General features: G+C 41.9%; 3 protein-coding genes and 2 long non-coding RNA genes across 12 annotated transcripts in view; 3 read left to right on the top strand and 2 right to left on the bottom strand.

Annotated features, from left to right (window-relative positions):
• LOC310912010 overlaps positions 1-15,051 on the top strand; it is a 44,853-nt gene extending 29,802 nt beyond the window's left edge. Inside the window, exon 3 of one of the 2 annotated variants that reach the window (XR_014590608.1) lies at positions 14,870-15,051. This is a non-coding gene — a long non-coding RNA (uncharacterized lncRNA). Of the gene's footprint in view, positions 1-2,027; positions 2,113-14,869 lie in introns of those variants that run through there. The other variant, XR_014590609.1, reaches the window with a different exon arrangement.
• Positions 7-15,637, bottom strand: ZNF365 (zinc finger protein 365; the record flags this gene model as incomplete). The annotated part of the gene is made up of 4 exons (XM_083866140.1): positions 7-2,100; positions 4,613-4,650; positions 6,294-6,474; positions 14,934-15,637. The coding sequence occupies 4 exons, from the start codon at positions 15,635-15,637 to the stop codon at positions 1,854-1,856; spliced, it is 1,170 nt and encodes a 389-aa protein (XP_083722266.1). The 3' UTR covers positions 7-1,853.
• Positions 15,062-68,711, top strand: RTKN2 (rhotekin 2). 4 transcript variants are annotated; one of them, XM_083866138.1, is made up of 13 exons: positions 15,062-15,125; positions 37,411-37,592; positions 39,385-39,443; positions 43,026-43,079; positions 43,995-44,112; positions 45,496-45,696; positions 50,367-50,461; positions 51,973-52,079; positions 53,085-53,216; positions 59,744-59,909; positions 61,811-61,918; positions 63,877-64,145; positions 66,840-68,711. In XM_083866138.1, exons 2-13 carry the CDS (start codon positions 37,450-37,452, stop codon positions 66,855-66,857), a joined length of 1,470 nt encoding a protein of 489 aa, XP_083722264.1. In that variant the 5' UTR covers positions 15,062-15,125; positions 37,411-37,449; the 3' UTR covers positions 66,858-68,711. The 4 variants fall into 4 exon arrangements, with proteins under 4 accessions (XP_083722264.1, XP_083722263.1, XP_083722261.1 ...); XM_083866137.1 differs by having other exon boundaries at positions 63,877-64,331; XM_083866135.1 differs by lacking the exon at positions 66,840-68,711 and having other exon boundaries at positions 63,877-66,812.
• Positions 68,712-88,801: 20,090 nt separating this feature from the next.
• Positions 88,802-203,181, bottom strand: ARID5B (AT-rich interaction domain 5B). Of its 3 annotated transcripts, none has more exons than XM_083865906.1 (9): positions 203,125-203,181; positions 189,684-189,909; positions 156,350-156,580; positions 123,864-123,976; positions 117,449-117,653; positions 115,049-115,101; positions 107,750-107,847; positions 95,146-95,344; positions 88,802-91,266 (listed from the first exon to the last, which is right to left on the bottom strand). In XM_083865906.1, exons 1-9 carry the CDS (start codon positions 203,143-203,145, stop codon positions 89,122-89,124), a joined length of 3,291 nt encoding a protein of 1,096 aa, XP_083722032.1. In that variant the 5' UTR covers positions 203,146-203,181; the 3' UTR covers positions 88,802-89,121. The 3 variants fall into 3 exon arrangements, with proteins under 3 accessions (XP_083722032.1, XP_083722031.1, XP_083722033.1); XM_083865905.1 differs by lacking the exon at positions 203,125-203,181 and adding an exon at positions 202,689-203,050; XM_083865907.1 differs by lacking the exons at positions 156,350-156,580; positions 189,684-189,909; positions 203,125-203,181 and adding an exon at positions 125,506-125,602.
• LOC310911880 lies at positions 103,531-114,496 on the top strand. 2 transcript variants are annotated; one of them, XR_014590601.1, is made up of 4 exons: positions 103,531-103,620; positions 110,348-110,415; positions 113,385-113,485; positions 114,199-114,496. It is a non-coding gene; the product is annotated as an uncharacterized lncRNA (long non-coding RNA). The 2 variants fall into 2 exon arrangements; XR_014590600.1 differs by lacking the exon at positions 113,385-113,485.
• Positions 203,182-206,017: the final 2,836 nt, after the last annotated feature.

Raw genomic sequence — 206,017 nt, 5'->3', positions numbered from 1 at the left:
GGTTAAAGAAACAAATTAATATATTTTACTTTATTATCTTTCTAAGGTTCACTTTTATTATCTTCAAAAAAGATCCTTTTTTCAGATTTGTGGTAGGATGTGGGAAGCAATAGAAAAAACTCAAGAATGCTTGAATTTTAGCTTGCCTATAAAAGTTGTTGTAACACACAATCTGACCCAAGCCCATGCAACACAATGAACAACTCCTTTTCACCACACACAATGCCTAGCATAAGGCCAAGTGTGGCCTTGTGACATAGATAAATAAATATTGAAATATCATTACAACCTAAATACCTGAATTGGTTTTACACTGTGACTTTCTACTGAAACAGTGCTGAGAAACTTTTAAACATATATCTGATTGTTCCATATACACTATTTAAAATAAAAGTGAGGAATAATAAATACTCTTTCTTCTCTCTGCTACTTTCTGGGAGCTCTGTACACTGACAAATGTATGACATCTGTAGTTACCTGATCCTAGCTGACTGATTGGTCATCTTCTGCTTTAAAAATATTGCAACTCGGGTGCTTATTGCAGCAGTAATCATAGTGATACACTGTCTTTTAATACTCAGTTCTGCTTACAGACATAGTTATAAAAAATGAAAAACATTTTTCACAAATCTTTGTACACATACTGTAAAAATCACCTTCCACATAAACAATTTACATCTGTTATGAGCATTTAAAAAATAAATCACATAGACCTGTCTCACCTATCCTTTTTCTTGAGAAAACAAGTCTCATCAGCAACATCATCAGGATGTTCATATCTGTAAACATGGCATGAGGATTCATGTTACCAAAAACTGCACACACAAAAAAATCATCTTGATAAATAAAGTCTCTGATAAATAAGGATCCTTTTAATTGGCACAAACCACTGTAAACACATACAGTCCTGTTCTGCAGTCATCTCTAACTGCCTTGCACTTGGGTTCTTACATCAAAGTCAGTGATCTCTCAGCCCTGTAAAGATTCTTCAGAGATAAAAATGTGAAGGATTTGGGTTATAATCATGGTTACTTGGGTCTCTCATGCCTGAGACCAAGCACAGACACTGAACACAATGCCATGCAGTAACACGCTACTTTATCCTCTCCCTTGCTGCACCACAGCTGAGAACCTGCTGCTGCCACTTGGCACTGAAATTCCCAGTTTGGCCTGTGCTTGTCAGGGCAGCTTCTGGTCTCCTTGCTAAGGGACACCTCAGAGGAGCCCAAACTTGTACCAATAGACAACGTGGCTGCTGGCAGGATCAAGCAGTTTAATGTATTTAATAAAAGATGGAAATGTGCTTATAGCCAAAAACCCAGGGTAGCAACCTACTGCTGTAAACAGCCTCCAAGCGACTTTGAGTAGGCCTTTTGCATCTAAGTATGTCTGTTAGTCACTGATCTTACACGTACCTAAGCTGAGAGATTGAATATTTAGGTGCCAATTAAATGGATTCCTCTGAATTTCAGGAATAACACAGATGGAAAATAAATTACCAGGCCACATGCTGCCACTAAAATAATTAAACATACAGCCACAGTACTGCCCAGCAAGATAACTGCAGTCATTTAAAGCAAGCTCTATAAATGGCTAAATAAATAAATAAATACATGAATAAATAGAAAAACCTCCATGTAAACGGAATAAAATGTCACTTCTTTTATAGCGCCCAAAGAGGGAATGGCATAACTAAATATTATTAAACTTCCATATGTATATATTTCTGTATATTATATCTGGTATGTTTTGGCATGGCCAGATGGAATAGGAAAAAGTAGGATGACTAACTTCATTCAATATTTGTTGTGTTGAAGCCAAGTTCCTGTGCTGCTGTATATTGCTCACCATTCCTATAGCGCTTTGGCCTTTTTACCCATCTTTGACTTTGCACTCACTTTCCTGGCAGAGCAGACTGGCTCACCCTTCTTTTGTGCTCTCCATATTTCTCTTGGGCAATCAACAGATTCATAGAAGCATCTCACTGGCTGCAAGCTGGCTTTTTCATCCTTTGCTTTTTTCAACAGGATCCTTCCTTTTTGAAAGGAATGAGGCTTTGCATCAGCGATGTTATATGAAGCGTGTTGACTTCCTCGGCTCCTGAAATTAATAACAGTGATTATTAATAACTGTTATTCAGCCTTGCAAGATGATAGGTCCCCAAAATATCCCAAACCCTTACATTTTTGAAGACATAAATAGTCTTGTTTTACAGAATGAGGCTGCATGTTAAAAAGAGAGTTGCAAGATGAATTACATTTCTCAGTATTCAAAAGCATTCCTCACTAAAATAACCCCTACGTGTGTTACTGGTGCACTCTTCATGTGTGTTCATCTACACTTTTATTCTGATCACCATTCTGCTGATTTTGGAGTGCTGAGACCTTAGTGAGGTCTGTACTTGGTGATCTGCAGGGATTTTAAAGATGCATATTGTTCACATCAACATTCTGCAAAGAATGAACATCCCTTGGTCTTTGGAAGACCACACAACACCAGTAAGAGTAGAAAGTAGGTGCAGGAAGTGCAGAGACTTCTTTGTAGAATCTCAGTGCTGCCCCGGACTACACCCAGTCCCCAGGGAGCTGCTGCTACAAATGACCAATAGCTCAGGAAACTCCATGCTCTGCCCTTTGTGCTGACCACCCATCCAGGGAAACTTTAGCTTCCCTTTTAGGCTTTGATTTAAAACAGAAGAAGAAGAAAGGGGAATACAAAAACTGGTGGGAAGAAGAGTATGAAAGCTTAAAGGCCAAAGTAAGGTGAATTCTTTGTTCTCTCTGTGATGGTTCAAGCCCAGCAAGATTTGCAGAAATTGGTGAGCTCAGGTGGAGTGACAGCAAAGTGCCCAGTGCTGCAAAGGCTGAACCATGCACTCTGCTCTGAAATATTACATCCAAACTGCAGATCCACAGTTTAGCCAAGATCATTATAGTCCCTTTTAACATAATCTTGAAATGTTTTACAGCAGATAAATGCAGTGTAACAGCAGAACTATGATGTAAGGCACCAGCTCATGTGTACCCAGCTCCTGTGACTGAAGCAAAGAGCAGATGTGCTGATGCACAAGTTGATCTCTTAAGGGATCCCACAGGGATATTTTCCATAGTCTGTTATTTCTGAAAACCATATATCTGTAGTATTACTTCTTCTGGGAGTTAAATCCTATTGCACCCTTGACCAAGCCAGTTTTGGAAAGAGCTGCGGTTACTCACATGTGTACAGTGTAAACCCTCTCCTACTCTTCAGGAAGATGAGAAGGGTGTCATGGAAGTCTATATTTGTTGGTAGGAGGCAGTGAGGGCCATCTAACATTGTAGGAACTAAGCCTTACCTATGTAACAGCATTACCTGGTTAGCAGCTTTGCTAAGCAGATTTCACTAGTGGGAGGTTTAGGGGGGTGAAATGCTGTGCAGATCCAAACTGGACCTTGCAGGTACTGGCCTGCTGCAGGCCTGGGCTCTGACCACTTGTGTAAATGCACAAGTGTTGGCCACTCCAGTTTACCATCAGTTCTTGGGTACTGCTTTTTACAGTCCATCACTCAGCTGTTGTTTAAAGATGCAGTGTTCTGTTTTTCTCGGATGTTGTTATGGTGAGGAAGCTACATCATTTATTCCCAAAGCACACACTGGTATTATTGCAGGTGATGTTAGGCAGTCCTCTGCTGCACTGAATGAAGCTATTTAAACCAGAAGGTCAAGGTTAATATGATCTGAGGGGTTACCTAAAGGGACTAAATTGTATTTAAATTGAATGATTTTATGGTATGGTAGAGAAGATGGATGTCTGTTCCCAATTCACAGTCAGGGTAAGAAAGTACCCAAGATGGAGGAAGATGCAGGTCACTGCATGTGAAATGCAAAACTGCCAGCTCCAGATGTGGGAAATGCTTTTTCCAGATGTGGGAAAGCAGCAGCTCTGCAATATAAGTGACTGTAAGAGAGACTGAATTTCTACTGACACAGACTCATAATCTGTTGTGTTACAGAGAGTGACTTGTGGTGGTGCAATGGGAAAAAGTCCCAAACTTGTGTCCCCAGAAGGAAAGGCTGCCCTGAAGAAGGGTGCACTGCCTGACTGTCACTTGGCCAAGCACCACATGATGCTCCAAACCACCTGCTGGGACTCATGACCAAGTCACAAAGACATGGAGGCCAGCCCCAATTAGTTCTGCTGCTCCCAGGATAGCTGTTGAGTAACCTGAGATTGTTAGTGCCCCTGCTTTGTCAGGTTATAGGATTGTTACTGTCAGTTAGGAAATGACAATGTCTCTCTCCTACCTATAGAATGTTAAGGACGTTTTCAACTGAAACTTGGGCTGTGTTTGTCAAAGAGATTCAACTCCTGTAACTTTGCAATAGGCTATTATAGTCAGCAGGAAGGAGTAATTTGTTTAACAGAAAATTAGCATTCTTTGTTTTCTTTAGAGAATATCTGATTTTAGTTTAGTTTTAGCAGAAATATTTTTTTTCTAAATTACACGCCGTAAATATAGACCACATGCAGGTGCCAACCTATAAGGTAAAATGCAAAAGCAGAAATGCAAGCATGTCAACTTAGTGTATTTAAGTTAAAAAAAAAAAAAAAAAAAGAAGGAGCTATACTTACAGGCATCTGGGTTTCTTATTTAATGAAATATCTGTAAACTGCAATGAAAACAAAACCAGGTTATTACTATTACATTTTCAAGTAATTAAAGTACAAGGATAAAATACACACAATCTTTAAAATTGTATTTCCATTCTCATGTGCTGTTAAAACTAGAACATTCATGGAAAAAAACAAAAAATCTTTTACAGATTATTAACTCCTCCATCTTATGAACATGTTTTTAAAATTCAGAATGTGTGAGTTGTTAGTGGCTGGATTTTTCCCATTATTTTTATTGTAACTATAATCAAAGTAAATTGCTAAAGAAGAGTGGGCTGAACAGAGATCTTTCACATTAGATTAAACAGTATGGATACAATGAGAAGTAATTACTGTGTTCAAGATAATAAAGGGCAGTGGCTGAACAAGCTGTTTGAAATTAACTTTCTCTCAGATCCTTTAATTTTTCAATGCTACATTTCCTTTACAGAAGTGGTAGGAAACTCCAGCTACAAGCCTTTGGCTCTGCAGACTTGCACTGAAGGATGGAGGATGAGGACACAAGCATTTCTCTCCCCTTGCTGCAAATCCTGAGACCAGCTAGGGACAGCATAACTTCAATGCCAGCTCAAATTTGCATGGCTTCATTCTGTACAGCAGTTTGGTCCACAGTGTGGAAACACTTTGTCTAGTCTCTCTTTTGGTGGGGGTCAGAAAAGGAGGTGTTTAATGCCAGCTCAGCTTAAATTGATTTTAGTACTAAATAGATTCTTTGTATTGAGCTCTCATCAGAGCTTCTACACTGAGCCTTTGAATATCATTTAATGAAGTCACTGAGACAAGCAAGTCAGATTTGGCATCTGAAAATGATTATGTTCTTGTAAATGTTCCTTCTGTCCCTGGTATTGTCCACGCTTTGCAGCTGGATTTTTACCCAGCCTGACTTTGTTTGTCATCTGTCTTGGCTGGACTCTGGAGGCATCTCATGGTGTATTTTGCTGTACCTCCTGAAGGTCAGGATGGTCAATATTTGGATGGATGACCTTAGAGGAATGCTGAAATGTTCCTTGGAAGTCCTGTGCCTACAACTTGTCATATAAATGTAATGCATTGTAGGAAAATACTGAGTTTAGGTATTAAAAATGAGGGCTGTGGCAAATAATCTATTTTCAGTAGTAATATTCTTGATTTTCTAATCCATGGGGTACAGGGCTGTGGGAATCCATTCACCATTTCTAAGAGTCCCATGATAGGTAACTACTAAAAGCAAGATGATTTGCCAGCAAGCTGATATATCACCTATAGGGATCTATGTCTTTCCTGAAAATCTTTAAGCATCCCAAAAAGACTGCCAAGTCACATTTAAAAAAATGTTAATGGCAAAGGAAATGGCAGCAATAGCCAAAGCTGAAAAAAACATTTAAATATCTATCAAATATTTCATTACTCTTCGCTCTCCCTTTACCACCTTTGGCTACTGCTGCTCTTATGCTCTCTGCTCCTTTCCCTTGTGTAAAGTGGCAGTTTAAAACACAAATAAAACACAACTAAATAAACATTTCCCAAATGCACATCTGCCTGCAGCAGCAATCAATGTGAGCCACGGAGCCCACCCATATCCAAACTCCAAATCATACACCAACAGAACTTTGGCTCCAGGGGCAGGGTGACAGGAAGGGGAAAGACTCTGCTGCCTTACCACGTGCTCGCTGACATCGGTGTGGTTGCACACCATCTGCTGGTTTTGGTAATACTCTAGCTGCCTTTCTGCCACATCCACGCGCTGCAAGAGGTTCTCAATGAAGTGCTGGAGCCTGGCTTTCCCCCGCACTTCCTTCTCTGCTGCTTCTTCCAGGAAGTGGTTGAAAGTAACAACTTCTCTGCAAGATGGAAACATTGCAAAGAGGCCACATTTAGATAACAGCAGCTCCCTGGGCTTACCGTTGTCAAAAATTATTGGTGATTCTCCAGTTTGTCATGGTGATAGCTTATGTTAGCTAATTGCTGACCTTCGCCATTATCAAAGGATTTCAACTTTTTTGTGGACAAAGTGAAGATCTGGAAACCTGAATGCTGAATTTAAGTTTATGGGCAGTGGGTTTGGGGTGGGCTTTTTTCACATTACTTGGTGTCTTGGAAATAGTCTTTAGTGGCTCACAGGGTAGAAATATCATCAAGCATCCCTTCTCAAGGTATCTGGAGACAGTTGTATCTGCTTTCTCTTTTTTCTACTAAACCATGAGAATATCAGCTCTGAAACATGAAAAGAAAGAGATGAACTCCCAAATTTATCTTTTCATTTCATCACAATCTAACAGCAGTCACTTGATGTTGCTGCTGGGGTGGTTCTTAACTCAAAGGAGCTACTGTGGCCATTAAACTTCATTTTGGCTGCAATCCTACATGTCCAAGTATGGTGCTATGACCTGGAGCCAGAGGGAGCGTGGGGGGGTGAACAGATAATCTACAGATTATAGACCAAGGAGTCTGTGTGGGAAGAGCAAGTTTTAGGTAAGGAGTTTAGCAATGTGTCTTGTCTGGTAACACAACTGGAAGAAACAGACAGCACCGGTGACTGTGAAAGCTCCCAGCTCTGTGCTGAGACACTGCTGATTTCTAAGTTCTCTGTATACTTACTGTCAGTAATCAGGACACCATTTGACCTCTGATATCAGAGGACTATTTGGGTGGAAGAAGTTTGGTTATAGACAGAAACATGTATTACAAAAGAAGACAAATCTGAGCACGTAGGACTTCCCTGGTCAATAAATACCAGGATAAATATTTTTTACTCTGCCAATGAAGCCATGTTAAATTTTGCTTTGTATGAAATGGGTGCGAGAAAGGGCATGATTGCTCAGTAGAAATACATTGCCTGAGGAAAAAGCATTTCAAGTAGAAACTCTGAAACAGTTTGTGGGAGAAATAACCTTTCAAAGCTTAGCTTGTTTGTAACCAATCCAAAGTTTCTCTGCATTCAGTTGTTTCAACTCAGCATAGTTGTAGTTAATTGGTTTAATGTAGTATAGCTGTTTCAACAGTGAGCTGCTTTGTTCTAAGATTTAGGCAAGAGTGGTCAGCCATGGAAATTCACCACCTGGGATGCAGGCTGTGCCTGCCTGCTCTCCACTACAGCAGAGCTCTGTTTGCATGGCTGATCTAATGGTAGGAATGAACTAAAAAAAAAAGGACATATCGTTTGGATGAAGAACATTGATGAATATTAGTTTATATTAACTCACCCATAAAACCTGGCTTAAGAAACAGAGAGGGAACTTGTTTGTTAAGTTCAGCTAATCCATTTCATTTCAAGGCTCTGAACAGTTTTAGTGATTATTAGCTTGCCCAGAGCAACCTGATACCAAAGAGCCACGGAGGAATGCTTAGGGAAAAGCCAATCCAAACTCATTAAGGTCAAATTTAGGGCTTAATTGTCATCGCACTGTGACTCCTTTGGTTTCATGATGGTTTTGGGTTAATGTAGGAGCAACCTGATGAACCTTGCTGTTTCATCAGGGGACAGGGAGCTCAAAAGGACAGAAGCTCAGCAGGTTGGCTCCAAATCCCCCTCCTTTTGGGTAAGGAAGAGCTGCTCATAGCCTGTCAGCCTGCTGATCCTCCAGTGGGAAGGTGGGAGAGCAGGGAGCTGCCAGCCTGGGACACCATGAGGATGTCCCTCCCAGGGACACAGCCTCTGAGCTTTGCTGCAGCAGGAGGAAACAAACATGAGTAACTGGGATTTTTTTAAAAGGGTGATAGTTTCAAAAATGCTAACATTTGTAATTGTCTCAGCAAAGGTAATTAATAAGAATTCATTAATTGTCTGCTCTATGGCACAAACAATCACCAACAGATTCTCCTTTCCTACAAATGTCCCATTAATATGCCATAAGGAAGCCAGAGTGAAGCAATGTTTTTTTCAAGAAGATCTAGATGACTATCAGGAGGAGAAGAGATTCATCTGTCAATAAATTCCCCAATATTGTCCTTGCTTTCTAGACTAAAGATAACTTGGCATCCTAAATGCCATTATTTGTAGGAACTGTTATTAGCAGTAGTAGTAGCATATCCATAACTTCTCTCTGTTTAGCTGCCTCTGAACCTACCTTTAATAATTTTAATCTAAAATTTTTCCTTTGGGTTGAAATGCACTCTGTAAATTCCCTTTCGAAAGACAGGAGCCAGAACAAACCCACGCATTAAGGGCTCTGTCACATGCCTTGCACTGATAAGCAGCACTTGTGTTAGTTCAGCTACTTTCTTTGTTTCCACTTCATTCTCATCTCTCAGAAGAACAAGATCAAGCCCTGAGGAGTGACTGCTAATAGGTTTCTCTACTTGCTCCAACACTTCTTCCTCAGAGAGCTCACTCCATACCACAGCTATGCCTTGGGTACCTGAAGAGAATTCCCAGAAGAATTTTTACCTTCCTCCCACTGTGAACAATAGGGAAATGGTTCAAAGAACTTCCTGCAGCTGCTGTTTATCTGTCTAATTGCCCTTCTTGTCTCTTGCAGTTTGCCCAGACTTTTTCTTAGCCATACTGATGGCCCTCCCCCTTCAATCTATTTCTAGATATCTGTGGTGATTTTTTGCTTATGTTCTTTATTTTCCTTTCAGTTTATTTCTCCAGACCTCTGCTACATTTTTGAGGATTATGGGACAGGATTTCTGTCTTTCACTCTCTATGCTTATGCTTGTGGAAAGATGGATGAAGTCAGGGGGAGGTTAAGCCATGAATATTGTGGGGCCCACTTGGTAGAGGCATAAAGCAGAGCACAGCAGCATGGGCCCATTGGGCTCTGTGTCTTGCCAGCAGCATTCACCTGAAACAGGAATCATTTTATTAAAGCCTAGCTCAGAACTGAGGTGTTTCCCTTTCTAACAAGAGGTCTCTGCTACCATGCACTGACTATTCTACATCTGGAGCACTTCTGTTATACTGAGAAAAGGTTACATGGACTTATTAACTCCTGCTGAGAACTCCTCTGCTCCTCTGCCCAGCAGACACCTGCCCCCTCTCACCCAGCTCTGCACCCTGGCACTTGCTTATAGGGGTAAGCAAAAGATCTTGACACTACATTTTCTGAGTGCTGTAGACAATGCTTAGTGCACCCCAGATCTCTCCAATGTCTGTAATCTCATCTGCTCGCAGTTTACTATACCAATACTTAGGTATTCTGTATGCAAAATGTTTACAGGGCTATGACTGGGCAGCAGGGAGACAGGTGGGTCTCTTGCTTTGTCTTGGGGGGCATTCCCATCAGACAAAACCTTCCAGGAAGAGGGAATTGCTCCTGCTGCCCAGAGAGCAGAGGGTGTATTGAGCTGCCAGCAGCAGAGTGAGGCAAGTGAGAGGGAAAGACAAGGCAGATGCAACCTGAGAGGTGTCCAAGAGGAGCAGGAGATGCCTGTACTGCCAGAGTGTCAGAAAGGAGCTCTTCCCAGAGCCAGACGAGTCCAAGGGAAATTTATTGCAGTACAGCAGGCACCTCAGAGGAGTTCAGCTAAAAAACAAGTGTCGAGGGAAGAACTCACTGTAAGTAAGTAAGATTTGCTGCCAAAGCTTTTATTTTAATCTGACTCTGCCAGGGAGTTAACCTGTTACAGTTAACTAGACTTAAGTAATTTAGAATTTTGCATCCCACCTGAAGCCCAGCCCAAAAACTTCTTTATGGAGGCTGTTACCATGAAACAAGTTGAGATGTGGTAAATAAAGTCATAAATCATAGGCTGACTGGGTGACATTTATTCTTCTGCTTTTACCACTAGATTATTCAGCACTCATTTAGGATGAGTGAGCTGCAGGTTTGTTTACTGGAGCAGTTGCCAGCACAGGGATCCTGGGATCTGTTTAGTATTTATATGATTTTCAGCAGCTAAGCATGTGATACACTGAGTAGATGCAGAGGATGGGACAGCTCCAGCTCCTTAACACCTGACATCAAGGGCTAATGATTTCTCACATTGCAGCCAAGCCCTCCCACAGCATGGGCCCCAGGACTGTGCACACCAACACTGACACCTGCAGCTGCTCTGTAGGTGGAGATAAGCATGAGGCTCCATGCAGACTCTGCACCCAGTATCAAATCACTTTAGAGAATTACATTCAGCATAAATCTGCCTAAAATCAATAGAAAACCAAAGACATTATTTTACCTGAAGGTGGGAAAATTCCTACCACAGTAAGTAACAAAGTGATTTACTTGTCAAAATATTTAATATGTATATTCATTAAGCATTAATGCCAGTGACCTTATCCATCCAAAAGCACCCAACTGGTGTTTTTGCCTGAAGGCTGCTGTTATTCATTAGGTTGTGGCTTCACATTACCACACCACTAAAAGCACATTTGATTTAAGAGATTCACACCTCCTCCCTCAGAAAGTTATTGCACCCATTCAGTGGGCTGTGTTCTAGATCTGAGCCCTGAATTTACTGGGGTGACACTGAAGATTTTAAGCTTTATTTCACAGAGCCATTCTGTAGGACAGTCATGCTAGGCTTAACCCTGTGCAGGTGCATGGGGGGGAGTAATCTCTTGAGTAGGAAGATGAAAGGAAACAGGAAGGAGGGAGCAGGATTATCTAAAACTGAGGGTGGAAGAACAATGTGTAATTGTAGTTGTACTCTGCTTAAAGCAAATCAAAACTGTTTTGTTGTACAACTGAAATCCCTGTTTTAGGAAAGCTGTTACAAGGCACAAATTGCAGTGATCTCTAAAAACCAGCTCTTAATGCCACTGTCAATATGTTATCTGCACAGATAATTTAATTAATTGCAAACTTAAGGTGAAGCCACTGGCAAGAATAACTACTGCCCACAACAGCTATTCTGAAATAATCCTTGCATTCCAGGCTATGTCAGAACAGAGGCATGACCAGCCTCAAAACAAATGCATTAGACTGGTTAGAGGAATTACTGTCAGAGATTAATGACCTTGCTCTATTATTAGGAGACAGTGAAACTGTTTAAGTTACCATTGAAGGTGGATTCCAGCCAAAGACCATTGCTTCAAATGCTTACCCTGTTCAGACTTACTGAAAATCAAACTCTACCAGTTCCAATTTTCTTACATAACATCCAGAAACAAGCCTCTCAGTGTCCTCTAGCAGTTAAGTTCATAGCTGGTTTTTGTTTCAATGGTTTTCTTGATATGTTATTCAACGAAGTCTTACGCCCTTTGGGCATGCTTCTGTGTTATCTTTAAGATCACAGTACTCATTCTGAGTTGCATTCTCCTTCATCAAACATTGAATAATCCCTTTCAGGGCACATTTTCTAATTAAATAATTCCTTTGCTCAGCAGCTCTGTGCTCAGAGTAATACAATTTCAACTATATATTAGTGCAGTCAGTGTTGTAGCTCCAGCTGTCCTACCCCTCAGCACTGGTCACATCCACGAGGGCCTCACACCAGAATCACAGCACACACTTACATGCAGATTGGCACTGCCATTTTTGTAAGGAAACAAAGAGAAAATTTAACTAAAAAGGTATCTTCATTACTGTCTTTGCTGCTAAAGGCCTTATTTAAAACAAACAAAAAATAATCAATTGACAAGTCTAAAGAAATAACCCACTGATCCTACAAGCTCTTCAAATGGGCAGCCCTGTTCCTGGTGATGCTCTAAACCGACACTCAGATGCTTCAGGGAAGGTGTTTTGTTTTTTCTGCTGCTAAGAGGAAAAGATTTGCAGCTACACTAGCTCAACACCAATGCTAATTTTAGGAAAAGTTATCCATATTCACAAAATTGCTTATGGAAAAAAAAAATCCAAAGAAACTGATGAAAGCATTTATTTCTGAAGGTCAGCAAGTATCAAAGCAGTCCCTAAGGGATGCCTTTGACTTTCCAGTCTGCAGTGAGAACTGCTTCTGCAATTTCCATTAAGCAGTCTTGTTTGGCTTTCTAATCATCTGGACTTCTTCCAGAAATCAAAGCCAAAGTTGAGATCCTCCTTTTTTGAAGGACAATGTCTTTTTAGCACACCAAGTAAGTTTTGAACACACAAAGCACTGACTATATAGACAGGTGTCAGAGTTTACCAACAGCCCATGAGAAAGCCAGACAAGTGTCACTGTTGTTACCGATTTACCTTTAGAAATTAACACGTTACTGTGTCAGAGTTGTTCACTCATTCCTTTTGCTGCACTTGCTTCCAAGTCTTTCTGCTGAAAGTGGAAGCAAAACGCTGAAGAGCAATACCCTGTACTCTGTGGAGTCTCTGGTGCAGTCGGCTCTTTTTGGTTAGTGTTTCTTAGTAGCCAAGTAACCTTCAGCCTTCCCTGTAACACCAGCTTAGGAGCTACCTCATCATTTATGCATTCACCCTCCTCCTTTCAAGACTAGAATTCTAACAGCAATCATCTGAGCTCCTGCCCCTTTCCTGAGCCTGGCAATGCCCTAGTGTGAAGGACAATGTTTTCCCACTTCTCTTCATTCTGTATTCAGTCCTTTCTAGCCTCAGAATACCAGCTGGTAGGTATTCTGCCAAAGAGCATGTGGCCTCTTCCTTATTCCTTTTCCTAATACAGTTAAAAATCACAACTTAAACTGTCTTTGTCAGTGTCCTTTGCCACCCTCCCATATCACACCCATTCTTTCTACCCAGATGACTCAATTGCCCCTTTCCTCTTTTCCTGCAAGGTCTTTTCTTCTACAGCATTGCAGAACTTTGGGTTTGTTCCACTGAATGGTTTCTTTCTCCCAACAGTCATGTTTTTCTTTTTGGGATCCTACTCTTGATTTTTAAAAACACATTCTGCCTTTAGTTTGGGGTGATTCATGCCACTTGAGATATCTGAAATTCTGCATCTAGCCTAAGACAGATGCTTACCTGAGGTCTCCTGATAGTCTGCAGAAGGAAGAAGGACCTTCACAGAGCAATCCCTTCTCCTCTAAGATACTTTTCTAGAAGAAATAGGATGACTTACACTGTGAAAGTGCCCAGGAGGGCAGTCTGGCTGGACGGGAATACCAAAACTGCTTGAAAGTATGTTATCTTCATGGCTTTCCTCCAGCATACTTCCAATCTGCCTCAGTTAAACTGTTATCTTCAGCTTCACCTTAAATCTTTCCATTTTCTCTTCCATGAGGATCACCTGATAGTTTAAAATCAGGTATTTTGATTGAATATTCTGTTGAATATCCCTTCAAGGAAGATTTCAGAAGCTCATATCCCATCACCTTTATGTAGCCCTTCTTCTGGAAAATCTATAGCTCTGCTTCAAGGTAAATGGCTCCTACTGATGTGGGAGCCATCTCATCTTTTCTTTCTTGTCCTTAGACTACAGCAAGGAATGATGAAAGCCCTCCAAACTTCCTACACTGAACTCCTACACCACCTTCCTTATTTCTTGTAAGATCAGTGTCATGGCAACTACCACTTCTCATCTTCTTTTTGTAAGCTGATGAATTGGTTTAGAGGCACACCATTACCAAGGCTCTTTATTTCCATTTCTCTAAAATAAGTTATGTTGCTCTGAAAAGCCTGAAAGATCTCAGCAAGTGCTGAATAAACTAAGTAGTTCATGTATAAATTATATATCAGCTACCACTACATTTTTAATGGATGCATCATGAGCGTATTTTTAGATGGCTTAGTTTAGTCAGAACTCTGGCATCTGCTTCCCAATCCCATAGAAGTGATTCCTGTTCCACAGTTCTGTGTCCACCTAAAACACTAGACATGAACTACTTGGACATGGCCTTTTCAACACTGTCTCCAGTAAAGCTTTGTTGATGCACAGGAGGCTAACACGCTCCATGGTCAGCCTCCTGACCGTGGTGAGGTGTCTTAAGGGAAAAGGTGCTTCTTGGGATTCTCACATACTTCATCCAGACTTACCCACCCGTATCTTCTTAAAACCACGATGCATTAGAGGTGTCAGTGTCAATCAGATTACATGCTGATGAGAGCTTCTACTCGTCCCTACCCCCATGAAACCAGAGGCACAACACAGGCATTAGTGTAGTAGTCATTGAGGAGCCACGCATGAAAGCCACCTGCCCAGGGAGCTGTCCCCTGCCCTGCTGGTCACTGGGGAGTCAAACATGAAAACCACCTGCCCAGGGAGCTGTCCACTGCCCTGTTTAGCCACTGGGGAGTCAAACATGAAAGCCACCTGCCCAGGGAGCTGTCCACTGCCTTGCAGGGGACACGGTCACACGGGACTACAACTCCAGAAATAACAACGATCTGATGCTGGTGAGCTCCAGGCCCCTTCATAATCAGCAAGTAAGTGAGCCATTCCCCCTCTTCTCCCCCAAAGGCTGTCACTGACGCAGGAGCTGGCCAGCCCTCGCCAAGCCGTCGGCTCTCGCCTCCCCACTTACTCCTCTTTGCGGTGAAGCTCCTCCTCGGACTCGCTGAGCCGCTGCTTCAGGGCCGCGATCATCTCCACGGCCACATCCACCTGCCTGCTCAGGGCCCGCTCCCGCCGCTGCACCTCCTGCTTCTTCTGGGACAGCTGCACGAACGCCGCCCGCACCTCCAGCAGCTCCGCCGTCTTCTGGGACAGCTCTTTGGTAAGCTTGTCGATCCGCTTCTCGATCGTTTTGTCCACGGCCTCTACCATCCTGTTAAACTTTTCCCGGACGTGCGCCTCGAAGGAGGCATTGGGATCGGCGGGCGGGAGGCCGGGTTTGGAGAGCTCGCCGGGAGACTCGGCCGACACATAGTTGGCCAGGTAGGAGCCGGGCCGCTCCGCCGGCAGCTCCCGCGGCCGCTCGCCCCCGCAGGACGCGCCGCCCGGGGTCAGGAGGGGCCCGGCCGAGCCGCCGGGGCTCCCCGGGCTGGCCTGGGCTGCGGGCTCCGGCGGGGACACCGGCTCCGCCTCCTTCAGCGGCGAGAACAGGCTGCTCCTGGCCAGGAGGCTGCTCTCCTGGAAGCTGTGGCTGTACTCCAGGTGCACCCGCAGCGAGGACAGGCTCCGGAACCTGGTGTGGTCGCCGCATCGCGGGCAGCGGAAGGGGAGGCTGACGCTGCCGAGCGGCTCCGGCCAGGGGTGCCCGCCTTCATCCCGGGCTGTCTGTTGCATTCCTCGCCGGGAGGGAACGGTCCGCGTCCGCGCCCCACGGGAAACTTGGGAAACTTTCCCGGCGATTCCTCAGGGGTACCGCGCCATCTCCGCCCGGCGCCCGGGGACGCGCCCACCCGGCGCCGCCGCTCCGGCACACGGCCCCGCTCGCCCCGGCACGGCCCCGCTGGCCTCGGCCGCCGCCCGGGCCTTGCCGGAGCGGAGCGGCGCCGGGCCCCGGCTGGGCGCGGGCCTCGGCCGCCCGCAAGGTCGCCGCACTTACCCGACTTGTTGCTGGCGGCGGCGGCGGGGCGGCGTTTTCAGCAGAGCCGTAAATCAGCCCGCGGGGCGGGGCGGGCGGGGCAGGACGCGGGGCGGCGGGGACGCGGAGCCGCGGCGGGGCGGGGAGCGGCGGGGAGGCCCGGCGGGGACGCGGAGGGGCGGGGAGGCCCGGCGGGGGCGGCCGGGGGTGTCGGCAGCCCGCGGGGGCGCGGGGCCGGGGCCGGAGCCGCTCCCTGCCCCTCCCCGGAGCGATCTCCTCCCGAGCCGCCCCCGTGAGCGCCTGGCCGGGGCGCTGGCGGGGCCCTGCGGACGCGGCCGAGCCGTGACTGCGCTGCGCGGGGCGGGCTGGGGAGATGCTGAAGGATAACGCAGTTCAGGGCGCTTCTGCAGCACGACGGGACTGGCACATGCAAATAAGTATAATCCAGCCTTGTCTTTCGGGGAATGTAATTATCTACGTGACTTGAAAACTATATTTAAAAGCCAGAAAGTTTTGTGAGGGTTTTGTTTGTTTGCTTAGTTTTTTGGGTTTTTTTTTTTTTAAATAAGACCCCAATTTAGTGCCAGTATTTAGGGAGGGGAAGAAGCAATAATAATACTTCCACTTAGAGTATGACGAATGGATGTCATAGACATATAGAATGGTTTGGGTTGACCTTCAAAGGCCTTCTAGCACAGTCCTCCTGCAATAAGCAGAAATACCTTCAACTAGATCAGGCTGCTCAGAGCCCTGTCCAGCCTGCCCTTGAACGTTTCCGAGGATGGGGCATCCACATCTCTGGAAACCTGTGCCACTGTTTCACTGCTCTCATTGAACAAAATTCCTTCCTTATATCTACTCTGGGTCTAAACCCATGTGATTGATGTTAGAGAACCCTGCCAATACATCCTCTGAATAGGGAGATGTGCTTCTAAACTTATTTTATGCCACAGATATGTGTCTATTTTATAAATTTTTGGAAACATGAGCAAGGCTGATTGTAGAGTAGCAGCTTTTTTGAGGTAATAGTGAAATATTGCTCTTTCTAAACCTAGTACTTGAGGCCACACTGGTAATATGCTGCAGATTTTTTTTTTAATTGCTGTGGGAGTACTGCAGTAAAGTTTTTGTACTAATATATCTGTTCCTTGAGTGCAATATACAAGCAGAGTCTTAAACACTGAGTAAATCTGAGCACATTGATAGATACCTTTGATGTGATTAAGACATTCCAGTAAATTATTCACCAGATGGTACATCAAAGGAAGTTACTCAAATTGCTTTTCAGAGCTTCAGCTAATCTCTGAAGTGTGTGGGCTACCATCCAGGCTGCAACATTTTGCATGAGTTAGTTGTCCTTTATTACCTTGCCTAAATGTGGTGATTTGCCCTTCTTTTGTCATCAAGCAGTACCAAAACCCACAAAGGAGGTCAGGAGGGAATAGCTTTGAACCATGTTTGCCTCCAGATTTGGGACTCCTGACTATTTCTTTGTGGGAGGCCAACACTGACAGAATGTAACCATGTTTTGGTTCCCACTTTCTTGGCTGTTGTCCTCTACTGTGCATTATCTATCTCTGTTGTGCCCTTTGCTTTCCTATCTCCTCAACATCACAGGTACTTGGTGCTGATGCTCCAAGGTGCAGATGAATGCTGTACAAGTGCAGTGAATTGAGCATGATGGGAGCTACCTGAGGCTTCATGCACATTTAGAAGAAGTGACACCCACCTGCCATCTCCAGCTGACAGTAATGGGAGCCCTCTGTAATGGTCTTAAGGAACAGGAAATGTTGATGACTTTGAAGGAGCCCATTGTTCTGCAGCCTAAGCTACATGGTTTGGGCCACTTAGATCTGAAATCGGGCAACTATTTAGCCCCAGCAATTCTTCTTTCAAGATTTCTCAGGGTTTACTTGCACTCCAAGTATTTGTTTTGCTGGATTAGGATCCAGCTCCTCATGTCTTCAGTTTTCAATTCGTGATGCTGCCATTTGGATGTCCAGTTCATTATCTTAGCATTTGGATGCTGTAGTAGTTTAGCACAGATGTAAAGCTGAAGATAGACTTTAGCTTTATTTATTCTATTGCATAGTAAAATCTGTTTATCTTAAAATAAAATCTGTTTTACCCTTTTCTCCCCAAATCCTATCTCCCAGTTAACAAATAAAATTCAGGAAATGTAAAACTACTGCAGATACAAACAGACTCTCTTTAACATACCAGTAACATTTTATAGCAGAGAATGTGCATCAGCCATTATATTTCTGAGCTTTAGCCTCTGTGATTTAAATCTGGAGTGGGTAGACTCTACCCCTGTCACTTACACAAAGCCCAAATTGACACAGCCATAGTGCAGGACTGAAATTCTGCCAACTGCTGGGGAGGCGTTTTCCAGTTTATTTGTATACATCTCTCTCTTTCAAGATCTTTTTAAACACTTTGCAGTATAATTTCCAGAAGGATAGAAGTTAGTTAAATGAAAACAGCATGTACCAACCTGTCTGGTGCTGTAAGGAAGGAGGAATATTCATAGTATTCAGCCTTTTTTCAGGTAGTAGTCTGTATCTGTTGTAAAGGGTCCCATCTGACCTTAAAATAGGTTAAAGCTTCTTTAAAGCTGATGATTCCATTTTATTGAAGGTAGATAGAAAAGGGAGTACTATAAGACTGGTTTTCTTTTTAAGTGTTACTGAACTTGTTTATCTTCTGATATTTTATTTTTCTTATTCTATATGATGATCATAGGTGAGTCAGTTTTGTTTTCACTTGCCCTTCAGGCTCTCAATGCTGACATGTTTGTGGGAGCCTTTTTAATGTGGTGTAGAACTGGATTCACTATGATCACTTTGGCTACATTCAGCAGCTCTGATTTCCTTGTTTGTGTACTGGTTTGCTTTGAAAAGGTGTGTCAGAAATTTCTGTCTCTCCCCTTCACGCCCACGCTCCCCACACAGGTCTCCAGGCATGATCTAGCCAGTTTAGAGGAGACATGAATTTGCATGGAGGTACTGTTGGGGAAGTTTGCCTGGACTATATATGGTTATATAAAAACACACAGCTGCACATCCGTTACCACTGCATACAGATGGGATTGGGAGTTTGGCTCCGGCTCGTTCCCCTCATTCTGTAAAGCTGTGCCCGAAATAGGTATTCCTATTCATCTCAGTTAATTTGTATGCTGTGCTTTCCTTGGTGTTTGAGTGTGAACCACAGATGCACATAACTTGAGCAGCTGAAACTTACCTGCATTTAATACTTGCCATCTTCCTGTTTATTGAAAGGAAGTAAGAACTGAATAGTAAAATCTAAGGAAAGACCTTAGAAACTTGAAAGGAGTATTTGAGTGACTTACGTGGCAGTGGTGTCTTAGATGAGGATTCATATTACCTTTGCATGCAGATATATTCAGGAATCATCAAAGATACAACAATGTTCATTTTGCTGCCACTGGCACTCATACCCACACAGTAGGAAAGAGGCTTTTGGTGGTGCATTTTAGCATACTGATTGAATAGCACTCTGCTTGCAGGGAGGATGAACAGGAAAGAGGAGAACATGAATGTGTGTGTTGAGTTTGTGACTGTTTGGTGCTGGTTAGTTGTTGCCTTCTTCTCCTTTTGAGGGGGACTTCAATCTGATGTCAGTCTTCCATCTTTTGAAATCCTACAGAAAGTCAAGTCTGTGTTTTCAAATGAGTTGTCACAGCATCAAGAGAGGCACCATGCTGCAAGACTGCCTTTGGTCCTGCAGCAGCTTATCCTGCCTGGTTTGCAGTCAGCTTCCAGCCTTCCTGCAGGCTCTCCAAACTCATAATCCTCCCAAGAGTAAACCCCTGGCTGGAGCTGACTTCAGAAAGTTGTTAAGCTTTCCTCTTCTCCACCCATACTGTTGCATGCTCTTATGGGAAAATGAAGTGTTCTCTTATGGGTTGATTTGCACCATTTAGTCCATACTCGGTGAGAGTTCTCAGGTATGAGATAGCTGTATTTTCCAAAAGACAGGAGAAGACAGGCTGTGGGGAAGAGTGTCAACAGTAGATATGGCTGGAACTTCAGCTATTTTGATTTTTCTTCCAAAAGAGTGACTTCAATTCGTTAGGAGGATAAAGAAATTATAACTAACACCTCTTGAGAGGAAAAGCTGGGGGGACTTACCTTCCAGCCAAGTGACTCTGCTGTGCTTATTTTAAAAGGGAAGAGGTGCATACCAAGTTTCCAGTGCCTCTTCTTCAGAGATTGAAAGTCTAAGCTCTGAGTTGTAACATTCACAAGAATAAACTGGAGCCTTTTAACAAAGCCATTTCGCTCCTGCTCCTCATGTGAGCAGCAGCACCTCTGTCTACAGCACTATCAGGTCTGGTACTCCAGGACAGGTAACAGCACCTGGAGAGGGCCAGGACATCACTGGTGGCAGCAAGGAGCAAACCTAGCATGGCTCTCTGAAGAGAATGTTTTATATGGCTGCAACAAACTGGCCTGGTGTAAGACATCTCCCTGCAGCACACGAGTTTCTGTTCAGGATTAATTGTGGGATTAGCTACCAGGTTGCTGTTCCCAGATCTCTTTCAAAATGAGATGTAATCTGCAGGAGAAAGAGGCCATTTCTTTTTGAAAGAAGCTGCTCCACTCAGAAAAGGAGACTGAAAAATGGCAAAAAAAACATGTCAATATCTTTAAAGAAAGATTTCTCCCTATGGCAAAGTCTTTCCCTCATTGGGACTTACAAAAATATAGACATTTTCTCCAAAGCAAATAAAAGCAGAAAGCCTGCCATCAAAGCAGAATTTCGAGCTATTTCATTCAGATAGCATTCTTTCTGCAATGGGCACCACATGGTAGGGAACATTGCTTTTACAAGTTCATATCACCTGCCTTCCACGTTTGAGGAACTATGTGCAAAATAAACCATGCTGATATCCCAACTGGAAAAAGTGCCCCAAATGGCCAAAAACCCTGAGAATTGCCACCTATATCTAATTAGCAGACTCTATGCCTACTCCTATGTGCTTGGGTGTTAAAAGTTCTTAATTCACATAGAAAGAGACATAAAAAGAACCGTGTTAAGGTGTGGTGACAAATTCAGTGCTCTGCAATATTTCAGCATGTTGAAGATAAGCTCCAAGCCCTGTAGGAAGCAGTGGAGTCGGGCTTCCCCTTTCTGCTGCATCCCTGGCATCTGTGCCAGGACTCCAAGGGTTCAGCTGAAAGGCAAAAAAGTCTCATGGCCCAAGAAGTAAAAGGTCATCTAAAGGTCAAAGATGACAAATCCAAAGGTCACCTGGGGATCAAAAGTCCCAATAGGGAAATGTAAATGTAGATGTCACAAGTCAAAGTCATGCAGAAGTCAAAGGTTACCAAAGTCCTGGTGCTAAATGTGGTTACAGAGGTCAAAGGTCACAAGAAAAAAGAAGTATCACTGTTAGCAAGGGGTCAAAGGTAACAAAAAGCCAAAGGTCATTGAAACAGTTAAAGATCATCCAGAGCTCAAAGGTCATTTGGAGCCAAAAGTTTAGCACACAGATACCAAATGAGAGACAATAGGTTTGTTTTCTTCAATCCAGTTCTTAAAAACCCCTCCTCGAACTTCGGGGCACAGTTCATCAGGAGCTTCCTCAGGCCCTCAGGCACCATGATATCCTGAGCATCATACCTCATCCAAGACAGCCAGGGATTAGGAAACATTCCTGCCTCTCAGCTCTGTGCCACACCCTGGAGAGGAAAGTCCAGCCACCTTTGGAGCTGCCCTCCTCCAAAGGGCACTCAGGAAACCCAAGGAAGCCCTCGAGTCACCCTCCTGTCTGCTCCTGCTCATGTTGGAAGCTGGTGGCCCTCGGTGGCATGTGCTACACGAGGATGCCCAACAACAGCAGCAGCTGGGCAGATGCTGTCTGAGATTACTCCAAAGCTCTTCCACTTTTTGTCAGAAATTACTAGAGATTGTTTCATGGAGGATGATTCTGTAGCTTTAAGATCAAAATACATTGCAGATGTATTTATATTATATTATTTATATTATTTTAATATATATATAATTACTATTATAAAAGCTAAGATAATTTGGGGTGGAGCACTTTCTTACATGGCTGATAGTAAAGCCCAAGTAATGGAAGAAAAGAATCCACAGCTCATCTCATTTCAGTTTTAGTTTATTTAAAAATGTTGCTTGTTCCCAAATTCTGGCCAGATAATGCTATCACAGTCTGAAGTGGATTTGGGATCAACAGGAAGTGACAGCACAAGCAAAGAAGTTTCCACACAACATCTGGCCATACAAACAAATCAATTCAATTGCACAAAGCCCACAGTTCTTCCGTCACTGGCCTTTCTGGAAATTAAAATATCAATATGAACGATGATAGATTTTTGCAAAATGACGTGTCCACTGAAGTTTCAATTAGCATAACTATTGTCAAGTGTTGGTTGGAATGAAGCATTGGAAAGATAGAACTTCAGAAGATGTTTATGGTCCTTTCAACTCAAATTCAATTTCATTTCAAATTTCAATTCAATTTCAAATGTCCTTTAGGCATTTTCTGTATTCAGATAAGAATTTTTAAATCATGAAGAAAATACCATTACATTTCCTATGTAGTATCCATACTAATATGACTTAGAATGATATGATTTAATTTTCGTAAAATCTCAAATTCATGTCAGTTCCTATAGCCAGGGACTTGAATGCCACTGAGAATTTGCCATGTTGCTTCTGGTTCCTAGTGGCATGGGCTGCTTGGTCTTTGCTGTCATGTATCAACAATCTTAACATATGATTTTTAAGGACCACTACATTTGGGGCACTTTTCTACATATGATAATGCAATAACTCAGAAGGAACACAAAGGAAAAGTATACTGAAAAACATCCAGACTGTGAAGCATACAGTACACAGCAGTTCTTTCAAAAGGAGGAAAACCAATACAAAACAAGAGGAAGGGGATAAAACGTCAGTTTGGGCAATAAAAGGTACTTGATTCTCTGTTTACTATTGTACAGTGGTAATAAATTCAAACCAACAGGGAAACCTTAACTGGGATTCAGAAGAATACTGACAAAACTTAGTAGAATGCTACAAACTTTTCTGCAGCTTGAATGTAGTCATTTCTATTCCCCGAGAAAACTTGGCTCTGCAGCTTTTCACATTGATGTCATATATTAAATTATTCCATATATCAAATTCCTTTCTGCTCAGGGTACCTGCATCCCACATATCACACAGGGGCACAGAAGACAGTTCAGACTTGTGTCTGTAATGTCATCTGAAAGTATATATGATTTCATTGGATGCTTAGGGACAATACCATTCCTTCACATTCTTTCCTCTTTTTCCTGATATTCATGTGAGCAGTACATGTAAAGATCTGGGGATCACCTATTGCTGTTCTGGAGAATGACTGAGCAGGCTGGAGGCTTCTGCTGGGCAGGACTCTGAATGGGGGGATGAATGAGGCTTTCAAAGTTATTGGAAAGGGGCTCACTTAAGCCAACAGGCTTCCTAATTGATAAGGAGAAGACATGATCTACAAGAAAGGGAGAAACTCAGAAGAAAAGTGCAGAGCACTCATTAGTTCCTACATGGTAGTGAGATGAAAGCCATGAAAGCCTGGTTTTCTCCAGTATTTTAGCTTTGCTGGTAATGTGCAGTTTTCAGATTGCAGCCAAGCAATGCTTGAACTGGGCAGAAAAGATGATATGGCTGCACAGCTGTTCTGAAGTCCTTTGTCTCTTCTGCAGCAGGCTGCTTGTTGAAAGCACAGAAATCTGTTAGATGGGGTGAAATTCACCTGAGCATGAAGGCAAAGCCTTGTTTGTCTCTTGTTGCAGCCCTGCTCTTCTCTAACTGGTACTCACTATGGAAGTGTTAGGCTGTGTCTTGCTGCAGAAATGGGCCTCTATTTACATCTGGTATTCTGTGCCAAATGACCGTGTTAAAGCAATCTCTTGTGTAGTGCAAACAGAGGTAAGTTTGTTGTTCTTCGAGGGACAATTTTACTTTTTTTGTTATAATGAATGCTACCCTTTGCAATTGCTAAATTTGCAGTGTTCAGAGCAAGGTGGACTGTCTCTAATACCACTTTGAAGGCCCTGCCTGTGAACAGGTGAGAAGGTTCTGTCAAATGGTTTCATGTACAAAGCAGATTCTTCTCAAAAAAAGGCTCTGAACTCAATGACATGTTCTTATTCACAGGGGCTAAAAAGTGCAATGAACTAAAGATATGTATGCAGGTAGCAAACAAATAAACAAACTGTGCTCTAGATAACTTAACAGGTATGTATCCTTGGAAAAATTGAATAAATAAAAGGCACAGTCCTTGGGAAATACTGTGCTCCTGCCACATGTCCAGTGAAATGTAGATACACTTACAATTTGAAAGATAGGTAAGAGTCAGTATGTAAAAAGATTCCTTAAAACAGATGTTTTCACATATACACCTCTCTCTCATGCAGTAGGTCTTGAAGGCTGTGTGACCAGACACTTCCAGCTCCATCTGAGGCCGGGGACTGAAAAAACATGTGTTCACCACAGGAAAAAAAAATGTATTGTGCCATGGTGTTTTCTATCTTTTCTTCAAATTTCTTGCCCCCAGATGGCTGCTAACTTTATATAACTTGCAGCCAAAAATCCTCCCACAAGGAGCAGGAGCAGAGCCCAAACTGATCTCATCCAAATGGGGCTTGGTTCCATCTCCAAACTGATTCATGCCTATATTAAACTCAGGTGAGCCTTCCCAGCATGCAAAATTCCCCATGCAGCTTCTCTCCAAGGATTACATGAAAGCTGCAATGCTACCCGGGCTTAGAGCCCTCTGCCCATCCTCTCTTGAAACATTTTATCCCAGACTCAGGCTATTTGGTTAGATCAGTAAATTTAGCTTAGAAGTGCCCAGAGGTGAAACAATTTGTAACAAGAGAATGATTCATTCCTTACAAAAATCTGATCCCTCAGAGGCATAGCCTGGAGAAGCTTCTTTGCCATGGATGACTTTCTAGCCAGCTCTTGAGATGACTCCCAGTAAAGTACACTTGGTGGCATGTAAACCATTATGGTGCCAAGTGTTTATGAAACTTATTACCTCTAAAATTGTCAGAGAAGTTCTCTACCAACCTAGCGATGTCATGCCATAAGACAATTTGAAATCAATGCCTAAAAAGTTGTGTGACTAGGGTGGTAATGAGAAAAACCTGTTCACATTAGTAATGTGTGTACTGTCTGCATGCAAGCTGCCAATGAAGTTCTGGGTGCTTCACTGCCTGGTTGTGCCAACTGGATGCTTAAATCCATTCAGCAAGTGTGTGTGCTTGTCTGTTGAGCAGGCAGATGTAGCATAGCAACACACGTGTGTGAAAGAGCCTCTCACAAAAGTGTGAGAGAGCTGTACTTCTGGACACTTTAAGCAACACGAAGGGCAGATGAGGAGCAACAGCCCACTTGTGACTTTCAAAGCTCCCTCCTGGGCTGCTGTTTTAAAGATGGAAGTTAATACACTTCTGAAGGGGACTGTATGAGAGCAGGGGTAATGTTAAAAAAATTAAGACTCTGTTGTGAGTGTCCACACTATGAAATAAATTAAGAAAAAATGGTCTTCATGTTAGGTAGTGGCTTGCTTCTGCTGGTGTTTTCTCTCACAAAATATAATGTGAGAGAAAAAAATACCTGTGTAAGCAGGGTGACTTAGTGTTGTAGAGATTGTTGATGGACAGGGAAGACATTCCTGATCACTGAAGGAATAAAAGAAAGCAAAGATTTTAACTTGTTGGTTAAAACAGCCTTAGTGCACAAACACTGTTAGCAAAAACGTATTTGGGGATTATCTTGAACAGGTGTCCCTCTGTATCAGACTTGAATAACTTCCCCTCCAGGTCTGCATTAGCTTCTTAAAGAACCTGTTATAAAAAATGTACTCGCTGTTTGTTGTTTTTTTCTCTAAACATCCTGATTGCTTTTTGATGACACTGTACAAACACACGGTTAGAATCAAGTGCTAGAAATAGCTTCCTAGAACTCAAATTGATTTTTAGATAAGAAAGTAAACATGTGCATGTGTGCAAGGCATGCATGCATCCAGGCAGAACTAGTTATTTTTATTCTTCTAGATGAAATTGTCTGTAAAAACATGAGGTGCTATTTATTGTTACCATAATTTTAATTTAAAATGCTAACAGTGACATGAAGTGTTGTCTCAGCTCATTGAACAGGCTGTGAAATGGTTTGAAGGATGATAAAAATGTCTGAAAAACCAACCTCAGGTAAAATGCAGTTACTCATGCTTGCTACTCAACTCCCAATTTTTCATAATGATGAGTAAAAATGGGTCATCTTGTTAGGCAAAAAATATTATCATTCGGAAGAAATGTTTCCATCTCATATTGAGGAGAACACATGCACAGCCCAGTTTCATCCTCTCCCCATGGTCTGACTTTGAGGGGAAGTGGAATAGGGGAAGAAAATAGCTGGACTGGTTTCCTTCAGTTCAGCTGTGGTAAGCTTGAAAAGAAGATGTGCTGCCTATCACCTCAGCCATGGGGTGACTGCAGGGTCCTCTGCAGCAAACTTCTCCCCTTGAATCCTTCCAGCCTATAAAAATGATATCTTAGTCACTCCTACATGTGAATGGACAATTTTGATCCAACACCGCAGTGATTCCACAAAAAACCATCACCAGTTTAAAAGATGTAGTCTGAGTCTGGGCTTATTCCCCAGCCTTACAACAATTCCCTGCTGGGGTCCCAGTGTTGGCTGTGATGTGACAAACACTTCTTGTTGCATTATGGCTCTTTTGAGGTTTCGAGGAGGCAAGTTATTTCACAGTGGTATTGCACTCTGAGGGGCAGAGGGAGAGACTGGATTTAGGGAGAAGTTTGGTGGAGGTAGAGCAAATAGGGATGCTGAGAATAGAAAAATTATCTGGCAGTTCTAAAAACTTAAATCCTTTTATCTCTATGGATGAATTTCTCTAATCTAAGCACTTGAGTGGATGAACTGTTCAATATTTTTTCAGTATCTATTTCTGTAAGAAACGGGACATAATTTGCAAGCCAGATTTTCCTTAAGGACCAGAGGCTTAAAACCTCTGATTTCCAACCAGAAATGGTTATTATGTTGCACATATCAATAAATATATTGATAGTAATGAGATGATTTTTTTTTTTTACTGTGCTATTTTCATGAAAAAACATTTACCTTAATCCTTCTTGCTTTGGCTCACTCTTTCTTGGCCTGATCTGTATGACAAATGCCCATTTATACAGCTGGAACCCAACTCAGGGCTTGGAAAAATGCAGAAAAACGACAGCTTTGTGACAAGGCAGGAAAAACAAAGGAGCTGCAGATGGTCATAGCCCCAAGTGTGACTGAGAAAGCTATTGAGACAAACTAATCTTGTACCAATGAGAAACATTTCTTAGGGAAAGATGAGAGTTGGCAGTACAGTATAGATCCCTATCCATGCTCCTTTGAATATCCTCCCTGAGACTGGATCAAAACAATCCAAATAGTGTGTGGAATGCAAAGAAATTAATTTACCCTGGGCTGTTGTGCCTCAGTTATTGGCACAGCTGACACCTCAAGATGTGTGGTGGTAAGGACGAGTCACTATTTCCTCATCAATGCTGCAGTGCAGGGGGAACTTGGGTGCAGGTGGCTGCACAGAGGGCAGCTAATGTTTGTTGGTCTCCAGAGCACATTGCTTTGCCATTTTTCTCTCTCTAGATACCTATGCCTATGTATATATTCCAGTACTTGGAAAAATTAGACCAAACGACAAGCTCGCTTCAGATGGAAATTGTTTCCAAGTTGTCTTAGTTTGAAAAGACAGGAGTCTGTAAAGGAAGGCAAAAGCCTCCTGTGAAGTGGGAAAGGTAAACCCCCTCCCTCCCTCCAAATTACCACAATTTCAAAATAAAAAAAAAACAGCTCTCAGGCAAAGGTATGGGAATGGGAATAATAGTTATTTACTAGAAAAAACTAAAATAGAAAAAAAAAAGAACAACAAATGTAATTAGTACAAACAAAACTACTGATACAGTCAGAAAACCTGACACCCTGAGGAGTCAGGGTGTTGGTAAAAGTCCAGTTAAATGGTGGCTGTGCCTCCTGCAGTGGCAGATGAAATGCTGCTGAAGCAGAGATCCTGTAGAAGGGTATAGTTCTCTGTGAAGGTCTGGTGATAGAGTAGATAGGCCTGGTCCTCCTCTGGGAATCCAGCAGGGAAGAAGCTGCTTCTCTGGGAATCTAGCGAAGATGGCTGCTCCTCTAGGAATCCAGTGAAGAAAAACTGGGCCGATGGCTTAGACCAAGCTTATTTTATGCAAGTAGAAATGCTTGGTTCCTCCTTCTGGGTGGAGCATCTCACAATGGGATGATGTACCTTATCAGTCATGCAGTGAGTCACTTAATGGCCCATTAGCAGGAGACATCTCCCCGGAGAGAGACATTGTTCTTGGAAGAGATAAGATAACTGCCCCCCACCTCCAACAGATGGCAAATAGAATACATTCTTATCTCACAAATCCAGGACACAAGTATTGTATTCTGCAGAGATATTGATATCTATATTGTCTGGGAAAAACAAAGAGACCATCTGCAAATACTCAGCCTAGATCTACCTTCAGGAAAAAAAAATATGCCAATCCCAAGAGCTAACTGGAGAATTGCTCCTTTGACCTGGGTGACTGCTATCAGAAATGGGCTTATTTATTACTTACTTACTTACTTATTGCGGCAATAGGTGGAAGTCCACTGTCTATCAAAAGGAAGATGATTTTCTGACATTATTTTCTCATATGGGAGTTTACCTTTATATTTGTGATAATTCTCAGTGCACTTATTCTCCATTTCAGAATCCAGAATCTCCATTCAGAAAAGAGGCAATCCATTAAATGATCCAATGACTTCTCTCTTGCCTGTACAAGATCAGTTGATATCGAAACATATCCTAACAGGGCTAACCCTGAAACCAGAACACAGAGTGCCCAGTGAGATTCTCCCAGGACACAAACTGGTGACTTCACCAGCACACTGCCTAGCAAGCATTTGGATGCAGCTGTCTCAGATGGATATTTTATACACCAAATGCCACCTGCAGTAAATGCCCAAGAAATCAAACCAGACTCTGTAACCAACAGAGGAATCTGGTAAAAGGCATGATAAGGAAGTGACTGCAGAATCCCCAGGAAACCCTCCTTGTATGGAACATCCCTGTAATATGGAACTGAAAGGACCTCTCTGGGTTTTAACAGTGTTATTTTTGTGTGACCATTTCTTTGTATGTATAAATGTCCCCTATTAGCAATGGATCCAAGCAGTCACTTTCAACCACCTTTGATTTTGAAAGGAATTAAAGATAACCTCATTCCTTCAACTGCTGTAAAGATAGAAAGTGGAATGGAAAAGACAGACCCCATAAATTTCTAAACTTAGGGAAAAGCTGCAGAACTTATGCTTTGCTAGACATTGTGTGTCCACATTGTGTTCTCAGCTGGAGAAAGGCTTCTAGTGAAGCTGTCAGTCACCTGTGAGGATCCTCGTCCAACAGGATACTTCTGATTGGGTTAGTTTTGTACCTGTGTGGGAACCACCTGTGAATTGGCTTCAAAACCAACTCCCCTGGCCTCCCAAGCAGAAGCAGAAGAATGTGACTGGTATACTTTGGTTTAGTCACTCATCAACTGTCTTGGGCATGGGCAACTTTAAGATGTAGAGGATGATCAAACTGCAGTTTAAAGTCATGAAATGTTTAATTTGATTGTTAAGGTTTTCAGGTTTGATATCAGGAACTGTTTTCCAAATTTATATGGGGATGGATTTTATGTAACTTAGTATTTCGGTTATAAAATTTATTTTGAGTGGATTTATCTCATATGGCTATTCAAAAAGGCTACATTAATTTAATCTGAAGGCATTTCAATATAGGATTGACATCAGGAATACTGTGAGGAGTCAGTTTCTGGCCTCTTATCTAGAAAAAGGAAAAATAATTCCTTTCTCGACTTTCTCAACCGTCTACAGTTTCTTTTAGAAATTCTACAGGAACATGCAATGATCAACAAAATAGTTCATTGAAGCACCCTGGCATCAATATTTAGTTGATGGCATCATACAGAGATGTGATCCCAGTGCCATTAGGAGCAGTATGGCAATTGAAGGAGAACTGCAGAACATTAAAAAAATTGAGCAAGAAGATGAACAAGGTCTCAGGGTAAAATTAATCTGGCAACACCTGAAATAGTAAGAGTTTATTCTAAGCTGTTCTGGCCTCTCAGTCTAATTATTGCAGAAAATAAAGGTGAGGCATCCTAGCTGACTTAGGCACCTGCATGTTACAAGGTGACATCTTCAATGACTGGCTCCATGACTACCTTAGAGAAGATAACTACTTCACACTGCTCAGTTAGCTATAAAGAGACTATAAAGTTTTCTCTTGTCATAACTTTCATCATGATAGGGCTAGGCTTTAGCTCACTGTCAGACAGATGATTAATTTTCACCTTATCCAATCAAAACTGAACCTGAAGCACATTACAGTAAGGTAGTTACCCATATTTAATTTGTTTTGTAGGACTACATGTTGCCCTTCTGCCCAGCTAAGAGAATGGAAACACTTTCAACTGACCTCAGCAGGCTGAAATGAAGAAATGAGTTACTGAGGCTCCAGTAAGTGGTCAGGTAAACACCCTAAATTCCAGAGTCTCTGCCCATTTCACCGCTCTATAGTGGTCATATCCCATAGCAAGCAAAGCCAGTGGCAATCAATGGGAACAGTTTGCTCTTCAGTTTAAAATTAAATAAGTAGTCAGTTATAAAAAGCCTTTGCAAATTCTTTCCCACGTGTCCAGTACAAATCTTCATGGATTTCCATTTAGGATAAATCTGAAGAGGAATTGAATGCATTTCTACTGGCACACTCTGATGATATTCAAGGAGTAGGTGTAACAAGCTGTGGGAACTAAGAAATTAAGAAAAATACTGCAGTGCTGTCAAGAGTAGGTGTAGACATTTTGTACCTGCTAAACCAAAATGATGGGCCTAACATTTACAATAATATGCTGATCTAACACTTGAACAGAACTGTGATTTAGATAGACAGTGATCTTTACTCTGCCATCCAGTTTCCCTAATACTAGAAGGAAGCCAAATGCTTTGCAATGCAAATCAAGTGGCAAATAAAAGGATAGTGTGATTCATCTGAAGAAAATGTTTCACTTTAGAAACCCCAGAGGCAGGATATAGATCCCCTGTTTAATTTACCCTACCCCCTTCTGACTTCTCTGCGTTAGCAGCAGTGACTGTGCAGGATTTTTCTTGTTTTGTAGGTTGTGCCTTGTGTTTCTGTGCCATTCAGGGGAGGTTTGTCTGGAGAAAAAAACACAGTTACAATGTTTTTGTTGTTGTCTGCTGCATTTACTCTTCAGTTAAGGAGCAAGCAGAATGGTTAGTTACGAGTTAAATCCCAAATCTCTGGCTAATGTAGATGGCATAAAGCCATCTTCATTTCAAGTTAGTTTGTGTGCTGTAACAGCAGCAGGAGAGCTTTGTTGGAGCTAGACATGAAGCGTGGAAAGAACATCTCACCTCATTCTACACCTGTAGAAATGCCTTTTAAAGCCTCAGTCTCATGTTCCCTTAAAGGTAAATATTAGAAGTTTGGTGAAATGTTTAATTTTTTAATTAAGCATCTGACAGATCCACTGAATTATGGCCTGATTTTATAATGAAAAAAACTAACATCTTTAGAAAGTGAATGCAACAGGGGACCAAAGCAGAAGCAGGTGCAAGAATGTGAGAAGCCAGACTTTGCAGAAACACATTCCTACTGTACTGGAAAACTGGACATTTGAACCAGCTGAAGAGCAGGTATGCACTGAGCTTGAGAAGATACTATTCATGTTCCTTAGGGCTGAGTCCTGCACATTTACCTGCCACTGATTTCTTAAGGGCTCCAATTCAAGTCAGCATCAGTAGGAGCGTGTAAGGGCTGCAGGCACAGGCTCTTTATGCTACTAGCAGTCACATTTTGGGACTTTATTAAGACTCAGATTTGCTGAACAGACTGTACTGCAAAATGATGCTAATTAGCATCTAAAATTCTTGGACAACTGCCACAGATTCCTGGGAGCTGTCTACACCACCAGAAAAAATGGCTTTAGAGATGCTGATTGCCTGAAATAATTTGAGGCATAACTTGTCCTTTTGCAGTGATTTTTATTGTATCCATGTAGTCATCCTGGCTTTTGAAAAAAACCTGTTGGTGCATACCTGAGAGCTGTTTCCAGGAGTCTTGAGGGCAGTGCTTCTGCAAAGATTGAACCAGTGGATTTGTTCTAGTTTGTTCATCAACCCAAACTGCGTGGGATGATGCAGGATAGGAAGTGTTTCAGTGTGTCTTTTTCACAGGTTGTATGAATTTTCCATGGTAGTGCACTGTTTGGTGAGTTAGTGAAGGGATTTTGGCAAGGCCGAGTTACAGTAATTAATTCCTTGTTTGTTTACCTGTACAGTAAGGTTGTTATTTCCAGCTGCTCCCACAGTTTACATCAAGCTCATCAAAGAGTTTCAGCCATTCAGTCAAGGCTGTAACCTCACTCAACTTTGGTCAAGCACCAATTCAATGACAATACAGTTCAGTTAACCTGAGATTTTCACCTGTTTGGTTCAGTTCCACTCCGTGACTTGTTACTGTTTCTAGTTCTCTTCTGTAGCCTAGAAAATTACCTGTAGATTTTTGAGGCTCCAATCCCATCCCTGACTGATTCAGGAGAGGCCAGATCCCACTTTAGGAGATATGCCATACTGTAAAGCAAAAGGGCATTCTGATTTGTCATCTCATGTTCTCCCCTCATTTGGTGGATTGCTTTTGCTATATCCAAAATCCTGAACTCTGCAGCAGAGATAGGAGCCCAAGGCTTATTCTGGGTGCATGAAGCACCAGGATTAGGTGGAGACTTTCATTTCAACCTCCCTGAAGCCCACTCTTAGATTTATTGGCTGTCCATATGGAGATCTAAGTATCATACCTTGATTAAGCAAAAGCCTTTTGGCTTCCTGATGGGATTTCTCTACTGAACGAACTGGACCAAGACTTATTTTGGGAAAGTCACAGTACCTAAAGAACAGGAGGGAGTATCTAAACAACAGGAAAAAATATAGCATCCATAAATATATAACCTGGGGTGGTGTTACAAAGCAGAACAACTCAAACTGCCCAGGCAGGTGGAAGACAGAGCCCTTTATTGCAAAACCCGGGCCTTTTAAAGCATTTAGGCCTTTATCAGTTACATTCCAATTAAGCACAACAAATGTAATTCAACCAACCACCATAAACCACAATGTGAGCATGTAATGGTTATATAATTTGTTTTTCTACCTCTGATTCAGCTGAGTCACTTTCCCATAGTCCTTTTGTACTTACCTGAAGTAACAGGCCTGAGCCATGGCTTTACAAGGGTAACAAAGCCCTTAATTTGTAAGGTTTTACCTATACACAATAGGGTAGGGCTTCCCAGCTGTGGCATGTACCCTGCCAGTGGTATGCAGAGGACCTCAGGATGGCATGAAGGTATTTAATGAATATCTGAATGCCTTTCCTTGCCCTAAGAAACATGGCCCAAGACAGACACAGGAACTCCTGAACAGCTGCCTCTGCCAGCTCTGCCTGCAGGTGAGATGAGCACTCCGGAGAGAAGCAGAGCTCCTGTCCTCTGCCTTGCACCAAGAAATACATGCCTTTGGTCCACAAGTTCATGATTTTCCTTCAAGGCCAGCCCACTGTGTTTGTGCTCCAACTGTAAATGTCAGGGATCCAGCCAAACTGCTGAGCACCTATGTGAAATCCTGATGGAGCAATGAGGCTTTAAAAATTTTCCCTTCTAGCTGCATTTTCTTATATTTTAAATAAGCATATGTTAGCCTGGAGACTTCTGTCTTCTGTAGAAAGCTGTTAGCAACACTGTATATCTCACTCATTCCAGCACATTTTACTTCCCACAAATGTTGACAACCCTGTGTGAAGCAATGAGGATCTGTGCTTCTGACCACCGTGTGTCAAGAGAGGAAAGCCAAGAAATCGGGGATGAGGAATGGATGGGAGACACTATTTAGCTCATATGTTTCATCTGCTGAAGACAAACGGAGCTGTAAAACTGGCAGCAGAAGAGAGAGAGATGACTCCCATTCCTCTCCAGTCGATCTAGTGAACAATTAATACACTTTTACTCAGTATATAACACTATACTTTTAACAACACGTGCTACTAGCGCAGCTATTGAAGTACCATCACATTAAGGATGCATAATGAGATGGATGGGCCGCAGGAACTCCAGGACACGGTAACAGTCCCGGCAGCTCTGGGTCAGCAGTGCCTGGGCCCCGTGCCGCCGCCGGGAGCCGCTCCCGGGAGAGCACTCGCTCTCAGAAAGGGGTGCCGCAGGAAAGTAAATCACCGAGGAGGAAAGAAGCCGAGAAAGGTACAGTGCTGGCCTCTATCACTGGCCCTGGCTGTTGTGGGGAGCCGTGAGGGAGTTAGTGCCGCCGTACCGCACCGGGGCCTGCGCGGGTCTCGCTGCCCAGCCCGGCCCTGGGGCGGGGGCGGGGCGGCCGCGGCCGTTGTCGGGGCGGGAGGTTTGAACGCGGCGCCGCCGAGGGGGAGGAGGAGGACGATGAGGAGGCAGCGGCCGGGTGGGCTGGGCGCTGCGGGGCCGGTGAGTGCCGGGGCCGGGAGGGCAGGGCAGGGCCGCGCTCCCCGGTGCCGGGGGCGGTCTGGCGGGGCGGTGTGGCGGGCCGTGCCCGGTGCCGGCCGCCCGGGGGCGGGAGCCGCGCTGTGCCGCGCTCGGCGGGCCGGGGTGGTCGCTCCTCAGGGGCCTGCCGGGGGCTGCTCCCCGCTCTCCTCCCCTCCGCAGGCTCTCCGAGCTGCTCCCTTCACCTCAGTAATCTTTCAGCCACTGGTTTTCCCTTTTAGGAGGGGTTTTTTACACCTCGACTTGGTTAAAAACCCAAATAAGTTGAACGCGGGAGTCTCTGTGAAACTGGCTGCTAATTGCAGCAAACGCTCTTTTCTAGCTCTAGCTACAAAATGTGCCCAAGCTGGTGTCTTGACTTCACAGCCCCTGGTTTAAAAGAGAACCCACTGCCTGGCTACTTGCTTACCTTAAATAGATATACTATACTTATAGGGTTTAGATGTAAACCACTGTGACGGTAAATCAGAAGTGTACCTTGGAATAAGATTCTGAAAGCCTGTGATGAAGTTACTAATTAAATGAAGGAAAATTTCTACCCGTCCTACCCTCAGCAGTATCCATATAATTTTTCTTGCTTGTTGTTATTTTTGTTTGCTTTGTGACTGCATTACCTGTGTAATACTAGAAATACTTGAAATTTCTTATACTAGGTATACTTAGGTGGGGAATACAAAGACACATTTTGGAAGTGTTGCTTAGGTCGTTCCTGAGTGTGGGGCTGAAAATCCCAGCAGCTCTTAAAAATCTGGTCTGGATTGTGCTGCCACTGGTGGGGGAAGGCTGGAGCCACAAGGGAAATGGTGCCTGGGTAGACAGCATATGGCAAAGCAATGCTGTGTCATTCCTCCCAGGCCAGATGGTGTGCCTGTGTTTTTAGACAGAATGGAGGGGGGAAAAGCTGACCAATCTCTTTTGATAGGCACAAAGAACTTCATACATTCCCAAATCAGGCTGCTAAGTCCTTCCTTCAGAGGAGATTTATATGGTGTGGTTATTTAAGATATGGCCCAGCAGCCATATACTGCTAGTCCAGAATATTTTATGTGAACTTGGTTGAGATGTAGTGTGGATTGAATGCTTTGTGTGGTTCTTGAAAGCCCCAATATGGATACATGCAGATGGCCCAAATAGGAGTATTTATTTCCTCCCTGTAGTTCCGTAACAGGTGATAGATGTGAAGAGGAGCTGGGGCAGTGCAGGTGCCTGCTGCCTTAAGAATTGTTAGGGAGAAGTCGGATGTCATTCTTTGGTACTTTGTTCCAGCTGATTTATTAGTTTAGGCTCAGAGAATAAGTAATTATTCCTTAGGAACAGGTGTGGGCCTTGCTTAGGTTTTCATAGCCATGTAAAATTTGACTCAGAAGAAAACAATATGGATGAAAGCTATTTACTATTCTCCTTTTTTTGTTTGTTTGTTTTGTTTTCTGGGATGAGTCCTAAAAAAAAGTGCAAATAAAGACACAGGTTCTGAGAATGCAGAGGTTTTGTTGCCCTGTTTTATCCCCTTCTGGCTGTGGTTGAAACTTTGAAGAGCAAACCTGTGGGGGTTAAAAACAGGATAGTCCATGGTGCCATACAGGATCCCAGGCTTTCATATACAGCTGTAGAGAATACCAGCAGAACTTCTATGGAAAATAGCTCTGATGTGAGCTTTGGGATCTATTTAGCACCAACGACCCATGAACTCATTAATTCCAGAGTAGTTGGAGCACTCTTGTTTAGTAATGAGAAAGAGTCACTCTTCACTGACCTGTAGAGTATTTGCAATGCAGCCCTGCAATACCATGACAACATTCTGTTATTCACTCTGTTCTTCACATGTCAGGAATATTTAGTTTGGCCAGGGATGGCCACATAACAAGGTAATGTGTATCAACCATCAGTGGCATCTAGCAGGCCTTTGGGAGACAGCAAACACTCTGTGCTCCTTCACCTTAGTTATTTTCTGGCCTGGTGTGGGTTGACATCCTTGAAGTTGCAAGTGAGGAATAATGCACAACCATAAATGTTTTCTGTGAAAGCAGGCAGGAGGAAGTTGACTTCCCAGAAGTTTTTATAAAACCTTAAAAGCCCTCACTTCTTCAAAATACAGCACTGGAGAATTCTAGTGACTTGCCAGCCGTGTTTAGTTTACTTCATAGTTTGAATGAAGTGTGCCTGACATTATGACTGTTTAGTCTTGAAGCCATCACAGCTGCTTGACTTTTCAGTTTATGGCCTGATGCAGTTGAGTATAGGGATAAGTCTCCTCTTTTGTGTGGTGTTTTTGTTTGTTTGGGTTTTTTTTGTTGTTTGTTTGTTTCTGCTGTTACCTGAATTTCTTATCAATCATAAGTGAAAAACCGAGATTTTCTTCACTTTTTAAAAAACAGCTAAAGAGGTGATGAGCTTGAGTTTCTTAATTTAAAATATTTCAGGCATTTTCTTCAGTTTAAAGTTTATTTTAGGAGGGTTGTTAATTTATAAGCTTTGTTCAGTTAGCCCTCTCTAGGACCATATGTTACTATTCTATGAATGACACATGGAGGCACATAAATTTTTAGTAACTTTCAGATGGTACAGTGCGTTAATCTCTGTTTGGAATTTGCATGTATAATGGATATAGTAAATCTGTTTTGTCCCATGTTTTACTCACTTGTTCCTGAAGAGAGAACTACCATTTTACATTCAGTAACCATTGCAATAGCTGTGCATAATTAAAACCTAGAGTTCTCTGTCCTGACTGCAGAGGATGTAAAAAATTAAGAATACCCTTAGTTGGTTTTTCATTTAATCCTTTGGGGTTTTTTTTGCACATTTAGGAATGTGACACCCAAGAGAAGCTGAACCTTGAGGTCCGCATGCGAGAGGGGATCTGCCGGCTGCTGGCGCTGAGCACGCAGAGGGAGCAGCAGCTGCGCGCCCTGAAGGACCTGATGGTCTGCAACGCCCGGATCCGCGCCTACAGGGCACTGCTCCAGCGCCCCGGCACGACTGAGGAGCAGTGAGTAACAGCCCCAATCCACAGCCAGCAGGAGGAAACAGCCATTTGCTTACATGAATTTTTAGCAGTCTGTCTAGGAATGTGGATTTAAATCCTTCCTTATCTCTTGAACATAAATTACTGCTGCTTTATAAAATAATTCCATTATCTTCTTTTTGCTTTAGAAAATTAAATACAAGTCGTATTTTCCTGGGTAGATTTTTATTTTTGACGTGAAACTCTAATTTAGTATTAAGTAACACAATGGACATATTTTCATGATTACCCTTAGCATACCTAGCCAAGGTATGATGAGACAAAAGGTACCTAGCCAAGTCTGATGAGACAAAACAAAGCTACCCAAGTCAGAATACAGCTATTAGTATTTTTCATGCTTTCTATTGTTATCGAGGGTCCTTTAATAATGGCCCCATCATGGTTAATTGGTACCCTCTGCTGGCTACTTGTGTTAACTACAGCGAAGTGATGAATGCAACACTCAATGGGAAGAAAAGTGGCTGAAAATATTGTCACTTTCTAACTCCTGAAGGAGCTAAAGTATGTGTGTTTTATTTGAAAAATCTTACAAATTTTTGGTCTAAATGGGATTTGTTTGGGGTGCAATGTTGAGAATCGTGGCGCAGAGACACTATTGCTCCAGGTTAGTAATTTAATGAAACATTATGTTGCAGTTTAGCAAAGAAATTCTTTGAGTACATGCTTGGCTCCAGTTAATTTTATCTGTAGGAGGAGTTCCACTACTTTTTGGTTAGAAATGTTGCCTTATAGGAGAAATGTGTTGGAGGAAATAGCAGCATTTTCTGTCTAGTATTCTGAAGCTGATTTTGAAAACGAGCACATAATATGTGTGATATTCTGTAATTATTGCATTTGTATTGCTTTCTCTTAATAAAATAAGGAATTTTGTAGTGATTAATCTTTTATTTATGTCTTTAGTGATGGAATAATTATAAGTGTGTATATGTGCTGATTTACTCAGCTCCTTGTCCTTGATGTCAGTGAGCACAGAATGGTGGTGGCCCATGTCCAGAACAGGGCAGGGATATTTGGCCATGTATCTGAACAGTTGTATTGTGTTCTTGATTTGTCACTGCCTTGCATTGCTTGGATTTGTGTCTTCAGGGCCCTTGAGATGTCCCTGGAGGTCATTAGAAGAGATGCATGCTACAGTTATTTCTCTCTCATTTAATTTCTGTCTTTGGTCCATAGTACATTTGGAGTTCTTTTCTTTTGATATTTGCTTGACTGGAATTTGTTTAAGGCTTAATTGTGGCAGAGAGAGAAAATTCTAAGGTTTTCTAGGGTCTGTCATCTGCGAGTTCTGAAGATATTCTAACTACTTCTGGAAGTCATGATAGGGGTAGCAGCTAGAAATTTTAATTTCATTAATAGAGGAGGAGGCAGTTCTTTAAACAATAATAGAACTAATCAATTAGGTTGCATCCTCATTGATGTGTACAGAAGGGGAAAATTGATAATGTGTTTGATCCTGTTGCTGCTGGAAAGGACAAGGAAGATGAATCTACGTGTTTTTTAATATTCAGGTTACATATGCTTGGAGTAAAGTCTTCTAGGGAATTTAAAAAAATGGGGGTATTGCTTCCTTCCAGATTATGCTCAAGAAATTAATGACTCGTATCTTAAACCAGAGAACCAAAATTAACCTTAAAGAAAAGCATTTGAAATGAGCTATAATATGAAAATCCTGACTTCTTAGTGTTTAAAGAGTTGAATTTTAGATATCTAACTGCACAGGTCTCAAATATCTTTTTTCTTTTCTTCTTTTTTGGAGGTCTTCAGAAAGTGGGACAAAAGACCAGATGGCATGCAGAGCAAAGGTTGCTATATCAGGTAAGAGGCCAGGTAGTCACTTAATTACAGAAGCTAATTAGCTGGATAGTGTCTTGTAATACAAACTACACAAAAAAGGTTGTATTTTTAAAGTGTGGATGTGGTTCAGAGGCATCAGTCCTCTAATGCTGCAAGGGGACTTGTGCTTAAGTTACACATGGGCTTTTGAAGAGGCTACCTTCTATTTCCATTTTACTCACAGGATGTTCCACAGAGGGAAATATTTCTTTTCTGTTTGCCACTAAACACTGAATGCATTTCAAAGCTAAACAAGTGTGAGTGTGCTGGAAACTTTTTTCTCACCCAGAACGGCAGACTTTGAAGCGATAGTACAGGGCATGTCTAACAAATTGAGAGCAGAATTAGAACTAGTATGCAAATGTTATTTAGGCAATGCAGATAACATTGCTGCAGCAAAGGTATAGTGATATGGCTTCAATGCAGGCTAGTAGGGGGTTTAACAACCATTCCTAGTGGGCTGTTTTCTAGCCTATTCTCAAACTTCAGCACTGTGGATTTATTGTTTTGTTTGCCTGTGACAATAGTGGATGTTACTACATTCAGCAGTGCTGTGGCTGTTCTGCCAGCTTTGCTAACAGATCTGTTTGTGCTCCCTGACCTGCTTCATTAAGAATAAAATAGTGTAGAACAGCCCACTACAGAAACTGTTTCAGGTAATTCTACATATTTTGATGTATCTTTAAGCAAGGTAACTTCTAGTAGAAGAAGAGTGATGAGCACATGGTTTAATAATGCTTTTTGCCAGCACAGCTGTTTGCAGAATGTGTATCTGTCTTTCTTCCTTATGGTAGTTGGATGAAAGCATCTGTTTGCCTGTCTGTGCTGTGGTTGCACCTTTTTTCAAATTTGGAGAGCTATCTGCAGTGAAGACTTCAGGGTCATATAATACACATCTGCTATCTTTAGAAAATCAGAATTTTTGAAGAACTCTGTTTTTAATATGAAAACTTGCCCCGGATATGAAAGATTTAGCTTGTTTCTTTTGATGGGATAAGACCATGGAAGGGCGAAATACACCACTTTGTATTTGGTGCTGTCTGTTAATGATTCTGCCTTGTTACCAACACAGTGGCTCTCAAAACTGGAGGTTTTGTCCTCTGAAGTGTGGCCCAGATGGAGGTGAGGAGGAGGAAGCAGCAGCTGCCTGTCTGTGCAGTCCAGCCTGGGCGTGCTGGGTGCTGCCGTGCCTCACCCTTCTTCAGACACTTGTGTCAGGAAGCCTGGCCAGGTCCAGTTTACAGCAGGAAAGCTAAATGTTGGTTTTGGCCTCTGCTGATTTATTCTTTCTATAGGTTACCTGTTATTACCCCCTGATTTTCCACCCTCAGTAGTTCATCCACTTATAATTTTATTAGCATGCCATACAGTTAGTATATGCCAGAGGATGATTACCAAATAAATAGGGCAGTCGTGACCAACTGCAGAAGTTCTGGAAGAGCTATGCAGGACTACTGAGGAATGTGCTCCTAAAGAAAGCAACCATGTCAGATACTGTGTGGGAAGTAAATTCCTTAATCCACAGTTTTTCACACTTCTGTAATTTTTACTTATCCCCCATATTTTTGAATAAATTATGTAATTTATGTTATTGTACCAATTGATTTTTTTTGTCAGAAGACAATACATCAAATATTGATCAAAAAGCATAATCATAATTTAAAGTAATTTTAAAAAGGACTCATTTGGTTTAAATTTGATTAATTGTAGTATTTGAATGTATCCAGTTTCCATCCACAGATTTACAGTTAATGGTAACTGAAATTAAGGTGTGTGAAAATTGATCTTTGTTTTTGATAAATGACAGTTCTTTCAGTCCAAGGATGAATTGAAAGCTGATTTACAAGTATGTTAAACTTGTTCCAGGATTGATTGTCTATACCATGGTGCTCTTCTGACCAAGGTGTAAATTTTTCAGCTAGCGTGATATTGAAAGTGGCAGACAGAAGTAATCTTTAATCTAGTCCTCTAATTGCTAACAAGGTCTATTGAACCCATTAAAATTGTCATTCAGTTTGCTATGATCAAAGATAGAAAAAGCTTTTATTTGTAACTGTTTTCACATATGAATGTAGATTTGAGACCTTTGTATTTTAGGGAAGAAAAGTTCTGTGCTTTGTCTCTGACAAAGATGAATATATATATATATATATCTTTTAAAAGTTTGAGGGAGACTTCTGTAATGATTTGAATGAAACTATTTCTCTTTACGTAAACCACCCTATTTTTAGCAATGCTTGCTATGCAAATGCTTCTTTAGAAGTGAAAGGCAGTTTCAGAACATGGTGATGTGTTGATTTTTAGGAAGTTAGAAGTCTAAAGCTGTACTCTGGCAGTTCACTTGAAAGTCCATTCATTTTCATGAACACTTAAAAATAGATGAATTTGAAAGTTTCAACATTAAAATAGCTTTTATAATAAGATGTCTCATAATAAAAATTGACGGAAATTTGATTTTTCATTTAACTGCCGAGACAGAATGACTATATGTGATTTCACTTAAATCAACAAGTTCGGTGGGTAAACCCCTGTAGGGATACATGACAATCTAGTGCCAAAATTCTGGCACCATTTGGCACCTTAGCATAATGAATGTAGATTTTTCCATCAGCGTCATATGAAGACAACACTGGAGTAAAAAATGCATCTTTATAACAATATTGAAGATTTTTGTCACAAGACAACTGAGCTCATGCTGTTCACTGCTGCCATCATGTGTCACTTCATATATTGCATATACTTTTAAACAGCGCCCTTGTGCTTCAGAAACCAGGTTTGGATTCATAAAGCCCTCACAACATTTGTCTTTTAACAGGGGACTAATAAAAAACATTATGTCTTAACCTGAGTCCTCAAAGCTGGAGGAAAATGTCACTTAGTACTATGTTGAGTTAAGTAGATAAATTGGAAAATTTAATGAAGGAAATACTTTCCTAATATTAAAACAACAGGCATGATTTAAAATAATGGTTTTGTAATTGCCTCTCTACTATGGTTCTGAAGTAGAAGGATACTTTAGGGTTAAGAGAAAAAAGATTTCTAAACTCTTTTTATGCTGACTAAAACAATTCTCACTGGGAATGTGATTACAAGTGGTATTTTCTCTGTGGTTAGCAAAACAAGGCTGAAGTGTTTGCAGTATAAGTATCCCAGTCTTTACATTAAAACAGGGAGGTTTTCCTCTTGCATTGGGTTTTCAGCACAAAGCAAGCAGGACTTTGGTTTACATCTATGCCTAATAATAGGCTCAGAGAATACCTCTCAGGACTATGTTACACAGCTTCTCTGAAATGTTATTTCATGTGCTTTCAAATGAGATTTAAAATATTCTTTATTCTAGCATAATTTCTAAACAGAAATGACACTTCAAGTTAAACTAATTACTGCATTTTCTTTTGATGTGGATAATAAACTTGGAAGAGTTATGCTGTTCTTTAGGTGGAGGGCCCTGTTACCACCAGAACATCAGAAAAAGAAACATCACACTTTTTGCAGTTTGTTTTGATCACAGATCTACAATATTGACTGTAACTTAATCTCCCTTCCTTCTTTTTCCCCCTGTAGACATTCGAATACCATTAATGTGGAAAGGCTCTGACCACTTCAGCAGAAAAGAAAGTATGTAAGATGTAATGAATTACTCTGATAAGCAATTGCTTATTCCTGTAAATTTAAACTGAACGAGGAAGTTCATACTCATTTCAACCTCTTTTTTGACCTTTCATTAGTTCCATATTTTACTCTTTGTTGTGTAAATGCTTGTAATTTGAAGTTTCTGGTTGTAGCAAGCTGAGTTAGTTCAAAGTCCTGTGATGCTGTGTTTAAACCCTACTCTCTAAAGAGTTCACCAGAGGAAGAATTCCAGAGAAAGCAACAGAAAAATGTTGTATTAAATGGTTAGCTGAGAAAATTCTGATTGAACACATTGTTCTATGTCTTGTCTGCACTTGAGAGAGTATATTGGAGGCTGTTTCCAATGAGAAATTTAAATGAAAGTTGACTGTTGGTGTTGAGAGTATTATTGGATAGCCTTCAAGTACATGCATTTTGCTGTGTCATGGAGATTAATACTAAATCTGTTCCAGCTGTCACCTGGCATTGATTTCACTTAGATTTTCAATAGGGTCAGAGATGCAAAGCATGGCAAAATAGTCTAATCCTATGTAGCACATTCATAAAATGATACAGACATTGGATCAAATGTTATTTTTTTTGTGTAAAGTCAATTTTACTAAACAAAATTACTTTTTTACTAACGTTTTTAAAGTTGCTAGCAGACACTGTACCGGATTACTCAACTTTTTCTCTTTTTCTCCTAATAGAGGTAGGCATTTTTTCCCTTTGTGTATCTTGTTCTACCTATACAGCAGCTTTGATACCATGAAATCCTATGATGAAAATTTCTGGTGGGGAGAATTTGGGGGCAGTTCCTTAGGGGTCAAAACGACCATTTTGTACAGTTTTGTTTACTGGCAGTGTTTAGGATTGGGACGTGCAGTGTGACTAATAAAAGCTTTCTGTGACTCTCTCCAGAATCACAGCGCTATGCAGTGTTTTGTTTGTTCAGAATGGGAGCTGAGGTTTTTGATACTGAGGTGACTATTGTGGATGAAGCCATAACAGATATCTGTTTTGAAAATGTAACTATATTGTGAGTATAATTTCCTTCTGTTGAATGAAGTACAAATATTGCTGTTTTCTCTTGCAGGTGGATGTGATTATGAATAAGATTTGCCGAGGTCCACTAGATTTTGCTGTGGGCAAAGGAATCAGTAGAGACTCTGTTCATTTTAGTGGGTGGAGGATCTCCATCTCTGGAAGGCTGGTTTTTGTGTACAAAGTGATGCTAGCTGTAGATGTGCCAGTTGATCTGTACTTCTTTTCATTTTTGTCCTGCTGAAGAAGTTTTCTTTATATAAAGAGATAAACAAACTTACATCTCAAGGACAGCATTAAATTAATGCTAAAACCTGGGAGCATTATGACAATATAGGTGTAAATGTTGCACCCAGTGTTTCATTATTATCCTGTCCAGCAGGTTACAATCTCTTTCCTCATGTCTGTTACATCTACCTGAGCACTTGGAGTGCTTGACTCCACTCCCTGCCTTTATCTTTTATATCAACAATTTAGAGTCCATCTCCTGAGGAAGACTGACTGGAAAGTTAGAACTACCAAAAACTTTAAATCAAGATCCTGAAAACTGAGTTTAAATCAAGTTTTAAACTCACTTAAACACCTGTTCAAGTTAAGAGTGGGGGACAAAGATTTAAATCTGCTTCTTCAAAGTTATGAGACTTGACCGTTATAATATTCTGTGAAACACTGTGACAAAAGCAGAAAAGGCACCTTAACTTGCCTTGTATTCCACAAGGTATAGAAAGACTTGATATAAAAGCTTTTGGAATGATTTCATTATGGCCTGTGTGTGATGACATGATTTGTGTCTGAAAGATGAGGTTGGGCTTCTGGCTTGATGACTAAACTTGAGAACAAGAGAATCAGTAGAACTGAAAACTGAGAAAGGCTGTGGTCCAGAGGATGCAGCAGTAGGTAGTTAAGTTGTAAATGACAGATTTTATTAGATAACATTTTTTTTTTCAGTAATTTGAAGGGGATGGAGTGCAGCTAAGATACCTTTCAAACAGTTCAATCTGATTTAGGACCATAGGCAGGGATAGATTTTCAATCATGAGATTTTTGTGTAACAGTAGAGGGCAGATTTAAGTGTGTTTGAACGTCTTGTCTGTGTATTTCCATAACGTGAGTGGTTTTTTCCATTTTTAACCTAAACGTTGAATTTCCTGTTTGTAATTGTTTATGATGCAATTATCCATCTCATGACCCCAGTGCTAAGCTACTGCTGTGTACTCTAGTCCTTAACTCGATATTAATGTATATCTGTGCCTGAATTTTATGTCATTGCTCCCCTTGATTAGAAGTATATTATTTAATCTGTAAAGCAGCAGAATTTCTTGGCTCCGTACACAATCTGTTAACAAACGCTCTGAAATTTTCTCCTCCCCCACTTCAGTGATGAAGCAAGCCCAGATTTCCAGGTGAAGGTTGAAGTGTATAGCTGCTGTACAGAGGAGCCTTTATGTATAACAAACACTCCTAAGAAACTGGCAAAGAAACTTAAAACGTCCCTCAGCAAAGCCACAGGGAAGAAACTGAAAGCTGCGCTGGAGGAAGACAGCACTGAACCCCTTTTGCCTCCTGACCCAGTCATTCAGTAAGCCACAAATACTGATGTTCTGGTTTTAGAGCTTTGATAATAGAAATAGGCCAAATATAATTGTTATATTTTGGCAAACTGCCAAGAAACTGTTTTTTTTCTCTGCTTACCCAAGTGAAAAAAATTTACATTTTAAATAGGAAATGAGAAAGTAGGTGTGAATTCCAACCATGTCGCTGAGCCTTGGGGCCTGGTTCTGATCTTGAAACACACAAGCAGCCTTTATCTTTGTGCTCCACTGCCAGCCAGCTGTTGGTAAATCCACTGTTCTTTGCAAACTCCATAATAATATTTTTAGTTTGATCTCTAGAGGAAGTCGAGCTTGTTCTGTCTGTCTGTGTCTCTCTGTCCATCTACTTCTCCTCCTTTCCCCCTTCCCCATTTACTTCTTCCCCCATGCTATTTTTGCACCTAGCCGGTGTTGCTCATACTTGACAGGTAGATATGTGTAAAACTTACAAGGTGTGTGAAATAGGAAAAGGTGTGTGTGTAGGCAGGAGAAACCACTCCTGTACCCTCTTCCCTAATTCCACTTGCCAGCTTTTCAGTAAAACTCTGCACTGCCCAAGGCGCTTTATGGTTACAGGCTACTTAACAGGAGATTTCTGAATTGGCCTTAGCACAGAACATTGTAAAATGACTTACTGGTTTTCAGTCTTCATAGGTATAAGTACTTTTCCCAATAATTTACCTGTTTCCTTTTAAAAATTAACTGCCTACTAACATTTTCCAGCTATTTTAATTTCATTGGGATTCAAGCAGGCCAAATTCCTAATTTGCAAATATCAATATTTGCAAATTAGTTTATTTTATTTATATTTTTTAGAAAGCAATTTTTTCAAGGAATTTTCTTTTTTTGGCAGCTGACAGTAAAGAATCAATGCTTAATTCTTGCTAGGTATTGAGTCTAGTATTAGTCTAGCTTCATATATCTATTTGCTGGGATTTTAAAAGGCAACATTCAAGCATATTCTATCTTTGTTGAAATGATATAACTGTAGACTGATTTTACTGTTTGACACAAAAATAGACATCCAAGAGATCTTATCCACAGAGCAAAAGAAATTTTATCACTAACTTTCCAGTGGATTCCACCTAATGGCAGTGTATTTTTCAATCTGCATTGTGAAGGGTGGCTGTGCTTTCCAGCAGCTTCAGCTGGGCCATGAGACACTATCATTAGGCACAGTTTGAGTCAGATATAACCACTGCCTTCTCTGCTTCAATACAGATTGCCTGTCTTTTCAGGAAGAAGCACCAGTAGGCTATTTAAACAGCTGCCTCCTCCCCTGGGTTTTGCTTTTGGTTTCTCAATTGAATTTTCCTTCCCTCCATCTTGGAAGTTTGTTGTTTCTACTGTAGATAATCATCTCATGGTGACTGTTACTTTTTTAACACAATTAAATGAACAGTGAAGTGTTAAATGATGGCGTTGCTGGGTGATTTTATTAAAGAGTTGTTTGGAAAGAAATGGGTTATTATAGGCAGAAAATAAGTTGTCAATTTTTTTATAGGTTCCCCCTGGGATTTATATTAGGCCTTGGTATGTAGCCCTTATAAAAGGGAAGAGACTGCAAGATTACAAGAGATCTTTCAAGTATTCCCAGAGAGTTTTACCAGTCCAGCAGGGGAAATTAAACTGCAACAAAAAAGTGAACTTTCTATGTTATTCGAACACCTTTTCTCTGTAGATTTCATTTGTATGAGCCTTTTTCTTTTCAGTGCACACATGAGTGAAATTCTCCATTTTCCAAAACTCTCTGATCTCTCTGTTTCAAACTTCTTGGCTTAGAAATTTCTCTGGTTAGTGAAGAAACTGTCAGACTTAGAACGTCTTGAAAAAGCTTTGTGACAAAGGGCTTGATTAGTTGCTTAAGTTGGTTAATTTGAAATATACTGATATTCTCTCTTCATTGTCCCTCATTTAGTTTCTATACAGTCTTTTGCCTGCCTAGTTTTTTATTCTAGCGTCAATATTATTTTTTTCTTTTTTTTACATTTTTCATAGAATAAACAATTTTCAGTGCAGTTTTAATATTAAAATTCCAGTGTAACCAGGTTGCTCTTTGGATAAATCACTGGAGAGTCTCTCTCAAGTGCCTGTTTATCCGTTTGCAGAACTGGCTTACACATGCACTGATTGTTGTTTGATGTATTGTCCTCCACTGGGCTGAAGGTGCAGCAGCTTCCGTGTCCTGTGTTTGGTTTGGCAAATCTCCAGTGATATTTTGCTGGGAGTACACAGTCTAATCTGTGGCCTCACTTTTATGGTTGGGTTCTTTAGCACCTGAAGGTTATATTTGGTTTTACAGTCTATTATTTAAGATCTGATTGAAAGGTGAGCATATAGAATTTGGTTTTTTTTAACCTCACAAGTCTTCCACTCACTCCTTCACTCACATTAAGTAAATGAACTAAGATTGGGATTTCTAACATATTCAGGAACAGATTCTGGAATTGGAGCTGTCTTAATTAACATACATTGATAGAGTGTTATAGTTACACCTTCCCACACCCGGGTCTGTGTGGAAACTTCAGTGCCTCTGTCTCTTGATCAGTAAACAGATTTAACAATGAGCCTTTGCCACAGGCATGTTGTGGAGACGAGCTGGTTATGTTTTTTTTTAATGAAGCTGTTACATGGAAAAATACTATAGATATGCAAAGTACTGAATGAGATGCAGCAGGCAGATTATTCTTTGTTATACAAAGAAACTGCCATTTAAGGCAGTTAGCTAATTCTCTGAAATGCAAAGGAAAAACAGTCAACAATTCTGATTAGCCAGTTAAACTGAAAAATATCTGTAGATAAAACTTTCCTAAATTATATTGCAGCTGCCTGAAAGGAATGACTTGTATTTTAGAATGAAAATGTTACTGTGGAGCATATTTTAAACGTGAAGTATCTATTTTTTTTGGCAAGGTTGTTGTGGTAATTAGTCATGCTTTAGGAAAAAAAAGTAACTTTAGAATCAGCACAGCAGTTTTATCTGTGAGAAGAAACTGAACTCTTTGGTACAGTTTAAATGGAATGGTAATGCATTGCTCAACTGCATGGTCAAACATAATCAGTGGAGAATCTTTTGTTAGGGAACAGTTTAGCAGGGAATATATACAAATGCTGATGAGATTTTGTTCAGATTGCCCTCTTAAAATGCTTCATAGCAGTGGTTTTTCACCCAGGACATTATATTGCATTTTATTTTCTCTTTGTTCCCTGGAGACAGATATGTAACAGACCTCCCCTCTAACAAACTTCCTACTTTTCCTCCTCCTCTTTCATTAAGGTTGGGGGAGGCAGACACTCCTCTTGTTTATCTGCAGAGCTAAAGGTCTGAAAACTGTATGTTCCCACTGTGCTAGTAAGAAAAATAAAATTTGAAAAATACCAAGATGGAAAGCTGTTCTTGGTGATCTTAGTTCAATAGTGTCTTCTCAGCTTTTACACCACTAAGCTTTCTTGTGTTCTACTGAAGGTATTTTAAGGATCTTGTGCTAGGTCCTGTTGGGGAGAGTAGTTAGTGATTTGGAGGGGTTTCTTTTCATGTGAACTTTGTTCTAACTGCCAGTAGCCAGGTGGAATTCTTACTGCATTGCTGGACTGTAAATCTGTTACTCGGTCTGATAAGTATTTTAGAGAAAAGGTTAAAAGTACTAAATTTATCCCAGTTTATTCCAAGAACTGCATTCCACAATTGCACTGAGCTGCATTGTAAGAGTGATACTTTTTTCCCTAGGCAAAATACAAAACTAAGATAAAAGATTCTGAAACACGTAAGTCCAATAACTGGAAAAAAAAAAATCCTTTCTGCTACAAACCCACAGGATTTCTATACAGATTTCTGCCTGTGAATAATCAATCTATTGGATCCTGTTAAAAATACATATATATTAATTTACATACATAAAAATACATACATATATGCATATATAAACAACTATAAAGTGTAGTCTGCATAGGCAAAGCAAAGAACAGGGCAACATGGAGAAGCAGTATAATGCCTTTTAATTTTTAACCTGTATTTTCAGATAAAGTTTGTCATCAGTTGTTCTATTAACTTTAGGAATTTTTGAACCTATTACTAAATCTAATTGCTTTAGGCCTAGGAATAAGAGCTGTAAAACTGTTGAACATTACTTGGTGTCTGACTAGACGAGAGAGGTGCTTTGAGCATCCAGAGGGTGCAGAGGGTTTGGACAGCACAGCCTTTATGCCTGTGTTTGGCTGCTGCTGGCTCTGCAGGAAGGACAAGCCCAGCTCGTAGGCAGTGACCACATGAGAAGTCTCCTGGCCAGCAGGTCCCAGAGAGGAGGCAACAGAAAGAGAATTAGAGAGAATTGTAGAGAATTACATTGATTGTAGTGAATGATGGCATTGGCCTGGAAGTTGTGGGGTGGGAGGAACTGGAGGTGCACACATGGAGGCAGGAGATGAGGATCTGGGAAGGAGATGAACGACCTTGGACTGTGTTTGTTTACAAGGAGAACCAGAGATACAGGAGTTGTGTGGGAAGAGGTTGGAGGTGGCCATGTGTGGTCACTGACAGGTCCTGCCTGTCACCTTGGTGTTTCCTTGTACCCAGCTGTGGTCTCTCAGGCATGTCTAGACTCCCTTTAATTACTGCCAGGCCAACATGTCCTAAATGTGCCTTTTCTTTCACATTTAGTGGAGCAAAGTACAGTCTGCTAGCGTACACCACTCTGGGGCTGGAAAGTGCTGAGGACAATTTCAGGACCCATAACCTTACCATTACAGGAAATGGTAAGTACATATGGTATCAATTTAAGGAAATAAAAAACCAGTAACATTTTGCATTAAACTCTTGCAAACTAAAGAGCTTAGAGAGATTATTTTTCTTGATACTCAATATAGAACAGCTTTAATAAAATATTTAACGGCTCTAAACCAGGCATCTGTACACAGCTGAATAAACTATAAGTTGAGTAAAATTTCAAGTCCAGATGAAAATTTAATTCTTTTGGGAGTTTCTTCTGTCATTTGCATCTCCATCTTATGTGAATTTTAGTATATACAAATTATTTCCCTTTCTCACAACCAAGGAAGGGTATCAGAATGAAGAGCAGCTTGTTCCTCTGTAGTCAGAAGGAAAGAAGAAAAACTGCTTCAGTTTAGTGAGCTTGTTTGAGGCCCAGATTTAACACAGGACATAAACGTGCGTGCTTGCAGTCTGTGCTGGCTGCAGTCCTTCAGCTCTGGGGCAGCACAAGCTGGGAGCAGTCAGCCTGGATGCTGACACTGGAGTGGACTGATTATGCTGCAATTGATGGTGGTATTTTCACTTTCTGGTACTTTGTCCATTATTTTCTGCAAGGACAGCCCCTCCCATAAGCCATCCTCCAAATGTTAACTTAAGGCATGGGGCTTTCACTGTTGCTTCTGGGAACTTAAATCATTTACTGGGGTAAACTTGACCTCAAAGGGAATTTCCTTCTTTATGTTTCAGTAATTCTGAATAAGTACAGATTTGAAGATTTATGGAGCATTTATTTCTTGAAGTGTTGGATAAATAATTCTGAGTACTTTTGATATTTGTAAGCCTTTCTTTATTAGTACTTTATATTCTTTCTTCTTGAAGTTCCTTCTTCTGACATTAATGCACATAATTTAGTCTGGTGAGAAAGGACATACCTGGATATTTTGGTTCATTGCAAGCATTTCTAAACCTTGACCAGAATCACATAAATGGAACATTGCATTACCTACTTCTAATTACAGAAGAGAGAGCCTATTGCATAGCAGAGCTGAGCAATTTCAATTCATTAGAAACTCCTTGGAACCCTAAATGCTCTTCTAGTGCTGAAGGCAAAAGTAGATACAAATTCCAAGCCTTATTAAAATGATTTGAAGCAAAGTGCTCATGTATAAACGTAGCTGTGTGCCACAATGGGATGGACTCAGGGATCATTCTGGATGAGAGGGTCAGTGTACTTACCTTTCAGAGAGTTTCTAGCTCTGAAATGAGCTACATTTTATGTAAGAACAACTCTTTTGCAGGACAATATTGCCATTTTTACTTGAAATTATTTTGGAATTTACTAATTTTTTTTCAGTTAAAAACCTCTTCCTGAAGACTAAAAATCAGGTTTAATCTAGTCCTACAGGATTAAATATCTTTTCTTAAAATATGAATATATCCTTATTTACACTCATGATCTTAATGTAAAAACAGATGTAGAGAGCTAAACTCTATGTTTAGGGCCGTTGTTCAGAACTGCGTGTTTGTCTGCCTGTTGCCTTTTTCTTTCCCCCAGAGGAATCCTCCTTTTGGCTGCCCCTGTATGGAAAGATGTGCTGCCGTTTAGTTGTCCAGCCCTCCTGCATGGCCAGGGATATGATGGCAGGATTTCTAAACCAGCAGGTAAGAAGACCTTGCTTGTGTTTGCATCCTGTCACTAAGAGTCAATTGTTAAAACATCTGCCTTTCCCTGAAGTGGTGTATTGAGAGCTGTTGGTTTTTACCTTTTCTACCTAGAACAAAGGGGAAACTCTCACGGCTGCATTCACAAAAGGTGCCTTTAGTGGCTGAGCATGGAGAAATCAATGTTTCCTTGGCATGAATGATGTATCTGTTAGTAAAGATCAGGTACAGCTCTTGTTTCAGAGTTGGTTTGCAGTGGTACTGGACAGTATCAGTCCTGATAATCCTGTGTCTCTGAGCCTTGTACACACCCCTTGTTGTGCTGACGCAAGAGTTGCTATCACAGCATGGTGAATCAGGCTGGTGAACTGAGCCATATTTAAACTCATCCCTTCAGAAATGGTTCATGTGAACCATCACTTTGTCTCCATTTTGGTTTGTTGCACAACTAGGCATATGAGAAGGTGACAGTGGAGGGAGAGAGGGTTTGGTCATTTATCAGGAGTGCCAAATTACAGGTTTTAGCTGGTTGTGAAACTCTTATGGTTTTATGAAAGCTGCTCAGAAAATTCATTTGAGAAATTAGAAATTCTAGATAAGTGTCTTTGCTTGACATTTGTTGAATGTACTGTGTATTTCCAAAGTGAAATACCCTTTTTATTTCTATTATTGTGCAATTGCTGTAGCTAATAAAGGTGCTTTATTTTTTTACAGTAGACACTAGGTCTAGATTTTATTCTGTGTGAACCAGCAGATTCCAAACTCTTAGTGTCACATGGCAAGTCTGCAAAAACTGTAAAACATCAGAAGACATTTAAAGTACTGCTAACATTTCAGAAATCAGTGATTGAATGTTCTGTGACAGAAAGTCTTTGTTGCAGGAATGAATTTGGTGTGGCTAAGTTTTGCTCGCTTAGGGCCGATAAGTGTACACCTTACAATATGGAGTTTTAATGGTTTTTTTAGGTTTATGTTTGGCAATTTCTGACTACTTTTTCCCCTTAGCAAATGGTAGGAGGTCTAACGAGCTGGAGGAGGCTGTACTGTGTACTGAGAGGTGGCAAACTCCTTTGTTATTACTCACCAGAAGAAATTGAGGCCAAAGTGGAGCCAGCATTGACAGTTTCCATCAACAAGGTAAAATTGGTTGTATAGGGATTTTTTTCGTCGGTTGTTGGGTTTTTAAAATTTATTTTACTATTTTGGGGGACCTTCTTCTTGGTTTATGAAATATGTGCAGTCACTGGGCTCTAAGCTGCTGGTATGCAGAGTGTTTTATAGGTGAATGAGGGTGGGATGTACTGCAGTGAAATTTGTAGTTCCCCAGCAGGAACATAACATTCCTTAGCTGTGGATGTAAATTACTTCTATTGCATTAGACTGGTTAGCACAGAAGCAAAAAAGGAGAGTGTTTTTCTATAGGAAAAGTAATAACCTTTTATATGATAGTTCTGTAAGACAGCCCTTGGAAATGTGTTGCTTACAGTCCCCTAGCAATGCTCTGGTAGACTTTTGTCCTCAGCAAAGTGGAATTCCAACAAAAACTTCTTTGTTGTTATGTGTTATTTGGCTACAGCCTTAATTAGAAGGAGAAATGGAAAATTTTTCAAAATATTTTAGTGCCTTAAAATAAGCTACTTTTCTTAATGCTGGTTTTGTCCAGTGCACAATAACTTTGGAAGCCCTGTTCTCTAGGATGACATTATTGCTGTTTTTCATGCCCTAATTGAAAAACCTGAGTTTAAAATGTAAATTTAAAATGCTTCTTACTGTTTGGCCAAAGAAACAGTAATTAATTTGAAGTAATATTTAAATTAGTAATGTTATTGGAAGGACCTTCTGGAATGGCAATTAGAGAGAGCAGATACTTTCAAAAACTGGTTTTGGTGCAGGCATCAAGAGTTAATATGCCATAAGGATGGGCAGAGGAAGGAGATATTATTTACAGTGGCCATGGCTGGGTTCATCTCACATAAGTAAATACCCATTTGGCGTCTGAGTTAAGCCCAGGCCGCTCTGGACTCGGCTGCTGCCCTGCCACGAGCACTCAGTGCCAGCACCAGCTCTGGGAGCAGCATTCCAGGGCCCAGGCACAGGGCAGCTGATGGGGCAATTGCACAGGGAGACTGTGGATTAAAGTTACCTCATCTGGGGGCAGGAGGAGCCTTGGCTTGGACTGTGTTTCCCTTCAATCAGTTCTCTTACCCGGCTCATGCCATGGCTGCACAAATCCTTGTGTGGTACAAGTGTGGGGCTCAGCTGTGACTGGGAACATGTGGGGCATGGGGTGACAAAGAATGCTCCTTAGAGCAGCAGAAGCAGCTTTTGGTGGCTGGAGTGTTCCTGGGAGAGATTACTGCATTCTCCTTCAGAGTGAGACTGCTCTAGAGCCCAAACATTCAAATGGGTCATAACAATGTCACCTGTTTGTGTTAGGATCTTTTTTTGAATGCTAAGATTTAAATCAATTCCTTAAATAAAATTCCCTCTTTTTCTAGTGCTATTTTTTCTTCCAACTGTTCATACATTTACATTAAATAAATATTTATACTGTGATATATATTTAAGTAGGTTTACTTCTTCAGTCGCTTTCAATTTCACTAGTCAGCCTCTGCCATAATTCTGCTTTCCAGCTGTTCACAGTATCAGATATGAAATGGTAAACTTTAGTAAATTATAGAATGACTAAATCGTTCTAAAACATGACAGGAATATTTTTTAAAATTATCTGTCAGGCTGCCTCATATCTTTCCTTGGAGTTCTTTCTTTTAGTCAAAATCCTAATTTTGCTTTTCCTGTTAAAATAACCATATTGCAGTAAGATATTTTGCTCCTTTGAGTAACCAATGCACTTAGAACCCAAAATCCAGCTTGATAAGCCTTTGCTGACTGTCCTTATGTTTGGAGGGTATCCTTAAAGCTAACATGTAAAAGATACACGATTTATGTATCTTACACCATTTTACTAAAGTGTCAGGCTGATGGAGAATGACTGTGAATCCTTCTTCAATTGAAATTAAAACAAGAAAAAAAGAAAATGCAATGGAAAACATATTTGGATCCTTTACTACTTAAACAGTTTCTCTTGAAAGTAATTTAATGCCTGCAGATATTTTTTGATTCCTTTGTTATGAAAATTCTCTTACGGATTAAATGAAAGCAGACTAATCATATGGGCTTGTCTGCTCCATGTTGTTATAGAAACAGCAATTTCCAAGTGAAAGTTAAGATTGAACATCAGCTTTAGATATTCTAACTAAAATCTCTTCAGGTTGCATATATGGCATTTTCATTTGTAATGAAATCCTTTACACGTAATTTAAGATACTTTCTGAGAAGTAATGAAATCATGTGGATTTATGAGAAATTCTCTGGAAAATGTTCACACCAATAGCTGTATTTCCCATTCCCTTTCAATTGAGACTTGAAGCCATTAAGACCAGCAAAGTCATTACTTCAACTTTAGATGACTTCACTGCTACTGCTGTTGAGCAAGAATGGTTCTGCAGCTCCTATTATGCAAGTGCTACTGTTGTTGTTCCAGCTTAATGTGATTATAACATATTATATTGCACAACTAAGTAGGAAAAGAGAAATGATATTTTCTGTAGCAAAGTTACTGGAATCCAATTTGAAGAAATATCCTTTATGGACTAGTTCCTGATTTTTTTATTTTTTTTTTTAAGTTTTCTTCAGTTTGATATGAAGAATAAAGGCCTTGCCTACACATGATAGCTTAGCAAATTGGGGCATGTGCCAGCAGTTCACGTTAGCTGCTCAGTGTTTGGAATGCATAATCTACTGTGTTTGGTTCAGAGATTATAAAACTTCTTTCGTGCCATGGGTGCCTGAAGCTTGAGGAATTCTGGGATGTTGCTTCAAATTCCTGTAGTCCTGTGATTTCCTTCCTGGCGTATTTTGTCCCTGCAGTGGGCAGGCCCAGGGCTCTCTGTGCTCGTGCTGATTGCTGAGGGGAGCAGGGTGAGGAGCAAGCGTGTGCAGCCACAGGCTCAGGGGTCATGGGAACCTGCTGATCAGTGCAGCAGGAACAGAGGGACAAAATCCATCTGTAATTACCTTGAATGACAGTCCTTGGTGGTACAGCTGTTCTGGCTAGGGCAGGTATGGGACTTTGTTGGAAAATGTGGTGATGGTTGCAGCAGCATAACTTCAAGGAGACCAGGGAGTTCATCCTTGGGCTGGAGCAGAGGAATATCAATATCAGTTCTGGACCATGTGAGCTTTTAGGGAGCCAGCAACATGAGCAATATTCAATGTATGTGTGGGGGAAGTCCAGCATGGGGAAATGAGATAAGCCCTGAAAATATCTGTATTCTCTATAGTAAAGACTTTGTCCCACTGGTTGGCTTAGAAAAGCCTTCATAGCTGTGAAAATATATTAGAAAAACACAGACTACTTAAGTGCCTCCAAATGTCATCTGGTATCTCATATCCCATTGCTCAGTTTAGTCTTACCAGCTTGAAAGAGGCTGTGGATGCAGGCAGGGGAAGCAGGTAGCACACCCAGATCCTTGTAGCACACATACTCAAACTGAGCACTTTGAAAGCTGCTTTATTGGCTCTCTGATGCTTCACACGACACTTGCTGGTCACATACTGCTATCTCCTTTTCCATGTTTTCAGCTGCTGCATTGCTCCCAAGATCAATGGCCCAGATATCCCAATATTGCTCATCCATGTCATACTCACACATTGTACTGTCCAGCCAGTGGCCATGAGGATGTCATGTCAGTACAAGCTCACAAAACACAGAAGGGACAAAATATTGGCTGATAGACTGAATTTGGGCTTCTGCATTAATGTGTTTGAAAGCCACAATTTGAAATGTAACCATTTTTCCCTGCTTGCCTAAAACAAACTTTATGGAAATTATCAATATTACAACAGAAACCAATGCATGTACAGTTATATTTGTTTCCAGTGTCGTAGTGATTTTTAGTTTGGTTTTATTTTTTTGTTTTTTTAAAAACATGGAGTTTGTTATATGTGATTTGATTTGTATAATCTTAAAATAGATACACAGAACTGGATCTCAAGTTTATTCAATACTTTTAAGAACTGTAATTTGTTTTGATGTCTTAAAATGATCTTTATAACCAGTGCTTCTTAGTGTGTCAGGACTGGCTTATCAGGAAAATGTTGTACCTCAGCAATAAAAACATTCTATCTCTGAGTCTTCTTCTTAGCTTAAAATATGAGCTTTCCAGAGAGGTATTATCTGGCAAAGAGATTTTATTTGTGGGGAGAAATATGGAATAAGCTTGGTATTTACAAATACCATATACTTTTCCCTTTTAGTCTTTCCTGATCTTCAAAGAAACAATCTTTTGCATAAAGAATATAAAACTGGCTTCAGCTTCCCCAAAAGAGTCACTTGAGTTCAAGATTCAATTGTTTTCCTGTTGCCATCCACCGATTGTTCTGGTCTTTGCAATTGCTACAGCAGGGTTCGTTCAGTTTTTTTATAAGACTGGGAAAGATATTATTACATCATGGTAAATTACAACACTTTTTGGTTTGGGTTTTTGTTTTTTTTTGGGGGGGGGGGGAGTTTCTGCTTGTTTTGTTTTCATTTTGTTTTCAATAGCTTTTTGTTGGTTTGGGTTTTGTTTTTATTAAGTGGAACTGGGCATGTCGTGTAATTCACCCAAGCTTAACAAATTCATCAGCCCATTGCTGTAATGGCATCTTGTATGACTGCTGAAATATTCAAGCATCAGGTATAGATTATTGCTTGAGGATTTATCCCCTTTGAATAATACCACAGTTGTGGGATAAAACCTGCAGCAAACATCATTAAATAAACTTGTGTGTATGGTATGCTTGAAGTTCTTACCTGTCAAATGTTAATCTATTTGATTTCATTTTTTTGCTGGTATCTATGGTTACCTGAGTTAATGGGATATAGAGCACTGATGGATGAATTACTTCATCTCCTATTTTTAGACAGAAGAATTTAAATGAGCATATCCATCAGATATGCTACAAGCAGTTGTTGGTATTTCAAATGGTTACTTCAGTAATGCATTTAAAATCCGGGGAATGGTCTGTAGAGTAACTTTTGTTTTTCTGACTATTGGAACTAGGCTTACCCCCATGGGACCCCATGCATAAACTTAATTTCTGTAAGTGTATGTTTAATGTCTTTAGCAGATGTTTGACATTTGGTTGAGTTGTGTAAAAGGGAACTGGTTGTTCTGTCCCCACCGTATTTTGAGGAACCACCTTTGTGGTCAGATTCACTGTCTATCCAGACAGGAGATGTTTGAACACAGCCCTGGCTGTGATTGTTGGCTTCCTTCAAATCCTGGGCACTGCTCACACCAGGAATATCCTGGTGTGGCAGGGGGGGAGTGATGTCCTTGCTGTGTGTCGGATGTCCTCGTGTCCTGCTGGGCTCAGGGGCAGGCCAGCTGTAAGGGGCTGGCTGGCACTCTGGCACCAAAGCTCATTACTCTGCTCTCCAGGGAATGCCAGAAATCCTCTGAGGAGCAGTGTTGTAATGGGCTGCTGCTTCTTCAGTCAGGTCAAGTTGCATGTGCAAAGATATTCCCAGGGCTTCTGCTTTGCTTCTGTAAATAAAGTGATGTTAATTGTTTTAATTTGCTCATCATGTTGTGATGAGCAGCAATGTTGACCAGTTGTGTTCTGGAATTCTTTTAGTTGTGTTTTAGCTAGACTTAAAACTTTTAGCATTTTACACACATACAAAAATCACCGAATTATGGATAAGTGGTTTTTTTATTGTAGTAATGCCATAACAAAGAAAGTAAATACTCTGAAAATACCACTGGATCTAGTATAGACCAATTGAACTATGTCCCTGAACAGAAGGGGAAACCTTGGCTCTAACAGTGCTGCTGTGCAATCTGAGAGCTTTTCTCACTCTAGCTGAAGAGATTTTTAGACTTGTGTTATACTTCTTAGATATGTATACACACACACTTCATTATTTCTCTGTAGCTCTCCTTAATGAAAGTAAAACTAAAATATCTTTTTTTTAAATGGGAAATAGTGTTTTTTTTCTATTAGAGCAAAATATTGTTCTAATATAACTGTATGGGTTACTGCTAAAATGCCTCATTAAAGATGGCCTAGGTAAGTTTCTTTTTGATTTTCCTGTCACTATTGTATTACTCTGAATGTCCTGATGCACTGAGATGAACATTAAATGGATAAGTTTGCAATGCAGTGGGTAAACAATGACCCACAGCAGTGCGGTAGGAGATGTAAACAGTAGCTGTAATAATGTGGTTGTCCATCTGAATCGTTTAGAGAAAAGGAACTGCTTGCTGTTATTGTAGGTTATTTGCTAAACTGCTGTGGAGAAGAGTGAGCAGTGTGAGATGAGCTGGTGAAGGTATGGGGAGGAGGAACACAGAATTATAGTGCATTCTGTCATTCAGAACTGAACTGTGATAATTCTGCTTTATTCCCTTATTTTTCATGCTTTATGCCATTTTAATAGTTTTATGAGAAAACATTTTTATAATCAGTTCCTGACATTAGTTCTTTTTCTTTTTTAATTGGGTATTAATCTGAAGTAGACAAAAAGCCAAATTCTGCCTTCCTTACACTGTCATTGGCCATAAGTTGGTGCCAGTGTGTAGCAATAAGTCATTAGCAGAGTTTATTGTTCCTAGGAAACCAGGATTCGAGCTGTGGATAAGGACTCCCAGAGAAGAGCCAATAACTTCTCTGTTATCAACCCCGTGTGTGGAGAGGGTGTGACGCAACGCTTTGCTGCTGACAGTAGGGATGAACTTCAGAAGTGGATGGAGGCTTTCTGGCAGCACTTTTATGATCTGAGTAAGTAAGCAGGCAGTGCTGGCACCGTGCCCTCCGAATGGGGCATTATGTAACATCAAAGGGATCTTTGAGCAATTGGAATTGGAATTGCCTCATAAGGCTTTGTTTGCAAGAACGAAAAGAAACACATTCTCTGGGATAATACTGGGTGGTGGTCTAAGTCGTTGGAAGGCAAATATTTGACCAAACCAAAGTCCATGTGTTCTTGCAGGAAACCAGAGGCAGAATATGTCCATCAATCTAAAAAACACTTGTTCTCTTAGCAGTGTTCTAGATGTTTTTGAAGACTGATAAATTCTCACAGTCTCTTCCTCTTTCCCACTGTAATGGGAAGAGTCCCTCTCTGCCTGAGCATCTTAACAGTGGTGTGCTGGTTTGGTGAGATCCTGCAAGTGTGAAACCTTAGTATGGAAGCTTTAGTGACAAGTGGTGAGGATGTGAAATCATGTGGGGCCTTGGCTAGGATATGGATTCAGTCAACTCTTGGAAGTAGTCACAAGTAAACTTGGGGTTTCCTTGCTCCGCACTATTATGGATTAATTAAATTACAGTTTGTTATAACAGGGATTGCTTGACTCTGTTGTAGTTTAAAGGTTTTGGTAGCCCTCATCACATGGAATATGCTCACCAGCCCCATTCTATCCAGCCAGGCAAATACACACTGCTTACCTGGACCTGGTAAAAGCTGTACCTCAGCCTTTGTAACAGGTGATAAGTGTTACTCTGATCCTTTGGCAAACCTCTGGAACAACCCTGACCTTACATGGCGGACGGAACTAATTTTATTGGTGTGAAACATTGTTGAAGTAGTATATTGTGTTCCTTGTTTATCACCAAATCCTTATTATAAGAACTACATAGATTAATTTTTCCTGTATCTTTTTTCTCTGCTTTCTGCTTGACTCAGATTTACTGAGAGTAGAGACTGTCAGCTTTTATGCTGCCATTGACAAAGTAGAGTTGTTTCCTGATAGGCATTTTTATCAAGTCAGAAAACAAAATGAGGTCAATTAGTGAAATATCAGTCTTTAGTCAGAGACAACACCAATAAAATAATTGAATTGAGATTGTGGAAACTCAGTATTGTACTTCAGTCATTTCTAGCTCTGATTTACAATAAGAAAAAGCACTAGCAATTAAAGAAACACACTAAGCAAAAAGTAGGGCATCCTCTTTAAATTATCTGTAGAGTAGGGTAAAAGATCTACTTCTTATTCATTATAGATAGAATACTACCCACAGATTTTTTGAGACATTTTCTTTGGATTCAGAAAAAATGGGTCACTTGGCATTTAAATGCCTTTTTTCTTCCCTGGTTCTAAAATTCTCTTAAAATTAATGTGCTCAGAAAACTTGGAATGATTGGTATGAACAAAGTAATTTTACTGTGTCTTGTTTTCCTTAAGGTCAAACTCTATTAATAGAAAAAGAGGTTTCCTTGTCTGCTAAGGGATAAAAGGCAAGTTATCCTCTATTAAAACCAGAATGTTCCTTTGCCATAACATTGTAACGTAGCTGTATAACATCCGGCTTGCAGGGTATTTGACGTTGTCCCTGATAACTTGATGAAGCTTCCTGAACCTTAAATGTATTTTATTTTTTTTTCCCTTGGATTTATACTGTTTGGGGTTTTGAAGGCAAATTGTGATCTTCAGCCATCATAGTGTAACAGTAATGCTGGGATGCTTAAATTCCAGCTAGGACCTTAGGACCTTTGTGCTAAGAAAATGAATACAGAGGTAGAAATACAAACGCATCCTGAGCATTCCTGCTAAACAGAATGCAATGCTCACTCTTTAGCATTACTTTGGAGATAGTTTCCTGACACAACCTAATAACTTCCATTTTTTTTCCAGGCTGAAGTGTTTAAGTTCCAGTTATTGTTCTCTTTTCTCTCTCAGGCCAGTGGAAACATTGTTGTGAGGAACTTATGAAAATTGAGATTATGTCACCACGGAAACCACCTTTGTTCTTGACAAAGGAAGCGACCTCCGTCTACCATGATATGAGTAAGTGGGATTTGCCTTTTCAAGTTGCAGAGTAACAGAAACAACATTGTCTGAATTCAGATGGCTTCTGGTGTTGGTGTTGAAACACTGAGTTTTTCAAGGACAATTCAGACAATGAAAGAGCAACATAATTGCATTCCAAGGAGTTTGCATTAAATCTGAATTTGTAATAGTGCAAATAATGAATACATTTTTATACCTTGAGCTAAAAACTCTGCAATCTGCCCTGAACACACTTAAAAAAGCTGTCACTAGAAATAAACACTCATGGTAAGAGTAGTATACAGCTCAAAAAATGTAAAGTAAAATAGTCCAGCTCGCAAACCAATTGCGTGAAATTAATCTGCTGTTCTTACAGCTATATGAAGCCTTACCTAGCATAACTTACCTAAACATTTGGTCTTTGGTAACAATGTTGAAAAATATGCTTGGAAAATCTATCTAGAGTGTATCTGGGACTTGTATTCTTGCAGAGAAATATGGTATGCAGCAGGAATTTTTTAATAGTTTTGTAACAGAAATAATATTTACAGACGAGAAAAAGTAGGTCACTTTGTTTTACTGGATCCAGTGCAGTATTGACTGAGAAACACTGTACAACTCTAAATGCCTGACTGCTTGCTGTTTGGGATGGAGCTGTGATGATGCTCAAAACGCCATGTGGGTCACTGAGTTACCATGCATCAGAGCACTAAACAGTCAGGTTTTGTCTAAGCTGTGAATGCAGAGCAGAAATGCAGCAAATGAACCACACAGAAGCTTTACAAAGGTAACATGGCAGCCTAATTCCACTGGTACACGTGTACCTCAGTGAGGAGCAGAACACAGACTCTGTTTCACTCTTAATGCACCATTTTTTCCTGGTTTATATATAGTATTTGTAGTACCTTGTACCCAGCACTGGTGAGGCACCTCAGATCTGTGTTCAGTTCTGGGTCCTTTGAGACAAGAAAGACATTGAGGGGCTGGAGTGTGTCCAGTGAAGGGCAGTGAGGCTGGGAAAGGGTCTGGAGCACAGATGTGATGAGGAGTGACTGAGGGAGCTGGGGGTGTTTGCCCTGGAGAAAAGGAGGCTCAGGGGGAACCTTATGGCTCTCTACAGCTCCCTGAAAGAAGGGCATAGCCAGGGGGGCTCAGTCCCTTTTCTCAAGTAACAAGCGATAGGACAAGAGGATACAATCTCCAGTTGCCCCAGGGGAGGTTTAGATTGAGTATTAGGAAGAATTTCTCCACAGAAAGGGTTGTTCAGCAGTGGCACAGGATGCCCAGGGCAGTGGTGGGGGCACCATTTTGGAGGTATTTGAAAGATGTGCAGATGTGGTTCTTATGGACATGGGTTGGGGGTGGATTTGGCAGTGCTGGGTGAACACTTGGACTTGATGACCATTAAAGGTCTTTTCCAACCTAAACACTTTTGTGATTCTATTGGAAGTCAGATACTGCTGCTGTTTGAGGCTGGTACTATTGCAGTATACATGGAAAACTCAGTACGAAGAATAAGAAATGGAGCAAGGCAGTCTGAAGGCACATAGAGAAAAATGATATATGTAAAGATGTCCTATTTTCTACAGGCTGGCAGCACAAGACTATTTAGTCATAGACTTTCATGGGGCTCCTGTGAAACAAAAGTTTCAAAGCACTATACAACAAAATGTGTTTAAAAACTAATACATACAGGTTTCCCAGTAGTACATTATTTTTTCTTTTACTTGGAAAGAAATATCAGTGCCTACCCTGCTGCCTCAATGCCAGCTGTCATGAAAACAATTCCCTCCTGTCACCTCAATTCTCTCTTGGGTAGCGTACATAATATTTTCCATTTCATCCATTGATACTCTTAGTAGTTCAGACTTTGTGAGATACATCTTTGTATACTGAGTAGTAATAACAAAATAGATAGAAGTAAAATCATTGGTGGTGTTTTAATCTGGATTAATTGCTGTCCCTTAAAATTACAGGCATTGATTCTCCAGTGAAACATGAGGGCTTAGTTGATATCATACAAAGGAAAATTGAAGAGAGTGATGGTGAGTTCCTTCTTGGCCAGCAAAAAGAGTCTGCATCTGCCCTATGGGCATCACTCTTTGATGGATCTCATGAGTTGACTGTTCAGAAGAACATGCATCCAGACTCCAAAAGAGATACAAGTCCTGATGGCAGCAGAGGAAAGAAAAGAAGAGCTCCACCTCCACCCTCTGATAAGTCACCATACAGTGCAAAAACACAGGTGAACACAGAGCAACTGGGCAAGGAAAACTGGAGGAAGCCTGACCACACACCTGCCAGTAGCTCTTCCTTTGAGTCAGTGTTAGCTACGAAAATGGAGCAGCTGCAAACCCCCATTGCTCCTCCTCGCAAAATTGGTCCTTGTGGAAAAAGTGGTTTAGCTGGCCTGAGGAATCCCGTTTCTCTGGTGAGCAAGACCAAGTCTGAAACCAAACCGGTACCAACCCCTAGACAGAAAGGCATCACAGAAATACTAGACCCCAGGTCCTGGTTGTATCCATAGGCATCATATTTAGCTTAGGGGAATCTTTGAAATTTAAAGTTTCTTAGCCTTCTCCTAATATTCTTCATTAAAAGCAGATTTGAGCATATAGCTCATATGTTTCCTGTAAGCCAGGGCATTATTTCTAGCTGCAGTCTCAGCTGTATTCATTAGTGCTCATCTAAATAATTGCACTAGAATGGGGGGGTTGCCTCTGTCTGGAGTAATGGTGCTATTTCTGAAAACAATAGTTCGGTACTTTCCTCTTGGAAAAACCACAGTGTTCAGGATAACCTCAGTTGTCCTCACAGCACGGATGTCACCAGTGCCTTCTTCCAGTCCCACAGCTCCTCAGACTACTTAACTGGGAATTCACACATATTCACACATATTTGCAAGATCTTGCAAAGCTGATTTTCTTGGGCTCCATGCTTGCTGCATCCTCTCTCTCCCTTGCTGTTTAGGAAACACTGCTTGTATGGTAATCAAGTATGAAAAGCTTTTGTGCTGTTCTGAATGGCTCTGTAGCTCTATATGAATTTCTGAGGCAGTTCTATCAATTTAGTGTGGGATTTCCCAAGTTCCTGCTGGTTCATGTACTATTGGAATGGACCAGGGTTATCTGTCTTTGAGCAAGGATGTGATCCATCACTGCTGTTTTTCTGGGGCTAAGACAAGCCTTTAAAAGCAGTTGCTGGGTATGCACATGTGCTCATCTTATGGTTGTTTTTCCTGACAAACCTGGCTCTGTAACACAGCTCCTCCTTTGTGGAGCCTCTCAGCTGTTCCTGGTAGGGAGCTGGTTGTAAACAGGCAGTGTTACTGGTAAGCAAACAGGTTTTTTCACCACTTGCTCTTTCTGCAATAGCAGAGAATAAGCACTTCAGGTGAAGATACAGAGCTTTGATATTCTTTCATCAGACTGTTCACCGGTTCTGTAAGAAGTATGGTTTGTTAGGATTCCTGTGGCACCTGCAAAACACCTACTGCATAAGGAAAAGCTGTGTTCTCTTGGATCCAAAGTTTAAGTACCTCACCATTTCCTTGGTTAATGCATTTGTCTCAGATGCTGGAATTTATCCAAGGGCAGATGTCTGGTTACAGTTCTCCCTCTGGAGTTGTGGTGCTCAGACCTGTGTTGAGGGGGTCATATCAGCAACTGTATACATACAGTTCATTATTTATTTTTTTTTCCAAAGTGTGGATGACTCTGGGAGCTTTACCATTTCTCCAGAAGATACTGTGGGCATGGTTGGTTGGTTGATTTTATCTAATTTTTTGTCTTTAGCTAAACTCTTGGCTGCACAGTTGTAAAGGTATCTGCTGAATTCCCTCAGCAGTTCATTTGGGATGGGGTTGAGAGGCAGGTTTCATTTACAAATCCTTTTGCAGGATTAGAGCCTTTTGTTCCAGAATGTCCTTGTTCATTCTTCGTTTAATCACATTCCATTTTCCCACTGAAACAACCATAATCATTCTTACAATAAATCATGCTGTTACTTAAATGGATGGTTTGTGAATGGCTTATAAATAGGAACAGAAAAACTGAAGAAAAACTATGTAAATCAGTCAGTCGACTAAGTGGACTGTACAATTCTGAGCAAGAAATGGGAAAAATTGGGGGAGTGGGAAGCAAATTTTCCAAAATGCAGCTGCAGTTTATTTAGTTTTAAATCTAGCCTTAAATGTTTCTGTGCTCAGAAAGAAAAAAACCCCACCTTTTCTTGGTAACCCCCTTTCATTTTGTAGTTATATTAAAAAAAACCTCATAAATATATAAGGAAAGAAGGCACCATAATGAGGATTTATTTTTAAATTCACCAGGTCATTGAATTTCAACAAGCAGTTTCTCTAATAAATTCAGTGGCTTTGTTTTGAACTGAACATGCGTATTTTAGCAAGGCATTTAATATTAATTTGAAGTCTTCAAGTGATGAGAATTCATTCATACCTCCTGTTGCAATACTTAATTACCCCAGGTACATTTTTCACTTGATTTTCTATTTGCATTTCTAGCTCCACCTTAAGTTATTTTGGTCTTTTTATGCATTTGATTGCTTATATTGATCTCTGTAGTATCAGCTTTTCTAATTGCCTGTGTGTAGTTATAAATCATGATTATGTCCCTTTTAACCTTTTCTCTGATGAGACATACTGAATTCCTTAACTTTCCTGTGGTAGTGAATGTTATCCAAGGCTAATTGATCTTCACATTCTTCTCTGTACTTCTCATGTACAGAAATATTTGTAAGGGTGACATCTGAATTAGATGCCATATGTCAATAGTGATCCATCAGGACTGTATAGAGCCATAATATGATCCTCTTACTCTGATGAATATCTCCCTCTCTCTTTGCTCAAAAATGGCATTATCTTCTTTTTTTTTTTTTTTTTTTTTTTTTTTTTTTTTTTTTTTTTTTTTTTTTGTGGAAGCATTGCCTTGGACACTGATTTTTATGGGCCAAGTCTTCTTCAGAGTCTTTCTCAAGAATGTGGTACATCATCCTCGTATTATCCTACCTTATATTTTCTTGGAAATACAGATTGTATTTTACCAGTGTTAAAATACTGCTCATGAAGTGATCCAGATTGCTCTGTGTAAGTGACCTGTCCTCATTCTTTACTACTCCAGCAGTCTGCATGTCCTTTGCAAATTTATTGCAAGTGATTTTTACAGTTTATTCCAGATCATTGATTTTTAAAATTGAATGCAAGGCAAGGTTTGTAGAGAGAGGTGATAAGTTTTTATTACATCAGTGACATGGATAGGGGGTGGGGAAAAGCAAACAGACAGGCCATAGAATTTCTGTTCCTTTTATCCCAGAGCCTTTAAAACTTTGAATAACATGGCAAACAGCTATATTCCTTGCTGAATCCCTATTAATACTGTATCTTGAAATTATTATTATGATATTTTAAAGAAAATTACATGTTCATCTTGTTTTCAGAAAGTTACTTGGGGTTCTTGTGGGTAACACCTCAGTGCTGGTGTCTTTGCAAGCCAGGCTAAATATATCAAAGAGTAAAATGCAACCTGTTGTTCAAGACCATGAAGCTCCATGAAGTCGTGTTGATATTTTATATCTATGCTTAAATTAAACTCAGGTGAGTCAGTTCGAGATATTGCAGTGACCACCACTAGGCAAACAAGGCCATTAATTATTCTGTTAATCTGCTTCAGAACTACATAATCCCTATTATGAAGAAAGAGTTGACTTCAGGTTTTAGTACTTATTGTTACTTTGTCTTTCCTCCCCCACTCCGCCCCCCGTCTGTATGGCCATTATTACCTTTGCATCTTCTGTGAAGCAAGTTGGTTTAACCAATAAAACCTGCAGAGCTCAGCTATCTAATGAAGTCAGTGCCCCTCAAGGAGCTGCTGCTCCCAGGCAGCACAGGAGCATTTCATGTTTCACCATTTTAGCAGCTGTTTGATCATGAGGGTGCTTTAATTGCACGATTCAGAATATCGGTGATCAAAACCCAAAGTCATTTGGGAGCCTCCTGCTGGGATGAGGCTTGGAGAACAGCAGAAAGCCTGTGGCTTCTCCCAGCCCTTGTGTCCCATTCCCCTGAATTCACATTTGTATAGGCAAATTGGAATGCTGTTGCCTAGCAGGAAGTCCATTGAGAAGCACTTGTACCAGGGTGAATGGCCAAAGGATCCAGTGTAGCACAGGGAGAACGCTGGTGGCACCTGCTGAACTACACCTGGGATTAGAGACTTTCTGAGGAACATGTGGGGCCTGCTCTGAGAACTGTCCCTGTTCTCTGCTGGATGAGTTCATGCTGCTTAAAACCAGAATTAAGTGATTGAATGCAGCCTTGAAGTGGGGCAGAGACAGGAGTCAGCCTGAACTCTTCTTTTAGGAAATACTTGAAAGTAATTGCTAGTTCAAACTTGAATATAAATTTCACAGAACATAAACTTCTGAAATACTGACTGAACAAAGGCTTAATTTATTAATTTCTTATATTTACCTAATGTCTTCAGCTGTTTACTTGGTCTTGGAATGGTAGATGGTACATTCTGTGGTTTTAAAGGCATTACCTTCAAATGCTTACATTTTTACTAGTATTGTGATTTTTTCTTCCCATGGTAATAATACTAATAGTTATTTTGTGGTGGCTTGTATGCATTTGAAAATACTGCTGTAGTATTCAGAGTTGATTTCTAATTAATGCAAACTGCCTTAATAGAAAAATGGAGATTTGGACACTAATGTATTGTGAGATGTTAGAACAGAAATCTTATTTTGCTGCTAGCATATTGTATTTTTGTTAAAATATGCAAGTGAAATTAAAAACGTTTCTAGAATAGAAGGGTTTTGGTGTCATTTTCTTCCATCTGGAACTACATTAAGCTTTACTCCAGTGCATAAACCATGCATGATGGCTGCTGTAAAATGAGAGAGCTCAGGGGTAGCTACTTTTCCCTTGGGCCTGCTATGAATGTACCCCTGTAGGCTCATACTGACAACAGCAAACAGTACCAGCCTCAGTTTTCTGACCTGGAGGAAGAGAGGAAAAGTCATGGAACTGGCTTTCAGTTAAATCAGTGCTGTCTGCCATCCAGTGAATCCAACAGACACCACCCTGTGTGAGTAGGAAAAATAAGAAATGTTATCTGAGATGCACCTTTTTTCCACAAATGTGCCAAAACGAAACATCCTGTTTCAGATTTCATCTTAGTCATGCAGGAAAACATGCCATGAAGCAGATTTACATCTTGCTCTCTGCTTTGTAAGGTGGCTTCATAAATGAGCCACTGACATCCATTAATTAATTAATTAATCCATCCATTAATTGTTTTCCTTTCACGGGCAGCCTTGTGCTGAGGGGGAACTCTTATCCACCTCACCAGCTCAGTGTGGCACTGCTAATTTAAAACTAACTGAGCTGCTCAAGTAAAGTGTTCTTTTGACCCAGTTATAAAATTACTGTAATAAATGCAAAAGGCATTGCTAGACATTGTAATTTTAGAATAAGAGTCCATGAAAGAAACAAAGTGGGATTGACAATTGCAAGGCAAGACAGTGCAGCTGACTGATTTAATGAAAACTGTACTGCAGCTAAAGCTGCTGCAGTTTGTTTTAAGGGATCATGGGAATAAAAAATATGATCTCTTCATATAACCATTAGCAAATGGTTAAGCTGTAATTGTTCCATATATGTATTATATACTCACAAAAAAAAACACCCAATGTGTGAGGCATCAAAATAAATTGCTTTTATGAGGAAAGAACAATCTTTCAAGATTTTTATATCAAGATAGCTTTCTAAATGGTTTTTTATGTACCTCCCCAAAGGAAGAAAATTTATAATAACTAGTGAAGTGTCTTTTATTCTGTTATGATATTTCTTCACATTTCTATAAACTTCTTGCAAAATAGTTACACAAAGATATTATTTCTAATATACATAGTTTCATCTGAAGGGTTTTTTTTGGCTCTTGTCCCATATTAGTGACACAGGAATACTTAAAGAAGTAATTTCATACACAGCCTCTTCCCAGCCCTTACTAATTACAGGCTTTTTAATATGCAGACGTGGGAAGCCTTTTAGTCTGTCAAAGTTTCACTTTATGTCTCTGTCTGGACATGAATTCAGAATGACAGTTAAAAGTAAAAAATTGTATTCTTTCATTTACTTAAATTTTGGCATCACTGCTGTCTTGTAGCACTTGCAGCTTGATGATATGCCACAAGAGTTTTCTTTCCAAGCTTTAAAATTTGTGTATTTTCTTTTGCTAAGAAGGAAAGGGTCAGCAAGTGTTCATCACATGCCTTTTTCTGTCACTGACTATGAAAGTGGTTCCAAAATACAAATATCATTGATTAAGTTTTTTCACCCTAAAGGAAAATGGTCCCAGTCTTTTCCATCTTTGGATTATATTTTCCATTTTCTAATTAGTGTCTATTTCCAAATCCCACATGTATTTTGACGATATCTTTCTCGAGCTGGGTGCCCAGAGCTGAACACGCACTACTCACTCAGGGGCGCTTTTGATTTACAAGAACAGAATATGTTCATTAATATTGCCTCCATTTTAGCTACTGATTCTGCATTAGCAAAAACCAAATAAAAATATTTCCATCACTCTGTGGCCAGAATGGTGTGTGCCTAAATAAAAATGTAACTTAGGCAAGGGAAGATCTTCGTGCTGTATGGTGAGCTTAACATCTCACAAATTTCTCAGTAGCAGGAAAAAATGTTATAACTGCGTGGCTGGCACGAGTGAGCTGCTTTGTCCTCACAGCATTTGTTTTTCAGATGGCAGCAGCTGCTTTACTTCCCTTGGTTTTGAGTGGTCATTACTCTTCAGTCCAATGTCTGTACAAAAGGATTGAAAGCTTTTGAAAGAAACTGAGAGCAATTTAAATGACTGACCTTCCCATGACTGGATGGATCAGCTGCAGTGTCTGTTGCTGAAGCACTGAGTTGACAGATTCTTAGCCTGTGCATTTGGCTTGTAGGAAAATAGAGGGACTGTGGCAACTTTGCCTTTCTTCTGGATCCAGACCTGGGGACTGGATGTAGAGGGTGAGAGTGCTCTTCTCATCACTGTAGCTTTATCACACAGCATGGGCCACCTGACACGGGGCAGACCAGCCCTTCAAGCATGGAAGAAACTTTGCTCAAAATTAGTAGAGTCTCAAATTCTATTAACTAAATGGAAAGTCTTTTGTTAAGGACAGATCCTAATGATGGTATTCAACACATGGCTTCAGGTCAAATTGGATTTAATACATCATGCCTTTAATATATCAGAATTATTCTATTATTTTAATAAGAGTTCGTTTATGTGGCTAATAATACATCACATTTTACTCATGAACTAATTAGAAAGATTCTTAAACATTTGCTTGATCATTATCCTAAAGTATTATCCTGCTATCTTGGGAACCCCTCAGGTTTAACCCAACTTGTGCAACAGGCACTTGAGCCTACAGCCTGATGCGCACTTTTCCGTTCATTCATTTAAAATAATTTTATAATTCCTTGGCAAGTAAAGTTAGTGATTCCCAAGAATTAATATGTAACCTGCTATTTACATTTTTCATAAGGATAGGCCCAGAACACATGAGTCTTCAGCGTCGCTACAGCTTGCAGAATGATTAATACAAACTTCAGCAACAAGTTGTTTACTTGCCTTTTTCTATATTTCCTTTGGCAGAGCAAATTTTGTCCACCATACCTAAAAAAAAAAAAAAAAAAAAAAAAAAAAAAAAAAAAAGGAAAGGTAGAGCTAATTATTTAGTTAGGCTTCATCTGACTCAAGTTGAAGCATTAAAGAGAGCCAAGGGCTTGGTGCAGAAACAGTTATTTGAATCAGGGTATTTACAAGTGTATAAATTCAATTTGGGCTCTCACTGATATTAAACAAGAGTCAAGGGAAGGGCCACAACTTCTCTGCCCCTCACTTTTAAAAATGAACTATTGTGTAAGAAGTTTCCATCACACATTTTGAAGCATTGGTCCTTAGGGATGCTGGGTTTGGCAAAATAGTTCCATGTTCATGACTTCAACACCACCATCCTCACAGACCCTCTGAACCTGGGCATGCAGGAAAGGGAAAAGAATTCTATTTCTCCCCATTTCTAGAGAGATGATACTGGCAAACCATTAGCAAATTTTAATGTCAGAACAAGGCAGTTTTGAATGTCACTAATGGGACATGACCAAAAAGCCCAATCAGGATGTTTTCTGAGAAGCCACCTGACATCATCACTACCCTTCAGCCTACCTTGTACTTCACTTTTGAAGCTCTTTACTGCAGAGAATTTTCAATCTTTAAGCTCTCCTTCTCTTCCAGTGGAATTTGTCTCATCTGGCAGAAACATATTTCGTCTCAGCTGACTTGCAAAGCACACAAGGTTCAGCAGTTGAAAGAAGGAAGTGTGGATTGGGATTGACCAGCGTGTTGCAGGCTACGACTTGTCCATGGAGCAGAGTTTGGGACTGTCTCATGTGAGACACTCTGGTCCTCCTCATGCTGGTAAAGGAGCAGCAGTCACAAAGGAGCTGGAGAGATCAGAAACCCCTTTCCAGCTGATGTCTTCAGTGCCATCATCAAGCTTTAGCAGCAGTCCCACTTTTTTCTACAATGGCCTAGTCCCAACATAGCACTGATCTTGCACACTCAAGGTACAAACTGTCCTGATGCCCCGCTGGATATTTGTCAGGGAGTGAATGGCTTTCCCCAGCACCAAGGAGCACCAAGACAATTTTTCCCAGCCAGGTCCAGAGTTGAGATCCCCACACACCTTGTTTTACTTTTTATCCCACTCCAGTGCAATCACAGCAGCTCCCACTGGGAGAAGGTTCTAAAGTGCTTTATAATCATTAAGGCTTACAGTACCCTTTGGGTTAATTATTTGTATGGCAGGAGAAGTCATCCACAGAGGTTACACATATGAGATACCCATGTGTCAGCTTTTACAGACCTGATTATACTCAGGTTTTCTGACCCTTTTTAGCAGCATCCTGATCCTATAATCAAATTATATGTGTAAGTTCTGGTTTTGATAAACTGAACATTAAAGAACAAACAAGCACACGAGCTTTTCCACAGCCTTCTCCTCTGAGTGCAGTGTTTCCAGTGCTCCCTGAAGCAGGGCTGCAGCTTACTAAGCCTGAGTTCCTCCTGGCACTCTCATTCATGTATTCTGTCAAATAACATTTTCTTTGGTTTTTTATCAAGATCTTCTTGACTGAGATCTTCAAAGCAATTAATTCAGTGCTCCATGATTGCAGCTGCTGAATAATTGTTTGTTAGAGCATTTTCTTTCCCAGGCAAGAGATGTAAAATAGTTGCTCCCCTCAATAAACAAGTTGTCAAATGTGATTAGTTAATGGACCTGTAATCATGCAATAGCATAAAGGTAAGGATATGGTAAGTGTGATGTGAAAATGCATATTTAAATTAAAGATATAGGGGAACATTTTCCCATAGGAACTCTTCCTATTGATGCTGAAATAGACAAATAGCATTCATAATGATTAACTGTAGATCATTAATTAAAGAAAACAAGAGATTAGTCATCAAGCATTTCAAATTAAAGATGCATTGATTGTTTGAGTTACAATTAGGTCTGGCCAGGAGACCAGGTTAGTGCCCAAGTCCCCAATGCCTGACCCAGTCCTCCTGTATAAACTGACATGCACAAGTAAAAACCTTTTAAAATTAAGGTCAAAAATGTACTAGCCAATATTAAACTCCCAGAGCCTGAAATGTGATCCTATGTTCCTATTCACCAGCCCTGTAATTTGCCATACTGTTCCTGGTCAGACACATTAGGAGTCAGAAATGGAGCTCCCAGGCTCGTTGGCTTGTGGGGAAGAGGGAATGTCATTTTTTGGCAAGTGAATGCTAAATTCCAATCTAAATGCAGTTACAGAGAGTATGTATTATAGCTCAAAAATCTAATTAGCTCATTTTTATCTCTAAATAATAAATCTATCTTTCTGCGGACCCTTTAGAAGAAATCTGAGACAATCCTGCAGTGGAATCTGTGGAAAGCAGAAGCCCTTTGCAAAAGAATCTCACAAGGCTGGGGGTTTTTCCTTCCTCCCTCCCTTGGGAAATGTACATTCAATGGTATCATTTCCTAAAAGAGTTTTCCTTGACAGAAAAAAGCAAATACTTTTATTTTTGTTTTCGTTAAAAGCTGTATCTATTACAGAAATTTAATTCTCCATTTGGGAATTATAAGCAGTAATACAATAATAATAGTTGTTGGTTACCACACACTTATTTTAGACTATTCGAGGCAGCTGCCTTCTACTCTTTGTACAGTCTCTTAGCATTAGGCTCCAATATAAAATGAAATTACTCTGAACTGTCTGCCAAATTTGACTATTCTTTTAAAATCAAGTAGCTGTTACTTATATTATGTAATAGCAACAGGGATAATTTAATTACTAAGTCATGTATGAAAAATAAGACTTCAGCCTGCAACCTTTGGGTTATTAACCACCTAACTACTACTAAAAGGATGATCGGGGTACATAATTCTGAGAAAATGGGCCTGTGAAGGCCACAGCACCAGTGACGTGCTGTGAGTTCAGAGGCTGTGGGTTCATTGCTGATTGTAGCCCAAACCTGCTGGGTTTTTGTTTGCTTTTTGGAGGGCATTGGAGACACAGCTTTCATGAGTAAAGTGTTGAGCATCTGTTCTGATGTGTGCCAGGATGAGCTACCTGCACCCTTCCAGTCCTCACATCCCTGTGGCACAGGTACCCCAAGGTAGTAATTCAGGAGGGGGCTGACACTCCACTGGCCCCTGGAGCTGTGGACAGAGTGGGGATCCTTACCCCAGGGCTGGCTGTGGTCCATGTGCCCTCTCAGCCTTGCCCCCACCATTCAGGGTGCCCCTTTACCATAAGGGATAATGCTTTTCAGAAGCTGAGCATTTGACCAGCACTACAGGCTACCACATAGGTTCAGAAATAAAATTGCTTGCTAAGAAAGCTGATCTTTGCAAACCTCAGATCCTAATACTGAGGCAGCTGCCTTTAAAAAAAAAGTAATAGAATATTATTTGTATTGACATTTTGGCTGTTCAGTCCAGTAGGTCACACTTTGGACTATTTTGCCGTGGAAGTTGAGCCTCATGAATAAGGGGATTCTAGACACAAGTTTCCTGTTAAAAGCAAAACCCTCTGTGCTTCAGTGTTGGCACAGTTGCAACTTTACCCCACACGGTTTTGCTCCAGCATCCCTCCAGGTTCATTTTCTTTATGGATTACTTCAGGACTTCTCCCACTCCTCTTTCCCCTTGGATGGCTCCCAGTGTCACAGTGGGCTCCTCTTATTCCCTCTGCTTCCCCTCCACACCTCTACTTTTCCTGGTGTAGTAACTAAGGACAATAGTTTCCTAAGAGAGTGTTTCAAGGTACTGGACCTTTTAGAAGTAATCAAGGTAGTTGAAGGGTAGATCATACACACAAAACCGTGGTTGACTGCAGGATTGCAGCAGCCAGAGGATGATGTAGATGGCCAAATACCACAAAGCTCACAATATTATCCCCCAAGCCAGTGAGACAAGGGTTAGGACCAGGTTACTCCAGAGAGCTGCACTGCTGACAAAGAGCATCCAAGCTTTCTTGGAAGGCTACACACTGAATCAAGTAGATGCATCCCTTCTTTGCCCACACATTGCTTGAGAGACATCCTCATCCTTGTTAGTATGCAGGTGGTGTGGTTCACTGGCTCTGCCAAGCAAAGCTTTTTAATTCTCCCTCGCTGGAGAGAGGAACTTCAGAACAAGAGAATGATTAATGGAGGGAGAAAAAAAGCAAACAAAATTTTAAAAGGGATAATAAAAACCCTCAATGAAAGTGAAATGATCAAGATTTATGAGAATTCTATGAATTCCTCATAGCCGTTCAAAGCAGGATTGCATAAGCTGCAGTGCACCTCACTCAGCACATCCTTTAATGAGAATGGCCGTGTTTATGTGTTCATTTACATCTCCTCCATGCCCGCAGGCTGCAGGCGAGGCCTGTTCACACACGTATGGAGCAAACAGAGCCAGGAATCCCGGCCTGTGTAACTCGGGACCAGCTGGATAGTTTTTGGGTGTGAGAGGTGTGTCCTGCCTGCAGCACAGCTTGGAGGGGCCATGCAGGGCAGCAGCACTCAGCACAGGCATAGCCAGGGAGTGGGGACACGTACAGGGTACTACAGTGAAATCTGGTTTTTGCAACTCCAGGAGCACAGCACTTGGATAAACCCAAGTTTTCCTGAGGAGGTTGACCGGCTCACATTCAGCAGTGTTCACTATAGCACTGGTGAGTTTTTTTTCATCCCCTCCCACCTTTCAGGGAAATCAATCAAATGTCTCTGATCAGGTTTTTCACTGTGGCTGGGGACAGATGATCTTCCTTTGCTCCTGCAGAGACAAGCACAAACCAAACTGCACTCAAGGTGCCTCCAAGCTGCCTGAAATTAGACATCATTGGAAGACCTTAGCAGATCTTTTTCTCTGGAGAGTTTGACAGAGAAGTGACTGGATCAACTGTGAGACATTCACAATGAATTGTCTCCATAGTAAACACTGGATGTGAATAATATCCCTGCACTGTCCATAAAGTAGTCCTTTCATTGCCAAACTCTCTTTAACACAAGGGAGGTTAACCTGGATGGTAAAAGCCAGAAGCCAGGTCACTGCAAAGCACAGCTTTTACATGATCACCTTTGTAGGCAGCACAAGCTCCATTTGCCCAGGATGGATGCCAAAAGCTCTGCTGTGTGATATCTTGCAGGACAACTGACAGAAGAGTTAGTTATAATGGGAAGAGATGGACAGAGATGATATCTAAGCATGGAATGTCTTAGCTTGCAGACAGAAATCACACCTGAACTCTGAAGAGCTGAGGTGTGCAGCATGGTCACTCTCAGTGCAACTTCCCAGAGGTTGCAAACCTTTCTGAACAGGTTCAAGAGCCAGATTAAAATGTTACAGATCAGTATGATATCATAGAAAGTGTTTGAGAATGTAATTCAGGGGCTGTGAACAGGAGGGGTGGAGGAACAGATTGCATTCATACTCCTTACAGGTAATAATCATACTATTAACTAGAGGCTGAAATGCTGAAGTATTCATCTTGTCTGTTGTGTCACACATGTATGCATAGGTTTAAACATTGCCACCCACCTATTAAGGCACACACAGTGAGAGCCTAGGCAGCAGGGCTTGTAAAATGTGACACCCAACTTCTGCATGTGCCCATTGCTTCTAAGCTGGATGAATCCAAAAAGTGACATGGTCCTTCTTTCTTCTCTTCCTCCCTACTTAATTAGATAAGGTAAATAAAACAAAATGGCACAAGTACAACTTCTCCATTTCTTATCACCCTCTATGTCAATTCTACCAATGCCAAAGCTGTGGGCTGCTCACCTGGTGAGGATGGCTGTGTTGATGGAGCAATTCTCACAGGGCTGAGAGCCATTGGTGCTAATTTGCTGGCTGCATCTTCTGTGCTGGTCAGGTGAGGCAGTGTCCACACTCTGCAGAGGGAGCTGCACAGGGCTGTCCTGTCCAGCTCTGGATCATCTGGCACATGGTGATAACCATGGCCCTGCGGAGCCACCAGCCTGGACAGAGGCAGTGCAGCCATCACAGCATCATGTACTATATTGCAATGTTTCAACAAATAGAACTTGCTTTCAGAAGGCCTAATTAACATAGGCAGAGCTTTTCTTTAAAATAATTTGATTTTGGAAAAAATAATGAAAATTAGTAACATATCCAAACCTCGTTCCATCAGAGAGAGAGGAACAATGTTGAAGAGTGGCAATGGCAGCAGAAGTGTAGAGCCCCCATCCAGCCCACTAGAGATGGAAGGGCCACTGGATTTCTAGTCCAGGTAACCTTGTTGCTTTGTTTGAACTATCCAGCATGCAGCTGTAATTCCTTTGTGCCTGATCCATATGGAGATGTAGCCTTATTCTAATAGCATCAGCTCTTTTAGCCTTCTCTGGGGTTTTCAGTCCACAGCCTTATAAGGGCTCATCTGAAAAGACGAATTTGGACTGAGTAGGGAACTGCTGTTCCCTATCATGTGGATTTCAGTTCTTTGATGCACATAATTCTTCTGAAGGGAGGAGGGCCAATAATCAATAGGTTCTATAGACAAGCTATTTATTGGGACTCTCTCCAAAACTGGATAAATCAAGTTTGACCTCCTTGCGGCTCCATCAGTCCTGTAGCAAAGTAGCTTAACACTGGCTTTAAATGAAGAACAGATGCTTCTTCTGAGCAGAGCTATTGTGCACCAGAGAAGAGAGAAGGAGATAAACAAACACACACTCCAACTGCAGCCAGTGGAAAATACAATTGGCGGGTCCACTCCTGGAGATGTTCCTCCATCTCCATTAGCATTTCTCTCTTCTCATTGTTGCTTCAGAGACCAGCTCCTTTGCTGCAGTTCAGACTCTTTTTGTGTACCATTTTTATGTGTTTTGTACTGGTTTGGAGAAATATCTGCAACTGCCCTGTAGATCTGGTTTGGATCAGAAACCTGTCCACACCAGCAGAGATTTGGCTGATATCACAGAGGTAAATTCATATTGTAGTGGGTTGTTGTCAGGCTTTATGATTTCAAGTTTATTTTATATCATATGGGTAGTGTTTGGTCGGGCTGCAGTATCATTCCAGATGGGAAAATGTAATCCACTTTTGCTCGTATCTTGACAGAGTGTTCTGGCTTCTTGTTTTCACATCAGATGAAATGGGGTTTTGTCTAATTCTAAAGTTACAGTTAATGAAAAGAGAACAACAGAGCAGTTGGCTGATGTGTTTCTGTGTGTACCTATGTATGGCAATTTGTTCACCAGTTACTTGAAAATAAATTTGGAAACTAAGAGCAACCAAATAACCTGATAAACAATCCCAGCCACCAGGGACAGAGGAAGAGCAGGCTCAGAGGTAATTATATATTTACATTACATATTTATACAGTGAAAGTGTATATAGTTATCTATATAAATATAAGTATATAAACCTACAGAGAAAAATATTTATACAAATATAGAAATTATTTTGTTATTTTATTATTTTATTTATACTTTTGTATTTATATCTACCTATATAAACATCGATTTAACATTTCATTCTATATCTTTCTAATTATATCTTTTATATTGCCCACAGGCATTGTGAAACCCTGCAGGTGGCTGGAGGGATGAGGCAGGCAGTACCCCCACCCCAGGGAGAGCTGAAGCACAGGACCAACCTCACAGGCACTGGGAAACCCCCAGGGGAAGAACCACTGGAGGGTGATGCAGAATAAACCCTCCATGAGGAGCCACCCCCAGCCCCAGTGCAGCCACCTGTACCCACTGCTGCCTTTGTTTGCCATGGTCAAACTCTGGTACCTGTCATTACCTGGAGAGAAAAAAAAAATGTCTCTCCACTAAAAATTCATCATCTCACTAGTTTGGGTAAGCACTGAGAAAAACATCCATTTTATATCTTCCAAGGAAGTTCTGCAGGTGAAACATTAGCCTAGCTATTTGCAGAAAGCAACCCTCTGTTTTCCATTAATTTTTGGAGGAGAGGATGGGGAGCGGAAACAGGGATAAGAGCAGAGACTAGGTGGCAGTTGGGCTGGAGCCATTTCTCCTGCTTCATGAGAAATCAGAAGCATCACAGATTATTTTAGTCCTTTTTTTGTAGGTCACCTTTAATAGAAATGTTAATAATGCTGTTATCTGTATATCTGAAATCTTATATAGTAGCTCTGTAATTCACTCTCTTTATCAGCCTTCTTTAATGTATAATTTAATGCTTGTATAGCTATTTTGTTTGGGTATGACTCTCAGAATTACAACTAAAAAAAAATCTAATGCTAGTTAACTACTTTTTATGGAAAGCATTTCTTTCATGTTATTTTAAAACCATGGAGCTGGGGGAAGTATTTTATGGACCATGGAACCTCACAGGGTAGTTAATTTCTGTCTGAGCTGGTTTCTCTGCTATTTTAAAGGATGCTATCAAGATCATTGCTATTTCTCTTGGTCGGGAGCCAACTGACTCTTCTGCAGTTGTGACACATCCTTGTGCTGTCTTAAAGACGGGGAAAATAGCAAACATGGGAGCTGGCTGCTGCTGTGTGGAAGGCAGAAAGAAGGGTCTGCCACCCCTGGCCACCCCAGGGCAGCCACTGCTTGAAATTAGGCACCAAGCACGCTGCACCTGATGGGTAAAAACTGTTTCAGCCTGGGAATATGGGGGAAAAAAGATCATGATGGTGACAACTTATGTGCCCGCTGTCACTGCTCCCCATCCCAGCGTCCTGCCAGCTGGGCACGGGGGCCAGGCATGGCAGGAAAGGCATTTTCTTCCTGCAGGCAGCAAATGGGACTTGGTCATGTTGCATGCCATGGGCTCAGTGGGGCATATGGGCCTTCACTGTGTGTGCCTTTGCTTGGTGTAAGAGCTCTAAAAGCAGTAATTGGGCGGTTAGCTGAGCCCTAGGCGAGCTCGTGCGCTGCACTAAATATTCTGCCTTTTGTTTCATAATGAATTATTCTGTGTATCTAGAGTAAAGGGAGTTTTCTTTTTTGGTCTTTTCTCTGCAGTTTGTTCCTAGCCTACTTGTGGGGGTGTGTTGAAATCCTAGCTTTTTGCTTATGAGGTCAAGTACTTTAATCAGGAGCAAAAAAAATTGCATGCTTTAATCCTAAATTCTCTGAGTGGCTGCCAAATATAATTAGAAACAAATGGCTTTATTCTTCATTTGAGAGCTCCACAGACACTGGCAGGGGGCAGAGGGAGAGAGCTTGGTTTGCCTGGTTGTTTTTAGGGGGAGCTTGCAGACCAAACCACTGCCAAAATACATAAGAGAGCCCTGCAGAGGATGGAGGGTTTGGGCAGAGGTGCAGGAGGAAGTGCCAGGGCAGGACAGGCCCCTGTGTGTGCCTCCTGTGCCAGCAGCTTGGTAATTCCTCCTACTGGTATGGGACATGGAGGCTGGGGCAGGGCAGCAGCCCAGGGGAGCCACATGGCCATCTCCTGCTCATGTGATGATCCCCACAAGCTGATCATGCCAAGGTCCCAGCCACCCTAATGGAACCTGAGTGGGGTGTGGACACACACATGCAGATCAGGCGAGGGGTTTAGCGCTCCCTGGGCTTCCCTCCCCAGCCCAGCAGCGGCTGAACCCCAGCTGGGTGCACACGTAGTGTTTGGGTTGCAGGAACTGAATTCTGCTCTGAGCAGCACCAGCCATCATCTGACTGCAGATACCCACTGCTCCCCTGCTTACACACACTGGGGCTGCCTACAAATTCAACTTACCTCTGTTTAGGTGTATCCAAGAACTACCCACAGAACAACAGAGGTGCAGTAGTTTTATCCTCATGGTGTGGTACACCACTGTGTCCATTGTGCATCCTTTAGTACTTGGAATGCGTGCTGGGAGTGCAGCATGGCTGCCCCTCATCTTTGCCTCGGTTCCCCATCTCAGCACTTCCCCAGCCTAGCCTCATCATGGCACGGGCCTCATGGAAGGGACACGGCATTGCCCAATGGCACTGCATCTACCACACCTCTGTGTGGGGGCCCTGAAATAAACCGGGCTGTTGCTCGCCCCTCTGGTGTCTCCCAGCATCAGGGGGCATTTGCAGTTTGCCCAAGCCCCTGGAGGTCGTGAGACATCTATTTCAACAAACAATTTTGGCACCAAAACGGCTAAAGAGCGGCTTGTGCAAGATGGGAAGTTTTGCCGCATTGCATCACAGCCCTGCATAGCCCCATGGCACAGCAGTGCCTCACAGCACCCCCTCATGGAACGGCAGCCCCTCACAGCACGGCAGCCACCCATGGATCACCTCACAACATGGCAGCCCCTCACAGCACGGCAGCCACCCATGGATCATCTCACAACATGGCAGCCCCTCAGAGCACGGCAGCCACCCATGGATCACCTCACAACATGGCAGCCCCTCAGAGCACGGCAGCCACCCATGGATCACCTCACAACATGGCAGCCCCTCACAGCACGGCAGCCACCCATGGATCACCTCACAACATGGCAGCCCCTCACAGCAGCCCCCTCAAGGCATGGGAACCTCTCACAACATGGCAGCTCCCCACGGGATCACATCAATGCCCAGCAGTCCCTCACAGCATGGCAACCCCTCACGGCAGCCTCTCACAACATGGCAGCTCCCCACGGGACCCCGTCATGGCACAGCAGCTCCTCACAACATGGCAGCCATCTCACATGCCTTGGGGCATGGCCTGTGTCAGAGGAGGGGATGTGGATGCTTTTTTTTTTTTTTTTTTTTTTTTTTTTTTTTTTTTTTTTTTTTTTTTTCCCTGACTAAATTGCAGAACAAACTGAGCAACATTTGCAAGTCCAGTGGGTTTCTCCCCTCTTTCTTTATTAGAGAAGTCCCTCATGGGCCTGGCATCCTCAGCCACCTCATTTCCCAGGAGAGAGCTCCCACACCCAACACAATTTGTTAAATGTTTTTATGCTCATCACCAAAAGCAAGCAGCTGTTGAGCCACTGTGTGCCCAGGAGCAGCACCAGGAGGAGGAGGAGGAGGGAGGTACCAGGATTTTTGTGCCCCTGTTATGGTGCAGCACCCAAGGACAGGGCACACGTGCTGGCCCCGCACAGGCGAGCATTGGGAGGTCTTCACAGCTGCCACCATTCGGCACTTGTGGGTCTCCTGAACGCAGCACTTTTACCCAAATCACTGCTTTTTCAGCAGCCACAAAAGTCTTCATGAATTTGTTTAACCCAGTTTTGGGCATACTCGTCCCCATTCTGCTGGCTGTGCCCACTGCCCCAACCACCGGGACAGGGCACCTCTGGCCGCAGGCTTGGCCTGTGACCTGGGGGGCTGGTTCCCAAGGTGAGCACTAGATGGAGCATCTGACATCGAGAATACTCTTTTTTTTAATCCCCGTAAAGGGCAAATTGAAAAGCTAAATGAAAGCACAGATTAAGCTGTATCCCTGCCTGCTCGCTGGACATGCAGTGCCTGCACAGGGGGCAGCAGGGGAAGCTGCCAGGGCTTTTTCCTGCAGGAATGCGAACCCTTAGCAGCCACGGCTCCAGGATGACTGGGGATGCTTTCGGGGCCACTCCTCTGGCTTTCCTCAAGACCATCCAATCCTCCCATGTTTCTCTTCAGTTGCAGAGGCGATACATACCCATAGCACTTTGGTTGTGAGTGTGCTCGAATTTGGGAAGGCAAACATAGATTCTATTGTTTTTGCTTTGGGAAAGAGCAAAAGGTGTCTGATATTCCTGGAAAGCCTGGGTGAGTGCTGAATTACCAAAAGCAATTAGGGTGCCAGTGAGGATTAGCAGTGATGTCTCTTTGTGATAAGCTCCTCCCAGCAGCAGAAACTTTGCTAAAAATGTTCCTGAAATATTCTGGAGCAGAGACACCACTAGTGAGGCAGAGACAGAGGAAGGGCCCCATTCCCAACAGATTGGCATCACCATGGGATTATCATTGACCCCAAAAGGCTGCCAGGCAATGCTGAGCCATTTTCCCTGTGAACCATCCAGGGCAGGGAAATCCTGCCCCAGGACCTCACCTCCACTAGCTTTCAGCCCTCTTGTGCCCTCTGTTCCCTACCTGCAGGGGTGCAAGGCTTGCAAAAGTTCTGTGAGGTCCTGAAGGTGTGTGTGCCGTGGTCCAGAAATCAGGAAACTAGAATCAATTACATTGTTCCTTCTGAAAGGAGCCCGGCACAGAGTACTGCCATGTAACTGTGGAAAAGTGAGGCAGCAAAGCAGAAAACCAAGAACCCTCAGCCAGGGGAACTAAACTGCAGCCAGCAATGCCAGATTGTGCATCTCCACTTTACTTCAGACTGTCAAAACTGTTAATTCCCTGCTGCTGGCAGCTGAATTGAAAAACTGGTGTGACAAGGTGACAAACTTTGTCTGCAGCAAGCCAGTAGTACAGCATCTCTTGTCCTCTCATATCACTGGACACTTCCCTCTTAAACACAGAAGCACTTTGGAGTCCCTAATGTGGGGGCAAATCCTTCCTGGGTGTAGCTCTGCTCTCCTGCAGACCCCACCAGCCACTGGTGGGGTACACTGAGCCCTGTGGAGGTGCCTCTGTTTCCCTGCAAGCATGGCGCTGGAAACCAAGCTGCCTAGGCCATCTCTGCATCTCCTGCAAAGGCCAGTCATCCACATGTCCGCATTTCCCCCACCTCTTTCACTGGTTGGCTGCATTTTCAGCATAAAAAGAAGAAAACGAAGCGAAGTGAAGACACAAGTGGATAGTGGAAAAGGTTTGCTAGAAGGCCCCATCTTCTCTTATTGCTTGACACATGGGAAGCAATCACAGCACCAAGCCTGAGTTCAAGAAGTGTTTGGACAACACTGACAGGCACAGGGTATGACTCCTGGGGTGCCCTGCACAGGGCCAGGAGCTGGACTCCATGATCCTGATGGGTCCCTTACAACTCAGCATATTCTATGATTCAACAGCACTGCATCCTTCACACATGCCCAGTGGCTGGCTCCCCTCCTCAAGCTGGTATTTCCCAGCACACAGAGGAGGAAATGGTTGTTTTTGAGACTGTATTTGGAAGCCTCAACTAACAGTACTGTGGAACTGGTCTGTGCTCGCCTGGCCATGCACCCAGTGCAGGGAGAACACATGGAACAGTAGCAGCCTCCAGAACAACCCATGGCCTCAGCTCCTGGACTGCTCAGGGTGGGAGGGAAACCTCCCTGCTGCATACCTGCCCCAGAACCATGGAGTTAAGCAATGTTGTTAGAGGGCATTCCTGTCCTGCTGCTGAGCTGTGCTGGGCAAGGGCAGTACCCAGGCCTGACCTCCACACACCCAAATGATTTTCCCACCTATGGAGACCAGAGGCGTAACAGCATTTGCTGTGCTTATGAGTTCTCCAAGGGTCCCCAGGTCTATGGGGGCTTTTCAGAACCACCAAGGAACACAGCAAAAATTAAGTTTGCTTGGTGGTTGTTCAGCATCATCAGCAAAATTAGTAGTTAGCATCTGACTCCAAGACTCCAGAACCTTAACCATGTTTGAGCTGCAAAGAAGAGGGGACAGTTTTCAGACCCTAGCTCAAGCCTGCAGTACTGGTAGAAAAAATTCCTACTCTGAGATGCAAATGGAGCAAATTTGGTACTGGAGCCACTGGCTAAGCATGGATGTTATCCTCTGAAAAGCTATTCCTATAGTCAGCATGATCACAGCCACACTTTAATGCAAGTACACTGCAAAAATAGCGGGGCACTGACTGAAGATCTTGTCTCTCCCTCCTTGAGGAAATTGCAAACTTCCATTTCTTTAATCTAATCATTTGCAGGAGGAGATACTTTCTCTAGAAAAGCCAATATAAGAGGGCTGAAAGGTCGGATGGGATAATATGTAATCCAATGCGATAAGGGCTGTTTACAGAATTATTAATCAAACACAAAAGGGAACAGATAGTAACATTTTTTATTAAATATTACAGTGGATCAAAAAGTACAAAATATCTTTTGCCTGCTATGTGATTGGGAAACTATTGGCACATAATACAGTATCAAAAGCATTAATAAGTACAATTTGGAAAACATACAAAAATTGAGTGTTTATAGTTGGCTCAGCTTTATTTCTGGTAGTGTTTAAACTAATGCAAAGGTTACTCAATAACCTTTTAAATGGGAAACTATATAATATTACTGGGCCATTTTTATATATACAAATCATCACCTTACAGAGCATATAGGCTACATAACTTGAATCACAAAAAGTATACAATATTTACAACAAAAGAAAGTTAAAAAAGTATAAACAGCTAGTAGATTATGCTGCCATTATTAGAACATATTTAAAACTGCAGGGTTGGGGGGAGAGGGGAGGAAGAGGAAGAGAACAAGCGAAATATCAACCACATGTACAGCAAACAGCGCTCATGGCAGCGCTGCCAACGCCACCCGCCTCACACCGGTGCAGGAAGTCCCACTGCTCATCAAAATCAGCACGAGGGCAGAACTGGACCAGATGTGACCTCACTGATCACTGCAAAGGAAGCGAGTGGGCGATGGGAGCGAGGGACCCCCGTGGTGGTCTCTGGAGGTGGCAGCCCCTCATCTCCCCAAATGGGGCAGAGCTGCTGGCAGAGGCAGCACAGCACTTGTGCCCTGCTTGAGCTCCAGCTGCTGCCAAGCCAACTTCTCTGCTGCTGGGACAAACTACTTCCCAAGCATGAACCCACTGGGCAAGCTCTTCACACCAGGCCAGCTCACATCCACAACAGATCTGCCACAAACTGCTGGCCTGCTCCCACCCTGCCTGGCCAGGGGCACAACCACACTGGGAATCAGGCCCTACTTCCCATGTGCTTCACAAAGCCTGGTCCTGAGTGTGGCCAGAAGCTACACACGAGCCGTTTGCTGCTGGGCCTCTTCCTTTGGATCTCACAACCTTTAGCATCCCTAATGCATCCTGGACATAGTGCATTTGAATTGCAACATTTCTTGGAACTGGCTCCTAGTAAATAGATTTATGACTCTATTGCCAATTAGATTTTGCAGTTTTCTTTACAAACCTACCAATAACAATGGTCTGATTGCACAAAGAAAGACTTGTGCAATTTCATTCAATAATAAGGCCCCTTGAACTCAAACAATGCAAACAAAGCCCCATTTAAGAAACTGAGAGAAAAAAAAAGACTTTTCAGCCAATGAAGAATTCAATAGTCTGTTGAAAGATTTCCAAGATTTCTGTTAAAAGAGTTCTTAAACAAATAATGCATAGCTTCTCTTGGGGGTTTATGCCACCAATTCTTTCCCTCAGCCCTGACGTTTTGCCCAGTATGAGCTTCCCCAGCCAGCAGTGGCCAGTCTCCTCATGGGGCAAGCTAGGAGCCTTCTTCCCCTCTCCCCGTTCCCCAGCCCTGTACTGCCTCAGCATGGCTCCAAAAAGCTTACCAGCAAACTCAAACAGGACGTAACCAAAAAGGATGTTGGACACTTTGCGTAAACAAATGCACAACTCCAGAACACACAACTTAAACAAGGAGAAGCATTTGCTTTGCCAAACACACAACAAGCTTCTGTTCGCGTTTGCTGTAGATTTTTATATTCTCTGCCCCCTTTTCCCCTGCCCTCCTCCCCCCCATCCCCAAACCCCTGATTCTTACGTGATTCAGATCTAGTGCAACTTTACTAGAGATGTCCTCCACACTGTGGCCTCTGCCTGGATAAGCCTGCGGTTCTCTTTCCTGTATGACTTGTGGAGCAGCAGGATACTCTGCACTGGCACATCTATGTTCCAAGTTCTACTAGTCTGTTTATCAATCAATTAAATATAGTTTTACCACAGGAATATAAAGTATTTAATTGAAGAAGCTGGATTTTTAACAGTAGACGAGTATATTATTCTGGTTTCCACCTTTGGATATTAAGTATGATACATTATATATTGTATTTGGCTTCATATCACGGGAAAATTTATTGACATGCCTAGCATGCAAAGTGTTTCTTAGTAGTTTGTTTTTTCTTTTCATATCAAGTACACTGTCTTTGAACAGTAACTGAGATGGTTTGAACCACAACTAATTTTCACACTGTATAAAGCCTCCAAGCGACACTTCGCTTTATCAATGTCTGTGCTCAGCTGCGTAGTGGTGATGTCCTGCAAAGTGAATATACATCCACAGGGAAGCTCTTTCATCAGGAAAACCCAGCCTCTCCATGCCTGGGGTTCCCCCCTGCAAAAGGATGCGCAGGAAGAGGCTGAGATCCCCATGGGAGTGTGGTAGGACCATCCCGACCACTGCACAGAACCCCCTTACCCATTGTGAGGCACAGAAACAACCTGTAAGCCTCTGATTCAAATCCACTCTGGCTCCTCTCACAACATCTGAAATTCTCAACATTCTCACAAACCTCCGAATCTGTTTTCTGCACTCCTTTGTCATTAAGCAGCTTGAGCCAGGGAGGTTTTGTTTTCTAGACCGTTTCTCTGGTAGGCAGGAGGGTTTCACAGCCTAGGTAAGATTAAGTACAACGCTCGACAAATTCACAGGCCACGATACAGGAAAGCAAAGCTCAGTGGGAGGGGAGAAGCAGCATAGGAGCCATCGCAACAACAGGAGGAGGGTGAGAGGTGCTCAGCACCTCACAGGGTGGGCCGTGGGGAAAGGAACCTTGTTCGCGTCCTTGCACCATAACATCACCTACAGTATGTTTATAACCATTAAGATTAATCTGAACCAGTTGCTTCAGTTTGTAAACAGTAAACGTTACGACAAAAACAAAACAGAAATGCTGCTCAAAAGTATAAAGAAACTGGAAAAATTACAAACACATAATAAAAAAAAATTAGGACAGCCACAGCCTTTAAAAAAGTTGCAGATAAAATGATACTGTTTAATTTAAAAAAAAAAAAAGAACCCAAAACAGAAAACCAAACATAAAGAGCACAGAATATACTGGACAAACGAAACTATATAAATTATTGTGACCAAATGTGACACTGGTAGTTTATGAAGTGGATATGTACAGTCAAATTAAACAGTGTTTACCATTCTGTTCTAATAGTGTTAAAATGAAAAAATCTATTGCCGTTTTACTATACATTGCATTGATTGAATCTTTAAAAGTCAGGAAAAGTTACCCAAAAAAGCACATCCACTGATTGTACAGATTCTCGGCCCACTTCTTTCCAGGTTCATCTGAAGTCCTTGACTCATTTGCACCAATGCACAGCCTCCGGTCCTTGGCTCAGTGAAAGGCAAACACAGCCCTCACCCTGGTTTCAGTGAGCTCAGGACTGGGCCTGCATTTCCACGGCTCCCTTTGAACATCTGCTCTTACCATGTTCAAGTCCTTTTAGAAAACACATACGCAAAATCCCAAAAAATTCTTTTTTTTTTTCTGTATTTTTGTTTCTCTCTCTCTCTTTTTGTTTTTTTCCTTTTTTTTTTTATTTATTTTTTTTTTTAATTTTTTTTTGGTTTGGTTTTCCTTTTTTTGCAAGGGCAGGGATAAGGGGTGAGGGGGCTGATGTGGGAGCCAGAATTCAAGAAGCAGTCCCGTCTCCATCAAACTCTGAAACTTTGAGACGCTCCTCTAGGCGAGATACGACTGCATCCTTGTTGATAAAAATACAGATCGCTAAATCTGCGAGACATTGTCACAGGGGGAGGAATGTTGCTAACTGAGCTTTTCTCCTCAGACCATTTTTTGTGAGCGAGGGGGTTTACAGTTTTGTGCTGGGATGTACAGAGGATAGCTGGGAAGGTGGGAATGCAGCTTGAGGGTTTATAGCAGCTAAAGGATAAATGCTGTTATGCAAAAGGTCACCGTAAGAACTTCCTACAGGTGTTGCTGCAGCTAAGTGTCTGTATAGTTGCTGGGAGTTTGCAGGGGACGTGAGGAATTGTCTCTGCACCATGAAGGAGTGAAGAGCCAAAGGCTGCATTAGTGGGGATAGCACGGTCTGATTTTTCAAGTACTGCAGGGGATGAGAATACCCGGGTGGGAGGCGACTGTTCAGCCCCGTACACAGGCTTCCTGGATACAAGCCTGGGAAGATGGGGGCTGACAGGGGAAATTTGTGGCTTTCCAGCATGCTGCCAGAATGGAGGCCATGCACGGACTTGCTACCTTCCCCATCTTGGTCGGGAACCTTGTCTTTCGCCGGGGTCTCCTTTGGTAAGTGAATAGGAGAGACAGCTCGGATTTTTTTTTCAGAAATTACTTTGTCCAAGTCCTCCAGGCTCCGTTTCAGAGGCCGGGCAGCCCCCACATTTTGAGGGCTCGTTCTGCGGCTGATGATAGGATGCACCATCCCCTCCATCTTTCTCAGGTTCTCCAGCCTCTGGGCCTGCTGCTTCCCAGACCTGTGGAGCAACTCGCTGTGTTTTTTTGGGGTCGTCAATGCCATAGGGAACACACGGCAAGCTTTGGGGTTACAGTCTAGGCTCACCTGGCTACTTCCAGCCTGGAATGGGGAGATCCCTTTGCATTCTTGCTGGGCTGTGGATGAGTGAGGGAGACTGGAGCCTGAAACCTTTGCAGTCTGTTTGTGTATGCTCTTTGGAAGACTCAAATCTGTTGGCTGATCATCTGAAGAAGCCTCTACTGTTGCCTTTTTTTCTTGCTGATGCAAAGATGGGCGATAATTTAAATTTAGTTTTTCTTGGTGTTTGTGTTGAGTAAAAGTAGAAATATTTTCAGACTCTCTGAACATGTCCCGGGGGAGATACTTTGATGTCTGTTCATTATTAAGGTGGTGTTCTGTGTGCCTATAAAGGCTGTGCAGATGAGGTGATGAATAGAAATCTGCCAAGAAAGTGGGCACATGGGAGTGCTGCAGTGTCCTTTTCTCACTCATTTTATCTTTGCAGTCCTGGATATCTGACTTCGGTAGGTATGACTCGGCAAGAGAACTGAGGTGATGTTTTGAAAAATCACAGCACTGAGGATCCGGTTTACTTAGCATATCATGTTTAAAAACATCATTAATTGACTTCCTCTCTTCCTTGGTTTTAAAACTCTGTACATGTTGTATGACTGAGGGCCTATTAATTGCTACAGGATCAGAATTAGGGGCATGGGGACCTTGCGATGTGCCTGAGGACAGTTCATCTCTGCTGCTGAGTTTCTTTTTGCTGATCAAAGGTGGAGGAGAACCATAAGGATAGTTACACGAGAGCGTGGCCCCGCTGACCTGTGACAGCAGCTTCTTCTTTGCCAGGGGTGACATGATGCCTGGATTACCTTTTGAGTACAGCAGCGGTGTGTAACTGAAAGTGGAGTCATCGTTCATGGACCCAGGCAGCTCCTTTTCCTTAAACATGTCAAAGTTCTGCACCACCAGTACTTTGGGCGTTTGCTTTAGTGCATTGTGGATATCTTCGTTTCCCAGCTGGTCCACTTTCACCGTGCAGTTTGCGATGTAATCAGCCATCCCTGGCAGTTTCTCATCTTCGATTTCATTCTGAGTGGGCAGTTGGACTGGGAAAGCTGTGAAGGGCATTTCTGGAGGTTCACTTTCTAGGCTGTCAGTAAAAGCTTTGCGTTGTCTTTGTTCAGGCTTTGTGTCTTCCAGGGCATCTGCTGGGGGCTGTAATCGTTTTGTGACAGTGGCATCCAGCACAGTGTCTTCTTCTGCAGGCACAGATATACTGGAGAAAGAGGAGTGCTGAACCTCCTCCTTGGCTTTCTCACTGTTGGTGCTGTTTTCTGTCATGTCTGTCTTCTCCAGAGGCAGTGTCCGAGCTGTGTCTGGTAAAAGAGTTGGAGGGACTTGCACGGGTTGTTTCATCTCTCCCGCTGTAGGGTGTTCAGGGAAGTTCTTCTGGTCTGCTGGTTCTTGATCCTTCTCTTGTTCAGGTGAAACCTAATGAAATGATCCAACAGACAATAGTAAGAATGCAGTATGTTCCGGTAGGCTGTTGGTAAGGTTATGCACAGTACACTGTTGGCTACTTTTAAGAGAAGGACTTGCCAACCACCTTGGCTGGCATATGAAAGCCCTAGTATCAGGTACTACTGGAGTCAAACAAAGACAAGTATCTCCTAAAAATATTAAAAAATACACCATCCCTGTTAGAGTCACAATAAATCATTTCAAAACAGCAGATGTTTGTAACCTGATGAGAGGCACTGGTGGCTTGATCAGATAGCTAAATGCTGAGGTTATATATACTCTTTTAAAATTAATTAGGCAAATGCAGAAGAGCAGATTTCATGACATAAACAATAAGGCTATAGAAATTTCTCCTGCTAGCCAATTTCACCTAAGAAAACCACACTATTCCTATGGTTTTCCTTCCCTGAAGTCTCTCCAGTATAGCTATCTTAAAATTCAGTGATCACACAGGAGATCATTCACACCCAGTTCTGCATTAAAGTGTGAAAATGATAGAAATGGCATACTAGAAATCCCTATTGTAGGCAGCAGATCACTGCCACAGCTTAACTAGGACACACATTTTTTTATTAACGGATTAAAATGAAGTTGTCAACATTCAGTAAGTGTGTGTGCCTGCTATTACAAACATGGCTTTTATACATTCTCCTCAATGGGACCCTGGCTCGCTCTGCTCCCCCATTAATACAGCTTGTGTGCACAATTCACACTATTCATCCCATTATGTAGCCGGCTGAACTGTGACCCGCAGAGGTCACCAGAGCATCCCATCTGTGATCCAGCTGACTGACAGCCCTTTTCAAAACTGCTGTCACTCTCCTCTGACATGTCGTGGTAGAAGACAGTCATAAAACAGCAGCATTGTGCGACTCCTTTATTGTTATTGTTTTCTTTCTTCCTTCATTGTAAAGATAAGATGCACCAAGAAAGTTATTATCTAAATGCTGCTTTATGGTCTGTCGCAAGAGCAGGGAACTGGAGATGGTCCTAACGAATCTAACCCTCTCAGAGATTTATTTCTTCACAGCTGCTTTTAAATATTCCTGTCTGTTTGGTTGGCCTATAAGTTACAGTGTCTGTTAGTCATCCTAACTTCTTCTTTTTAAACTCATAGCTGACTTTTGCAGCCAAATACCATCATTAGGTCCTTTACAAAGTACCATCGCTAGTCTCCTGAGCTTATAAAATTACAGGCAAATACCAGACAGATGAGCAAAGCAAGAAGGAGAAAAAAAAGATAATCATACTTAATAACTGTACATTCTGCTCTTTGTTTTTGTTAAGCAATACTTTGATTGAAGTTTCAGCTATTGTGAGGAAATGTGCAGTCTAAGACTAATAGCATTTTGTCTGGTGTCTTGTTACACTGACAATGTCATTGTGATGGCAGGAAAACAGTGAAGAGCACAAAGGCAAATGCAATCCTAATCAATTAAAGTTATATTCTCTCCCTGCATACTTCTAGTGGTGCATGAGTTGAACATGCAATTGAGATGACCACACATTTGTAACTGGATTTTGCTTTTCCAGCTCACAGTTTCCAGACCACATGCAGAAATGGCTTGGTTGGGGACATGCCTACACATTTATGGCTATAGGGCTCTCCTTCAGAGCAATACCTCATCACTGCTGTGACTGGAAGAGGGCCCAGGAATAGGGCTCCACTGCCAGGGCATGGCTGCAGGGCAAGAAACAATCAACTTCTGCCTGGCTCCAGCAGATGTGGATTTTGCTCCACCCAAAGGAGCTGGACGTCTCCTATCTGCTACCCCTGTTAAGTGCCACATCCTGGGCACAGAGCCCTCTATATGGCAAAGCACAGATGAGTTCTGGAGCCCTACACACACCCAGGGGTGAAGCATCCACCCTGTAGCCCTTTCACTGCTTGGGCTTTGTGTGATCACCGACCCGTATGGTGACTGACATGGAGGTCAAGGTCCTCAATAGCCCACCCTGATCAAATATGGGCAGGACATGTCTTCCACCCCAGTCAGGGAAGAGACATTAATTTTGCTATAAAAGGCACCATTTTACAATAGGGAACTGCCATAATTGTACATTTTTATTGTCTCCTCTAGGCTCCCTACATTTCCAATAAGCACAGCTTAGGAACTCTTCCTGCAAACCACACAAAAATAACTTCACTTTAAACAGCAGGAAGTTTGAAAAAGGGAACAACAAAAGCAAGGAAATTCAAAGTGAAGGCTATTGCTCTGTTGCTGACTTGTTATGTTGGGCTTAGCAGCAGTGGTACAGATAGTGTGTAATGTGTCTTCCTGATCCAAGACCTCAATAAATAATCAGGGATGAGGGAATGACTAGGGAAGGGAGCACAAGCTTCCACTTCACTTCTCCTTGCTTTGGGCAAGTTGTCTTGCAACCTTCCAGTGACTGAAGCACATTTGTGTGAACTCTCCTCTCTAAGTTTTTTTTTTAAATTTTACCTACACAGTACTCCCCCTACTTTAAAATTACAATGTAAGAAAAAAAAAAAAAAGAAAGTCTTTCTGGGGATTGCTCTTAAATTAGATATTAATGGTGCTGTTATTTAAAACACAAATTCTTCTTTGTATGGGAGATTAAATTGTCCTTGTAAGCACAACTTAAAGAGGTTGTGGGACAAGAAACCCCAAATTTTCTGTTCTCAAAACTGTGTACATGGAGTCTCAGAGGCATCTGTGTTTACAGGTCCTGCATTGTTTTTTTAAAACAATGAGGAGGAGGATTGTTGATAGCTGACTCAATAAAATTTCCTGACAAACTTAGAAACAGGACTTCTGTACCTGCCAGACGCAATGAAGTCAAAGAAGCAGTCACAGTCTGCCCGGCACGTGTTTCAACATTCTTTAAATACTTTCACTGCACGCCTTGAAGGCTGCTGTGATCTGGCAGACTGAGACAGGAAAAGCAACATGCTTTGCAGGGGTTGTGTGTGAGGAGCTTCACCACCTCCTTCACATGAAGTGCAAGCAGGGAACAGGAGAGTGGCAGATGTGCAAAGGAAGGTGCTTAAGTAACACCGGAGCAAAAACCCCATTGATTTTTTATCACTTAAGAACACTTGAAATTTACCCTTATTTGCAGACAAATATGAGTTCTACCATCAATCTTACCCTGTGCTGTGAACATAAAATCTCTTCCACAGGGCTGTCCTATGCCTGTCTGCAAGTAAGGTGGCTCTGTATGGAAACTGGGGCCTGCCCACGTGAAGCAGAGTGACACGATAGGAACCTATTACGCCTGAACAGGAACCTCAGCAGAAAGCCAACTACTACTCAGGGTTTGGAAGGTGGTTCCCTCAAAATGTGACCTTTTAGTTCAAAAAGAAACTTAGTGTAATATAATAAAACTCCCAGGGAGCAATATGTTTTCTCACAGTCATGCATACATCTGTGAGCACAGAAGGGCTGATCCAGAGGTTACCATTATAAAACTCAACTGTGTCCAACAGTTACCACAGTATTATCAACAATATTAGAGGTTCCCGCACCCTATACTTAGATTAGGAAATAACTGTGGTAGTTGTGTGGTTTCCCTTTGGCAGCTGCTGATCTGTTAATGGTGACCACTGTATAATACAATGAGCAGAACTGGTACTAGTCAGATCCAGAGCTTGGTCCTCTGCCATCCCTGCTGTGCAATACGGAGCAAACCAGCTGCCATTCACAACCCAGCGAAATCCCAGCACGGACAGCATCACAACAGCTGAATTTCCATTGCTGAGCAAACTAAAAGGCCAACTGGTTGGAATTCTCCAGTTTAAATTATATATTTTATCACTGGATTGCATGTGATTAAAGCTGTGGATTTTTAATTGAAAAACCAAAAAGCAGGGAAGCAACAGACCTCAGATGCATCTTGGGGTTTCTGTGAATTATCTTTTTCCTTCTTGCTCTTTTGGTTTTCATTTTTGATGCGTTTTGTTCCAGACACTTTTGTTTTCGCTTCACTCTCCTGGGAACTGTTATCCTGTTTTCGAGGTTTCACTGGAGGCAGTGGCTTATCTTCCTCTCCTTTAATAAATCTTTCATATGGCAGGATTAATCTAGGGGATTAAGGAACAAATAATTGATCAGGTTTTACTGTTATAGAAAAGAAAAAAAAAATATCTACTATGAGCAGTTTACTTAATAAATCCATTTTCTTCCACGCCATAAAAGCAACAGTTTAAACTCTACATCTATAAATACAAGTATAAGAAATCAATTTATTTGGCAAGATTATCACATTGAATAAATTCAGTGGAGTTAGAGTTGGTGTGGATTAGTTGTCAGCAACTTCGCAGTGGTTTGTGTGGCTACACCAATTTGTACCAGATGAGAGTATCAGCCATTATGTTTTAGATGGATTAAAAAAAAAATACAAAAAAATCCACCATTTATTTTTATTTTCCCTCCCTGATTTTAACAGCATGCAGCAAGCTCGAGGAAAACACCTACAAAGCCACAGCTTTTAAACAGCTACACCATCTCCAGGCTCGTGGTTCCCTTGAGTGCAAGGGCGAGTGCCAGGAATGTGGCAGGGGCCAGGAGAGCTGGGCTGGGCTGCAGGAACCCCACGGGGTGGGCACATCACCTGCCCTGCCAGCACCAGCACCAGCCCTGCATCATCCATGCAAGGCACCCATGTGGCCACAGTCACCATAGTCCCTCGTCCAGGGAGACTTTTTTAAGGAAGAAAGAGAGAGGAGAAGAGTTAAATATGAAAGAATTTTGTTTGCCACAAAGTGCATGAAATGGCTATAAAAATACAAGGAAGAAACACAAACAAAAAATATCCTCCTCCCCTGAAAGCATCAAACACACCGAGTTTTAATCTGTTTTCTCTTTGCAATTCTTCATCTGAACGGAAAAATAACTGATATAATTAAAAGGGATGGATTGCATTACAATCTCAGTTTCAACTTCAGTGATTAAAGTTTGTATAATGCATTTTAGTATGATTAATGACTCACTGTGGGATTAATATAAGACTCAGACTTTAAAAATATGAACATTATTACAGAAAACGTAATTTGTTAAAAAAAAAAAAAAAAAAGAAAGCCAAGTTGACTCTATGAAGAAAATGTACTTTGCTTATAAACAACATAAATCTACTCAAATACCAGGAATCCTTAATTATCTTTAATCTAAGACTCCAAGGCAGAAACCTCTTTGGTTCAGATATTCGTTTGTTATCCTAGAATCAGTTTCTAAGCATGCAATTTTGATTTACATACTTAGATGTTCAAACACAGTTTGGGCTTAAGAGAGCAGAATTAGATTGCTCGTGATCATAATATTTTACATTTTAATACAATTCAACATAAATTATGTTAAAATATAAACCCAATTTATGTTATATTAGAAACAAAATTCATTAACTGAGCATGCTCTGACATGGTATGTGCAAAGAGGCGTGAATAATACTTTCTGGCCCTGAATTTGGCAGGGCTCCAGTAATGAAGCTAAGCAGAGCCCACAGGGAATATTCATCTTCAGATCCCATTACAAACTGAGTTTAAACATGTTACAGCTGCTAAAACTGGAAACTGCTCCCTCTATGCAAACTTAACAAAATAATACGTAGTTGCCAAATACCTACTTCCCACTGTAATATTACAGGTAATGTTTATATAATAAAAAGCATAACTAAGCAGAAGAAGAAAAAAATAATCCTGTTCATACTTGAGGCTGCTACATTTCATTTGCAAAGCACAAATATTGGTGAAAACATCAAATTCCTCCCTGCGCTGCACAAAGCACTTTGGACTTCACTTAGAGGCAAGGTTGGGTTTCACATAGGGCAGCACCGAGGCTGCTCTGCCATGTGTTAAGTGTTTAAAGTCACTTTTAATAAAAACACATTTTATTACAGTAATTGTTAGCACTGCGAGGGGAGTGTTTGACTTTGTTTTGTTTCCATGGGAACACATCGCCCATTAAAAATCTACATATTCCATCCGTAAAGGTTTCAGAGGCTGGCCGGTGCCTCATGGGAGACAGAGATGCTCCCAGCCCCAGGAATGAGTCTTTCCCTGGAAGATGCTGAGAGATTAACCCAGTGGCTACAGCTGGGCCAGGAGCAAGGCCCAGGCCAACGTCATTAATCACCGCTCGCGTGCTCTCCGCTGAGCCTTGTAGGGTAACGCGGGACCCAAACTTCTCCTCCTCCTCCTGCCTCTGCACCTCACCAGAACTCATTAGCTTGGGTGCTAATTAGTAACTGTGGCTTAAATTTCCTTTTCTGATCTTGGGTTCATGTGGGAGTACAAGGTTTTCATTTTAGTTATTTTTCACTGAGCTCAGCAGTTGGCAGGCCGACAGCAGTAAAAATACATTTCACATAGCTGGTCAGTGGCCTGGAGCCAGTGGCAGGAAATCTGGAATTAAATGTTTCGTGTATCGGGGAGGCGGCATGACTAAGGTAAAACTGAGTCAAAACACAAGGATGGCTTGTTCTAGGATTTTCCCCTCCTCATTTCAAAGGAGGGCCGACTGAGGTGGCTTTTGGGGGCGGCTGGCGAGGAGCCGGGCAGGAATGCGGGCTGTGAGACCCCGGGGAGCAGCACCGAGCTGAGCAACACCAGCAATTGCCTCTTCACGTAGAGATTTCCGTCGGTTGCAATTTTCCCTGAATGTTTTTTCAGTTATCCTGTCATGGTACAACACAATTACCCACAGGATATGATCTTATCATTTGATTATTAGAAGTTTTTATAGTGCAGGAGTAATAAAGCTAATACAGCTCTCTCAACATGTAAGCAGCCGGCTCACATGCCATGAAAGCAGCCGGCTTAGCCAATTTAAGGTCAATATTGCCCAACACCGGAAGAATGCGATCTGCTGTTAGCCAAATAGTTTAGCAGAATGTGACATGTCTGAAACCAGCAAGAGATTTTTTTTTTTTTTTGGTCAAATATTTGTAGTGCAGGTAAGATTTAATCAATCTTTGCGCAAGGAGAGGGAAAGACAGCGTCCAAAAAACTGGATCCAGATATTTCAAATATATCGTATGTTGGAAACAACAATCATGTTTTCAGTCGCTTTGAACTGTGGCTCCACTTCCCGACAGGGGGGGAAGTATAAAAGTATTCATAAAAAAAGGAAAAGAGGGGGAATATTTTGTGGTCTAAAGAATATTTACTTGCAAAGCCTGCGAGAAGACTAAATAAAAGGGTCTTTATCATGATCAAGATTCCAATATTAAGATTAATAAAATGTATTATTTATAAGTCAATTAACATAAATAGAATATGTAAGCACTAGTGTATTAAAAAAATCTTTCCACAGGCAGCAGATTTTTAGCAGCATGAGGTTTTTTTTTTTTTTCCTGGAATAATACAAGAATAACATTTTCCAGCCAAGAGCAGAAACAGTAGGGGAGTCTTTGCTATCACAGGACTTCTTATTAAATTCAGTCACTGTGAAAAGCCAGTCTTTTTCCTTTTTTTTTTTTTTTTAAATAAAGACAACTTAAAATCAATACAAGCTAGATTAACAAATCAGTACTATACTAATCCTGATTTATTACGATCAGCAATATTAAGTTTAATCATATATAAACTGCTACTCAAAAAAAGATTTTCCTTTAGTAAGTCCTGAATTAAATAATGGTGCAGTGCACCGAGTTTTTAGATCTGCATCATCTGATATTATGAAAAATTCAATGTACTTCTCTGCAGCAGATGTCAGAGGTCAGCAAATCTATTACAGTAATGTAAGTAAGCTGGCTTTCTGCCAACCTTTTTTTAAAAAACACTGAAGCAGATAATTTTATATTTACAAAATATTTGAAAATCCTCCAGGGACTGAATCTCTTTCCCCACAAAAAGCAGAAACTTCACATTAGAGAAATGTATTTCACAGTATATCAAACATGTCTTCATCATTAGCATTTCATAAAAAGAAAAAAAAAAAAGCCCTTAATCTTTATTAGTCAACATTTTTTTTTCCCAGCTACAGAGCTAACAATACAAGTTCTCATCTAAGCCAGTAACCACTACATGTATTGATTATACAGAATGAATGACTTTTTTGGCCTGACTCTACTTCACAGGACACATGAGAGCACATCTATTTATAGGTATGATTAAAAAAATAGTTACAACAATGCAAAGGATCTGACCAGCCCAGAAAGAGGAAGGAAATTAAATGTTAAGGCTGCCAGTTTCCTCTTTAATTCTCCCTACTGTGTATAGATATGACAGGGCTCTGGGGCTGGGGAGGAACCATATGCCCAGGACACATAGGGTGATGGAGGGAAGGAGGCAACTCAGCACAACCCCTACAATATTTTATCGCTATTTTAGTGTTTATTTTTGTTTTCTTTCTGGCAGAATAAAATATTTCAGCATGTTTCCCACTGACATCATCGTACTTTCTCCAGGGAGCCAAGCCCAACACAAAATAGGATGCACTGGAGCCTCTCAGCCACAAGAATAATCTTGGAAGGCCGTAAAATACCAAAGTCCACTCCTTGGGAGATGTTGCCCCATTTGCATGCTTGGCCAGGTTAAGGAGGTTAATTGCAACAGAAATGGAAAATGATTTAAATTTGCTCCACCAAATGAATACAGCAACCAGTTAACCCGTGGAACTCACTGCCAATGGATATCTTGGGGCCAAGGGATTAGTGAGATTATGCAAGGATTAGATGCTAATGTAAATCATGAGAACATTAAGCTGTTAGAGTTTCAAAAATGCTGGAAAGGGACAGGCAATAGGTCTCTTTAGTGGTAGGAATTTGGAAAACGCTTTCCTCCTGAGCACATAAAGCCATGGTGGCTCCAACTCCTTCCTCTGCAGGCACTGTTGGAGCTGGGGGGAAAGACAGCCAGTTCTTTCAGTCCCAGAGGGCACCCATCTGCTCCAGGATGTCCTCACAGCAGCCAGGCAGAGCTGCCTGCAGCCCCTGCAGCCAGAGGGTCTGAGTGCAGGGCTGGGACAGCCCCTGTGGTGAAAACAGGCCCCTACCAGTAACCTTGGTGAGAGAAACCTGATTCTTTTCCCCTAGAAAGTCAGTGGCAGAACATTCAGCTGTTTTAAGGGACCAGCAGGAATGCCTGAGCTCTGATCCCAAGAGAAGTCCTGTCTTTTTTACCCTGTTGCTTTTCAAAAGGATAACTCTCAGAGTACTGGCCCAGTGCAGGCAAGAGAAATAACAAGGGAAACCTTCAACAACAATCAGTTGGTGGGGATAGCCAGGTGCAGGAGGCAGCTCTCCTGGGCACCAGCGACACATTCCCAGCAAAGAGGGGAGAGGAATAACCCAAACTTTAAGGTCTCAGCTTGTTTTCCAAAATGGGAATATAAAATACATTGAGGAAATGAAGCAGTGTGTTCCTGAAGTCTGATTTCCCTGGATTGCATTGTACAATGCAGGGGTTATGAAAGCAACCCCCACGTGCTTTTGTGCAGAACACAATAGCAATGGCTTTATTTGCATTTGTCTGAAGTACAAAACTGGCACATATTTTATCAGCAAAGACAAAACATGCTAGAGTTCGATTTTCTTTCCAAAGAACTTTCCTTCCTTAAAGAAATGGCTCTTTCATCCTTTCAACAACAACTTTCCTCACAGCCCACTGGGAGTGCTGGTGGGTAATGAGAACGGCTTACTGCTGAAAGGTGGGAACAGCACTGCTCTAAGAGAATTCAAAGACACTTCGTTTTAAGTAAACTGGAAATTAGTGACATTACAAACACAGCTGTTGATTTAGCTGCACAGCCCAGTGAGGCAAGCTCAGGCACTCCTGATCCTAGGGCTCAGCAGGGGGAGATGAACAACTCCAGTCTTTGCCTTTAGTGCAGATTTACTGCATGGAAAACAGTCAGAGGAAGGGTGATGGGCACACAGTAACTTCTCCAGATCACTCTACCAAAACCGCTACGAGACTCCATTTTGGCCATAGTCACCATTTCTGCATCTAAAGGCAGACATGCATTTTGTCTGGTAGGTCCATGGAGTCTCTGCAATGCTTGGTCCCTGTGCTCAGGACAAGCTTACAGATGCCATTTTGCATTGTCTGTGGGGTGCAGGTCTTCGGGCAGGACTCCAAAATCCTGCTGACCCTCCCTGGGAGCTCCGAGTTACATCTATATTGCAGAAAGCTGAACAAACTAGGGGCATTCTCTTTCATGTTAACAAAATCCTGGAGTACACGGTGGAGATTCCCAGCACCGCTGAGCAACCTGAGGCAAAAGATCTTCCTTGGTGCTTACTCATTGGTGCTGCTCCTGCAAAAGAGAACGAACGGCACACTGCCCACTGTGCAGCACCCTCCTGGGGCAACTCATTTCCCAGCAAGGAAAAGGGGCTTGTTCCCTTGTATCGAGTCTGTCCCTACTCCTGAAAGTCAAGAAATGAGATTGCCATGCCTGACTCCAAGCACTAATCTGGACCCCCAAAGTTCAGGGCACAGCAGGGCCTCAGCACCCACTAAGCACCATGGCACATGTGCATGGTGGGCACGCCTGGCAAGGGCCTCTCTGCTGGGGTGACAATTCACTCAGCAGCACTGGGCAGCACACAGCATGCCCCAATTCTGCTGGGACAAACTCCTGGGAGAAAGGAGGATGTAGGTGGGAGAACAATTCCCCACCAGGAGAGAGATGATCTGCTTGCAGGCACTTAAAGGCATTGCCTGACTGTCCAGCACTTGGCACTCAAGGACACCTGCTGACTCTAGGGCTGGCCAGTAAGTTGCTGAGGCTGAAACCCCAGAAATTTGGAAAAAAATGCATGTTCTCAGATGTTTTGAAAGGACAGCTAGGGATCTGTTTTAATGGTAAACAATTACATTCCTCTGTTATCCGATACTTTTTAAATTTTGGGGAAGGGGGAAGCTTTCTGAATTTTCAATAGTTCCTTTGTTAAAGCATCTGTTACTCACATAATTGAAAAGATGTTTGTTCAGTGGTATGCTTGAGAGTACAGTTATTTAATCTTAATGATAAAGCCCTGAGGGCAGAAAATCATAAGTAGAAACCTCTTGTTATTTATCAAAAAGAAAAAAAAAACCCCAAACCAAAAATCTAGGAAAATAAAGAGAGAACTGAGACACCTCATCTATATTCAGGCTTAAATTTCTGCTTGATGGAAAACTACGGAGACAATTTGCAACTTGCAATGTTTTCTGGGGGTCTGGGACCAGCTGAAGTGTGAGCGGGGCAGGGAAGTGAGGTGAAGACAAAAATAAAACAAGGAGGAAAAAATCGTTGCTTGGCAAATTGGTTATTTTTTTGGGTCAAAGAGCTAGTTGTAGTTTACAGCATGACATAACATTTGATTAATTTTTGCCTGGGGATGTTTTCACACTTAACAGTGTAAATCAAAACCTTCTATTAATTACAATGTGTATAAAAAGATAACTATAAGCAATTTCATGCAGATGCCATACTAGCCCCCTACTTTTTGTTCCCTCTAACGACTGGCTGTTATTTCCTGCAAAATTCCACTGAAATGCTTACACAGGGTTATGAAAGTTATCCAAATGCTTTAAAAAACCAAACAGCATTTGCATGGAACACAGGGCTCTCCTGCATATTGAATTACTGCACAATATACTCAGGGTAGACAGACTTTATGGCTGTTAAAGGGAAACCATATAAGGGACCTATTTTGACCCGCCTTGTGTTTCTGATCATATATCATTTTTATGTGAGAGATTTAGAAAGAAAAATGGCAGAATGGGCTCTGAGCTGTACAAGACACTGCATCTCCTGAAGTTTAATCCCCTGGCAGATGTGCAGGGTTCTCTGCAAGCATCCAGGGGCCACACTCACAGCCAGAATAAAACCCTCTGCAGGGCAGTGTCCGAAGTGTGGACACTGCCCACATTGTGAAGAACTACAACCCATCTCACCTACCTGCTCCTCCTCAAATTCTAGGTGGCTGTGTCTTTGCAGAATACTTTCCCACTCAGTTGCCTTAATCTTGTGAGAGCCCAAGGCCTAACAAATCCCTGTCCAGCTGTGTCTGACCAGGACAGCGGTTTTCGAAATCAGTAACTTGTGAGGGCCAGGACAAGAGACATGCTGTTGAAGAGCAGGATTCAGGACATGGGGCTCTCTGGGTCCATCCCTGCTGGACACTCCAAGGGAGCCCAGCTTCCTGCAGCACCCAGAGAGGCCAGGAAGCTACTGGTGTATGGTACCATCCAGCTGCCTGCCATGAGGCTTCCAACACTGGTATGTCTGTCCACCAGAGAAGCCAAGTGGAGTTACTGATTGCCACTGCACACAACAATTCCCCAACCATGCACGTGTGTTTGTGCACGGAAACTGGAGAAAACCAAGATGAATCACAGCCAGACTTGGAGACAGAAAAAGGCCCCAACAGGTAATTACTAGTATTTCTGTTTCGTTCAATGTATTTTATTGGGAACTTTTTATACCTTGCCAACTAGTAGGTTAGGTTTTTTGGCTTTTTTTTTTTTTTTGCGGGGGGGGACGGAAGGAAGGGGGGAGCAGTGGTGTAATATTTACAAAAAATCCCTAACAACAGCGTCATCAGCACTGCAGAAAGAGCCTGCTGCTCATACCAGAAAGTTAAAGCTGCCGATGATGTGTTTTGTGTAAAAGCGAAAAGAAACCTCAAACCCTGCATGTGAAAACCACATCTGCATTATTAGGGGAAGGCAGCATGGAGCAGAGTGCTTCGCAGAAAAGTAGCCGTTTCTGAGGGTTTCTCGATAAGAGAGAGAGAGAGATGTAGGGTACTGATGAGGGCTGTCAGAGTTTCACAGGAACAGTGTAGGCTGAATCAGCTCACACCAACCACACACACCTCTGGCTTTCTGTGATCGTGAAAGACATGAGAGGAACACAAATGAAGAAAGTGACGACCAAAACGACGACACCTTATAAGCTCTGTACAGTCCGAGTTGTGCACAGAGCAACAGTCCCATGACGGGAAAACATTAATGCTTTTTATATTGGTAATCATCTGTAACATGAGCAATTAAGTACAGTACTAATGGACTATAGCCAAGAGCCTGGTACTAATATTAAAAACTGACAGAGATGAATAGGTTTGGAAGGAAAACTAGGCTGACAAAGACATTTTTATGAAGTGCTTGGGCCTATTTGGAATAACCCAATCAGAGGCAGGTCCAGACCGGCCATGCCTACAGTGACAATGATGCATTCATTGGCATTATATGATGCCTGCTATGCTTTAAATAAAATCATCCATTCCTTCCACTCAGAAACCTGCACTTTCATTATTATACTCATTAATAAAACAGAAGTTGTCTAACTAATATACAAATAACACTTACTGAAACACTGGCAGCCTTGCCTTATTTTAAAATGAAAACAGTTACTGGAAACACGAACTGTATTAATGATAAATGAATCACCTGAAAACGCACACAAACCCTTTCTTTCCCTTTTACAGAGGAACAAAGAAAACATTGCCCCAAGTGAAGCACTGTACCTAGCTATAGCACAGCAACAGCTACCACCACAAGCCCTGCTCCAAACAGCGGGGTGCAGAGCAATACATTTCCCAAAGCCTTTAAATCTGGCTTTGTTCCAGCTTTTGCCATCCACCGTACCATGAATCTGCAGCCACATGGTAGCTTTGCAGAGGTTATAAACACCTTTAGAAAAAGCAGTATTTCCACACTGGATTCAGTAGACAGAGTGACAATTTTGCCCTTTCCAATGCTTGTATTTTGTGTTTGGGTTTTTTTGGTTGGTTGGTTGGTTGGTTGGTTGTTGTTAACGGGGTTTTTTTCCTCTCTCTCTTTCTGGCCTTCGAAATTGTGTATAAAAGTCCACCTTGCACAGTGGAACAGGAGAGGGCAGGAAGGAGAGATGGCAATGCCTGAATTGGGACATATGTACAATTCCACTCCTCAGCATCCTAAGGATGTCACTGAAAGGTGGCTGCCACCTGAACAGCCTTGATATGCTAAAGCTGATGCAAACAGCCAGTAGCTTCTCTTGGGAGAGACCTGGTTAACAAAATATGGATGCCCTTGAGATCCGGTTGTAGAGATGAATGGCAAGGCTAAGTCAAACAGCAGCAGGGCCACTGAAGTCAGGGAACTGCCTGTTCTACCTCCAGTAAGGGAAGGCCGGTGGGATTCAGAAAGGAAAAATCAGGAGATTTACTCAGCATTTGCTTTCCAGTTTAATTCAATTTCCAGTTTAGCTGTGCAGCTGTACAGTTTCAAGTTTGAAAATGTATGTGTGTCCTGAATCCTGAATATGTGTATTCCTGCACTGCAGTCCTAGTTTTAGATTAAATGTCATCTGAGCACTTTGTCTATAAATGAGCATTACATTTACAGGTGCTGTAGTTAGAATTACCAGCTGAAACAAACCATGACAATTTCATTTACTTTTTTTCCAAGTCTGAGGCTTAATACAGCTTTCCTGTGGTGGAAAAAAGGCATCTAACACTAAAAGAGTAGAGACTGGATGAGTTACTGAGGTTTTTTGTGTATGTGTTTTGGTTTTTCAGACCAGATTTAGTGAAGCACATTTTAGATAAGCTCAGGGCTAACCTCAAAGTCCTGCAAGATCTTTGCTCCAAATGCCATCTTTTGATAGCCTGCCAGGGATGTGGAAAATTAGGTGTGACCTCATATCAGACTTAACCCACAACTACAGATAGACTGGCATCCATGAACCCCGATTTGAGTTCTTCAGTGTGTTAAGACCAATCTAACCAAAACTAGAAGACTCCTTCCTCAGACCAGGTCAAGTCAAGCAGAACTCTTTTTGGGTAGCCTGGAAAAGCTTTTCAGTCTGGAAGGGATCAGGAGTCTGCTCAGGTTTTTCAGTGAGCACAATGGGTTTTGTGGCAGTTCAGAGCATACCCAAGTAACTGCTGAGTCAGTCACACAGGAGTATCTATGCATGGGAGTGCAAGGCAAGGCTTTTGCATATTAAAAAAACCCAAACAACTAGCATTGAACATTGTCAGGAAAGCAGAAAGAGAGACAGGGGTTCATGGAGTATTTGTGAATGGCTCATTTATGTTTCCACAACTACAAGAGATGTGCTCTCTCAGCGACTCTAGGGTTTCAGCAATGCTCCCTCTGCAACCCAAACCCACTGAGACCTAATGCTTATGTGTGCCTGGGTCTCCTCTGTGTCAAGTAACATCCCCCACAGAACATCTGGCAAGGGAAAAGCCAGACTGCCAGTTGGAAATCCATCAGCTGGCTTGGGTGCAAAGGAAGCTCTGAGACTCTCAGGGCTGTAATGATGGGGGGGGGGGGGAAGATCTGAATATCCACAATCTGATGAGTCAATAAAACAATCTATAACGTTTGTCTGCAACGTGAAGGCGGGGAAAAGCCCCATCTGACATGCACAGCAACTGACTCACTTCGCTCTGCTGCTTGGCTCTATCTCCAGAAAGCTTCTAACATTTATAATGGCATTCATTACATGCAGCTTCTCTGTGCACCCAAGCCCTTCTGCGGGAGATGTCCTCTGTAAATGATCAAATCCCCCACCCTCCATGAGGATGGCAGTATCTCTCTTCAAGAGGCCAACACATAAGGCACTAAGATATGGAGAGAAAGTGCTCATTGAACACAGACAGCTCTGCCGTGCCACCTTCTGCACAGGCAAGTACAATCTCTTCCTGAGCCCAGCAAAGTGACTTGTTTATGCCCAGGAACAAGAGACTGAATTTTACTTATCTGAGTCAAAAATTACTTAGCATTTATTCACATTTGCCTGTCTAAGAAAAAAACAAAAACAAAACCAAAACACCCAGAAGAAAAAGAAACAAAAAAAAAAAAAGATAAAAGAAAAAAGAAAAGGAAAGAAAAAGCCTCCAGAGTTGTTTCTAAAAACCAAATCAAAACAACATTCCAGCTCCAGTATTTTATTCAATGTGTGCTGGCTTCACAAGCCCTGGAAGTTATTATCTACATGGGAAGAATAAGAATTCAACAGTTCTGACCAGCAACAATGGCTGCAGAGAAAGAGTGTTTGGCAGCAGCTTGCAGGCAGGGAGGAGGGAAGGAATGCCATGAGGAAGAGGAATGCAACGCTCAGCATGACCTACAACATTAACAGCACCCTGCATTATGGGCCACCCCATTATTTTGATCAAAAGCACAATTTGGTTAATTGGTATTCCTAAAAAATTATAGAAGACAAGTGTTTGCATCAATTAGCTGCTGTGTTGGTTTTTTTTTTTCTTTTTTTTTTTTTTTTTTTTTCCCCTCAATTTTTCAGCCTCTTTAACTGGAAAGCTGTTGCAAAAATTAAGATCTATACCTAAAAAAAAATCAGATGCTTTGTTTATTTATTTAGTCACTGGAGATAGGCTCTCTGGTTTAAATCACAATGGATTATCTGACTAAACTATAGGGGAAATATTTACTAAATCTTTAGGAAGAGTCTCTCTTTTTTTCTAATTCTTTATAAAACGCTTTGAAGGCTTTCCAAATTAATTTTTTCATTATTAAACAAGCATTTCAGATTTGTTATCTTACCTTTCATAATGTCTGCGAGTACATGTAGCAGCACTTGTGCTTCCAGGGTTACCACCTAATTCATCATAAATATGTTTCCATTGTCGACGGGCTGTTATCTGTAGAAATGGCAATGGAAAATTTAATCTTGCATCTTTACAGATTCTACAGCATTTGAGTTCACAACAACAAATGCACGTATGACACTTTCAGAACAGCATGTACTACAAGCACTATAAAAGCCCCTACAGAATATACAGAGTACAGAGAGCTTTGGGTGTCTTTTTTTTTTTTTGTCAGTTAACACTGTCTATTTTCTTTCTCTCTAAAATGGAGTGATCTGGCTGATTCATTGTCAAGTCACAAGCAATACAGACTCACAAAAGAGAATCTGAATCAATACAGGGTCATTAACCATCAGAAGTTATGCAGACAAATCCCACGGTGAATTATGAAAATGAAGCTCAAACCATACTCAGCACAAATAATGATTACATCGTTATTTTAACTGAATTAGAGAAAATAAATCTGCTGCAAAACCCAAATCCACCACAAAATTCTGTAAATCCACAAAACCATAGTCCGTTACTATATATGTTACAAGCTGTTTATTTTTATCTGTTTATATCTGTAAAATATATAGATCAAATACTAATGAAATCTTAATGTACTCCAATGTTAATGTTTGAGCTGTGTACTTTATTGGACCGTGCTGATGAAAATAAACATCTTGTAACATATTGAGTTTCATACCATGGTTCTGGAGGTTTTTTTTGCAGAAATTAGGATTATACAGAATAACAGATGGAAGACCTGGCAAAAGGATTGTTTCTGAATACTACTTCATTATTTTATATATTCCATTATATTTAAAACAGGAAGAGAAACAGGAATAGGACAAGCACAACAGATCACTCATGTTTGCTTGCAGCTCATAAAGAAGGCCAGCAGAAAACTGTGGGGGCAATTTGGGGAGTATTTTGTCATTTGCTGTGGAATGCCATGGATTTTAATATATTCAGCCCTGGAGGCTTCTTCAGAGTTACCCACAGAGCAGTCAATGGCATTTACTGAGGAGCTAAAGGCAGCAATCAGAGGAGAACAAATATTACAACTTGCAATCTGAGGCCTGTAATTTTAATCTAAACAAGAGGAGATAGCTACCATCATTAAATATTACAGAGTAAGAGGTGTTTCTGCTTTGGTTGATATAAAGGTAAAATCTTTCCTTTGCAGATATTATTCTCCAAAGTCAACAGCATGGCTGGAGTCTTATCATTTGATAATGTTACAATTTCTTCAAATTTATTGTTTGCAGAGTTCTCCAGAAAACAGCAGTAGCTTTAACTCGCTATTAGAACCTGAGCATAGCTTGCACCTATGGATACTTTGGAAAAAAAAGGAAAGAAAAAAGGTGTTTTATCTTAAATTTTATATAAAACTAAATGAACTGACTTAATTCACTAATTTTCTGTCTTTTATAATAAACCCGAAGACTACCAGCACAAGGATTCAAGCAACTCAAGGATAAATTCTGCACAAGTAGATTATTTAAATACAAATCAAACACTCAGCTGATGATAAGGTTCATGCTAAGTCTGTTTTGTTTCAGTTCTTATGCTGTCTCTTCCCCACACTACCCACACATTATTATTATTATTACTACTAAAGTGCTTGAAGAACCAGAGTCCTAATGAGCTGTAAAGAACATCACAGTCTAAGAACATGAATGGATGCTCCTTATGCGACCCAAAAAGTCAAATGAGAGTTGGACCAAGTATCCTGCTGTGGAGGGATGCCTGGATGGGAAGCTACCTCTGGTCCTGTCTCCCACATTCCACCAGTCCTCAGGACAGGCAGAGGACAGAGGTGTGGCCAGACAGCCCTTGTGTTCTTGGAGCTCCCAAAAAACCATACACCCCTTGAGGACTGCTGCAATCAAACCTCTGGCAGGCTCATGGACAGGGGAGTGAAGGTGCATGAAGCTTCTCTGGCCCTCTGACAAGCACAACATGGCTGGGCTTGCAAGGCTGTCCAGGACCTGAAGTCTTGGCTAAGAACAGTGATGCTGTGCAGAAACTTTAAATGAAAGCCAAGGATTAGTTAGCAGGAGGACTACTGTAAGTCCTCCTCATAAACATCCTGATGTGACTAAGAAGCACGGTTTCCATTTTCAAAAGGAAAACTTTAGAGCCTTAGTCCCATTTACCATGAACTGACTCAAGAGTTGATAGTCAAGCTGGAACACTAGTAAACTAAGGGGAAAAGTGAATTCCTTTGAAGTCTATGGATCATTTTTCGTGTCTCTTTTTTCTAAGCTCCTTAGAATAATAGTATTTTCACAAACATTTGCCCAGCTTTATCCAATTCTACATCTGCAATGCACCAGAGCTCCTTGGCAATTAACTGAGTTGTGCCCTCCCACAGAGGGAGTTTAAATTTGACATTCCCTGAAACAATTGTTATTCTAACAAAGCCTCGGGTTGAGTTTTCCCTTGCTCTGGAAAGTTTATTTTTTATGCTTAATAAACTTCAAAGGACTAAAGGAACTGATTAATTACATCCTTAAACAATCTGAACAAAATGCTTCACTGAGGAAACTGCACTCTTGTCATGCAGGGCAGGACTGCTCAAGCTGGATGACCCTGCTGACCATATTCAAAGTGAGGACTGCCCTCCTTTCTCATGTAAGTTCTTCCCAGCCACCTCAGTGACCAAACTTCCCAAGGACTCAGGAAAGGGTAATGCTTGGCAATGCTTTGCTTATGGTTGTGGTTGCTAGCAAAAATGTCTGCCTCTGCTGTTTTAGTTTTTCCTTACTCCTAACAGCATATACCTTGCTCCCAGTGCCTGACATGTTTCTGAAAGTGCAGGATGGTCCAGGCTCACCCATTAATTGAGGTGATTTCACAGGCCAGTATCATCTCTGACAGCTTCACACTCCAATGCTGGCTTTAGTTTAAAAGTGGCCTTCTGGGTTGCAGAGCCCTCCTGCAATTTGCTCCAACCTACAGCTTCAAAATCCTTATGCTGGGTCCACTGGAAGCCAGCACCTTTGAAAATCTCTGTGACTTCCTTCTGAACCCACAGAAATCAGAGTTAAGCAAAGAGACTGACCTGTCCAGGGATGTAAGAACAGATCTGATCTGGTTCCTAAAAGCACAGTATTATGAAGTGACTGGTAGTCAAGAAAAAACAAGTAAAAGCAATGATCTTATCAATTAAAGCAGAAGACTATTTACAAACATGCTTTTAATGGTGTCTTCTGCTTTGAGAAATCTTAAGGTCTTCTGCACTGCAATCCTAGCTCCCACTCCCTTCCTTGTGAAAGGCTTCTTGCTTATTTCCTGCTGCAAACATAATGGGGGATTTTCTGGTCATGGTACATGATGTTCACAGATCTCCTCAGAGCTCTGGGTGTTAGTTCTGTACGAAAGAAACCCAGTTAGCTTTGCATTCCACTGATATACCAGTTTCTTTGGGCCTGCCCAAACACAGGACTGATGTGCATGTCAATCACTAATTTTCAAAAACGAAAGCACTTTATTGTTGCTTCCAGGAGGCAGCAGCTAAATGGGATCCCACTGACCTTTGGCAGAATCTAAGCTGCTACATACTGAAGGTTAAGCTCCACCTAATTTTCTTTTTACCCTTTATCTTGCTAAGACATCTCCAGGTAGAGTCCATTCAGCAGCACAGCCTTCTGCAAACATGCCAAGGCACTCCTTTTATGTTGGCTCAAAAGGAAAAATGCTACTTCATAATTTGCCAAGGACAAACTCTTTAGGTAACTCCCAGAAGTTTCCCATCTATGAACTTCTGTACCTTTTACTCACTTGACATAGGGTGACTAAGAAAATTCCAGGCAATGGCTGTTAAATGCCACTGCAGCTGAGCCCCCTGCAACATGGCCTCATTTCACATTTCATCTGACGATTTGGGGACATTTTAAATCATTCATACTCTGAAGGTCTGCTACAGAGAGTGCTTTCCAATGCACTCTCCTATTATTAGTAACAAAGATGCTCATCTCACATATCTTTGTTTAAGAGAAATATGATTCCACCAACTACAAAGAGACAGCTTCATCTGTTAACGTCTTAAACCAGTTTGTATGGATTGCTGTTTTTATTAAGCCTGTATTATGTTCAACAACAAGTACAAGGGAGTGTGGTACTACACAGTTATAGATGACAACTAAGATTTAGCAATCAAATGGAGGAGAAATGACTCTCTTAAGTACTCTAAATGGAGAGCACTTAAATACGACATACAATCATGACTTGACACTATTAGATATCCTGTATGTATATCCCATATGCAAAGGTAATGCTCTCTGTCAAGCCTCACTGGATCCATTCCCCCGGGGGGAAAGTTAGATGGCTAAGAAAGTTGTTCTCTGCATCTCAAATCCAATCCCTGTCTGTTCTCAGTCACTTTTAGATTCTTAACTGACAGGGCTGGACTCAAAAATATTGCAAAAATCTTCCATGAATCTGTGCAGAAGCTGAAAAACACTGCACATGATCCATGCTTGTTTCTCAATAATGCTTTTTAGACTGCATCAAAACATCTATATATGAACAAAGTGGACAAGGGAGTGGTTAAAATTAAAAATGGGCAAACTATAATTGTTCTGCCAAATAAATGGATGTAAAGTTTGCAACTGCTTTAACTGGGAAGTTTATGCTTGTAAAAAAAAAGTCATCTGACCACTTTAAGTTTCCATTTGTCATTTTAAGCAACCTTTTATCTGTTTCCTGTTCATAAAATGGCTGTCACATGTTAAAGTCAAATACCAACTTTAAAATATTATTTTCTTCACAATACTTCCAGATAAAAGACCTATTTCTATCTCAATGCACAAAGTAGAACCTTGTGAAATTTTAAAAGCAATTAAAGATGATGAAGCCCTTGTAATGGTTTGCTCAGGTTAGGTGGAATGGGCCATAGAGATAAATGCATATCAAACAGGGCAGGTTTGACAAAGCTGCTGCCTTCCATGATTTCTCCTCATCAATAGATGGTGGCACTGTGTATGAGAGTGGTGGATTCTGTTCAACATTGAATTAAAGCACTCACTTGAAATTTCTGCATCAAAGTAGACCTGCCTAAGATCCTAGAATTGATAACTGAGGTCCATGTCCCCTACCATCCACTGACTTGTGAAAAATGAAACAAATAAAACACTTCTCAGCAGTGTTTGCCATTATAAAATATATACAAACTAATGTGGTTGGCAAACTCAATGCATATCAACTGGCCATAAAATAATAAACCCTCAGGGTGTGCACAGGTCAAAGTATTGCAACAGCTATTGGTAACTCTGGGAATTAAAAGCAAAGGCAGATCCATATTGAGGATGGGACTGTTAAGAGAATGAGGTCAGGAAACCTCATGCTCTATATACAACTTAAATTGCATCACAACAGTCCTCCCAGCTTCAGCTTGCCCGCAAAGAGCACAGACACCACTCACATCACAGAAACAGGATCAGGCCCATCATTTCAGTCACAGACACTCTCCAATGAAAGCTGGGCTCACAGTTATGTCAGAGAGTGTGAGCTGTGCTTGCCTTGCCATTTACTGAACAGGAAGCAATTGCTTAGTTTACTCTCTATGAAGAATAAGCACTGCTGGTACATTTTCATTCAAGGTAACAAATGCCCCTAAACAACAGAGAACATCTGTCACCAAGAAAAGGACAGGAGCTCTGAGACAAGTGTGGACTGAAGCTACTCTGGCTGACATTCTCATGTATGTGATCCTTCCCCTCTGATCCTGTCACGTTTCTCAAACCTGGCTCTGTGGCCTTGTGGTCATGAATTCACAATCCTATTCTTGCTCTGCCTCAAGTAAAGAGGCTCACCTCCTCAGCTCGTCTAAATACATCCCTCTCCCTCTGGCAGTACAACTCAGGTCTCTCCAGCAAGCCACCACTTTGGCATCCCTGCTTCTGTACTTGGACCCCTCAAGCAAACCTGAAACATTGCTCTGAAAATTGCTCACCTTCCTGAGCACTCTGAACATGCCACTCTCTCTTCAATCTCCCTCCTGGCTTCCCTGGTGCTCTGGATCAAGTTCAAGATTTTAGCCCTCATTTTCGTTGCACTTTACAACTCAAGCAATTACCGTTTGCTCATAATTGCTGTAACGATCTATCTATGCTCGCTATTCATTCATACATACCCATGAGCACGCCTACACACACCCCTGTACATGAGCACGGTATGTGCTGATTAATGGAAGACAGAGCAACAATAAAAGCCAAATCAAGCATATATATTTTTAAAGAACGTTAGATTTCACGTTTCACAAAGTCCCAGATACGCCCATGCTAACCAGCCCAGGCTGCTGATGTACAGAGCAATGTGCTTTATTGTATGGAAGGAAAACAGTGAGTTTTGCATTTTGGTTCAAATGACTTTCAGTTTCTTGATATTGCATTTTTTCTTGTCATTTCTCTACAGCACAGATATGTCCCAGATTACTTCATAAACAAAGCAAAAATAATTTCTTTCATCCAACTGTGGCAGGAACTGAACAACTTAATCTGATCATTGTGTGCGAAGAAAATATTTCCAGTGACGACATCTTCCTATGTGAATTGTTTTTTTATTACAGATGTCATCTCGATGTGCCATATTAATGCAGCTCTTTCTTCTCATTTCAAGATTTTAATCTAAGTTTTTTGCTCTAATATTTTATTGGTTCAAAATACATGCTGTAAAATCCGTGGCCATCAAATTTTCCTGTGAGCTAAAAATAAACTGCTCTTGTCAGATATGGTTAGCTGATAAAAAGTGTCAGAGACTTTTCTGAATTACTTTGATAACTTCCTGTTTATGTGGTACTGACCCTTGTCTAATAAAGATCTTTTACACTTGGAATAAGAGAAGATTCTGCAGCATACTATTCCTTAATGGACAATGCTGATTACTTTTGAAAGCCTTTAATATATTTCCCATATTAGACATGAACAGATGTCAGGGATGTTGCCAAGTGGAATTTCTTTTATGCAATCTTGGCTTGTTGTACAATAATAGCCCTTTCTCAACATGGGAAAAAATTACAGACCTAACTAATTTCCTTGACAGAGAAGAGTTACATATGTTTTCCACTTGGAGTTTTTATGACAAGTTTACAATTTTGCCAGATCTGGAACTAATTGGGACCATTTCCAAAAATGGCCCAATAAACCCACAACGAGTACAGTTAGCCTAAAATGCAGCAAATGATTGTTTGCTTTGACTTTTTTTTTTTCTAACAGGGAAAAGTCAGATTGCACAATTATTTCATTTAAGTTACTTAAACACTTACTGTTTCATATCCTCCCAGTTTTTGAGCAGCTTGAAACATAGTCCAAAGGTTAACTGTTAGAGGGACAATAAGTATTTAGATAAGCATTGCATTAGCCAACATATTTCAAAGAAATGTAAATTAAACAGTTTTAAAAAAAGAAAAATAGAGAAAAAAAACCTTACAGTCCCTGAAAAAGTTCCTGTGAAACATTTTCCAAAGAGGTATTTACATAATCTGAAGAGTAAATATTAGCCCATACTATATATATTTTTAATTACATATAAGAGAACACACTCACAGATTCCTTAACAGGACTGGAAAAATACACTGAGACAAAGGTAATGGGCTCATTTGACTTTGCTGATAAGAGACATGGTATAATGACTAATAGCACGTTTCCATAACTTTGATAATAAAAATTAATTACTGGGAAGAATGTTACTTTTAATTATTTGTTTAATACTGGTTTCATTAGCAAGCAAACAAGCCCCACACACTGGCTCACAGAGCAGGGCCTATTGATTAGACAATATCCAATATTTACTGCAGCTCAGATAATGGGCTCCAGAATCAATGAACAATAAGCTGCGTTCTAGCGGGCCCTGCGTGAACGAACCCAGATGGAGCACGAACAAGCATTACTGGAATAATTATGCTGTGGCTGGTTGTGCCTTGCCCGTGCCTGTGGGGTCAGAGGCACAGAGGCAACTCAATTCAAAAGATGTGTTGGGAGAGAGTTGTTATTTCCTGCAGAACTTCTCTCCTTTTGTGTGCTTTTCATCCCAGCCCCCTGTCCCATGGGGCCACTGCTTGCTGGTGTCTTTTTTATTTATTTTATTTTTATTTTTATTTTATCTCATTTAATTGTTAGAAGACAAATCCATGTCAGCCCCATCAAAGGTGTATGCACAATTCCACCATGAGTGATTCCCCACAGACAAAGTAGAAACACTTGAGGTCAGCAGTAATGCTATGGACCACAGAAGGCAAGATCTCCTTCTCCATGGAGGGATGCTCTGCTGTACTGTATGAACTGCCTCTTCCCAACAACCTGTTTATATTGGCAATGTTTGCACAAGCCTTGCTGGACAAATACAGAGCCCCATCCTGCAAACATTTCTGCTCTTCTCAGCATACTTACTCTTGGTATTTAAGTATTTGCTGGATCAGGCCCCTACTTCATAATGAATGTCAGGCAAGTTCCAATGTACTTCAGCTAAATGTTAGCAGCAGGCCCTACCCGCAGTGGGCAACTTTAGAAATAATGCTTTAGCTTGTCTTTTAAGCCCACCCTGTCTCCATGCCTGATGGAATGCAGAATAATATGGGGGGGATGGGGGAGAAAAAAAAAAAATTTCTTCAACACAAAATGTTTTGAAAGCCTCATTGAACCTTGTACTGCTTCAAAGCTATCAAGAGCTTTGCTTAGGTCTTGATTTAATCTGAATCAATGCATAATGCAATGAAGCTGTTCATAGTACATTAATTTTACTCCCATTTCAAGCAGCCAGTTTTCAGACAAACACTGTAATCATTTGGAGTTATATAAGTTTATAATGGCTGCTGGAGGCCTGTTGCAATCAGTGCCAATTGCTATTAGGTATGTAAATTGTTATGTAAAACATACAGGTTTGACATTCTTCATCAAAATAACACATGGTTTTAATCTAGGAGATAAATTAAAGTAAATAATATTTCAATCCATGGTGTTTTCCCTTTAAGGAAATAAAGTATCATTCAATCTATAGATAAGGAGGAGAAATATTCCCATTTACAGCTTTTGTTGGAAACTGTGAAAGATCTACATTGTGCCACAATATTTATGCAAAATTCAGTTTCAACTGTATCTTCTCCATATACAAATAATTTACAGATTGTGGCACTACAAATTGTACATGCCAAAGCAATTCTAAAGGCTGCATTCTGTATTAAGCAGATACAGTCTGGTTTTATTCTCCAAAGTCAGTAATTTATTAACTATAAACACATTTTGGGACTTAAAAATATGATCCCTTTTGTGCCTTTCTTGACCACCTTTAAATGTCTTCCTTTAATATTTGTCCTTTCATAAAGAACATCTGGGCACAATAAAGATACGTCATATTATTAACTCAGAAGAAAGGCATTACAGACGCTGCAGATTTATAAAACAGAAAACTACGGAGTTTTCAACATGCCTATTTCTAGTCATAATCAGCGGATTTAAACATATAAATATCCGGCAGCAACTACCCCAGAAGGAAGAGATGCAAATCTAGGCATAAGACAGCGAAATGCCTGGACTGGAGAACGTGTAGAGATAAACATGGTCCCTCCCCATCCATAAGGCATTAAAATAGGCTTTGTGTGCAATTGCTTTCTCCGGAGAAGCCAAACCATTCTAAAATGTCAAAAGAAAGTGAGAAAAAGGATACTTACTCTGCTTAAAACCTAAATACGGTATTCGTTCAATTGGTGTTTTCCTTTCTTTCATATATTTATAAAGAGCCACAAGGAAAGCCTGCTCATCAGCTCTGCATTCTTCACCTATGGCAATCTTTGATTTATCCTCATTTGAGCCTTTCTTACAGTTGCTGTTGTTACTCTTGGGTTTGGGCAAAGCTGACTTAGCCTCACATTTTACCTGGGAAAAGAAAAGATGTCATATCAGATCTGGGTAACCTTTAATTTTCACTTAAGGAATAAATACCCTCTCCTAGCAGAATGGATTGTTGAAAAAATGAAGGCCAAACCATGCGACTATGTTTGAGGGGAAACAAAGGAAGCTATTTATAGAGCTAAATGTCTTGTTCTGAATCTTAGTCACAACATTTTTAAACATCCACATCTTTAAATCATTGTAACTCACTGGTAATGCTCTCCAGATCTGCATTTTTATGACTATACATTGCTATGTCACAGCTTCTATCTCTCACATACATTTGCCATTAGCAAGTCTAATAATAACCCTCATTCCAGGATTGACACTGAGCATTGTCAACTCCTGTAGACAATCCTTGGAGCTGAGGGTGCTCAGCCCCTTCCAGGAATGCTCAGCAGCCAGCTCTGAAATGACATTTTTCTCTCCTTTGGCCCACCAAAATAGATGCAAACCTTGGCAAGCTTTATCCAGACAGAGCCCTCAGCACACAAGTGGAGTTTCTGCTATAGCATGGACTCAAGTCAAGTGTATTTGAGATTCTGCTTAAACTTGAGCACAGCCCTAAGCATTTAGCAGAAGGGAAAGGCTGGTAGCTGGACACTTTCCTGGTAGACACTGGCATCCCCAATGCACATAAGTCCCAGAGCTCCAGGTCTCCCACTGGAATGCCCAGCAGATGTATGCCAGTCAGGAAATCAATAAATTAGAATTTTACCTCTCCTCAGTACTCATATATGGGTAAAAATATCCAGTGAGATTGGCTTAATCCTGCAGCCCCTCTTGAAGACAATCCTCTCACTGAATCAAGCAAATTACAAATCGAGTGTTCACTTAAGGTATGTATACAAAAAAAAAAATTAAAATAAAAAGAGCAGAAACCTGATGTTTAAAAGCTCTACACAACCAAGACACTGGGACCACGAGATCAGTAAATTTCCAATGAAATACTGGAAGTTCTCTAATAGAAGGTAGTGGAGATGGTTACATGTATTTTGGATTTGCACTGTCCCTTCAGTGCTTCTGAGTGCTGTCAGGAGCCTTCTGGTAGTTTCCATACACCATCCAAGAGATGTCCCTTGTGCTCCCAGAGGGAGCAGGGAGACTCTAAAGGCCAGTACATGGTATTTTAGAAGGATACTAGAGGAGAGCAGAGTATCCTGCTGTGCAGGAAGGCAGGAGCTCTTGGTCAAGCAACCCATGGACACTCCTTCAGAACCGTCACTTCTAAACCAGGTGCTTCCTGGATACTTGTTGACAGTTTGGAAGCAACTGCTATGAAGATCATCATGTAAGTGCTTGTAAGCAAACAACAAACATATCACTGAAAGACCACAACCACACTATGGTTATTTTATCTCAATAAAAGATACTCTGGCATTTCAGGTTCAGGGAAAGCAAAATCTTTATACTGCTCCAGGTATTAATTTTGCAGAGAGTTCAGGTGATCTTCTCTCCAGTTTTCTACAGATGCTGGACAAAGCAACGGTAGCTCCCAAGCAGAGTGGACAAGTGATCACTATTTTCCATGGCAACTGATGCTGCTGAAAACCTCCATACTGGCCACTGGGGGGGTACAGGCTCATTCCTCCCAGGCAATGCAGCAGGGACTGGGAAATGCACTTCCTGTGGGATTTTTCTTGATCACTTGCTGCTGAAGTATGTCCAGTGTACTGCCTGATATTCTCCAATTGCACAGTTTGAAGAGATGTTGTCTTCCCATAGCACAAGACACCATCCTTTGTGTTTTAGTAATAGATATGTTGATTAAACTTTTGTAAAGATCATGGGTTTCATCCAAAAGTCAGAGGAGTTAACAGGTTTTTTTTTCCTATTCAATGAACTTTGGGCTTCCTCATCCACTTTTCAGAGCTGTAATTCCTTGACTTTTTTTACTTTGGCATCTCACAAAAACTATATAACAGCTTCCAAAGTTTAGATTACATTGTCATAGACTTGGTTAACACTCCCAAATGGAATGCATGACTTCAATAATTTTAGGATTTTTAATTTCAGCTGCAAATTTGGAGCAAATTCACTGGACATGGGAACAACTTTTCAGTTTTGTCCCCCACTTGCTTGGCTTCTCTTTTTCAAACCAGACAGTTCAGAACTGTGTTTGCAAAGACAACCTGGGCATGAACTCTAAGTGAAATCAAAGCTCACAGCTGTGCAAGCAAACTAATGCCAAGGGATACTACCCTAAAGGAGAACAAAGTAATATTAAGAAAGACACCAGGAGTGGGAAAAAACCATGCTACACACAACTTTCCTCTCTTTGTCTACAGAGAAGCAAGGTCAAAGTCCATGTAGAACTCAGAGGTGTTAAAATGCAGTGGGCAGACTCCAAGCAGCATTATGTTCAACAAAGCTTTGGTGAAGGTTACAATGCTTCATTTGCACAGAATTTGAGGCCCAAGCCTCACTTCTGGAATCTCCCCACCTTCTGACAGGCAATATGGATGAATGCCATGAACAATGATTAATGAGAATCAAAAGGGCCAAATGCCATTCTGGATAACAGGAGTGTAAATCCAGTATAAACATATCAAAATCAGTGAAAACAATGCCAGATTTGTTCCAAGCACCAAAAACTGTCCTTCTCTTTCTAAACACAAACCCAGTGCCACAGCTGGGTTCAGCTGGGTAAGATGAGGGTGCACTGAGATGAGCTCTGGAGTATCTGACCATCTCCTGCTGTGTGTTCCATCAGAGGTGGATGTTCCATGACAAAATGGCCAGTGAACACTCATGGGTACAACCGTGTGTTTGTCTTCTCGTGTCAGAGGTCACACACAGCACAGGCCACAACAGACCTGCATTTTATAGTTTCCATCACATAATGGCCAATGTACTGAGAATCAATCTCCAGGTCTGAGAGCATGCCAGGCCACCAGGATGTGGTGGAAAAGAATATCCTGGCAACTTTTAAACTAATTTCTCAGATCTTGCTGCGCAAATGAAGTGAGAGGTTTACTTCAGCGTTTGCACTAGGAAATGTAATTAATAAATTCATTCATGGACAATTTCCGTGTTTAACAAGTTAATCCTTTCAGTTCCTCCAAATGGTCTGTTCAGCCAGTTTTAAAAAGCATTAGAACACATTGAATTGGGAACACTCTCTGTGAAGATTAAGCAGGTACAATGAAGGTCATCTGCTGGAGCCCACAAGTTCCAAAAAGCTTGTCCAGCACTGATGACACATCAAAGCCTCCAGAGTCCTAAGAGTGTTTCGAGAGAAGAGCTTGATATAACCCTCTCCAGGAGAGTTGATCCTTCTGGAACAGATGGCCTTGTATTCCCTTCCCAGCCGTGGAGGGAAGTCCCTTGGGATCTTCCGCAGGAGACACTAAAATTGATGCAGTGATCACCAAAGAGATCGAGAGAGCAAAAGTGGCACACAAAACACCCACGTTCCCTGGCAGCATCTGCAGGTGCAGGACCACATTGTGATGCTATCACTCTATTTTCAACAAGCCACCTATACTGGAAGTGTCCCAGAGCTGCTCCTACCCAACCAGACACTTTTCCTTGTCAGGTAACTGTGAAACCCCTCAAAACAATGTGCTGATAGCTCAAGACAAACGTGCCTAATGAGAACTAGGTTTTAAGAATTAAGCTTTCTAGTCACTGGCAGCTGAGAACATGAAATTCAGCAAGCCATGACAGCTATGCAGCTTGCATTGGTCTTGACAGGCTCAAAACCACAGCCTTTGGAATGCCCCTTCTGCTGTTTCCCAACCCAAACGATACAGCCACTGCAACTCCATCAGAGTTGCTGCCCCACCACTGAGAAATGAGGCTGCTGCCAGACACTGAGTGACATGACCTGAGAATGCAAGCAGCACAACTTCTGGTAAGGAGAGATTTTATCTGGGACAAGAATATGGCCAGGACTGCTAAATGCTTCAGCGTCTGACACATGTGGATTTGTCGTGTTTACATGAACAGTGTTCAATCCTGCTCTCCATGGACCATTGTCAGCATTAGTCAGACATGGAGCACTCACAGAGGAGGATATCCAATGGTGATTTCCAGCATGGAGCTTCAGATGACCAGATCCCAACAGTTCCCAGCAATGAGAAGATGGTAGGTGGATCTCTATTTCTCCCCTTCCCCAAATACCCTTCTCCTCCCTCCCCAGCAACACGCAGGCAGGGTGTGAAACAAGTGCAGTACATCTGCTCTAGAGGGTTTGATTCAGTGTTTTCCTCTCATGAAAGTGTATCCACAGCCCTGAGACACAGATTGATGTGAAGAGCCACAGTGAAGTCAGTGTGACTACATGCAAGGACATTATATCATGAACATGTCTATTATTTATAATGAAATTAAGCTGGCCAAGATAATTAATGCTATTAATATCTGCACAATGATGAGCACAGTATGACTAGATAAATAGGTGGAATTACTTCTTATCTGAAATATCCTCCCATCTGACTAGTAGTGTGAACCCAAATATAAACAGAGAGCATAAACAATTTGGTATGAAGTGTTACTGTTGTTTTTAATTATCTAATACCTATATATCAGGTGCTGAAGAGGCAGAAGTACTTGTGCTACAGTCTGGGGTGCTTTGACAATATGGTCCATGCTGCAGTGCACTGGCAATATTTTGACATGAAAAATGGCTTGGGGGAAGGGGGAATTGAGGCAAATTGAGACATTTTCACACAACGGATTTTGCACATTCTTTCACAGAGAAAACATTCAGACAAAGTCTATAGTATCTGGCAGGACCCCGCAACTCAACACACCAGGCTCCATCACCTCTTACCATGCCTGTCTAATACGACAGTACAGACCCCAACTGAGCACAATAGGGCACAAAAAGAAGAGAAACAATAACTTTAGGGCAGAGTTTCATCATGAACTTCAGCCTCTTTTATCGTCATCAACAGAAGGCACAATTTTAACTGAACTCCTAGGAAGGAGGAGGAGGAGGAGGTGGAATTTAATTTGCCTTCCTATGAGAAACTGAGAGTAGAACACTCCCGCTTGACCTCTTTAACCTCCTAATCTCCCAGGACATTCACTGTGTACAACAATACCAACGCAAATGGATCTATAGATTCACTGTATTTCCTAAAGAGATGATTGTGACAATGGAAGTGTTTTTCAGATACACATCCATCTAAATTATTGAAACAATAGATCTGGGAGGAGTTGGTGTAAAAATTCAGTATATGCAAATCTCTTTAGCTGTTTAGCTTAAAAGTATCAGTGACAAAGTTCTGTCTCAGATAAAAATCAACTATCGCTCTAAGTAATTTTCCATCTTTGCACCTTAGAGTTTCTAATTAAATCATCTTGAAAGAAGCCATTTGTGCTGCTCTTTTTTTAAGAGAAAACCAAATTCTTGTCTAAAACCACTCAGACAACATAGAAAATAGGATGCAATTTACACTACAGAAACTCCATTTAAAAATATTTTAAGGAAAAGACACAAACCCATAAATATCTTAAGATTAAGTCTATAAACACTAATCAGTGATCCAATTTTTACTTGCGCTATGGGCTAAGCACTGCAACACATACAGAAGACTCTGTAAAGGCATGCACTATTCAGCAAACCGTGGAATATGCAGCTCAGCAGTAAGTATTAAGCAGTGGCTGTTAAATAAACAGCCCAGATTTTTTTTAAGCTTTCATACTGAGTGTCTGCCTTTATCTTTTTTTTTTTTTTTTTTTTTTTTTTTTTTTTTTTTTTTTTTTTTTTTTCAATTTAAAAATGTCAAGATCTTAACATCAGGGTAATGTCGTTTGTGTTTGCTTCTTAGAAACCATTACTGAGGCAGCTCTTGTTTCACAGTCTGTTTATCTTTAAACTTATATTTAGAAGTACATTGTAACAGGGTGAGCTGCTCCCAGGTTTATTTTTAATTCGAAGATACTGTCACACACTATGTTTGTGTGTCACAGAATGTGAAAACTAACACTAGATGCCAAGAAAGCTTAAGCACTACCAGTTACCAACAAGCTGATAGCATTAGGTTGTTAGGTGATTATAACTGCTGGTAACTTTAAACACAGGCATGATTTAAAGTGAAAAATAAAACTACTGAAAAAAATTACGTTTATCTCCCCAAGAAAAGAAGTTACACTCTAAATGTGAAACCACATGCTGTGAAACAAAGGCAGGGCTGTACCTAAAAAAGGAGAGAGTGCCGAAAAGAGTATTATTAAGTGATTTACCTTGGCAACAGCTTTGCTTTCAGAATTATTGTTGGAATCCTTAATGCCATTTAATGAATCTCTTCTCTGTGGGCATGGCTTCTTTTTGCGCGGTCTGCCTTTAAGATTTGGCGCTGAAAATTAACGGAGAACACTTTGAGCACATTGTCTTATACTGGATTCTTAACAGCCAAAACCATAATAAATAATTCCACTACAATCAGTCACAGAAATGTACACATCTGTCCACAGTAAACGCTTATTATGAGATTCCTATCCTCTGTGGGTTACATCTTGACACACTATACATTTCTATAGAATATCCCCCAAGGCTAATCTATTCTACTTCCACATAACTAATTAATAAAAAGTCAAACACTGGTCTCCTAAGGACTTGGAGAGAAAGCACAAATACTTCTGCCTGGTACAAAAAAGAACAAAATTTAATATTAATAGGCAATTTTGCATTAATCATCCTGCCGCCTTTATTTTTAATCTTCAAGCAAGAGTACTAACTGCTATTTCCAACTTTGGGAAACATCTGGTATTGGAAATGCTCTGAAATATTGAAATTCCTTACAGCTCCAAGAAATGTTTATATATCCTGTCATTCTTGTCAAAGTTTTTCTAAAAAAGTTTAAGAAAAAAATAAAAAAATTATCCCTGAGTCCTGAAATGGATCAAAAAAAACCCTTAACAACTAGTTCTGGAAGTTGACAAGTACTGAAATAAGTGATTGATTGTTTCATAAGGGTTACATACCACACATACAAATTAACGTGACTCACTTTCAGTTTTGTCCAATTCTTAAGATAAAACAGCTCTGAAATAACACAGTGACTAAATCCTAACTGTGCTGAGCCATACGAGGAATGGGATATAGATCATCATAAAAAATATCACACTCATCTTTCAACAGTGCTATTACAACATAAATTATGATCATATATAGAAATAATAGATGAAGCAGATGCTTGCTCATTATTACATGTCCTCTCTGCTTTCAGATTTGAAAATCAGCCTCCGAGTACTATGGTAACATTTAAAATGATAAACAATCATTAACTAATGACTGTACTGAATAAGATAATTTCCTTTAAACCTTTAATTTTTAGGTAACCATTGTTTTCATTACTTAAAGGGATGATTAGAACAATGTCAGAAATCTAAACATCACAAACCTCCTGAGTGTCTTCTAATTGTTTCTAATCTTATATTTGTCACACAGTAAGCCAGTGGTTTCAGGACATTTTACATTTTAATTAGTTTGCAAACACAATAAAGGGTGCTAATTTGATTTTATAGTTTGAGTAACACTGTCATATTTGGTCTGTTCAGAGAAAAAGAAAAGCTTTGGGTTTAAAAGAAAAAGTCAGATCCTTCTTGTTTCCCCACCACTGGTGTAAGGTAAAAAAAAAAAAAAAAAAAAAAAAAAAAAAAAAAAAAAAATCTGTGTATATATATATATATATCTGCATGTGCATATGGGAGTAAGTCCATATTTGTGTCTATCTAAAAATACATTTATCTCCCTACAGAAATATCTCCATCTATCTCCAGTGAAGCACATTCTGCTTATTGAAAAGTACTGTAGAAAGCAATTCTGAAATTGTCATCTGAGGCTAACATGCAAAATCAAACAAAGAGAGAAAGAAATTATTACCCATTCCAGTCGACAAACATCTGCCTGATTTATATCTGTACTCATGAATGCTACAGCATGTGACTGCACACTACATCGCTGGGAGCCTCAACTTGTGTGGATGTCAGTCTTACACAAAATGAGCACTAAGAGCGTTTGCTGTGCGCTTACAAATCCCCTCCCCCAGCGCTCCATTACTCATCTAAACAGAGATGAGCGACTCGGCGGGAGCGTGGGATGAGCTCCGAGGACTCTAGCGCCGGCTGCCAGACTGCCAGCCCTGGCCACGCTGCCCTGCCTTATTTATAAACCCCGCTCAACCTTTGATGTCTTCCTCGTGCCTACAGGGACTCTTTGGCACACGACCTGCATGGGACGGACGGATCCTTAACCACGGTCTGCCCCAGCAGTGGCTGTGCTCTTTAGAAAAGGTACTGAAGGAAATATAAATGTTTCCTCGATTTGCTACACTCTGGCACACACGTTAAAAGATTAACCATTAAATGCAAGGATCCCCAGGCCTGGCCCAACCAGTGGCCAAAGAGGGATGTGGCTGAGCTGCCATCAAATACGCTTGCATGCCGGTTATTTGTCCTTTCTTTCATTCCTTCATTCCATTCTTTCTTTTTAACAAATAAAGAAACTAGTTCAAGGCTCAATGTTTTTCAAACACACTTGTTATCCTGAGTTTTGGCACTGTACTTTGCATCACACTAGAAAGCACTCCTAATGTTTTGCTAAAAGCTTTAAAAGCAAGAAGGCATTTGTTCCTAAATTCCAGGTATACTGAGCTTGCATATAAACACTGTTTGAATTGGATCCTCACACAGTAGAACTGGCACAAACCCACTATGAAATGGGGTATTTGCATTCTCCCTGTGGCTCAGGAGCTGCAGCAGGGAAAGTCTGCAGCACACACAAGGACCATCCCACACACCCCATGGTATGATTTTAAATCACCTAAAGCCACTCCAGATCTGACACACAATTAACAAGAAAGCAGCAACAGGAATTATTATCAGAGGAGAAGGTCCTGGCATCTAATATCTACTCTGTAAAAGAAAACATTTGACGTAGTTCCAGTCACACTTGAAACAAAGCCATTAATATTTGCTCCCTAAACCATTATAAATAAATGCATTATTTCAAGATTATTGCATTTCAGTGACATTTGTTTTGTTTGTGTGAGTGAGGAAATATGACTAGGACTGAAGAAAGAATTTACAAGTCACATTCATGTTTCAATTTTGTCATCTTTTGTTTAATTTTTCACATATTCATGAGCACACTGCAAATGCCTTGAATTTGTTATTCATAATTATTTTAAAGCAATTTTACACATTTTGTGGCTTATTCACATTCAGTTTTCCTGACGACATTGGATGTTCAGCATGTACTGGACAGCTAAATGAGTATTCTATGGGTTTTTTTCTGTCTTCTAGTGGAGAAGGACTTCTGGCATAACTACCTAAGAATATCCAAAATGATTCACTTTCTTCATGTGTTTGTGCATATGGCTTTCAAATTCATTTTCTGAAAGCATTTGTGGCAGTGAGGCCCCATAACTTGCACATTCCCAGAAGGCGAGAGCATAAGCAAAGAAGATTGAAGTAAAAAACGAATAAATAAGTACAGAAAAAAGTTTGCATTATTTGCCACCTCTTCAATGTGAGTGCCTGTAACAGGAGTATGAGAGAGACAACACAGGGCCAGTGAAAAAACTTTCTTTCCTGTTTAATTGACATGATTGCCTTTTGCCAACGTGTGGTATTTTTCCACTCCTTTTACCCGCTGAGTCCTGGCAAACCTTTCAGGTATGGCCAGGTAAAGCACAGTTAGCAGCAAAATGCACACAGTACAAGCAAACACTCCTTGAGCCTGGAGGAATCCCCAAACTGTGGCTGTGCTCTGTACTGCCAAAACACCAGCAATGCCCTACATGTTTTTACTGCAAACTGTTACACCTGAGAGGTTAAATGCAAAGCCTGTGTCATGCACAGCAGGAGCTGGATTATCTGTAGATGGAGAATGGCAAATCTTTGCTGTCTAAACATATCCCAGTAAGAAGATGCTTCCAAAGCCTGTTCTTGCACAAACTACAGTAATCAAACAAGGACCAATTCAGAGGCATCTGTGCAGAGAAATAAAGACCAGGAATTGCCAATAAGCTCACTAGTAGGCTCTGGCCCACCAAGAGAACCACACAGAAAAGAGAGGCACTCAAGGCTAATGCTGCTCAAGCTAGCTAGCTGTTTCCTCAAAGCCAGAAGTTCTTTCTGTTCATGAAGCCAAGAAACAGCATCACTGCTCAAAAATTACATCTTCCCCTCCAGTACTCTCATCAGTCTGTGCAAATATCAGGATATTGTAGGTGATTGGGATAGGCCAGAAGGAGAGGGAGATGGCAGCTACCCTGCTCGCCTACTCAGAAAATTCATAAGGTTGTGGTATTGTTCTCCAGCCCCTACCACCCTCAGTTGTTCAACTTTCACAGACACTGCCTGCTCAGCAGGACATGAAAAAAAGGTGCATTTCCAAGCCTCAATGCCTAGAACAACTCCCAGCTCTAGTTTTCCCCCCAAAAAGGCAAGTTCTACGCAGAGTAAAGAGGAGTACCCAAAAGTGGGAACTGCCAAAGTCAACCATGACCATTAACATCACTTACAATGGAAAAACATAGGCTGCCACAAGAAGACAGCATATCCACCTGCCACCTTCTTTTCCCATGTGTCCAGGACTGGAAAGTGATCACAGGGTTTACTATCTCCCTGTTATCAGGTCAGCCTCACCTGAGCTACATCCATGCTGATGACGCCATGTACTGGGTACACACCACCACTTCTAGGGGCATGAATACATCAAGAAATAATGGCTGTGGTTTTGGGGTACCTGAATTTAGCAGGTCACTTACTGTAAAACTACCTCTTTTTTACGAGTCTGACTATCACTGGAAGTCCAGTGAGTTCAACCCTCTCAGTAACACTGTTCTCTACATTCACAGATTTTGGCTGATGCAAAAGACTTGTTGTTATAGGGAGGGTGTTAAAAAAAATAGTGGCCTTCATAGAGCTGAGGTCAAGCTATGTTAGCAGTCTGTCAAAATCGGTAGTGTAGCCAAGAGTTTTTAATGAGCCTGGAATGCATTACCTCATCTGTCATACCTGGATCACTTACTCATGTTGAGCCCAAAATAACCTTGGACCTTGCTGGCTGCACAGCAAACCATGTAACTAAACAAGTACTGTACTCACGCCTAAAACATGTATCTTTTAATTGCCTGCTCCACATTTCTTACTCTAGAGCACATCTAAGCAATTGTAATGCCCGTGATCAAAGTTCTTGCCTTTCCAGGCCTCTATGACCTGTGTAACTATTTCCTGATACAACTTTTGATTCTGGCTCGCTCATACTCCAGTTTCTCAGAGACACTTCAAAAGTAGGAGAAAAAAAAGAAAAAAGGAAGAAAAAAAATAGAAAAGAAAAAAAAGGCCATTGCCATATTTTGCTGAAGAATGTACTCAGCTAAAGGACAACTTACACTGCCAACCAGATTCTTCTAGCTGCCTGCTGTTTTCTGTGACCATGTTTCTGTGGAAAGATGAAGAAAGAACAACGGCATATTTCTGCCAACTGCAGAAATCAATGAAAAAAAAAATCAACTGAGCTTCTAAAGAATCTCCATGGTCATCAGCAAAGAAGGGCCAGCAGGAGATCTGGGTCTACATTTAGGGTGGGCTCATAGAGTCAGGTGAGCTCTACATGTAGAGCTGGGAGTGTACCAAAGGGTGGCAACTACAAACCAGGCTTTAGGAAGAGCAGTGGAAGTGGCAAGAAGTGAATAAACAGGGATGAAAAGTCCTGAATCCAGAAGAGATATGAAGCAGTGGCAGCACAGCTGCCACATGCATCCACAGCCACTCTTCCCTCACAGAATCCTTCCGCACTGGGCCAGTCCTTCACCTGTCTTTTGGTTTTCACACATAGGAACAAAAGCTGTGATACCAGATTCCTCGGCCCTAGGCTGCAAAACTATCAGTACATACAGAAGAGATTAGGAGATCTCCCCACTCAGGCAGGTGGGGGAAATGGCAGGATGTGTCAGATCCCAGAGCTATTCATGATTCAGGTGCCAAACAGAAGCTAGAGGCAGCATATGGAGATGCCTGGCCATCGAAGTCAAGGGGAGAAGAATGGCCCCAGATCTCCACAAAATCCATGAACTGATCATGCCTGTTAGCAGGTGGCAAATAGCTGGTTGCTGAGGTCATCCCTAATGCAGCCTGGCAAAAATTGCTCTTGGCTGAAAAGCATGGTTACATGTTGCACCTTTTAAAATGTAATGAATAGAAAGTTAACAGGTTTAATGGCTTTAACACTTACCCCTCTAGGGGGCTTCCAGCATTCTGCAATATCTGGAAGTTAAGAAAAGCATATTGCTGTATTTAAGCATGGTCTCAAAAACTGTTCAAAGCTTAGTTAATCTTGCATACTTTGTAGAGTCCCAGCTGCTTCCTTGATCAATCACCCCATCACCACCATCTCCTTTTTTTATCTCCTTCCTCTCCTTCCTTTTTTTTCTGCGTTTTGACTTTGGGCCTTCACATTTAATTTATTTTCCTTTCACCCCTGCAAGTTTATTTAAAAGCTTTTGTGTCCCAGAAACAGGGTCCAAAAACGAGGGCATGGGGCATTTATTGCCCAGGCATGCCGAGCTGATGAAGAGAAGCAAGCTGTAAGTAATCTAATATTGCATCAAAAAGTTAGAAATAAAGTGCCTGGAAAATAAAGCAAAATATCAGAGTATGCTAAAAAAAACCAGACCTGTGTTCAGGAAACAACAGTATCAATTCAGTTTGGGGAAAGTCCCAACAGGACCCTGAGGACACCTATGGAAGTCAACGATGAGCACCTACCAACAACTCAGGCTCTCATCAAGCTGTGAAGTCCCACAGCCTGTCTGCCCACACACACACCACTCATGCTTGCTCAAGCTGACATAAAACAACTTGAATATCAAAATTATTTTTACTAGACTTTTTCTAAATGAAAACACTTGTTTATTCCTTTCTTTATAACTGAACATGTCAGGCCTGACCTGCAAACTCCAGAGCACAGCAGTGAACAACCTTGCAGGAAACATTAAGGAATCATGCTGCTTTCTAACCCACATGGAGAAAGACAGGACTTGTGTAGCCAGTTCTGAAAGTTTTGTTTTGGAAATGAGATATCCCATGCTCCATGTGGGGAAAATCAATTTGCTACCTCTCTAAAGAAAACATTCCCCATTTGGAAATAAGTGAAACAGACACTTCCTTGTGTGGATTAATGTGGAGACATATGACTTGCTGCAGACTGTTGTTTTGACCCCCCTCCTGACTAGACAATCTCGGAAGAAAGCAAAATGCTAGTATTTTTCATGAATTACAGTCCAGACTAGCATTGCTTTTAACAGAAAATTTAGAGGCACTGCAAACATCAGGTTGGCCAATTTTGCCAAAAAAGGAATGTTTCTTTTTTCCATGAAAGATGGAGACAAGGTTCAGGATGAGGCTTGGAGTCTGTTTTTCTCCATTTCAGCAAGGCTGGATGTTAAGTCTTTTCCTTGATCTGGACTTCTTTATGTCCTGCTGACTAATGTGGGTTTTAAAAAAAACAAAACAAAAAAAAAAGCTTTTTTTGTTGCTTGTTTGTTTTTCTGGACAAAATCTATAAATGTGTTGGAAATTATGAAATACAGTAAATTGAAGTGGGAACCTGAAGACTTCAGAGAAAAAAAAAACTATGCTTGACAAATACGTGACATTCAAGTAGACCTTAGAGCAAATTAAAACAATAATAACAAAAAAATTCGGTGTAGGCCTATTACTGGCTACAGATGACAGGATTATTACTAATGATTCAGAAAGAGGCAGAGGTGTTTGGTAAATATTTGTTCCATACTTGCAAAGAAGCCAGATGATATGCTTGCAAAAGAATATAATTAAAGCCAGTCAATTGACTCGGTTTTACAGAAACCAGATCTTAAAACAACAGAAAAGAAAAACAAACAAAGCACCTTATTTTACACTTTAAACTATAAGTTTTAACAAGAGAAACTAGCTGCACATATGGAACTTACCTGCATTCAGTAAGACAGCTGATTTAATATTAGATAATACTTTGATTAAAAAACAGCACTACATAATTTTATTCAAGCGTATATTGAATGGCTTAAGAACTGGCTAAATGTAGGCATCAGCGGGGAATTTCTACCAAATGAAAAGATTTCTGGTGGGATTCCACAGGGGTTGCTCCTAACCTTGTAAGTATTACAAATTTTCATCAGTGAAATAAATATAAAGTCCCTGACAGTTACATTCACATTGACACCAGGACTGGCACAATGCTAGGACTGACTCATACAAATGAGTAATCAGAAGGAAAATAGACCAGGAAAACACAATAGTCCTCAATACAGCTCCAGCATGAAACCTGCAAACAGGGATCACAGGTCTCATTGACCAAGCCAAAGGTGACTGTTCATCGGCCACTCCCCCCTATAAATTCAACACAGACTGAACGGGAAGATGCCGTGGTCAACGGGGTATCTGCCTTCAGGGAGGTCTGAATAACTCAGGCTTGTGCTGGATTGGAGCAAAAATGACTGAGAAGTCACTTTATTAGGTAACAGGAATGCCTCAAAGGTGAGGAAAAAGCTGCTACTCAGGAGTGAGGAGGCTTAACCAGGCATGCCCAGGCACTGCAGTCCCCATACCTGATCCAGTGCCAGAATATGGAGGCATGTGTATAACCAGCTTTCTCAAGGCCTCTGGGAAAAGCCTGAGCCAGACATGAGCTGGTGTGCACAGTGCAGGAAGTAACACATGAATCTGAGGGTCTGGAGGGTTGAGATATCCGACTGGAGCGGGGTGTCCCGCCCCAGGCAGGGCGAGGGCCGAGCCCAGGCTGCTGCCAGGAGAGCCTGGCCGCTGCGGGCGGCTGCAGAGCCTGCCTGGCTGCACGACCAGGCGTCCAGCTGTCTGCCTCTGGCCCTTGCTCAAACAGCTGTTTCCCTTCTCCTTTAGAAAAAAGGTGGTGAACTGGATGAAAGAGTTTGCCAGCAATTTTGGCTGATGAGCCACTACTTGGGGTTCATACCAGATTAGATGACTCAGTGGTTCTTCTGGTGAGAAATTGCATGAATCGAGGATCAAACACAGTGAAGCACTGAGCAATGCAGGACAAGGAACATGAAGAGCTGCAGACTTGATTCAGCAAAGTACATGCCTAACTCATAAAGACCTGGAGCATGCAAAAAGACCTCTGATGACCTAACCGGGGTTATTCACATCTTTGAGGCTGAGCCTGTGTTAAGCATTTAACACAACCAAGCCAGCATGGCTCTCTGTCACTAATGTGAAAGAAGCATTCAAGCCCTGAACAAAGAAATCGTCCTATCTCATCATGAAACACCCTGTGCTTAGGCAGCATCACAGGCTCAGACATGGGTTCATCAAATTTCCCTTTCCCTCAGAAATCTGCAGTGACTCTACAGTCCCAAAGCCCTCCATCCCCAAAGGTCACCTCCTGGGAAGCTGCACCCAGCAGACAGGGGCTTCAGTTTCTGTCAGAGGGTCAGAGCAACACTCAAGAAGTGTATGTCTGACTTCTCAAAATAATCCGGGGGTTTTTTAAAAAAAAAAAGCAAGCAAAACAAGGAAAGTCAGCAAATGAGCAGGTTCTAACAGATTATATAATAGCCAAGACAAAAACAATGCAAACATGGCAGCGAGAAGTGAAAATGCACAGCAAATCCATGCACGTCAGCCTGTCTGATCAAAACTCATCAGAACACTCAAGGTAGACCTTCCATTAGAGGGCTGCAGAAAATAAAAGGCAAATCTTAGGGCAGCTTTCCTAACAACGTTTCCTTTTCTCTCCAGTAAAAGCCAGCGTTTGTGTAACTGCTGTCTAGCAGAGTCAGCAGTGCCCAATGGAGACATGACCTACATACCTCAGGAATACAACAGCTACGTAACCAGCTGTACCCACGTAGAGAGACGGATGAGATGGGCTAATTGACTGATGGACATTGTGCACCAATAAAAACAGGCAGAAATTCATGCCAGAAGGATAAAATGGACAGTTTCCAAGACCTTGCTTTCGGGAATGACAACGCCAGGTAGGAAGCAATGATCATCAAGTTGTGCACAATGTGAAAATGACAAATAAATTATTTAAATAATCTCTTGCATTTCTGATTTGTAACTGATTATATAAGATTCTTTTTTTGGTGTAAGAATATTATAATTTCCTTTCCTTTTTTTTTTCCTTTGCACTTGATCATTGCACTATGAAGTAACCAAGATTTGTTAGGCATAATCAACCTGCGTGATGGCATTAGTGAAGATATATAGTAAAGTGACAAGCAGAAACTACAGAGTAAGCTCCCCCCTTTGATGCCTCCATTCAGCTGCCAGCACAAGGACTATACAAGGCATTAGGTGGAGGCAGGAGCAGCAGCCACAGCCTAAGCCCTGCACCCATTCACATCTCTGGGTCATCACCAACTTCACTAGCACCAACTTGGTTTGCCAGGCCCCCCCAGCATGGTACACGGAGTGAACAAAGGGTTCAGAGACAATTCTGCTTCTGCAGAAAGCTTGGGAATAAAGCCTTGGCGCCCCGGGAGATCTGCATACACCTGACAGTGGGGTGTTATTACTGAGGTGCAGAGGGGACACTGCCCAGCACTGCTGAGCACAGGAAGGGATCTCCACTTTTTCAGCAGTAAAACACAGAAGTGGAACTCTGGCGATTCTGTCAGGTTGTGTATGAGAAGCAAGGGAATCTGTGTAAGTCCCAAAACACACCAAAAATGGTGGTTTTAAAGTCCTGATTGTAAGATTGTGTGCCCAATTTAAATGAGTGCAAACCCCATGGACTCGGTGTAATCATTCCAAACATCAACACAAACAAAATTGAACCCATCTCTGCATTCTGGCCCCAGCAAATCTCTAGCACTCAGAAAAATCCAAATAAAACTGAGCTGCATCCATAAATTTATCTGAGCAGGGCAGGGTTTAAACTAAATATGCAGTCAGTTGTGCAATATTCTTCCGTAGTCAATACTGGTTCTTAGGAAATTATCTGAGTGAATTAAGTGGAAGACTATTAAACAATTTACACACTTCCTTGTGTTTCAGATGTCTAATTATAGCTGTGTTTGTCTCTCCCCGCAGAACTGTTGTATACCACATGGTATGCATATTTCAGCGTCCAGCATTATTAACTCATGACCGACTGTCAGTTGATCATTATCTAACACATGGGGTCTGCAAAAAAAGCCTTATTTGGGCAAAAGCAGGCTCCAGACCCGCTCCCACTGCATTTTCCCCCAGAAGAACTTCAGTTGGATTATTATTTGCTGTCAATGGAAACTCTGAGGTTACTTATGTGAAATCTGCAGACAGGAAAATAAATCCTCGCTGAGTTTAAACAGTTCATATTAAAACCATCTCCAGCTCGGCTGGTTTAAAGAAAACTCTCAGTTGCCCTCTAGTGTCCCCCTGCTGCCACGCCAGGCAGCCTGCCTGCCACAGCCAAGGTCACACAATTTAACCTGATTTCACGCTGGCACATTTACTATTTGCCTAATATTTTGCACAAAAGGGTGAGGGGGGATGCTTTTTCCCCCTGGAAATTTCAGGTCTCGGGCCCAGGAAGCCCAGAGCTTGCATAATGTTTACAGCTGTAATTGAGGTGCATGACACACGGGTTTTATGAGTGAGAATCTCTGAAATCACTCTGTGTGCTGCACTCCATGAAGTTCATTCATAACTAAAAATAGACTAATGTACAAACTGATTTAGCATTATACTGAAGCTAAGGAACATAGGGAGTCTGCAGAATTCCCTAATATGGAAGAGAAGCTGAGTTTTCAAAAGCAGCAGTTTATTTGTTTCTGAAAATGGACAACATATGTAAAAGATTTAATATACAGAACCAGGTGTATATATAGCCTAGATCTTCACATGTGCCCATTTTCATTCTATATAAAGACTTTATACAGCCTGAAACTATAGATTTAATAATAGATTACTAAATTAAGTCTGCACAATCACTTCATAAAAAAAATAATTTCAATTTAAAATACAGCTGTAGGGGTTTGGACAATTTCCTGCATAATAGAGGCCCATCCCTGCAATGTAAATAACACCGGTATTAAAACAAGTCAATCAGGCACATCACGAAAAAAAAAAAAGTACATGAAAACAAATGCATTTTCCAGTCTATTCTAAGTTAGGATGCCAAACCTCTATTTTATTTTAATGCTGCTTTGATACATTACTACTGCTTCAGCTGGCTTTTTTTTTTTTTTTTTTTTTTTTTGTCTTCCTAAATGCCCTGTTCTTCCTTAGAGAAATCCAAGGCTGACTAAGTCTTAACATTTTGAAAACAGCAAACCATCAGGGTTTTGCAATAATAATTATTCACTGCCTTCCTGTGTACTGTCAGCATTCTTAAAATACTGTTACTATAAAATTAAACAGTGTGCTCTTCAGAAACACATGACGTTGCCTGCTCTGTTTTTTTAAACTGTAATTGTGCAATTTAAAAATTCTCTTCTTTCTCAATGCCTTCTTGCCAAACAAATACCTTTGATAGCTATAAGGTTACAAAAACAGTTTAGACTTTTCTTTTTTTTTAACTTACAGGCCACCTGTAATATTATTGACTGATCACACAGTAAAAATGACAAGCATTACTTTATTTGGTATATATCATAAGTTAATTATAAGGCCTCCTCTTCTTAATTTGACAAGACTGAAATATCACAAGAAGTACATATGGCAATTCAGAAAATATAATCAGGGAAAAGGCAAAATGAACATTTCAGAAGACAAATGATTTGATTTGCATAAGCAGATATTTGTAAGGCTCCGCCTTTCTCTACTGCCTGAACAGCACTTTCCATTTCTCTTGCTCTCACTTTCACACATAGTTCACAAGCACAGTAGTTGCACTTTCCACTCCAAAGTGTTGCCCCAATTGGTAAGAGGAGTTTTTTTCCAACAGCAGCCAGTGATGCTGTGGGACTCTGAAGAAATGACCCTGTGCATCCACCCTGAGGTGGCACGACCTGTGCAGGTACCCTGACCCAGTGGTTCAAGCCATACATGCTGCCCCAGCACCCCCACTTTTCAGAGGAAGTTGTGTTTCAGCTTCACCTTAAGCCAGAGCCCCAAAATACAGAAATTGCCACTAAAATAATAAATGGGGTAGTAAGGTCCTGGCGCCACCCAGCCATGTCAGGGATCACCTGCTCCCAGACCTGTCCCTTAAGGACGGAGTGGGACCCCTGGCAAGCCACTGCCCCCTTTGTCTGCAGACTGGTCTCTTGGGCAACACCTTTCTACAGTTCTGTACAGTACCTGATGATGATGTCCTCTGCTGACTTAGGCTGCTGGAAGATTGTGGTAGCCTCAGGAAGCCCAAAAACTTCTTTTCCTTACTTCATGAAATACACAGCTAGAATTTTATTGACTAATCCTGTGAGTTCCCCTCCTTCTGACAGCATCTGGAAGGCCTCTGACATAGTACAGGAATTCTCATCCTGATTTCCAATGAAGAGTTTGCTCCACTCCCAGACTCACTTACTCTTCCTTCTGATGGATTGAAGTTTTTCCTAGAAGCCTCTCCAGCCATGACATGAAGCTACTTTGTTTAGGAAATCTGACAAAGTGACATGGGTGGCCAAATCTACATATCTAATTTTAAACAGATAAAAGTAGCATCAAGACAAATCATCGCCTCTTCTGGATTTCCAAGTACACTATTAAGTAAGACTTGGACTTCAGCTAAGGTGAATATGAAGATTCATTGTCCCAAGAGATAAATATTGACTGAGGAAAAGCAAAGGTCAAATTGGTCAATATTTACTCAAGAAACTCTAAATCTGCAGTGTAACATACACTCTAAATGTCTTCATCAGCTATCTCTGAAGATCTTTTCATTATGACTAAATACTACAAAACTATCTTCTCCCCTCCAAAATTCCTATTTAAAACCCAGAAACTCAAACACACCTCCTGCAAATAGGAAGCTTTCTATGCCAATAGCCTCAGAAAAAGGACATGTTGATTTGCAAATGCTATCTGCCCAGTCTGCATGCCAAAACTCAGTAGCCCTGAACTCTGAAGATGTGAACAACAAAAACTTTCTGACTCATCACATGGCAATATTTCAGATTACCATGAACAGAATTTCTTCTTTGGTAAGGACTAATGCAGTCCCTTCTTCCTCTGCCTGAAGTATCTGTAAATTAAGACTGAAATTTTATCTCTGGTTTCTATTTAACATAAAAATTTACCCTGGTACAATGCTAAACAAGAGTTTTGAGGAAGTTATAGTCCTATTATTCACTGTGGCAAGTGTATTAGTCCTATTACTTATCTAAGGTTTCAAGCTAACTGCCTGCTTTCTGAAGGTTTTCTACCATGTTATTTTTGTCCGAAGCCACAGTGCTATGGACTCTTCCACACAACAGCAGAAAAAGCAAAAAATTGTTGAAAGTAAAAATTCCAGGAACTTGTAGAAGCTGATTTTTCTGAAGATGTACTATGAAGGAAGACACTTGCATCCTCTGGATTTTCAATGAGGTTATTCCCAGAATTCCCCTTAGCACCTCCACACAGCCACTCAGTCACTGGGAAGGTTTGAACACTCCTACTTCAGCGTTCATTCAAACAGTCCAGCACAGCTGGTGAACTCCTATTTCTAACCTTTTGTCTTCACTAAACAGTCAAACATAGCGGATTTTTTGCAATCACCATGGAGATCTGTTGGTTTCAAATTAGGCACAAACTGTTTGTTTCCTTTGCTATTTTTATTGTGTTTTGAGCCTATTATGCTCATTCCACCCTGCCCTTTCCTTATCTTACCGGCAAGTAAGAAAAACCAGCTTCACTGTGAAGTCAAATCCTAGACACGGGCACTCCTGAATTCTGTGGAAGGTGGGGATAGTCTCCCCTTCTCAACTGCCTTTCCTCACTGCTGCCAACCAGTGAGTCTGCACAAGGTCAGACTACACTGATGACAGAAGGGCTAAATGAAGTGAATACCTGCTAACTGGAAGCAAAACGTGAGCCTTGCTTTGTGCACTTTCATACTTAGGCCTACTAGGGTTGGAAGAATTAATTTATTCACTGCGAAAGGGAATAATAGGCAGGGTTTGGTCACACACTTGCAATGACATGAATGAACCACCGAGGGCTGGTGGCATGGGAGAAACAGCCCTGGAGTGGCAAAAGGAACCAGGATGGGGATGGTGATGGGGACCATATGGCAAAGAGGGCAAAGGTGAGGAAGGGAAGACAAGGAGGACTGAAGCAATAGGTACTAGGGGGAGCCACACTTCTGGACTGTTTGGATTACACACAGAAAGCAGCTAAATCCAGCACTCCCAAGGCAGGTGAAAGTGTCACCAAGGGATACCTGGGCTATTGCAGCCAGATGCTATGGAGCACCCTCTCACCACAGAAAGGCTGTCCCACACCACTGAAAGCATGAAGGAGTTGTTAATTGACTGACTCCAAAGCGAAGTCTCTATCAGAAATTCCTTCGGAGGTGCAAAGAAAGACACAAGGACCGATAGTGCTGAATGTAGGTTTCCCACAGCCCAAGTCAATGGGCTCCCTGTGCCAAAAAATGCAGCAGGCTGGGATCTGACAGTCCCAAAGCTGCGTAAGCCAAATGCAAGCCTTTCCCACAGTTCTGTGACAGGTACATTGCTGCCTTTAAAACAGCATCAAGTCTCCACTAAAACATTTATCTGCTTCTGGAATCATATGCAATCCATAATATGGAACTTAAGTTTAAATTCAAAGGCCAATTAAAAAAATAAAATCAATGAAATGCTTTTATGAAAGAGAAGATTGATCTGCAGCTTATAACTTCCAGTAATGCAGTATTTTAGAACTTTAATAAATAATGCTTTTATCTTGATTGCAAAATAATACCCTGCCATGAAAGCACAGAGGTAGAAAACTGTTCAACAAGAATTAAAATGTCACACTTTGCAGAGAATGGAGCATTACAATTATTGGTGAAACATATTTTTCAAACTTGTTAACACAAAATTAACAATTACATACATCACTTAATTCTATAAGTGCATATCTCTCAAAGTACCCATTAGCCAACCATGCCTAGTTCAGTTTTAATATACATGCAGGCTTTGTAGCACAGAGGGGATGTAACTATGCAAGCGCTGGCACAGTAAACCCTGAAATGGCAAGTGCTATTAAATTGAGATGCAATCACGTTGAAAGGGAAACATTAACAAACAGCAGACAATTGAGAAGAAAATACAGGGCGCTTGTGTTCTAATACATGTGCCTCAAAACCTTATATAACTATTCATTGTCTAGTTCATCTGGCCAGGGGCCCCGTTTGCTCTATGCTATGCTATACTAATTTTATAATAATAAACTGTTATACAAGCTTTATGCAGTCATGCATATGAAGAGGTTGTGGAAGACATTACATTTGATTATATTTCTAGCAAAGACACCATCTTGAAATTAAACAGCCTGGAAGAAGTTTAAAATTAAGAAAAAAAAACCTAGCCAAAACAAAAAAAAGAAATGAACAACCAAAAAGAAAATAAAAGACAAATTAAAGGAAAAGGAAACAAATGTATGCAAACAAATAATTTTAAAACCCCAAACAAACAAAAAATCCTTTCTAAAAGGCTCCTTTCCTCCCCTATCACCTCGACATTATGCATAACAGATGAATACCACTCATTCTTGCATCATATTATATCTTGTAATACAATGCAAGAATCTCCATGTTTCTGGACTATGGTCACTGGAAGACAAACAGGGATTTTTGGAAATGCATGGGTTTTTTAAAATACACTTTCTTTTTGTAAAAACAAAGCAAAATGGTTTACAGAGCCAAAAGGAATGCATGAAATAGCTGGGGCTTAAAAACCATGTTATTTTTTGCTTTAGCATGAACCAACATGAACCACTGAGATGCCTTAGTTAAGATTTAGGTGTACCACAAAACATTCGTAGGATAGCAGTTGGAAAACTTGGGGATGAGAGACACAGGGCACAAAAATATATACACTACAAATGAGATGTGATCCAGAAAAGTAATTTCATATTCCACATTTGTCTGTGGAACTGTCTGAGAATTTTCTGCTCAACATTATTTCCAGCTTTATCACAGCAGTTCAAAACTGGCTATATTTAGTCACTGACCAGTGCCAGAAAGCACTACCAGACTGTAGGATCATGGCATATTTTAAGTTTGATATCTCATCAACCTTCAAGGCCAGAAATAAAATACCTGTTAAAATCAAAAGGAGTAAAAGCCTCAGAGCTCCAAAATACATGAGGGATTTTTTCCAGCTAAGTAATGAGATATCCCAACTCGAGAATCACATTCTGATTACCATTGTATGCCTGATACTTCCTGACCACCCTCTACATATTTTGATTTCAACATTTTAACATCTAATCTAAAAAAAAAAAAAAAATCCCATTAAAGCTAGTGAAGCAATGTTTTACGTGGAGCCCCTGAGGCACTTCCACATGCAAATATCACCACCACATACCAAAAGCAGAGAGTCGGCACTCAAGTGGCACTGAAGCTGATGGGTATAAGAGCAAACCCCAAAAAGCTTTAATGCCAGATTCTGACCTAAATCACAGCACTGTCAATTCAAAGTAATTGACTCATGTGGATTTACATGAGTGGAAAAAAGATGCTAATCTTATTCTTAACCTTTACCTTTGAAGTAGAGATGATCATAAATCAGGTTTTCCTATCCAACAGGAAAATGTCAGAATTTCATAAATTTCTTCAAATTGGGCAGGCAGTCAAAAATGTTCTGAACAACACTAACAGCCTTTCTAATGTTAATGTGTCTAATGAAAAGAAAACAACTGGAAATACTTACACAGATTAAAACTCTCATCTCAAATGGTTTTGACAAGACAGTGCACCCCACTGAATGTGGGGTCTAAGCCCCATGCTTGAACAGTGAGCGTTGAGTTCCCTGAGCTGCTGCAATGGCAGAACCACCGGGGAGACTGTGGAATAGCACCAGAATTCATCCAGAGAAAGGGACTGGTGTAAGACATGGGCACAATAGCACCAGCTGTGACAGCATTGGGCCTGAGATTATGTCAACCCATGATAAAACCCAATCCTTCCAATCCTAGACCAAGCCTTTAATTTCAACCTTTCTGATGAAAAAAAAAAAAAAAAAAAAAAGGAAAAAGGGGATAAAAAGACCAAAATCCAAATAGACATATAGTGGGGTGTTACTGTGGAAAAGATTTCCATTTCATTTAAATGGCATCTTCAAGTACTAAAAAAAGGCATGAAGGACTTGACTCAGTAGAATGAGACAACTTCATGTGAGGTAAAAGTTATGCCAGAATTAAAACACAGCAAGAAGCTGGAACCAGGAGCAATGCAAGAGAAGGGGTGGAGCCAAGCCAAGAGGTCTGTCTGCAGCTTAGACACATGGCCAAATGCTCCTACCAAAGGAAGCAGGAACCTCACCCACTCTCTCTAGCTGCAGGAATGCAAGACAAGGTGGCAAAACTCTCTTCAGCCACTAAGGAGTGTTTGTTGACTTCCTGCAATCTATTTAACCATTGTTACTTTGCTTTGGTCCAGGCTTCTGAAACTGCAGAAGTCCATCCAAATGCAGCCTCCTGCAGCTGCTTCTGGCTGCATGATCCACCTCATCTCTGCCTTGGACTGATGTGCCAGTTGGAGCTTGTATTTGCTACTTTGGGACTGTCTGATTTTCATGGATCTGCATCCCTAGACCCAGCCAGGACAGCCCTGACGCCTTCTCCAGCTCACCTGAAATGGGAGCTGATGTTACTGCTCATTCATCTTGGCTTCCTTTGCTCTCCCGAATATTTCTGATGGTTGCTAGGCAACTATTGTTGAATACATGCATGAGGCATTAATTGTATGAGCACTTTAAAAGAGGAAAATTCTTTAAAACTGAGGACACTGCCATACCAAAAATAGGATATTTCTTTTATGAAGGGCAACATTCGTGGCTGGGAATGTTGAAGGCTGCAGTATGTCAGAGGCCAGATGAGTCATTCAGATTACTCACATGCAGCGCAGCACAAAAGCAGCATCTTAGCAGACCTGATTTTATAATAAAATTTTATTTTAAATTAAGTGCTTCAGATCTAGTTTTATCTTTCGACTGCTGTCACTGGGATATCACAGTCCACATTTTCATGAAATTAATTGCGTTGGGTCCAGCTGCTGTTACAGTGTTAGAACATAGCAAGCGTATCAATTCAGTGCCTTCTAAACTAAACATGGCACCAGCAAGTACTCCTCTTTGCTACACTTCAAAGAGATGCTGTAGTCTCATCACTGATCCTAAGTGCTCTGTGCTTCTTACCCATAAATGTGGATTTCATTTTATAGGGTCTTTTTTTCCAAAATACATTCCAATGTCATGATCAAGCTCTAAAGACAGTAAACACAGACTTCCATAAATTGACTTAAACTTCTAAACTAAGTAACTGCAAGGATTTGCCGCTAGGTAATTTTTAGGGGGGGTTGTTTTATAAAAAACCCATCTCTACCATAACCAAACATTCACAATATACACGTATTCATCTTAATTACAGGCTGCCTTTCAAAACAACCAGCATCAAAAACCCCCTGAAGAACCATCGTTTTTTGGCAAATGAGTGCAATGATTATGGTTCATTGCAAAATCGAGATGCTATAAAAGAATGAGGGCAACTATATTGCTAATTTTAAACATGGTATTCTGAGCTAAGAGCTGCCCAAGACCCTGGGAACAACCTTTTCCATTTTTCAAACTTGTGCTCTACCTCTGTGAAAGTTCATAATGGGACACAGGCTCAACTCAGTGAAGTTCAGCTGAGGTTTGCAAGACTTGAAGGTGAAGGGACTTATTTAATCAGGGAAGTGAGAAGTAGAATCATCAACACCTATTTAAAGTAAACATGCCACCCCACAGCAAACAGCTGTTTTTCACTGGGAGTTCAACTTCCACTACAGTTGCAAATGCAGAGTGAAACGCAGGAGGGTGATGACAGAGCTGGAAGATCGCACAGTACCTCTGCTGAAGCAGCAGCAGTGTCTGTGAATATCAGTTATGTTAGCAGGATGATCACCATTAGCGTTTCCGCATAATATCTTACCCTTTCTGTGACCTGAAACTGCTGATTTCAGAAAAAATCATTCTCTTCTACTATCCACTTGTTTAGTTTCTAACACCTTCTTTTTAATTAACATCTCTTTAAAGCTATTATAAAGTTAAGGTCACCAGAGATGTCTGTGAAAGACCCATCGGAGAAGACTCATGAAGTAGGTACTGTAAGTCTGCGGATGATCTTGCAGTGACGTGCTACTGAGTTACGTTTTCCATTCTTCATCTGAGGAGACAGCCCTTTGCAGAAATTACTAGAAGTGGCCTAAAATGGACCTAAAATTCTCCCTGAGCTGATGTCCTGAAGAGAGAACAGTCCAGGGATTGATCATACCCCAGAGACCAGAGCAGAGGAGCACACTGCCTGGTCAGTCCTCTGAGATAGGCAACTGCTCATGGTGGATTGAAACAGGTGAGGAGAAGAAAGAGGATACAGGCTACCAACAGCCATCAGTGTGGATCAGTGAAGACAATGATGTTTAGCTCCTAACATACTGTACGTCCTCCATAATCCTGTTCCTCATTCTCCTGTCCACAGAACAGATGCAAAGCTCTGCCTCATTTAATTAAGAGTGCACGCAAATTTTTTTTAACATTTGCTTTATCGTGTAATGGACACAAGATCCAGCACAGTCTAGCCTTTACTGGCTCTGATGCTATAAATTACAGATATTAATAAAGTTATAGTATTTAAGACCAGAAGGAAATTAGGAGGATATTAGCACTTTGTTTACCTTCTGCAGATACTGCCTGTACAGCTGAGTGACAACTGGATGAAGACAGTATCTCTTCTCTGAGTAAGGGTCCTATCTTTTGCGAAGCAGTCTTGATTTAAAGGATTTTAGACCTCTCTATTTAAAGGATTCAAATAACAAAGAATCCATGCTACTCCTAGGTAAGTTGTTACCACGGTTAATTACCCCTCACTGCTATGTAATTGTGCCTTAGTTTCAGCATTAATTTCTCTGCTTCCACTTTGAAGCATGGATTCTTGCTAAATTACAGAGACCACTACTGCCCCAGGTCTCCCTGTTGAAGTACTAACAGACTGATCGGGCCCCTTCTTAGTCTTCCTCTCTGTGCAGTAAATGGAATGACATTCTTTAGTCTTTCACTTAGGATCAAGTTTTCTGTCCCATGAACTGCTTTTTGGGCCCTTCCTTAACCCTGTCCAGTATTTGAATATGCCAAGGAAAGGCATCAGGATCAGGTCCAAAGACAAAAGTAGGGAAAAACCTCTCTAATAAAACTCTTCCATGTTCCTCTACAAGCCCATAGTTCAGAATAATACATTTGAGTATTAGTAGTGCAGTTATTCCATGAAAATGTATCACCTTTTTTGCAGCAAGCCATCATCAACTGAGTGACTAACCAAAAATATTAGCTCTTAGGGGGTTGATGATGATTTCCTCTAGCATTAGAGGCAGGAATAGTAACACCTCTCTATTTCTTCTCTCTATTCTCTGTTTATTAATCCAAGAAGCAGGTCTGTTCTCCTACTCCAGTCAGTTGGTTATCTGTCATTACCCCCAAGTAATTTATGCCATTACAACCAACACAACAGCCCTGAAGCACATGGAAATGCTGTCAGATAACTAAAGGACCAAGATACACCTGTATTGAATACTGAGGCCCAAACTTCAGCTCAAATGCAAACTATCACTGCTTCAGTTGCCTTTGGCCCATCATGGATGATGTATCAACGAAAAAAATCACTAAAAACTCATAACTGCCAATGATAAACCTACACAAAAATTCCACATCACTTCTTTTACTAAAATTTGCCTTCACTTTCAGGAAGTGCATAAAAAGAAGGTCCTAGGAAGAAACTACCAGCATCCACTGGCTATGGACACATGCAAAAAGGGATTGCTGAGGTCTCTTAAGCTATTTGTGTAAATGATAAACTAATTGCCCTTGATCTGTTTGATCAGGTTTACAAAGTTGCTGACAGGTAATGAGAACTTAAACAGCACTATTGTCAATAGAGGAAAAAAAGCCCTACTCTGGATCCCCCTCAATGCCCTCACTTGATTTCAGAGAAAGAAAACTATAGCAAGAATTTTAATGACCTGTTTTGCCTCTTTTGCAATTTGATTTAGAAGCAAATTCACAAAATCCCAGCCATGTGGAATTTAAATTCTGCAGAAGTCTCACCCACTAGCAATTACTACTGCACTGTTTAAAATTTTAAAAGAAAACAAACCCAAACCTGAACAAAACACTATTTTTCAATTAATTTTCTTACTCTGATTTCTCTCCACATTACATCATCTCCCAATTACTGTGATTCTGCTGAGTGTGCCAATTTCTTAAATACACAGCTATAAAATGTATGGAATAATTGTTGAGCAGAACTGAAGAGCTATTAAAACTGCAATAGTACAGCACTTCCAATGGTAGTCTATTATTTCTACATGATTGGTTTTGTACAGTCCAACTCATGCAATAAAACTCTTAGATAAATTAACTCCTTCGTTTTGACATAAACATCAAAGGGAGAATTAAAGGAGAACGAACATTATTTTCTGCTGTTATTTTAGACATATTGTTCATAACATCCATGAACATTCCTGGAAAGTTACATATTATTTAAATTGAGAAAGCCATTTGCTGTTTTATCAAGTCTGTAATACACAAAATTCAGCTCCAGAATTATCTCATTTTCCCATTTCATGTTTCCCTGTCATCTACATGGTAGAGCATGTTTACAGAATTTTATAACTATAATATACAATTCAGTCATTTCTAAACAGCCCTGTAAGAGTAAGTCTGAAATGTACACATTTTAAAGATTACTTAGTGAGCACCAAACCCTTTCCCAGCTGTTTTAAATTTTGAATTTCCCAATAAATGAATAACATACTAAAAAAGCAAACAAGATCTGACATTATTTAGTCTAAGTTTCTAAAATGGCATAACATCTGTAGCTAAAAACAATTCTGAATAACTATATTTAACTAGAGCAGTATTCTATTATTCATAGCTCATTTTCCTTACAGACTAGGGGACTTAATGTGGTGTTCAAGCATTTCAAACATTTCTTTTAATTGTTTAGCCCTTGCAAGAGCCAAACTGCTGCAAAAAGGGGGAAAATGTTCACTCATATTTTTTATATATATTCATGTGACCAACCCATGATCTCAGTTAAGTGCCACAACTGTTCATTTACACACATCACAGCCCCCCAGTCTGCACTGCAAGCTTTGAAACCATGCCAGAAGCAGGGGCTCAACAAATGGCACTTTGACCTTTTCACTACTAACTTCAATCTTTATTAAAATCTCTCAAACGTCAGCTCTGTCTCTCTCTTTGACCATCTTTTATGGGCTCCTGAAATACCTAATATTCATTTATTAAACGGAAAAGTTTGTTACATTCTTACATAATGATAGATTCCCCTTTCACATGCAATCGGCTTGTGAAATGCCTCTGATTGAAAAAGAGAACGAAACTCCCCCTCCCCCTCCCAAACAACTCTAAATTCAGATTGCTCACTCACTTCCAGGGAAATCAAGCATGCTGCCTAATATTAAAAAATCTCATGGCATCCAGGCAAGTTTAGCTCCGTTTTATGTTCCCCTTATTAAATTTCACCTTAGCAACACACAAAATCCTCACCCTGCTTTTTGCTTGCTTTTTCAGTTTCATGTTTGCCTCTTTACTTCCTTGGTCCAAGCATTTATGGGGGAAGAGAAACTGAATTTTTTTGTCCAGCAGAGTTTCAGTTTCTTACAATAGAGTCACCAAAACCAGCAATCCCATGGAGGAAAATGCAACTAGAGACAAATAGAGGCTTTGATCATTTTTATGGTGCTCAAGCATAGATTTTTGGAGGGGAGGGGGGAGGAGGGAGAGAGAGAAATAATGTGGTTTTTTTTTTCTTTTTGCCTGCCAGTAATTAAATAATTACACATTAAGAACAACAACAACAACAACAAAAAAAAAAAAAAAAAAAAAAAAAAAAAAAAAAAAAAGCACAGAAAAAGTTCTCATGAGTCATTTATGTGTTTTCATTCTTTGTGTAAACTTTCTGGCACACCCTATATGCTTCATTTCTCGCTTCAAATAAGTAAGTACTGGAAAATATCATAGTATTTGGAACCAAGGGAAATGACACATTAATTCGAAGTTTACTTGGTGTAAGTTTGCATTTTGCGAATTTGAAATGCAACTTCAAGGAAACCTGAAACTCACCTTCAACTCTGATTTCTCCCCCCCTTTACCCACGGATTATGTAGAAGGTATAAGCCATTCATTTAAGCGGCACAGTGAAGTATCATCATTAGGTGGCTTAGTTGCCCGGGATACTCCTATCAGCCTGACCAGTAGGGAACCTGGGAAGCGTGAGCTCCAAAGGGGGGAAAAGTAAACAAAGTAATGAGTAACAGTTACAGCTCCTTAAAATGTGTACATTAACCTCGGTATTGGGAAACTATTTGCTTTTTAGAGGCAGCACCACCCTCTGATTGAAATAATGATAAATATTTTGGAAATTCCATCTCAAGCCAAAATGAAATTACCCAAGTGCACTCTCGGAGAACAAAGATTTTTAGTATACCTTCAAATGAACTCAGGTAAGTTTACAAATGGCCTATACCTAAAAGACCATTAACTAAAATTACATTTGTTTTTATTGAAAGACAGCCTCAAGTGCTGACATGTAATATATGACATGTGATACATAATAATACTGTTAAACCAGTTCTGACATAATATTTCCCTAGGCATAATAACCACAAATGACTGCTTTAGTTAAGAACTAGCCAGAAACAAAATAGATCCACGTAGAAGTAGCTTTAACCATAAATACCTCAACAATATTTTATGTCACTCTGTAAAAAAGTTAAAGGAGTCCCATAATAATTAACAACAAAAACTTCATGTTCTTTACTATTGCATGGTGGTTGTGAAAGGTTATTTCATAGTCCCACAGCTGCCAATGCTGTAAATTATGCAGGCACCAAGAAGCATTAAAGAGAAATAATAGCAATTTAAACTAAGGCTGACGTAATTCATGATAAACAGTCATTGGAAAATATTACAATGTTGTCTTTTTTGAGTGGGTTTAATCAGAAGAATGTGACCATATTCTGACACAAAACACTTCACTTTTCCATTGTACGGGAATGGGGGCCGTTCCCGGGCAATAAAGGTCTCGTTTGCTCATTGCCACTGCTGAGCCCCAACACCTCGGGGATGCTGCTCACGAGGCTTGGGTTGCCAGTGGGCCCAGAGTTCTGAGACACAGCTCCAGAACCTGAGCAGGCCTGCAGGGCCAAGGGAGGTGTGCAAACCAGGGGAACAGTCAAACAAGGATGCAATAATGAAGGTACACGAGGCAAAAGAGATGGCTCCAGAAATGAGACCACATGATGGACATGGCTCACAAATACAGTGAACACAGCCTGGGTTACTTTTTGCTATGATCACAAAACATGATTTTGGTAGCTGAACTGTAAAAGCAGTCATCAAGGGGAAATCTTATACAGAAGGCATTAATAATGCACATCTACAATCATTTATTGAATGGACACCAATAAAGCGGATGCGTGTCTAACAGATGACAAAACACATGCTATGGGTTACATTTATCAGGCACAGAAGAGCAGCTCACTTGCAAACCCTCATTTGCTGGAACTACATAGTAATTCTCTGCTGAGCTCTGGTAAAACATACCTCACAATACCATCACACAGTCACTAAGCTAAAAAATACAAAGACGTTCTGGGCGCACTCAGGCCCTTGACTCTGCCATGGGCACTAGATCCTCTAGAGAGTATCTCTCTGTCCAGTGAGAGGCCCAAACCCAGAGCTATCCCAGCCCAGTGCACACTGGGCACCCCATGGCTCACAACCCTGATGTTTTTCAAGCAGCAGGGTCATGGCCCCACACAGTCCCTGCAGGCACGTGGCATAAGCCCTCTGTCTTCAAGACTGCTACCTAAGGGCACCTGAAGACGAAAGGAGCCACACCAAATGCCCAACTGCCCTCCCATGGGAGCAGTCCTCTGTGCAGAGCTGACAGCCACAACCAGCCTTGGCTGAGAAGGGACACCGGGGGTACAGGAATGGGCAGAAGAAGCTTTTCAAGCAGTACCTGCCCTTCCACTCAACATCTGCTGCCTTCCTGAGGGCAGCAGGAACACCCAACCCAAATAAAACCAGTGTTCTCCATAAAGGAGTTTTGATTATATAGTGAAAAATAATCTATCTTACTATTTATTCAGGTTTATGCTTGCTAGTCAAAATGCACTAAAAAACCAGAAAGGACTAGAAGCTAACAGCATTTGTTTCCATTGAAGTTCTTGCAGACAGGAAGGTATTTTATCTTACTTTACTACACATTACTTATGTTCACTTAACAGCTTGCTGTTAACATTGGGTGAGATTCTGTCTTTGGTTAACTGGTGAAAATCTTGAGTAACAGTCACAGAAGTGTATCAAGTTATGCTGGATTTACGCCATTAAGGAAGGCAGAATGTGACCCCTTATCAGTGCCTTCTTGCTTTGAGTATACAAATATTTTATGCATTTCAATGAGTGACAGAATGCAAAACTTGCAAATATTTATTTTTAGATGTATGGGGGAAAAGCAATTAGAGCTAAAAATGTTAAGAATGAAGAAATCTCTTAACAGAAGCAATTATGTTGGGCACATAAACAGCTCTGCCTTCAGACATTTTATTCAAATGCTGCAAAGCACACTAGAAAATATCAATTGTTTTAAAAAAAACCTCCAAGTATTTTTTCACAACTGAAAAATCAATCACTATAAACAACATCTGGGGATCATTAATATCTTGCTCTACAGTTGAATTAACAAAATAAGAAAGAAATCTGACCAGAATCCAGAACATTTCCAGATTCACTTTCTCAAGCTAAAAGCTTGTGTTTGCAGAGGTGGGGTGGGAGGGAAGAGGAAATGTACATTTATCTATATTGTACATAGCACTATTATGCATTAATCACTACTTCCCCTCCAGCTATGTCCTGTTTTTGTTTTCAGAGACCTAAAATTCGAAATATTTTGCTAAGCCACCCTGCCCAAGACCTTGGGAAAAATTTACATATTTTTCAGACTGTTGGAGATGCCACCGTAAAGCTCCATCTAAAGAGCTCCCAGTAACCATGTTAATAAAAAGTCTCCATACTCCTCCTATTGCAATTCTAAATGGTTTAAACATTCCAGTCTTTGCAGAAGAGCACTAACACCAACCCCACTTTAATACCACATCTGTATTAAAACAAAGAAGGCCAAAGCATCCATACGGAAACTTCAGGTCTTTCTGAATTCCACCGGTATAAATTATCCTGCAGGTAGCCAAAACAAACAACACCAATAATGCTGATACTTTATATCAGCTGAAAAACTTTAAAAGAACACCCAGTCAGCCCAAGTGCAATTTTTGCACTAGTTTAAAAAGAAAAGCCAACTTTGACTCTTTGACTCACACAAATAAAATAAGTCACCAACAGGAAAACTGTATTTCATTTAGACTGAAAACATTCTTCCGTCTTTTTTTTTTCCTTTGTTTGTTTTAAAGACTCATTCCCTGCCAAGGTTTTATTTTGTTATGTTTATCCTCCAAACAACTGATTTTATCTGTGAGTCACAAACTTCTGTAAACTAAGATGCATAATGAGAGCAAAGACCAAATTTCAGCTCTACCAGGAATAATGGTACCACCCCATACCCTGAAGTCACCAACTTTTATGCCACAGAATTTTTCCGGCACATGACCCATCCCTCAAAGTCCTTTCTCTTCACAATGCTCCTCTTCCATGGCTTCCCTGGCCAATGACAAGGAGGGTAAGTCTTTCTGAAATTGCTGGCTCAGAAACTCCAGCAGCTGGGAGGACTGGTAAAGTCACCCCTCATTCCCAACCACTCCCTGCCAGCCCTTGAAGTGAGACAAACTGCCTTCTTCATTGTTTTACAGGGAGAGAGGAGCTGTTGAAGGTTTTGAGGTTTGCATTTTAATGTAGATAACTTTTCCCCTAGCAAGCAATATATCTTTACGTTTGGTTTGGGGGATGGGGAGAGGAGATAAGTGGGGCCTGCAATGCCCTTTTGCACGTTTTTTTTTACAATGAGCAGTTTCCCTCTGCATTGCTCATGTTATGGCCAAATGAAGATGGTTAATTTTTCAGAGAAAAATTTGTATTTTTACCACAATAAGTTGTAGTTCTCTCATTTTTTGGTATGAAATATTTCATTAAAAAATTGAGTTTTACATGCAACGCCAAAACCTTCTTTTGGGCATGAACATGTGTTTACAGTACTCCAGGGGCCAAATAGATTGTTTAATGGCACATTGGACTCAGCATGCTGTAAAAATAATCCAGATTGATTTAAAATTTACCAAACAGATTTTGAAAATTGAGAAGAAATAAGGTATTCAGTTTTCTCTCACACTGCTGTTTATAGAAAAAGCAAGCCCATCCTCAAAGAATGAAAGACAGTCTTTGGATTCATCTTTAGTAGACAGAATTTATAACATTTATCTAGCAAAGCACCACGATAGATCCTTCTGTGTGAGATTTTTACCTGGTGAGGCTGATGGAGCTGAAACTCACCATCACCCAGACCACAGCTGGATGACAGAAAGATCCTGGCTCATTGATGGGCCCTGGAAGCCACTCCATGCCATGGAGCTGGCACAAGCCTGGCAACTGAAGTCACCTTTTTTGGACAAGCAAACCCGGAGGACATGTGCTGCTCTAGCAACAAGTGGACATTGATTTATGCCCAGTGACCTTCAGATACACCTTCTGAACACTCACAGGCAGCTTTTCCTCCAGCTAGATCCCTTTGGTCTATAATCAAAATTGTTAGAAACCTATTTTTTTTTCATTCCTTCTCTCTTGCAGCACGTATGACCAGACAGCAGATGCCAGCAAATGATATGCATTTACAAAAGTTATTCAGCAACAGTAACCCCAGAGGCCGATAAATGAAAAAGATTTTGAAAAATGTCTTGAGCTGAAAAGAAATAAATTGTTCATTTTCATTGCTCATATTCATTTCATTATCCACCTGGACTGCTCCATGCTGGTGAGGACTTCTAATTGCTCTTATTTCAGCAGAGGGATACGTGTGCAATTTGACTGCGGCCATAGCCAGGAACTTGAGCTATCAAGACATCCAAGCAAGGTTTATGTCTTTTGCTTTCTGAACAGAAGCAAGCTCTTGAGCCTATCTGCATTCTGGAGGGGAACCCTCCAAGGCAGTTGGATTAACTAATGAGTGGTTATATCAACAAGAATAGGAGCAGGAGGCTTCCCACTCACAGCAGTCTTTCTCCTGTAAATGTAAAGCCAATCCTTCTGTGGCAGGCTGCAAAGAAATACGTACAAATGTCTGAACCCATTCCTCAGCAGTCCACTTCCTCAGCAGCCTTCTAGATGGAGTGCTGTGGCACACTGAACCAGACCAGAGGAGAATCAGAAGAGGACTGAGCAAGAAAACTGGTTCTAAACACTCCTGTCCAAACCACCTGGGCACGTGCCATGCAGCAGTGGACACACAGGGTGGGGACAAGCACAGGTGACTGAGGTGTTGGCAGCACCTGTGGCAGCACAAGCTGGAGCTGAGGGGGAAGCTTAGCACAGCCTGAGCCTCCCAGAGGCTCCATGGAAACACACAACATCCACACAGGACTGCCCAAAGCCTTGCTGCATCCCTTCTGGCCATACCTATGGGAGCTCACAGACAGCATCTACATACATCTTCTGCTTTAAAAAGTCCCACACCAAAACAACGTTATTTTTTGTCAAGAAAACTTAATTCCTCTTCCTCGTCTCCTGCTTGATTCATTTTTGTTAAACCCTACAGAAGAGGAAAAAGAGGCAAGGACTGTGAGAACAAGTCAGAGCTCGACAATTTTTTTTTGTTATAAATTTATAATGGAAGTAGAGTATCTCCAGGAAAAGCATTTTGGTCTGGAAAATTAAAGCTGCCTAACAAGGACAACAGCTTACATGCTGAGGGTTCTCCGTAAAGGTGTTTCTGGTGTCTCATTTATGACATGCTGAATCTATTGCAAAATACTCCAATACAGAGAGAATGTGTAAGACTTCTCTCAAAAGCAATGCTTCTCTAGAAGACTTGGCATCCACATGAGAAAACAGTGCTCCAAGTGCTTCCGACATAAAGACATCAGCAGAATGTATTTCCCCAATTTTGTATTTGCTTTAGAGTTAGAAGAATGTTAGGTAAAAATGATGATATTCACACTCCTATCTTGTTCCTTCTGCACTCTTATTTCATTGGCAAGGTAAGAGAGAGGCAAAACCTTCAAATTAAATGTCTCAATCTCTTTACAGACACCTTTTCAGAATTTTAGTCACCACTTCTGTAACCTGGTATCCCCTCAGATTTGACTGATAAATACCAGTGCCTTAGAGTAATCTATTTATCTGCTGTACCACCCTGCCTCTGTTTAGCCTTAGCAGTCATCACTTTCTGCATGTGACATCAATCTACACGGTATCAATGTAAACTGTTTGTATAATGAAGTGTTGTACATTTTATTGTCCTGCCAGCAAAGAAAAGGATTAACTAGTACTTTTCCTGTTGTCTTCAACATAGGTAGCATAATTGACACCATACATTTTGCAATACAGATAGGGAACCACACACTGGTCAGCTTTTTCTTCTTAAAACAGCAGGGTTTGCAAGTTTTACATCATTATTTTCATAATAAATACTTTTAAACAGTGGGGGTTTTTTTTGGATTTTTGTGGCCTTTTTTTTTTAAATAAGGGTTTAAAAAAAATCTGCTTCTTAAACCGAACTAAATTTTAAATACACATTATTAATTTCTATGGCTAAGATTTCAGTGGCTCTGGTTGATAATGAGATAATTGCCTCGCAAAGGTCAAGAGAATGGCATACTTTGCTTTCAGAGGCTGAACAAAGCACTTGCTATGGTTCACTAAGCATAGTTTCTGCATCACTCCACATTTCTTTGATTCATCTATTCCTAATATTCCATGATACACTTGCATTATGGATCCAACTATTTCAACAAACCTGTAATCAAGGAATGACCTTGAATAAAATACTCCACAGAAAGCAGATGGTAGGCTCATGAAACGCCTTCAAGCCTAAAATAACCTTTCCCATATAAAAAGGAGAGTCAATTACAACTGAACTTTATATTCTGAGCTTGAGCTCAGAGTAAATAAAAACCAACACGATACTATTGTGTCATTGGACCAAACTTCCAGGGTATTTAATTCATTTTTTCACCACCCCCTAAGAGCAACCAACACTTTTATTCATAGTTCATTCAAACCCTGTAATGTTTTGTGTGAGCGTGAGCAGACTTGACAGTTTGGGCCTGATTCCGAAAAATCTTGACAGCACAAAACTGAAACTACTCCCAGCAGTCATGTGCTCCAGTGACAACACCATGTGAGGAAGGATCTTGTCTGCCTTTTGGGAATGGAGTGGCACAGCAGCAGAGGAGCACTCACTACCTTACAAAATGCCCCAATGCCACGGGATGAGTTGGGGTTTCTCTGCTGACACAACAATGCCTGAGTTGGGCACTGAGCTCATACCCAGTGTGCTGGAGTTCAGAAAAACAGGTAGGTGACTCTCCCATCTGAAACATTCCCTCTCACTCTCATTATTAAATGTTTAAGGGCATCAGCATAATTTTTTTCTCTAAGAGACTAGAGGAGCTTCCTTGCAGAGATGTGGGGGTCTCGCAAGCAAAGGTGCCCTCACCACCATGCAGACTTTGCAAGCATGAGCCACAGAACTCATCCATCTACGGGGATAAAATTTAATTCTGGACACTGCTAAAGAAACTACACTGGACCCATTACTGGGTGTCTACACCACATGGATTCCACCATATATTCAAGCACATCTGCTGTCATTGGCATGATCTTACATAAAAAAAAAAACCCTGTGTGAAATCACCTGGTTGCTATCAGATGTCAAATCTTGCAGTCCTTTCCCCCATCTGTAAGGGGCTATATACTCCTTTAGAGCTGCAGAGTATTCTTTATGCCTTTTGAATTAAGAGGTCGCCTCCCAGAATTATCTCTGCACTCATAAAATCAAGCTCTTGGCAGTGGCAAAGCCCATGTTGAAGAAGCCCATATTCCAAATGTTCCGTTCTGATGACCAGAAACACACCAGCTACAGCTGACACTCATACAGGGCCCCAGGAGCATAGCTGATGAGTGCTCTGCAACAGCAATGGGGTGTTCCAGGGCTCTCTCCTGTTCTGCATTTTTAGCATATTGCACCAACGACGACTTCACAAAACTAACACACAGAGTAAAGCTTCTGGAAGACAGGCTATAGGGGAATGGTTAAGGTAGCTGAACTTCAAACCCTGGCAAGGTATTGTTTCACTCAGACGAAGTCACTGTGCTACACTCTACCCATGTAACGTTATCTTTGATTGTGAACTCAAGTTGCAATACTTGATCACCAGTGGCTAGAAATCTTCAGTCTTAAGAGAAGAAAGAGCATATTTGGTACTGAACATTTCAATCATAAATAGCATTGGTTGGCTTCAAAGGAATCACATCTTCCCTTTGGAAATCAGTGGACAGTTAAAAGAAGAAAAATGTCTTTACTTGTGAGAAAAAGAAAATAACTGTAATAGGACTTACCAAACTCATCACATATACTTTCGTTTTCTATTAGGGTAGGATGATCAAATGTATCCCGACAATAGAAGATTTGGGGGTTCTTGCTTGTTACTGCAATGCCTCCAAGGGCTAAAACAAACTGGTCTGTCAGTATTGAAGAGGGCTTGTCCTGAATGCGCTTTAGCATGGAACGATATCGACAGTACTGTGGGTAGCTGAGAATTAAAAGGTTTGAATCTTCGTCATCCTCCCCTGGAAGAACAGAAAAAAATACTCTTAGTATATCAGAAAAACACAAAACAAGAGCTGTAACTCAAGTATTTCAGAAAAATTCATTTTTCTGAATTAAGTTTGTCTTTTCTGCGGACCCAACTTTTATAACACAGTGGGTCTAGAATGAAAGGTTAAAAACAGACATTTAAAGAAAGTTCGTTAAAATAGGTTATTTTCTGCCTTTCTGTTCAGTTTTCCCATACTTACTACCAAGGACTACCTGGATAAGCAAGAAAACACTTCTCTGCAGAAGTTGGCCAAGGGCCTGAATCAAAGTGTTCTCCTTACTTCGCCAATTTGGCTGCTTCAGTAGAAATATTATCTGTAATATTTACTCAGTTCCCCATATACCTTTACTACACTCATGTTTACATCAGCTAACATATTTTTTAAATAATAATATACAAGCCTCAGAGCATACAGCTACTACCTCTCCTTGGAAGTACCTGACACTGCTAACTACCAAAGGTCCTCTGGGCCAGGGGAGGTGGGCTGATCTGACCGGGTCATTGTTGCTAAACCCCAAAAGGTGGAAGCAACTTTCTTCACATTAACTTCACATAACATAAAATGCAGCAGGACTCAATAAAAGTCCTACAGAGCCCAACAAGCAAATGAATTTTCAAACAGCTTGTGCTGCTGGGCTCAAAATGTAAAGCAATCTAGACCCCAGAGCTTTCCATTCCTTTATGGTTTAGATGATATCACATATGAAGGTAGCAAGTTTTGAAATGTCACAATCGAGTGTCATCATATAACCATATAAGAGAGAGGGGAAAAAAACTCTACAAGGGATACAAACATGAGAAGTGACTCATTTGCAGTTTTGCAGCCAGTACTCAACAGCACCTTTTTTTCTGCTCATTTATCTCCTCAGGTACGTAACAGAACATGGCTTTCCAGGCATGCCAATGAAGACAAAGCAACAGCATTCACTTCATGTTTTGTGCTGTACTCTGACTAGTGAATAACTCGGCTACTTCTTCTGCCAGAGACAAAAGGTCTACTATTTAATCCCATTGCCAATACGGAAATCATCATTCTTACTCCTAAAGTAAAAATCACTTCAGACATTGAAAGAAAAGTCAGATGAGTTCTCCCCAACTAAATATGATGGCACAACTCATCTAGATTCAAGTGAGGCAATGGAAATGTTGACACATAAAAGGCTAAATTTTAAGAAGTCTCTGGAAGCAGATCTATCACCTAGAATGTCATCACTGCAGATGAATGCAATGCTGTAAAAAACAAATCAACACGACAGACAGACTTGTGAAGCACTGTCTTTGCTAGCACAGCTCCTGAAAGTCATCACTTTTAAAAAGTCTGAACTCTCACCACTATCCTGACATAGGTGAGGAGATAAAACTATTTGGTATAAAAAGAAAAAAAAAGAAAAAACCGAAGTAAGAGTAATACATTTCAGTAAACAGCAAAGACATCACTTTTCTAAGAAAAGAAAACTGATGTCCCTAAAACCTCTTTTGGTCAATAACGATGTGGTCATGCTTTCCTTTGTTTCAACAAGTATCCCATAAGCCTACACAACAGCACGATTGAGCCAATTGCTCCTGGGAATAAGGCTCTCTCCTCTTTATTAGGAAACTCTAAAAATCAGATCAGGAAAACTGTTCTAGGAATTAACAAGCACATGATCCGTCCTTTAGCTCCTTGGAGAGTTTCACAAACGCCTGTTTGACGGTTATTACTACTTTATACCTTTGTGTAGATAGCGGTGAGCCGAATCTGTTGATCTGACAGCACTTTTCTTATGCCAGGATGTGGTCAGCTTATTAAACAGGGTGTATATAAATGTATGTCCCACGTGCCTTTGTAGTAAACCATTAGTTTCTAGACAAATGTGCTGCAAGTCCCTGCGCAGAATTACACAAACTTTGTACCCCTGACAACTGACGACTTAACTCAAACCCCCTGGCATAAATTAAAACCAAGTAATTTTTAAAGGATCACTTTCATACATGCTTGTGCAATTCCAATGAGTACTTTGTGATGCATTTGTTTCCTTTCCTTTTTTACTCCAGGCTCAATAGATACGTCTAAGAATGAACAAAGGCTGAATAAACTGAAAATTTGTTTAGTGAAATACAAACACAGTGTTCCTGGAACAAAGATTTTTTTCCTCAACCACGCCCACATGAGAAAAGAAAAATCAAAGCAGACCAATCCCTAATAAAATGCAACCCTGAAAAAGAACTATTATTTGCTTTTATCAAAATCTCACACGTGCCATTTAATGGTGGGCTTAGTGAATATTGCAAGTATTTTTCAGAAATATGATCAGAAGGAGAAACAAACTTCAAAATGCAGATCACATTCCATTAAAATTAAGAAAAACAACATGCCTTCTAAAAACACACAACCGAGATATTAGGAAACCAAGATGCTGTATTTCTGAGTTTCATTTTAGCTTCAACAGACAGAGCATGGTAAAAGATAATACCTACAGTATTCTGCCTGTGAGGCTCAACTGAAATTACTCCAATCCTATGCTTATATCATAATTGTGTAGTTTAATAACCCCCTCCGATGTCAACTTTTTATTTCTTTTTATATTTCAAGGCTGAAAACAGAGAAACTGTAATTAGGAAGCAAGGTTCCACACTGCTTTCCTTCCGAGCACTGCCTGCTATCTCCAGAGTTGTAATCCAACAGTTCCCTTTGTAAGGGGTAAAGAGAGCTGGGATTTGGCACAGCCTGGCATTTATGTTGGATTACATGTTCTTCAATTTGTCTTTGTAAGTAAGAGATGCATGAAATGCCAAACACAATGAATCTATGCAAGAACTGACTTTTCAAATCAGCACAACCATTTTTAATATGTAAGGCAAGACAATTAAATGCCCCAAAAGAAAAAAAAAAAAAAAAAAGCCTGTTAAAAGGACGAATTCCTAACAAATCCATCTACAGCCAGAACTATTTACAGAGAGAGAGCAGAGAAAAAAAATGTAACACGCTTTTTGTTTGCTTGTTTCAAAAACATCAGCCTATAATGTTATTGCTAACTGCCATAATCTACCCTCAACATCAGTAAGCATTATTTCTCTTTAAAAAGACCTCCACACCAGGATTTTATAGAGCTTGATGGAAAAACTATGCATGTTCCTTCCTGTACCTAATTACCTCAACTGGAAAAGCTGCCAAGTATTTTGCCCTTTAGTTCTTTTAATCGTATTAGTGCAAATGCATTTGGATGCCAACAGAAACAAACATTTTAAGATTTTTGCTTAAAAGATTCCAAATATGTATGAGGCTGGTGCTATGAAAGCACACTCCACTCCTTCCCAGAAGCACAGAGTTACCCTTGCAGGAGAAATATGAATTTGTGCCTCTTGTAAGACTAAATGTCTAGTTTCGACCCAATTTAAGTAAAATAATGTCAATATGAACTGCTCTCACAATGATTTATGCTACCTTCTGTTACTTTATTACATTAGACATTCCTTTCTTTAAGCTTTATACTTTTTGCCGTCCTCCTAGCAACCACATAAAGGCTCCGTACCAACTTTACGCACCTGGCACCCTTCCAGGCTCGACTGTTATTGATAATTATATTGAAGTTTCAATTTAATTGCTATTCTGTTGTGACACAGAATATTTTTTGTAATTAGGCTTTTCCCATTTTCTGTCCATTCATTTTTTGTATTACTGAAAATGACTTTTTCATCCCCCCTCCTCCCCCCCCCGAAAACACAAGCAGAACAATGATACAGATAAGGGTCTGTACATCTGTTACTATCATTAACAACTCAGTAACGTGAAGGGAATAAAAAAAAAACTTAAAGGGGAAAAAAAATGGTGAATATCATTTCTCAGAAGGTAAATTTCTTTTCAGTTTAAGTGCTCTTTTTCTTCTTACAGTCACTCAGTGATTTCCTGTTCTAATTACAAGACATTATACAGAAAGTAATTTTTAAAAAGGAAATGTACCAGCACAGGAGGCTAAATACAAACACTTGCTCGGTATGGTTTGAAATTGCAAACTTTTACATCTCTTATCAATTCTCTGCTCTACCTTTGTGCAATATACTCTACCACACCTACCATTTCTTCTGAGGCAGTTAACACAAATGTATACATCAAAGGGGAAACACACTTGCAGTTAAACTGCAGGCAAAGGAAAAAAAAAAATCAATTTTTTCCTCCTCCATGTAGCTGGTAAGTTGGAGGCCAGCCAAGCCTCAGAGTGGAAAATATTAAAAAGTACCAAAAAAAAAAAAAAAAAAAAAAAAAGGCAGCAGGCTTGATTAAAAAGCAAAAGAAGAGATATTCAGTTCTAGATCTAAATGAATAAGCCACAAAGTATTTCATAAAAACATACTGTGACGTAAATTACACATCAGTATTGCACTGTTGTGGTTATTTTGAGAAATGGCTGGTACTGTAAGTCAGCTGGTAAAAACCCCACCCTTAATGATTTTGTAATTCTCCATACAGCAATCAAGTGGAGCAGTCATGAAATTGCCAAGAAGGAAAACAGACAGAGCTGTAGAGAGTTTGTAATAAAAAGATAATGTACTTTTAACATAACAGAAGTAGAAGATTGGTTTTATTAACTAAAAAAACTACTTAAAAGGTCCCAGGCTTGCCATTTGTTTTGATAAATGTTGACACAGATCTTCGTAAGATAAGCAATGGAAGTATCAGGGGAACCAGATAAAATGGGACAATGCTTTGGTGTGTGGGTAGCAAATTGAGCAAGGGAGCTATCTGGAATACAGAGAGAAAATGAAGGAAGTTGCAGGGCTCTGTCCATCAGGCTCCTCTCCCACACGGTGCCCTCACTGCTCTGCCTTCTTTCATAACGCTCCGTTACTAAGGCGGGCTCCCAGAGGATTCACATATCATAATTAGTTTATCATTGCTTGTATGCCTGGCTTTGACCATTATCATCAATATGCAGGCGATATAGAGGTAATGAAGCATGCATCTGGATGTCTGGAGGGACTGGTGCAGTGCTGAACAAACACGGCTCTGACCCCTGTGATGGGATGTCTCCTGAATATTGCAGGGTAGTGTGTTCACTGACCTCCCAGGACCCTCCAGCTGTTAAGATCTAGTTCTCCTTCTCTTGTTCTACTCCTCTGGCAATGACTTTCTGCAGTACAGGCAGGAGAACACAGGTGTAGATGAAGCAAAGATGTGTAGCTCACCCTTCAAAACCAGTATCTGCAGGTCAAACAGGCCCTACACAGCTCAGAGCTGCCTGTTCTAATAAAAACCCGAAGAAAGAGAGCACAGTTTTCAGCAGACGGAAATGAACTTACCACGCAACTACCTAAAAATCCTGGATCTCTCAAAAGGTCCAAAAGCAACAGAAACACTGGAACGATGAAAGAATAACCACAAAGAGGAATAAGAAACTGGGTCTTTATGACCTCAAAATCTTTAAGAGGAATTTTCAAGAGGAGTGATGCAATGACAGCACCTTCCCAAATCATAATCCAGCTGTAGCCTGCCAAACACCTCCAAACTTCCAAGATAACTGCAGGTGGCTAAGCAGCAATGACAGTCATCACCTCCACCTCTGGAGACGTCTGTGCAGGAGAGAATAGCTCTCCCAGCGAAATTACCTTCATGGGAGGATTATCTCTGGCTTCTGCCTGACCACTTCTCACACTGAATTCTTTGCATGGACACAAGGCCAAGAACCACAGCAGGAATCCACACCCCACAGTAAGAATCTGCTGTGGACTAGGAGCAATAGCTGAGTTCAGGTAGCTGCATCATTGTCACAAGGGAGGCTCTAGCACACCGACCCACCCTCTCTCTAGGGCTTAGGAAAGACTCCTCAAACACAGCTCTTCCAATCCCCTCTGCCTTTTCATTCCCACAGTCTTTATTCACTGCAGTAAAGACACTTGGTATGCCTCAGCTGCCTAATTAATCACAAGACCTAAAAATATTAATCTAAGAATCATATTTCTCTCACAGATAAATGCAAATACAGTAATGATTTAGCCACATGAGATGGGACAGGAAATCTGTGGTTTTGGTTTTAAATAAATTTGGGTAAATTATTGACACAACGGGGATACCTCTTTGTCGGCAGGACTCATGCTACTCATCCTTGCTTTGAGAACCCCCCTCTATTTGAATGCTAATGCAATCAAGAACAAAGGCAATGTGTTGCAGGATAGAACACAGTGATTACATTTATGTTTACCAGATAATGATGGTGTTAACAAGTTGCCTGTAATTCTGACATGGACGTTTGCCTGCCTGATTCTGCTTTTAAACTGATCAAAAGGCAAAAGTCATTTCTGCAAATACTGAGAATAAAATGTACAGCCTTTCTGCATGTGTCAGATATTTTTCCTCTTTTAAGGAGGAGACAGAGTTAATTCTCAGAATTTCATGCCACTTCCCCGGCCCTCCGTTTTCTGTCACAGTGCCAGCAGAGCATCAGCCTTTCAAAGAATTCCTAAGCTTAGTTTAACATTTGAAAGAAAGAGAATACTTACAAATCTACTGGAGATTGAAACTACTGTTCAACTGAACAGCAATACAGTCATTAAAAAAAAAAAAGACAGCATCATCTAATACTTAAAGCACATGGCTGAAAAACATTTTACACTCGGTTATTTGGATCAGAGTTGTTCAACTCCTACTAAATGGGGACAAACCGAAATATGTTGATTGATGACATATAATCAAATATTCTATAATATTTATTTCACTAAATCACTTGAAATTCAAATCCTAAATCCAATCTTCGAAGAACACAAAAGAAATTAAACATGAAAAAGTTTCCAACCAGGTATTCCATATCCTTTTTCAGACCCTAATCCTATATCCAGCGCGTCATAACTGCAGCTCCAACCTTGCACTCCCAGGATCCTCCTGCACCTTAGGAAGTGTCTCATAAACCTTATGAGGTGTTTCTAGACTCAAAAGAAGAGTGACTGACACTCATCATTTCCAGCTTTTATATAACCCTTCCATCCACAGGCCTCAAACTGCTTTATGGAGATGAGTAAAAATTATTATCCCCATTACATAGAGAGAGAAACTGAGACAGAGAGAGCTTAAAGGATTTATTCTACAGCATCAAGCAATTTAGAGCGCAATGGGAGAGCAAAGAGGCCAGGCAGAAATTCTTGTTGGGAAATTTCTGGGTAAGTGAGAGATCCCTAAGTTTCTTGAAAAGGGAAGTGATTGTCTCTGGTCACCCCAGCCAGTCTGCCTGCCTTCACCAGAGATGGGGCATGGATTGGGTGGTTCTGTGCTGAGGCTCCTCTCTATCAGAACCATCTTCCCTGTCCCACGCAATTCCAGTCACTCCTTCATTCTATTCAGTTGCTGCTCAGCCGGGATTATCTTCCCCTTCACGAAGGGTCTGCAGAGCAGCAGGTCACCCTCCCACCGAGGGCAGGTGACTGCCATGACAACAGCTGGAAGAACCCAAGAAAAGCAATGTGGGGATGTGGCTGCGAAATCACCTCCCTGCCTCCCAAAATTTCCTTCTCTCCTTACTCCTCAGGTCATGAGCATGGGCCAGCCCACATCCAAACAGCCATGGATGGCTACAGAAAACCAGTCTGATATAAAAGGTTTTTAAACTGCCCTATTAGCTTTCTAAAGCAGATGGAGATGGGGGGAAGGGGGGGACTGATTGTAGAAGGGAGCACATGCTGCCTGTCCTCTTGAATGTTCTGGGTCATGCAGACCATTCAGGTTGAATGTGCATCAGCTTTAAAACAAGTATTTATCCTGGTTGTCGTGGTTACTGATAAGAAGCTTCAATTCTGCTGATAACAAAAAGAAGAAAGAATTAAAAAGGGGAGGGGAGCTGAAAACATAATTTGGTAATACGACAAAGCCAACAAGAGGAATTAAATCACATTAAACAAGCCAATTGTACTGTAAATGGCTCTGCCGCTGTATTTGCTTTTACATCATCTAAGGCTCTAACATGGCAGCTGCTTCAGTTTTAACAAACAGTAAAAATCCCTTTTAATAACGAAAGAAAATAATGATATACTTTGCTTTAGCTGAATTCAAACATAATTTAATTTTTTCCTGAGGTGAGATTTACACAGGGAACAATCAGATAATAAGTGTTATCATTCTCACAGACAAAACGGAACCAGCACTTTGCAATTCAAAGTGCTATTTAATGCACTGTTTTCAGCAATCTCTGAACAGCATCCAACATACCACTGAACTACACTTCAGTACTTACACATAAAGCCTGATCCTGCAAACACTTGAGCATGGGGGTTATGCTATGAACACAAGTACTACAGCTGAAGTCATACAGTACCTTTGGGGGGGAGGGGGGGTGGGTCACATCTTCACATCCACTAACTTTCCCTACAACACCTTCTCATCCTCTGTCTTATTATTACTATTTCTATGATCATGTGTCTTGGTCCCCCTTTCTTACATGTAGCACTGTAGAGAGAAAATACTGGAGAACAAAAACTCTACCCTGGCAGAGGAACACGCAACTAGAGCCCCTGGCAAGAGAGGGGCGCACATTTTTACAGCAGTGATAATTAACCATTGGAACAATGAGCTCAAAGATGTAACAGATTCCCCAACCCAGTGCTCAGGACTGAATCGCTTCTTCCTCCAGATATTCTCTGGACTGATGAATTTTAATCTCATGGTCTGTTATTTGTCTCCTGTGCTGAAGAGGCCCATGACAAATCCATACTTGTGTGGCATGAAAAACTGAAAGGAAGTGTAAAGTCGCTGAGAGTTAAACTGAGTTTCTGGGTTTAATATCAGACTAAGCAGGTCTTCTGTCATCTCCTCTCTCCTTCACCTCTGCACACCATTCAAACGTAAATGACAGACAAGGAAATGCAGCCCTACTTATAAGGGACTGATTCATCACCTCTTCCTTGCGGCAGAATCAACCGCCTTCATTTTCCACTGCACCCAGAAGTATGAGTCAAAAGCCTTATTTTGGTGTCTCACACGGGGCTCTTTCATTATCATTCTGGAAATTTGGAGGAACTGCGCCCTCCTCGAAATAGCAGCGGCAGAAGCTGCTGGTCCCAGAGCTGTGACACGAGGGGTGGAGGATGGAAACGGTCCAGTGATTTAAACAATCGAGCCCTGCTTTTGACGTTTATGCCCTCTTTGAAACCCTTAATGAAGTAACAACCCCGTTAATTCTTGCAGGGTATTTAATACACATAAAAACTGCATTATCTACTGTTTACAATTTACTACACACAAGCAGTATCTGGCTCTGTATAAAAATAACAAGCTCACTGTAACCCTCCCCTCCCTAACCATACTGCTGATTTCTTTGACACATGGAGAAGTGAGAATAATTACATTTTACTGAGTGCGGCTCATTACACTGATTTAAGTAAGATTTCCAAAGCTGTAAAAATATTCTTTTCAATTTCATTTGTTTCTAGCACTTCACTATGAAGACAGTTCGTAAAGCCTTCAAAAATCATCATCAATATAGACAAAAATTGTATCCTGCTCATGTGGACATTTGACAGAGGGATAATAGGGTCTAGAAACACCACAGTCAGATGTTGCTTTTCTGTTTAATGTTTCCTTCTGTGCCAAACATAATATAACAGACAAGTGTTAGAGAGACATGCAGGGGGGAGTCTGAATAGAGAGCTTTAAAAGAGGTCCTTAATAGAGAAGCTGTATGCTTAGTCTTCAACAATATTCAATAGCAATTTATTTGCAGCCATTTTCTCATGTAACCTTTCACACGGGAGCAGATAAGATAGAGCACAACACAATTTGTCAACTGCCAGATATGAACAAAAGAAACCATTTTTAATAAGCTTCAGTGGCCCCTTGTATTTGTTTTGCAACATGTTAATAACTTTTTTGGAAGCCAATCAAAGACAAGAAGAGAAAAAGAAGTCAAGCTGGGAAACAAAAATCACAGTTTAAGAATTTTACAGATAAACTCGTTATCATCTGCAGTGTAATAATGCTTAAACCCAGGAGTGGTACAGAATTGGAATTAGAAACACGATGCCATTTCTTTTTTTAAAAAAGAACAATTACAAAAATGCTAGTGTCATGTATACTTTTCCCAAGAATTTCCTGTCCTCTATCTCATCCCAATGGAGCACATACCTGTTCCCCAAAACAATCTTACTCAGGTTCCCCTCCTTCCCAGTGAAGAGACCAAACTCAACATGGAGACTATGAGGAAAGGCCAGATGGGAGCTGCCAAACTCCAGGCCACTGACTCAACCACCCTGTACCACACTTCCCCAGCTACTCGGAAACCCTCACCTCCTCACTGAACTTTTGTTGCATCAAATAACCCCCAAACTGTTGCTCTGAGAAACGACATACAGATTTTTAATGTAGCTTTAAAAGCTGTTAATATGAGTAAGTCTGTGGGTGCTCATTTAATCCTATTCTGCATCACAACAAAGTAGACTGGAGCTGAAAAGGAGTAATAGGAAGAAGGTCTAAAAGAAAAGGGAGCTAACTTACACCTCTGTCTAGGATACAAGTACCAAAAACTGACTGATATGCAGCATAAAACAAACAAAGCAACTGTGCTGAAATTCAGCAATGCCAGGGCCTTCCTGTGTGACCAAGGCCATATCATTAGGTATTCCTGGGACAAAGCCTCATTTCTGTGGAAAAAGAATTAGTTGCAGACATGTGAGAGCTTGTGGGACAATTGCTCCTGATCCCTTTCCCTCCCTGCAGGCACAAGAAGAGAGGCAGAGAACCTCCTCAAAATCATATCACCAATACCTGTGCAAAAATATTTCTGCAGAACTGAGATTCAACAATGGGTCCAAGTGCTCATGTGAGCCCTCAGTCCCATTTTTAAGGTAAGGGCCTTCTGGTACCGAAGAAAAAAACAGAAAGCACCAAAATCCCAGCAACATACGCTGAAAAAGCCGACAAAGTGTTGAGCAATTTCATTAACGTTATTAAAATAGAGAAAATTCCCTTGGAAAATTTCACACAGGCTCTCCCGTCTCACTGCAAATTACTCATGGCCTGAGAGACGCGTGAGGAGCAAATGGAGAGAAATAAAGCTTCTCTCCAGGTAATTTGGACCGAGTCCTAGTCTCACTGGTAGAAAGACCAGGCTTGTGGGCTTCAGTGAGAACAGGGCTGGGTTCTTTGAACTGGATTATTATGGCATCTCCAAGAGAGGTACAAAAGTATATGGTGAGAGAAGATGCATCAGAGAACAAAAGAAGCTGTCGGTCAGGTGACAACCCTCCTTGTTATGATGATGAAAAGACTCCCAGACTTCAGCAGACACACACCTGCAGAGTTTAGGATCCTATACCCAAAATTAGATTTTGCCTTCTAAGGACTTTGCAAAGGAGTCTGTTATCCAGTGAAGAGAAAGAATATAAGCATTTGCTCTTCAAGAAAGAGGAATGGCTTTTTGAATAAGAAAGGGCTCCCTGTGATGGGAACATACCAACCCAGCCCCACGCTACTCCTGAGAACTAATACAGGATTTCTCTTCCTCTTCTGCAGGACCAGGAAACCATCCCTGGAAAAGAGGAGAAGCCGTGCTACCTGAATTATCGGAAAAGGCCTCAGGTGGAGGCAGGGTGAGAAAGGATTTCAGGACAAGTTATGCCTATGAGCTGAGGAGAACAAGCAAGTATCCTCCCACTCTTTTCTCTAGGCAAACTCTCTTTCCAAGTTTTCAGTGAGAGCGTGAAGTCTCTAGTGAAACTGCCTAGGAAGGGCTCGGCAGAACCCTGCCAATCTTCCAGAAACACCAGGCGGCTTGTGCTCCGTTCCTGATGGGCTTTGGTCCCACACCTAGTAGAAAGGAAGGCTCCAAAGTAAGAAACAATCCTAACACACTATCTGCTAGTCTGGAACCTGCTCTAATAATAGATAGCACTGTCTATTTCAAAGCACTTAATGAACGCTAATTAGTCCTCAGGGTATTCCTATGAGGCAGGTAGACAGATAAGTATTATTTCCCCTGTTTTACATATGAAATAACCTCATCAGAGATGTTCTGACTTGCTTAAGGCCACCGAATGAGTCACTGAGCTCAGCATTCAGCAGGTCCTGGCTCCCAGACCTGTGCTCAGACCTCTCAGCCATGCCTCTTTCACAAGTGCAAATCTTTATTTCAAACGTGGAGGGAGAAAGGAAAGATCAAGGAGGGGTAATAACACTGGGAAAAAAAAAATTCTCTGGGAAAGGAGCTTCCAGAAGAACAACAAAACAGAGCTATGTATCTACTGAATGCTAGATACCGAATCTAGAAAAAGGAAAGAGATGAAAAACATACTGATACAAAATTGTATGAGATTTTATTACACATTCTATTCAAGCAGTCAGAGCTATTTATTGTGGTTCATAACCACCACTAATGTCAGTTTAATAGCTTTACATTCCTCATTTCTTGAATGGTCAAAGCCCACAGTCCTGGCTGCACACAATCTATATGCTTAGCACATATATGTAAGTTAGGTGCCCACACCCACAAAGCTACACGGAGGTGTTGCTCCACACTGGAAACTTTTGTGACTTCAGACATCCTGGGTAGGCAGGAACATTATCAATGTCTCTTCGGGAAAGAGCAGCAAATGGTTCAGCCACCATTTGCAAACAGCCAGAGCTCACGAGATACCAGATATTCCATTCTTCCACCACCAGGCTGCTGCATCACCCACTCCTCGTCCAGTGCAGACAGAGCTGGGCAGATGATGCCCTAAACTTTTAACACTCCAAATCTAGCAAACATATCCCACATTCCTGAACGTGCCTTTCAGTGACTCCTTCCCTTTCAGCCCACAGCCCCACATCCCAGGGACACACAATTAAGTGAAGCGAGGTCCTTGAAAGAGGGAATGCAGTGTAGCAGTCCTGCAGAACATTCAACAATTTGTTGTGCTAAAAATAATAATTTTGCTTCTATGAGATTCAAGGACCAATCTCCAGGCTAGGCAAAACATTACTTCTTTTTCAGAGGGAAAAAAAAAAAATTATTTATACAGTGCATTACCAATCTCAAATGGTGATGTTTAAACACAAATTTGATGAACTATGTGCAGCATAATACAGCTGCTTTGCATTTTGATTCCTTTATTTATAGACCACAGCAAATTAATAACTCGAAAATGTTGTTCCAGGCAAAGTAATGGACACACAATAAAACTATTCATTTCCTCAAAGGTCACTCCAGGAGAAACATATATTGTTTCGAAGCCTACCAACAATGCTATTGTTCCAAAGAAAAGTGAAAATATATAATGAGCAGTTAGTGCATATATCTGCAGTGGAGACCCTGGGCTAATTTAAAGTGCAATCTTAAGGCAATCAATCATACTCTAAAATTACTTCATTTTCCAAACTGTTTACACTTTTTAAGTTAGAAATCCACTTTCTGCTATTTCAACTCACGATTTACAGCTACAGATTTAGCCTGCCTTGGCATGCTGCCAAACTCTAGTCATGAGGGAGCTAATGATCTGAACAGATCAGTGTTTTATAATGGAGAAAAGCGCATGTAAATTTCCAGCATGTCTGCAAGTAATCAAGGCATGCTGACTATAAATGAGGCGGCTTCACATTTATTTTAGGAGAAATATCGTAAAGCCCCACTTTTTATCCAGGCCAACAACAACAACAACCAAAAAAAAAAAAAAAAAAAAAAATAAAAAAAAAAAAAAAATGAAAAAGAGAATCCTTTAAAAAGGTACTCCAAGATTATTCCAAACGATTCTAAATGAAACTGCTAGGCAAACAATATGTTAAAGAATAGTACAATAGCTAATTTCCTTTAGTGTTTCTATCTCTAACCAGATCATATCCTTATCATGGCAAGCTGGAACATTAAACTCACTAGTTCGTGGAATCAAAACACAAGAGTGCTTCATATTACATTATAGAAAAATGAGCCATTCCCTACAAACAAGGTCAGATTTCTGGAATGCCAAAGGTCTACATTTAAACAGAGATGGGAGGAGGGGAGGTTTTGCCTGCTCCACTTGCTAAAAAACAGTGGGAAACTACACTAGCAATTCAAATTTGTTTTAATAGTGAAAACGGCAGAGGAGAGCAAGAAGTCTCTTCAGAATTGATACTTAAATTAAGTATGATTTTTATTGTTTCATTACAGTGGCATCGCCAAATAATGACTTTGTGTTACTGTACAAATAAAGCCGGATCCTCATTTTCTAATAGAAATAATTATTCTATCATTTTCTGCTTATCATCAACCTACACCCCCTTCCTGTGTAGGCAATGGGTTGTGGTATGTTTGGGGTTAGACTAAAAGAAGTTTCAGATTTTCTCCTGCTTTTAAAGGCCATACCAAGGAGGCACATTTTGGCTCAAAAGCGGCTTTAAGAATGGAGCTATAAATATTTTCGTGTTGTACTTCATGAAATTCAATCCGTCATGATGGATATTTTTGTTGTAACATTATTACATGCCTAAATTCAATTGTATAATTGGATAGGGACAGAAACAATAAGCTGGCATTGCTTTGTTTCAGCATACTACAGATTTAAAATACCTGTAATCATAAATCAACATAATTATTTGAAGTTCTGTCACGAAGCAGAACAGGAAAAGAAAAACTAAAATAAACTAGCTGCTAAAGAATTTCATTAAACTTTCTTGAGACTGAAATTTTTTACCAGCTTGGAGTCTTACCACCACTACAACTGGGAAAGTCTTTTCTCCTTTCCAGTTGCCTTGAAAGGCACCTCCTCCACAAAGATTTCACCTTCTTACAGCTTTTCAACACAAATGGCAGAGCTCCACTGAGGAATCCAAAGTAATTCCAAAGCAATTCCAAAGTACGAAGGATGCTCCTGCATTGGGACCAGGGTACCAGGGAGCCAGGCTGAGAGAGACAAAGCATCCCGAGCTCTCCACAGCCAGCCAAATGCCTGGTGGGACAGGGGCCATCACTGCTGGGTAGTCTGAGCAGCTACAAGCTCTAGGGGGAGACAGCTGAAGTCCCTCCTTCCAGTGGAACCAAAACGAACTGAGCATTTTTTGTCCCACCGTGTTACATATTTTGCTACCTATCCACACAAAATAATTTATTAACTCCTCCTCAACCTCTCTGCACTTCTTACCTCACCACTGTCAGGACCAAAATTGATCAAAACTTGCCCTTTCTTCTCTTCTCCTACCCCTAGCACACAAAAGCGAGAGCTGGAGAGCAGCTTTGATGGACGGCCCTTGGATGTGGAGAGAATCTGTCTCTTGTTGGTTTTTTTTTAATTATTGCTAAGCAACTGCCATTGGGAGCTGGGCCTCAGGAGATCACTGCCTAGCCAAGGCAGAAGCCCAAGCAGACGTGAGCACATGTGTAGAGAAACACCGGGATGGACTTTGAAGTGGACTTGCATTGCGTTACTGGGAGAGGCAAAAACACCGATGGGGGCTGAAGAGTTTCCTCCCTCACCTACAGTTACACAACCATTTTCCAGATCTCATCTCCACCTACCCCCCAGCCATTACTGGAGGGACTGGGCTACAGCATGACTGAAGTTAATATCAAAACATGGATTCCTCCTACAGCTTCCCTGAAAAAAACCCACTGCATTCACAGGGACGGAGGTCTCCCAACAATCTCCTTGTTCTGTTTCTCTTGCTGCTATTACAGGTTTTTTTTAAACCTTTTTCTTCCTTCTTTCTCTTTCGATCTTTGTAGGTCTTGAACTATGTATTTTATTACTTCTGATACTGAAGAATATTAAGCCTTTCAAAAATACACCATTTTGGCCAAGTGCTTTATGGGTACTGGAGTTCAGCAGCAAATACAGTTGCATACACACACACAAAGAGATACGTGCAGTTTCACTGGAGATGACTAAGTAGTCATCAGCACGTGTCTGTGTAATCACCTTCTGTTTGTGTAAATACACAGAATAAATTACACAATTACTGTAACATGATTAAAAAACTTACTTTCTCAAATTCTCAACTTTTACTCTCACACAGTGAGAAGTAGCTGAAAACAGGTAAGACCTGGATGTCCTTGGTCAAAGAATACAGGAAAAAAATTCCTTTCTTTCAGTATATCTGAAAGAAGCAAAAAAGGGTGAACAAACATATCTGGGGGGGGAAGGCAAGTCAACTCCAGCTCAGCAAGAATTTCTAAGATTAAAAAAAAACAACATAAATAAAAAGAGGAGATATAAATAGGTGATGTGAACAATTCTTGAGAACAAAAAAGCATTTGATATCATCTGAGTTGGTGTCACAGGGTGGTTATTAACTGGCATAAACATGCATTTTCAGTCCCACTGAGTCACCCAGAAAAGCTGGCTCTCAAATAATGAGGCTGATGGAGCCTGACATCCAGTTCTACTTTTCTTTACTCCAACTTGGAACTGTTGCACAATTACAATACAATACGTCAGGATCCGATAAACAGAACTGAGAAAGGGAAAGAAAGCAATTTTTTCCCCTACAAGTCAGGTTCAGTGCTTTTGCCTATTAAAGTAACCAAATATGTTTCTCTCTGAAATCAAAGCCAAAAGGCAGCATGCCAGACACAGTTAACAGATAAATCAATGTTCCTGAAGGGCGGGCTTTTTTGTTTTGGGGGGTTTCTGCCTGACAACAATCTTGTGCTGAGCAAACAGAACACCCACCACACATCTTGTCAATCTACTCACATGAAATAGGGAAGGAAATACAAATACTTTTGAAGATCTAGGCACTGTTTGGAAAAACTTCATGTTCTAACCTCTCTGTCAAAGGTCATGGTTCTCATAACCATGAAGTCTCCAGCTATTGTAAAGCCCACCTCATATAATGTGTAATTGCAGCTAATTTATCACTAAGGTCATTGCATACTATCTGGGAGTTTGTAAACAAGAATGAATCACAGATTTCATTTCTGTGTCCCTTTCAAACTGGAAGACCTAACAGTTTTCTGCTCCAACATACAAAATAGTATTGCTTCTATAAACCTACTGAGGTCACCTTGCCAGCAGTTTCCATTTAATTAAACTGACAGCAAAACAGGGCCTTTGCTAATGTGATCCAGACCAGTTTGCCTACAACGTAAATTCTCAGGCATGAAATTACATCTGAAACAGATACAGTAATCCATCTATATCTTAGTCATGAGTTTAATCTATACTAAAATAACATTTTCTTTGTCCATACTGAAGTCTGTTTTAGTGATCTTTTCTTCTTTTTGCAGTTGAAGTTCAGGGAATTATTCAACTTCCATTCACCTTACAGTCAATTCTGAATTTTCTTCTCGTCTGCAATTTACACATTCATTGTTGGTTTCTAGGTCATGGGTAGCAAAATGATCTCACATGTGAGAAACCAGATTCGGGACCTACTTCGAACTTTCACTTTCTGGAAATGAAATAGACTGGTAGCACTATAAAAGTAGTTCACAGCCACTTAAAGCAGTCTGAGTTGCATTAAGCTAACAGCCCGCCCTTTCACACAGATCCTTGATCAACTGGCTGTAAAGCAGAAAACTGATGAGATTTATAGGTACCTTCAATAAAATGGAGGTGGGGTTGTTTGTTTGTTTAATGACCCATAACATTTCACTCTCATCTAATCGTTCTCATCAGCACTCAACCGATGCAGTAATTCCTACAATACCCAGAAAGAAGAGAATATGCAAAAGAATAGTTACCGCACAGCAGCCACAGTTCATGATGAGCAACTGAATGAACTGCAGGGTGCATTTATACCAGATGCAAGTGAGATGGGAATTTCTGAGAGATGCCAAGCATTTTGTTCCTGGCCCATGAGCTGTCTCCTCCTGCACCAGGCATGAGGACAAGCCCGAGGATGCTAAACACCCCTTGCAATTCAAGCCTACAATATCAGAGGGTGTGAGAACAGGAAGGAATGGTATCCTGAAAGCAAAATCTGGAAAGGTCACAGTTAGTAGGGAGAGGGCAAATAACCAATCGTTCTCTACTAAAGCCAGAGTGTGCCATAGCAAGGTCTTCAGTGTGACTATCTCTGGCATTTAAACAATGACTGACATAATGCTCTCTCAAACTCCCAACCCCACAGTCAAGTCTAGCAACAGTGCTGGAGAAGCTGCTCTTTTTTGCTGCTCTGTGGATTCCTGACACTGGAAGAGCACATCACCTGAGCTCTGCTGCACTGGGTCTCCAAGCTCAATGGGAATTACACAGCACTTACCCAGCAAGACAGAATTACAAACCAGGACATTTATTCTGAGACACTATGGCAGGAAGGCCTGAGCTTCAGAGTGCCTAGCAGTGACTGTCACCTCAACATTTTGATCCCAGAAAGGAAAAATCAACTGTATTACATGCAACTGCACTTCTGATACCAGCTATGTAGGTAAACTAATGGAAAAGAAAAGCTTGAAGCCATTCTGGAGACAGATTCTGTCTGAAGTTTCAGCATCAAATGAAAACTGAGGATCCACTCTGGTATAAATCTGGTCTCTGTGTCCAGGCTATCATACACAAGAGGGTTTCCTGCCTTTGGAGTCAGCAATCATTGGCACGGACCTGGAGTCACTTTACCAGGTGAAAGGGAATTCTCCTCCAAAAAGCCTTGTTCCCTGTTTTGATTTGGGCAACCTGGCCAGTGAAGTGACTGAGAAATGGACATGGTGAGAAATTCCTACAGATAGCTGGGGCAAAGATCTCAAGGAGGCACACACAGAATTGTCCCACGTGCAATCCATACAGAGATGTTCTGAGAGAAAAGGAGCACAATGGATACTGGAATTTCATTTTTTCTATGACTGCCATCCCACTCTGTCATGTCCTGATTACCTTCACTGATGAAGACAAAGTGCCCTGCCAGCCCCACTGAGCTGAAGGCACTCCTTGCACCACTTGTAACAAGGGCTTGTTTCCTGAGAGCTTGTGCTGCAGCTGGAGGTGCCACAACCATAAGAAGCATAAGTAATACAGTGGAGAAAACCACTGTAGTAACCAGAGAAAACTGAACCATAGTTTATTTTCCAAGTCTCTACCCACCCAAACAAACATTTGCAAAACTTTTGTTACTTGCCCAACTAAAAACATCTGCTGCACAAGACATGTTACATGACTAAGTAGGAAATCTGCCACATATCCAGCAAGGTATAAACAATGCTTTCAGTATGTTTTTACAGCCTGAGCAATATAATTTCCAAGCACTGTTGGCACAATCTTCCTCTTCATATTAGAACTTTAATTGCATTGTTCTCCTAAAAAGTGGAAAATTAAGTGCTTCCTTAAGAAAACCAGCCATATACTAAGCAGTCTGACATTCTTAAGAAAAAAAGAAAATTTAATTTTGCAGTAGAAGACAATGGTCAGACATTAGCGTGATCGAAAATCATTACAAGTCCTTCTGGCAACAGCTTTTCTGCTTCACTGTTCATGCAAGTCCTCTGTTTTAGAACACTTAACAAATATTCTCAGAGTTAATGTACATGAACCTTTTCTTGTTGGTAGAACAACTTGATCTACAAGGTGATGAGGGAAAAAGGGTCTGATAGAGGACAGTAGCCTCTCTCCATCTGTAGTTGTTAAGAACTAGCTCTCTGTTTTCCTAAGCCACCAGAAAAGGCAAAGAGGTACTGCATTGTGCAAACACCATACACAACTGGCCAGAGATGAGGGAATCACTTTTCAGGTTTACTTACATGCATTTGCTGATAAATCTTATCAGTCATAGTCTCTCAAATAGGCAGAGAAACTACTAACAGTTTCTTCTGCAGAGGGTGAAAAATGCTCCTATTCCATTTGTGCAAATGTGCTGGGCTCACATTATCAAACACATGAATTCCTGTCCACACTCTCTCCATCTCCCCTGCAGACCCTGCCATCAAAACAGCAGGGAAAAAATTGGCCTCATTTCCTGTATATTTCACATAGACCTAAACATTCCTAAGTATGTTGTCAGGGAATATATTTTAAGGCTGCTATGCTCACATCTGATCTCTTACTCTATGCTTTTAAGATATTAAATAGGCTTTACTCAATAAATCAAATGTTTTGCGCCTTAGAATCACATGGTATCTGAAGTCACCAAAGCCTAAGTCCTTCACCATTCTCATTCACTATATGCAAGTCAGAGGCCCCAAGTCTGAAAAAAAAAGTAAAACATGAGCACCAAGCCTCCCTGCAAAGAAGGCTAACAGAAATCCCAGTGGTGAGGTAGAGAAGATGCCCTTATTGCTGTCTCCAACCATCCTCACCCCTGCTCCTATCCAGCTTTGCACCACCTCTTTCTCACTCCACCACGAGAGGATCTAAGCTGGAAGTCACGGTGGAGTACAGCCTTGGCACTCACGTTCTCAGTGTCCCAGGCCAGTCTGAAACCTACAGAAATGAACACTGACCTCCCAAAACCCAAGCAGACTGATTATCCTAGAGCCTCTTTCTTTTTGAGGGCTCTAATAGCTGGGTAGGAAAAACAAAACAACTTACTCTCAAAGTCTTTCACAAAGGCAGACAGGGCCTGACTTCCCTACCTCTCACACTGCTGCAGGATGTTTCTGAACACCATAGCAGCAAGCCTAAGCCCGTGCTGCAGCATGGAAGAGTCACCACAAGAAAGATAAATGCTCTCCCTACCTGAGCTGGAAGGCTCCAACACAGGAAGAACAGCACAGGCAGCTGAGGGGGCTGAGCACCTCCCAAGGGACACCCTCTGCCTTCATTCACACTGACCAGTCCACCGAAATACCAGGAGCCTCCCACACACCCAACTGCAGCATGAAATCTTTGATGTTTTACAATAGCACAAAGACAACATATAAAACACATTCAAGAAACATTGCGGGAAACGTGCCAGCGTTTTAAGGAACGTTCCCTTTGGACACGAAGCCTTTTTTGGCCAAACCGCTATGATTTTGTTTCAGTGACTCATACAAATGGATTCTGGATTAAGGTTTAAATATGGGATATTTTGTCTTCTGCTCCTAGGTTCACCTCAAGACATATGACTGAAAAAATAGCAGTAAGAATATTAGGCTGGACTTACATTCACCAACAGACACTAAATAGGGATCTACTAAATTAGTAAAGCTTAGCTGAAGTTACAAATATATAATTCTGAAAATGCAATTCCTCCTAAAGTCAGGCTGGGCAAGGATCATAAAACTATAAAAAGATACTTTGTCCCTAAAGATTGTAAGAAGCTAATCATTAGCCTCCTGTTTATAGTGGTTACCTTTTTATTACATTATTATGATTTTTCTTCTGAATCGATCATTATTCTGATCTATTTTTCCTTTGCAAGGACCTGGATCTTTATTTCTACCACACAGGTAAAAAAAAACCCAAAGAAAAACACCCACCAACTCTAGGCAAAGTGTTTTTAAAGACAAAGACATTTGCCAGATTAAAAACAAACAGACAAATAAAGTGTACATAAATTTGTGTTTGACTAATGTTGGGCATCTGGAAAGGCACACATTTTCTCTGGAAAATTTTTCTTCCAGTTTTTCATCCAAATGACAGTAAAATATGTACCCAGTAGCAAACTGAGAGAACTAAATTTAAAACGCACTTTCAGACCATTTGCACTTTTTTCATTTTAACTTCTTTTTTTCCAAGATGAGAGGGGAGGAGGGAGCTTGTACCAATGTTTTCAAGTACTGTAAGTTCTTTTGCCTTTTAACAGAAATATGTAAACAAGGTGTATGACTGTAGGGTAATGTTCTAGTCACAAAGCATTCAAGAGCCAGAGTGAAGCTATTTAAAGAATGGAGTATTCAATTCCTGAGGCCAGATGCTAGTATAAATATGAAACTATGTTCACACTGCAGATTAAATTATTTTTAGTTTCTGCGTTTGAACTGCCAAAATTATTTGGGTTGGTTTATTTATTTCTTTTACTGTACCACAGAACTTACAGGGCCACGTTTTTATATATCTGAACAGAGGATTAAAAACACAAGCGTATACAAGGACTTTTTAATCTATTTTCTCTGTGCAACAAGACTGGAAGTGCATAGTGACAAACACTGCCACAAATAAGGGTCATTCAGGCAGTAAGAAAACTAAAAATAAAGATGGAGACGAAGCATTTGAGATTCTTGAAATAGATTTTTATAGTAACTTTTCATTTAATTTTTCATCCCTCAAAGCTTTTAATTTGGAAATACTCAGTATGGAAGAAAAGTGGAGACTGTGGTTTCACAATAATTAAAGAGAAAAACATGCATCAAGATTGCATTATACCCTGTCTACTGGGTTTGCCACAAGAGCTCACATAGATACTGCAAAAAATATCAAGTTAAAGTCACTAGTAATTAACAAAAACAAATAATCAATAATCCCATGACCTTGCCATAGCAAAACCATGGTTGACTTAAAGAGAGAAAGACAATTCAATAAACTGGCAGTGATCAAAGCAAAGCTAAGTTCAGTGACCAACTGTGTGAGGATCTATCACTGATAACACCAAAGCCTACAAATCACCTCCAAGGCTGCCAAGGACACCCCTCTTGCTGATGACCACTTCACTGCTGTTGTTTGTTTTTATCCACTGTAATTATCTTCTCTGTTTCATCAGCTGATGAGGATGGAAGATCCAGGATATATCTCAAGAATGTGATTCATCTACTGATAGAGGGTGAGTCCACCAAGACCCAAAAAGTAAAACAGGAACCACATGGAAGGACATAAATGAAGGCACAGACCCTTCTCACTGTGAATACCACAAATGCTCCCCTGGCAGGCCTGGATGTACAGGAGGGAAAGGGATGAGCAGAAAGACTGCAGCTGGGTCAGTCAAGAGACTTCCTGCAACACGAAGGAATGTGGAATTACTGAGCAGACTTGCTCTGCACCACACTGAACGTGTGTATTTTGCCAACGATTCCTGAGAAGTATGAGGCCGGTACCATGGCACAGCTGGCTGGGGGGACATGCTGGGAGGGAAAGTAGTCCTGAAGCACCAGGCTGTAACCCACCTAATATTGGGATGTGTGAATGACACTAAGTACCTGCAGAGACTGTCAGCACCCCAACTCAGCAAGGCAGGGGACACCAGGTTTAATTACAAACAGGTGATGTGGGACATGCTGAAAGCTGAACACGCTCTTGAATATCCCATCAGGTTCAGCTCCAGTTCCTAACTAACTATTCTTATTGGGTATGGATCTGGTATCACAACAATGAAACCTCCTTTTGGAGGACAGGCTGATGATCCCAGCCTTCCCTGCGTATTTACAACAGGCTTTTAAAATGCACTATCCTGCACTTTAAAGAAACCTGGGACCAGAACATCTGGGCTTTGGTTGTTTTGTTTTCCAGTAATAAAATGTGAAAAAAATGAAGCAGCTGTGGATAAAACATTCAGGAACACAACAGCAACTTTGTCATCCTTTACCTATATCCCCTCCACTAGCCTCGATCACAGGAGCAGAACAGGACGTGGGGGAACTTGGAGGAGGACAAGAGTGAATGTTTCCCACCTTTTTCTTAAATGAGATATTCGTTATAGGATCCTTGAATTGTGTGGGGATCTATTCCATTCATGACACACATGCATAACTCCCCTTGGCACTAATGGGAATGATGAACGTGTTGTGAGAGGAGAATTGGCTCCTAAAACTGCAGGAGTGTGAACAAGGTTGTAAATATATCTCAAGGTTCTGGTAACATTAGAAACCAGCCTAGCAAATTTCTCATGGTTTATTATGATATCACCAAATCCCCTCTATGTATTTATAGCCTTGTAATTCACAATTATTCTGGATCCATAAATGTTTTTGGCATCTGAATGTAGAACTGATACTATTATTTCACATATTATGGTACTGTCCGTGAATGCTAAATTTATTCCAGCACAGACTCCTGGAGTTCATTCATCAGATATTTTATGCTACTGTTCTTTTAATGATTCATTTATCCCTAGTAATATTTGTATTCTGAAGTGTGGCGTCTCCAGCCGACAGCACAATTCAGCTCTGCTGAATTATCTTTTTCTTTCACAGCATAACAAAGTAGAGCACAGTCAAACTGAAGATGGCCTTTAGTACACTGTCAGAACAATACTGCTTACCAAGCATATCCAGACACATTTCTCAAACCACATGTAATGCTCTGGCTGCCAACATGCTCATAAAGTCATTAACCGGCATCTTAAAATGAGGGTGTGATACATATATTTAAATGTTTAGGAAAATCAAATGTGGGCTCTCCTAGAAGCTTATTTTGAATTTCAGCTTCTACATACATCAACTATGCAGCACAGCACAGATGTAAAAATTCACCTTGATTTTTCACAAGCTGCTAAAATATACGCCTGCTAAAATCATACACATTACCCATCACTAACGAAAGCTTCTTTGTGCCATTAACTATTTGCCCTTCACAATGTTACAGAGCAAGACAGACTCAGACTGAAGGTTTACAGTGCTGAGGATTCATTTTTACAAGCAAATTATCATTACCAGTAAAATTAAGGAGGAACTTACTTTACATGCTACAGATTTTACTAAATTAAGTAAATAAAGGTTATGGCACAAGGTTCTCTAATACAAAACCTACCCACTAAGTTACAATTCATGCTGTTACAGTTTTTAAATATATGCTTTCTTTATCACCCACTCCTACAAACCGCACTCCAATTTATACACACGCTAGGTTTAACCATTCCCTTCCCAAACACCCTCATCTATCAGTGCTCTCATCACACAAGGATCACCAAGCCAGCAAAGACAAGCATGGCCCAAATTAACCAAAAGGGATTAACCAGTCAGAATTGATACCGAGAGCCTTCAAACTCAGTTAACAAAGGCAAAGCTGTAAGAACCACAGTCTTCTCCTGTGTACCCACAGAGCCCCTCTTGGTGATACACTGTGCTGGAGGAGATCCCTGGGCTGGGAAAGCACATTTGCTACTGCCCACTCAGCTGCTGTAGCCAAGCCCCTTCCCACAATCTTGTCCAACAACTTCCCTTGCTTGCCCAAGTAAGGGTCCACCTTGGCAAGCTGAGGGGCCATCCCCTGCTGCTGCTGAGATCTCCGTAAATGCTGACATGGCCATTCATTGACAGCTTTTGCTCCCGTGTGCCTCCGTTGTACCAAACGATTTCACAAAAAGAAGAGAAAAGGAATAAAAAGAAAGTCTCCACCTTCAAGTTCAGACACACAAAGGATGCTCTGACAACCTTCCATAACACATCTAAAGGAAGATGAATATTGTATCTCAGAAAAAGTACTGGCCTTTCTGCAACAACACAGTCAGAACCAGACTAGGATAGGATACTTAGGAAAACAGATAATGAGAAGCCAAACACATCATACTGTGCCTATAAACAAAGGGCCAGTTGCCTTTCTAGACACGGGAGTAATAAAGAGCAACTCAAGAAGACTTGGAAGGGAGCTGGTGAATAAATTTGATCTGGATTTTCTCCTTCTCCCTGCATGGGAAATGATACCCAGACCTGGCCATGGTATCAACAGCACCCACAGAGGAGCCTGAGCATCTCAGCACAGCCATGCAGGTCACAAGCCAGCATGATTCATGGGCTGGTATGAAGACAGCTCTGACTTGATTAACGGAGCACTTGGAGCCTAAGATGACTGCAGGACTCTGGGCTCCAGCAGCACAGTTACAGCATAGGAAAGCAGCCAGGCAGGAAAAAGAGCATGTCCTTGGTGCCCACTCAAATATACCACAACATTACATAGGTGTTGGGTTTACAAGTCTTGGTATTCAGCAGATTTTTGGCTGGCTGTGCGGAAAGGATATAATGCAGGAAAAAGGCATCAGTGATCTATGCGGCATCACCACATCTAACTAGTGACCATGGCACATAGAGGAGATCACTGATCACCTCCCTCCATGGTGCTGGGCAAAGGAAGGGCAGCAACACAAAACAATAGACATCCCAAACTGGGTCCCCCTGGGACTCAGAACCAATATGGGCAGGGAAGGCTGGAGACGAAAACAGCACCCTCTAAACCAATGATTTAAAAAAAAAAAAAAAAAAGGAAAAAGGAAAAAAAGAAAGAAAAGCATACACTGAGATAAAGTCAGATTCCAAGTGCAGCAGCACTGCACCAGGACACACACGTTTCCAGTTACTGGAACAAAAAGCCATGGTCAGTAAGAATTAAATGCAAGATCCAACAGTGACTAGAAGGGAAAAAAATCCTGGAGAGCAGACACATGTGGGTTATTACACAGCCTGGCAAGGTCAATCCTGGTGCTAAAAACAGACAAAAATAAAAAAAAGCCATAAAACATTTTTAAAGGGACACTGTCCCACACTGGCTGCTTTGACACCGTCTGTGAATGATCCTTATTTTTTTATCTACTTATTTTGTAATTATGTAGGCTATCTTGTTCCAGCCAGAGGCTGCAACAAAACTCTTATTGATGGTGCAAACTGCTGCAACTTTGACTCTAAGAGAACATGGGGCTGTTCTCTAGCTTCACAGGCAAGAAAATTTAACTCTTCCTCCTCTTGGTTTGTATTAGTCATTCCTTCTCTGATGTTTCTGAATAGACCAGAACTGCAATCGAAAATGGCTGTGCTCTACATGAACAGCAAAGTGCCCTGTCATACCAATACATAATTGAAAATGCTGACACAGTGACAACTGCTATAAGCACAATTCTCATAATCATGTTAGCTTGTTCCTGCTGCAGAACAGGGTGGGTGGTGAACAGACACTGTGAGTAAGGGGCTACCAAGAGGGACGTTACCTGGGATTTTGTTTACATTTCTTGGCATACCTTCCACATTTCAAAGAACAAAATACATCCTCAATTTCCAGGGGTGATGCTCTCATCCCCTTTTTATAAAAGCTGAAAGGTGGGTCAAAGCTTGATAAGAAATCACATCTCTTTGATAAGGCATGCTTGAAGTTTGAGGTGTGCAGTGCTAAAACTCCTTTCAAGAATTACAAATAGATGAGGCTCAACACAATCCAGTGGTGAGTGAAAGGCCTCCATAGCCAGTGCTGCATACTAAAATGTTTTTGTCACCCTCAAACACTTCCTTTGTAATGAAGTAGCCTCTCCCCAGGGAAGGGAAGAAATTAACAGACTTAAAACATCCCAGCACTGCTCAGGCAAACAGGAGGCCTCAAGAAGGACAGACAACCTCGGAAGGACCCCACCAACCTCCTTCCAGGGAGATGGAGGAAGGTGCAGATGAGAGCAGCAGTGGCTCAAGAGAGAGGGGCAACTGAAGAGGGAGAGACCCAAAATGCTACTGCAGATAGGGTCATCTCCAGGACTGAATTATTGGAAATACACTGGACTTAACAACTGCATCACCTTTCAGCACTTAAAAAGGCAGCCAACAACTGAAGCCAACAAGTATTTGTAAAACCAACCAGTTGACCAAAAATAAAACAAATATTTACCATTTATCTCTGTCTGTCTGCTCAGCACCTCAGGTCATCTCTGATCCCAAACATGTTAACAACAAAGGTAAGCAGTAATTAAACCAAAAGAAGGTGTTGAACCAAACAAAGCCTTCCTGCTCCACATCCTCTCTGAACACTCATCCCAACAGAGCTTCCTGCTCCACAGCTTGCTGGTGTTCTTGTCCTGCTGCAGTAGTGCTGGCATGTGCTATAAGCTGCACAAACACAGAAGAAAAAGCCAGGCCACAGCCTCTTTTTCCCAAGGGAGCCATCCTTGTCCATTCAGGCTCCATGGAGCACAGGAGACAAGTCATGTAATAGCCTCATCTATGGCAAAAGAACTGTATCAACTGGGCTGTTTAAAACGAGTTAGAGAGGTCACTCTGACCCACAAGACAAAAAACCAACATACGGTGCACAAGGGCAGAGAGGGGAAAATGGGATAATGGGAGACTTACAGGAGCTTTATCAAGATCAGAATGGCATTCAGCTAGGGCAATGGGGACAGGAAGGCACAAGAAGAGGCAAAGACTGCAGACAGAGAAGAATGGGAGGGGAAGAGAGGCATGACCCAGGCACGAAGTATGCCAAGTGGCTGTACTCTAAATAGCTAACAATTAGTTGGTCAGAAAATTATTGCATCAAGTGATGCAGGTGAGCCTGGACTGAGCAGCACGCGACAAACAATGAAAAAGGAGAGTCAGTGTCAGATCAGGAGTCACCACAAGTGTCTGAGCATGCTGCAGCTGCAGATTATCAGTTTTGATAATGTCATAATTTGACTACATTATAATTTGATAATCTTCATCTGATGAAGTCACACCTGCTGGAAGGCCCCTGGCAAGTGAAACTGGAAGGGCCATGCAACAGCCCAGAGCCCACTGGGGCTGGTAACTATGCAGTTGGCACCTTCCAAAAAGACAGCTCATTCCTACTCTGCCTGTTCTTCCAAACTCACTGCAATCTGCTGTGGATCAGTCAATTTGTGTGGCAACACAAGATCCAGCAAGGAACTGCAATCTTCCCAGTGAAGATATGCAAATTATGAGACTGGTAACAATGAGAAAATGAGAGGGTGACCCACTCCTGCAGCACCCAGCTCTGCCCAGAGCAAGCGCCTCTGCAGAGTTCAAAGAGCTACTTCAAGAGAAGTAGGAAACAACTGCTGGAAAACCATCTACATACTAGAAAAGTGTGACTGCTAGAATACACACCTCAGTTAGGAGCAGTAGCTGATTTCCCTGGGTTTCACAGGGAACAAAGATCCACATTTTATACCCTCAAATGCATGACTGTGGGGAATGAAAGACAGGACAGGAGTCATTGCTAAATTTTCTTGGGGTTTCTCCTTGCTGGACCTGAACAAATAAGTAAGTGCATCAAAACCCCTCCAGTTCACCAGAACTTGCTCATCCCATTACTAACACTGCCAGTGCAGGAACCCTGACCACTCATTTTGGCACAATATCACACAGGATGGGTAAAAAGAGTGGCAATGCCAGCTTGGAGACCAGACCCAGACCTCTGTCATACCAGAGCCAGAGGGTTGCAGACTGCCAACTGTGGCAGCAGCTCCCACCTCCCTGGCCCAGCACAGGCACAGGGGCCATTTGTTCCAGGGCTACAGCCAGGCAGCTCTGCAGCCCAGCCTAACCCAAACCAACACAGCTGGTGAGCACTAATATCAGTCATTTTTCCCTCAGACTCTTCTCTCAATTTCAACTCTGACTCCTCTATCTTTTATTTCTTTTTCTAAAGACACATTTAGAGATGAAACCATTCATAACTGCCTATCCACAGACAGTTTGTGGCAGCATAATTGACAATGAGTCTGCAGCAAAAATGAAAATGCTGTTTTAATAACCTTGGCCTAAAATACATTCTGTTGTATGCCTCAAAGGGTTTCAATAAAAAGTCAACCTGTAGAGACATATTTTCTTGGCTTAAACAACAATCCAAAGCATATAAATGTAGTCCAACTATAATGACATATTTATAGGCCAATAAAGCTTACACTGCAGCTTTCATACTTCACTTAAAGGAAGTCTCTAAGAAGCAATGTTATATAAAATAATTTGAACTCTTTTCGAACTATAGCCCAAGGAATACAAATATGCAACTTTGCCATATTTAACCAATAGTGTTTACATTGCTTAGTTGTTAAACATTTTGTAAAATGAAATAATTCCTCATTTGGTGACTTCCCACTGGTTTACCAAATAAGGGTATACAAGTCCATTTATTACAAAGACAAATTCTCTAAATAATTCTAAAGACAAAAATAAATAACTAGCAGCCTCAGTAGCGAATGATTTTATCAGACCAATTCTTCTGGAAAAACAGGTTCTCATGTTCATTATGAATAATACATTCCTAAGCAACTCTATTTTTATATGCTGCATTGTTGTTACTCTTTATTTTTCCTCAACATTTGAAAGAAATATTCAGAAAGCTATAAATAGTCTTAAGACATAAACTGCTAGCATTCAGTATTGACATATTTGCAGAAAGGGACAGAATTTATAACATAAATATCTCAACAGGCAGAAAGAAATAATTCTTAAAAATCATTTTTCAGGCTGAAATCTCAAAGCTCACACAAAAAAATGCTATTGCGAGATCTTTTATTTAATACAGTCCTAAGGAAAAGTTCTGCATAATTCACTAGTGATAAAAACAACAGCATTTTACAGGAAAAAAGAACCAAACCCCAACAGTTTCTGCAGAAAAGAAAGGCAAAGAGAAAAGAAAGAGAGAAAAGAAAGAAGAAGGAAAAAAAAAAAAAAAAGAGAGAAGAGGGGGAAGAGAACAAAAGAGAAGAAAGAGAAAACAAAAAAGGAGACAGAACTACTTTGTTTGACTTAGGGTCGACTTTCAGTTATAGGTTCATGGTTTCTACTGGTTGTGGATTAACCAGGTGTTGCCTTAGTTTTGGCTAAGCAAGAGCCACTGAACACATGGCACAGGGTGTACACTGCTCACATGAGGCCTCACTTTGCCTGGTTGTTGTTTGAAACTGCCCTGCTCCCAGCAGCAACGTGTTTAATTAAGAATGTTTGCACAGTGACACTTCTCTGGTTCTGTATCAGCCATGTTTTCATTTCATCCGGGTTATTTCAAGCCTCACCACTCCTGGATAGTGCGTGAAAACTGATTTTGTTTCTTTTGTAAAGCTTTTTTGAGCTCTTTGGTAGGGATATCATTTCCTATTACCTTCTAGAGCTTGATCCAAAAACATCTAGTAGGAAAAGCTGCAGAATCTACTCACTTTCATGGGATTTTTCTGTAATGGAAACATGCTGTTTCATAGGAAAAAAGGGGTCCAGGAGATCATGTTGTTTATCTAGGCCTTTTCAACACCTGGTTCAGCAACTTCCCCATCTACAGCCAGGGTTAAACATCAGCATCATGTGAGGGACCTTTGTGTGACAGTGCCCACAGTATACAACAGTATTTTACAGTATACAACCCTATTTTAAGAAGAAAGGCTACCCCATCCCATTGTGCCGGAGACCTGCTGCAGAAGTTATTGCTAATAAATCTTTTGATCATTGCAGCTGAGCACTGCTCTGTTGGTGAGACACTGAGTATTGGAAAAGATCTCATGTCCTAACAGGCTGTAAAGCTGCCATTTGACAGCAGAGAAGAGACAACACCAGCATGTCCAGGAAAAAAATTTCCTCAAACACCTTGGACATGGCACATCTTGCTCCTGCCTTTGCCTCCAGCTGGGAACATACCAACTCCCAGAGCAATGTCAACCCTGAGCAGCCACTCACAATGAGAGAAGTAAATCTTCTCCGTCTCATTGGTGCTCAATGCCATGGATGAGACAAACCCTAGAGCTCATGGATTGCCTACAGGACCAACCAGGGCTGCTCCACAAGCTTCAAAGATCACCACTCTTCTGAGCTTTTGTGTCAGATCCAGGAAGCAAAATAGGATTAAATTCTTGGCTCTTTCAAATGGTAAAAAAATCATTTCAATACTAGATTTAGGAAATTTGATTCCCTTAATAGGCTGGATCAATTGTCTATATCAATGTATCTAGTCAACGTATCCTAGCTATAGGATTTTGTGAACCTTTGGTTTCACTCCTGTCAACCAGTCATTAGGAAGATAAAAGCAGTCATAACCAAACATTAACCAAAATTCCCTTTTCTACTAAAAAAACCCCAACCCAACAATAAAGCCAGAGCCACCAACTGAAAATGAGCAACATCAGAATGTGGGGTTATCAAAATTATACCATATCATTTGCATTCCACGGGTGTTTTCAGTATAACCCCTACTTTGAAAGGCTTAACATGCAACTATAAGCTTTGGGCTTAAAGATAATTTTCTCTGGCTCCTAGGGTAGATAATAGCAATTTCATAACTTACCACAAGGATTTTTTTGTTTGTTGAAAACAAAAACAAGAAAACATTAGCACACAAAAGTTCTGTCTGAAAAACATTAAGATTCTTCTGACACAACAAACAAATGCAAATAAATCCAGTGCTTAAAGAAGATACCAGGGCAATAGCAGAGAAAATTACTGCATGTAATTATGAACTAGAAGAAACCACAGAAAAAAGCAAAGAGAGAAAGAATTGCACGGCTTATTTTTTTTCCTGGACATGCAATGAAAAGTAAAATCAACTTCCAATTACACTTTAATCTTCCAGCCTACATAGCTAATGGTAAAACATGAGATTGACAAAATCACTTCACCATTTGATAAGATCAGAAAAATTAGATGCAGAAGATAAATCCTTCAAGACAGATCTTCAGCTTCATGTAACTTGGCTTTGATGCCAACCCAGTCACGACACTATAAAACTGAACTTGGCCCTGCACTCCTGTTCACACAGATACAAAAGCTTGGCCTTAAATGCATCAGGCTTAACTTTTAATTTCTTACTTTTTCACACATTATGGCCTAAATTTGATGTTCAAACATGGAACATTTATCAAAAATGTGGCAGAAGAGAGAAATGTCCCTGTTATGCACTTCAAAGTGCCATCTCTGACAGCTGGTACACATCCAAGGTCCTAATACCACAAATAGGCACGTTTACCAACAGGATACCCATCTCCCTTGGACCTGGGAACCCACCACAGGTATTATAGGTGTGAGTGCCTGTGCAACAAAGCAGTCCCACAGCTGCAAGCCTGTCTGCAAACATCCAAAGTAGCAGAGCTACTACCTCCCTTTCTGAAAACAAATGGGAAGAAAGCACAGGTCTATGTGTGGAGACAACAGTGGGGTGCTCAGAGCAACATATATCAGCAACATAAAGCTGACAAGGAAACACCATGGAAGGGACACATCCCTACTGAATGAGACCCAGAGCCAACTGCACAGAGTCAGGACAAGCACCAGGAGCATCTCTGACTTTCTGGAAGATGGGACTTGAGAAATGAAAGGCCTTTGCTCATCCCTGCCTGTCCCAGGAGGCCTCAGGAAGACATGTCAGCCTCCTCTCCCCACAGTGTACAGCTCTGACCTGATCCTCCAGCCTGCAGAGCCCCAAGGAGAGCCTGTGACAATTATTTGTATGCCCATCTCCAGGGTTTGAGCCGTGGGGCCTGGGGCCATACAGACAGGTCTCACAGTGTTACCCCACAGTCTGCAAGGAGCTTGAGATGAGCTCACTACCAGCACTCATCCCACACAGGTATCTCATCGCCACACCTCTGCCCCAGGCTCAGACATACCTTGAGAATCTGCAATGGCACGGCAGGATCAGGCTCATCTCTGTTCCAAAGGCACTCTCCCACAGGCCCCGTCCCACAAGAGAAAGTAAGAGATACTCACCAAGGTCAGCCTTTTCCTTCAGAATGTCTTTGAAGTTCAAGCCACTGTTGAGTGTGGATTGTCTGTATCTTGTCAAGGCCTCTTTTTGCCCATTCTTCCCCCCATCCATGGGCTGGACCGGCTCAGCCCGGAAACCACACTTCCACTTGGAGAAATCGGACTGTGCCCATTTTGCCAAGTCCTCGAGCTTCACAGTAACTTTTTCTGAAACAGCAATAACTTCATCCTGCAAGAAGTGATCAGATGAGAATACAACATGTCACTCTGGGCTCCCCAAAGACTGAGAAAGCAGTAATATCATCCTGCACTGGCTCCTGCAAAAGCCTGTCTTGCTGCAGGCTGGGTAATTTTTCTGTATCACAGAATAGCTAGCGCCTAATTTATTCCTCTTGCCACCTAAGTGGAAATATTAGTTGTTTAACTTGAAGCAAATACACATGATCTAAAGACAATTTCTAGGACCAGGGCAATGATCCTAAAAGGCATTTGAAATGCAGGTTGCCAAATCACATTCTGTATAATTCCCCAAAGCCTTGAGGGAAAGCTTGCTTTTTAGGTACAATTAGCTGCAAATGTAAAAATTCATGGCTGGATGACTAATGGTTATAGTTAGTCCTGAAATAAATGGACTAAGTAAATCTCAGATTCTTGGAACTCTGACTCACCAGAAAATTCCTATGTTTATGGTACATTTTCCCTTGGCTTAGACACAAATATTGAATTTAACTTTTGTCCCTAAAATTAAATAAAATCGTGATGTAATCCCAAAAGAAATACTACATAAATGTGCTTCCCACCAAAAGAAACTTGCACATTCTCATGTTTCTTAAAACCTTTTTCAAGATCAGAACTGTAATTTTTTTCCCCTTCTAAAACATACATTCTAAGAAAAGCACTTAAACTTAGTTTAGCCTCCAGAACATACACTCGAATTAAACAGTCCTAATTGGTGGATTTTAACCTTCCAGGAAACAATCAACTCTTCTCAGTCATGGTGAATAAGCAGAATATTTTACAGCTGACTCCACTGAGGAAGGGATCAAGAAAGCCTCAAAAAATAAACAAACAAACATACATATCCAGCAAGATACACTCCAGATTTTTTGGTTAAAACAGCAGAAATAATTTATGTTGTAATGAGAGCTGGCTGAACGCCATACCTTGCACACCACACATTTCTAACACTAAATAAGGTTACAGGTTCTTGAAATAGATAAACCAGAATCCAATTTTTCTCTCAAATGAACATAAGTATTTGCAAAGGGGAGAGAAATTCTTTGAGTTATTAAAGAAACGGAAAAGCATGATTGATTCTCTCTGTGTGTTGTTTTTTGTCTACTGAACACATTCCTCAGGAAATAAAATACTGCTCAATGGAAAAAAAAAAAAAAAGCTTTATTGTGACAAGTTGCACACAATACAAAATCTGAAGTAATTCTAGTAAAAAAACAGATCTGATATTCCACTCTTCCTTATATAACACAGAACTGTTTTATAAGCGGGCGCCTTCATTACATTTAGTGCAATAACAAATATTTGGTCAGAAGTGAACAGCGTGTTTATATGCTAAGCAAGCTTGTAATAAAATCTTTTCCTTTATCGCTGCACAGCATAAGAGCCTCCACCAAACAACAAACAATAACAGTGATGCTTTAAATCTCTGTTTATGACAAACGTCAATACTTTGTAAACAAGCACTGGGTACTACAAAGTACAATTTCAATGGATGGTTTCACCCAATTTCATTACACCATCCACTTCAAATAAAAAAGCTGTAGTTGCTATGCATTTTATAGCTATTACATAGTGATTATTAAATGTCAGGATAGAAAAAAAAAATACATATATATATATATATATAAATATCAGTCTGCCTGCAGACAGTCTCAGCAATTTCTGGATGACGTCCTCTCTTAGGATGCTGAATACCATCACCACCTACTACACAATTTCTAATATTCCATACCAGAGAAATCTACTTAGCAGCAGTTAAAAAAACCCAGAAAAACAACAAAAACCTGACTTGGAGATCAGACATGCTTCTGGTAAAATATTATTTTCCAAATAGCTCTCATGATCAAATGATTATGATTTCAATGACTAGTTTCTTCATATCCTTTCCAAGAACTGGTATGACTAATTTTGGCTGGCATACAAAGTAAGCTGAGCAGACAATTTATTAACCAAAAGAAAAGTACAATCACTATTACATCATCAATGAATAAACTTGTTTTTGAGAATAAAACTTTCACACACATGCACATGATGTGTACACAGGAGGAAAAAAAAAAAAAACAAATTAAAAAAATAAACAACAACAAAAACCAACAAAAAGAAAGGCCCTACTGTACCAAGGGTGAAGCTATACTGGTGTGCTCTGCCCAGGCTGCCATGGAGGAGGAACTGCAGAGGCAGGACCTTTTGGGGGAGCTGGGGAAAACACACCTCAGCCATGAGTTTCCTGTGGCAGCAGCACATCCAGCCATGGGAACACGGGGTATTCAGCATCCCCACACTGATTGAGGGGCCAGGGAAAGGAAGACACAGCAAAAAGACCACCCTGTGCCCCCCCCCAGCTCTCCACAAAATGCCACTGAGACACAGAGTGCAAAGAGGTGCCCAGGATGGCACCAGAGAGCAGCCCAGCACAAATACAAAATACAGGAGTCCATGCCTGTCCCTGTGCTAGGACAAGAGCTCTGGCCTAAACCTCCCTCCACAGCTGATGGCCCCTCAGGGCCACCCGATCACCTCCACATCAGCTTTGTCCCCAAGGACAGCTGTCACTCCTGCAGCAACTACGTCCCTAAGGGCACAGCCTGGCCCCAAACCCCTGTCCCTAAGGGCACCGAGCTGGCCCCAAACCCCTGTCCCTAAGGGCACTCCAAAGCCCTGTCCCTAAGGGCACCAGGCTGGCCCCAAACCCATGTCCTCCCCTTGTTCCACCAGTGATCACCACGGCGGCACCAGGGAAACGTGGCCCAGTTCACTTTTAGGTGGGAAATGGAAAAATTACCTGAAGTGTTTCAGAGCCTGCCTTGGGTCACCCTGCCTGTCACACAGCAGAACTGGACAGACCTGCTCCCTTCTCCTACCACCCACTTTTGACCCAATTCACACAGAATTGTCCACGTTTTTCCTCGAATACTCCTCAAACACTGCAGATCAGACTGCAGGCCTCCTCTGCCAGCGAGGACCTCACAGTGTGGGCCTACACCTCCAGGGTGCCCCATCACACAAACATATCACCCAGCAGGGCATGGCAGGAGGCTCCAGTCCTTCCTGAGGAGCCTGAGCCACGGGCAGCCCCAGCAGGGCTGCCTTCCCCACATCTTGGCAGTTTGCTGACACAGGAGGTCATCTGCCCTTCTGCCACACCGCCCTAACAGAGGTCACCCAACGACCTCACCAGCTCTGGAGTCCCAATGTGCCTTGCCAAGCTTTCACACGTTCTTATGCAACCTTTCCAAGTGCTCAGCCCCAAACTACTGTGGTGTTTGGGGAGTTTTTTGAGCAGCAGGTGACAAAAGGGTCCTTCTCCTTTTTGGTTAAGCCCTGTATCATGACAAAAGTTGCTCTGGGACCTGCAGAGCTCTGCCAGCCACAGGAGCCCCTGCACCCGTTTGGTATCAAACTATCTGCTCGCTATCTACTGCCACAGCCAGAGAAACCCCTTCAACGAGATGACAAAGGAATACAGATGTTGCAAAAATAAAAACCAGGTAGACGGTGACACATGACTAACAAACCTTTAGAAGATTAAAGAAATCTGCTGCATAACCTTCATGTCATTCATAATTGTATCTCTGTGTAAACATGAAAAACCACCCACGTCGCAAACGGTGCATATATATCTCTATCTATACAAAATCAACTCATCATGTATTAGCTATGCTCTGAAGTGATATGTTTATGAGGTTTCCATTGCACAGTTAAGTCTTTAATTATCATTTTTTCCTGCTACAGCAAGGAGACAACAACCAGCACAGATTTCAACTCTGCTCAGGAATGAGCTTTATCAGGTGGACCAGACCAATTGGTCAGTGGTCTAATGGATCAATGGTCTCAGCCACAATACTGTCTAAATCTCGAAATAAGCACTGACTATAGAAAGAGGCAACTTTTTTAGCTGCTTCTGTAAAAATGGTTATCTAGTCAGCCTGTAATTTTAGCATGTCTTACAAGACTTCTAAGCAAAGTACAATTCTTTCACCTATCAAGTAGAAAATGGGGAGATGGTTTAGAAAGATGGTGACACAAACCCTTCTCCATCTCTTGTTTTTTTAAGAGCATGCTGGATTTGCATTTCCAGAGAAGTCATCCAGGGAGAAGAGGACAGCATCTTCTCAAGAGCCATTATGCTTAAATATTATGTCACTGTTGTCTAAGCAACCATCACAGCCTCATGAGAGCACAGAATGCTATATTGCCTGACTCAGCAGATGGTTGAAATACTTTTATTCAGGGAAACAGGTCAGGTAGTTATAATAGTTTAAAGCAGATAGTTATTTTTTAGAAGAAATATTAACTCTTACAAGGCAGAGAGTCACAGGGCAGCACAGGGAGGTCGTACATCTTGACTGCACACCCGCATACAGTACGTCACAACTCCTCATTCATTGCCAATAACTAGGAAAGATTTATATTTTAGAGACATTGAGGCAGCCTTAAAAGAATTACAGCAACTGAGATATCTCAAAATTTTGACGTTGGCTGAGACTGTTTTCACTCCAGTACTTCCAGAGGTCATTTAAGGAATTCTGGAGGGCATGAGAGAGTCAAACACCTGCTTGGCTGTCTCCTAACATCGAGATGTACTGTAAAAACTCCTGCTGATAATTACAGGAGACACTGCATGTCATTCATATGATCAGTATGATTTGCATTAGAAAACATCTTCAAGTCATTTCCGTGAAATCGTTCGCACAGTAGATGGCCGGGGATGCGTATTTTGCAACCCAGTACATTGATGATGAAAACACATTCATCCGCGGGAGCAAAAAATACAGTGTGACTCTTCAGGACTGCATTCACCAGGGATAACAGAATTGTTATTTCATTTGGGCATAAAGGCCTCTCTTATTCTGGGCTAGTTTTACGCCCCACATATATTTTAGGGTTTTTGCAATTCAAGTGAAAAGGACCTTCCTGTACCATGTGTATGTGACAAGGCAGTTCTTGACTCAGGATCTAGACCCCTTTGAGGAGCAGGAGGTCATGCTCCAGACATGCAGAAGGGAAGGAGGGGACATGTTGCCAATAAGCACTTCTCCCATAGGAAGGCATTTACCTGGATGTTTGAGGGACGTACCATCAGCTTTATTTGACAGCACAGTCAAAACAAAAGGTCCTGATCACTGTCTTTAGTCCAGAGCTCTTCTCTGCCATACAGATACTATCAAGGCTCTGGGACAGCAGGTCATCTCAATTCAGCCCTAACCCACTCACCCAAAGTCACCCAAACCCAGGTCTCCAGAAGCATCTCCTAAAAGCAGCACTTCCTTCAGGGACCATATCCAGCTCTAAAGAGGCAGTGAGCATTTGTACAGGACTGATTTGCTCTCAGAGACTTCCTCTAGAGTAAAAAGGTCCTTTCTCCCTGCTGCCAGTGGTGGGCTGAGAATATACACAAAGGTTTTTAAGACTGCAGGACCACAAATTGGCTAAAAAACTGGCTGTGTCATGGAAAAGGCCTGGCTCTGGGATGTCCCCTGTTCAGCCTCCCTTACAGGGCACATGAAGGACTCTCCTGCCATATACTCCCCTGTTCTTCCAGCAGAACCCTTGCAAGGATGCTGCAGACCTGGAGACTGGGGGACAGCTCTGCCAGGTGGGAATTGCTTCCCCTGTTCCACAGATGGGATCACTGAATGACAGGGAAGCCTAAAAAGAGGCTCCAGAGCCTGGCACAGGCAGGGGCAGCTTTCTTTGCCCTGACCCTGCTCGGAGTGCCTCATTTGGTGCCATCTCCCTCACACATGCCCTAGCCCAGGGCAGACAGAGGTGTCCCAAAGGATTTGTGGAGCACAACTGACCACTGGGGTCTGGACCTGCTCCCTGGAGGTGCCTACATAAAGGGACATACAGAGACCATTGCTCTCCACCCACGAACCTATGTGGAGATCAGAAATTTACCTGGCACACCAGAGAATTTTAAAGAGGCCAAGGCAAAACCTTTCATCTGTTAATCCTTTCCTAATTACTTTAAAGGGCTATAATGATCTTGTTAAATTCAGGTGACAGGTATTTCCCCAGCCTAAGCATAGCAGAACAGAGCTGTCTGAAACTCACACTGATGTGTTCATCCCTTCTGCCAGGGTCCAAAACCAAGAGAAAAGACCATGGCTTATAAAGGACATGGCTGAAGCACGTGAAGTCCTATGGTTTCTGCTTTCCCTTGTATTAGCAAGCAGCATTTTCCACATGACTCAGTAATTCCAAAGCGAGACACACAAAAGGACCTGGGGCAGAACACCACCATGTCTCTGTAGGATGATTTTTGGGGTACTGGTACATGGGGCCAGAAGTGGGGCGGAGATGGGGGGCACAGAGGGATGGCTGTGAGCAGTTAGACATGACATTTCTACTGTGAGCCTCCTCCTTTGTGACTGGGGTGTATTTTTCTCCCTCCTCCCACTCCCAGCCAGAGGTTCAAATTGAATTTATATCTGTCATTGCAGATAGAAGTTCTGACCAAATAGAAAATAGGCTTCAGTCAAAATGTTTTCCCGTCAGATAGCTCACAGATCTCAAAGAGCTGTTTTAGTTTAGGCAAGTTGACAAGTAATTCATTCCTAATTTTGCCTACTACAGTTACAGAACAAGAAGCTTTCCTCATAGATTACATAATTATATTTTTTCTTAACAAGGAGTACATGGCATTAGCAGGTTTAAATTATGCAAGCTTATTCTTTTGTCTTTTGTTATATTGTGTTCTATTGTGCTGGTAAAACAATATGTGCTTTAATTAGCAAATATCTGTAAATAATTTACTTGCTTTTCATACAGCAGAACAATGGAGCCAATTTTCACATACATCCACTGAGCATGTCTAGGGGTTTTCTTGCCAGAACCTTCCATTGTTCAGTATCTGTATCAATCTGCCCATCATTAGCAGCTAACGTTCAAGAATCCAGTAAGACATTAAAGTTTTGGCCCCTGAGAGTAGCCCCAAGTCCCCCAAATCTGAGGCTATGCTTTGCGAAGAAAGATTAAAATATCCAGAAAATGAAAACAAACTCTTTTATTATCTATAACCCTGGCACCTTCACATAGAAACATGGACGCCTGCCAAGCATTAAGGTCATTGGATTAATGCCATAAAATGCCGATGTTCATCTGACCTTCTGACTGCATTTTAGCTACAAATAAAAAGCTCAACTTGATACAACACTCGGAATCACGCGAGCGCCTAGGCTGTGCAGAGTTAACGCTGGGTGTGAACCCACACTGCACACGCACAAACACACACACACAAAGAGAAAAAGCTCTTAAATCAGGAGTGGATGACTGTTCAGAGACTTAAGGCATTGTTATTTTGAATGCGAATGAAAGGACTAGAACAAGCATTGCAAGAATATTTCAATTATGTATTTCCCAGAACTACATCTCTGAGCAACTAACGCAAATATTGCTCCCATAGCAGTAGAACTTCTTCCCAAATAAAAGCATATGAAAGCCTGAATCAGAACATACTTTCTATATCATTCGCATATTGTTTGAATATTATTAAAAATGCAAAATCTATATATGCGTTACTCTCCTGAGCAATACAGTAATTATGATTAAGGGACAAGCAGCACAAAAAGAGCCAATTTATCTTACTTGCGCTTAGGAATACTATTGTGTAACTAAGCAACTAAAGACAAAATATAGTCTAATTAATTCACTCCTATGCTTATTTAAAAGACACAATTAGAACATTTTGATTTTACAGCCTGCACAGTATCTCAACATGCTTGAGGGTGTACCATGTGAGGCCTATTATTCTCCAAAGACAAGAGTTTAATGTTTAGTGCCACTGATCAGACTGGGAACAGCAACTCTGGAAAGCAGTGGGTGTATTTTACAATCTGAATGCACAGGGAAGGGGAGGGAAAGAAGAAAGGAAAAAAAATAAAAAGTTTGTTTTTTTTTGTTTTTTTTTAAAGGAATCTGCCTTAAATGACCAGATATTCCAGATTGCTGGCTAATGGCTAGCAACATGTGGCTCCTCTGAGTAATATCATTGCCCTCTCCTTCCTTTGCCAGCATATGCTGCTGGTGGCGAGAGAGATAAAAATATAGAGTGGATATGCAATTACCAAACCCACGATATTTTATGACAAATGCCATTTCTCTAACACTGCTATTACAGTGTGCCTGATTTCCAAAGCTGAATTAATTTGAGCAAGTGTACATTGGAGATTGATGCTATTAGCATGATTTTTAAAGCACTCTTTAATAATCATAATCTGCATGTTTGAAACGTGTTGCCATTACCAGTGTTGACAGATACGAGCACAAGGCACACACCGTGGAGACTAAAACGGGGCTATTCTCATTTCAAATAAGAGCGTACAGATTCCTACGTCTGTAAAAAAAAAAACCAAAATCTATTACTGTGCAAAGGGAGTAGCACATTTTTCTAGGGGGGTGGCAATAAAGCACCGTAGAAATAAGACACCATGCCTGGGCTAGCCTGTGCTACCTTTATGCACTGGGGTTGGACCCCTGCCAAGTGGACAGCCCCTACAAAATGAACCAGGCTTTCGAGGGATGCTGTCAGCATCCATCCTGAAATGAAGAGAGGACAAATCCACTGACTCCCTTAACTTTCTGGAAGAATCTATTCTGCAATTATAAATGACACACATTTATGGAGTGACTTCTTTTTTTTCCTTTCCCTCAATTAGTCTGAAAATGCAAAATACTTCTAGGGAAATAATTACAGGAAACTAGCTCTCTCCTCTCCTCTGTATGAGCAACGCTTACTCATGTAAATTACTTGCATGAGTAAGGATTATTTGCAAGGCGAAAAACATTGCATCAGATCCCCAGTTTGGGAGAAGAGACGAAATCAACATGAGTTCGTAGTAAACTTTGCTGCTGATGAATGAAGCAAAGGCAGATCCCCACTGACAGTCCAGCCTCAATGGAAGCAGCACTCACCATGATGCAGGGCAATGCAGGGAATGTCATACCAGCAAAATGAATTAGTTGCTTGCTTAGGGTTTTTTAGGAATTGCATGCATCACATCAAATACCATCCCTGGATTTAATGAGTATCAACTTCGAAATAGATTTTTAAGCCTAGTCTAATTAATGCCAACACCTTTAAAACATGAAAGCACAAGGCACTAACAAGCATTTTGCTCTACAACTGCTTTTGCAAAGGTCAGTCATTCCACAGCCCCACACCACCCCTTGGAGCAGAGAGAAGTAAATGAGCTGGAGGAGGGTTTGTCCAAGACCCTGTGGGCTGGAGGGTGAGCCCACCTCATGCCCCCTGAATGCCACAGTACCAGGGCACTGCACAGGGAGACTGGGCAGGCACTTTCTGACAGTGTCTCACACAGCTTCTCACACTTGGGTGCCAACAGAGCTGGGGGCCTGCTTTCCACAGGCACCCCATGAAATTGTTTCAAACACCATGGGGTGCCCTTAAAGGCATTCCCTCCAGATCTTCATAGGCCTCCACGCATCCTGTTCTGACCCCTGTGTGAGGCACCTGCCATCAAGGAGGTCCTCCTTGCAGAAGGTGACACAGGGGAGTGTACCAGACCAGAGTGAATGAGGAAATCAAGGCAAGGTGGTGACCCCTTCCAGCAAAAGACTCTGTTTTGGCAATGGACCTGTAGGGATGGAGGAGAATCACATCTTCCCTGCTGGAGAGAAGAGAGAGAAGGCTGCTCTTGCTCTCTGGCCAGTGTTGCACCTGCTGCAGTGCCCAGTCTTAATGGCGAGGTGGGAAGCAGCCTGCCCAGGGCACAGTGTTTTAAAAGCAGCAACAAAGTTTTCAGTGAAGTAGCACAAAACTCTTCAAGTTCACCTAACAGTGGCCTCACAGGCCCTGTTGCTCTTACAAAAGTGCCCCTGCTGTTCCTGTGCAGCAAGACCCCCGGTCTGAGTGTGATGCCAGAGCTGGTCCAGCCTCTCCATGCACGACTCCTTGGGATGCAATGAGCATCAGGGTCAGAAGCACCCATACCTGCTGCATGTGAGCAGCCCCATCCCACATTCACCATCCACTGAGACTCTCTGGGAAACAATCTCTGGTCAGCTCCTGGCATTGAAAGGGTGTTTCTCCACTGAGGTGATGGGGATGCTGAGCCTTAGGTGGAGAGAAGGGTACTGAAGTGGAGGCACACCTGGGCTTGAACCTTCCCTGGATCTGGGCAGTGCATGGAAATCTCCGGTTTTAGCAGCAGCCAGGGTTATATTTCAATCTGGATGATGAATTCAGCTAGCTATAAAAAGACTTATATTTACACTTATTGCTGATTAGCTCAAACATTTGGCAATCAGATAAAATACGCCATCAGAAATTTCTGAGTAACAGAAGCATTACATCCCTCCTTGCTTCTCCTCCCTTCTCACAGTCACTAGCTGAATATTGTCATAGTGTCAGTGCTGCTATTATGGAAAAGAGGCAGCCAGCTGCTTCTATTAATCACGCCACTAGCGCAGGTAGCTGCTGGAGACTGTGCCCAAATCTCTGGTGGGCTCCATCACACGCCTGCCATGCAGCCCTTGCTCCCCTCACCAACAATTTCAGTGACAGCGAGTGGCCCTGTCACCCTCTGCCTCGGACACCGCAGATTTGCAATACATGCTTAAGCACTGGCTCACTCCCTCCCTACTCCCCGAATGCAAGATGAGGTGTTTTATCCCATCACCAGTCCCACACCACAAATTAGGTCCCCTATCAGCTATCAGCTGCATCCGACTCGAGAGCCACATCTCCCCCTGCAGAAGGAGCCCAGTCCAGAGTCAGGAAGCCCTGTGACCCCAGAGGTGGCCCTGCTGCCCCTCTCGGGACCAGTGTAGATGTCATTTATGGAAGGGACTGAGACTTTGGGGTGCCAAGGGGGAAGAGCTGCCCCTGCACCCCAATGAGAGCTGTTACCCCCACCCAGCCAGCACCCAGCCTTTTGTCTCTCTGCTGCCTGCACATCACCAAGCACTGCTCGGATTGTTCCAAACTATTAAAAATCGATCATAAAAAATCATTCCAATGTCTATAAACAAGTTAATGGAGTAAGTGAAAACAAAGTACATTTCTTAATGGGAGTGTTATGTTGCCCTCTCTAGGCCCTGGCTCTCAGTGCCGGTTTCTGTAGGCTCCCTGCCAGAGAAGTATCACTCAGAGCTGTTGCTGTTGCTGCTGCTGCTACTCTGCTAATGAATGACTAACTTAGGCCAGAGGGGAAATGACATCACCGGGGTGTAAAACACAACTGCATTAGGAAACTTTTTACCTGCTTTACATTTGTCATAATTATTCTACACAATACGGCCGGCATTTGCATAATTTCAAGGCGTGCCATTATCTTAATTGAAAATTGTTTTCATATGGTTGAATAATGTGGAATGACATCAGTTAAAGCCGCAATGAAATGCACAAGTATAATCACACGGCTAATTACTAGCGGTGTTTGCATGTAAAAATAAATAAAATTGTGCGTATTATTAGGAAGGTACACGCAGCTGAGAACTCTCGTACCAGAGCAGCGTTTTACTCGTAATGGTAGGATTAATTTTCTCTGATGTTCCTACCACAGTAACATGAGCTGATCATTAAGGCGTATTAAAATGATTTGTGTCCCTTTCCCCACCCCCCTCCCTTCCAAGTATCTTTCATTTTACACACGCACGAGACACGCAGAGGCACAGTTTTAAATAGTCACCACGGGCGATTTGAGAGCATCCATTGCTCACTGTCATCTCCCTGATTCTTAGGAAAAGGCTCCCTTATCTCAGCGGCACGCACAGAAAATTAAAGTGAAGAGGTGGCAGCGAGCGAAGGCGGCTCTGGAAGGCGTTTGGGCTGCGGACGCGTGTGCGGGCACACCACAGCCACGCGTGCCTCCCAAAACAGCCCTGCGGACAGCCCCCCTCCCACCCGGCCCTCGGCATCTCCGGCACAACTTCCCCCGAAACAGCTCCTCTCCCTCCCGCCGGGGCTCCGGCCCCTCTGGGGAACCCTCTCCATCCTCGCAGCCCCTGCCTAGGCACCTCCGCCGTCCCCCGCCCCGGAGCACAGGCCGAAGCGATGGATTTGGGCAGCAGATAACGGGAGGGCTCGGGGCTGGGGCGGGGCGGCGCGGCCCCATCCCGGGCTGTGCGGAGCTGCCTCTGCGCCGGGAGCGCGGCGGCTCCCAAATACGCCCAGGCATATCTGCAAGTTATTTGAATGTATTATTCCCGTACCTGTCATTTATCACTTTATTCAACACGTCCCTGCCAGCAAGAGAGCGTTTGATCTCCCTCCATTTCGTAATTTCCGCCCTCTTAAACATATCGAATACTTAAAAAAAGCCCCGAACAATATCGAAATCCCCCAACGTGTTTTTCCCCCCCCTCCCGCTTTTCCGAGTGTTTTGTTTTGAGGGATTTTTTTTTTTTTTTTTTTTTTTTTTTGTGAGGTTTAGGGGGGGAGGGGGGGAATTGATTTGTTGGTTTTGTTTTTTGGGTTTCTTTTTTTTTTTTTTTTTTCCTTTTTTTTTGTTAAGGAGGCAGGAGGACGGGGCTCGCCCCGCACACAGTCCGCTGCCCGCCGTGCCGGGGCCGCCCCGCAGCCCGACCCCTCCGTCCCTCCCTCCTTCCCCCGCCCGCACAAGTTCCCGGTCAGCGCGCACCGGAGCGCCCCGACGGCGCGGCCCCTCCGCGATGCCCCGCGCACGGCGAGGAGGGGGACGCGGGTGGGGGAGCCGGGAGAGGGGGGAGCCGAGCCCGGGCATGCAGGTGGGGACGGGCGCGGGGGGAAAAGGGGGAGGGGGGGGGGGCCGGCGCCGCGTTTACCACCTCGCCATGGTCACTGGTCCTGCCCTGGGGGGTGTCCTCGGGGAGAAAATAAAGTTTGGCGCTGGAGAGAAGTTGCCGGCTGGTGCGCTCCTCCCAGAGCAGCTGCAGCTCCGCGATGCAGGCGGGCTCCTCCGCGCGGCACCGCACGAAGAAGAAGTCGCCGAGGGAGAGGACCCGCGCCCGGCCGCCGCCGCGGCGCTGGAAGCGGAACGCCCTGTAGAAGACGTAGGGGCCGTGCGAGCCGCACGGGGCGCCGACCCACTGCGGGGAACAACAACACGGCAGCGGCATCAGCGCCGGCTCCGCGCCGCGCCGCGCCGCGCAGGGGCAGGAGGAGGAGGAAGAGGGCGGCGGGAGGGGAGCGCGGGAGGGAGGGAGGGGGCTCCGCGGCGGCGGGGGGCGCGGGGCGGGGCGGGGGCGCGGGGCGGCGCGGTACCTGCAGTGCGCTGCGCTCCATCGCGGCTCCGGCGCGATTGAACTCAACATTCTCCCAAACTTGTTGGCGTGAATGGAGCCCGGCAGGTCCTGGCAGGGCGAAGCCGGCCCCGCCGCCCGCCGCCCCCCGCCGCCGCCGCCCCCGCGCCGCCCCGCCGCCGCCGCCGCCTCCCGCCCCGCCGCGCGCGGCGACGCCCCCCCCCGCCGCCCGCCCCCCGCTCCGCCGCCCCGCCGCCGCCCCGCCGCGTCCCGCCGCCGGCGCCGCCCGACGCCGCCCGGGCCCCCGACGCCCGCCCCGGCCCGGCAAAAATGCCGCGGGGCGGCGGCCGGCCTCGGGGAGGCGGCGCGGAGGCGGCGGGGCGGCGGCGGGGCCGCGGTCCGCGCTCGGCGATTTTTGGGGGGCCGAAAGGGCCGGCGGGCGCGCTGCGGATCTGACAGGACCTGCCCGTATATGTCTAATATAAAGACCATTTCCTGCGGCGCGAGGGGCGCTGCTCGTCCGCGCGCGCCCGGCGGGACCGCCCGCTCCCACCGCCCGCTCCCGCTGCCGCTGCCAGCCCGGGGCCGCGGAGCGCACGGCGGGGGCTGCGCACCCCCTGCCGCCCCCCCGGCCGCCGCGGAGGGCGGGCGGCGCGTCCCGAATTTATTTAGCGCCGTTCCCCGGGAAGGGATGGAAAGTGGGTTATCGATTATATAAACACATCAATATTCATGGCGCTGCGCGGAGGGACGCGGCTCGGCCGGAACAGACAGCGCAGGGGGAGGGGAGGGGAGGGGGGCGCGATGGGCGCGCTCTCTCCGCGGGCGCGCGGCGGCACGTGCCGGCGGGGGGCGCGGAGGGGCGGGGGGCGGACAGGTGGCTGCGCGCCCCGCGGAGGGGCGGCCCCGAACCTGCGCCCCGCCCGCCCCCCGCGGCGGCCCCCACGTCGGGGCGAGCCCCGGGCTCTGCGCGCCCCGCGCAACCTCCGCCGTCCTGGGGCGGGCGGCGCCGGGAGCCTGAGCCGCGGGGAGCCCCGGCCGGGCGGGCAGAGGGGCGAGCACCGCCGGGTCCCGCACCGGCGCAAGGGCCGCCCCGCGGCGCCGGGCACGGAAAGTTCCCATCGGGGCTCCGGGAGCCGCATCCCCGCAGGTAGATGCTGCCGCGGCCTCCCGCGCCCCCGGAGCGCCATCCGCCCGGCCCCGGACAGGGACGGGCGGGTCATTCCGGGGGAGCCCCGTCCTTCTCACCCTTTTCCCCGGGGGCTCCATCACTGCGCGCCAGCGCAGCCGACCCCGGCTCCGCGGGGCAGGTGGGGAGGGAGCACGACAAAGCGGCTCCGCGGGGACCAAGGCTGCCCCCCGCTTTCCTCAGTAGTGGCACTCTCTCTTCCCAATTTTTGGCTCATTCCCCTCCCAAGCCCCCCCCGCAAGCCCTGATCCCGGGGGGAGGGTGGGCAAGGGCGGGCACAGGCTCGGAGCCGCCCCGGCCGGGGCGTCGTGACACGGAAACAAATAAATAATTAAATAAGCAAATAAATAAACGAGCAAATAAATAAATAAATGAACGGAATCGTTAATAATGACGCCGGCGGTGACGTCAGCGCCCCCCGCATCACGACACAGCGCGCGCCGCGGGGGGCAGCAACAAGTGCGGGCGGCGCCGCGCCGGGGCGCCCCCTGGCGGCCTGCCCGACAGCGGGACAGCGGGGCCCGACAGCGGGACAGCGGGGCCCGACAGCGGGACACGGTCGGTGCACAAACCCCGCTGGGACCGAAGGGCCCCTCCCGCTGCAAGCCCTGACGTTGGGTGATAAGAACCCCTTTGTGAGGCGCAGGGCTCACCTGGCCCCGGGCAGCGGGAACGGAGCAGGCACGGGAATTTGGGCAAGATTTGCACCGGTGTCCTGGAGGTGAGGGATTCACCTTGACAACCCCAGCGCCCAAGCCTGGCCGGCATGCTTGGTGCTTCTGGCAAGGCCAGGCTGATTTTCTGCTGGTTCCTCTGGAGGAATTACCAAACCAATCCTTACAGTTTGTAAGAGGTTTCACCTTTCCTGCCCTTTATCCTTCGGAGATGCTCCGAGTGCCTGTCCGGTCTGTGGACGCGCACAGCGGTGGGAAGGCTGTGATCCCCGGGGGCAGGCTGGGATGCTTGTCGAGCACAGCAGGAAGCCAGTGGGTACCGCTGCTTGGGCTCTCACCAAGCACCAGCACATCTTGGATGGGCGAACCCAGCAGAGCAGCTCAGGAGAGCTGCAAATAGCAGCTCTTTTGGCCACTAAAGTCTTGTCACTTCGTGCTTGGGAGCTCAATCCCCTGGAAGGGAGAGTGTTTGTCAGGGGCTGGACAGGTGTGGGAGGTGATGCAAGACCCACACCTCGACACATCCCTGCGGAACTGGGAGTGCTGCTCCATTTCACCCTCAGTGGACTCCTGGCCAGAATGGCACACGTTTCTTCTGCAATTCACCCTTGTTTTCACTAACCTTGGGATGTTTAATCAGGACTTTATTACCACACAGATAAGACAGTCCTCAAATGATGGTTACAATATTTTGGGCACAAACAGGTTTTTATTTGTTTGTTAATTTTCTTTATCTTGGGCAGGTAGGGCTGCTTCTTTCCCACAATATATAATCAAACAGCAAAGAGAACTTCTCATCTCCATTTTTGTCTAAATCCCTCTGTTTCTACCCCAGTAGCTGGGGCCCAGGCACTGCTGGCAGCCTCTGTGCCAGCCCTCAGCTCCTCCCTACTGCATGAAGCAGCACCCACAGCTCTGATAGTTGCAGAGCCCTATCCAGCCACAGTCTTCTTCCAAACATCCTTCCAAGCCATGGTGTGATAGCCACTATGAGGAAGGTGGTGAGGCTGAAGAACCAGGTAAGAGCATGCTTTGGTCCTCTCAGCAGAGGG

The sequence above is a fragment of the Zosterops lateralis genome (genome assembly GCF_965231275.1).
Source record: "Zosterops lateralis genome assembly, chromosome: 8".
Taxonomy (NCBI): Eukaryota; Metazoa; Chordata; class Aves; order Passeriformes; family Zosteropidae; genus Zosterops; species Zosterops lateralis.
The sequence above is the reverse complement of the archived record's forward strand: the minus strand, read 5'-3'. Positions and strand labels throughout refer to the sequence as shown.

Coding starts and splice junctions, on each gene's coding strand:
- RTKN2 (XM_083866135.1), top strand. CDS start 37,450: ATGCGAGAGGGGATCTGCCGGCTGCTGGCGCTGAGCACGCAGAGGGAG. Junction 45,697..50,366: donor CCTCCTGACCCAGTCATTCA/GTAAGCCACAAA, acceptor TTTCACATTTAG/TGGAGCAAAGTACAGTCTGC. Junction 52,080..53,084: donor CAGGATTTCTAAACCAGCAG/GTAAGAAGACCT, acceptor TTTTCCCCTTAG/CAAATGGTAGGAGGTCTAAC.
- ARID5B (XM_083865905.1), bottom strand. CDS start 202,979: ATGCCGCTGCCGTGTTGTTGTTCCCCGCAGTGGGTCGGCGCCCCGTGC. Junction 189,910..202,688: donor GGACCAGTGACCATGGCGAG/GTGGTAAACGCG, acceptor CACTTCTTGCAG/GATGAAGTTATTGCTGTTTC. Junction 115,102..117,448: donor GTATTTAGGTTTTAAGCAGA/GTAAGTATCCTT, acceptor TCCCTCTAACAG/TTAACCTTTGGACTATGTTT.